This window comes from Bombina bombina, chromosome 8 (assembly GCF_027579735.1).
Source record: "Bombina bombina isolate aBomBom1 chromosome 8, aBomBom1.pri, whole genome shotgun sequence".
In the NCBI taxonomy this organism is placed as follows: domain Eukaryota; kingdom Metazoa; phylum Chordata; class Amphibia; order Anura; family Bombinatoridae; genus Bombina; species Bombina bombina.
This window is the reverse complement of record NC_069506.1, coordinates 225,574,228-225,862,585: the sequence shown is the minus strand read 5'-3', so window position 1 is coordinate 225,862,585 and position 288,358 is coordinate 225,574,228. Positions and strand designations below refer to the sequence as shown.

Sequence of the window (288,358 nt, the reverse complement as noted above, 5' to 3'; positions counted from 1 at the left end):
AAGAGAAATAAATTTATCAGGTAAGCATAAATTATGTTTTTTTTATTTTTTGTAATTTAGTGTTTGGTTTTTTTTGTAATTTAGTTTAGTTTATTTAATTGTATTTTTAGATAGATATTTGTAGTTTATTTAATTTATTGATAGTGTAGGTGTATTTGTAACTTAGGTTAGGATTTATTTTACAGGTAATTGGGTAATTATTTTAACTAGGTAGCTATTAAATAGTTCATAACTATTTAATAGCTATTATACCTAGTTAAAATAATTAACAATTTACCTGTAAAATAAATATAAACCCTAACATAGCTACAATTTAATTATTAATTACATTGTAGCTATCTTAGGGTTTATTTTATAGGTAAGTATTTAGATTTAAATAGGAATATTTTAGTTTATAATATTAATATTAGATTTATTTTAATAAGAGTTTAGTTAGGATGTTAGAGTTAGATAGGGTTATTATACTTAATATATATATATATATATATATATATAATATAATAACGATATTAACTATATTAACCCTAATATAATTAGGGTTAATATAGTTAATATATATAATATAATAACTATATTAACCCTAATATAATTAGGGTTAATATAGTTAATATAGGTGGCGGCGGTGTAGGGGGATTAGATTAGGGGTTAATACATTTTTATTTAAGGGCTGGCAAAAGAGCTGTTACTTTGGGGCAATGCCACGCAAAAAGCCCTTTTCAGGGCTATTTGTAGGGTTAGACTTAGGTTTAGTGGTAGGGATAGTTTAGTATTTTAGGGGTTAAATAATTTAATATAGATGGCGGCGGGGTAGGGGGGTAGGGGGATTAGATTAGGGGTTAATAATTTTAAAATTGATAGCGGCGGGGTAGGGGCTCACTTTAGGGGGTAGGTAAGGTAGATGGCGGCGGTGTTAGAGGCTCACTTTAGGGGGTTATAGATTTAATATAGCTGGCGGCGGTTTAGGGGTTAATAACTTTATTAGGTTGCGGCGGGGTTTGGGAGCGGCGGTTTAGGGGTTAATACATATTTTATAGTTAGGATAGAGAGGGGGGATAGCGGATAGAGGGTTAGACGTGTCGGGCTATGTTAGGGAGGCGTGTTAGACGTGTCGGGCTATGTTAGGGAGGCGTGTTAGACTTGTCGGGCTATGTTAGGGAGGCGTGTTAGACAGTGCGGGTGATTTAGACTTCAGTCAGGTTTTGTAGGTGCCGGCAGTTTCTAACGTGGCGCAAGTCACTGGCGATGCCAGAAATTTGTACTTGCGCAGATTTCTGGACATCGCTGGTTTATCCGACTTACGGCACGTTAGCATCTGACGGCGCCGTATATGGGATAGCTCGAGATGCGAGCTGAAACTGCGGGCGACGCGGGTTCCCTCGCTTGCGCCGCAAACTACGCCGTTTATCGGATCGCGCCCATAAAGTCTAAAGTCTTCAAAGCAAGTTATTGTGATGTTTCTTAAAGGGATACTGAACTCAAATTGTTTATTTTGTGATTTAGATAGAGCATGCAATTTTAAGCAACTTTATGATTTACTCCTATTATCAATTTTACTTCGTTCTCTTAATATTTTTATTTGAAAAAGAAGGCATACAAAGTGAATTTTTTTTTTTTTAAGGATTGTAACATATATCTCTTTTCTTTATGATTTTATATGTAAGAATAGCATTGGTGGTATACTAACCAATTTTTAAATATTTGGGAATTCTGCTGCTAACAGTTCTTCAGTCCAGAATAGATTGTTTTTAGTACCGAATTGGCAGATTAAAAGTGATCTGTGAAGTGGATTCAGCTAGTTTTTATAAACAGGGAAATTTTAGAAGCAATATGTGGGTTCTACTATAATTCTTTCCCAAAGTATATAGGTTTTGTTTATTATATTTGTAACCTCCTGCCAAATCTTCTGTCTCTCTTTAGGTGTCTAACATAGTGCGCCCAAGTGAGGAACTGCTGTCATATCATGTTGGTAAACCAATCAATTATTCTCTGAAGGTTAATGGCTTGTTGGTATTTTATCAAAGTTGGTACTCCTAAGCCACCTGCTCTAATAGGAAGGCAAATAAGATGTCTGTTAATCCTAGCACTTTTGTTGTCCCAGATAAATTCAAATATTTTGGATTGTAATGAGGATAGAAAATGTTTTGGTAGAGGAATTGGGAGGGTTTGTAGTAGGTATAAGATTCCGGGGAGAACATTGATCTTATCCAACCAAGAGACATCCTTCTTCCATGATGATAGGTCTGCGATAAGTAAGGTTTGAAAGGTTTTCTAATTTGAAGAGAACATCTCTTCTATAGTGGGAGCTAGGTATATCTTTAAATATTTAAGTTTCTGATTTTGCCAATGTTTCTGATTTTGGCAGCTTTGAGGCTAATATTCAGGATTTCCAATTTTGTTTCATTAATGAGGAAGTTAGAAATTTGTCTAAACTCAGAAAGTTGTTTTAGTATTAAAGGGACACTGAACCCAAATATTTTATTTCGTGTTTCAGATAGAGTATGAAATTTTAAGCAACTTTCTAATTTACTCCTATTATCAAATTTTATTCATTCTCTTGGTATCTTTATTTGAAATGCAAGAATGTAAGTTTAGATGCCAACCCATTTTTGTGAACAACCTGGGTTGTTCTTGCTGATTGGTAAATAAATTCATCTACCAATAAAAAAGTACTGTCCAGAGTTCTGAACCCAAAAAAAGCTTAGATGCCTTCTTTTTCAAATAAAGATAGCAAGAGAACGAAGAAAAATTGATAATAGGAGTAAATTAGAAAGTTGCTTAAAATTGCTACAGTGTCCCATTAAGGGTATGGAAGTTATTGATCTTGTTATACAGAAGAGGATGATTTGTAGTCCTTGTATATCCAGGTTTTTTTCTAATTGTTAGTGCTAAGGGTTTGATTACACATGCAAATATTAAGGGGGATAGGGGACATTCATGTCTAGTACTGTTTGATATAAGAAAGGGTTCAGCTATTGATCCATTTACTTTTACCCTATCTAATGGGGCTCAGTACATTGCAAAAGTTTTTGCGATATATTCTGGGGCTGATCCCATCCTAAGTAGCACTGCTTTTGAAAACTGCCAACAGACACGGTCGAAAACTTTCTCTGCGTCTATTGACACTAATACCATTGGGATGTTGTGGTTATTCACATATTCTATTAGATGCAACGCTCTCACAGTGTTATGTTTTTCCCTTCTAGACTGTACAAATTTTACCTGATCTTTATGAATGAGGATAGAGATGAGAACATTCAATCTGTTTTCTAATAATTTCACAAATATTTTTAAATTTATATTTAATAATGAAATTGGTCTATAATTCTCAACTCTATCAAGGTCTTTCCCTGGTTTGAGAATAATTGAGATATGGACTTCTAAGTTGTTTACAAGAAAAGGATTGTAATCAGAGATGCAGTTAAAAAGCATTAAAAGGGGGGCGGAGCGTAGCCGTGCAGGAACATGGCTGCACTTTAACTTTGCTCCGTAACATATTCTCACACACAGGTTCCATTATGGTGATTTGAAGGGCAGCAATAAGCTAAAAAGCAACTAGAGACTCTTATGCCATAAACCTAACTGTCCGGTGACCGGATCAAACGCTTACCAGCTGAAGAACCGCTGAATTTAAACAACGTACTACCGCACCTATACTCACTCGGCTGGAAGCTCCGCTTTACAAGAGGCACGCTTGTGCCCTGGATCCAACTTCGGTTCAGCAGCGAGGAGCTAGTGACCCACACTGGTAGACCGCAGCAGCGATTACCAGACTTGAGGCTCAGACAGTCGTACGAAACGCCACATACAGCCGCACGCCATTACAGCTCCCACGTGGCGCGGCCCCACCGGATAAACAAGGTAACACGCAGATACACCTCAGACTACAGCCCAATCCACTGAACATATATACAAGGCAAAACGACCTAAACATTAGCATCGGATCGCAGTGGAAGTCTGAGACCGGCCTTAAGGTAGCTATCTAACTATACCAAACCAGAGACTGAGGCCTACAGACTTACACCGCTCTCCCTAGACAGATCGCAGCCGCCATCAGAGAAAGCAACCTACCTATTTAATGAACTGGTGCTACATTACATTAAGGAACCCTCTCTTTATAAACACCAGTGACTGAAAACTGGCTGTTGGCGAAGGGATAACCCTGTTTTATCAATGGCATCAAGGCAGAAACCCAAAGCGGACAAAAAATCATCCACAACAGCTACTACCACCATGTCCTCCTTCTTTCACAAACAGGAGATTGACGCTCTTGACAGTACTAAAGATTCACCACCAACGGACTCACATTTATCACAGGAGCAAGAATCCATACCACAGTCACAACAACTTAGTCTGATACAGAAAACTATTTCACAACTACCCTCTAAGTCTGACCTGGCAGACCTAAAATCATTCATCAAAACAGAAATGTCCTCCCTAAAAAAGAACATCAACGAACTGGGGGCAAGAATAGAGACCCTGGAGGAGGGTCAAGACACCTTAAACACTATGGTTTCCGATGCCAATCATCAAATGGTGAGACAAGACATCACAATGCAAGCACTTCAACTTAAAATTGAAGACCTGGATAACAGGAGCCGTAGGAGCAATTTGAGGATAAGAGGGGTTCCAGAAGAAGTGACACAGGATAACCTTGTCTCATACTTGCTACAACTTTTTGAGTACATTGTCCCTTCCCTTAAACTATCTGAAGCCTCTATGGAACGCGCACACAGAGCGTTGAGACCCATACCAAAACCCCCCAATCCACCAAGAGATATAATCATTAAATTCACTACCTACTTAGACAACCGTGACGGACGCTTACCCTATGCCCAGGTAGACGAGCTACTCGATCGTATAGCCAGGGGAAATTACCTGACCACTATTGACCTCTGCAAAGGTTACTGGCAGATTCCCCGGCCCCGGAGGCTATCCCCAAGTCGGCATTCGTCACCCCATTCGGCTTATATCAGTTTAGGGTAATGCCGTTTGGGATGAAGAATGCCCCAGCTACATTCCAGCGCTTGGTGGATAGGCTCCTGGATGGCTTCCAGAGTTTTGCTTGCGCCTACCTGGACGACATAGCGATCCACAGTGAGTCCTGGGAGGACCACTTAGCTCATGTGGGAATGGTTCTGGATCAGATCCGGGCTGCTGGCCTGACTCTGAAGCCAGAAAAATGCCACTTTGGGATGGCCGAGGTACAGTACCTGGGTCACCGGGTGGGGTGTGGAAAGCAGCGACCAGAGCCGGCCAAAATAGAAGCTGTCGCCAATTGGCCCACCCCCATCACTAAGACTCAGGTCCTAGCCTTCCTGGGCACGGCAGGGTACTATAGACGGTTCGTACCAGACTACAGCACACTTGCCAAACCCCTGACTGACTTGACCAAGAAGAACTTACCTCGACAGGTCCTGTGGTCTCCCCACTGTGAAACGGCTTTCCAGGCTCTCAAAAATGCTCTAATTAACGCTCCTGTCTTGGCGGCCCCAGCCCTTAACAAACGTTTTATCGTCCATACAGACGCTTCCATGTTCGGGCTGGGAGCTGTCCTCAGCCAAGTAGGCGAAGATGGAGGGGAGCATCCAGTTGCCTACATCAGCCGGAAGCTCCTGCCCCGCGAAGTCAGCTATGCAGCGGTCGAAAAGGAGTGTTTGGCTTTGGTGTGGGCATTAAAGAAATTGACTCCCTATTTATATGGTCAGGAGTTCACTCTGGTCACCGACCATAACCCGTTGGTGTGGCTGAACCGGGTCTCTGGAGATAACGGCAGGCTATTACGTTGGAGCTTATCGTTGCAACCCTTCAATTTCACCATTACTTACAGACCTGGGAAACAGAATGGCAACGCCGACGGGTTGTCCAGACAAACAGACCTCAGCCCCGCATAACCAGCGGTCTGGACAGCCTTAGTCTGCCCCGAAAAGGGGTCAGACCGTGTCTGCCAGAGTGTTCCACAGAAAGGGAGCACTGTTACAGAAGCATTAGTTATTTTGTTGTGAAGAGCTTATTTCCCAGCAGCAATGCCTGAACCAGCAAGCCAGCGCCTAAGAAGGGCTCCAAGAAAACCGTAACAAGTATCATTTCATAAAGAGTTAACTCTTTTTTTTCAGCTTTTAGAAACTATTGCCTAAATACACATTTTTGCTGGCCTCAGCTCTAAGTTTAGGGATAACCAATCCCATTGTCTAATGACCTCTGGAGCCAGACTGCTAATTGATAAGATGAACTTGTAAACTTGTTATCTTAAGTACTGTAATCCTATTGTGGCCTGTCAAAGGACAGTGCTCTCTATCTAAATGTGTGATGGGGGATTTTGTGCTTCCCCCCCCCCTCTCCCCCTGGGAGTGCCCTGTGTGCATGTAACCTTAATAAAAAGCAGGCTGGGCATCCCAGTCCTGAGTTCTTGTTTGACCCTCAATCGCAGCGTTGACTCGTTTTTGTGGGCAGAAGGGTATCCTAGCTGTACTACAGCTAAGGGAGATTATTCTATATTTGCGAGACTCATATAGAATACTATGGAAAGCAGCTTCTCCCCTCTTTAGCAATAGGGATCCAGGCTACTAAGCGGTCCATCTCTCAGCGAGACTAAGGGTAACCGTAACAAGTACCCTGACACCCTGAAGAATATCGAGCTCGGACCGAAATGGACCTTGTTTCCCAGGAACTGATAAGTATATTGCTAAAAAGCTAACTGACCTAAAGGGAAATGTACCCTGGGACCTATTTGGAACTGATCTGATTTGGGGTGGGAATAGAACTGTTAAAGTTATTACTTTCTAGATAGACCTGGCTGTTCTCCTCCCCCCTTACCCTCTCCTGCTCAGTGTCTGTATCACATTAACATAAGACCTATGTTGTTTAGAAATGCAGGCTCAAAACTAACCTACTACACCCACGGTGACTGTGATCAGACGCTGAACATGATGCACTACCTGAGAGGTTGGGGGATGAGGATGAGATGGCTTAACGTTGTTGGTTTGAAGTTGATATTATCATGGTTAAAACGTTTAATTATTATATATATGATCCTAACCTCTCTCATGTTGGATATTTCAATTATCCCCTTTATACTGAGTGATGTGCTTTGAATGTATCCACATTTCTAGCTCTCTTTCTATAACTGACATGTATATCCATAGCTATAACCCCTGTAGTAAATGACGATGAGAGAATCTAGAATCATGCTAACAATGTATAATACCCTATTGTTCTATTAGAGGAACCTAGTGATAGATGAGAAATGATACCCCCCTTTATCCAACTACTGTTAATGTTGGTTTTTCCTGAATATTTGACCCCACTATTCATGTTATTTTATATTTGTGTTTTAAATTTGTTTTTTGAAGTTAATACATTATTACGTGGCCGGATGTTTAGGCCGCGTAAGGGCGCTCCCGGCCCATCCTGCACCCAGACTCGCAAACGCTCAACATCACAAATAGACATTTTAATAACCTCACGACCTACGTCAGACACCCATAAACTAGATAATGGCTAACAGTAGAAGACAACCCCATTCCGGTAATAACTTAAAAATATACTCAATTAACGCAAAAGGACTAAATATACCCTGTAAGAGAACGCTGGCCTCTAAAGATTTCCATAGGCAGAGAGCAGACCTTGTCTTCTTACAGGAGACCCATTTCCGTAAAGGAAAGGAACCTACCACCTTCGCACGCACGTTTGGCACATGCTTTTGGGCATCACATTGCCACAATAAAAAACAAGGGGTGGGAACCCTTATTAAGAAAAATATACCCTTTACATCACTACAAACACTTAGAGACAGAGAAGGCAGATACCTCCTCCTAACTGGTCTTCTCTACGGGAGACCTGTAACATTAGTTTCAGTGTATGCCCCTAACACAGCACAACACTCCTTCATGAAGAAAATTAAAAACCTAATTTTAGACCATCAGAAGGGGACACTCATAATGTGTGGAGACCTAAACACAGCACTTAACCCTAGCCTAGACTGCTCATCTCGATACTCCTCCACATCACCTTCACAAATCTCAAAAATTAAGTCGTATCTCGAGAAAATTGTAGCACATGACGTATGGAGAACCTTACACCCTCAGACTAGAGACTATACATATTATTCTTACCCACATGAGATCTATACGAGAATAGACTATGTGTTTGCAGATGTTGGAGGCCTATCACTATTTAACTCGGCCACAATCTCTCCGATCACATGGTCTGACCATGCCTCTATGATATGTACAATGACATGGCCCTCTAAACCTATAAGAGATTTTGTCTGGCGACTTGATGAACATTTATTAACAGAAACTGATGTGATCACCAAACTGACAACCACTCTTACGGAATACTTTGAACATAATACTCAACCTGAGACAAGCATGCACACCCTCTGGGAAGCACACAAGAGTGTCATTAGGGGAGAACTAATGGCCATTAAGGCACAACATAATAAAGCACAAAGAGAGCTCACGATCTCTCTAGTCTCACAAATAGAACAGATGGAAAACTTACATAAAAAAAACCCGACTGACAAAAATCTACTCGAAGAAATTACTGAACACAAACAAAAACTAGCCTCACATCTTGACAAGACACACAAACGACAGGCGCTCTACTCCCAACAAAAACACTATGAGGGTTGGAACAAATCAGGCAGACTACTAGCCAGGTACCTCAAACAGAAGACATACCAGAGGTACATTATGCAGATTAAAGACAAAAAGAACGTCTCCCATTTCTCCACCCAATCCATATCCAATACATTCAGAAACTTTTTCCAAAAGTTATATAATATACAACCCACCAATCCCAGAAACTTGAACCACAATTTAACTAGATCACAACTAATAGAGGAATATCTTAGCAGACTTAACTTACCACATATTAACGAATTACAAAAAGAACAATTAGAGAACCCCATCTCACTAGCTGAGCTCCAGTTAGCTATGAAACACTTACCCACAGGGAAAGCACCTGGACCAGACGGCTTTAGCCACAAATATTACACCACTTTCCAAGAGATCCTAAATCCATACATGGTACAATACTTCCAATCTATAGACGAGAGTAAATCATTTCCTGACACCGCACTAGTAGCCCATATAACATTAATCCCTAAACCTAACAAACCCCAAGATTTACCCAACAATTATCGCCCCATATCGTTACTGAATACGGACATAAAAATTTTTGCACAGATTCTGGCTCATAGATTAAACGGAATCCTCCCTGACCTGATCCATTTGGACCAGGTCGGCTTTGTGCCAGGAAGAGAGGCGAAAGACAACACGGTCAGGGCCTTAAACTTAATACATCATGCCAAGCATAACAACATCTCCTCTGTCCTTTTGTCCACAGATGCGGAAAAGGCCTTTGACCGTGTTGCCTGGGACTTCATGCGAGCCACACTGACCCATATGGGTCTAGGCACAAAGATCCTTACCAGGATCTTCTCCCTATACTCCCAGCCCACCGCGAGAATATTAGTAAATGGTACTCTTTCCCCCCCATTTCAAATTAATAACGGAACACGCCAGGGATGCCCCCTATCCCCACTCCTATTCGCCTGCGTGATTGAAACATTGGCAACCAGGATCAGACAAAACCCCCTGATAACAGGAATTACAATTAAGGAACAGAAATATGTTCTGTCTCTGTTTGCCGATGACATGTTATTCACGCTCACCGACCCCGAACGCTCAATTCCTCACTTATTAAACGAATTTAATTCCTTCAAATCCCTGTCCAATTTCGCAATAAACATGTCCAAATCAGAAATATTAAACATAAATATGTCAGGCCCCTCACTACTAGCCACACAAGAGATTTCCCCGTTCACCTGGTGCACTCATTCATTGAAATACTTGGGAGTACACTTGACCTCCTCACAAGAAGATATCTTCCGCCTTAACTATATACCTGCTAAACACAATATAATACGTGATCTCTCATCATGGGCATCTAAAAAACTATCATGGTTAGGTCGCATCGACACGATTAAAATGAATATATTCCCACGTATCTTATACCTACTTCAGACCTTACCAATACCCCTTCCCAAAACATACCTCCCGTCCCTCCAGAAAGCATTCAGCGACTTCATTTGGCGCCGTAGACCGCCCAGAATTAGTAAACAAATAATGCAAACTTCAAAAACACAAGGAGGCCTGGGAGTTCCAAACCTAGCAGCTTACCGTCAAGCTATCTTTCTGCAACGCCTAGTGGATTGGAACATCCATTTCAACCATAAAAGATGGGTACCACTAGAACACTTAATAATGAATAAGCCGCACCTGGGAAGGTTATGTTGGAGCAGCCCACATCTATTCAAATTAATTAGAACAGACAACCCAATGATACAGGAGACCCTTAAGGTTTGGGAACATACAATTAACACAACACACTACATCTCCTCCATACCCTCACCCATGACATCCCTAATTTAAAACGGGGAATTCACGGTAAGGCCCTTCACCACACAATCCATCACAACAACTTTGAACAGAGACCTCGCAGTATATACACTAACCGAAAATGAATCCTTACTCTCTCAAAACGAATTAGTAAAAAAGGGACTAAACTGTTTCGCTGACTGGTTCACTTACAGACAGACTGCCCACTTTATCACCACACACCCAGAATATGGGAACATGGTCAGACCTCTAACCTCCTTTGAATCCCTGTGCACTCACTCTCCACCCCTGAGACATACATTGTCCATCATCTATAAGATCTTAACTCACACACCCCCAGGACAAACTCCCCCCTATATAGAAAGCTGGGAAAGAGATCTAGGTGTCATTATACTACCCCAAACAAGTAAACTGATGTTCCAAGCTACAAAGAAATCTTCAATCTCATCCTCCATTCTGGAGGTCAATTTTAAACTCTTGCACAGGTGGTATCTCACTCCGAAAAAACTACACCGCCTTTTTAGATCTCAGAGCAATAGATGCTGGCGATGCGGCCATGTAAATAGTGACACTGCCAATATGTGGTGGTGGTGCAATAGTATTCAAAACTTGTGGAGGAAAGTCATCTCCGAGATAGAAATCATACTGGATACCCAATTGCCACTTGACCCCCTGATATGGCTCCTGCACAAACCCCCCTCCACTCTCAAATATAAACCATACATACACTTGTTTAAAATTATGACTAACGGAATCAAAGTCCTGATAGCTAAAAACTGGAGAAGTAGAGAAGTTCCATCAGTTACCATGTGGACTAAAAAAGTTTCAGAACTCATAAAATTAGAAGAGTATTACTTCCTTAAAAATGATAAAATGGACTCTTACGCAGAGTTCTCTCATTTGTGGACCACCTACGTCCAAAATGAACGCAAGTAAATCAAGTTAAACTACTAAGCCTAAAATAAAGTCATAAGCGTAACATCCAAAATCATAACTTACTGGTAATGGGAATTCATACAATTCGACATCAACTACACAAACATCTGGGGCATGGGCGGACCGGGAGCCCTCACTCTTTTCTTCCTTCTTATTATATCTTTTTTTTTTTTTTTCTTTTTTTTTTTTTTTCTCTCTTTTATTTTATCCTTTCTTTCCTCTCACTTTCCTTTATTAATTATTTCACTATATATGTAAATAAATATCATATCAGTCTTACATACTATTCACAAAACCCACAGTTATTATTGTAAATGGAAAATTGGAGCTGCGCCTCCACCCCCTTGTATCTTTATTTTATATGCACAATAAAAACTGTTTAAAAAAAAAAAAAAAAAAGCATTAAAAGGTGTGGGCTCAGGTTGGCTTTTTATTCTTTGTAATAATAATTTGCGAACCCATCATGGCCTTGTAAGTTTTTGATCGCCTGGTTATTTTCTTCAAAAGAAAAAGGGCTATTAAGTTTGTGTCTCTGTTTCAATGTAATCATTGGGATATCAATGTTATTTAGGTAAGACTCTATCACCCCTAGGCCAGGTGAGAAATGTGGCAGCGGTGTTGGGATCCTGCTTTACCCTCCTGCACTTATCAGTACCTACCTCCAATCCCATCTCTCTCCTTCTCCTCCTTTGAAGTCCACTGTATTCACCTGTTCTCCACCCTCTCCCTCAAAGTGGCAGTCATCTATCGCCCTCCTGGACCGACCTCCCAATTCCTTGACAACTTTGCCACCTGGCTTCCTCACTTTCTCTCTACAAATATACCAACCCTAATTATTGGGGACTTCAACATTCCCATTGACAACCCATCTGCCCCTGCTGCCTCTAAACTTCTTTCACTCACATCCTCCTTCCATCTCTCACAATCCACCCTATTTCCTACTCATCGTGATGGACACTCCATCGACCTGGTATTTTATTACCTCTGTTTTATATCTGACCTCACCTGTTGCCCTTTTCCCATTTCAGACCATCACCTGGTCACCTTTAATATTAATGGAACAGCTAAACCCACTTCTCCATCCCACCCCCACACCTGTAGAAATTTACACGCTGTGTATCCGCTCTAATTTTCAAAAATCATTCAAGATCTCGTCCCTTCCACTTCCACTATAACTTTCCCTGATCTCGCTACAGCCCACTATAACAAAACTCTCTCCTCTGCACTAGACACACTTGCCCCTCCCGACTACACAAAATATCACAGTGTCAGTTGCAGCCCTGGCACTCTCAGCAAACACGCTATTTGCAAAAATGCTCCCGTACTGCTGAGCGTGTCTCAAGGAAAACTCACTCTAAACCTGATTTAATACACTATAAGTTTATTCTTTGTTCATACACTTCTGCTCCTCACTTAGCCAAGCAAACCTACTTTTATTCTGTCATATCTACTCTTTCCTCAAACCCTAAATGACTCTTCTCCGCTGTTAACTCTCTCCTCTACCCACCTTCTTCAACCACCCCGTCTGTCTTTAGTGGTGAAGACCTGGCAGATTACGTTTTAAACAAAACAGGTACTATCCAAAGCAACATCCCAACACCAACCTGCAATATTCCAACAACAGGCACATTTACTCCCTCTGCCACCCTCTGCATCACCTATCCACCAGTTGTCCCTTTTTCTGATATCTTTAATTTGCTTATACATTTCCGCCGGTTATCCCTTAGGATAAGATTATGTCGGTTCTTTTTGAGTAGGAGTGACACCTATTAGGGGTGTGGACTCTATATTTACACGACGGTGTGTCTGTCATCTGACGCAAGTGCGTTGGTGATTGATGATTGGTCAACGCAGTTGGACACACCCGCTGGGCAGTCCCCGCGTGCTCAAGTTGTTTGACAGCAGCGGTCGTGGCAATCGGGGTAGTAGGATTTATTATGTTTCGATAGTACACATTATAATATCTATTAAGGTAGATTTATATGGTCATTCCATGTATATATGTTATTGATAGGGAACTTATATTGGCCATAAGATTCCTTTTTTATGTTCGTATGTTATGTGCTGTGATGTTTTGGATTATACCTAATAGGTTGTATTGCTAAGCTTCAGTGGGGTGGGGGATGTTTGCAGCATTTGTGCTTTATCACTTGTTTGTGTGTTTTTGGATATGTGATGGGGCATATATGGAGGGTATAATGAATATGTGGGAATCTGATTCTAACATAGAGCAACTGTGGATGTATGTATATGTGAATCATATTATACTATCATAAGCATGAATACCTCTTTTGTATATCATGGTTCCCATGGTAACCAAGCTAATTAGTATTGAACACACATGACTTCAATAACCATCCCTCCTATCATAGCTCACGTTTCTTATATAGCAAGTGTATGTTTTCATTTTTTGTACAATAGCCTGAGGAAACAGCCCTGCAGTGACTGAGAAATGCGTCACTTTTATTAAAGTTTATTTTTTAATTATACACTTGCTGTTTGGATTGCATTTTAGCTGGGCTGTTGAGAAGCTCCAGCCTGCTTTTACTGCACCTGGAGGTGCTTTGGAACATGTAAGTGTGCTTTTTCCATACTACACACATTCTTGTACCAAACTGGGCTATGTTGGTTCTATCTCCCTCTGTATAGGAATACCCTGGAATCAACAAGTGGGGATCCTCCTCTGAATATCCGGCTGTTCATTTCCAGTTAGCTGGGCAACTGTGAGGTTCCAGTCTGCCTGTCTGCACCTTTGGTGCTCTTCGTTTGTGAGTAGCCTCTTTTCTCATCTGTATCCATATTGTGTTTATGGTATTAGGCCATTGGGCGCCTCTGTGTTTTGTCTTCTAGCTCATTCGAATTACTAGGATCCTGACCTTCCTATGACAGAGAGCTACCTATATAGTTTTTATGGAATAATTTATTTGGACTTTTATTCTTTGTACTTTAATTCATATGTTTTTTATATATTTTTATTAGTAATTTTGTTTTTGTTTTGATGATATATATTTTTTGGTATTATTACATACCTGTGAAGAGCACCCCCTAGAGGACTAGTGTGAGTAGTACACATTTTTCTTCTTTTTTGTATCTTCCAACCAGCCACTGATAATGAAGTTTCTTCCTTACTATCTTCCTCACGCCTCACTACCTGCCCGCTCGACCCTATCCCGTTCCATCTAATACCCTCCCTGTCTTCCACCCTCACTCCTGCTCTTACTCACATCTTCAACTCATCTCTCTCTACCGGCTCATTCCCATCTTCTTTCAAACATGCAAAAGTCACTCCCATACTCAAAAAACCCTCCCTCTACCCTAATTCTCCTGAAAGCTACCGCCCCATATAACTGCTTCCAATAACATCAAAACTCCTTGAAAAACTAGTTTACAATTGCCTAACCCACTTCCTGTCCACAAACTCCTTGCTTGACCCCCTGGAATCTGGATTCTGCCCCAAACACTAAACTGAGACTGCCCTTACCAAGGTTACTAACAATCTTCTCTCTGCTAAAAATACTGGCCACTACTCTATACTCATCTTTCTTGACCTTTCAGCTGCCTTCGACACAGTTGACCACCCCCTCCTCCTACAGACCCTTAGCTCTTTTGGCCTATGTGACACTGTTCTTTCCTGGATTCACTCCTATCTTTCTCAAAGGTCTTTTTCTGTGTCATTTGCCGGCAACTCCTCCTCTCCAATGCCTCTGTCTGTTGGAGTACCTCAAGGATCTACTCTTCTCCATTTATACTTCTTCACTGGGTAAACTTATCAACAGTTATGGCAAATTTCACCTCAATGCTGATGACACCCAGTTCTACCTCTCCACCCCTGCTCTCTCTCCCTCTGTCTTTTCTCATGTCAGTGCCTGCTTATCAGGTATTTCTTCCTAAATGGCCTCTCACCACCTAAAGATTAACATGTCCAAGACTGAGCTCCTATTTATCCCCCCACAAGCTCGACGCCGACTTCTGATTTCTCTATCCCTGTTGACGGCATCACCATTTCCCCCTTCGCCCCAAGTCTGCTGCCTCAAAGTTACACTTGACTCAAATCTATTTGATTTTGGAGCAAACACTCTGCTACATTTGATATCTCCCTTATAGTGTACTTGTCATTTTCTCCAACATTGGTGTGTCCGGTCCACGGCGTCATCCTTACTTGTGGGATATTCTCTTCCCCAACAGGAAATGGCAAAGAGTCCCAGCAAAGCTGGCCATAGAGTCCCTCCTAGGCTCCGCCCACCCCAGTCATTCTCTTTGCCGTTGCACAGGCAACATCTCCACGGAGATGGTTAAGAGTTTTTTGGTGTTTAAATGTAGTTTTTATTCTTCTATCAAGTGTTTGTTATTTTAAAATAGTGCTGGTATGTACTATTTACTCTGAAACAGAAAAGGATGAAGATTTCTGTTTGTAAGAGGAAGATGATTTTAGCAGACAGTAACTAAAATCGATTGCTGTTTCCACATAGGACTGTTGAGATGAAGTAACTTCAGTTGGGGGAAACAGTTAGCAGACTTTTCTGCTTAAGGTATGACTAGCCATATTTCTAACAAGACTGTGTAATGCTGGAAGGCTGTCATTTCCCCTCATGGGGACCGGTAAGCCATTTTCTTAGTCAAACAAACAGAATAAAGGGCTTATTATGGGCTAAAAAACTGGTAGACATTTTTATGGGCTAAATCGATTGCTTTATTTGTGCATATTATTCAGATTTAGGCTAACAATTGGCATTTATAATCTTGGGGAACGCTTATAAAACGGCAGGCACTGTATTGGACACCTTTTTCAGTCAGGGGGCCTTTCTAGTCATAGACTGAGCCTCATTTTCGCGCCATTAATGCGCAGTTGTTTTTTGAGAGCAGGGCATGCAGATGCATGTGTGAGGATCTAAGAATCTCTGAAAAAGCTTTTAGAAGGCGTCATTTGGTATCGTATTCCCCTCAGGGCTTGGTTGGGTCTTAGCAAAGACTATATCTGGGACTGTATAGGGGTTAAATTGAAAAACGGCTCAGATTCCGTTATTTTAAGGGTTAAAGCTCTGAAATTTGGTGTGCAATACTTTTAAGGCTTTAAGACACTGTGGTGAAATTTTGGTAATTTTTAAACAATTCCTTCATACTTTTTCACATATTCAGTAATAAAGTGTTTTCTGTTTGAAATTTAAAGTGACAGTAACGGTTTTATTTTAAAACGTTTTTTGTGCTTTGTTGACAAGTTTAAGCCTGTTTAACATGTCTGTACCTTCAGATAAGCTATGTTCTATATGTATGAAAGCCAATGTGTCTCCCCATTTAAATTTATGTGATAATTGTGCCATAGCGTCCAAACAAAGTAAGGACAGTACTGCCACAGATAATGATATTGCCCAAGATGATTCCTCAAATGAGGGAAGTAAACATGATACTACATCATCTCCTACTGTGTCTACACCAGTTTTGCCCATGCAGGAGGCCCCTAGTACATCTAGTGCGCCAATACTTATTACCATGCAACAATTAACGGCTGTAATGGATAACTCCATAGCAAATCTTTTATCCAAAATGCCTACTTATCAGAGAAAGCGCAATTGCTCTGTTTTAAACACTGAAGAGCAAGAGGACGCTGATGATAATTGTTCTGTCATACCCTCACACCAATCTGAAGGGGCCATGAGGGAGGTTTTGTCTGATGGAGAAATTTCAGATTCAGGAAAAATTTCTCATCAAGCTGAACCTGATGTTGTGACATTTAAATTTAAATTAGAACATCTCTGCACACTGCTTAAGGAGGTGTTATCTACTCTGGATGATTGTGACAATTTGGTCATTCCAGAGAAATTATGCAAGATGGACAGGTTCCTAGAGGTTCCGGTGCCCCCCGACGCTTTTCCTATACCCAAGCGGGTGGCGGACATAGTAAATAAAGAGTGGGAAAAGCCCGGCATACCTTTTGTTCCTCCCCCTATATTTAAGAAATTATTTCCTATGGTCGACCCCAGAAAGGACTTATGGCAGACAGTCCCCAAGGTCGAGGGGGCAGTTTCTACTCTAAACAAACGCACTACTATTCCTATCGAAGATAGTTGTGCTTTCAAAGATCCTATGGATAAAAAATTGGAAGGTTTGCTTAAAAAGATTTTTGTACAGCAAGGCTACCTTCTACAACCAATTTCATGCATTGTTCCTGTCACTACGGCAGCGTGGTTCTGGTTCGAGGAACTAGAAAAGTCGCTCAGTAGAGAAACTCCATATGAGGAGGTTATGGACAGAGTTCACGCACTTAAATTGGCTAACTCTTTTATTTTAGATGCCGCTTTGCAATTAGCAAGATTAGCGGCGAAAAAACAGAATTTATACTTACCTGATAAATTACTTTCTCCAACGGTGTGTCCGGTCCACGGCGTCATCCTTACTTGTGGGATATTCTCTTCCCCAACAGGAAATGGCAAAGAGTCCCAGCAAAGCTGGTCACATGATCCCTCCTAGGCTCCGCCCACCCCAGTCATTCGACCGACGGACAGGAGGAAATATATATAGGAGAAACCATATGATACCGTGGTGACTGTAGTTAGAGAAAATAATTCATCAGACCTGATTAAAAAACCAGGGCGGGCCGTGGACCGGACACACCGTTGGAGAAAGTAATTTATCAGGTAAGCATAAATTCTGTTTTCTCCAACATTGGTGTGTCCGGTCCACGGCGTCATCCTTACTTGTGGGAACCAATACCAAAGCTTTAGGACACGGATGAAGGGAGGGAGCAAATCAGGTCACCTAAACGGAAGGAACCACAGCTTGCAAAACCTTTCTCCCAAAAATAGCCTCCGAAGAAGCAAAAGTATCAAATTTGGCAAATTTGGCAAAAGTGTGCAGTGAAGACGAAGTCGCTGCCTTACATATCTGGTCAACAGAAGCCTCGTTCTTGAAGGCCCATGTGGAAGCCACAGCCCTAGTGGAGTGAGCTGTGATTCTTTCAGGAGGCTGCCGTCCGGCAGTCTCATAAGCCAATCGGATGATGCTTTTAAGCCAAAAGGAAAGAGAGGTAGAAGTCGCTTTTTGACCTCTCCTTTTACCAGAATAAACAACAAACAAGGAAGATGTTTGTCTGAAATCTTTAGTAGCCTCTAAATAGAACTTTAGAGCACGGACAACGTCCAAATTGTGTAACAAACGTTCCTTCTTTGAAACTGGATTCGGACACAAAGAAGGTACAACTATCTCCTGGTTAATATTTTTGTTAGAAACAACTTTAGGAAGAAAACCAGGCTTAGTACGCAAAACCACCTTATCTGCATGGAACACCAGATAAGGAGGAGAACACTGCAGAGCAGATAACTCTGAAACTCTTCTAGCAGAAGAAATTGCAACCAAAAACAAAACTTTCCAAGATAGTAACTTAATATCTATGGAATGTAAGGGTTCAAACGGAACCCCTTGAAGAACTGAAAGAACTAGATTGTCTGTAAACAGGCTTGATCCTAACCAGAGCCTGAACAAATGCTTGAACATCTGGCACAGCTGCCAGTCTTTTGTGTAGTAAGACAGATAAAGCAGAGATCTGCCCCTTTAGGGAACTTGCAGATAATCCTTTCTCCAAACCTTCTTGAAGAAAGGAGAGAATCTTAGGAATTTTTATCTTATTCCATGGGAATCCTTTGGATTCACACCAACAGATATATTTTTTCCATATTTTATGGTAAATTTTTCTAGTTACAGGTTTTCTGGCCTGAACCAGAGTATCTATCACCGAATCTGAAAACCCACGCTTTGATAGAATCAAGCGTTCAATCTCCAAGCCGTCAGTTGGAGGGAGACCAGATTTGGGTGTTCGAATGGACCTTGAACAAGAAGGTCCTGTCTCAAAGGTAGCTTCCATGGTGGAGCCGATGACATATTCACCAGGTCTGCATACCAAGTCCTGCGTGGCCACGCAGGAGCTATCAAGATCACCGAGGCCCTCTCCTGATTGATCCTGGCTACCAGCCTGGGAATGAGAGGAAACGGTGGGAATCCGTAAGCTAGGTTGAAAGTCCAAGGTGCTACTAGTGCATCTACTAGAGTCGCCTTGGGATCCCTGGATCTGGACCCGTAGCAAGGAACCTTGAAGTTCTGACGAGACGCCATCAGATCCATGTCTGGAATGCCCCATAATTGAGTTATTTGGGCAAAGATTTCCGGATGGAGTTCCCACTCCCCCGGATGAAATGTCTGACGACTCAGAAAATCCGCTTCCCAATTTTCCACTCCTGGGATGTGGATCGCAGACAAGTGGCAGGAGTGATCCTCCGCCCATTGAATTATTTTGGTCACTTCTTTCATCGCCAGGGAACTCTTTGTTCCCGCTTGATGATTGATATAAGCAACAGTCGTCATGTTGTCTGATTGGAACCTTATGAATTTGGCCTTTTCTAGTTGAGGCCAAGCTCTGAGAGCATTGAATATCGCTCTCAGTTCCAGAATGTTTATCGGGAGAAGAGACTCTTCCCGAGACCATAGACCCTGAGCTTTCAGGGATTCCCAGACCGCACCCCAGCCCACTAGACTGGCGTCGGTCGTGACAATGACCCACTCTGGCCTGCGGAAGCTCATTCCCTGGGACAGATGGTCCAGGGTCAGCCACCAACGGAGTGAATCTCTGGTCTTTTGATCTACTTGAATCATTGGAGACAAGTCTGTATAATCCCCATTCCACTGTTTGAGCATGCACAGTTGTAATGGTCTTAGATGAATTCGTGCAAAAGGAACTATGTCCATTGTTGCAACCATCAATCCTATTACTTCCATGCACTGCGCTATGGAAGGACGAGGAACAGAATGAAGCACTTGACAAGAGCTTAGAAGTTTTGATTTTCTGACCTCTGTCAGAAAAATCCTCATTTCTAAGGAATCTATTATTGTTCCCAAGAAGGGAATTCTTGTTGACGGGGACAGAGAACTCTTTTCTTTGTTCACCTTCCATCCGTGAGATGTGAGAAAGGCTAGAACGATGTCCGTATGAGCCTTTGCCTTTGACAGGGACGACGCTTGTATTAGAATGTCGTCCAAGTAAGGTACTACTGCAATGCCCCTTGGTCTTAGAACCGCTAGAAGGGACCCTAGCACCTTTGTGAAAATCCTTGGAGCAGTGGCTAATCCGAATGGAAGAGCCACAAACTGGTAATGTTTGTCCAGAAAAGCAAACCTTAGGAACTGATGATGTTCCTTGTGGATAGGGATATGTAGGTACGCATCCTTTAGATCCACGGTAGTCATAAATTGACTTTCCTGGATGGTGGGTAGAATCGTTTGAATAGTTTCCATTTTGAACGATGGTACCCTGAGAAATTTGTTTAGGATCTTCAAATCCAAAATTGGTCTGAACGTTCCCTCTTTTTTGGGAACTACGAACAGATTGGAATAAAATCCCATTCCTTGTTCCTTTATTGGAACTGGGTGTATCACTCCCATCTTTAACAGGTCTTCTACACAATGTAAGAATGCCTGTCTCTTTATTTGGTTTGAGGATAAGTGAGACTTGTGGAACCTTCCCCTTGGGGGTAGTTCCTTGAATTCCAGGAGATAACCTTGAGAAACTTTTTCTAGCGCCCAAGGATCCTGAACATCTCTTGCCCAAGCCTGAGCAAAGAGAGAGAGTCTGCCCCCCACCAGATCCATCCCGGATCGGGGGCTACTCCTTCATGCTGTCTTGTTAGCAGTGGCAGGCTTCTTGGCCTGCTTACCTTTGTTCCAGCCTTGCATTGGTTTCCAGGCTGGTTTGGGTTGTGAGGCATTACCCTCTTGCTTAGAGGATGCAGAATTAGAGGCTGGTCCATTTCTGCGAAAGGGACGAAAATTAGGCTTATTTTTAGCCTTAAAAGACCTATCCTGTGGAAGGGCGTGGCCCTTTCCCCCAGTGATGTCTGAAATAATCTCTTTCAAATCAGGTCCAAATAAAGTTTTACCTTTGAAAGGAATGTTAAGTAATTTTGTCTTGGATGACACATCCGCTGACCAAGACTTTAGCCAAAGCGCTCTGCGCGCCACAATAGCAAACCCTGAATTTTTCGCCGCTAATTTTGCTAATTGCAAAGCGGCATCTAAAATAAAAGAGTTAGCCAATTTAAGTGCGTGAACTCTGTCCATAACCTCCTCATATGGAGTTTCTCTACTGAGCGACTTTTCTAGTTCCTCGAACCAGAACCACGCTGCCGTAGTGACAGGAACAATGCATGAAATTGGTTGTAGAAGGTAGCCTTGCTGTACAAAAATCTTTTTAAGCAAACCTTGCAATTTTTTATCCATAGGATCTTTGAAAGCACAACTATCTTCAATAGGAATAGTAGTGCGTTTGTTTAGAGTAGAAACTGCCCCCTCGACCTTGGGGACTGTCTGCCATAAGTCCTTTCTTGGGTCGACCATAGGAAATAATTTCTTAAATATAGGGGGAGGAACAAAAGGTATGCCAGGCTTTTCCCACTCTTTATTTACTATGTCCGCCACCCGCTTGGGTATAGGAAAAGCGTCGGGGGGCACCGGAACCTCTAGAAACCTGTCCATCTTGCATAATTTCTCTGGAATGACCAAATTGTCACAATCATCCAGAGTAGATAACACCTCCTTAAGCAGTGCGCGGAGATGTTCTAATTTAAATTTAAATGTCACAACATCAGGTTCAGCTTGATGAGAAATTTTTCCTGAATCTGATATTTCTCCCTCAGACAAAACCTCCCTCATGGCCCCTTCAGATTGGTGTGAGGGTATGACAGAACAATTATCATCAGCGTCCTCTTGCTCTTCAGTGTTTAAAACAGAGCAATTGCGCTTTCTCTGATAAGTAGGCATTTTGGATAAAAGATTTGCTATGGAGTTATCCATTACAGCCGTTAATTGTTGCATGGTAATAAGTATTGGCGCACTAGATGTACTAGGGGCCTCCTGCATGGGCAAAACTGGTGTAGAAACAGTAGGAGATGATGTAGTATCATGTTTACTCCCCTCATTTGAGGAATCATCTTGGGCAATATCATTATTTGTGGCAGTACTGTCCTTACTTTGTTTGGACGCTATGGCACAATTATCACATAAATTTAAATGGGGAGACACATTGGCTTTCATACATATAGAACATAGCTTATCTGAAGGTATAGACATGTTAAACAGGCTTAAACTTGTCAACAATGCACAAAAAACGTTTTAAAATAAAACCGTTACTGTCACTTTAAATTTCAAACAGAAAACACTTTATTACTGAATATGTGAAAAAGTATGAAGGAATTGTTCAAAAATTACCAATTAAAAGTATTGCACACCAAATTTCAGAGCTTTAACCCTTAAAATAACGGAACCGGAGCCGTTTTTCAATTTAACCCCTATACAGTCCCAGATACAGTCTTTGCTAAGACCCAACCAAGCCCTGAGGGGAATACGATACCAAATGACGCCTTCTAAAAGCTTTTTCAGAGATTCTTAGATCCACACACATGCGTCTGCATGCCCTGTTCTCAAAAAACAACTGCGCATTAATGGCGCGAAAATGAGGCTCAGTCTATGACTAGAAAGGCCCCCTGACTGAAAAAGGTGTCCAATACAGTGCCTGCCGTTTTATAAACGTTCCCCAAGATTATAAATGTCAATTGTTAGCCTAAATTTGAATAATATGCACAAATAAAGCAATCGATTTAGCCCATAAAAATGTCTACCAGTTTTTTAGCCCATAATAAGCCCTTTATTCTGTTTGTTTTTGACTAAGAAAATGGCTTACCGGTCCCCATGAGGGGAAATGACAGCCTTCCAGCATTACACAGTCTTGTTAGAAATATGGCTAGTCATACCTTAAGCAGAAAAGTCTGCTAACTGTTTCCCCCAACTGAAGTTACTTCATCTCAACAGTCCTGTGTGGAAACAGCAATCGATTTTAGTTACTGTCTGCTAAAATCATCTTCCTCTTACAAACAGAAATCTTCATCCTTTTCTGTTTCAGAGTAAATAGTACATACCAGCACTATTTTAAAATAACAAACACTTGATAGAAGAATAAAAACTACATTTAAACACCAAAAAACTCTTAACCATCTCCGTGGAGATGTTGCCTGTGCAACAGCAAAGAGAATGACTGGGGTGGGCGGAGCCTAGGAGGGATCATGTGACCAGCTTTGCTGGGACTCTTTGCCATTTCCTGTTGGGGAAGAGAATATCCCACAAGTAAGGATGACGCCGTGGACCGGACACACCAATGTTGGAGAAATTCAGGATTTGCTATCGTGGCGCGCAGAGCGCTTTGGCTAAAGTCTTGGTCAGCGGATGTGTCATCCAAGACAAAATTGCTTAACATCCCTTTCAAAGGTAAAACTTTATTTGGACCTGATTTGAAAGAGATTATTTCAGACATCACTGGGGGAAAGGGCCACGCCCTTCCACAGGATAGGTCTTTTAAGGCTAAAAATAAGCCTAATTTTCGTCCCTTTCGCAGAAATGGACCAGCCTCTAATTCTGCACCCTCTAAGCAAGAGGGTAATGCCTCACAACCCAAACCAGCCTGGAAACCAATGCAAGGCTGGAACAAGGGTAAGCAGGCCAAGAAGCCTGCCACTGCTAACAAAACAGCATGAAGGAGTAGCCCCCGATCCGGGACCGGATCTGGTGGGGGGCAGACTCTCTCTCTTTGCTCAGGCTTGGGCAAGAGATGTTCAGGATCCTTGGGCGCTAGAAATAGTTTCTCAAGGTTATCTCCTGGAATTCAAGGAACTACCCCCAAGGGGAAGGTTCCACAAGTCTCACTTATCCTCAAACCAAATAAAGAGACAGGCATTCTTACATTGTGTAGAAGACCTGTTAAAGATGGGAGTGATACACCCAGTTCCAATAAAGGAACAAGGAATGGGATTTTATTCCAATCTGTTCGTAGTTCCCAAAAAAGAGGGAACGTTCAGACCAATTTTGGATTTGAAGATCCTAAACAAATTTCTCAGGGTACCATCGTTCAAAATGGAAACTATTCGAACGATTCTACCCACCATCCAGGAAAGTCAATTTATGACTACCGTGGATTTAAAGGATGCGTACCTACATATTCCTATCCACAAAGAACATCATCAGTTCTTAAGGTTTGCTTTTCTGGACAAACATTACCAGTTTGTGGCTCTCCCATTCGGATTAGCCACTGCTCCAAGGATTTTCACAAAGGTGCTAGGGTCCCTTCTAGCGGTTCTAAGACCAAGGGGCATTGCAGTAGTACCTTACTTGGACGACATTCTAATACAAGCGTCGTCCCTGTCAAAAACAAGGCTCATACGGACATCGTTCTAGTCTTTCTCACATCTCATGGATGGAAGGTGAACAAAGAAAAGAGTTCTCTGTCCCCGTCAACAAGAGTTCCCTTCTTGGGAACAATAATAGATTCCTTAGAAATGAGGATTTTTCTGACAGAGGTCAGAAAATCAAAACTTCTAAGCTCTTGTCAAGTGCTTCATTCTGTTCCTCGTCCTTCCATAGCGCAGTGCATGGAAGTAGTAGGATTGATGGTTGCAACAATGGACATAGTTCCTTTTGCACAAATTCATCTAAGACCATTACAACTGTGCATGCTCTAACAGTGGAATGGGGATTATACAGACTTGTCTCCAATGATTCAAGTAGATCAAAAGACCAGAGATTCACTCCGTTGGTGGCTGACCCTGGACCATCTGTCCCAGGGAATGAGCTTCCGCAGGCCAGAGTGGGTCATTGTCACGACCGACGCCAGTCTAGTGGGCTGGGGTGCGGTCTGGGAATCCCTGAAAGCTCAGGGTCTATGGTCTCGGGAAGAGTCTCTTCTCCCGATAAACATTCTGGAACTGAGAGCGATATTCAATGCTCTCAGAGCTTGGCCTCAACTAGCAAAGGCCAAATTCATAAGGTTCCAATCAGACAACATGACGACTGTTGCTTATATCAATCATCAGGGGGGAACAAAGAGTTCCCTGGCGATGAAAGAAGTGACCAAAATAATTCAATGGGCGGAGGATCACTCCTGCCACTTGTCTGCGATCCACATCCCAGGAGTGGAAAATTGGGAAGCAGATTTTCTGAGTCGTCAGACATTTCATCCGGGGGAGTGGGAACTCCATCCGGAAATCTTTGCCCAAATAACTCAATTATGGGGCATTCCAGACATGGATCTGATGGTGTCTCGTCAGAACTTCAAGGTTCCTTGCTACAGGTCCAGATCCAGGGATCCCAAGGCGACTCTAGTAGATGCACTAGTAGCACCTTGGACTTTCAACCTAGCTTACGTATTCCCACCGTTTCCTCTCATTCCCAGGCTGGTAGCCAGGATCAATCAGGAGAGGGCCTCGGTGATCTTGATAGCTCCTGCGTGGCCACGCAGGACTTGGTATGCAGACCTGGTGAATATGTCATCGGCTCCACCATGGAAGCTACCTTTGAGACAGGACCTTCTTGTTCAAGGTCCATTCGAACATCCAAATCTGGTCTCCCTCCAACTGACGGCTTGGAGATTGAACGCTTGATTCTATCAAAGCGTGGGTTTTCAGATTCTGTGATAGATACTCTGGTTCAGGCCAGAAAACCTGTAACTAGAAAAATTTACCATAAAATATGGAAAAAATATATCTGTGGGTGTGAATCCAAAGGATTCCCATGGAATAAGATAAAAATTCCTAAGATTCTCTCCTTTCTACAAGAAGGTTTGGAGAAAGGATTATCTGCAAGTTCTCTAAAGGGACAGATCTCTGCTTTATCTGTCTTACTACACAAAAGACTGGCAGCTGTGCCAGATGTTCAAGCATTTGTTCAGGCTCTGGTTAGGATCAAGCCTGTTTACAGACCTTTGACTCCTCCCTGGAGTCTAAATCTAGTTCTTTCAGTTCTTCAAGGGGTTCCGTTTGAACCCTTACATTCCATAGATATTAAGTTACTATCTTGGAAAGTTTTGTTTTTGGTTGCAATTTCTTCTGCTAGAAGAGTTTCAGAGTTATCTGCTCTGCAGTGTTCTCCGCCCTATCTGGTGTTCCATGCAGATAAGGTGGTTTTGCGTACTTAGCCTGGTTTTCTTCCTAAAGTTGTTTCTAACAAAAATATTAACCAGGAGATAGTTGTACCTTCTTTGTGTCTGAATCCAGTTTCAAAGAAGGAACGTTTGTTACACAATTTGGACGTTGTCCGTGCTCTAAAGTTCTATTTAGAGGCTACTAAAGATTTCAGACAAACATCTTCCTTGTTTGTTGTTTATTCTGGTAAAAGGAGAGGTCAAAAAGCGACTTCTACCTCTCTTTCCTTTTGGCTTAAAAGTATTATCCGATTGGCTTATGAGACTGCCGGACGGCAACCTCCTGAAAGAATCACAGCTCACTCCACTAGGGCTGTGGCTTCCACATGGGCCTTCAAGAACGAGGCTTCTGTTGACCAGATATGTAAGGCAGCGACTTCGTCTTCACTGCACACTTTTGCCAAATTTTACAAATTTGATACTTTTGCTTCTTCGGAGGCTATTTTTGGGAGAAAGGTTTTGCAAGCTGTGGTGCCTTCCGTTTAGGTAACCTGATTTGCTCCCTCCCTTCATCCGTGTCCTAAAGCTTTGGTATTGGTTCCCACAAGTAAGGATGACGCCGTGGACCGGACACACCAATGTTGGAGAAAACAGAATTTATGCTTACCTGATAAATTACTTTCTCCAACGGTGTGTCCGGTCCATGGCCCGCCCTGGTTTTTTTAATCAGGTCTGATGAATTATTTTCTCTAACTACAGTCACCACGGTACCATATGGTTTCTCCTATATATATGTCCTCCTGTCCGTCGGTCGAATGACTGGGGTGGGCGGAGCCTAGGAGGGACTATATGGCCAGCTTTCCTGGGACTCTTTGCCATTTCCTGTTGGGGAAGAGAATATCCCACAAGTAAGGATGACGCCGTGGACCGGACACACCGTTGGAGAAAGTAATTTATCAGGTAAGCATAAATTCTGTTTTTTTGCATTCCTTGTCTAGGAATTTATTTGCTATAGTTCTCTGATTTTAATTTTTTTATGAGAGATTCCTGTGCTTCCAGTTTAGAGATATTAATCAAAACATTTTTTAATGTGCTTTCATGCTAAGAAATTTACTTTTTATTGTCCCCTTATGTGCCTCCCAAATCATTCTAAAATTGGAGATGGATCCAAAGTCATGAGAGAAAAAATCCCTCAAAAGTTTTTCTATTTTGACTTGGTACAGTGGATGGTCAAGGAGCTCATTATCCAATCACCAATTATAAGAAGATGCCATTGCTGAAGACCAGTTGATCACACACTACACCATAGAGTGATCTGTCCAGACTATCTGTAGGATGGTAGCCCGAGAGGCCAAGGTCATACAATTAACATCCAAAAATATATAATCAATTCGGGAAAACCTTGCATTTGGGAATGATTAGAAAATATATTTTTTTCTAGGGTGAAGCACCCTCTATACATCATGTACTTTTAAGTCTCTACAATAATGTTTGGTTTTAGAAATTACTCTATTCAGGGTGGAAGACATGGAGGTTGAGTTGTCTATAGAAGGGTTCACAGTAATAAAATCACCCCTCATAATTAGGAGGCCTTTAGAGAAATCAAGTATTTTATCTGCCAATTGCTTGGAAAATTTGTCTTGATTCACATTTGGGGCATATATACAGGCTAGGGTCACTACTATATTATATAATTTCCCTATTAGTATCAGAAACCAACCTTCCTTGTCTTTGATGGATTTAATTAACTGAAATGGGATATCATGTTTTATCAACATAGTGACTCCATTCGTCTTAACAGTGTCAGGGGAATAATATGCATTTACAAATTTACAGCATATTTAAAGGTTTTAAGTTCCTTTCCTATTTTAAAATGCATTTTCTGGAGAAATATAAAGTCTCCTTGTCTTTCTCTAAAACTCCTAAGGGCAATATTTTTTTTGTTTGGGTTATTTAAACCTTTAGCATTTACAGTCAAAATATTTAATTGTTTCAAACTGTTCTTCATGGTATTCATTTACAGAGCAGGTGAGTACAAAAATACAATCTATCTTGCAATCTATGTCCAATACAATTAAGACCCCTGAGGGTTAAATAACACCAATGGATAAAAGCAGTAACTTTGAGGATCAGAAACATTTCACATACATACAATTTTAATGTGTAAACAAAAGAAGTAATAAAACTAACACAATAAACAGAAATGTTCATATTAAACATGAAAAAAACAATAAATATGGAAAGTATTTCCATTCACTTAGCTGTAGAGGTTCACTGGCCAAGGGGATCCCAGAGATTCAAACTACATTTAACCAGACTGTAATGAGTGTGATAAGTCACTTAGAGTAGCTTAACGCAATGGTTAAGTGTGGTAACGTTGTCTTCCTACTATGAGCTAATAGTCAGAAAACACACCTTTGTTAAGATAGTGGATATATCAGCTTTTAACATCTTTAACAATTTAAAGCATATTACACTTTCATGTGGTGTCAGTTTCCAAACCTTTCTCATGAAGGTAAAAAAGATCTCACCACGTTTGTGTCCAATATGATGTCCCATTACACTGATTATTCTTCTGCTGTGAAACAAACCATCTTTCAATTTTCTCTGTGGGACTGTTTGCCATTGTGGACGTTGGCTTTTTAGTTGTTGATTATTGATGATATCCGATATGTCCCGGGGGGGAAATGCCCATGCCCTTTACTAAGTCAGTGATGTCTTTTCACAAATTAGATAATTCTGTAGTTATGATAGACCTCTTTGATAGGTAACTTTGCAACGTAATTTTTAAGTTGTGACAAATAATCTACAGGAAAAGGTGTGGCAGAAAGTAGAGTTAAAGAGCTAGCAATGCTTGTAGTCTCTTGTGAATCATTTGAATTAGGTGTTGATTCTGACGGCTGAATGAAAGTAATGACAGACGATTGTGAAGGGGCAGAATTGAAAGACAGTGAGATGTACTGCAGAGTACATATAAATGATTGGATAGGAGTGAGAATAATCCCTTTGCACTAGTTTTACACCTTCACATCTTCCATTTCAAACACCATAATGGTCAGCGCACTTATAAGATTTCAAGAGACCTGTTAGTTATGATTCAGAAATGCAGCAGGAGCCCCATAGAAGTATTATAAGTTGCAGCAATCTATACTATAATTGCGCTTGTAACACGTCCGTCGGTGTCGCCAGTTGAAAGAATCCACCGGGTTGCAGCAAAGGCAAATGGAGCATTACAAAAAAAAAAAAACGTAACCACCCACAATAAGTGTTAAAAAAAAAAAACTAACCGCTCGCAATAAGTATTCACAAAAAATAATAACCACCTGCAATAAGTATTAAAAAAAAAACTAACCGCCCATACGAAGTATTAAGAAAGAAAAAATAACCGCCCGCACAAAGTATTAAGAAAAAAAACAACTACATAATAAAATTATTAACACCTAAATCCGCCAACCCCAACATCGCAAACTACCTAATACATCTATTAACCCCTAATCCGCCATTCCCCCACATCGCAAATTAAATAATTAATTTATTAACCCCTAAACTGCCATCCACCACAAATGCAATAAATGTAATTAACATATTAACCCTATTCTGCCAACCCCCCACAACGCATTAAACCTAATTTAAACCTGATTTCAATAGCTCTAATCCTATTGGCTGATTTCCAAATTTCAGCCAATAGGAATGCAAGGTACCCCAAATTGATTGCGGTACCTTGCATTCAATCTTCAGTTTACGACGGACATCAGATGACTTGCCGCGGAGCAACGCCGCCGCCAAGGACCGCCACCGTCGAGGACTATTGCTGAGGATCCAGGCATCGGGAACACAGCTCCGCACCTCCGTTCCACGCTGCCTTCACTCCGGATGAAGATCGAAGATAATGGATCCGCCTGGAAAAAGACCTTCTCTGGCGGACTTCAGGAACAGTGAGTACCTATTTGGGGCTTAGGTTTAGGCTTTTTTATTGTAACTTTTGGGGTGTTTTTTTGGGGGGCTAATAAAAGAGATGATTGCCATTTTAAGGACAGTAAAAGAGCTGAATGCCCCAATGGGTAGTTTATTTTCTTTTTTAGTGTTAGGTTTTTTTTATTTTGGGGGGTTTGGTGGGTGGGTGGTTTTACTGTTAGGGGGACTTTTTTAGAGGTAAAATAGCTGTTTAACTTAGCCCTTTTAAGGGCTATTGGTAGCTTTATATTAGATTAGGGGGGTATTTTAGGGGTATTTTTTATTTTTATAGGGGTATTAGTTTAGGTTTAATTTTTTTATTTTGGATAGCTTTGTTTATTTTTTTCTGTAATTTTACATTTTTTATTTTTTGTAAATTTAGCTTGGGGGTTTGTATTTTTTCAACATAGACCGCCCTCTGGGCAGGCTTATTGCCTAGTGATACATAAATTAAATACAGGGCCAGTAAGATATACCAGCTGGAAAATGCAGTGGAACTTTCAAAAGATTAGTACCGTCTTTTCCGGCGTATAAGACGACTGGGCGTATAAGACGACCCCCTACTTTTCCTGTTAAAAATATAGGGTTTGTGCTATACTCGCCATATAAGACTACCCCCTAGACTACCCCCTTACCCCCTCAATGAAATTAGGATTAGGATAATAATCACCCTTACTCCCTGTCTGAGAAAAGTTCTGTCTAGTTCCTAAAACAATATAGTTATTTTACATATTTATTTATATTACTGACATATGTATACTTTGAATCAGCAGCCTGTTTAACGCTTGTAGTTTAACGCTTTAGCAACCAGCGTCTAACTGGGTACAACTCCTATACTGACAAATGTTTAACCCTACCTCGCAGCAAGTTTTTCCTAGTTTGTTCCTTATATTTAATGTGCACCGCTTGTGGTTCATTATATACTAGTGCTGATCGCTCCACATCCATCACTTACAGCAGCAACTAGACTCGCTTTTCGGCCACACATTATGGGGCAGCCACAGAGAGTCGTCGTTTACCTTATGTTATTATAGGCTGATGACAGAACACTAGCTCCACCATCACATCCCACAACTAAGGAGGGCCCAGCACCCCGGTCTCTCGCTTTACTTCCTAAACGTTTCGAGACTGCGCCTCCTACTCAAAGCAGCCTATCCAACCCCTGCACCCGCATATATAACACACAAATTCCCCCATTCCGCTCACCTCTCAGTTCAAATCTATTTCCCTTTCTCTATGCTCTCTCTCCCTTTTTTCTCCTCCGCTTCCAATATGGCAGCTTCAAGCACCCAAACTTCCGCTTCCGGTATCTTAGTTCCCGTAATAGTAAAGCGTCATTGTCATGGAGACAAAGGTCTCTATGGGTCAGCTAATGCGTACTGTTGTGTAACGACACCCGGCGTATAAGACGACCCTCAACTTTTGAGAAGATTTTCAAGAGTTAAAAAGTCGTCTTATACGCCGGAAAATACGGTATATTAGTTGATCTAATCAGCATGCAAAATAAATCTGAAGAGAGGCATCCTATGTCACTGAACACATATAACATGGAGATGTTTTAAGATTGTGTTTCATTTGATTCCTGCACTCTGTATATAAGCTAATTGAAGCAATGCCCGTTAAGGTCTTAGAAGCTTGTGCTGTATTTTTTCAGTATATAGGTTGCAGATCACTGCATGACTATCAATGAATGAGCTACTGTATGTGCACTTTTAGACTGTGCTGGTGAAGGGGTTGTCACTGCGTTACGGTCTGGTCACCGCCGCTTCACTCTGCAAATACCTTGTGTGAGTTAAGATGGAGGTGGACCAACTTTTCAACACCCGCTGCAGTCCTGATGCTGTCCTGCACCACCACAGAGTAGCAGATTAGCAATCTGGTATACTTTGAAGACCTGGAGCCCCTGGCTGATACAGAGCCGTTCTAATTTGTGGCCATTTGCCTTCTTGGCCAAGCTCCACCCCATGTTTATTTTTATTTTATTTTTTTAAGTTTAGCACTGTTAGGATGATCAGAGATTGAAATTAAAATGTGCCCTGATATCCAATTCAAAGGCAAATAATGCTAACTCTTCCCCATCTCACACTGATGGCAAGTTCTTTATTATAGTAATAGGTACAGACACATACAGGGCATAAAAGTATTATTTACATAGTAGATACAAGTCATTAATATATTACACTATGTAGTCATATAGTGTACCTGTTGCATGGAATAGAAAAATAAATCTTAGCAGAATAGCTGACAGCACAGGTAGGGGGATTTCAAGTTACATAAAACCCACAATTTTTCTTTCAGGTAGAACATACAATTTTAAACAACTTTCCAATTTACTTCTATTATCACATTGTCTTCATTTTCTTGATATCCTTTGTTGAAAAGCAGGAAAGATGCTCAGGAGCATGCATGTCTACAGCACTATATTGCAGCTGTTTTGCAAGAATGTTATACATTAGCAACCGCACTAGATGGCAGCACCTTTTCCTATCATGTTCACACTACCTATCTATATATTTTCTTCAACAAAGAATAACATAAGAACTAAGCAAATATGATAATAAAAGTAAATTGGAAACTTTTCTAAAACTATTTGCTCCGTTAACAGTCATTAAATTAGGCCTGAGGATGGATCTTTTGTTTGCGGCAGCAAATCTTCTGTGATGTCCAACAGAGAAATGAACTTAGGAACACAGATCTCAGGGCTGCACCAAAATCCTTTTTTCTCATGGCATAAACAAGGGGGTTGGCAAAGGAATTCATATGTGACAAAAGAACTGCCAACCTTATAAGTGGTACATGGACTGTGCATGATCGGCAAAGGAGCCTGAGGCTGTTAATTGCATTGAGTGGCATCCAACACAAACAAAAGATAGCCATAAGAAGAAAAAGCGTGCAGGCCATATGCATTTCCCTCTTCTTGGCCGACCTCAAATGACTGCGCACCACTCTGAAGAGATCTGCATAAATACCAAGCATAATGGCCAAGGGCAGAAGAGTGCAACCAAAAAACACAAAGTACACCAAATAGTCAGGACTGAAGACTGCTGTGAGAGAACAGCAACCCAAATGTTGTCTTTGAATTTTGCTGCTATTGATAGACACTTTGTGGCTAAAGTAGGCACTGGAAAGGTCCCTTGCTGTGCGGGGTAAGGGGTATCCCCACATGAACCGGTCATAAGCAGATAGGGATTTGTTTCGGCCGATGTACTGTTGGAACTGATTCCATCCCATCATTGGAGAAAAACCGATGAGACAGGAGAGGGAGAAGCAGAGAAAGACTGCAACAACCAAGCGACGATTTGTCACATACACACTGTAGCTGTAAAACAGGATTTGTGATTACAAAAGTGTATCTACAGTGCACTTTGTTCATAAAACAGACAGTAAACAATCACTTTTTAATATAAAATGTTTAATTTTTTGTAGTGAAACAACTTTGCAATATTGCTTTATTATTTATTTTGCTCTAGCTTAAAGGGGCAGGATCCCCCCCAATTTTCTTTTTTTATTATTATTATTATTATTGTAGAACATACAATTTTAAACAACTTTGCATTTAATTTATATTATAAAATTTGATTAATTCTTTTGCTATCCTTTGCTGGAGGAACAGCATTGCACTGCTACAGCTAGCTGAACACATGTAGTTAGCCAATCACAAGAGACAAATGTGTGCAGGCACCAATTAGCAGCTAGCTTCCACTAGTGTAGGATATATGCATATTCTTTTTTTTAACAATGGATACCAACAAAGCACATATGAAAATAGAAGTGAATTTAAAAGTGTCTTAAAATTACATGCTCTATCCTAATTGTGCAAGTTTAATTTTGACTTTACTATCTCTTTAAGTCTGAAAATAAAGAGTTTCTGATTTTAACATTGGGAAGGACACATGGCAATCTTCAGAAGCCCAACTCTGACACATATCTGTCCCTAACTGGCTTCAGCAGAGATTATCATATAAGTAACTGGAAACAATGGCCACTTTGCTAAAATAATGACCATGACTAGCGTTTTATGCTAATTCACACTCAAATAAAACCTACTGCTTTTAACTTAAAATACCTAATATAGCTAAAACTTACCAAACACACTCCTCCCAAAGGGTTAAGCAGATATATAACAAACAAATACAAAACAAGAATGTACAGCAAAAAGCAATTAGGGTGTTATACTTTTTTTTATTTATTCATGAAACTTCAATTATCTCATACTCTAATATCTAAATCAGTTCTATGGTGAAATAGTATGTGGTAAAATATTCCAAACCTTCTAATTGTACACAATCAATTAATGCCGGCACTGGTTAAAATGATAATAATAATAAGATCCCCAAAATGTATAAATAATAAAATGATAAAATAATGTCATTTTGTAAAATATGTCCCGATGTCAGGTGACGTAATACTGATTGACAACATAGTATCATGGCAGAGTGGATACTACATAAATGCTGGGAGCCGTGCTTTTCAAACAGACAAATTGTGGATGTTAAAGACGGACTGAACAGTGTTGAAGACTAATAATGCTGAAGAGCCGAAGTGATAACATTTAAACTGGCTGATATGTAGTACATGACAAGTTAATTTGTCACAAGCATAGAGCCCAACCTGTCAAGGTGGTCAATTTAAAATCTTCATAGTTGTTTTTTGAACCTACTGATATTGAGAAGCCAAACACAGAACTGACAAGCAACATGTTTGTATAGATTGTACACAATAAAGAGATGGTAAACTCTCCCTTTATAAAAATAGATCTGGAATGTTAGTGATATTTTAAATGGAGTTGAATTCATCATTTGTAATGAAGTTGTGCTATAATTTAATTTTTAATATAGATATAAAATTAAAATACCCCGTGCTCTGCCGCCCACTTCAAAGGTCAATTTTTCTGTGAGCTAACGGTTTAAATTGTTGTCACAATCAGCGCTCTAGCTACAACAAGAGGCACACAAAAGGCAGAGCGCTGATTGGAGAACATCTAACATTCCGGATCTGTTTTTATAAAGGGGATAATTTACTATCACTTTAACTTAATGTGGACTAAGATCTTGTAAAAGGCTTTGGAAAACTAGGCAAGTTGATTATATGGTTCTGAAAAATATTCCATAAGGAGATAAAGGAATAACACCATCTCTATGTAAATTAAAGAACACAGATCACCACGTGAGTTACTACACTATTACTGATTGTACAGAAAATATTATGGAAGACTTTACATTTAAGATCCATTGGGACTTATTTTATATACTGATTGCACAATTTTAATTTTTTGGAAGGCAACACTATAAAGAACTATTAAAACATATATTACAAAATTGAATATTTTTACAGCAGGATGTTATATATACATTTTGGTGATCTTATTATTGTTTTTTTATTTATTTCTCTTGTTAAGTGTATTCAGTCTACGGGTCATCCATTACTTATGGGATATATTCCCTTCCCAACAGGAAGTTGCAAGAGGATCACCCAAGCAGAGCTGCTACATAGCTCCTCCCCTCACATGTCATATCCAGTCATTCTCTTGCAACTCAAACTAGATAGGACGTTGTGAGAGGTCTGTGGTGTTTTTTATACTTAGTTTATTTCTTCAATCAAAAGTTTGTTATTTTAAATGGCACCGGAGTGTGCTGTTTGCTCTCAGGCAGTATTTGGAAGAAGAATCTGCCTGCGTTTTCTATGATCTTAGCAGAAGTAACTAAGATCCACTGGCTGTTCTCGCACATTCTGAGGAGTGGGGTAACTTTCAGAAAGGGAAATAGCGTGTGGGGAATCCTGCAAAACAAGGTATGTGCAGTAAATTATTTTTCTAAGGAATGGAATTGACTAAGAAAATACTGCTGATACCGATGTAATGTAAGTACACAGCCTTAAATGCAGTAGCGACTGGTATCAGGCTGATGAATGTATGTACAATAAGTAATTTTCTAAGGAATGGAATTTGACTAAGAAAATACTGTTAATACTGAAGTAATGTATGAGCCTTAACTGCAGTAGAAGCGACTGGTAGCAGGCTTATTAATAACACTACTTATCTTTTAAAAGTGCATGTTTAAAACGTTTACTGGCATGTTATTTCGTTTTTTTGTGAGGTACTTTGGTGATAAATCTTTTGGGGCATGATTTTCCACATGGCTGTCGTTTTTTTTCTACATAGGTTTCCCACTGTTGTAATATGAGTGGGAGGGGCCTATTTTAGCGCTTTTTTGCGCAGTAAAAATTCAGTTTCAGTCTTCCTGCTTCTTCCTCCTTGATCCAGGATGTCTCTAGAGAGCTCAGGGGTCTTCAAAATTCATTTTGAGGGAGATAATCAGTCACAGCAGACCCTGTGACAGAGTGTTTGACTGTGATAAAAACGTTAATTGTTAAATTGATTATCCGTTTTTGGGTATTAAGGGGTAATCATCCATTTGCTATTGGGTGCAATGCTTTGCTAACTTAATACATTTACTGTGAAAATTTGGTTGCTATAACTGATTTGGTTCATTGTTATTTCAACTGTGACGATTTTTTGTGCTTCTTAAAGGCGCAGTAGCGTTTTTTATATTGCTTGTAAATTTATTTGAAAGGATTTTCCAAGCTTGCTAGTCTCATTGCGAGTCTGTTTAAACATGTCTGACACAGAGGAATCTGTTTGTTCACTATGTTTGAAGGCCAATGTGGAGCCCCACAGAAATATGTGTTACTAAATGTATTGATGTCCACTTTGAATAAAAGTCAATTTATATCTGTAAAGAAATTATCACCAGACAACGAGGGGGAAGTTATGCCGACTAACTCTCCTCATGTGTCAGTACCTTCGCCTCCCGCTCAGGAGGCGCGTGATATTGTGGCACCAAGTACATCAGAGAGGCCCATACAAATCACTTTGGAAGACATGGCTGCTGTTATGACAGAGGTATTAGCTAAATTACCTGAATTAAGAGGCAAGCGCGATAGCTCTGGGTTAAGGACAGAGTGTGCTGATGATGTGAGAGCCATGTCTGATACTGCGTCACAATTTGCAGAACATGAGGACGGAGAGCTTCATTCTGTGGGTGATGGATCTGATCCAGGGAGACCGGATTCAGAGATTTCTAATTTTAAATTTAAGCTTGAGAACCTCCGTGTATTGCTAGGGGAGGTATTAGCAGCTCTGAATGATTGTAACACGGTTGCAATTCCAGAGAAAATATGTAGGTTGGATAGATACTTTGCGATACCGGTGTGTACTGACGTTTTTCCTATACCTAAAAGGCTTACAGAAATTATTAGCAAGGAGTGGGATAGACCCGGTGTGCCCTTTTCCCCTCCTCCGATATTTAGAAAAATGTTCCCAATAGACGCCACCACACGAGACTTATGGCAGACAGTCCCTAAGGTGGAGGGAGCAGTTTCTACTTTAGCTAAACGTACCACTATCCCGGTGGAGGATAGTTGTGCTTTTTCGGATCCAATGGATAAAAAATTAGAAGGTTACCTTAAGAAAAATGTTTGTTCAAACAAGGTTTTATCTTACAGGCCCCTTGCATGCATTGCGCCTGTCACTGCTGCTGCGGCATTCTGGTTTGAGTCTCTGGAAGAGGCCATTCGCAACCAGCTCCATTGGATGAAGATTGTGGCCAAGCTTAAAGCACTTAAGCTAGCTAATGCATTTGTTTCTGATGCCGTTGTACATTTAACCAAACTAACGGCTAAGAACTTCCGGATTCGCCATCCAGGCGCGCAGAGCGCTATGGCTTAAATCCTGGTCAGCTGACGTGACTTCTAAATCTAATTGCTTAATATTCCTTTCAAAGGGCAGACCTTATTCGGGGCCCGGGCTTGAAAGAAATTATTGCTGACATTACTGGAGGTAAGGGTCATACTCTTCCTCAGGACAGGGCAAAGTCAAAGGCCAAACAGTCTAATTTTCGTGCCTTTCGTAAATTCCAAGGCAGGGAGCAGCATCAACTTCCTCCGCTCCAAAACAGGAAGGACCTGTTGCTCGTTACAGACAGGGCTGGAAAGCTAACCAGCCCTGGAACAAGGGCAAACAGGCCAGAAAACCTACTTCTGCCCCTAAGACAGCATGAAGAGAGGGCCCCCTATCCAGAAACGGATCTAGTGGGGGGCAGGACTATCTCTCCTTCGCCCAGGCGTGGGCAAGAGATGTCCAGGATCCCTGGGCGTTGGAGATCATATCTCAGGGATATCTTCTGGACTTCAAGGCTTCTCCTCCTCAAGGGAGATTTCATCTTTCAATGGTTATCAGGAAACCAGATAAAGAAAGAGGCATTCCTACGCTGCGTACAAGACCTCCTAGTAATGGGGGTGATCCACCCAGTTCCGCGGACGGAACAAGGACAGGGATTTTATTCAAATCTGTTTGTGGTTCCCAAGAAAGAGGGTACCTTCAGACCAATTTTTGGACCTAAAGATCTTAAACAAATTCCTCAGAGTTCCATCATTCAAAATGGAAACTATTCGGACCATCCTACCCATTGATCCAAGAGGGTCAGTACATGACCACAGTGGACTTAAAGGATGCCTACCTTCATATACCGATTCACAAAGATCATCATCGGTTCCTAAGATTTGCCTTTCTAAACAGGCATTACCAATTTGTAGCCCTCCCCCTTCGGGTTGGCTACGGCCCCGAGAATCTTTACAAAGGTTCTGGGCTCACTTCTGGCGGTTCTAAGACCGCGAGGCATAGCGGTGCTCCGTATCTAGACGACATCCTGATACCAGCGGTCAAGCTTCAAATTGCCAAGTCGCATACAGATGATAGTTTCTGGCATTTCTGAGGTCGCATGGGTGGAAAGAGTGAACGGTGGAAAAAGAGTTCTCTATCACCACTCACAAGAGTCTCCTTTCTAGGGACTCTTTATAGATTCTGTAGAGATGAAAATTTACCTGACGGAGTCCAGGTTATCAAAACTTCTAAATGCTTGCCAGTGTCCTTCATTCCATTCCACGCCCGTCAGGGCTCAGTGCATGGAAGTAATCGGCTTAATGGTAGCGGCAATGGACATAGTGCCATTAGCGCGCCTGCATCTCTAGACCGCTGCAATTATGCATGCTAAGTCAGTGGAATGGGGATTACTCAGATTTGTCCCCTCTGCTAAATCTGGACCAAGGAGACCAGAGATCTCTTCTCTGGTGCTTTCTCGGGTCTCACTGTCCAAGGGTATGACCTTTCGCAGGCCAGATTGGACGATTGTAACAACAGATGCCAGCCTTCTAGTTGGGGCGCAGTCTGGAACTCCCTGAAGGCTCAGGGATTATGGACTCAGGAGGAGAAACTCCTCCCAATAAATATTCTGGAGTTGAGAGCAATATTCAATGCTCTTTTTAGCTTGGCCTCTAGTTAGAAACACTGAGGTTCATCAGATTTCAGGTCGGGACAACAATCACGACTGTGCTTACATCAACCATCAGAGGGGGGAACCAGGAGTTCCCTAGCGATGGTTGGAAGTCTCAAAGATAATTCGCTGGGGCAGAGTCTCACTCTTGCCACCTGTCAGCGATCTACATCCCAGGCGTGGAGAACTGGGAGGCGGATTTTCTAAGTCGCCAGACCTTTCATCCGGGAGAGTGGGGAACTTCATCCGGAGGTCTTCGCTCAACTGATTCATCGTTGGGCAAACCAGATCTGGATCTTATGCGTCTCGCCAAGACGCAAACTTCCTTGTTACGGATCCAGGTCCAGGGGGACCCGGGGAGCGGCGCTGATAGATGCTCTGACAGCCCCTTGGGTCATCAACATGGCTTATGTGTTTCCACCATTTCCGATGCTACCTCGGACTGATTGCCAAGTTCCAACAGGAGGAGAGAGGCATCGGTGATTCTGATAGGCGGCCTGCGTGGCCACGCAGGGACCCTGGTATGCAGACCTAGTGGACATGCTCCGTCCTGTCCACCATGGTTTCTACCTCTGAGCAGGGACCTTCTAATACAAAGGTCCTTTTCAAACATCCAAATCTTATTTCTCTGAGGCTGGACTGCATGGAGATTGAACGGGCTTGATTCTATCAAAGCGTGGCTTCTCAGAGTGGCGTAAATATTTAATATTGGTGCGAATCCAAGGGTTACTCATGGAGTAGGGGTTAGGATTCCTAGGATATTGTCCTTTCTACAAGAGGGTTTAGAAAAGGGCTTATCTGCTAGTTCGTTAAGGGACAGATTTCTGCTCTGTCTATTCTTTTACCACAAACGTCTGGCAGAAGTTCCAGACGTCCAGGCTTTTTGTCAGGCTTTGGCTAGGATAAGCCTGTGTTTAAGACTGTTGCTCCTCCGTGGAGCTTAAACTTGGTTCTTAAAGTTCTTCAAGGGTTCCGTTTTGAACCCCTTCATTCCATTGATATTAAGCTTTTATCTTGGAAAGTTCTGTTTTTGATGGCTATTTCTTCGGCTCGAAGAGTCTCTGAGTTATCGGCCTTACATTGTGATTCTCCTTATCTGATTTTCCATTCAGACAAGGTAGTTCTGCGTACTAAACACCTGGGTTTTTACCCTAAGGTAGTTTCTAACAGGAATATCAATCAGGAGATTGTTGTCCCATCATTATGTCCTAATCCTTCTTCAATGAAGGAACGACTTTTGCATAATCTGGACGTAGTCCGTGCCCCTGAAGTTCTATTTACAGGCAACTAAAGATTTTCGTCAAACTTCTTCCCTGTTTGTCGTGTACTCTGGTCAGAGGAGAGGGTCAATAAAGCTTCGGCAACCTCTCTCTCCTTTTGGCTTTGTAGCATAATACGTTTTAGCCTATGAGGACTGCTGGACAGCAGCCCCCTGAAAGAATTACAGCTCATTCCACTAGAGCTGTGGCTTCCCACCTGGGCCTTTAAGAATGAGGCCTCTGTTGAACAGATTTGCAAAGGCTGCAACTTGGTCTTCACTTCACACTTTGTTCAAAATGTTTACAAATTTGACACTTTTGCTTCTTCGGAGGCTGTTTTTGGGGAGAAAGGGTTCTACAGGCAGTGGTTCCTTCCGTTTAAGTTCCTGCCTTGTCCCTCTCATCATCCGTGTACTTTGGCTTTGGTATGGTATCTCCATAAGTAATGGATGACCCCGTGGACTGAATACACTTAACAGAGAAAACATAATTTATGCTTACCTGATAAATTTATTTCTCTTGTAGTGTATTCAGTCCACTGGCCCGCCCTGTCTTTTAAGGCAGATCTAAATTTTAATTAAAACTCCAGCTCTGCTTGGGTGATCCTCTTGCAACTTCCTGGTTGGGAAGGGAATATATCCCATAAGTATGGATGACCCGTGGACTGAATACACTACAAGAGAAATAAATATTATCAGGTAAGACATAAATTATGTTTTTTTAACCAGCGCTGGTATTAATTGATTGTGCACAAGTTAGAAGGTTTGGAATATTTTACCTCACAATATTTCACCATAGGAAATTAATTTAGATATTATTTAGAGTATGAGATAATTTAAGGTTCATGAATAAATAAAATTGTTTAATCAATTATAGCGGATAAACACCCTAATTGCTTTTAGGGCTACTGCCTTCTTTTTATTTGTTTGTTATATAACTTTTCTGCTTACAGTAACAAGCTCAGGGGACCTGACTCCTCCATATAATAAGGATTAATGGGACAGTTACTGGTGCTAAAGCAGGGGCATATAAAAAGTCATGGGTGGTGTTTGGATATTGAATACATTTACCAAACAAACCAAACAATCAAATGCATTCAAAACATGTTAAACTCACCTACTACGTTAAAGTGATGGTAAACTTTAACTTTTCTAGTTTACAATATTTGTAATCATAAACTAAAAGATGGGGGACTTTCATTAATTTCACATTTTTTTATTTTTATTAATTACCCTTTCATGTTTTCCCATATGTTGCCGTTCCTCAGCCCATAACAGGTAGTCTATTTTCTACTTCACTTACAATTCAGGCTGTAGCCAATCATATTGATTCCCCTTTGGCATCTTTTAGTTTATGATTACAAATATTGTAACTAAAAAGTTAAAATTTACCATCACTTTAATTTATTGCAAGGATGCAGAAATTCTCCCATTTACAAGATGTTTACCATTGTTTTAAATTTAACTAATTTGAAGTTCTTCTTACTCTCAGTTTATGAAAAACATACAGTTCTTTACAATTAGCACTAATATACAATAATATCTGTTGTCTCTAAATAACTAGTTAACCCCTTAATGACCACAATGTATCCTGTATGTCACTGGTCGTTAAGGGGTTAATCCATTTTACTGCTCAACACAAAGGAAGACACAGCATTAGCTGCTATCCTATCCCTTTCATTAGCTCTTAATTGTGTTAGGGCAATCAATAACTTTTAACATTTTTTGATCATATTACAGGTCGAATGATAATTTTTATTGCACAAGCTATAGTCTAAGGTGTGCTAACATCTGCATATTGGATATTGCTCAAGCACTAAGCCAGTGGTGTTCTAAACTGATGGTGCACAAGTAGTGGAATTCTTCATGTTTGTCTGTGCTGTATTATTAATAATAATAATTATATACCTCAGGTCTCATAAAGTGCTAAATTATACAGCAGTATTTAGGATTGAGCTAGAGCGCAACGCAACTCACCACTGGTAATAAAAGTTCCTAAATAGCCCTTTTTGTGCTATCTATCTAATGTATAGAATGTACTAATGAAGTTTCAGTCTTTTTAAGATACTCTGGTTAAAACGTTTAGGGACAGATTATGAATGGAGCGCAAAAACACGCAATGGTGCACTGGTTCCCATTGCTAGGAAGCTATGCGCTCAATAGAGCGCACTTCCATAGGCTACAATAGGAACCTCATTCCCATGCCGTGAGACACAGCATAAGAACTAGTGCAGATAAGGGGGTAATTCCCGCAGCAATGGCAGCAAATTGTAAATATATATGTACATGATTATTTACATACATATTTATGTGTTTATATGTGTATATATATACATATTAACACATAAATACATATGTATATAAGAATATACATATATATTTACTGGGAACACACAGTTCCTATAGACCGTAATGTAAAGGCACATTTCAATGGGTTTTTCTTCTAACACCCCACACCCACCAACTTTAGCCCCCAAAAACTGGTGCAGTTACTTTATTAAAAAATAAAAATGCTACAATTTTTTTTTTTAATAAAATACACCCACTGTATTTTGGAGGCATTTGGGGCACATTTATAAAATTAACCAGATTTCTGATCTCTAATTGCTACCGCGAGCTCGCGGTAGCAATAACCAGAAAATTGTAATGGCTGGTTATTTATTGCGGGCGCACAATAAATTAGAGCTCCACTTGTAATTTGGCCCTTAAAGGGATATCAAACCCAATTTTTTTCTTTCATGATTCAGATAGAGAATGCAATTTTAATCAACTTTCCAATTTACTTCTATTATCTAAATTGCTTAATTCTCTTGGTATCCTTTGTTGATGAAACAACAATGCACAGGGGTCAGCCAATAACATGAGGTATATATGTGCAGCCACCAATCAGCAGCTCCTGAGCCTACCTAGGTATGCTTTTAAACAAAGGATACCAAGATGATGACACAAATTATGTAATAGAAGTAAATTGAAAAGCTGTTTAAAATTGCATGTTCTGTCTGAATCAGGAAATACATAAATTGTATTTTTAATGATCTACTTGTAATAGCTGAAAGCATAGTTACAATTGCTCAGAAGTAACTTTTTTTAACCAGATGTTATGGATAAACAGTAGAAATATGCATAGGTTCCCAGTGATATTTGCAAAGGTAATAAATGGGCAGCACTTTTATACCTGAACCTAGCAGTTTTAGAGAAATAAAAAATATTGGTATGTATTATTTTATAAATTCTGGTTCTGAATTGAGATATGAGTAACACATCTAATGATATAATGGTACCAGCTTTTTCTTGTTGCTAAATAATTAGTAAACCTCTGTTATATAAAAATATATATTTTAACATCTAGATATTTGATTCACTCCAATCTTACTTTATACGATTGTTCTAGATAGATGCTATAAGAGAGAAAGAAGAGGAGAGAAGAGGAAAGAGAGAGAAAAGGAAAGAGAGAGAAAGAGAGAGGAGAGGAAAGAGAGAGAAGAGGAAAAAGAGAGGAGAGAAGAGAGAAGAAGAGAGGAAGAGAGAGAAGTGGAGAGGCAGAGAAGAGGAGAGGGAGAGAAGAGGAGGAGAAGAGGAGAGAGAGAGAAGAGGAGAGGGAGAGAAGAAGAGAGGGAGTGGAGAGGAAAGGGAGCGAAGAGGAGAGGGAGAGAAGAAAAGAAGAGGAGGCGGAAAGAGAAGAAACAAAGGGGATAAGAGAGAGAGATGGATGAAAAGAAGAGGAGGAGGAGAGAAAGAAAACAAAGGGGATAAGATAGAGAGATGGAAGAAAAGAAGAGGAGAAGAGAGAGAGAAGAAAGAAGAGGAAAAGAGAGAGAGAAGAAAGAAGAGGAAAAGAGAGAGAGAAGAAAGAAGAGGAAAAGAGAGAGATAGAAGACAAGAAGAGGATAAGGGAGAGAGAAGACAAGAAGAGGATAAGGGAGAGAGAGACGAAAAGAAGAGGAGAAGAGAGAGAGAGAGAGAGAGAGAGAGAGAGAGAGAGAGAGAGAGAAGAAGAGTAAAATTGAGAGAAGAAGAGTAGAAGAGAGATAGAAGACAAGAAGAGGAGAAGGGAGAGAGAAGACAAGAAGAGGAGAAGAGAGAAGAAAAGAAGAGAAGAGAGAGAGAGATAAGAAGAGGAGAAGAGAGAGATAGAAGACAAGAAGAGAAGAAAAGAGATAGAAGACAAGAAGAGAAGAAAAGAGATAGAAAACAAGAAGAGGAGAAGAGAGAGAGAAGACAAGAAGATGAGAAGAGAGATAGAAGACAAGAAGAGGAGAAGAGAAAGAAAAGAAGAGGAGAAGAGAGAGAAAAGAAAAGGAGAAGAGAGAGAGAAGAAGAGTAGAAGACAGAGAGATAGAAGAGAGAAAGAGAAGAAAAGAGAGCGATAGAAGAAAAGAAGAGGTGAAAAGAGAGAGAGAATAAAATCATAAGAGAGAGAATGTATTGCCTCATATACAGTATATATAACCATTGTTTGTTCTTACTAAGCATTTCAGTTTTGAATAGAAGCTTGTTGTCATAGACACTGTGACAAAACCAATCTCGCCACTGTACCTTGGAGGGCCTGTTATGGAACATTCTTTGGGCTGGAGGTACATGGGCTTAAGGATACCCAGAGACTGCATGGAAATATGGAATTTTATATGCTGGACACCCCATGTACTTTCATAACTCTGTCTTATGTCTATGTCACCCTGTATCCATAAATACAGGATGGGTGCAGGGTGTGAGTGCCCCTTGTGGGAGCAATTGTGACTCTATAAGCCAAGTGGGCATAAAAGACTTTATAGCTAATAAGAACTGTTCCTATATTCAGTAATAAGATGTATTCTATGTATGTTTAAGATCTGATTGTGTCTCAGGAGTCTGTCTGGGTAAACTGATTGTGTCCTTGTGTAATTATGTTAACTAGACTGCCCAACATCAGATTGTCTGAGGTAAACGTTCTTCCTAGTTAATTAACTTAATATGTTAATCTGTTTTTACCTGTGAATAGACAATTGTTAGAGGTTTGATGCATTGTTCATATGTTTGCTTTACTGTTAAACCAATGCCCTCTGTAACCTGAAGCCAGGGTGTATAAATCTGTGTGCTGCCTTCAAATAAAGCATATATTCTGTTTAACCTGAAAACTGGCTGGTTTGTGAATTGCTGATTCCCTATGCAGGACGTTGTTCCCTGGTATTAACTCTTGGTACACTGTTGGTACCGTAACATTGGTGGCAGCGACGGAATGAACCTTATCGCCCAGAAGAGCAACTACACAAGCCAGTAACCTCAGGAAGAGGGGGATTATTACAATACTGACTAAGATGGAAAAGAGAAAAGTAAATTTTGCAGCTTTTAAAAACTTCCTGGAAACAGAAGGAGAGATTGATGGGTACCTTGCGGATTTTGAGAGGCAATGTGCACTACACAAGGTACCCGCAGAGGACTGGGTCACGATATTATCTGGAAAAATTATCCGGCCGGGCCAGAGAGGCTTTTCGGGCCATTCCAGATGAGGAAGTCGGATTATAATACTGTAAAAGAGGCTGTGCTCTCCAGGTATGCGGTTAAACCGGAGGCATACCGGAGACGGTTCAGAGACACTGTTAAATTTAGCTGGAGATTCCTACCTTGAGTGGGCATGTAAGGTGCACCGCACAGCAGCTCACTGGATAGCGGGGTGCCAAGCCATATCTGGGGAAGAGGTGCTGCAGCTATTCCTGTTGGAACATTGCTTCGACAAATTACCCGCAGGAGTTCGAGAGTGGGTTCGGGACCGTAAACCCTCCATCCTGCAGGAAGCGGCTCGCTTGGCAGATGAGTATACGGATGCCCGCAAACTGGACACTGCTACCACTAAGCCCCCTGCTAGGAGTGGAGTACAGACCCCCAGTCACCCCAGCAGCTGCCAGTTACCAACCCCGGCGCACCACTATACCACACGGCCTCCGGCCACGAACTACCCCTCAGAGAGCCCTGCGGTGCTACTCACAACCTATTCGGTGCTTTAGATGTAAGCAACTAGGGCACAAAAGACCAGAGTGTCCCCTAAACGCAGCGAACCAAGCGCAGTCCTGGAGAAGACCCGCCGGCGGAATCCCACGTAATCCTCAGCCTGCGGCCCGCTACGTAGAGGCGCAAGAATGCTGGAGCATCCCTACATGAGGCAGACCTTGTGCAAGCTGCCCACCGGAATAACCGGCAACTGGTTAAAGTGGAATGGGAAGAAGGTCAGTGGTCTACGGGATACTGGTGCTACCATGACCTTGCTTCAAAAGAACTTGGTGTCTGAGAAACAGTACACTGGAGACACTGTGGCTGTGAGGGTAGCAGGGGGCGATGTGTTCAGCCTACCTGTTGCCAGGGTACATTTGGATTGGGGGAGTGGGCGCTAGACCTGTGAATGTGGGGGTCAAGAAGGACTTACCTGCTGATGTTCTTCTTGGAAATGACTTGGCCCCCCTTGTTTCTGCCTACGCTCCTATGGGTCCCGCTGATGTTAACTCTGTGACTACCCATGCTCAGATCCGTGTAGCAGAGACTGACCCCCCTGCTGCTAAGCCCCAGAACGCTGAGCTCAGTAAATCTCTATCCGCTATTGATACGTGGAAGGTCCCGTTACAATGCGCTGATGAAGGAGAAGAGGAGCGCAGAGGAAAAAGCACGTTAGAACGTGAATCTCTGCTAGACAAGCTGCACCGACAGACTGCAGAAAACACCAGCTTGAGAGTGGAACATGAAACATTAAAGAAAAACTTAGTGACACTGGAGGAGAAGCTGACGCTGGCTCATAGTGAGGTGCAGCAACTCAAGGGCACCCTATGTCAGTATGAAGGGATTGTGGATACCTATAAAGAGCAGGTACAGAAAACTCGTAAAGAAGCTGATGGGATTTTGAAGGACTGTTTGGCCCTGGTCTGGGCACTGAGGAATTTGAACCCTTGTTTGTATGGACAGAATTCTCTCTCATAACGGGAATACAGATGGATTGTCCCAGCAAACTGACATGCCTACCAGGCGCTCTGGTGGTATATGGCACAGTACATACCCTGGACAGCCGAGCATGACAAACCAGAGGGAGAGGAGGTTTGATGGTCCTGTCCCCCAGCAACACGGCTGTTTAGCCAAAGGGGAGACGATTGGTCCCCCCCTCCAGCAGCACAGCTATGTATCCAAAGGGGAGACAGTCGGTCCTCCCCCTCCAGCAACCAGGCTCCCACCAGGCTACTTCCATGGTAGTGCTGGCAACCCTGGCAGAGTACAGCTGGTCTCTGCCCCACCTCGCAACCCACCAAATTCAGCGTACCAGTCCCCCACACAGCTGTGGTGAGGCACCCTGGACATGGACAAGTTTTCCCCGTACTCAGGTGTAGTAACCATTTATTGTGGGTGGACTGTACTACTAATTGTGTTTTATGGGTGGGTTGCTGGACTAACCAGGGCACTGACCGGCAGGAGGTCAGATACCCTGTTAGTCTGTTTGGAAAAGGGGAGAGATGTGCCAAAACCAATCTCGCCACTGTACCTTGGAGGGCCTGTTATGGAAACATTCTTTGGGCTGAGGTACATGGGCTTAAGGATACCCAGAGACTGCATGGAAATATGGAATTTTATATGCTGGACACACCCCATGTACTTTCATAACTCTGTCTTATGTCTATGTCACCCTGTATCCATAAATACAGGATGGGTGCAGGGTGTGAGTGCCCCTTGTGGGAGCAATTGTGACTCTTTAAGCCAAGTGGGCATAAAAGACTTTATAGCTAATAAGAACTGTTCCTATATTCAGTAATAAGATGTATTCTATGTATGTTTAAGATCTGATTGTGTCTCAGGAGTCTGTCTGGGTAAACTGATTGTGTCCTTGTGTAATTATGTTAACTAGACTGCCCAACATCAGATTGTCTGAGTAAACGTTCTTCCCTAGTTAATTAACTTAATATGTTAATCTGTTTTACCTGTGAATAGACAATTGTTAGAGGTTTGATGCATTGTTCATATGTTTGCTTTACTGTTAAACCAATGCCCTCTGTAACCTGAAGCCAGGGTGTATAAATCTGTGTGCTGCCTTCAAATAAAGCATATATTCTGTTTAAACCTGAAAACTGGCTGGTTTGTGAATTGCTGATTCCCTATGCAGGACGTTGTTCCCTGGTATTAACTCTTGGTACACTGTTGGTACCGTAACAGACACGTATTAGCAAAATTGGTTCTGGTAAAGGTTATGTCTGTTTCTTTTACTGTGCACATGGTACATGTACATATGCCTCTTGGACCTTCATGTGCACACTGCAGGCTAGATTAAATGTGGACTGTGATCTGTGAGAGATAATAAAGGGTACATTGTCTTGTGCTCCGTCTCATGCTCAGAATAACGCACAATATGGTATTACAAGTGGAAGGTTAAAAATGTTAGAAACTTTTTTAGTGCACCCTATACTTTTAATGGACACCACAGTTTATTGTGCGCATATTGCAAACAGTGACTTTAAGGGACAGTCCACACCAGAATTTTTGTTGTTACCCATTCCCCAGTTTTGCATAACCAACACAGTACTAATAATACACGTTTTACCTTTGTAATTACCTTGTATCTAAGCTTCTGCTGACTGCCCCCTTATTTCAGTTATTTTGGCAGACTTGCATTTTAGCCAATCAGTGCTCACTCCTAGGTCACTTCACGTGCATGAGCTCAATGTTATCTATATGAAACACATGAACCATTGCCCTCTAGTGGTCAAAATGCATTCAGATTAGAGGCAGTCTTCAAGGTCTAAGAAATTAGCATATAAACCTCCTAAATTTAGCTTTCAACTAAGTATACCAAGAGAACAAAGCAAAATTGGTGATAAAAGTAAATTGGGAATTTGTTTAAAATTACATTCCCTATTTAAATCATGCAAGGTTTTTTTTTGGACTTGACTGTCCCTTTAAGTGTTGCGCTTATGCAAAATTTAAAAATACTGCTGTAAAATTTAGAGCTTTTTGATACTCAATGTAAACCATTATTGTTAATAGTATAGCACAAAACTAATGAAATTTTCCCCTACTTGCGCACCATTTGCTTAGTGCACCCTCAGCTTAGTGCCTGAGGGATATATGACATTAATTTTACTACACCCCCCATAGAAGTCTATTATGTAAGTGCTTTAGGGCCAGATTAGGAGCGGAGCACTAACAGTTACGAGTGAGGGAAAGGGGGATTTTCATGTCGGGTTAGCGCACTTGAGAATATGCGATCAGGTCTGCGCGTGTGTAGGGTGTTTTTCCACTTGACTTCTATAAAGGAATGCATTATCGTGCAATATTTTAAGTCCGTTTTTTACACGCAAACTCTTTACTTTCAACTTGTAATATGAATGCTACCCGACACATGTAAAAATCTTACTTCTAGCAGAGTTAATGCTTGAGGAGAAGCGTTTAATAACACTCCACTTGTAATCGGGGCCATTAGTGTATCTATACTATCTGACGTGCAGATGTTAGCGGGCTCCAGAGTCTTAGCTATTGCTCAAGCAATAAAAAAAGTAACGTTGATATGGATGCAAACAAAAACGTGATAGTGATTGTGATTGAGTGATGTTAATGCACAATGACGCTAATATTATTGCTCTCCACTTGTAATCTAACCCTTCATATTTTTACTATATGTTGTGTTAGCTATGATTCAATAATATTGCTCACCAACGTTGTCTTTCTTAACAGGGATAGTGTTTAAATGAGCATGCATGGGGCATATGTACTTATGCTTCATACAAAATAAAAGCTATCACTGAAACCATAATCAGTTATGAGTAAATGTGACTTTATCTATGTGTTTAACTCTTTTGGAGGAGTTCAACACAGATTTTCATGGTAAGTGAAAAATGTACATTCTCTAACAAATTAGAACAGCTTTACACTACAATGTCTTTTCATATGAGACATTTTGTCAGTTTCTATTTCGGCTATGCGTTGCCTACCTGCTCGGTAGTCTAATCTTCAGTTGAGCATTGATGGCGATGAGCAGAAGCAGAAGAATTGAGAATTGTGTGGTCACCAAAGGAAAACATGTGATAAAGATGCAAGTGTAGAAACAGAGTGTATATTCCATGCTCAAAATTATGGAGAAGGGAATGGCAAGAGCTCCAACACCAACATCTGCAGCTGCCAAGCTAACGATCAGGTAGTTTGTAACCGACCTCAGCTCCTTGTGCAGATAAACTGTTACACAGACCAGGAGATTACAGGAAACAATGCAAACAGCCAGCAAAATCTCCATGAAAATGAAAGGGATATTATCATCCATGTCCAGTACACTATTAATGCAAGAGAAGAGAGAGTAACCACACAAACGAATATTATTTCAAGATAAATGTATAGAGGAATAGGAAAGAGGAAACACTAACGCCTAGATTACGAGTCTTGCATTAGCGTTAAAAAGCAGCGTTGAGAGGTCCCAACGCTGCTTTTTAACGCCCACTGGTATTACGAGTCTGGCAGGTACAGGTGTACCGCTCACTTTATTTCCGCAACTCGAGCATACCGCAAATCCCCTTACGTCAATTGCGTATCCTATCTTTTCAATGGGATTTTCCTAACGCCGGTATTACGAGTCTTGGAAAAAGTGAGCGGTACACCCTCTCCTGTCAAGACTCCTACCGCATTTAAAAGTCAGTAGTTAAGAGTTTTATGGGCTAACGCCGTAACATAAAACTCTTAACTAAAGTGCTAAAAAGTACACTAACACCCATAAACTACCTATTAACCCCTAAACCGAGGCCCCCCCACATTGCAAACACTTAAATAACATTTTTAACCCCTATCTGCCGACCGGACAGCGCCGCCACTTTAATAAATATATTAACCCCTAAACCGCCGCACTCCCGCCTCGCAAACACTAGTTAAATATTATTAACCCCTAATCTGCCGTCCCTAAGATCGCCGACACATACCTACATTTATTAACCCCTAATCTGCCACCCACAATGTTGCCGCCACTATATTAAATTTTTTAACCCCTAAACCTAAGTCTAACCCTAACACCCCCCTAACTTAAATATAATTACAATAAATCTAAATAAAATTAATACAATTAACTAAATTATTCCTATTTAAAACTAAATACTTACCTATTAAATAAACCCTAAGATAGCTACAGTATAATTAATAATTACATTGTAGCTATTTTAGGATTTATTTTTATTTTACAGGCAAGTTTGTATTTATTTTAACTAGGTACAATAGTTATTAAATAGTTATTAACTATTTAATAACTACCTAGCTAAAAGAAAAAAAGTACCTGTAAAATAAAACCTAACCTAAGTTACAATTACACCTAACACTACACTATAATTAAATGAATTCCCTAAATTAAAGATAGAAGATGCCGCCTGGATGAAGACTTCTGCCCGTCTGGAGGTCCTCTTCTGCCCGGATAGGATGAAGACTTCTGCCCGTCTGGAAGACCACTTCTGCCCAGTTGGGTGAAGACGTCTCAAGGTAGGGTGATCTTCAAGGGGTTAGTGTTAGGTTTTATTAAGGGGGGATTGGGTGGGTTTTAGTGTAGGGTTTGGTGTGTGGGTGGTGGTTTTTAATGTTGGGGGGTATTGTATTCTTTTTTTACAGGTAAAAGAGCTGATTACTTTGGGGCAATGCCCCACAAAAGGCCCTTTTAAGGGCTATTTGTAATTTAGTATAGGGTAGGGCTTTTTTTTTATTTTGGGGGGCTTTTTATTTTATTAGGGGGATTAGATTAGGTGTAATTAGTTTTAAAAAATTGTAATTATTTTATTATTTTTTGTAATTTAGTGGTTTTTTTTGTACTTTAGTTTATTTTATTGTATTGTAATTAGTTTAATTTAATTTAGGTAATTATTTTATTTATAATGTAGTGTTAGGTGTAATTGAAACTTAGGTTAGGTTTTATTTTACAGGTACTTTTGTCTTTATTTTAGCTAGGTAGTTAATAAATAGTTAATAACTATTTAATAACTATTGTACCTAGTTAAAATAAATACAAAGTTGCCTGTAAAATAAAAATAAACCCTAAGATGGCTACAATGTAATTATTAGTTATATTGTAGCTAGCTTAGGGTTTATTTTATAGGTAAGTATTTAGTTTTAAATAGGAATAATTTAGTTAATTGTAGTATTCTTAATTAGATTTATTTAAATTATATTTAAGTTGGGGGGGGTTAGGTTTAGGGTTAGACTTAGATTTAGGGGTAATAACTTTATTATAGTGATGGCGACGTTGTGGGCGGCAGATTAGGGGTTAATAATTGTAGGTAGGTTGCAACGACATTGGGGGAGGCAGATTAGGGGTTAATAACTATAATGTAGGTGTCGGCGATGTTGGGGGCAGCAGATTAGGGGTTCATAGGTATAATGTAGGTGGCGGCAGTGTCCGGAGCGGCAGATTAGGGGTTAATAATATAATGTAGGTGTCAGCAATGTCGGGGTCGGCAGATTAGGGGTTAATAAGTGTAAGATTAGGGGTGTTTAGACTCAGGGTTCATGTTAGGGTGTTAGGTGTAGACATAAATGTTTTTTCCCCATAGGAATCAATGGGGCTGCGTTAGGAGCTGAACGCTGCTTTTTTGCAGGTGTTAGTTTTTTTTCCAGCCGGCTCACCCCATTGTTTCCTATGGGGAAATCGTGCATGAGCACGTTTAGCCAGCTCACCGCTACCGTAAGCAGTGCTGGTATTGAGGTGACATGTGGAGCTAAATTTTGCTCTCCGCTCACTTTTCTGCAGGTAACGCCGGCTTTGAGAAAACTCGTAATACCAGCGCTGTCTGTAGGTGAGCGGTGAGCTTAAACTGCTTGTTAGCACCACACAGCCTTACCAACAAAACTCGTAATCTAGCCGTAAGTCCATAAAAAAAAAATTTATGCTTACCTGATAAATTTATTTCTCTTGTGGTATATCCAGTCCACGGATTCATCCATTACTTGTGGGATATTCTCCTTCCCAACAGGAAGCTGCAAGAGGATCACCCACAGCAGAGCTGTCTATATAGCTCCTCCCCTAACTGCCAACTCCCAGTCATTCGACCGAAGACAAGCAAGAAAAAGGAGAAACTATAGGGTGCAGTGGTGACTGTAGTTTAAAAAATAAAAAACACCTGCCTTAAAATGACAGGGCGGGCCATGGACTGGATACACCACAAGAGAAATAAATTTATCAGGTAAGCATAAATTTTGTTTTCTCTTGTAAGGTGTATCCAGTCCACGGATTCATCCATTACTTGTGGGATACCAATACCAAAGCTATAGGACACGGATGAAGGGAGGGACAAGGGAGGCGCTTAACGGAAGGCACCACTGCCTGTAAGACCTTTCTCCCAAAAATAGCCTCCGAAGAAGCAAAAGTATCAAATTTGTAGAATTTAGAAAAAGTATGAAGCGAAGACCAAGTCGCCGCATTACAAATATGTTCAACAGAAGCCTCATTTTAAAAGCCCATGTGGAAGCCACCGCTCTAGTGGAATGAGCTGTAATTCTTTCAGGAGGCTGCTGGCCAGCAGTCTCATAAGCTAAGTGGATTATACTTCTTAACCAAAAAGAAAGAGAAGTTGCTGAAGCCTTTTGGCCTTTCCTCTGTCCAGAGTAGACAACAAACAATGCAGATGTTTGACGAAAATCTTTAGTAGCTTGTAAATAAAACTTTTAAAGCACGAACCACAACAAGATTGTGTAATAGACGTTCCTTCTTTGAAGAAGGATTAGGACACAGTGACGGAACAACAATCTCCTGATTGATATTCTTATTAGATACCACCTTAGGAAGAAACCCAGGTTTGGTACGCAAAACTACCTTATCTGCATGGAAGATCAGATAAGGGGAATAACACTGCAAGGCAGATAACTATGAAACTCTTCGAGCCGAAGAGATAGCTACCAAAAACAGAACTTTCCAAGATAAAAGCTTGATATCTATGGAATGCAGAGGTTCAAACGGAACCCCTTGAAGAACTTTAAGAACTAAATTTAAACTCCATGGCGGAGCAACAGGTTTAAACACAGGCTTGATTCTAACTAAAGCCTGACAAAATGCCTTGAACATCTGGAACATCCGCCAGAACGCTTGTGCAAAAGAATAGACAGAGCAGAAATCTGTCCCCTTTAAGGAACTAGCTGACAATCCCTTCTCCAATCCTTCTTGGAGAAAAGACAATATCCTGGGAATCCTGACTTTACTCCATGAGTAACCCTTGGATTCACACCAATGAAGATATTTACACCATATCTTATGATAGATTTTCCTGGTGACATGCTTTCGAGCCTGAATTAAGGTATCAATGACCGACTCGGAAAAACCACGCATTGATAAAATCAAGCGTTCAATCTCCAAGCAGTCAGACGCAGAGAAATTAGATTTGGATGTTTGAAGGGACCTTGAAGTAGAAGGTCCTGCCTCAGCGGCAGAGTCCATGGTGGAAAGGATGACATGTCCACCAGATCTGCATACCAAGTCCTGCATGGCCACGCAGGAGCTATCAAAATCAGCGAAGCTCTCTCCTGCTTGATCTTGGCAATCAGCCGAGGGAGCAGAGGAAATGGTGGAAACACATAAGCCAGGCTGATGGACCAGGATGCTGCTAGAGCATCTATCAGCGCTGCCTGACGATCCCTTGACCTGGACCCGTAACAAGGAAGTTTGGCGTTCTGACGAGACGCCATGAGATCCAGTTCTGGGTTGCCCCATAGTTGAATCAGCTGGGCAAATACCTCCGGATGGAGCTCCCACTCCCCCGGATGAAAAGTCTGCCGACTTAGAAAATCCGCCTCCCAGTTCTCTACTCCTGGGATATGGATAGCTGAGAGATGGCAAGAGTGAACCTCTGCCCATAGAATTATCTTTGAAACTTCCAACATTGCCAGGGGGCTCCTTGTTCCCCCCTGATGGTTGATATAGGCTACAGTCGTGATGTTGTCCGACTGAAATCTGATGAACCTGACCGCAGCTAGCTGAGGCCAAGCCTGAAGAGCATTGAATATCGCTCTTAGTTCCAGAATGTTTATCGGAAGGAGTGTCTCCTCCTGAGTCCACGAGCCCTGAGCCTTCAGGGAGTTCCAGACTGCACCCCAGCCCAGAAGGCTGGCATCTGTGGTTACTATAGTCCAATCTGGCCTGCGGAAGCTCATCGCCTTGGACAGATGGACCCGAGATAGCCACCAGAGAAGAGAATCCCTGGTTTCTTGATCCAGATTTAGTAGAGGGGACAAATCTGTGTAATCCCCATTCCACTGACTGAGCATGCAAAGTTGCAGCGGTCTGAGATGTAGGCGGGCAAACAGTACTATGTCCATTGCCGCTACCATTAAACCGATTACTTCCATACACTGAGCCACTGAAGGACAAGAAGTGGAATAAAGAACACGGCAAGAGTCTACAAGTTTTGACAATCTGGCCTTCGTTAGGTAAATCTTCATTTCTACCGAATCTATCAGAGTCCCTAGGAATTAAACTTTTGTTAGAGGTGATAGAGAACTCTTTTCTTCGTTCACCTTCCACCCATGGGACCTCAGAAATGCCAGAACAATGTCCGTGTGGGACCTGGCAATTTGAAAAGTCGACGCCTGTATCAGAATGTCGTCTAAGTAAGGGGCTACTGCTATACCCCGCGGCCTTAGGACCGCTAGAAGGGACCCTAGAACCTTTGTAAAGATTCTTGGTGCCGTGGCCAACCCGAAGGGAAGAGCCACAAACTGGTAGTGCCTGTCTAGAAAGGCAAACCTGAGAAAACGATGATGATCTTTGTGTATCGGGATGTGAAGATAAGCATCCTTTAAGTCTACGGTAGTCATATATTGACCCTCCTGGATCATAGGAAGGATGGTTCGAATAGTCTCCATCTTGAAGGATGGGACTCTGAGAAATTTGTTTAAGATCTTGAGATCTAAGATTGGTCTGAATGTTCCCTCTTTTTTGGGAACTACAAACAGATTTGAATAGAAGCCCTGTCCCTGTTTCTCCTGCGGAACTGGGTGGATCACTCCCATAACTAGGAGGTCTTGATCACAATGTAAGAATGCCTCTCTCTTTATCTGGTTTGCAGATAAAAGTGAGAGATGAAATCTCCCTTTTGGGGAGAGGTTTTGAATTCCAGAAGATAACCCTTGGACACAATTTCCAATGCCCAGGGATCCTGGACATCTCTTGCCCAAGCCTGGGCGAAGAGAGAGAGTCTTCCCCCTACTAGATCCGTTTCCGGATCGGGGGCTGCTCCTTCATGCTGTCTTAGAGGCAGCAGCAGGCTTTTTGGCCTGTTTCCCCTTGTTCCAAGCCTGGTTAGGTCTCCAGACCGGCTTAGACTGGGCAAAAGTTCCCTCTTGTTTTGTGTTAGAGGAAGTTGAAGCTGCGCCACTCTTAAAGTTTCGAAAGGGCCGAAAACTAGACTGTTTGGTCCTTAATTTGTTGGACCTATCTTGAGGAAGGGCATGACCTTTTCCTCCAGTGATGTCAGAAATGATCTCCTTCAGTCCAGGCCCAAATAGGGTCTGTCCTTTGAAGGGAATGTTGAGAAGTTTAGACTTTGAAGTCACGTCAGCTGACCAGGATTTAAGCCATAGCGCCCTACGCGCCTGAATAGCAAAACCTGAATTTTTAGCCGTTAGCTTTGGTTAAATGAACAACGGCGTCAGAAACAAATGAATTGGCTAGCTTAAGAGCCTTAAGCTTGTCAATAATATCTTCCAACGGGGTTTCAACCTGTAGAGCCTCCTCTAGAGACTCAAACCAGAAAGCCGCAGCAGCAGTGACTGGGGCAATGCATGCAAGAGGCTGGAGAATAAAACCTTGTTGAATAAAAATTTTCTTAAGGTAACCCTCTAATTTTTTATCCATTGGATCTAGAAAAGCACAACTGTCCTCGACAGGGATAGTGGTACGCTTAGCTAGAGTAGAAACTGCTCCCTCTACCTTAGGGACCGTCTGCCATAAGTCCCATGTAGCGGCGTCTATAGGAAACATCTTTTTTAAAAACAGTAGGGGGAGAAAACGGTACACGTGGTCTATCCCATTCCTTAGTAATAATTTCAGAAAACCTTTTAGGGATTGGAAAAACATCAGTGTAAGTAGGTACTGCATAGTATTTATCCAATCTACATAATTTCTCTGGGACTACAATAGTGTTACAGTCGTCCAGAGTTGCTAAGACCTCCCTGAGCAATACGCGGAGGTGCTCAAGCTTAAATTTAAATGTAGACATATCAGAATTAGGTTGAAGTATCTTCCCTGAATCAGAAAAATCACCCACAGATTGAAGCTCCCTTGCTTCAGCTTCAGTACATTGTGAGGGTGTATCAGACTTAGCCACTAAAGCGTCAGAGAGCTCTGTATTTATTCTACTCCCAGAGCTGTCTCGCTTTCCTTGCAATCCTGGCAGTTTAGATAATACCTCTGTAAGGGTATGATTCATAACTGCCGCCATGTCTTGCAATGTATACGCAATGGGCGCGCTAGATGTATTTGGCGTCCCCTGAGCGGGATTTATAGGTTCTGACACGTGGGGAGAGTTAGACGGCATAACTTCCTCCTTGTCAATTTCTTCTGGTGATAAATTTTTTAAAGCCAGAATATGGTCTTTGTAATCTATAGTAAAATCAGTGCATTTGGTACACATTCTAAGAGGGGGTTCCACAATGGCTACTAAACATAATGAACAATGAGTTTCCTCTAAGTCAGACATGTTTAAACAGACTAGTAATGAGACCAGCAAGCTTGGGTAACACTTTAATAACTGTGAACAAGCAAAAAATAAAAACGGTACTGTGCCTTTAAGAGAAAAAAACAATCACAGAAACTGCAAAACAGTGAAAAAAGCAGTACATTTTACGAAATTTTTACAGTGTGTATAATAGACTGAAATAGCATTGCACCCACTTGCAAATGGATGATTAACCCCTTAGTTTCAAAACCGGATCAAAAAAACGATATAAACGTTTTTTAAACAGTCACAACCAACTGCCACAGCTCCGCTGTGGCCCTACCTGCCCATACAACGACTTTGGAAGGCACAAAAACCCTTTAGAGAGGTCCTATATGTTCAGGGGACTCCTTCAGGGAAGCTGGATGTCTCAAGCTGCAAAAACTACTGCGCAATTTAGGCGCGAAAATAGGCCCCCTCCCAACCTGTAACTCACAGTGAGAGGGCCTTAAAAAACTATCCCTAGGCAAAATCTAGTCAGCCATGTGGAAAAACTGGGCCCCAGAATAAAGTTTTATCACCAATATGTAATAAACGTTTATATACCTCAAGCAAACGTTATATCTATTCAGTAATGGGAGTAAATAATACAAATATTACCCTTTACAGCAAGCATGATACCAGTCGTTATTAAATCACTGTAATCAGGCTTACCTTAAATAAATCCGGTATTGTCAGCATTTTCTAGCTTATCATCTCTCTACAAAAATTTAAAACTGCACATACCTCAGATCAGGAGACCCTGCACGCTATTCCCCCAGCTGAAGTTACCCATCTCTTCAGTTATGTGTGAGAACAGCAGTGGATCTTAGTTACAAACCGCTAAGATCATCAAAAACCACAGGCAGACTCTTCTTCAACTTTCTGCCTGAGGCTAAAATAGTACAACTCCGGTACCATTTGAAAATAATAAACTTTTGATTGAAGATAAACTAGATTAATGCACCACATCTCTCTAGCTACTTCCCTTGTCGAGAGCTGCAAGAGAATGACTGGGAGGTGGCAGTTAGGGGGAGGAGCTATATAGACAGCTCTGCTGTGGGTGATCCTCTTGCAGCTTCCTGTTGGGAAGGAGAATATCCCACAAGTAATGGATGAATCCGTGGACTGGATACACCTTACAAGAGAAACAATGTTCGCTTTCAGGATGCCCAGCTTGCATTTAAAGGTATTGGTGCTCTTGTTTAGGTTAGTAGTTAAAGGGACATGAACACCAATTTTTTTTCATCCATGATTCAGATAGAGCTTGTGATTTTAAACAACTTTACAGTTTACTTCTATTATCTAATTTGTTTTGTTTTCTTGGTATTCTTTTGTTAAAAAGGATGGGAGAAAGAGGTTTGGGAAACTCCTTGGGAAAGACTGTGCCGCCATCTATAAAACAGTTTGTTGAAAAGGATACCTAGGTAGACGTAGCTGATTTGTGGTTCCCCAAATATTTCTCATGTTATTGTCTCACCCTATGCATTCAGCTAGCTTCCAGTAATGTATTGCTGCTTCTTCAACAAAAGATATCAAGAGAATTAAGCAAATTTGATAATAGTAAATTAAAAAGTTGTTAAATATTGTATTTTCTATCTGAACAATAAAGGAATATTTTTTGTTTTCATGCCTATTTAACACTTTTTCTTCAAAATAAATATATGATTATGCTTTGAGCATTGTAATTTATATGAAACTTAAAGGGACATGAAACCCAACTTTTTTCTTTCATGATTCAGATAAACAAAATACAATTTGAAACAACTTTCTAATTTACTTCTATTATCTAATTTGTTTAATTCTCTTACGGCTAGATTTAGAGTTTGGCGGTAGCCGTCAAAACCAGCGTTAGAGGCTCCTAACGCTGGTTTTGGGCTACCGCTGGTATTTGGAGTCAGTCAGGAAAGGGTCTAACGCTCACTTTGCAGCCGCGACTTTTCCATACCGCAGATCCCCCTACGCCATTTGCGTATCCTATCTTTTCAATGGGATCTTGCTAACGCCTGTATTTAGAGTCTTGGCTGAAGTGAGCGTTAGAACTCTAATGACAATACTCCAGCCGCAGAAAAAAGTCAGTAGTTAAGAGCTTTCTGGGCTAACGCTGGTTTATAAAGCTCTTAACTACTGTGCTCTAAAGGACACTAACACCCATAAACTACCTATGTACCCCTAAACCGAGGTCCCCCCACATCGCCGCCACTCTATTAAAATTTTTTAACCCCTAATCTGCCGCTCCGTACACCGCCGCCACCTACGTTATCCCCATGTACCCCTAATCTGCTGCCCCTAATACCGCCGACACCTACATAATATTTATTAACCCCTAATCTGCCGCCCCCAACGTCGCCTCCACCTGCCTACACTTATTGACCTCTAATCTGCTGACCACACACCGCCGCCACCTACGTTATCCCTATGTACCCCTAATCTGCTGCCCCTATATCCGCCGACCCCCTATATTATATTTATTAACCCCTAATCTGCCGCCCCCGCTATCGCTGACCCCTTGCATATTATTATTAACCCCTAATCTGCCGCTCCGTTACACCACCGCAACCTACGTTATCCCTATGTTCCCACTAATCTGCTGCCCCTAACACCGCGACCCATATATTATATTTATTAACCCCTAATCTGCCGCCCCCAACGTCGCCGCCACCTACCTACAATAATTAACCCCTAATCTGCCGACCGGATCTCACCGCTACTCTAATAAATGTATTAACCCCTAAAGCTAAGTCTAACCCTAACACTAACACCCCCCCCCCCTAAGTTAAATATAATTTATAATCTAAACGAAATAAATTAACTCTTATTAAATAAATTATTCCTATTTAAAGCTAAATACTTACCTGTAAAATAATTCTAATATAGCTACTATATAAATTATAATTATATTGTAGCTATTTTAGGATTTATATTTATTATAACAGGCAACTTTGTAATTATTTTAACCAGGTACAATAGCTATTAAATAGTTAATAACTATTTAATAGCTACCTAGTTAAAATAATTACAAAATTACCTGTAAAATAAATCCTAACCTAAGTTACAATTAAACCTAACACTACACTATCAATAAATTAATTAAATAAAATACCTACAATTATCTACAATTAAACCTAACACTACACTATCAATAAATTAATTAAAAACAATACCTACAAATAAATACAATGAAATAAACTACCTAAAGTACAAAAAATAAAAAGAACTAAGTTACAAAAAATTAAAAAATATTTACAAACATAAGAAAAATATTACAACAATTTTAAACTAATTACACCTACTCTAAGCCCCCTAATAAATAACAAAGACCCCCCAAAATAAAAAAATGCCCTCCCCTATTCTAAAATTAAAATAGAAAAGCTCTTTTACCTTACCAGCCCTGAAAAGGGCCATTGCGGGGCATGCCCCAAAGAATTCAGCTCTTTTGCCTGGAAAAAAAACATACAATACCCCCCCCCAACATTACAACCCACCACCCACATACCCCTAATCTAACCCGAACCCCCCTTTAATAAACCTAACACTAAGCCCCTGAAGATCTTCCTACCTTATCTTCACCACACCGGGTATCAGCGATCCGTCCAGGCTCCGATGTCTTGATCCAAGCCCAAGCGGGGGGCTGAAGACATCCATCCTCCGGCTGAAGTCTCGATCCAAGCGGGCAGAAGAGGACATCCGGACCGGCAAACATCTTCATCCAAGCTGCCTCTTTAATGTTCTTCCATCCGATGACGACCGGCTGATCTTCAAGACCTCCAGCGTGGATCCATCCATCTTCACCGACGACTTCCCGACGAATGACGGTTCCTTTAAGGGATTGTCATCCAAGATGCGTCCCTCGAATTCCGATTGGCCGATAGGATTCTATCAGCCAATCGGAATTAAGGTAGGAAAATTCTGATTGGCTGATGGAATCAGCAAATCAGATTCAAGTTCAATCCGATTGGCTGATCCAATCAGCCAATCAGATTGAGCTTGCATTCTATTGGCTGTTCCGATCAGCCAATAGAATGCAAGCTCAATCTGATTGGCTGATCGGATCAGCCAATCGGATTGAACTTAAATCTGATTGGCTGATTCCATCAGCCAATCACAATTTTCCTACCTTAATTCCGATTGGCTGATAGAATCCTATCAGCCAATCGGAATTCGAGGGACGCCATCTTGGATGACGTCCCTTAAAAGGAACCGTCATTCGTCGGGAAGTCGTCGGTGAAGATGGATGTTCCGCTGTCGGCGGGAATGAACTACATGGATCCAGAAGAAAGAAGATTGAAGATTGCCGCTTGATAGAAGACTTCAGTCGGATCATGGACCTCTTTCAGCTCCCGCTTTGGATGAAGACTTCAAGCCGGATCATGGACATCTTCAGCCCCCCGCTTGGGCTTGGATCAAGACATCAGAGGCGCTTCTGGATCAATCTGTGAACCCGGCGTGGTGAAGACAAGGTAGGGAGATCTTCAGGGGGCTTAGTGTTAGGTTTATTTAAGGGGGGTTTGGGTTAGATTAGGGGTATGTGGGTGGTGGGTTGTAATGTTGGGGGGGGGTATTGTATGTTTTTTTTTTACAGGCAAAAGAGCTGAATTCTTTGGGGCATGCCCCGCCAAGGGGCCCTTTTCAGGGCTGGTAAGGTAAAAGAGCTTTTCTATTTTAATTTAGAATAGGGTAGGGCAATTTTTTTTATTTTGGGGGTCTTTGTTATTTTATTAGGGGGCTTAGAGTAGGTGTAATTAGTTTAAAATTGTTGTAATATTTTTCTAATGTTTGTAAATATTTTTTATTTTTTGTAACTTAGTTCTTTTTTATTTTTTGTACTTTAGTTAGTTTATTTCATTGTATTTATTTGTAGGTATTGTATTTAATTAATTTATTGATAGTGTAGTGTTAGGTTTAATTGTAACTTAGGTTAGGATTTATTTTACAGGTAATTTTGTAATTATTTTAACTAGGTAAACTATTAAATAGTTATTAACTATTTAATAGCTATTGTACCTGGGTTAAAATAAATACAAAGTTACCTGTAAAATAAATATTAATCCTAAAATAGCTACAATATTAATTATTATTTATATTGTAGCTATATTAGGATTTATTTTACAGGTAAGTATTTAGCTTTAAATAGGAATAATTATTTAATAAGAGTTAATTTATTTCGTTAGATTTAAATTATATTTAATTTAGGGGGGTGTTAGTGTTAGGGTTAGACTTAGCTTTAGGGGTTAATACATTTATTATAGTAGCGGCGAGATCCGGTCGGCAGATTAGGGGTTAATAAGTTTAGGTAGGTGGAGGCGACGTTGGGGGCGGCAGATTAGGGGTTAATAAATATAATATAGGGGTCGGCGGTGTTAGGGGGCAGCAGATTAGGGGTACATAGGGATAACGTAGGTTGCGGCGGTGTACGGAGCGGCAGATTAGGGGTTAATAATAATATGCAGGGGTCAGCGATAGCGGGGGCGGCAGATTAGGGGTTAATAAATATAATATAGGGGTCGGCGGTGTTAGGGGCAGCAGATTAGGGGTACATAGGGATAACGTAGGTTGCGGCGGTGTACAGAGCGGCAGATTAGGGGTTAATAATAATATGCAGGGGTCAGCGATAGCAGGGGCGGCAGATAAGGGGTTAATAAATATAATATAGGGGTCGGCGGTGTTAGGGGCAGCAGATTAGGGGTACATAGGTATAATGTAGGTTGCGGCGGTGTACGGAGCGGCAGATTAGGGGTTAATAATAATATGCAGTGGTCAGCGATAGCGGGGGGCGGCAGATTAGGGGTTAATAAGTGTAAGGTTAGGGGTGTTTAGACTCGGGGTTCATGTTAGGGTGTTAGGTGCAGACTTAGGAAGTGTTTCCCCATAGGAAACAATGGGGCTGCGTTAGGAGCTGAACGCTGCTTTTTTGCAGGTGTTAGGTTTTTCTTCAGCTCAAACAGCCCCATTGTTTTCTATGGGGGAATCGTGCACGAGCACGTTTTTGAAGCTGGCCGCGTCCGTAAGCACCGCTGGTATTTAGAGTTGCAGTGGCGGTAAATATGCTCTACGCTCCCTTTTTTGGAGCTTAACGCAGCCATTCTGTGAACTCTAAATACCAGCGGTATTTAAAAGGTGCGGGGGGAAAAAACACGCGTAGCTAACGCACCCCTTTGGCCGCAGAACTCTAAATCTAGCCGTTAGTATTACTACTGGTTTCTAACTGAACACATTGGTGGGCCAATGACAATCGGTATAAATATGCAGCCACCAATCAGCAGCTAGAACCCACATTCTTTGCTGCTCTGGAGCTTACCTAGATAAACCTTTTTTGCAAAGGATAACAAGAGAAGGAAGCAAAATAAATTGGAAAGTTGTTTAAAATTGTATGCTCTGTCTAAATCATGAATGTCTAATTATGACTCTACTGTTCCTTTAATACCATTAAAAACAGTATATACGCATAATCAACAAGTGTATTAAAACAAGACAATGAAATAATGCTTTCTCTGAATTTTAAATGAGTAGTGTTTTGTTTTTTTCAGATATATTTATAAATTTACTTTAATTTACCTGTATTATATGACAGCCATCAGCCAATCATAAACTCATATACATATACACTATGAACACTAGAGCAGTAGTAGCTGGTACCTCAGTAAGTGTGCATATAAAAAACTGTGCACTATTTTATAATAGAAGTACATTTGTAAGTCTTTAAAAGTCCTTAGAACTATGCTCTCTCATCCAAAAGATCACATCTGCCAGGGTGCATGACTTTGTTTTGTAAGCACTTTTTACAAATAAACATTTTTGCTATATGAACAACCATATTGCTTATTTTGTAAATAAAAAAGTTGCCAGTACTCATTGATGGATATATTTTCTCAGTAACTTCAACAAAAGCAATGGGACAACATTTTTTTACAATGGTTAATATATTTTGCAGCTACCTCTTGTGAAAACTAGAGTATTTACATGACAATTACAAATATTAACTGTTATGAGAGGTGGTGGTACTCAGTACTGGTAAGTACCACCACAAAAAGCCCTACATATGTGTGTGTGATCCAATAGTAGAGACATCCACACTGAATGGATTTGTAGAAAATATATAAAAAAAAATTGTGAACACAGTTTTGGGGTCACAGCCCCTTCATCAGGACCCCGAGATGGCTCTGTTTTCACAATAAATTAATTATACAAATCCAGTGAGTGCAGATTTGTATTATTGGATTATATATTTAAATGTCCTGAATACAGCTAGCAATGAGATGAGGGTTATGGAAATTTTTTACCCACCGCATTCTTAGCCCTATTATACAGTTAAATATACTCTGTTTCACAATCCACTTGCATTTTGAATACATTGTATGTTTACTGTTGGAGATATTAAATATAGCACATTTCTTTCTGTACATCAGAATCTATATTTTTTAGTGCCTAGCACTTTCTTACCTCTTTTGTCCCTCTCAGCTTCTCTCTCGGCTTCAGACTGGTAATGGAGTTGTCAGTTGTTATCTTTACAACCTTTCAGAATACAGTATCTCCTCAATAAACAGACGTAAGAGTTACTGAACCTTCTGCTGATGAATATTGTTTTTCACAGGGTACAAATGGATTGCCAGCTCTTCAGTTTAGCATCTCTCATATTAAAGGGACATAAAACCCCACATGACATGGAATACAGTTTTTTAAAAAAAGTTTTTCAATAATTCTATTATCAAATTTGCTTTGTTCTCAAGTTATTCTTTTTTGAGAGATACCTCGGTAGGTAGCGTACACAACAGGAAATAGTGCTGCCATTTAGTGCTCCTGCTAATGTATAACATTGTTGCAAAACTGCTGCCATATAGTGCTGCAGACACGTGCACACTCCTGAGCTGACACTCCTGCTTTTCAACAATGGATAACATGAAAACAAAGAAACTGTGATAATAGAAGTAAAATGGAAAGTTGTTTAAAATTGTATGCTCTATCGTGACATTTTTTGAGGGTTTTATGTACATTTAAATTAAAATGTTCAAGTTTGCAACAGCATATCATTTTTGCATTACCGACCCTAGCTTGCAATGTGTTTAACCTCTGCATAGTCACATGGGAGCCCCATGCATTGCATGTCTTGAGCAGGACACAGCCAGTGATTGGTGGACCATAAGACTGTAGCTAATGATTGGAATAATTGTAAATCTTGTTTCTCCTGAGCGGTTCTTTAACAATATGTTTAACCCCTTTGTGGTAGATAAACACAGACGCCTAGATTACGAGTTTGGCATTAGCCTTAAAAAGCAGCGTTAAGGGGTCCCAACGCTGCTTTTTAACGTCCACTGGTATTACAAGTCTGGCAGGTACAGGTGTACCGCTCACTTTTTTTCCGCGATTTTAGCATACCGCAAATCCCCTTACGTCAATTGCGTATCCTATCTTTTCTATGGGATTTTCCTAACACCGGTATTACGATTGCTGGAAAAAGTGAGCAGTACACCCTCTCCTGTCAAGACTCCTACCGCATTTAAAAGTCAGTATTTAAGAGTATTATGGGCTAACGCCGTAACATAAAACTCTTAACTAAAGTGCTAAAAAGTACACTAAACACCCATAAACTACCTATTAACCCCTAAATCGAGGCCCCCCCACATCGCAAACACTATAATACAATTATTTAACCCCTGATCTGCCGACCGGACATCACCGCCACTTAAATAAATGTATTTACCCCTAAAGCGCTGCACTCCCACCTCGCAAAACACTAGTTAAATTTTATTAACCCCTAATCTGCCGTCCCTAACATCGCCGCCACCTACCTACATTTATTAACCCCTACTCTGCCCCCCCCCCCAACTTCGCCGCCGCTATACTAAATTTATTAACCCCTAAACCTAAGTCTAACCCTAACCCCCCTAACTTAAAGTGAAGGTCAAGTCTGGGGTTGTGGTTATCATTTTTCAATAGCTTCACTAAATTAAGTATGATGTTCATTCATCACATTATTTACAAATAATAGTAAAAGTTTTATTTTTAACCTTTTCTATCGGCTCCGTTTCACTTGTATAATCCGCCCGCCATACTGCCGTTCTTGATTGACAGTTTTTGGATCCAATCTATTGTTTACCCCCGTGGCGTCCAGCCCCTTTTCTGTTTCTCATTTCAATGTTATGCGCATGCGTTAAAACAAACAGCGCGTCATCCTGGTCATGCTCGTTCATGAAACATGCATGCGTTTTTCCGCTCTCAGAATTGTTGAATACAAAGTAACGTCAGTTAATGAAACGCATGCGCTATTGAGTTGAAGAGACGCATGCGCATTTCAAAGAGACACTTGTGCACGAGCGTAGTCCGTTTGTCGGAAGCAATGCGCCGTCACAGCATAGAAGTAAGGAAGTGTGGTAGGGGCGGAGCTAATCGCGATAACGGGGGTATTTTATATATATGTTTTATTTGAAATAGATTAGTTATTTATAAATATAAACTCAGCGACTTTAATAATTTGAAGATAAGGTTTAAAACGGTGTATTGCGAATGGCAGAAATTGACCTTCACTTTAAATATAATTTAAATAAAACAAAATAAATTTACTAGTATTAAATAAATTATTCCTATTTAAAACTAAATACTTACATATAAAATAAACCATAAGATAGCTACAAAATAACTAATAATTACATTGTAGCCATCTTAGGGTTTATTTTTTTTTTACAGGCAACTTTGTATTTATTTTAACTAGGTACAATAGTTATTAAATAGTTATTAACTATTTAATAGCTACCTAGTTAAAATAAAGACAAATTTACCTGTAAAATAAACCCTAACCTAAGTTACAATTACACCTAACACTACTCTATAATTAAATTAATTACCTAAACTAATTACAATTATATTAAATAAACTAAATTACGAAAAAAAACACTAAATTACAGAAAATAAAAAATAAATTACAAATTTTTAAACTAATTACACCTAATCAAAGCCCCCTAATAAAATAAAAAAGCCACCCAAAATAATAAAATTCCCTACCCTATACTAAATTCCAAATAGCCCTTAAAATGACCTTTTGCGGAGCATCCTCTTCTTCCGACGGCCGACGACTGAATGAAGGTTCCTTTAAGTGACGTCATCCAAGATGGCGTCCCTTGAATTCCGATTGGCTGATAGAATCCTATCAGCCAATCGGAATTAAGATAGGAAAAATCCTATTGGCTGATCCAATCAGCCAATAGAATGCAAGGTCAATCCCATTGGCTGATTGGATCAGCCAATCGGATTGAACTTAAATCCGATTGGCTGATTGAATCAGCCAATAGGATTTTTTCTACCTTAATTCCGATTGGCTGATAGGATTCTATCAGCCAATCGGAATTCAAGGGACGACATCTTGGATGACGTCACTTAAAGGAACCTTCATTCAGTCGTCGGATGAAGAGGATGCTCCGCGTTGGATGTCTTCAAGATGGACCCGCTCCACTCCGGAAGGATGACGATAGAAGATGCCGCCTGGATGAAGACTTCTGCCATCTTGAGGACCTCTTCTGCCCCGATCGGATGAAGACTTCTGCCATCTGGAGGACCACTTGTGCCCGGCTGGGTGAAGACGTCTCAAGGTAGGGTGATCTTCAGGGGGTTAGTGTTAGGTTTTTTAAGGGGGGATTGGGTGGGTTTTAGAGTAGGGTTGGGTGTGTGGGTGGTGGGTTGTAATGTTGGGGGGGTATTGTATTTTTTTTTTTACAGGTGAAAGAGCTGATTACTTTGGGGCAATGCCCCGCAAAAGGCCCTTTTAAGGGCTATTTGGAATTTAGTATAGGATAGGGATTAGGTGTAATTAGTTTAAAAATTTGTAATTTCTTTTTTATTTTCTGTAATTTAGTGGGGGGTTTTCTTCGTAATTTAGTTTATTTAATTTAATTGTAATTAATTGTAGTTAGTTTAGGTAATTAATTGAATTATAGGGTAGTGTTAGGTGTAATTGTAACTTAGGTTAGGGTTTATTTTACAGGTAAATTTGTCTTTATTTTAACTAGGTAGTTATTAAATAGTTAATAACTATTTAATAACTATTGTACCTAGTTAAAATAAATACAAAGTTGCCTGTAAAATAAAAATAAACCCTAAGATGGCTACAATGTAATTATTAGTTATATTGTAGCCATCTAAGGGTTTATTTTATAGATAAGTATTTAGTTTTAAATAGGAATAATGTAGTTAATAATAGTAATTTTATTGAGATTTATTTAAATTATATTTAAGTTGGGGGGGTTAGGGGTTAATAACTTTATTATAGTGGTGGCGACGTTGGCGGCGGCAGATTAGGGGTTAATAAATTTAATATAGTTGCGGTGACGTTGGGGGCGGCAGATTAGGGGTTAATAACTATAATGTAGGTGTCAGCGATGTTAGGGGCAGCAGATTAGGGATTCATAGGTATAATGTAGGTGGCGACGGTGTCCGGAGCGGCAGATTAGGGGTTAATAGTTTAATGCAGGTGGCGACGATGTTGGGGGCGGCAGATTAGGGGTTAAAAAGTGTAAGATTAGGGGTGTTTAGACTCGGGGTTCATGTTAGGGTGTTAGGTGTAGACATATTTTTTATTTTCCCATAGGAAACAATGGGGCTGCGTTAAGAGCTGAACGCTGCTTTTTTGCAGGTGTTAGTTTTTTTTCAGCCGATTCTGCCCCATTGTTTCCTATGGGGAAATCGTGCACGAGCACGTTCAGCCAGCTTACCACTACCGTAAGCAACGCTGGTATTACAGTGAGATGTGGAGCTAAATTTTGCTCAACGCTCACTTTTCTGAGGCTAACGCCGGCTTGCAGAAAACTCGTAATACCAGCGTTGTTTTAAAGGGCCACTAAACCCAAAATCTTTCTTTCTTGATTCAGATAGAGAATACAAATTTAAAAAACATTACACTTTACTTCTATTATTTATTTTGCTTCATTTTTTTTAGATATCCTTATTTGAAGAAAAAACAATGCACATGGGTGAGCCAATCACATGAGGCTTCTATGTGCAGCAACCAATCAGCAGCTACTGGGCATATCTAGATATGCTTTTCAGCAAAGAATATCAAGAGAATAAAACAAATTAGATAATAGAAGTAAATTAGAAAGATGTTTAAAAATGCATTCTCTTTCTAAATCATGAAAGAAAAAATGTGGGTTTCATGTCCCTTTAAGTGAGCGGTGAGAAAAAAAGGCTCGTTAGCACCGCACCCCATTACCGACAAAAACTCGTAATCTAGCCGAGAGTTATCTAGGGTTAGTCATGAAACATAACGTACTAATTAATTAGGGCATTAATTGTTTTGCATTAGGATGCCCCTTTAAGCTATCTTTTTGTCCAAGTCTTTCTTGGCCCCCTGCTATTCTTAAAGTGTTTATTAATCATTGAGCTCTATAATAAGATCATATTGTCATTGCAGCCTAAGATAGAGTATGATGGCATAACGACCCAAGTGAAAAAACAGCCAGAAGTAATTTATTTTTGTATTTATTTATTATTCCTATTTTCCTAAATTGCTTACTCTTTTAGCTCCAGTTTGGACATATGGAGAAAATAATACCAAACAAGCCAAGGGCCAAATGATCCAAATCTCTCTGTTCTTGTGAAATGATCTAAGCCATTGTTACTCAACTCCAGTCCTCAAGAACCCCTATTAGGCCAGATTTTGATGACATCTGAACTAGAGCACAGGTAAAACACTCAGCTGATTATTTCACCTGTTCTCTAGTTAATATATCATAAAAATCCAGCCTGTTAGGGGTAACTGAGATCTGGAGGTGAGAAGATCTAGGAAGAGGAGGAGGACTAGAGGAGAACAGATCTAGGAAATCTTGTCAGTACTGTAAGGTCCCTCAGAGAATTTTGGAAAGGCACATTTTAGCTTGAGATCAGTTTGTCACTATGCAGGATTCTGTATGTGAAGGAGAGACACCTGCATTACAGTAAAAAGTCTAAAGAAACCCAAGGTTTTTGCATAGTTTTTCTTTATGCCCAAAGTTTTTGATCATTGGGTCACACTATAACTATAATATTATTTATTATGAACAAAAAGTTAATAAAATATTAATATTGAATCAAATCTAATTACATCAAGTTTATTTAGAAGCCATTTTGTGGAGGGAATAAGAATGGACACAGTTCTCATCTGGAAAGGGAGATTATATAATAAAATACTTCTATTAGCAAAACATCATTCTACTATAAGAACTCCAGTGGTGCTAATTCCATCTCCCCATAGACTTCTATGGGGCAGGCTAAAAAGCCTTCTCTTTTTATTCCTCGCACACTAACTCGATACTTCAAATTCCTATGTTCTTTTTATTTTAAAATATATATTTATATCTGTATATTTTTAAAAAAAAATATACAGCTATACCTATATATCTATATGAAAATATACAGATATAGATGTATACATAACTATATATATATATATATATATATATATATATATATATATATACTGTATATATATATATATATATATATAATGTATAAAAAAACAGTATATGTGGGTTCTGCATAACAAGAGTAGTTATAACTATGAACTGCCTCATATTAGATGTGGTATATTTCACCCGTCGCCCGCAATTTTTACTTCCATAAGCTAACATGGGACCACGTTGCAAATCGGTATCCAATATTCAGAGCAAGCACTTACGTGGTGAAAATGGAGAGATCCACACAAAGGCAACCGCAGCAGGCCTTGCGCTGAGTATGGGAGCACCGTAACTCCCGAAACTGCCTTCAAAGATAAACTAACACCTAACGCATGCAAAATATCTATCTACCTGTCAACCGCAATCCCCCACCGCAATAACTAATAAATGGCTAGATTAAGAGTCTTGCTTTAGCCTTAAAAAGCAGCGTTGAGAGGTCCCAACGCTGCTTTTTAACGCCCGCTGGTATTACGAATCTTGAAGGAGAGGGTGTACCGCTCACTTTTTTGGCCAGACTAAAAAATACCACAAATCTACTTACGTGAATTGCGTATCCAATTTTTTAATGGGATTTGCCTAACGCCGGTATTATGAGTCTTCCAAAAAGTGAGCGGTAGACCCTCTCCTGTCAAGACTGGTACCGCATTTTAAAGTCAGTAGTTAAGAGTTTTATGGGCTAACGCCGTTGCATAAAACTCTTAACTAAAGTGTTAAAAAGTACACTAACACCCATAATCTACCTATTAACCCCTAAACCGAGGCCCCCCCATATCGCAAACACTAAAATAAAATGTTTAACCCCTAATCTGCCAAACCAGACATCGCCGCCACTATAATAAATATATTAACCCCTAAACCGCCACACTCCCGCCTCGCAAACACTAGTTACATTTTATTAACCCCTAATCTGCCATCCCTAACATCGCCGACACCTACCTACATTTATTAACCCCCAATCTGCCGCCCCCAACGTCGCCGCCATTATATTAAATGTATTAACCCCTAAATCTAACCCTAACACCCCCCTAACTTAAATATAATTTAAATAAATCTAAATAAAATTACTATCATTAACTAAATTATTACTATTTAAAACTAAATACTTACCTATAAAATAAACCCTAAGCTAGCTACAATATAACTAATAGTTACAATGTAGCTAGTTTAGGATTTATTTTTATTTTACAGACAAGTTTGTATTTATTTTAACTAGGTACAATAGTTATTAAATAGTTATTAACTATTTAATAGCTACCTAGTTAAAATAAAGACAAATTTACCTGTAAAATAAAACCTAACCTAAGTTACAATTACACCTAACACTACACTATAATTAAATGAATTCCCTAAATTAACTAAATTTAAATACAATTAAATAAAATTATCTAAATTACGAAAACCCCCCCCCACTAAATTACAGAAAATAATAAAATAATTACAATTTTTTAAAACTAATTACACCTAATCTAATCCCCCTAATAAAATAAAAAAGCCCCCCAAAATAATGAAAAGCCCTACCCGATACTAAAGTACAAATAGCCCTTAAAAGGGCCTTTTGTGGGGCATTGCCCCAAAGTAATCAGCTCTTTTACCTGGAAAAAAAGTACAATACCCCCCCCAACATTAAAACCCACCACCCACACACCCAACCCTACTCTAAAACCCATCCAATCCCCCCTTAATAAAACCTAACACTAACCCCTTGATGATCACCCTACCTTGAGAAGTCTTCACCCTACCGGGCCGAAGTCCAAAAACGAAGCTGGGCGAAGTGGTCCTCCAGACGGTCAGAAGTCTTCATCTAAGCCAGGAAGAAGAGGTCCTCCAGACGGGCAGAAGTCATCATCCAGACAGCATCTTCTATCTTCATCCATCCGGTGCGGAGCGGGTCCATCTTCAAGACATCCGACGCGGAGCATCCTCTTCTGTCTTCATCCGACGACTGAATGAAGGTTTCTTTAAATGACGTCATCCAAGATGGCGTCCCTTCAATTCCGATTGGCTGATAGAATTCTATCAGCCAATCGGAATTAAGGTAGAAAAAATCCTATTGGCTGATGCAAACAGCCAATAGGATTGAACTTCAATCATATTGGCTGATTGGAACAGCCAATAGGATTGAGCTCGCATTCTATTGGCTGATTAGTGTTTTTTTCCCCCCCGTACTTTAGATAATTGTATTTAATTGTATTTAATTGTAATTAATTTAGGGAATTAATTTAATTATAGTGTAATGTTAGGTGTAATTGTAACTTAGGTTAGGTTTTATGTTACAGGTAAATTTGTCTTTATTTTAACTAGGTAGCTATTAAATAGTTAATAACTATTTAATAACTATTGTACCTAGTTAAAATAAATACAAAGTTGCCTGTAAAATAAAAAGAAACCCTAAGCTAGATACAATGTAACTGTTAGTTATATTGTAGCTAGTTTAGGGTTTATTTTATAGGTAAGCATTTAGTTTTAAATAGGAATAATTTAGTTAATTGTAGTTTTTTTATTTAGATTTATTTAAATTATATTTAAGTTAGGGGGGTTAGGGTTAGGGTTAGGGTTAGACTTAGGTTTAGGGGTTAAGAACTTTAATATAGTGGCGGCGACATTGGGGGCGGCACATTAGGGGTTAATAAATGTAGGTAGGTGGCGGTGACATTGGGGGCGGCAGAGTAGGGGTTAATAAATATAATGTAGGTGTCGGCGATGTTGGGGGCAGCAGATGAGGGGTTCATAGGTATAATGTAGGTGGCGGCGGTGTACGGAGTGGCAGATTAGGGGTTAATAATATAATGCAGGTGTCGGCGATGTTGGGGTCGGCAGATTAGGGGTTAATAAGTGTAAGATTAGGGGTGTTTAGACTCGGGGTTCATGTTAGGGTGTTAGGTGTAAACATACATTTTATTTCCCCATAGGAATCAATGGGGCTACGTTAGGAGCTGAACGCTGCTTTTTTGCAGGTGTTAGTTTTTTTTTCAGCCGGCTCTCCCCCATTGAATTCTATGGGGAAATCGTGCACGAGCAAGTTTTAGCAGCTCACCGCTAATGTAAGCAGCGCTGGTATTGAAATGAGATGTGGAGCTAAATTTTGCTCAACTCTCACTTCTCTGCGGCTAACGCCGGGTTTGTAAAGACCCGTAATACCAACGTTGTCTTAAGTGAGCTGTGAAAATAAAATGCTCGTTAGCACCGCACCCCTGTTACCGCAAAACTCGGAATCTAGCCGAAAGTGTTTTAACCCTTATATTCGCCATCAAACCCACACCGCAACTACAAATAAAGTATTAACCCCTATATCCGCCAACCCCAACATCGCAAACTACCTATTAAAGTATTAACCCCTAAACCGCCAAAGCCCACAACGCAAGCTACCTATTAAAGTATTAACCCCTAAACCGCCAACGACCACAATGCAAATAAATAATTAAATTACTAAGCCCCCTAACCTAACACCCCCTAACCTAACACCCCCTAAATGAACCCACATTACCTAAATTACAAAATACTAAAGTTACTAACTATTAAAAAAAAAACTAACACTACTTTAAATAAAATGGCGTACCTTGAATTCACTATCCAGTGTACGGCGGCGATCGTATGAAGAGGATCCTCCACGCTCCATGGCTCCGCGGTCGCTGGTCTTCAGTTCCAGGGTCGCCGATCTTCAGTTCCAGGGTCGCCGGTCTTCAGCTCCGCGGTCATCGGTCTTTAGCTCCGCCCTCCGCTCCGTGCCGGATTGTTCCTTGAAGAAGAAAGAAGAGGTCGCCGCTTGGAAGAAGACTTCACCGCATGGGACAGGACCTTCTCCGCTGGACTTCAGGAATGGTGAGTACCAACCTGGGGGTTAGACTTAGGTTTTTTTTTTTTTTTTAAATATTTTTATTTAGATTAGGGTGGGCATTTTGTAAAAGAGCTAAATTCCCTTTTAAGGGGTTAAGGCTTAGGTTTTTTTAATATATATATTTTTTAATTAAATTAGGGTGGGCATTTTGTAAAACAAATGCCCTTTTCAGAGCAATGGGTAGTTTAGGTTTTTTAGTGTTAGGTTTTTTATTTTGGGGGGGTTTGGTGGGTGGGGGTTTTATTGTTAGGGGGGACTTTGTGTATTTTGACTGTAAAAGATCTGTTTATCTTGGGGCAATGCCCTGCAAAAAGCCCTTTTAAGGGCTACTGGTAGTTTATTCTTAGATTACGGGGTGTTTTTTATTTTGGGGGGCTTTTTTATTTTCATAGGGATTAGGTATAATATTTTAAAATTTGATAATTTTGTTTTTTATTTTATGTAATCTTAGATTTTTGTATTTTCTGTAATTGTAGCTTAAAGGGACAGTCTACACCAGAATTTTAATTTTAACTAGACAGTCCCTTTAATTTATACTTAGTTTGTTTTTATTTTTAAAGTAGAGTTTTTTTATTTTAATAGTTAGTAACTTTTGTATTTTGTAACTTAGGTAATTTTGGGTTCATTTAGGGGGTGTTAGGTTAGGGGGTGTTAGGTTAGGGAGCTTAGTAATTTACGGCTAGATTACGAGTTTTGCGTTATGAGCGGCTCAGTACTAACTTGAAAGTTATTGTCAATGCTCACCTCCCTATAGTGCTGCTATTACAGGTTTGCAAAAACCCGGCGTTAGCAGGCAATATGTCAGCGTTGATCAAAATTGAGCTCCATACCGAACTCAAATACCAGCGCTGCTTTGAGCTTGTTTTATGTGCTCGTGTACGATTTCCCCATAGACATCAATGGGGAGAGCCGGCTAAAAAAAAAGCATAACACCTGCAATAAAGGAGCGTAAAGCTCCGTAACGCAGCCCATTGATTCCTATGGGGAAAGAAAAGTTATGTTTACACCTAACACCCTAACATAAACCCTGAGTCTAAACACCCCTAATCTGCTGCCCCCGACATCGCCGACACCTACATTACACTTATTAACCCCTAATCTGCCGTCCCCGACATCGCTGCCTTAACCCCTAATCTGCCGCCCCTAACTTCGCGGCCACCTACATTACACTTATTAACCCCTAATCTGCCGCCCCCAATGTCGCCGCCACCTACCTACACTTATTAACCCCTAATCTGCCGCCCCCAACGTCGCCATCACTATACTAAAGTTATTAACCCCTAAACCTAACCCTAAGTCTAACCCTAACATCCACTTACTTTAATATAATTAAAATAAATCTAAATACAAATTACTATTATTACCTAAATAATTTCTATTTAAAACTAAATACTTACCTGTAAAATAAACCCTAAGCTAGCTACAATATAACTAATAGTTACATTGTAGCTATCTTAGGTTTTATTTTTATTTTACAGGTAAGTTTTTCAGAAATAGCAGACATGCATGCCTTTGCCATTGTTTTTTGTAATTAGGCCGCTAATTGCAGCTGTGCACCACACTTCTGAAATTCCCAGCAGTGAAGGGGTTAATCGGGTAGCTTGTAAGGTTAAATTTAGCTGTAGCGTAGAGATTACCCTCTTACCTGACACCTCCCACTTCCCTGATTCCTACCTGAGCTTTCCCAAGCAGCACTCCTCCTCCCCCACACTCCTCACCACCAACCTAGGTACTCGCAATCTGCCAGCATGAACTTTTAGTGCAATTATTTATTATTATTTTTTCCTGCAGTGAAGGATCTCCCCTTCCCTCCCACCTCCTGAATAATGTAGCAAACCCCTCATCTGTCCCCAAGTACACCAATGATGGCCAACTTCCTTGGGTCGCAGATTAATGTTTTGAATACACAAATAATATTTTTTCCCAAAAATATCCAGTGGCATATATGAATGTGAAAAGTAATAAGTAACTTAAACATTAAGTTACTCATATTGTGATTCCAGATTATTTAAATTATATATATGTTTCATGTAAACGTTGGGTCGATCACAGTCCTTTAGAAAAACATATCAAATTATTTATTTACAAAAATTCCCTTAGACTTTAATGGTGATTTTTCTGTAGAAAACCATTTAAAAACCTTTTCTAAAGGACTGTGATGTGAACCTTTATAATTATTAAAGGGACAGTAAAGTCATATGTAAACATTCATGATTTAGACAGAGCATACAATTTTAAACAACTTTCCAGTTTACTTCTATTATTTAATTTGCTTCCTTCTCATATTACCCTTTGCTGAAAGTTTTATCTAGGTAAGCTCACGAGCAGCAAAGAATCTAGGTTCTACCTGCTGATTGGTGGCTGCAAATATATATAGTGATTGTCATTGGCTCACCCATGTGTTCAGTTAGAATGAAGCAAATTTGATAATAGAAGTGGAAAGTTGTTTAAAATTGTATGTTCTACACAAATCATAAAAGAAAATGTTGGGGTTTCATGTCCCTTTAACTTTTCATATATGTAGTTCTTTAGTGCCATCATGTTTTATAAACTTGCATGTATTGATCTTTTTGATTGATTTTTTTTACCATCTGAAACTTTACTCTTATACCACTTGAAAGTTGCAAATAATTTTTATTCTGCGTTTCTGCATTTGTTAAACAATATAATTTTTTTCTGCTATAGTAATAATAATAAAAAAATGTTTAAGTCACATTTAATTTGATTTTATTAGTATCAATTATTCAACAGAGCTGCACAAATTGCTTTGTAATCTGCATGCTGATACAGAAATGCTGTAAATGAAATGAAATGTTTTAGTTTTTGAGATTAGAATAAAGAATATTTAGCATGTATGAACAGGATTGCCACGTGTTTTTAGCGGGCTATCCAGTAAAATCTTCACAAAAATACTGGACACTTTAACGTCTAATTTTTAAAATTCCCCTGAGTGTCAGTTAAATATAAAATGTCTCATATGCCTCTATTTATTATAAATAAAGTCATTTTGTGCATGCACTATTATGTGAGTTACAGGCAGCCGAGAAGGGTAAAAAAAGTGTTACTGGCAGTTATGTTAGTGTCTGGGTACATGTAGCCAATTTTATTTTATTTAAGTGCAAATTACCTTTAGCCAACTAGATAAAAGGATTATTCAGATGTGAAAATATACATGTATGAACTTTAATAGACATTTCTGCTTAGCATTATATATATATTTATATATAAATCCCTTTATCTAAACTGCTTGGGACCGGAAAAATAAATAAATTTCAGAGTAGTTTGGATTTTGGAATATTTGCATCTGCAAAATGGGACAGTTTGGGAAGGGGATGTAACCAAGTGTAAACAACAATATCTTATGTTGTATAGGCAATATTTACATCTCATAAACCAGCTTATACATGCAACCTAGAAGTATCTATTTATCTATCTATTTTTTTATTTATATTTTTTTATTCATAAAGGAAGACAGTACAGTACTGTAATCAGAAAGGTAATAGTTGTCGTTTGAAATAAATATATACTAGCATATGCAATTTAGAACACAAAAAAAACAAAACAAACTAAAGACACATGCAGAGATTCCGGATTTGGTTATTTAAACCTGTATTGTTTAGTTATACACTTGTTTACTGATCAGCAGTATGAGGTTGAGAAAATTATGAAAAACTCTTTTACAAAAAAAAAACCAAGGGAAGATTAAAGGACTACTGAAGTTTATTTTTTTCTTTTATGATTCAGAAAGAGGATGCAATTTTAAGCAACTTTCTAATTTACTCGTATTATAATTTTTCTTTGTTCTCTTGGTATCTTTATTTGAAAAGCAGGAATGTAAGCTTACGAGCCAGCCCATCTTTGGTTCAGCACCTCGGTAGTGCTCGCTGATTGGTGGCTAAATGTAGCCACCAATCAGGAAGCGCTATCCAGTGTGCTGAACCAAAAAATGGGACGGCTCCTATGCTGATATTCCTGCTTTTTCAAATGAACATAAAAAGAAAATGAAGAAAAATTGATAACATGGGGCCGATTTATCAAGGGCCGAATGGCAGCTGATGATGCCCCTGTTTCCGCGCGAGCCTTCAGGCTCTCTGGAAACAGCAGTTATGAAGCAGCGGTCTTAAGATTACTGCTCCTTAACTGGTCCGCCGCCTCTGAGCGGCGGATATCAATCCACCTGATCCTATACGATCGGGTTGATTGACACCCCCTGCTAGCGGCCGGTTGGCCACGAAACTGCAGGGGGCGGCATTGCACAAGCAGTTCACCAGAACTGTGACATATCTGTAATATGTCACAGTGTTAGATGACCTAAGTATGTCTAGTAACCATAGATTATAATATATATCTGTAATATGTCACATTGTTAGATGACCTAAGTATGTCTAGTAACCATAGATTATAATATATATCTGTAATATGTCACATTGTTAGATGACCTAAGTATGTCTAGTAACCATAGATTATAATATATATCTGTAAGCTTAGTAAAGACTTTTTGCTTTTTAAAGCACATTTTGCATCTCAAATGGTTTTTGAATCTTTCTTACGATATCAACAAAATGCTTTATTGTATGTTTCTGCAGACAGGCTGAGCTAAATAGTTCTACCTTAACTGGCTATCATAGAAAAAATAAATGCAAATTGAAATGTATTATTTTTATAACATGACCGTTACCTTGCATACAGACATAAGGGTCTCAAAGGTTTCAGTCGAGACTGTGCCCACACATTTAGGGGAAGAAAAGTGTATTGATTTGCCTTAAAAAGGGACAGTAGACACAATGCAATTATGATACATTTATTTTCTGTTGTTATAGGATACTTATTAGCCAGGCTTTCATGTTTTTAAAACAAATTAACATCCTAATTACTGCAATATTTTTTGATAGCCGAATTCCCCCCACAGTTGCCATTTTTGGAGGGGCCAATCTGGGCTTTAGTTCACAGACATCAAGGCTAGTCAATGTCATAAAGTTAGTTTAAAATACATTGCTTAGCTGTTCTTGCCTGATAAAGCCAATTATGGACAAATATGTAGCAGAGTTAGCCTTGAAAAGTCAGCAGGGTAATTTTTAAGTTTTGAGAATTTGAAATTGCTATTTTTTTTAGAGCTAAGACACATGAAAAGAGGGCAACATAAATATGAAAATGTATTGCAAAGTTGTTTCATAATAAATAACTAAACTTTTTTTTTTTAAAGAAAAACTCAAGGTGTTCACTGTCCCTTTAACAAATATGGGTGCAGGATTTCCACAAGGTTCCTCACAGTGTGGTCATATAGAGAAATCTGCTGTTTTTCTAAAGGAAGACTTCTGTTGTGAACTAACCAGGGGGATGCATGACAGTCACCGAGAAATAGCTCCTTTTGATCCTATGTGACTGATTGGCTCAGCTTCTGCTGATGTCAAACAGCTAGAAAGAGGGTCATTCACTGGATCCCAGTGAGCGTTAGTTACACCCTTGCAAACATATTACTCAGTTGTGCATTATTTAATATCAGCCCTAGCAGCTTTAGCTCCTAAATTATGCTGTATAATGATTTTGTTTTAGAAAAGATGGCTGCCCTAAGGACTACACTTTCATGTTACAATGTGAGCTTTAATGGAATAAATTCCTCATTCAATGCCTTATGTTGAGTTTATTGTTTCTGGGTGAACAGATGTGACATTATGAATGTGTACGGTGTATAAGGTATTGACATCAGCCACACATTCCTACGTGTAACTATCAGTTTTAATGAGCAAGGAAAGAGTTAATTTCACAGAAAAATATACACACATCAGATGGCAAAAATAATAATAAAAAAAGATGTTAAAGCCAAAGTTGTCACTTAACAATCTGTGACAAATTGAAGTTTAAAGGGACAGTATACACCTTAGTCAACTTAAAGTCTTACCTTATGTTAAAGGGACACTGAACCCAAAATTTTTATTTTGTGATTCAGATAGAGCATGCAATTTTAAGCAACTTTCTAATTTACTCCTATTATCAATGTTTCTTCGTTCTCTTGCTATCTTTATATAAAAAAGAAGGCATCTAAGCTTTTTTCTTGGTTCAGAACTATGGACAGCAGTTTTTGATTGGTGGATGAATTTATCCACCAATCAGCTAGGACAACCTAGGTTGTTCACCAAAAATGGGCCGGCATCTAAACTTACATTCTTGCATTTCAAATAAAGATTCCAAGAGAATGAAGAAAATTTGATAATACGAGTAAATTAGAAAGTTGCTTAAAATGTCATGCTCTATCTGACTCACAAAAGAAAAAATTTGGGTTCAGTGTCCCTTTAAGCTGCAAATAGGCTCCTGCATCCTCTATCTATATCATGCAGCAGTAACAGTAAAAATGGTATTTTAAAATGAATATTGTTTCTGGCCACTTTGAAATGGCTGCCAAACCTCCCCCACTGATGACATCATGATCTGGGCTGCATCTAGGTACTCTGCTAAATAGGTTTGACAGTCTGTTGAATCCAACTAGCGAGCCTTTTGTGATTGGATGCCATATGCAGCCCAGATCATGAAGTCCTCAGTGGACAGAGCTTGGCATCCATTTCAAAGCGGCCAGACACAATATTCAACTTAAAATAACTTTTTTTACCGTTCCTGCTGCATGATATAAAAATGGGCGTCGGAGGCTATTTGCAGCTTAATCTAAGGTAAGACTTTAAGATGACGAAGATGTAGACTGTCCCTTTAAAGGAACTATAAATGTAAACTATTTCTATACATATTGTGATAAAGTGTCCTTTAAATATTTATTTATCTTTGAAACCATAAGCAGAATATTATTTTTTGCTTTAATGTTATAATTACCTTTTATTATTAGTCCAGTTGAGCTCTTGCAGTCCTCCCTAAAGACTGCAGCTTCAAGTTGCCCAAGGATGGTACAGATATATGGAGGAGACAGTCTCCTCTAAGGCAATCCAATGTCACTTTTACATGTGTGTTACAGACATTGCAGCCACTGTTACATTGCTCTGTTGGCAACAAGGTAAGTATTGTGCATGCATGAGTAACAAAGACCAACGAATAACTGTAAACTAACTGCTTTGGTGAGTGCAGTACACCTTTGGTTGGATGAATGGCCTGCAGCTGTTTAGAAGAAAAAATGCTACAGATTTAAGGGAGGAGGTGTTAAGGAAAAATATTTTTAATTCAGTACTTATGTGTTATAAGGGACTGACAAGTGATATTTTTAAACAGTTACATTTCTTTTTGTCAATTCAGCTAGTACAGAAACTGCTGTATATGCAAAGTAAGTATTTTCAGCTACAGTAACACCCAAAGTTTGTATGAACAAGATAAGAAGAAGACCACGAGGTGCTGATTGTGAAGAAACAACACATGGCCTATAAAAGAGAGACATTGTTGCTATCTAATGCGCGCGCCACACACACTCTGTATTACTGTAAAGTGACCTGTTGTCATTTTTGTTGTAATCATGTTTAATTGTACAATTATAACCTTATTAATTTGGAACAGCTGTCTTCACGTTATTTTACTTTAACAATTTGGTGCCGAAACCCAGGAGTCTGAAAGCGATTGTGGACGGAGCCAGGAGTGGAACTATGAGGACAGGAGACCACAGGCGCCAAAAAGGTGAGAACCTTTGTTTCTCAAATTGCTCTCCTATCCTCTGATTCCTAAATCCTCTGTCCTGTCGTGAGTACAAACTCCCAAGAACCTGAGACAGTTGTATTTTATGTTTTATGTTTTAACATCTTTTGTTATGAATGTGTGAGTGTAAGAAGTCCTTTATGGCGTGTGAATGTACTGCTCCAAGACGCCCCTCTGCGGAGAAAGCAAGTGGGAGCAGTAGTGTGTTAAGTAAGAGGATTCTACTGTCCTCAGAGACAAATGTTTTCTATTTTCTGTGTTTGTTAAGTAAACTGTTACTAAAATTGTCTGTACAGCAAAGGAATTAGCTTGCACGCTCCTATACTGAAGGGCACATCCCTGAGCTGTAGAAGACTTGTCTCTAATGATATATAAAACTGTTGATGTAAGTCCCCTAGCATGGTTTGATTTTGATGATATAAGAGGCCAAGTACTTTTAGGATTTGTCTCCCTACTGTTTATTATTTGGGTTTGTTGGAAAATTAGGAGGGATTTATAGTGTGGGATTTATAGTGTGGGCCTTTCCCTGACAGCCACAGTATTGCTAAGAGTCGAGAGAGAAGGGTAAGAGTCCCCTCCATCATAACTGGGTTATGAGAAACGATTCTTAGAAAGGGTGACATGAGGTCATCCTTAAGCAATGGACGTCCAAAATTTCCTCAATAGCCCACAGGAGGAAATGTATAAAGAATATAGTATGTGGGTCAGCTGGCATCTGCCTGAATGGTGCAAGTTGACTAAGGGAATGGATGTTGGGTTTCCAAAGGGGGAACCTTTGAATTATTCCACTAGGAAAATCTCTATAAAAATAACTGTAGAATCCTATCAGAAACAGCCTAATGTATTTTTTCTGTAGAAGACAAAGTATGTGTGCTGCAGCTACTGTACTGGGTGGGGGCTTCCAACCCCCCCTCCCGTCCTCCAGCACAGAGCAGAACAAATTTTGTTGTTGTTTTTTTAACCCTTTTTTGTCCTAGACTTTATGTGCTGCTAGAAACTTTTTGTTCAACTGAATTAAATGTAAGATTATGTATGTTTTGCGCACACACATATGCAAGTCTTTCATTAAAAGACATAAGAGTGTATGCTATGCTTGGGGGCATTTAGGGCTTTTACATTTCTGCTTGGTATGTATATGGGTTAACTGGAGTTTTAAAAGGCCAGCACTACTGTGACTTGATAATATACACAAGATTCTAGTAGTGAATCTTTAAGAGGTCTGATTTGCTAGTTACTTTATTGGTAATTTCACTTTTACTACCCTGACTTATTTTCACAACTGATAAGACCACTAGTACTTACCCCCTTGAAAGTTATTTGGTAATTAATGGTAGCCCTTGCATTTATAAGGTTAGATATTTGGTTATGGGTCTGATTGTATGTGGGTACTGGCAATTGGATGTCTATTGCCATTTGTGACTGCATGCCAAGGCCTTGTGGACTATGTGCCCTAGTCCTGGGGTTTGTGTGCATTTTTTTTTTTTTTGTAGAGTGTGTAAAATCTGTGTGCCAGTTTGTCAGTGAGTGTATTTGATAGTAAATACATGCGTGTGAGAGTGTGAATATTGATGTCACAGTGTGTACATGTGTGCCGTATATGTATATGCATATATATATGTGTATATATGTATGTTTTTCTAGGTAGGTTTGGGAGGAGGAATGCATTACTGGGAGCTAGCTGTTAATTGTAGGCTGCACATAGATGGACCTTTTCTTTGGTTTACCTGATGTGTTCAGCTGACTACCAGTGGTGCCTTGCTGATCCTTTAATAAAGAATATCAAGTGAATAATGATATTTTGCTAATAGACATGAAATGGAAAATTGTTTACAACTGCATGTTCTAAGTAATAAAAGGAAATTGTTGGGTTTTAGTATTGCTGGGGAAAATAATTTATGCCCCCAGTTTTGACTGTAGTATCTTATGTGCCCAATACCACCTCATGGCAAGATGTATATGCCCCAAGGAGAGGTAACCTTGATGACTAAGATATGGGAAAAATGCTCACGCCACATTGGTGTCGGGACTGAATAAAGAAATCCATAATAAATTGGTTTCTCAATTGATTTCCGCCCATTCTGATTGGCGAGATAAATCAGTCCCAGCACTAATGAGCTTAGCGAGCTCAATACAAAGGAACATAGAAGTATAGAAAAAGAAAACACTAAGGGTAATGCCAGTGTGTGGCCATGGGAAACCCCAATAGAAACAGTTTAAGGGATAAATGAGGGGGAACCCAGAAAAGGTAAATGTTATAACTGTGGGAGAACATTTGATGGACTGGGCTTCCAGTGCTACCAATCATGTCTGAGAGCAGAGGGGGTGATGCCTTTGTTCGCCTGACCCTCTCTGACATGCCATACCATTTTGTGGAGTGTTTGGTGGACACTGGAACAGACTGCAGCGTTTTCAAAAGAGCTATAGCTGTTATGAAATTAAAGGCACATCAGCGAGCAATAGATCCTATCACTATGGGTAATAATAGGGTAGATGAAGCAGCCAAGAAGGCAGCTCTCATGATACTCCTACAGTCCTCTGAAACTGTAGAGAATTTGACAATGGAGGTCTTAAAAACCCTCCAAAACCAAACAGGTTCCCTAATTCAGTGCAAGTGGAAAAATGCTGGTTGCAAACTGGAAAATGAGGTTTGGAAACATGGGGATGGTAGATTATGTGCACCTACAGTGCTATATCCTGTTTTAGCCAGTTTAACTCATCTCCCTTCCCATGTTTCCAAAGGGGGAATGATTGCAAGAATGATTGCAAGTGTTAATAAATTTTGGTTTGCACCAGGTTTCTCACAATTTGTAACTGAATGGTGCAAGAAATGCATGATGTGTGCTAAATACACTCCAGGTAAATTGACAAAGGTGGAGATGAAACACCTTGTAAAACCTGACTACCCATTCCAAAGACTGCAAATAGACTATATTCAGCTGCCCAAATGTGGTGTGTATGAGTATGTTTTGGTGTGTGTAGACATGTTTTCCTATTGGGTGAAGGCCTGGCCGGTTGCCAAGGCAACAGCAGGTGTAACAGAAAAAAAAAAACTGATAACTGAAATTGTGTGCAGATATGGTTTACCTGAAACAGTAGAATCTGATCAAGGGACTCATTTTACTGGGCAAGTGTTTGCAGAAATGATGAAAGGGTTGCAGATTAATCATCTGGGAAAGTAGAGAGAGCCAATGGTGTTTTAAAAAAATAAAATAGCTAAAATCTGTGAGCAGACAAAACTTACTTGGGTACAAGCCTTACCTTTAGCCCTCTTTGCAGAAAGACACACCCCAAAGGCAAAGCATGGCCTTTCGCCATTTGAAATTTTGTTTGGTAGGCCACCACTAATAGGACTTTTCTTTCCACAAGAATTACATGAGCAGTATGCTTCTCTAACTGATTATGTTGTTCAGCTGCATGAGCAACTGACTAATTTGTATGGAAAAGTTTTCTCTTCATTACCAGATCCAGAACAAATAACTGGAACTCATCACCTGCACCCTGGAGACTGGGTGGTGATAAGAAGATACGTGAGGAGACACTTAGAGCCCCGGTTTGACGGCCCATACTAGGTGTTACTGACAACACCCACCTCAGTCAAAGTGGAATGGAAACCAAACTGGATACACGCCTCTCACTGTAAGAAAGTGAACTTCCAGGCCGGTGATAAAAACCTGTGTCAAAAGGGTGAGACCACTGGGGACAAAGTGGGTTAACTAACTGCCAAAATGTATATACTGTCCTGCTTTTTTCTGTGTCCTTTTCTTTGTGTTTTATACCTCTATACACCAGTGAAGGGTGACAAACGGACAAATTCCATCTGGCTTTTACACCAACAAACCGCCAAGCAACTGAATGCCACAGACTGTTGGATATGCTCTCATGTTCCTGCCAATCATAAAGGAATCCCTTTAATAGGTGTACCAATATCAATGAATGATTTAAATGTGACAGATTACAGCTATGATGTTCAAATAGATATTGATAACTCTGTTCATAATGCTATCTCAGATCAAGGTACATACTTAGAACTTGCTGGTATAGTTTCTACACCTATAATGTGTCTTGGGCCAATGTATGTTAATTACATAGCAAACATGAAAGGTTGCATATTTAGTTTGCCCAAGGTATATGTGGGGGAAACAGATTGTAAAAATGCTACTTTAACATTTAATATGGAACCTAACAAAGTACCATGTGATACAGGAACTGCTGATTGTAATAGTTTGTGTTTTTGTTCAACATTAAAAGCTTTGTGTACCACTAGGTGTGCCTGTCTTGAACAGACAGACAATGATGAATGGACCTGTCAAACTCAGATATATAACAATATGAGATGGTTTCAACTATGGCTGGGAAAGATGGTAAGATTATTCCAATGGTCCTTGAACAAGGTATAAGTAAGAATTATTCTCATCTGCAGATAAAGCCTGGATGTGGTTTCCTGCCTGGACAGGTTGGGGAATTGAGCTAGCAAATAGAATTAACAAATATGCTAGTATTATGGATGGGATTATTAATGAGACTACAAGTTATACACATGATTAAAGTAAAAGAGTTACAACAAAGATCTAGAGATATAGCTAAGGAAGGATGGGATCGATTGGAACCTGGTTTAAAAATATGCTTATAAATTCGGATTATCCTAAGTTATGAAGGTATAATCTAGATTTTATTAAAGACACAGAGACGAGTATTTTGCATTCTCTCTCTTTACTACTTAAATGCAGTTTTTTAAAGTATACATAAAAATACAATAAACTGTCAAAATTTTGAAAATGAGACAGTAAAACAAATAACATATCAGTGACCAATGAAATTAGAGAACTGATTAAACTAAAACCACATAGCCAATCAGGTTACTAATGAATCCTATAAACTGTCCAATATACAGTAAGACATCCTCTTTCTTTGTAACTGTAGAAGGAAACAAAAAGTCCATAATGAGGAAGTAGTTCCAGATGAGAAGACAGCAGACAACCATGAAGAGAAGAACCTTGAATTGAAGAATCATCCGTGAAGAAAACTCCATCTTATCAGGAAAGAATGAAAATCCTCTTGAAGGCTGTATAGGATGAGGAAAACTTTCTTGAAGTTTCGTCTCTTCACAGAGATGAGATGGAGCAAAACCACTTAGGATAATATCTTTATAGTTGATTGGTAACTGAAATAAATATACAAGATATGTTAATAATATGATAAAACAAATAAGGGTGGGAACAAAACCATATAATAATATAATCAGAGGAGGGAAAATACTCGTCTCTGTGTCTTTAATAAAATCTAGATTATACCTTCATAACTTAGGATAATCCGAATTTTATTACAAGACCAGAGACTCATATTTTGCTAGTTTAAAGCAACTAACAAAATAAATTAAGCGAGGCGTGTTCAATGGGTTTAAAATAAAATTGTTTAAAAATAGAATCAGAAGACCAGTCAGCTGCATCCAAGATTTGTTGAAGGGAGGCAGCTTTCAAAAATGCTTTAGAAGCGGCTGATCCTCTAACAGAGTGAGCGGAAAAAGAAACATCAATACCAGCTTCACTCATAACCCATTTAACCCACCTGGCTATAGAAGTAGAGGATACAGGATAATGAGGAGGAATAAAAGATAACAAAAGTTGATTGGAAGTAAGAGTACGAAAAGAAGAAGTTCTGCGTTCATACTCTTTGAGACATACAACCACACAGAGAAGAGGTTCAGAAGGTAAGTAAGGATAGAATATTGAGGTTGAAAAAGATTTAGTTCTTTTAGATATGAAGAAAGTAACACCTTCAGGGGTAAAACGTTTAGAATTAAAATCTAAAGCTCTAACATCAGAAACTCTACGAAAAGAAATTAGACATAAAAGAGTAGCCAATTTAGTGGTAAGTTGTTTCAATGATAAAAATTCATTAGAAGGCCAAGATTTAAAAAGAGAAAAAATAAGATCAACACCCCAAAAAGAAGAATATTTAGGAGTTGGAGGTCTTTTGAGTTTGATTGCTTTCATTAATTTACAAATTAAAGGATGTTGTCCTACAGGAAAATTATTTATAAAAGAATGTTTAGCCGAAATGGCAGATCTAGAAACGTTGATGGTTCTGTAAGCTAAACCTGAGTCAAAAAGTGATGTTAGGAAATTAATGATGTAAATTATATCCGCTGAAAGGGGATCCAAACTTCTTTCCACGCACCAGCCAGACCATCTGGTCCATGCGGAAAAATAGCATTTTTTGGTCCCGGGGGCCAATGAGTCTGCGAGGAGTTCCTGAGCTTGTTGTGATAAACCTTGGGGAAATGAAGATTGCCCGAAATTGACCATGCTATGAGACGAAGAGATCCTTGAAGAATAAGTTCGTGAGGATGACCTTCTGGATCTGACAAGAGAAGCGGAAAAACCGGAAGAAGAACAGGATGGTTGACAGATAGTTCTAGAAGAGATGGGTACCAGGGTTGAGATGGCCAAAGGGGAGTGATTAGGAGAATTGAGAGAAGATCCCGACGGACTACTGATATGGTTCTCTGAATCATGGAGAATGGGGGAAAAGCATAAGCTGTCTGGAGAGGCCAGGGGTGGAGAAATGCATCGATTGCCAATGCTTCCGGATCTGGGCGCCAACTGAAATAAGGGCAAATCTGATGATTCAGTCTCGAAGCGAAGAGATCCATCGAAAAGGGACCTCTGAGAGATTGAAGCGAATGAAAAACTTGATGATGAAGTTTCCAATCGCTGGAATCTGTCAGGTATCGAGATCCCCAATCCGCCGCTACATTGGATAAACCTGGAATGTATTCCGCTTTTACAGAAATATTTCTGTCCAAGCAAAGATGAATGAATTCTTTCGTAATAATTGACAAATCTCTCGATTTTGTACCACCGAGGTGATTCAAATAGCGAACTGCAGAAATATTGTCCATTCTGAGTAAAATGGACACAGGAGAAGAATTTTTGACAAACTCTTGACTGCAAAAGAGCCTGCCAAAAGTTCTAAGCAATTGATGTGAAAACGCTTTTCTTCTGAAGACCATTTTCCTCCTGTGATTGAGGGACCACAACGAGCGCCCCAACCCGAGCGACTGGCATCGGATTCTATGATAAGATCTGGAGATTTTCCGAAAATAGCTCTCCCGTTCCAAGCTTCTATATGGGATAGCCACCATGAAAGTTCCTCTTTGGCTTCTGAAGAAAGAGGGATTTGATGGGAATATGAAAGACCTTTTTGGAGATGAAAAATTTTTAAACGTTGAAGTTCCCTGTAATGAAGATGAGCAGGGAAAATAGCCTGAATAGAGGATGAAAGTAACCCAACTATTCTGGCTATAGTCCTGATGGGAACCAGTGGTAAAGAAAGAGTTCTTGAAATCTCTTTCTTGATATTCACAATTTTCTCTCTGGGAAGACTTAATGTAGCTTTTGAAGTGTCTATTTTGAAACCTAAAAAGGTTAGAGATTTGGTTGGAAGAAGAACAGATTTCTCTTTGTTGATCAAAAAACCTAAATTTTCTAAAATGAAAGTAGTAAGTTGGAGTTGAGACTTTAACGTGACAGAGTTCTGATTCATAATCAAGATATCGTCTAAATAGATGATGAGTCGAACACCTCGAAGACGAAGCCAAGTAATTATAGGTTTCATTATTTTGGTAAAAATCCAAGGGGCTGAAGATAGACCGAAAGGCATGCAAGTGAAACTCCAATACTTTTCTTCCCAAACAAAAGTTAGAAATTTCCTGTGTTCTTGAGCTACCGGAACTGTCAGATAAGCATCTGTCAGATCTAATCTGACTAGAAAATCGTTGTCTAAAAGGCAATCTCTGAGAAGATGAATACCTTCCATTTTGAAATGTTGATAAACAACGAAGGCGTTTAGAGATCTTAGATTTATAACTGGACGAAAAAGGCCATTTTTCTTTTTTACAAGAAAAAGATTGCTGAGAAAGCAATTTTGAGGATTTAAATCTTGTTCTATTGCTTGTTTTAATAAAAGGTTTGAAATTTCGTTTTGAACCAAATTTCTGTCTGAAACAGAAAACTTTATTGGAAGGGGAATAGAGTTTTGAAATGGAGGAGAAATAAAATCTATAAAAAGACCTGAAACAGTTTGAAGAACCCATTGATCTGAAGTTATCATGTTCCAATTGTGTGTGAAAAGAGATAATCTGCCTCCTATTATGTTTTGGGAAGAAAACTGAAGATTTACCTTGAGGTGTGCGGGATCTTTGTCTCGAACGTTGAATTCTTGGGTTCCAGAATCTTCCTCTAGATGGAAAGAAGCCTGAGGAGACTGGATTCTGAAATTGTCTCTGATTGTGAAATTGTTGAAAGGCAAATTGAGACCTGTTTGGGAATGAAGCACGGCCGGGAAAGCGGCCTCTACCTTTCCCAGCCTGCTCAGAAAAACGATCCTGGTGAAAGATCTTTTTCATTGATGTTCTCACTTTATTAAGATTGGAGAACGTATTTACGTAACTATTTAACTCTTTTATAAAAGTGTCTCCAAACAAAAGGCCATTTGTATCAGAATGAATTTCGTTAATTGCAAAATCGCAAACCTTGGGGTCAATTCTTCTAAGGATATTACGTCTGCGTTCAGTGTATATCGCAGAATTGGCATTCCCTAGAAATGAGAGCATTCTCTGAAGCCATTCTCTAACGATAACTGGGTCTAAAAGAGTATTATCATAAACAGCTTGTTCTGATAAATCAAAAAGTTTTGCTAAAGGACCAATTGTGTCAAGCATTTTATCTTGACAAATTTTCCAGGCCCTGTCCATACCTTTCTTTAATTTGAAACCTGGGGACCCTATAAATTTTAAAATCTTTGGATCTACTTCAGGGGTAATGTTTGTATTATTGGGAAGAATTGGTCTAGGACATTCAGCTCTCATTTTATTTCTAGAATCTCTTTTTAAAGGTTGGCGAAGCTGGTAATCAATAAAGTCTGCAATATCAGATGAGGGGCACCATTCTGCAGATCTAGGGTGATGTAAATCATCCGCATTAAACCTAGGATTACCTAGGCAATCAAAAAATTCCACTTTTTTAGACTCCAAATGTTTAGATTTTTTAAGTGATTTTTTGAATTTTTTAATCTTTGGGGAGGCCAAAGAATTTTCAGATGAGGAATGAGATAAATCATCCTCAGATTGAATTGAATTCAGAGATGAATCTGAATTAATTTCTGTATCTGAACAAATTTCACAATTATCATTATTGGCCAAAGCCTCTCCCATTAGTGACCTCTTGGGAGTAGAGGAAATAGCAGGTGTTTTTCTTCCTTTCCTGCGAGGAACGGCAGCATCAGCAACAAGTTGGCGTGATTTTTTAATTAACTTCTTACTGGTTTTAATACCACTGGATATAATTCTTTTTCTTTTTAAATCCTTTTTAGAGGATTTATCAATTAAAATGGTAATTTTTTCTAACATTGAATTAATTGAATTGTCAATCATCTTTTGAACGCCCTCAGCATTCAGTGAGGGGTTTAAATCAGATGATTGAGACATATTGATAATAAATGTATAATACCATAAAATAATAAAATTATTGAATATAATGTGATATTATAAACTATAGAATAATCTAAATAATAAATTTACAATAAATAACTTAGTAATGAATTATCTAAGTATTATCTAATGTATTATAACAGAATTGACCCCAAGAAAATGAAATAAAAAGTGAGTAATTTATATAATAACAACTTAATTCAATTACAGAAATGGCCAAAAGATGGAGACAAAGTGCCAGCAACTAAATGAGGAGTTAAAGTTGCTGACACGTAATGGATGAAGATTGCAACAAAATTGCAGACGAAGACGGCAGCTTTTGAGGGCGGGAAAGTGAAACTACACTGCGCAATGAGGAGAAGGAGACCGGCGCATGCGCACTGAGACCGACAATCACAAGATGGACGTCGGGACAGTGCGGTATAGCGCAACAGAAACGGAGAACAAGCAAACCGGAGGTAATATAAAAATAAAACACAAGCGAACTAAGCAAGGGGCACAAATAAAAACGAAGAATGAAACAATAAAAACAATTTGGGAAAATTTTTTTTAAAACCAACGAAAAAGTCCTAAAGTTAAAACGGACTACAAATAAATTTAATAAAAGGCTAACATAACAAGATATTATAATGTATAAAAGAAATATAAGAATAAAGCAAGAAAAAAGTTATTTTTTATTAACCCTTGACAAAACAATACTTATCTTTACTGCAGCAGTAAAAGAAAGAGGATGTCTTACTGTATATTGGACAGTTTATAGGATTCATTAGTAACCTGATTGGCTATGTGGTTTTAGTTTAATCAGTTCTCTAATTTCATTGGTCACTGATATGTTATTTGTTTTACTGTCTCATTTTCAAAATTTTGACAGTTTATTGTATTTTTATGTATACTTTAAAAAACTGCATTTAAGTAGTAAAGAGAGAGAATGCAAAATATGAGTCTCTGGTCTTGTAATAAAATCTTTTAAAACCCATAGTGGTAGTGATAGGAGTAATTCTAATGTGCCTAATTGTTTGGAAATTGTTAATGATTTGTGTTTCTCATTGCAGAAAAAGATGAAGATACCGATTGTTTAGGGTGATAATACAGCAGCTACAGAGATGACCGACTGATAACTTAGTTCAGCTACCTGCCTTCCCTGCAGACCCTCCAGTCATTTTAGGAGACAGGTGGAAGATCTCATCTCTGCGAGGGGGTCCCACAATTGCACCTCATCAGCTTTGGGCCTACTACAGGATTTGGACCTAGGCCTGTGAAGGGATGCAGTTCTGGCTGCTGTTGTTATCTGTTTAGATAGAGATTGCATATTTTGTGATTGCATGTTACCAATAAAGATGTGTGAATGCTTAGAGGAAATGATAACTATGTAGGCAGATCTGGAATGGAGGCTCAGCATCCCACTGTCTATGCAGCTTATCTGTATACTCAGTGATATACAGTCTGTTTAAGGGGTCATTTCCAGGTAGGAAGGTTGTTAGTCAGTCAAATGAGAGACACAAAGTAATAATGGCGTGATAATAAACGCAAGGTAATAGATAAATACATGTGATAATAAAATTATCAAAAGGGTGAGAAATGTTAAGGAAAAATATTTTTAATTCTGTATATATATTTTACTTATGTGTTATAAGGGACTGACAAGTGATATTTTTAAACAGTTACATTTCTTTTTGTCAATTCAGCTAGTACAGAAACTGCTGTATATGCAAAGTAAGTATTTTCAGCTACAGTAACACCCAAAGTTTGTATGAACAAGATAAGAAGAAGACCACGAGGTGCTGATTGTGAAGAAACAACACATGGCCTATAAAAGAGAGACATTGTTGCTATCTAATGCTGCGCGCCACACACACTCTGTATTACTGTAAAGTGACCTGTTGTCATTTTTGTTGTAATCATGTTTAATTGTACAATTATAACCTTATTAATTTGGAACAGCTGTCTTCACGTTATTTTACTTTAACAGAGGGATAATTAAAGTGGTCCTGCTTATGATTTATAGATAGATATAGGACAATAATGATGATTTTCTAGAGAAATATTTTACACACTGCTGTCTCTTTAAAGGGAAAGTGTACTGCAGGAGGGAAGTCTAATGCTTTCGGCTTGCCTAGCCTTAATCATAGACAATTTAACCCTAAACAGCTCAAATCATTTAAAGGGTAAATTTAAATCCGCAAGACCTTGCTGAATGCGGAGAGCAATACGCTGGTGCAACACCGCCCCCTGCCGACTCGCAGCCAATGGGCCGCCAGCAGGGAGGTGTCAATCAACCCGATCGTACTCGATCGGGTTGAATTGTGGCGATTCCTGTCCGCCTGCTCAGAGCAGGCAGACAGGGTTATGGAGCAGCAGTCTTCAGACTCGGTCGTGTTTCTGGCGAGTCTGAAGACCCGCCAGAAACACGGGCCCACAAGCTCCATACGGAGCTTGATAAATGGGCGCCTCTTACTCTCATTGGCTCCTGAGGTTCATTAGCGTTGCCAATCTTGAACAATATAACAGGCCAAGGTTAGTCAATAATGATACAAACGTGAAATTCAGAAAGGCACTTAGAAAAAACATGTCAGACCTATATTTATTTTCAAATTGTTATTATTAATCACCAGTCACAAATGCGTATTACCTAGAAAAGTGATATTAAATTTAAACAATATTTGTGGTTATAGCAGTCCCTTCACTTTCGCTATTGGTCACGTGAACGAAGGGGTGGGCATTACAAACTCATCAGAGTGTGTAATGATACATACAGGCCAACGGATCAACAACAGATCCGCTGCCCGTATGCAGCAAAGGTGGGCGGACAGCTTCGCAAGTTGAGAAGCTGTCCAACTGCCTTTTAATAAATGGGGCCCTATAGGTCAACAGTTTTGCAAGAATGTTATCCATTTGCAAGAACACTAGATGGCAGCACTATTTTCTACTATGTAGTGCTCCAGATGCCTACCTAGGTATCTCTTCAACACAGAATATAATGATAACGAAGCAAATTTGATAACAGAACCGTCCCATTTCTGGAGCACTATATTGCAGCAGCTTTGCAAGAATGTTATCCATTTGCAAGAACACTAGATGGTAGCACTATTTCCTGCCATGTAGTGTTCCAGTTTCAATGCAAAATATAATGGAAATTATTTTTTAAAACTTTTTTTAAATGGTATGCCCTGTCTGAATCACAAAAGAAAATTGTATAAAATGTAATGATTATAAATTTCATACCCAGTTAAACCTGACGTTTTGAGGTAGGCTGACTGCATGTGGAAATCAAAATAAAAAATAAACTTACAAAGGGGCGGAGCCGACCATGGATTGAAATGGCCGCGCAGTGTTGAAGCTCTGTTAAATATCTGACACAGTTTGGGGATGAGCCCTTATTTAATAACAAATTAAGCACTGAATTATAATAGATAAGAATATGACAGCTTCTGTATCATACTCGGTTTACAAAAAGAATTGATCATACCGCTACAGACAGCAGTGGACCTGAAGCACCGCCATCTTCATTCACAGCGCTGGGGACCGATGAGCGCAGAGGACCCTTCAGCTCTGCTTTTATTTGCCTTACCTAAGTTTAGTCAAGTTCCCAGCAAGAGGGACTGATTTCCGTATGCCAAAAAGGATCCCCAGCTCAAACGGCAGCCCGCGGTCAGGCGGATCAGAGAAGATCAGAGAGGAGCGGCCATCTTCTGGCACTTGCACAGATAGGTGAGCGAGTCAGAGTTTCTTTCCGGCTTTCAAGCGCTCTGCCTGTTACACATTCTAAACGCGCTGACCCACACATAGCAGCCCTCAGCAAACTGTACAGACTAGTTTGGGCTCCACCGCTGGGTATCAATCCTAATACTACGACCCGCAGACTACACTATAAGCCGGGAGGGAAGGCAGTTTAAATTCTCACACATACCGAAGGCCTGCACCACAGTAAGCCCATCAAATAAAAAACGTCTGATAACAAAATTAAAAGAAAAACGTGTCAAATAACACTAAGCCACAAATAGCCAACTTATTTTCATAGAGGATTGCTCTTTTCAATTAGCTTAGCACCTGACAGAATACAGAAGAGCTACAGAATAGTGTTCTGACCATCAACACTCATAGGCCGCAAACACACTGGGAGTTTGTGTTTCCACATATATAATTTCCCATAGCCTCTAATGTACAATCTGCAGCAATTTTAAAACTATAGCAGGAAGAGATTTATACAGGACATAATAGCGGATGGAGGAGAATCTTTTGTGAAATTCAGCATCTGCTCATACAAAAGTCTTATTTATTTTTTAGACGCAAATAAAACAGTGACAGAAAAATAAAAGAAGTGGATTATATAAGATAAGCAAGATTACAGTCTACCAGATAACCTGTTTAAACCTGCCATGTCATCTAAAAGATCAGTAAAATCTGACAAAGGAGCTAAAAATAATCCTAATAGGATGAATATGTTTTTTAAGACAACACACACTCCAGCGACAGAGGATGAAGATTCTTTACAGGCCTCTGATGATATGGAAAGCCAACAAGATGCTGCCTTAGATATACCACTTACAAAGGCTGATCTGAAGGATCTTCCTACAAAGGAAGATTTCGCCTCATTTATACACCAGGTTGGCCGTATGATTAAGGATGGGTTGGCGGAAGTAAAGAAAGAGGTCAACGAACTTGGTAATAGAGTGGAGTACCTTGAGGAGCAATCTGAGTCCCAGACCTCTGACATCGATTTAGTAAACAGAAAATTGCTGGCTCAAGAATCTCAAATTTCCTTCTTACAAGAAAAATTAGAAGATTTGGATAATAGGGGGAGGAGGCAGAACATTAGGATTAGAGGTCTACCTGAAAGAATTGCCCCGGAAGGATTGCCTGCCTCCCTCCAAGATTTGTTCAAGACTATCCTGAAAGACCCAGACCTTCCTGAGATCCCGCTTGATAGAGCTCATAGGGCACTACGCCCACAGCCTAAAGACACGGACCCACCAAGGGATGTAATACTAAAGTTTCATAAGTTCCTTGATAAAGAGAAAATAATGAAGGCGGCTAGGCAACAACAAGTCATCACATATCAAGGTCACCAACTACAACTTTATTCTGATCTTAGTCCTCTGACACTTCAAAATAGAAAGGAGACGCGATTTTTGACACAACATCTTCAAGATAATGGGATTCCCTACAGGTGGGGTTTTCCATTCAGCATCAAGGTTCTGAAAAATAATAGAATGCATATCTATAAGTCCCTAGACGACTTGGACTCTTTCTGTAACCAACTTGGAATACCACAACCTTCCTTACCTTCACTTCATGAGGAGAAGACCTCAGAGGCATCCAGACCGCTGCAACAAAGGCCACAATGGCAAAGAATACAAAGAAAGAGAATCAGAGATCCGGCCTCGAGCAGTCTCTCATCCGCTCAAAATACAGAAATCAGCTGATTCAGACCTTTTACAGCCAAAGTATGTTATACCTACCATCCATAGGTATGTCTTAAGTCCCTGAACATTTCTAGACTCATGTGATGAAGACCTACGCTCAGGTAATCATAGTTTATATATTTTTTTTTATATACAACAATGTCTGGGGTCTCATCAATGCTGGGACAGTCTTGATCTCAACAGACTACAATTAGAACTTCACCCTACAATATACACCTTGGACATAGGTTATTTTGAATTCCGGATGTTACAGAACATTTTATCTGATGACATTAGTTATCTAGGCTGAAAGCCTTCTAAATCAAAATGTTCTATTACACTGTCAAATGAAGCGATAGTTGACGTTAGTTTATCCCTGCTTCTTGAAGTGAAAGTTTACATTTGTTTACCCCAGTTTGTTGTATCTATTGCTCCCATATCTAGGGACCGTCCAAAGCAGAACCTGAGAATATATGTTATTTACTTAAAAAGGCCTTTTATATTGTTGTCCCGCTTTTACTGGTGCAATAATTTACTTTCAATGTGTAGCAATTTGAGGGTGTGAACTGGTTGCTCCTTAATAAAAAAAATTTAATAAAAATTAAAAAAAAAAAAAAAAAAAAAAAAAAAGAAAAAAAAAAAATTCTTTTCAAAAAATGGAAAAAAAAAAAAAAAAAAAAAAGAACAAAAAACAAAAACAAAAAAAAAACATTAAAATCAAAATAATTATACCTGATTCTGTCTTTATATAAGTGCAGAAACTACGCTATGTAACCCCAACTGTGTCTGGACCTGTATTTAGGTCTTTTGATTCCCCTTCATTTCTTACCTTTATTCATTCCCCTTTTATACTTGGAGAATGATGATGGTATTTTTTGTTAATTTGTTGTTAATGTTATTGAATTGTTTGTTAATCATACTTGTTTTGGTTTTTTGGTTGCGTTGGTCACTGATGCATTGGTTTAGATCTCATGTCGCCCATTTGTTACTTCAGCATTTTAATTTCCCTGTAATTGCCACATCATATTCAGTTAGAAAAGGGACCAAGATTAAGCTAACGCAAATTAGTCACCTCATATAATGTCTTCTAATATAAAACTTATATCACAGAATTTTAAGGGCCTGAACTCCCCACATAAGAGATCAATGGCGTTGGCCTGGTTTAAAAAAATACAAGGTTCAATAGTGTTTCTGCAAGAAACGCATTTTCCCAGACAGGATCAACCGAAACTTTATTCAAAAATTTATTCCCAACAATATTTTAGTTCACATATTAAAAAGAAAAATGGAGTGGGAATTTTAATAAGCAGAGATATCCCATTTAAAATGTTAGAACAATATTCGGATGACGAAGGCAGGTCCCTGATACTTGTAGGCACACTATACAATAGTAACCTGACTCTAATGAATATATATGCTCCGAATTCAGCACAACGTCCTTTCTTAGACAGAGCATTAAATAAATTAGGTGAAGTACAGAAGGGTATGGTAGTATTAGGAGGAGATCTGAATATGACTCTGAACCCACACGTAGATAGCTCCACAGGTAAAAGCCAAATCACCCAAACAAATAGAATGCGCATCACCCAAAAATTGGATATGTTAATGCTAATGGATGTCTGGAGATTGCATCACCCTAGAACGAAAAGTTACACTTTCTATTCACATCCAGGTCGTTCCTATTCAAGAATTGATTATTGGATGGTAGATCATAACAATATTGCCATAGCTACTGACACAGAGATCCTGCCAATTTCGTGGTCGGATCACGCCTCTATCACACTAGAACTACTATGGCCCTCGATGCCCCAACGCCCATTTATGTGGCGTTTAGATCCCACAATATTACATGACCCAATTATTAAAAATAAAGTAGAACACAATATAAAGGAATTCTTCCAGCACAACGCTTCAGCAGCTACAAATGGCATAAATAACTGGTTAGCGCACAAAGCGACAATTAGAGGGGAATTAATCAAGCAAAAAGCTGTCCAACGTAAACTATATAGCATGGAATATGATGAGCTTCTCTCTAATCTAAAACTATTAGAACAACAGCACAAACTTAATCCCCAGAGGGACGATTTAACACAATCAGTCAGTAACGCTAGGGAAGCTTTTAGAAAGCTACTGCTTAAAAATGCTATTAAAAAAGCATATTACTTAAAAAAAGCATATTTTCATCATAGCAACAAAGCAGGTACATGGCTAGCCAGGGCCCTAGCAAAAAAAGCCTTCCAATCTCATATTTTTAAAATAGATAATGACAGGGGTCAGACTGAGACTGACCCTAAAAGAATAGCAAATGTTTTTGGGAAGTATTACTCCGATTTGTATAATCTCACAAAACAGCCTGACAATGTTAATTCAGACACCCTAGATCAGTATTTAAGTTCGGTTGATACTCCCAGACTCTCAGCACAAGAGGCAGACACCTTGGATGCCCCTTTCACCTTGAAGGAAATTGTGGACGCCATAGAGGCCTTACCTAACAACAAAAGCCCAGGCCCGGACGGCTACTCGAACGATTATTATAAACTGTATAAATCTGATATTGCCCCCCAATTATTAAAAGCATTTCAACACATAGACGAAGTAGGTTATTTCCCGCCAGAGTGCCTAGAAGCTTATATCTCTGTTTTACCCAAACCAAACAAACCAATTAACTTACCCGGTAGTTACAGACCCATCTCCCTGCTCAACACGGATCTGAAATTGTTTGCGAAGATTTTGGCAGGCCGCATCAACAAAATTTTACCCCAGATTGTGCACCTTGACCAAGCTGGTTTTGTGCCAGGAAGAGAAGCGCGAGACAACACCATCAGAACCTTACAATTAATTGACTACGCTAAATTAAACAAAATTGAGATGGTGATTGTCTCCGCTGATGCTGAAAAAGCGTTTGATCGCCTGGACTGGAGATTTTTGCAGGCAGTCTTACGCAAAATGGGATTTGGGGATATCATAATAAATAGAATTTTTAGTCTATACCACGGCCCTTCGGCCAGGGTAAGAGCAAACAATATACTATCAGATGCCTTTCCCATCCAGAACGGCACCCGTCAGGGATGTCCCCTGTCACCCCTTTTGTTTGTGTTGAGCATGGAGATATTGGCCCACAAAATGCGGCAAAATGATCAGATATCGGGTATCAGAATAGGGCAGGACGATTACAAAGTGTCACTCTATGCGGATGACGTACTTCTTACACTGACCAGACCCGCTGATTCGATCCGAGAAGTGCTGAGAGAATTTAGGGACTTTGGTTCATTTTCCAACTTTCTGATAAATGATCAAAAGTCAGAGATTTTAAACATTACTGTCCCTCGAACTATCTATGCTGAATTACTAGAGACATGCCCATTCTGTCCCCAGAAAAAGGCTATTAAATACCTGGGTATATATCTATCTCCTAAACCTAAAATACTGTTTAAACTGAATTATCAGAACCTATATAAGGAACTGAGTAAAGAGTTAGGTAGATGGAAAGATAAATCCATTTCATGGTGGGGACGCATTCAGGCTGTAAAAATGACTGTGCTACCTAGAATTCTTTATATCTTCCAAACGGTGCCGATCTCTTTGACTAAATCCTTCCGCAACATGCTCCAGAAATTGATAAATGTATATGTCTGGGGTAAAATCAAACCTAGAATTAATCAAAACATAATGTTCCGCCCAAGCCAAGACGGCGGTTTAGGGCTTCCCAACATGGAAACATATTATCAAGCAAAATGTTTACAAAAGGTATTGGATTGGCATCGTAATTCCAACAGTAAAGCATGGGTGGCCCTGGATTCACAAATATTAAAGGCCCCGTCTCCGGGAGTGCTGTGTTGGGTAGAGAAGAAAAGCAGGCCACCCTGGATCATAGCTTACCCACTATATCGACATGTGTTTGAGGTTTGGGACAAGCTATTGAATAACGATCATAGAATTTCATCCTTACGATCCCCTATGTCACCAGTCTCACCTAACGCAGAACTACACGGGGGACTAGAACATAAACTGAATACACAACATGATTGGGAGATGGGTTATACTGCCCCTATTTATAAATTTTTAAATGGTAATAAACTTAAACAAAGGACAGATTTGGGTGATATACTAGGAGGTACCTTTACAAAATGGCTGAAATACTATCAACTCAGACATTATTTAGCCACTTCAACTGATAGGGAACAAATGATTAGACAGCCTACCCCCTTTGAGCAACATTGCCTGCAAGACCAACCATTGCGTCACACTTTAACATGGGCAAAAAAAGCCCTACTGACTGGTGAATTGACCAATACTCCAAGTTATGTAGTTAGGTGGCATAGGGAGCTAGGCAGGGAATTGACGGATAAAGATTGGGAAAACATTATTCATAACACAAAAAAATCTTCGGTATCAGCCAGATCACTAGAGCTAAACTTTAAGATTTTAGCGAGATGGTACCTCACCCCAGCGAGAATCAAGACAATATATCCTTCGGCATCCGACTTATGCTGGAGGGGGTGTGGAAATAAAGGCTCTATGTCCCACATTTGGTGGGCATGCAATAAAATTCAGCCCTTTTGGTCACAAATAGGGGAATTTATTAAGACTGTTAGTAATCAAAGCAATGATTATCAACTTCAATTACCTACAGCTTTATTGAACTTGCTGCCTAGATGCAAGTGTGCAATCCGAAGGAAACTGGTTCAATTGGCATTAAATACGGCAAAGTCCCTGATAGCGGTTAATTGGAAGTCATGCAAAATCCCTACGTTCCAAGCATGGGAGTCCCTTATGGAGCACACAATTCGCTTGGAGGAATATGGCTATTTTATAAGAAAAGACATGGAAACATTTCATAATATACAATTTTATTGGGAAACAAGAATGCACACACATTAATAACCACGTCCTAACACTTAGGCCAACTGGGAAGCAAAGTAAGGTAGAGTTCCAGAATGAACCTGGTAAACAGCGAATTAAGGGAGAAACGGCATACAGGGATACATGGGGGAGTTAGATTATATCCTGCTTTTTCTACTCACTCTTGCATTATACAGTGACCAACTACTGTTTTAGATGTTTTGTTGTTAAATGTTGATTAAGGTTGTTAACTATATAACAATAGCACACCTGAAATGCTGGATGGAATGTTTTCTTATGATGTATGGAATCACTCTAGCTTCTGTTAACATCCTTTCAAACTGTAATAGATTTGATTAACGACGCATTTATATGTATTGCACACTTCATCCAAAAAAAAAAAAAAAAAAAAAAAAAAATAAACTTACAGGTTTCATTTTTAATCAAAAGATAAGATCTTCATTTTTTCTTTTTGGATGGTTTGTGCAAATTTTAAAATACTAGTATTGAACATCAAAGTATATTCTTTCCTATTATATTATACTATTATATACTTTTTTTTTTTTATTCTTTCTAGTAATAAAACCTCCTCTCTTGTTCAAAAACATAGGCCATCATTTATCATGGTCACATGTCTGCACCCCTTTAAATTTAAAGGGACATACTACCCATGTGCTAAATCATTTGAAAGTGATGTAGCATAACTGTAAAAAGCTTACAAAATAATATCACCTGAACAGCTCTATGTAAAAATGGAGGATATTGTACCTCAATATTTCCTCAGCTCAATGTGCAGGTTCTTGTGTAAGGCAGCTTAGGCAGTCGCCTTAGGGCGCCCTCAGCAGGGGGACGCCGAATCTGCCTGGCTGCCGGCATTGAAGCAGCATGATGCTGCGTTAATCAAAGTCAGAGTGAAAAATGATTTATGTGCGCCCGATTTTAGGGGCTGCTGCATTGTTGTTGTTTTTTTTTTAAAAAAAGGCTCGCCGGAAACAGCAGTTATGAAGCAGCGGTTTTAAGACCGCTGCTCCATAACTGGTTCGCTGCCTCTGAGGCTGCAATCTTCATTCCACCCGGATCGGGCTGATTGACACCCCCTGCTAGCGGCTGATTTGCCGCGAATCTACAGGGGGCGGCATTGCACAAGCAGTTCTGGTTAACTGCTTGTGCAATGTTAAATGCTGACAGTGTATGCTGTCGGCATTAAGCGATGTCTGTCGGACATGATACGCTACAGCGTAACATGTTTGACAGACATTTATAAATTGGCCCCATTGTGTTTGTTTGACCCTTGCAAAAGTGTCTGCTGAGCCTGAACTAGACCTGCTGATTTTGTGCAGAGTTTAGTCAGGGAGATCTGTGCACGCTGTTAGGAGCTACACTGCAAACAAAAAAACCCCAGTAAAACGCAGGCAGCTTTAAAACTCCTGTGTCCTGCAGGCAGCACCCAGCAACTGCTCTCAGTGTTTCAAGTTGAAACACTAAGGGCTAGATTTATCAAAGGCAAGTCGTAGTATGTCATAAATGCGCCCTAAGAGCAGTTGCTGTGTGCTGGACAGAGGAGTTTTAAAGCTGCATTCACTGTCTGTGATCACTGAAACAGTTTAGACACAGATAATCAGTCAGGGACCTGTCTGATAAGCAGCGTCAAACTATGGCATCCAAACATGATTGCTGCTGAAAGTAAGTTGTACCTTCTAAAGTAGCATGGTCCTAGTGCCCTTCTCTAAATGTGTTTATAAGTGTGTGTGTGTGTATGTGTAAATGTGTGTGTGAATTTTCACCCACAACAGTAATCTATAACTTTCCTTCTTTTGTTGGGACATTAACTTTCTAAATGTAAAATGTATTTATTTCCCCAGTGCTAAAAAAATAATAATAAAAAAAAAATAATATATATATATATATATATATATATATACACACAGCACAACCACTTTCTGATTTGCTATGCAGCACAACCACTGTCTGATTTGCTATGCAGCACAACCACTGTCTGATTTGATTTTAGCCAACAATAAGCAAGCGCTACGCAGGTTCTAAACCAAAAATGGGCCAGCTCCTAAGCTTACATTCCTGCTTTTTAAATACAGATACCAAGAGAACGAAGAAAAAATTATAATATGAGTTAATTAGAAAGATGCTTTAAATGTCATGCTCTAAAAAATTGGGGGTTCATATCCCTTTAACTAGGATGGTATGTAATCGGGGGGGGGGGGGGGCAGCAAAATGTATCTTTGCCTGTGTGGCAAAAAATCCTAGCACCGTCCCTGAGTCAGTGCTCTATGAACTATTATGCTTCAGCTACTGTCAAATGCATGTTGAGAAAAAAAAAGTCAAACAGCTTAATCAGTGCTGATGTCATACTTTGTTTTACAGTGATTTCATGAGATTTCCTTAAACTAGGGAGGGAAATAAAATGAAGTTCCTGCTCATGCCAGATGCACGCTCCCATGCATGTCCCGGGACTAGCATCCTGATTGGCTAATTAAATTCCCTTTACAATGGGATGTGGCTACTGAGGAAATTGAGGTGAAATGTCTTCCTTTTTGCTCAGAGATATTTAGGTGATATTTTCTAGTCAACATTTGGGTAACATGTTGCTTTAAAGGCACATGAAACCCAAAATGTTTCTTTCATGATCAGACAGGGCTTACAAATTTAAAAAAAGTTTCCAATTTACTTCTATTATCAAATTTGCTTTGTTGTCATGTTGTTCATTGATGAAGAGATATCTAGATAGGTAGCATGCACATGTCTGAAGTACTACATGACTGGAAATAGTGCTGCCATCTAATGCTCTTGCTAATGTATAACATTGTTGCAAAACTGCTACTATATTGTGCTGCAGACACGTGCACACTCCTGAACTTACCTTCCTGCTTTTCAACAAAGGATAACAAGAAAACAAATACAATTTGATATTAGAAGTAAATTGAAAAGTTGCTTAAAACTGTTCTATCTGAATCTTAACATTGCAACGGCAAATACTTATTCAGCCCTGTCCCCTGCTCTTACGCAGCCAATTGCATGAGACTATTACTTGTCAGTCATTCATCCGGGATGCGCCTTACTCATTTGTCTACGGCGTTTGACAGCTCCAGCCTTTCGGGTTGCAGGCACTGTTCTCTCTAAGCTGTGTGTGCTCACGCACACCTCTTCTCAAGGTAGTACACGGGCCATTTGAAAATGCGCACGCCCTTCGATTTCATGTGTTATTTTTCTTTTTTTTAACTTTTACTTGCTTTAAAAGTCGCAAACCGGCCATAGCACTAATACAGTGGGGTTATTGGTTCAGTCAGGGGGCTGGTGGTGGTAGCGCTGGATGCCTAAGATTTATTTCAAAATCTGTTAGACGTGCAGTCAGTAACCATTTATTGCACGTGAGTAATGAAATAAGTGTTAGGCATCCAGCGTCCACATTTGTGCAATTTAATTGATGTCTGTCATATCTCTGGCTGATTTTACCTATGGTAGACACCCTATACACTGTCAACGTTGATTTATTTTTGATAGGTAACTTCCTTAGAGAAGTGTTAATACTTCTCAGTTGCCATAAACCATATTTACTCCCCCCTTGCACTGTGTGCCCTGTGAATACATTTTTCACACAGGTTGCATATATAAGTATTCCTTTAACTAACAGGGTAATGCAGATCTATATATATTCTCAACATTGTGTCACATTTCTGGCTCCTTCTTGAGTCTCCTCCTAGCATTGTTCTTTAAGGCGGAATTATATCCTGGCTGAGATCTGAGGTTACACATAGGGCTAGATTTGTCAAAGGCTAGGCGAACTCTGTATGTGCTTCGCCTGTAACTGCACCCCAGCTCGCCTCCAGAGAAGCACACATGTGCGCCTGAATTTATAAAAAAATAGACGTAACTTTGCGCAGGGGAGCTGGGGCGTAATAATGATAAATGTTGCCTGTCGGAAAAAGCATTTACTCCCTATTTATCACAGTACATTCCTATAAATATTTACGCCGCCATGTTTTGATGATTAAAAAAAGCGTTTTTTTTAGGCAACTATTTAGCTTATATTTATATTATATAATGTTTCAGTGCTGTTTTTCCCATATATTGATAATTTAAGATCGCAAAAATAAATATATCAATATATCAATATATATATGAAACTGTTGGTACCCTTATGCGCCTGTGGAAGCGCACATTTCTGGCAATCAAAGACCGTTTCTTCTTGGTGCTGAGCCTTTAATAAATTAGTTAAAAGAAGAAAGTACTGCATCACAAGATGTAAAAGCATGTATTATAATGGTGTTCGCCTCAGTCTGTATGGCGAAATATACAACACGCAATTGAAGTCAAAATTTCAGTTCCCTATTGGTGCAAAGCAATGATGAATAAGAAACTGGGCGTATGTGTAGGTCGGGCTGTTAAATTACGCCTATTACTAATGTATATTGTTGCACTCGGCCTAGGCGAATGCAAGCAGAGTGCGAAGAAGTTTCATTCAGATTTGCGCAATTATAGGTGCAGAGTGCTTTGATGAATATGACGATCAGTTCGTATGCGCTATTTTGGACGTAATGAAAGGAGAATAGCTTTGATAAATCTATCCCATATTCTCTCTCCCCCTTCTCTCATCCCAAGCTTCATCCACACATCGCTTCTTTTGAGATTTAACCCCATGCAGTGCCACAACACAGCAGGTGCAGTAGAGAGAATATGTGTAACCTCAGATCTCAGCCAGGATATAATTCCACCTAAAAGAACAACGCTAGGAGGAGACTCAAAGAGGAGCCAGAAAATCAATGTGACATGATAGTAAGAATATATATATACTGTATGCAGGACACGCTGTCATTTTAGCCTTTTTCCTTGTTTCGGCAGCAAAATCCGTCACTACAGCTTCCAAGTCGGAATCTGCTACCTCTGAGTGCGCATGTTGCTGATTTACATAATCGCATTCCACACATTCCTATTTAACATATGTGTCGTGCGATTACGTAATACAGAGCATGCTCAGTCAGAGGTAGCAGATTCTGACAAAGGAGCAGATTCTGATAGAACACCGGGTAACTGTTGGTTAACGGCACAAAGCACATTTTGGCTCTGCAGTTTTTGCATGCGTTCTGACTTAAATGTATATTTACAGAGACAGCTCCTTTTTGAAGGTAGTTTTGCTCTGTTATATGTGAATAATGTCTATAAGATATGACTATGCTTCAATGCCTGTATGGTATAAACTGCTATTGTCCACTGGTGGCTTTAAGATGGTTAGATTGACTGTATTGTCCAGAGTTTAAAGGGACATTCCAGCCATAATTGAAATGGACACGGTTGCATTTAAATTCAGAGTAGAAACATTTTTGCAATATACATGTATTAGCAAAAAGCATTCAAGTAAAAGCTATAGCTGTTTCAAGAGAGTATTTTAGTATGCACCGTGCACCAGCATTTTAAACACAGCACTTGCTCAGAGAGCCTAAGGTGCTTATATCACTTGGTACTGACTCAATGTGTTAATTGCTGATATAACCCCCACTGGCTCTCTGAGCAGCTGCAGTATTTAAATTGCTGGTGTACTGAGAATGTCTAGCTATGCTTCACATGCAGCAAAAAAAAATGTTACCACTAAAACAATAATAACTTTTATAGAAACATTTTTGCTAATATATGTATATTGTCAATATGTTACTTTTTAGCAATGTAATTAATGTATGTGCATTTTACTTTTGATTGGAATGTCCCTTTACAAGACTCCAGAGTTCCATATATCTAAGGTCATCATTTTTATTTTGATCTTAAAGATATGGCTTGGATTATTAAAGGGGCATTAAACCCAATTTTTTTCAAATCTAATCCAGATAGAGAATACAGTTTAAAACAACATTCCAATTTACTTCTATTATCTAATTTGCTTCATTCTTTAGATATCCTTTACTAAAGAAATAGCAATACACATGGGTGAGCCAATCACACGAGGCATCTTTGTGCAGCCACTAATCAGCAGCCACTGAGCATATCTAGATATGCTTTTCAGGAAAGTATATCAAAAGAATGAAGCAAATTAGATAATAGAAGTAAATTGGAATGTTGTTTAAAGTGATGGTAAACTCTCCCCTTTTTAAAATCAGATCTGGAATGTAAGCGCTATTTTAGATGGAGTTTAATTCATTAGCTGTAATGAAGATGCAGTATAACATGCTTTTTAATATAGATATGAAATTCAAATACTGCATGCTCCTCCGCCCACTTCAAAAGTAAAATTTTCTGTGAGCTAACAGATTGAATTGTTGTCCAATCAGCGCTCTCCCCATATGGCACTTTTGTTGTAGCTAGAGCATTGATTGGAGAGTAATTCAATCATTTAGCTGACAGGAAAATTGACTTTTGAAGTGGGTGGTGTAACGTGGGGTATTTGAATTTCATATCTATATTAATAACTAAGTTATACTGCATCTTCATTGCACATGATGAATAAAACCCCATCTAAAATAGCGCTTACATTCCAGATCTGATTTTAATAAGGGGAGAGTTTACCATCACTTTAAAATTATATTTTCTATCTAAATCATGAAAGAAACTTTTTGGATTTAATGTCCCTTTAAATGCATGTATCATTTTAATGATGCCTAAAGAACATAAGGCAATTTAAATAAATATTTAACAATATCATCATTAAAATGCAACTCCACCCTATGGTTGATGAAAAAGGTGAATATTTAACCTACTAGACACTAATAGAGAAACAAAATGGATTGTTCAAGGAAACTGCAATATACTCTTTGCTAAAAAATAAACCACCACATAGCTAAGGCTTTCTGTTATAAGGAGCAAAGTAAATCTTATTTTAATAAGGGTTCATTCTTTCCAAGCTGTACTAAATACTGTATGTGATGCCTAATTTGTGTTGAGTAAGTAAGCAATAGCTCAAAAACCTGAAAGGTTTTTAGGCCACAATGTCCAATTTGGTTTTTGCAGCTGGCCTGTAGGATTTAGTCACTAGCCAGATAGCGTTCGTCCGTCTGTCTCTCTGCCTATCACAAAAACATCTACTTAAAGTGAATGTAAACTTTAATGACTTAAAGGCCAGTATCAAATAATAATCTTAAAAACAGGGGCACTTTAATTCATTAAACTTTACAAAGACGCTTATTTTTTTAAATACTTACCTTTGCGTTATGGTAAACATAACGCTGATCTTCCGACCGCATCTACTGCTTTCTTTAGCATATAGATAACGAATCTGGCTTCCTCCAATAGTTGTGTTGCTCCACGAGCTAGGTGCCATGGGGGGCACACAATGATTGGACAAAGCCGGATTCCTCATTGATCTGCTAAATAAAGCAGGAGCTGCAGGCGGAGGATCGGCTTTATGTTTACCATAACGCAAAGATTATTATTTGATACTGGCTTTTAATTCATTAAAGTTTACATTCACTTTAACACATGAAAAAGACTTTTGAGTGCTTCACTTTGGAAAAGGAGTTTGTGGCTGTGGGCTTTGAATGCACAAATCCACTTCGTGATCACTCAAGAAACTCAACAACCGATATAGAAGGAAAACAAAAACCCATTTCAGGAGCAAATTGCAGATAGGTCGTGATCAATCCCTTGGTTTGCGATTTAGACAGAGCATACAACTTAATTCCCCCCCCCCCCCCATATACTTTTATTAGCAAATTTGCTTTGTTCCCATGTTATCCTTTGTTTAAAGGGACAGTCTACACCAGCATTTTTATTGTTTTAAAAGATAATCCCTTTATTACACATTCCCCAGTTTTGCATAACCAACACAGTTATGTTAATATACTTTTTACCTCTGTGATTACTTTGTATCTAAGCCTCTGCAAACTGCCCCTGATCACATGACTTTTTATTTATTTATTATCTATTGCCTTGCATTTTAGCCAATTAGTGTTGTGCGGACTCAAGGTTATCTATATGGCCCACATGAACTAGCAGTCTCCTGTTGTGAAAAGCAAATAAAAAAGCATGTGATAAGAGGCTATCTGTAGTGGCTTAGAAACAGGCAGAAATTTAGAGGTTTAAATGTTATAAAGTACTAGGCGATAAGCCTGCCCAGAGGGCAGTCTATGTTTAAAAAAAATACAAACCCCCAAGCTAATTTTACAAAAAATAAAAAAATTAAAATTACAGAAAAAAATAAACAAAGCTATCCAAAATGAAAAACTTAAACCTAAACTGATACCCCTCTAAAAATAAAAAATCCCCCCAAATAAAAACACCCCCTAATCTAATACTAAACTACCAATAGCCCTTAAAGGGCCTTTTGTAGGGCATTGTTCTAAGTTAAACAGCTCTTTTTACTTATAACATTTACCAACTACCCACTAACAGTAAAACACCCCACAATAAAAAAAACTAACACTAAAAAAACCTAAGCTACCCATTGCCCCATAAGGGGCATTTGTATGGGCATTGCCCTTAAAAGGGCATTCAGCTCTTTTACTGCCCTTAAAAGGGAAATTGGCTCTTTTACAGCCCATTAAATCCCTTATCTTAAAAAAAAAAATAATCCTAAAACTAAGCCCCAAATAGGTACTCACCGTCCATGAAGTCCGGTGGAGAAGGTCTTTTTCCAGGCGGCTCCATCATCTTCTATCTTTATCCTGTGCGAAGGCGGTGCAAAAGCGGTCTTCCACGATGCACGGATCCGGAGCGGCAGTCCTCAGCGACGGTACTCAGCAGCATGGAGGCTCCTCTTCATCCGATCTCCGGGATACACTAAACATTGAATGGGGTACCTTGCATTCCTATTGGCTGACATTTTTAAATCAGCAAATAGGATTAGAGCTACTGAAATCCTATTGGCTGTTCAAATGTCTGATTTCAAAATTTCAGCCAATAGGAATGCAAGGTACCCCAATAAATATGGGGTATCTTGCATTCAATCTTTAGTGTGCAACGTACGATCGCATGAAGAGGAGCCTCCACACCGCTGAAGACCGCTGCTGAGGATCCGTGCATCGGTGAAGCCACCTCCATGCCGCCTTTGCTCCGGATGAAGATAGAAGATGATGGAGCCGTCTGGAAGAAGAACTCCGCTGGACTTCAGGAATGGTGAATACCTATTTGCTGCTTATTTTTTTTTTTAAGATTAGGGATTTAATGGGCTGTAAAAAAGCTGATTGCCCTTTTCAGGGCAATGCCCATACAAATGGGTTTTTTTTACTGTTAGGGGGAACTTAATATTTTTTAAATGTAAAAGAGCTGTTTAACTTAGGGAAATGCCCTACAAAAAACCTCTTTAAGGGCTATTGGTAGTTTATGGGGTGTTTTTATTTGGGGGGGGGGGGTATTTTCATAGGGATTAGGTTCAATTTTTTATTTTTGATCATTTTGTTTATTTTTTCTGTAAGTTTAGAGTTTTTTATATTTTGTCATTTTAAATAAAATTTTTTGTAATTTAATGTTAGTATTGGTGTTAATTTAGGGGGTGTTGCTTTGTGGGGGGGTTGGTGGATTAGGGGTTAATAGGTTAATTAGGTTTATTGCGATGTGGGGGTTTGGCAGTTTAGGGGTTAATATTTTAATTATGTTATTTGTGGATTAGGGATTAATTACTTTATTATTTTGCGATGTGGGGGTTGGTGGTTTAGGTGTTTGTTAATACTTTGTGCGAGAGGATAGTTTTTTTTTTTTATACTTTGTACGGGCGGTTAGGTTTTTCTTTTATTTCGTGTGGGCGGTTACGTGTTTTTTAGTTTATTTGTGCGGACGGTTGCGTGTTTTTTTCTTTTTAAGGCTTCGGGTTTGCCTACGCTGCATCCAGGTGGATTCCGAAAATGGCGCAGTCAATATTCCTTTGAGGATGCATGCGCAACTGGCGACGGACACGTTACAAACGCGATTATAGTATAGATATTAATATAACAATGTTGGTTGTGCAAAACTGGGTAATGGGAAGTAAAGTCGTTGTCTATCTTTCTAAACAACAATTTTAGTGTTGACTGTCCCTTTTAGATACCTAGGTAGGTGTCTGGAGCACTACATGCCAATAAATAGTGCACAACTGCTGCCATATAGTGCTCCAGACACATGCACGCTCCTGAGCTCCCTGCTTTTCAACAAAAGATACAAAGAAAATTTGATCATAGTAGTAATTTAGAAGGTTGTTTAAAACTGCATGCTGTATCTGCATCATGAAAAGAAAAGATTTGTTTTTTATACCCCTTTAAGGGATAGCTAATTTTTTTCTATCATAATTCATCATGTCAGAATTTTGACTTTTTACTCTATGAAATTAGCTAGGATCAAGATGAAAAACAGCCATCTTTGTCTTTTTAACCCCTTAAGGACCACAGCACTTTTCCATTTTCTGACCATTTGGGACCAGGGCTATTTTTGCATTTCTGCAGTGTTTGTGTTTAGCTGTAATTTTCCTCTTACTCATTTACTGTAACCACACATATTATATACCGTTTTTCTCGCCATTAAATGTACTTTCTAAATATATCATTATTTTCATAATATCTTATAATTTACTATAAAACAAATATATAAAATATGAGGAACAAATTGAAAAAAACACACTTTTTCTAACTTTGACCCCCAAAATCTGTTACACATCTACAACCACAAAAAAACACCCATGCTAAATAGTTTCTAAATTTTGTCCTGAGTTTAGAAAAACCCAATGTTTACATGTTCTTTGCTTTTTTTGCAAGTTATAGGGCAATAAGTACAAGTAGCACTTTGCTATTTCCAAACCACTTTTTTTCAAAATTAACGCTAGTTACATTGGTATACTGATATCTTTAAGGAATCCCTGAATATCCCTTGACATGTATATATATATTTTTTTAGAAGACATCCCAAAATATTGATCTAGGCCCATTTTGGTATATTTTCTTCCACCATTTCACCGCCAAATGCGATCAAATAAAAGAAATCGTTCACTTTTTCACATTTTTTTTCACAAACTTTAGGTTTCTCACTGAAATTATTTACAAACAGCTTGTGCAATTATGGTTGTAAATGCTTCTCTGGGATCCCCTTTGTTCAGAAATAGCAGATATATATGGCTTTGGCGTTGCTTTTTGGTAATTAGAAGGCTGCTAAATGCCGCTGTGCACCACACGTGTATTATGCCCAGCAGTGAAGGGGTAATTAGGGAGCTTGTAGGGTTAATTTTAGCTTTATTGTACTGTAGTAGACAACCCAAAGTATTGATCTAGGCCCATTTTGGTATATTTCATGCCACCATTTCACCGCCAAATGCGATCAAATAAAAAAAATCGTTCACTTTTTCACAATTGTTTTCACACACTTTGTTTCTCACTGAAATTATTTGCAAACAGCTTGTGCAATTATGGCACAAATGGTTGTAAATGCTTCTCTGGGATCCCCTTTGTTCAGAAATAGCAGACATATATGGCTTTGGCGTTGCTTTTTGGCAATTGGAAGGCTGCTAAATGCCGCTGCGCATACCGCTGGTATTATGACCAGCAGTGAAGGAGTTAATTAGGTAGCTTGTAAGGAGCTTGCAGGGTTAATTTTAGCTTTAGTGTAGAGATCAGTCTCCCACCTGACACATCACAACCCCTGATCCCTCCCAAACAGCTCTCTTTCCTCCCACTCCCCACAATTGTCCCTGCCATCTTAAGTACTGGCAGAAAGTCTGCCAGTATTAAAATAAAAGGTATATATATATTTTTTTATATATATATATATATATATATATATTTTAAAAACAATGTATTATGCTGTGTAGGATCCCCCCTTAGCCCACAACCTCCCTGATTCCCCCTAAACAGCTCTCTAACCCTCCCCCTCTACCTTATTTGTGCCATCTTGGGTACTTGCAGCTGTCTGCCAGTACCCAGTTTACAATAAAATGTATTTTTTTTTCATTTTATTACCTATTTTTCTGTAGTGTAGCTTCCACCTCTCAAAAACCAACCCCCCACCCCCTCCCAGATCCCTTCGATCATAATTCCCTCCCTCCAATCTCTCACTTTTTGGGGCAAATGTTCCATAGTGTAATGGTTCCCACCCGCTCCCGCCCTGTGCACGCACCCACCCCCGTGCACGCTCCGTGCGCACTCCCGGTGACTCTGCCCGCGATCCCGCCCCCCCTCTGATGTCAACCCGCCATCGATGGCTGCCCACCCGCCTCCCACCCACCAACGATCACGGCCATTGATGTCCGATGCAGAGAGGACCACAGAGCGGCTCTCTCTGCATCGGATGGCTAAAAACTGTTATAGCAGGATTCCTCAATATAGAGGCATCACTGCAATAACAGGAAAGTGGCTAGATGCGATCAGGATCGCTTTCAAAGACCAACGACATACGGGTACGGGTACATCCTCGGTCGTTAAATGCATTTTTTTGCAGGACGTACCCCATACGTTGTTGGTCGTTAAGGGGTTAACTAACTTTGCAACACATGTAAACAATTCAAAACTGGTTAAACATTACTTTAAAGGGATACTAAACACAATTTTTTCTCTTTCATGATTCAGATAGAGCATGCAATTTTAAGCAACTTTCTAATTTACTCCTATTATAATTTTTTATTCGTTCTCTTGTTATCTTTATTTTAAAAGAAGGAATGTAAGCTAAGCAGCCGGTCCATTTTTGGTTCACCACCCTTTTGTAGTTCTTGTTGATTGGTGGCTACATTTAATAAAGATTCCATGAGAAGAAAAAACAAAATTTATGCTTACCTGATAAATTTATTTCTCTTGTGGTGTATCCAGTCCACGGATTCATCCATTACTTGTGGGATATTCTCCTTCCCAACAGGAAGCTGCAAGAGGATCACCCACAGCAGAGCTGTCTATATAGCTTCTCCCCTAACTGCCACCTCCCAGTCATTCGACCAAAGACAAGCAAGAGAAAGGAGAAACTATAGGGTGCAGTGGTGACTGTAGTTTAAAAATTAAAAAACACGGAGCTCCTAGGCCATGCTTAAATAAAGTACTTATTTACAGAAAAAGGCTCAGCTAAATTCTTATATAGATTTCTCCCAACTCATTTATAAAGGAAGGACACTTTGCCGGAGATAACTTTTATTACTATCTGCGATTTTTATAACACTTTGGAGAGGGCACTGCTGTATTGCAAGGTGTGAGATACCTGGGCCTGCCTACACCTCTACTAGTTTCAGTAGCTACAGGACGGTGCCAGCGATTGATCTAATAATGGAGGAGACCCAGGGGATACTATATGCCCTATTGCAAGGACTAGATCGGCAGATCACGAACTGCTTTTCCGAGCTAACGGACACTCTGAGGTCAGCATCTAAAAGAAAGACCAAGGGCACGCTTGCGATTGAGGAGGTCGGAGATACAGGGAAAGAATCGTCATTAGACTGCCTTTTGGTGGAGCGACTCCCTCTACCGCTGCTCCACGGTTGTGGGGGGGATCAAGATTACCCCTTGACAGACCAAAATGACCCGCTATTTGTAGATTGTACAATCGTGGGGAGTAAAATAGAAGCTCCAGAACAGACCCAGCGGAGGGTGGAACTGCGGCAGTCATCGGACCCCAAGCTGTTTTATATAACATCGGAGATGCCTCGCTCCCCTTTGGCTTTTAGCAGTAGCAAGGTGCCTACTCACTACAGTGGAGATCTGGAGCCCTCTTCGTTGTTTCCTGCGCAGGTTTGCTTGTGGCGGACTGACTGCTCCTTGCTGTCGAGACCCACCGGCACAATTGTGGCGCAGATTCCAGGCCGTTATCTTGCTACTGAGGTGTCCTTGGACCTCACATACACAGGCATGGCTTCCTCTAGACTGGGTGTCGGATGAGTTGGACTCTGAATATCTGCCTGAGCCCTTACTTTACGAAGTTGGGCAAATGACTGGTACAATTTCTTTCTACATAGGAGTCCACTGAACTTTTATCTGTTTTTCTCAGTTGATACAGCTTTTCCCTTAACCGTAATCTATGTTTGCCTGCTCTTAATCTTCATAACTAATGGTGGCAGATATGTTAGATGTTGCTTTAGCAGTGTTTGGGCTAATATAATCTAGTCTTAGTTAAGCGAGACCTGTTAATTATTTTGTTGAGGATAGAGAGCTGCGAGGTAGACTCATTTAACAAATACACTAATTTATTCACTGTAATGTGTATTAATGTTCCAGTTCATTGTGTACATTTGCATACCTGCATTAATATTTGGAGTGGAGACGTTAGTGTATTACTTGTGATTAGAGTTCTTAGTTGCGTAGGTTTAAAATATAAAGTTACATGCCCCTTTGTATCTGTATGGATCTCCATATATTGTTGCATCACTGGTTATGTATATTGTGATAACTCCATATCTCCTAGTAGTCTCAAACTCAGCTTATATGGTCTGATAATTTATGATATTATTAAGAGTTACACTACTGCTGTCTGTAATGTTCACCATGTATATAAGTATCAAAATAAGTATGTCTGTTCAGAGGAATTCTTTTGCGGGAAAGGGTCATGCTATGCCTTTGAAATCTGTATAGTTCTTACCTATATCTTGACAGTTCTATCTGTGTATACTTTGTACTTTGATATTACCTAGCACTGTGTTCATAACTGCTTATTTCACTCTACTCTACTAACTATAGGTCCTAATAATATATTCTGATATCCTTAACATAGTGATGTATGCTGCTATATTCGTTGTGAGCACGAGTTGACCTGCCTATTGATTCTCATTTCTATAAAAATGCCAGTGTTGTAGATCCTTGCTCATGAAACCTATATCTAGATCTAGATTTTTACTAAGGACTTCCTAGCTGTATAGATGCAAATCCGGTATATACTTTCAAATCACTCTGAGTTAGAAAGTCCACTATAGACACACTAATTGTATGTCAGGATGCTGCTGTGTATATGGATACTATATGTTTACTTAGAAGGGTTCTGTATGTTAATCTAAGCTTGTTCTACTGGTTGCGGCCGGGCCAGTGGAATTGGCATTATTCATAAGGAACCCGCCCGGGGCTCGTCTCCTCCCTTTCCCGCCAGTACTTGTTGCCTGCGGGTCATACCCCTACTCCCTTTTCCCTTGTCGCCGGTAGATGGCATCTCCCCAGGAGAGGAGCTCCTCTAGAAGCCCCCTATATCTTATCTTATACCATGTTTCATATCATCTATCTTATATCTCATATTACATACATCCTGATACCCTGCTGTGAGAATAATTGCTCCAGAATGTAATCTGATCCATATTATACATAAAAGCCTAGGGACTTTGGGCAGGTTTCTACTTAAGTATATGTATAGAGTTCAGCTATAATGATGACAGCCTGGGAAATTTGTAAACTCCAATATAACCTATGACTCCGTCCCCCACCCTCACCTTTAGCTACTGTCCACCCTTATTTTAGGTGGACAAATAAGCGGTATTAACCCGCCATACATATCGCTTTGTTATAAGTTGCTCTCAGCCTTCTGTCTATAAAGAAAATGAGGCACTTTGCCCTCCGCTCACGTGTATCTAGTAGGAGCAACTTGTTATGACTCCCTATAATTTGTCAATCTTCAAATAATAAATACACTTATTTTATAATTAATATATCACTCTATAGGAAGTATAACTTTCTCGGGTTGTTTAAATTCTATCATTTTCTTATGTGTTTATATAGGAAACAAAAGGAAAAAAGAGGTAATGCTTGATTATATGTATTTGACTTTGTACTTTTGTTGAGATACATATATAATACTTGAATTAAGATCTTTTTATTCTCTTATATGTAAAGGTTTCAGTGTCCAATGGATAAACAATGTCTTGTATGCAAAAATTACCAAAGTGATGCAAAATGTACATTATGTTCATGTTCTATCTTTTTCTTGTATTGCCTCAATAAAAACCTTTGATTAAAAAAAAAAAAAATTAAAAAACACCTGCCTTAAAATGACAGGGCGGGCCGTGGACTGGATACACCACAAGAGAAATAAATTTATCAGGTAAGCATAAATTTTGTTTTCTCTTGTAAGGTGTATCTAGTCCACGGATTCATCCATTACTTGTGGGATACCAATACCAAAGCTATAGGACACGGATGAAGGGAGGGACAAGGCAGGCGCTTAAATGGAAGGCACCACTGCCTGTAAGACCTTTCTCCCAAAAATAGCCCCCGAAGAAGCAAAAGTATCAAATTTGTAGAATTTAGAAAAAGTATGAAGCGAAGACCAAGTCGCCGCCTTACAAATCTGTTCAACAGAAGCCTCATTTTTAAAGGCCCATGTGGAAGCCACCGCTCTAGTGGAATGAGCTGTAATTCTTACAGGAGGCTGCTGGCCAGCAGTCTCATAAGCTAAGCGGATTATACTTCTTAACCAAAAAGAAAGAGAAGTTGCTGAAGCCTTTTGGCCTTTCCTCTGTCCAGAGTAGACAACAAACAATGCAGATGTTAGTAGCTTGTAAATAAAACTTTAAAGCATGAACCACGTCAAGATTGTGTAATAGACGTTCCTTCTTTGAAGAAGGATTAGGACACAGTGACGGAACAACAATCTCTTGATTGATATTCTTATTGGATACCACCTTAGGAAGAAACCCAGGTTTGGTACGCAAAACTACCTTATCTGCATGGAAGATCAGATAAGGGGAATCACACTGCAAGGCAGATAACTCTGAAACTCTTCGAGCCGAAGAGATAGCTACCAAGAACAGAACTTTCCAAGATAAAAGCTTGATATCTATGGAATGCAGAGGTTCAAACGGAACCCCTTGAAGAACTTTAAGAACTAAATTTAAACTCCATGGCAGAGCAACAGGTTTAAACACAGGCTTGATTCTAACTAAAGCCTGACAAAACGCCTGAACGTCTGGAACATCAGCCAGACGCTTGTGCAAAAGAATAGACAGAGCAGAAATCTGTCCCTTTAAGGAACTAGCTGACAATCTCTTCTCCAATCCTTCTTGGAGAAAAGACAATATCCTGGGAATCCTGACTTTACTCCATGAGTAACCCTTGGATTCACACCAATGAAGATATTTACACCATATCTTATGATAGATTTTCCTGGTGACAGGCTTTAGAGCCTGAATTAAGGTATCAATGACCGACTCGGAAGAACCACGTTTTGACAAAATCAAGCGTTCAATCTCCAAGCAGTCAGACGCAGAGAAATTAGATTTGGATGTTTGAAGAGACCTTGAAATAGAAGGTCCTGCCTCAGCGGCAGAGTCCAAGGTGGAAAGAATGACATGTCCACCAGATCTGCGTACCAAGTCCTGCATGGCCACGCAGGAGCTATCAAAATCACCGAAGCTCTCTCCTGCTTGATCTTGGCAATCAGACGAGGGAGCAGAGGAAACGGTGGAAACACATAAGCCAGGTTGAAAGACCAAGGCGCTGCTAGAGCATCTATCAGCGCTGCCTTGGGATCCCTGGACCTGAACCCATAACAAGGAAGCTTGGCGTTCTGACGACACGCCATGAGATCCAGTTCTGGTTTGCCCCAAAGTTGAATCAACTGTGCAAACACCTCCGGATGGAGTTCCCACTCGCCCGGATGAAAAGTCTGTCGACTTAGAAAATCCGCCTCCCAGTTCTCTACTCCTGGGATATGGATAGCTGATAGATGGCAAGAGTGAACCTCTGAAAAATATAAAAAGATAATCAGTGCGCCAACGGTCCAATGACTGTTGTATATATATAAAATATTGTTAACTATATAAGTGACTGTCAAAAAACAATTGTTAAGAGACTGGAGCCAGATGTTTTAGCTCCTATGCAGATAAATAAAGGATAATATAGTAATAATACGTTATTAATACGTTATAGAAAACTCATTAACGAATAAGTTGATATAGCAATTAAAAACAAAGTATGAGTCATATAGTGGACAAGATGTTGTTGAGGTTTATAAATGAGACAGTCCCAAACACAAAGTCCTATTGTATTCGAATATAATATGGATAATATCCAGGTCACAGGTGGCAAGCAGCTTCTTCAAACGATCCCTGTTGGTGACCCAGGGCGAATAACTAGATAGATAGTGAGATAAAAGAAGGCGCCAACATAGTGCAGATATCAATGGGGTAGGACACGCAATACATGTAAGTCAATATACTTACAGGATTTCAGACACTTGATAAGTGTCACAAAAGCCTCCTGGACCCTCAGAGTCGTCCAGCTAACTCCCACTCCACTGTGGTAGGAAGAATCCGCTCGTATCTACCGGCTGTAGTGGCTCCGCTATTGGTCTCAGCTCCAGACTGTGTTCCGAATTGACAGACCTGTGGCCAGCTCAGGATATACAAATGCGATCAGTGCTCTCCGGTGAGGAGTCAAAAGACCTTTTGCACCTGAGGAAACGGTCACGTACAGACCGAGAAACGTTGTGCCATTAAAGTCTTATTTATTTTTAAGATTGTAGCCACGAACTTTCATTTACATTTTTAACTTGTAAACTTGTTTTTGCCACAACATCACCTACTTTTGAGTTGTCTTGCCTTTTGACTCCTCACCGGAGAGCACTGATCGCATTTGTATATCCTGAGCTGGCCACAGGTCTGTCAATTCGGAACACAGTCTGGAGCTGAAACCAATAGCGGAGCCACTACAGCCGGTAGATACGAGCGGATTCTTCCTACCACAGTGGAGTGGGAGTTAGCTGGACGACTCTGAGGGTCCAGGAGGCTTTTGTGACACTTATCAAATGTCTGAAATCCTGTAAGTATATTGACTTACATGTATTGCGTGTCCTACCCCATTGATATCTGCACTATGTTGGCGCCTTCTTTTATCTCACTATCTAAAGAGTGAACCTCTGCCCATAGAATTATTTTTGAAACCTCCAAAATTGCTAGGGAACTCCTTGTTCCCCCTTGATGGTTGATGTAAGCTACAGTCATGATGTTGTCCGACTGAAATCTGATGAACCTGACCGCAGCTAGCTGAGGCCAAGCCTGAAGAGCATTGAATATCGCTCTTAGTTACAGAATGTTTATCGGAAGGAGTGTCTCCTCCTGAGTCCACAAGCCCTGAGTCTTCAGGGAGTTCCAGACTGCACCCCAGCCCAGAAGGCTGGCATCTGTCATTACTATTATCCAATCTGGCCTGCGGAAGGTCATACCCTTGGACAGATGGACCCGAGATAACCACCAGAGAAGAGACTCCCTGGTCTCTTGATCCAGATTTAGTAGAGGGGACAAATCTGTGTAATCCCCATTCCACTGACTGAGCATGCAGAGTTGCAGCAGTCTGAGATGTAGGCGGGCAAACGGCACTATGTCCATTGCCGCTACCATTAAGCCGATTACTTCCATACATTGAGCCACTGAAGGGCGAGAAGTAGAATAAAGAACACGGCAGGAATTTAGAAGTTTTGACAACCTGGCCTCTGTCAGGTAAATCTTAATTTCTACAGAATCTATCAGAGTTCCTAAGAAGGAAACTCTTGTGAGAGGGGATAGAGAACTTTTTTCTTCGTTCACTTTCCACCCGTGCGACCTCAGAAATGCCAGAACAATGTCCGTGTGAGACCTGGCAACTTGAAAAGTCGACGCCTGTATCAGAATGTCGTCTCAGTAAGGGGCTACTGCTATAGCCCGCGGCCTTAGGACCGCTAGAAGGGACCCTAGAACCTTTGTAAAGATTCTTGGTGCCGTGGCCAACCCGAAGGGAAGAGCCACAAACTGGTAGTGCCTGTATTGACCCTCCTGGATCATAGGAAGGATGGTTCGAATAGTCTCCATCTTGAAGGATGGGACTCTGAGAAATTTGTTTAAGATCTTGAGATCTAAGATAGGTCTGAATGTTCCCTCTTTCTTGGGAACAACAAACAGATTTGAATAAAAGCCCTGTCCCTGTTCCTCCTGCGGAACTGGGTGGATCACTCCCATAACTAGGAGGTCTTGAACACAATGTAAGAATGCTTCTCTCTTTATCTGGTTTGCAAATAAAAGTGAGAGATGAAATCTCTCTTTTGGGGGAGAGGTTTTGAATTCCAGAAGATAACCCTTGGACACAATTTCCAATGCCCAGGGATCCTGGACATCTCTTGCCCAAGCCTGGGCGAAGAAAGAGATTCTGCCCCCTACTAGATCCATTTCCGGATCGGGGGCTGCTCCTTCATGCTGTCTTAGAGGCAGCAGCAGGCTTCTTGGCCTGTTTCCCCTTGTTCCAAGCCTGGTTAGGTCTCCAGACCGCTTAGACTGGGCAAAAGTTCCCTCTTGTTTTGTGTTAGAGGAAGTTGAAGCTGCGCCACTCTTGAAGTTTCGAAAGGGCCAAAAACTAGACTGTTTGGTCCTTAATTTGTTGGACCTGTCTTGAGGAAGGGCATGACCTTTTCCTCCAGTGATGTCAGAAATGATCTCCTTCAGTCCAGGCCCGAATAGGATCTGTCCTTTGAAGGGAATGTTGAGAAGTTTAGACTTTGAAGTCACGTCAGCTGACCAGGATTTAAGCCATAGCGCCCTACGCGCCTGAATAGCAAAACCTGAATTTTTAGCCGTTAGCTTGGTTAAATGAACAACGGCGTCAGAAACAAATGAATTGGCTAGCTTAAGGGCCCTAAGCTTGTCAATAATATCTTCCAACGGGGTTTCAACCTGTAGAGCCTCCTCTAGGGACTCAAACCAGAAAGCCGCGGCAGCAGTGACTGGGGCAATGCATGCAAGAGGCTGGAGAATAAAACCTTGTTGAATAAAATTTTTCTTAAGGTAACCCTCTAATTTTTTATCCATTGGATCTAGAAAAGCACAACTGTCCTCGACAGGGGTAGTGGTACGCTTAGCTAGTGTAGAAACTGCTCCCTCCACCTTAGGGACCGTCTGCCATAAGTCCCGTGTAGCGGCGTCTATTGGAAACATCTTTTTAAAAACAGGAGGGGGAGAGAATGGTACACCTGGTCTTTCCCATTCCTTAGTAATAATTTCAGAAAACCTTTTAGGGATTGGAAAAACATCAGTGTAAGTAGGTACTGCATAGTATTTATCCAATCTACATAATTTCTCTGGGACTACAATAGTGTCACAGTCGTCCACAGTTGCTAAAACCTCCCTGAGCAATACGCGGAGGTGTTCAAGCTTAAATTTAAATGTAGACATATCAGAATCAGATTGAAGTATCTTCCCTGAATCAGAAAAATCACCCACAGATTGAAGCTCCCCTGCTTCAGCTTCATTATATTATGAGGGTGTATCAGAGATAGCTACTAAAGCGTCAGAGAGCTCTGTATTTATTCTAGTGCCAGAGCTGTCTCGCTTTCCTTGCAATCCTGGCAGTTTAGATAATACCTCTGTAAGGGTATGATTAATAACTGCCGCCATGTCTTGCAAGGTATACGCAATGGGCGCGCTAGATGTACTTGGCGTCCCCTGAGCGGGATTTATAGGATCTGACACGTGGGGAGAGTTAGATGGCATAACTTCCTTCTTGTCAATTTCTTCTGGTGATACATTTTTTAAAGCCAGAATATGGTCTTTGTAATCTATAGTAAAATCAGTGCATTTGGTACACATTCTAAGAGGAGGTTCCACAATGGCTTCTAAACATAATGAAAAATGAGTTTCCTCTATGTCAGACATGTTTGAACAGACTAGTAATGAGACCAGCAAGCTTGGAAAACACTTTAATAACTGTGAACAAGCAAAAAATAAAAACGGTACTGTGCCTTTAAGAGAAAAAAAACAATCACAGAAACTGCTAAAACAGTGAAAAAAGCAGTAAATCTTACAAAATTTTTACAGTGTGTATAATAGGCTGAAAGAGCATTGCACCCACTTGCAAATGGATGATTAACCCCTTAGTTTCAAAACCGGATAAAAAAAACGATATAAACGTTTTTAAACAGTCACAACAAACTGCCACAGCTCTTCTGTGGCCCTACCTGCCCATACAACGACTTTGGAAGGCACAAAAACCCCTTAGAGAGGTCCTATATGTTCAGGGGACTCCTTCAGGGAAGCTGGATGTCTCAAGCTGCAAAAACTAATGGAAAATAGGCCCCTCCCAACCTGTACTCACAGTGAGAGGGCCTTAAAAAACTATCCCTAGGCAAAATCTAGTCAGCCATGTGGAAAAACTGGGCCCCAGAATAAAGTTTTATCACCAATATGAAATAAACGTTTATACACCTCAAGCAAACATTATATCTATTCAGTAATGTGAGTAAATAATAAAAATATTACCCTTTACAGCAAGCATGATACCAGTCGTTATTAAATCACTGTAATCAGGCTTACCTTAAATAAATCCGGTACTGTCAGCATTTTCTAGCTTATCATTTCTCTAGAAAAATTTAAAACTGCACATACCGCAGAGCAGGAGACCCTGCATGCTATTCCCCCAGCTGAAGTTACCCATCTCTTAAGTTATGTGTGAGAACAGCAATGGATCTTAGTTACAACCTGCTAAGATCATCAAAGACCACAGGCAGACTCTTCTTCAACTTTCTGCCTAAGGCTAAAATAGAACAACTCCGGTACCATTTGAAAATAACAAACATTTGATTGAAGATAAACTACATTAATGCACCACATCTCTCTAGCTGCTTCCCTTGTCGAGAGCTGCAAGAGAATGACTGGGAGGTGGCAGTTAGGGGAGGAGCTATTTAGACAGCTCTGCTGTGGGTGATCCTCTTGCAGCTTCCTGTTGGGAAGGAGAATATCCCACAAGTAATGGATGAATCCGTGGACTGGATACACCTTACAAGAGAAATTGATAATAGTAGTAAAATAGAAAGTTGCTTAAAATTACATGCTCTATCTGAATCATGAAAGAAATTAAAAGTAGCTAGCCTTATTTGTAACTAATTATCCAAGGTTGTTCAAACCAAGAACCTCTGCTATATAAACCAAAATAAAAAAATACACTTAATGTGCCATAAAACATGTTGAGATATGTGCATATCCTAAAAGGGCTAAGTAAGTAAACATAGTTTGCATACAAAAATTTTAAAAAAAATTGCTGGCAAGTATTTTTAAATATTTTTCAAAAATAAGCAAAATTACTTAGTCTGGTCCACCCCCCTTATCAGTGTTTAGCATCAGAAACACAGGCATTGTGTTTTAACTGAGTTCACAGCAGCTTATTTGCTTCTAGGCAAGCTCCAGCAGATAATGAGTGTTAACGTCTTGCATTCTACCAAAGCAACAATAGATATAGATGCAGCCATAGAAGGAATTGTGTCTAGGGAGTCAGAGCTGTACAATTGGAAACTTAAAAGAAAGGGTTAATGGCGAGGCACTACAGTATAAATTTGCAATTAAAGTACATATTATTATATTTTGTCTCTATCCCAACTTGTTTTATGTCCCTTTAAAGAGACAAGTGAAATGTACACTTTCATGATAAAGACAGAGTGCACAATTTTAAACAAAATGTTCAGTTTACGTCTATTACCATAGTTACCTATTTCTCTTGGCATATTTGTTGAAACTTAGCTCTTTCCATGAGAGCATACAGAGGTAGGCTAAGAAGTGTGCATGTGTCTGGATCATTATGGGGCCGATTAATCAAATGTCTGTACGACATGATCCGCTCAGCGGATCATGTCTGACAGACATTGCTGAATGCCATCAGCATACGCTGTCGGCATTTAGCATTGCACAAGCAGTTCTGGTAAACTGCTCGTGCAATGCCGCCCCCTGAAGATTTGTGGCCAATCGGCTGCTAGCAGGGGGTGTCAATCAACCTGATCGTATAGGATTGGGCGGATTGATGTCTGAAGCCTTAGAGGCGGCGGACCAGTTAAGGAGAAGCATTTTTAAGACCGCTGCTTCTTAACTGCTGTTTCCGGGGAGCCTGCGGAAATAGTGGCATCAGGGGCCATTCGGCCCTTGATAAATCGGCCCCTATATGTCAACAGTGTTAGTAGTATTATACAAGCAACCAATGATTTAGGGCAAGGAGCAGACAATTAATAATAAAGATCCTGTCAATACTGCAAGGTCCCTCAGAAATATAGACACATACATTACAATATGCTGATAGAAAAAAGATTTTACGTGATTGCTCTCCATGCTGTCTAGTTTTTTTTATTGGACAGCAAGAGTTAAAACATTAACAAATATTCAGAATTGCGCTAACCACCAGTAAGCAGACTTGATGTCACAGCAAACAGTGCTTTACCAGCGTATATAGTCCTTTCATGACAAATAACTATCAGTCAACACATGTAGAGGTTTTGTCAACAGCTGTTAGACAGTTAGAACTAGCTTCTATTAGTATATAACAGATATTAAAGGCATATGAAACCCATAATATTTCAATTAACTTCTATTATTTATTTTATTCTTTTACGGCTAGATTTGGAGTTTGGCGGCCAAGGGGGTGCGTTAGCTACGCAGGCTTTTTTCTGGCCGCACCATAAAAATAACTCTGGTATCGAGAGTCCAAAAAAATGCTGCGTTAGGCTCCAAAAAAGGAGCGTAGAGCATTTTTACCGCAAATGCAACTCTCGATACCAGAGTTGCTTACGGACGCGGCCAGCCTCAAAAACGTGCTCGTGCACGATTCCCCCATAGGAAACAATGGGGCTGTTTGAGCTGAAAAAAAACCTAACACCTGCAAAAAAGCCGATAGAATGCGAACAGCCAATAGAATGCGAGCTCAATCTGATTGGCTGATTGGATCAGCCAATCGGATTGAACTTGATTCTGATTGGCTGATTCCATCAGCCAATCAGAATATTCCTACCTTAATTCCGATTGGCTGATAGAATCCTATCAGCCAATCGGAATTCGAGGGACGCCATCTTGGATGACGTCCCTTAAAGGAACCGTCATTCGTCGGGAGACGCCGGAAGAAGAGGATGGATCTGCTTCGGCTGCTTCAAGATGGACCCGCTCCGCACCGGATGGAAGAAGATCGAAGATGCCGCTTGGATGAAGATGTTTGCCGGTCCGGATGTCCTCTTCTTGCCGGATAGGAGGAAGACTTTGGAGCCTCTTCTGGACCTCTTCAGCACCGGATGCCAGGACGGATCGGTGATACCTGGTGAGGTGAAGACAAGGTAGGAAGATCTTCAGGGGCTTAGTGTTAGGTTTCTTTAAGGGGGGTTTGGGTTAGATTAGGGGTATGTGGGTGGTGGGTTGTAATGTTGGGGGGGGGGTATTGTATGTTTTTTTTTACAGGCAAAAGAGCTGATTTTCTTGGGGCATGCCCCGCAAAGGGCCCTGTTCAGGGCTGGTAAGGTAAAAGAGCTTTTAACTTTATTAATTTAGAATAGGGTAGGGCATTTTTTTATTTTGGGGGTCTTTGTTATTTTATTAGGGGGCTTAGAGTAGGTGTAATTAGTTTAAAATTGTTGTAATATTTTTCTTATGTTTGTAAATATTTTTTTATTTTTTGTAACTTAGTTCTTTTTTATTTTTTGTACTTTAGTTAGTTTATTTCATTGTAGTTATTTGTAGGAATTGTATTTAATTTATTTATTGCTAGTGTAGTGTTAGGTTTTATTGTAGGTAATTGTAGGTATTTTATTTAATTAATTTAATGATAGTATAGTGTTAGGTTTAATTATAACTTAGGTTAGGATTTATTTTACAGGTAATTTTGTTATTATTTTAACTAGGTAACTATTAAATAGTTCTTAACTATTTAATAGCTATTGTACCTGGTTAAAATAATTACAAAGTTGCCTGTAAAATAAATATTAATCCTAAAATAGCTACAATGTAATTATAATTTATATTGTAGCTATATTAGGATTTATTTTACAGGTAAGTATTTAGCTTTAAATAGGAATAATTTATTTAATAAGAGTTAATTAATTTCGTTAGATTTAAATTATATTTAATTTAGGGGGGTGTTAGTGTTAGGGTTAGACTTAGCTTTAGGGGTTAATCCATTTATTATAGTAGCGGTGAGCTCCGGTCGTCAGATTAGGGGTTAATAATTGAAGTTAGGTGTCGGCGATGTTAGGGAGGGCAGATTAGGGGTTAATACTATTTATGATAGGGTTAGTGAGGCGGATTAGGGGTTAATACATTTATTATAGTAGCGGTGCGGTCCGCTCGGCAGGTTAGGGGTTAATCAGTGTAGGCAGGTGGAGGCGACGTTGAGGGGGGCAGGTTAGGGGTTAATAAATATAATACAGGGGTCGGCGGTGTTAGGGGCAGCAGATTAGGGGTACATAGCTATAATGTAGGTGGCGGCGCTTTGCGGTCGGCAGATTAGGTGTTAATTATTGTAAGTAGCTGGCGGCGACGTTGTGGGGGGCAGGTTAGGGGTTAATAATTATAATACAGGGGTCGGCGGGGTTAGGGGCAGCAGATTAGGGGTACATAGGGATAATTTAGCTGGCGGCGCTTTACGGTCGGCAGATTAGGGGTTAAAAAAAAAATTCGAGTGGCGGCGATGTGGGGGGACCTCAGTTTAGGGGTACATAGGTAGTTTATGGGTGTTAGTGTACTTTAGGGTACAGTAGTTAAGAGCTTTATGAACCGGCGTTAGCCCAGAAAGCTCTTAACTCCTGCTTTTTTTCTGCGGCTGGAGTTTTGTCGTTAGAGCTCTAACGCTCACTTCAGAAACGACTCTAAATACCGGAGTTAGAAAGATCCCATTGAAAAGATAGGATACGTAATTTACGTAAGGGGATCTGCGGTATGGAAAAGTCGCGGCTGAAAAGTGAGCGTTAGACCCTATTTTCAGTGACTCCAAATACCGGCGGTAGCCTAAAACCAGCGTTAGGAGCCTCTAACGCTGGTTTTCACGGCTACCGCCAAACTCTAAATCTAGGCCTTAGTATTGTTTGTTGAAGGATCAGCAATGCACTACTGGGGGTTAACTGAAAATATCAGGTGAGCCAATGAAAAACAGAATTTATGTTTACCTGATAAATTACTTTCTCCAACGGTGTGTCCGGTCCACGGCGTCATCCTTACTTGTGGGATATTCTCTTCCCCAACAGGAAATGGCAAAGAGCCCAGCAAAGCTGGTCACATGATCCCTCCTAGGCTCCGCCTACCCCAGTCATTCGACCGACGTTAAGGAGGAAAATTTGCATAGGAGAAACCATATGTTACCGTGGTGACTGTAGTTAAGAAAATAAATTATCAGACCTGATTAAAAAAACCAGGGCGGGCCGTGGGCCCGACACACCCTTGGAGAAAGTAATTTATCAGGTAAACAAAAATTCTGTTTTCTCCAACATAGGTGTGTCCGGTCCACGGCGTCATCCTTACTTGTGGGAACCAATACCAAAGCTTTAGGACACGGATGAAGGGAGGGAGCAAATCAGGTCACCTAAATGGAAGGCACCACGGCTTGCAAAACCTTTCTCCCAAAAATAGCCTCAGAAGAAGCAAAAATATCAAACTTGAAAATTTAGTAAAAGTGTGCAGTGAAGACCAAGTCGCTGCCCTACATATCTGATCAACAGAAGCCTCGTTCTTGAAGGCTCATGTGGAAGCCACAGCCCTAATGGAAGGAACTGTGATCCTTTCAGGAGGCTGCCGTCCGGCAGTCTCGTAAGCCAATCTGATGATGCTTTTAATCCAAAAAGAGAGAGAGATAGAAGTAGCTTCTTGACCTCTCCTTTTACCAGAATAAACAACAAACAAGGAAGATGTTTGTCTAAAATCCTTTGCAGCATCTAAACAGAAATTTAGAGCGCGAACAACATCCAAATTGTGCAACAAACGTTCCTTCTTCGAAACTGGTTTCGGACCCAGAGAAGGCACGACTATCTCCTGGTTAATTTCATGTTAGAAACAACTTTTGGAAGAAAACCAGGTTAGTACGTAAAACCACCTTATCTGCATGGAACACCAGATAAGGAGGAGAACACTGCAGAGCAGATAACTCTGAAACTCTTCTAGCAGAAGAAATTGCAACCAAAAACAAAACTTTCCAAGATAATAACTTAATATCTACGGAATGTAAGGGTTCAAACGGAACCCCCTGAAGAACTGAAAGAACTAAGTTGAGACTCCAAGGAGGAGTCAAAGGTTTGTAAACAGGCTTGATTCTAACCAGAGCCTGAACAAAGGCTAGAACATCTGGCACAGCTGCCAGCTTTTTGTGAAGTAACACAGACAAGGCAGAAATCTGTCCCATCAAGGAACTTGCAGATAATCCTTTTTCCAATCCTTCTCGAAGGAAGGATAGACTCTTAGGAATCTTAACCTTGTCCCAAGGGAATCCTGTAGATTCACACCAACAGATATATTTTTCCCAAATTATGTGGTAAATTTTTCTGGTTACAGGCTTTCAGGCCTGAACAAGAGTATCAATAACAGAATCTGAGAACCCTCGCTTTGATAAGAACAAGCGTTCAATCTCCAAGCAGTCAGCTGGAGTGGGTCGAACGGACCTAGAACAAGAAGGTCTCGTCTCAAAGGTAGCTTCCATGGTGGAGCCGATGACATATTCACCAGATCTGCATACCAAGTCCTGCGTGGCCACGCAGGAGCTAACAAGATCACCGACGCCCTCTCCTGATTGATCCTGGCTACCAGCCTGGGGATGAGAGGAAACGGCGGGAACACATAAGCTAGATTGAAGGTCCAAGGTGCTACTAGTGCATCCACTAGAGCCGCCTTGGGATCCCTGGATCTGGACCCGTAGTAAGGAACTTTGAAGTTCTGACGAGAGGCCATCAGATCCATGTCTGGAATGCCCCACAGTTGAGTGACTTGGGCAAAGATTTCCGGATGGAGTTCCCACTCCCCCGGATGCAATGTCTGACGACTCAGAAAATCCGCTTCCCAATTTTCCACTCCTGGGATGTGGATAGCAGACAGGTGGCAGGAGTGAGACTCCGCCCATAGAATGATTTTGGTCACTTCTTCCATCGCTAGGGAACTCCTTGTTCCCCCCTGATGGTTGATGAACGCAACAGTTGTCATGTTGTCTGATTGAAACCGTATGAACTTGGCCCTCGCTAGCTGAGGTCAAGCTTTGAGAGCATTGAATATCGCTCTCAGTTCCAGAATATTTATCGGTAGAAGAGTTTCTACCCGAGACCAAAGACCCTGAGCTTTCAGGGATCCCCAGACCGCGCCCCAGCCCATCAGACTGGCGTCGGTCGTGACAATGACCCACTCTGGTCTGCGGAAGGTCATCCCTTGTGACAGGTTGTCCAGGGACAGCCACCAACGGAGTGAGTCTCTGGTCCTCTGATTTACTTGTATCTTCGGAGACAAGTCTGAATAGTCCCCATTCCACTGACTGAGCATGAACAGTTGTAATGGTCTTAGATGAATGCGCACAAAAGGACTATGTCCATTGCCGCTACCATCAAAACTATCACTTCCATGCACTGCGCTATGGAAGGAAGAGGAACGGAATGAAGTATCCGACAAGAGTCTAGAAGTTTTGTTTTTCTGGCTTCTGTCAGAAAAATCCTCATTTCTAAGGAGTCTATTATTGTTCCCAAGAAGGGAACCCTTGTTGACGGAGATAGAGAACTCTTTTCCACGTTCACTTTCCATCCGTGAGATCTGAGAAAGGCCAGGACAATGTCCGTGTGAGCCTTTGCTTGAGGAAGGGACGACGCTCGAATCAGAATGTCGTCTAAGCAAGGTACTACAGCAATGCCCCTTGGTCTTAGCACCGCCAGAAGGGACCCTAGTACCTATGAGAAAATCCTAGGAGCAGTGACTAATCCGAAAGAAAACGCCACGAACTGGAAATGCTTGTCCAGGAATGCAAACCTTAGGAACCGATGATGTTCCTTGTGGATAGGAATATGTAGATACGCATCCTTTAAATCCACCGTGGTCATGAATTGACCTTCCTGGATGGAAGGAAGAATTGTTCGAATGGTTTCCATCTTGAACGATGGAACCTTGAGAAACTTGTTCAAGATCTTGAGATCTAAGATTGGTCTGAACGTTCCCTCTTTTTTGGGAACTATGAACAGATTGGAGTAGAACCCCATCCCTTGTTCTCCTAATGGAACAGGATGAATCACTCCCATTTTTAGCAGGTCTTCTACACAATGTAAGAATGCCTGTCTCTGAGACCTGTGGAACCTCCCCCTTGGAGGAAGCCCCTTGAACTCCAGAGAATAACCTTGGGAGACTATTACTAGCGCCCAAGGATCCAGAACATCTCTTGCCCAAGCCTGAGCGAAGAGAGAGAGTCTGCCCCCCACCAGATCCGGTCCCGGATCGGGGGCCCGCATTTCATGCTGTCTTGGTAGCAGTGGCAGGTTTCCTGGCCTGCTTTCCTTTTATTTTTGGTCTTGAAAAGACCTATCCTGAGGAAGGGCGTGGCCCTTGCCCCCAGTGATATCAGAGATAATCTCTTTCAAGTCAGGGCCAAACAGTGTTTTCCCCTTGAAAGGAATGTCAAGCAATTTGTTCTTGGAAGACGCATCCGCTGACCAAGATTTTAACCAAAGCGCTCTGCGCCACAATAGCAAACCCAGAATTTTTCGCCGCTAACCTAGCCAATTGCAAGGTGGCGTCTAGGGTGAAAGAATTAGCCAATTTAAGAGCACGAATTCTGTCCATAATCTCCTCATAAGAAGAAGAATTACTAATAATCGCCTTTTCTAGCTCATCAAACCAGAAACACGCGGCTGTAGTGACAGGGACAATGCATGCAATTGGTTGTAGAAGGTAACCTTGCTGAACAAACATCTTTTTTAGCAAACCTTCTAATTTTTTATCCATAGGATCTTGGAAAGCACAACTATCTTCTATGGGTATAGTGGCGCGCTTGTGTAGAGTAGAAACCGCCCCCTCGACCTTGGGGACTGTCTGCCATAAGTCCTTTCTGGGATCGACTATAGGAAACAATTTTTTAAATATGGGGGGAGGTACTAAAGGTATACCGGGCCTGTCCCATTCTTTATTAACAATGTACGCCACCCGCTTGGATATAGGAAAAGCTTCGGGGGGCCCCGGGGCCTCTAAGAACTTTTCCATTTTACATAGTGGTTCTGGAATGACCAGATAATCACAATCATCCAAATTGGATAACACCTCCTTAAGCAGAGCGCGGAGATGTTCCAACTTAAATTTAAAAGTAATCACATCAGGTTCAGCTTGTTGAGAAATTTTTCCTGAATCTGAAATTTCTCCCTCAGACAAAACCTCCCTGGCCCCCTCAGACTGGTATAGGGGCCCTTCAGAAACCATATCATCAGCGTTCTCATGCTCTACAGAATTTTCTAAAACAGAGCAGTCGCGCTTTCGCTGATAAGTGGGCATATTGGCTAAAATGTTTTTGATAGAATTATCCATTACAGCCGTTAATTGTTGCATAGTAAGGAGTATTGGCGCACTAGATGTACTAGGGGCCTCCTGTATGGGCTAGACTGGTGTAGACGAAGGAGGGGATGATGCAGTACCATGCTTACTCCCCTCACTTGAGGAATCATCTTGGGCATCATTTTTACTAAATTTTTTTATGACATAAATTACATATAGTTAAATGAGAAGGAACCTTGGCTTCCCCACAGTCAGAACACAATCTATCTGGTAGTTCAGACATGTTAAACAGGCATAAACTTGATAACAAAGCACAAAAAACGTTTTAAAATAAAACCGTTACTGTCACTTTAAATTTTAAACTAAACACACTTTATTACTGCAATTGCGAAAAAGTATGAAGGAATTGTTCAAAATTCACCAAAATTTCACCACAGTGTCTAAAGCCTTAAAAGTATTGCACACCAAATTTGGAAGCTTTAACCCTTAAAATAACGGAACCGGAGCCGTTTTTATATTTAACCCCTTTACAGTCCCTGGAATCTGCTTTGCTGAGACCCAACCAAGCCCAAAGGGGAATACGATACCAAATGATGCCTTCAGAAAGACTTTTCTATGTATCAGAGCTCCACACACATGCAGCTGCATGCCATGCTGTTCTCAAAAACAAGTGCGCCATACCGGCGCGAAAATGAGGCTCTGACTATGATTAGGGAAAGCCCCTAAAGAATAAGGTGTCTAAAACAGTGCCTGCCGATATAATCTTATCAAAATACCCAGATTAAATGATTCCTCAAGGCTAAATATGTGTTAATAATGAATCGATTTAGCCCAGAAAAAGTCTACAGTCTTAATAAGCCCTTGTGAAGCCCTTATTTACTATCTTAATAAACATGGCTTACCGGATCCCATAGGGAAAATGACAGCTTCCAGCATTACATCGTCTTGTTAGAATGTGTCATACCTCAAGCAGTAAGAGACTGCACACTGTTCCCCCAACTGAAGTTAATTGCTCTCAACAGTCCTGTGTGGAACAGCCATGGATTTTAGTTACGGTGCTAAAATCATTTTCCTCATACAAACAGAAATCTTCATCTCTTTACTGTTTCTGAGTAAATAGTACATACCAGCACTATTTTAAAATAACAAACTCTTGATTGAATAATAAAAACTACAGTTAAACACTAAAAAACTCTAAGCCATCTCCGTGGAGATGTTGCCTGTACAACGGCAAAGAGAATGACTGGGGTAGGCGGAGCCTAGGAGGGATCATGTGACCAGCTTTGCTGGGCTCTTTGCCATTTCCTGTTGGGGAAGAGAATATCCCACAAGTAAGGATGACGCCGTGGACCGGACACACCTATGTTGGAGAAATATGCATATATATGCAGCCACCAATGAACAGCTAGTTCCCAGTAATGTATTTCTGCCCCTGAGCCTACCTAGACATTCTTTTCAGCAAAGGATACCAAGAGAATGAAGCAAATTAGATAATAGAGGTAAAAATGGAAAAGTCGTTTAAAATTGCACGTTTATCTGAATCTTGAAAGAAAATCTTTGGGTTTTATTTCCCCTTAACTTATGACAAGAGTCAGATGCTGACGTGAACACAGGCATAATTGAAGTTTCACAAGAAAGTCACAAGCTGTCATTTTCTTTTGTTCTTAGCACTAGATTGATAGTGGAAGTTATTTTTTATGGCCAATTGAATTTATAACACACATCCAAAAATGTATTGAGCCTACATGGAGATAGCTTGTATACTCCCTTTAAAGACTTAAAGGGATATGAAACTCAAACGTTTTCTTTTGTGATTCAGACAGAGGATACCATTTTAAAACAGTTTCCAATTTACTTCTATTAGCAAATTTGCTTTGTTCTCATGAAATTCTGTGTTGAAGAGATACCTAGGTAGGCATCTGGAGCACAACATGGCAGGAAACAGTGCTGCCATCTAGTGCTCTTGCAAATGGATAACATTCTTGGAAAACCGCTGCCCGAAATAATCTGGCTCCTAAGCATACATTCTTGCTTTTCAACAAAAGATACCAAGAGAACAAATACAAATTGATGATAGAAGAAAATTAGAAAGTTGCATAAACTTGCATTCTCTATCTGCATTATGAAAGAACATTTTTGGGTTTCATATCCCTTTAAGGGTTGAATGCGGATAAAGGCAGCCGCTAGCGGCATTTGGCTCTTTTCAGGGCCGGATTTCTTCTTGAGAAAGTGCAACACAATAAAATTTGGATTTGCACAAATATTTCACATTTCAAATTTTACTCAGCCAATCATATGGGGTGCACATTGAAGACGGAACTTTAGATCTTTTCTACAATTTTGTCTCTGATACAAACAAGCATGTGGCTTCTTGATGAAGGTGCTAATATCAGGTTAGCTCTGCTCATTGTAGTTGAGGAATTTTCAGGGAATGCCATCTTCTTTATGAAATGATTAGAATGTTTAGTATTGGGAACTTGGTCATTATGACTTCAGGAAGGTTTTCAACTTGAAATGAGAATGGAGATTACATAGTTGGCAGATATATTAGTGAGCTGTAAGTTTACATTATTTTATTTTTTGTTATTTCAGTTTAATTATGAGACTCGTATTTTACTGTTTATCCTTTTTGATTTTGATTGGTTTAGATAATATATTTGTTGTTTGAATCATGTCATGATAATGGGGGTATTATTAGGTTTGGTGTTTTATTTATTCAGTTTGGTTAGCATATGTTATGATCCTCCAAAAACACTAAGGGAATCATACAGGTGGCCGTGCAAAATGTATTGAATGATGAGTAATTATAGGATATCCATGCAGCTGTTAAAGGGATACAAAACTATTTTTTCTACTACTATTATAATTTTTTCTTCATTCTTTTGGTATGTTTATTTGAAAAAAGCAGGAATGTAAGCTTAGGAGTTGGCCCATTTTTGGTTCAGCACCTGGGTAGCACTTGCTGATTGGTGGTTACATTTAGCCACCAATGAGTAGGCGCTACCCAGGTTCTGACCAAAAATGGACCGGCTCCTATGCTTACATTCCTGCTTTTTCAAATAAAGATAGCAAGAGAACTAAAAAAATTACAATAGGAGTAAATTAGAAAGTTGCTTAAAATTGCATGCTCTATCTGAATCACGAAAGAAAAACATGGGTTTTTTGTCCCTTTAACTGATTAATGGAATTTAAATTTTTATGGAGCAGTGGAGCTGCTAATCAGTTATTCATATAATATATTGATTTATCCTAACAGTTTCATGATTTTCTTTAGTAATATAGGACATAAACCAAACAGGAATACTAGTCAAACAAAAGAGAAGACACTGAACATTAAGCAACACACAGGATTAGCAAAGAACACAAAAACAACTTATTTTGAAGACCTTTAAGCTATTAAAGGGACAGTCTACACCAGAATTTTTATTGTTTTAAAAGATAGATAATCCCTTTATTGCCCAGTCCCCAATTTTGCATAACCAACACAGTTATAATAATATACTTTTAACCTCTGTGATTATCTTGTATCTAACCCTCTGCAAACTGCCCCTTTTTTCAGTTCTTTTGACAGACTTGCAGTGTAGCCAATCAGTGATGGCTCCCAGATAACTTCACGTGCACAAGCACAGTGTTATCTATATGAAATACGTGAACTAACACCCTCTAGTGGTGAAAAACTGTTAAAATGCAATCTGAAAGAGGTGGGCTTCAAGGTCTAAGAAATTAGCATATGAACCTACTAGGTTAAGCTTTCAACTAAGAATACCAAGAGAACAAAGCAAAATTGGTGATAAAAGTAAATTGGAAATTTTTTTAAAATTACATGCTCTATCTGAATCATGAGAGTTTATTTTGGCCTAGACTGTCCCTTTAAGTTAAAAAAAAATATTGTTATATATGTTTGTGTGTGTGTATGTGTATGATATATCTATTTATGTGAACATTGGAGAGACTAAACTGAAGTTGCTAGTATCTTTAAATTATTTTTAAATTTATTAAACCTGCACTAGTGTACAGCTATAGTTTAAATTATGAAAATAGGAATTCTGGTTTAAACAATGTGAAATATTTCTTCTGTAAACCAGGAGTGTATTATGATCTAAGCCGACAAAGCCTGTGCCTAGGACATCAGATTTGGGGAAGATGGGGTAATAACAGTACCCTCTAAGGAAATGTGTGCTGCGTATAGGGGAAGGAGCGGGTAGGGGGGCAGGACAGCACGCTTGCTTCTGTAGAGGGTAAGGAGTAGGTAGATGGAGCAGGGTAGCGTGCTGAGCGGTTATCGCACGCTTGCTTCAGTGTTTACACTCAGCACTGGCAACTATTGCTGCAGTGTCTGTCTCAATTACATGAAGCAAAAAAAACTGTACCTTGACCCAAAAATTTGTTACCGTTTTAATAACATACAATAGCCCTATAGGTGTAAGGGTACTTACTAGAACCTCCCAGGTCCAGCTCCTTTTGTCTGAGTGAACGCAGAGAGTGCCTTCCATTTCTGGATCTCTCTAGCTACACGCTACCTAGACTTATAGGGGCCACATCTTAATTACACGAACCCCCACCTGGAGGACTCAAGGGGGAGTTCCTATAAAAGCTAACTCAGTCCATCACTCTGGGCTGAGTTATTGCCTTCCAACCATGTTCCTGGTTTCTGTGAAGAAAGAGCATACTTTTCTGCCACCTGTGCATACTTGTTCCAGAGACTCTTGCATTCTTACCTTGTACCTGTGTATGCTCACCTTGTTCCAGAGACTCTTGCATTCTTACCTTGTACCTGTGTATGCTCACCTTTTTCCAAAGACTCTTGCATACTTATCTTGTACCTGTGTATGCTCACCTAGTTCCAAAGACTCTTGCATACTTATCTTGTACCTGTGTATGCTCACCTAGCTCCAGAGACCAAGCATACTTACCTAATACTGTGTATGCTCACCTTGTTTCAGAGTTGAAGCATACTTACCTGATACTTTGTATGCTCACCTTGTTTCAGACACCAAGCATACTTACCTTGCCCTTGCTTATGCTCACCTTATTCCTGAAAGCCAAGTAGACTTGCCTGATACCTGTGTATGCTAACCTTGTTCATGAAGCTCTACCTTTCTGGTATCCTGTGACAGTCTCACCAACAGTACTAGGTGGGTATCCTGTGCCTGCTGATAAACCTGTGTCTACCATAGCATTTACATCCTTCCTCAAACCAGTTGTGCCTGCTGCGCAAAAGTCTCACCAAAATTACCCGCTGGGTATCCTGTGCCTGCTGAGAAACCTGTGTCTGTTTTCCTCTCAATAGCTGTGGCTGCTGTACCTACCAGGTTATTCTGTGACAACCTCACCCTTAACAGCTCAGTTAAAGCACCAGTGCCAATTGGACTTAGTTACTGAAAACTACTTAAAGTATTCTGAACCTTGTATTGGACACTAGTGATTTGCATAAGGCTTATGTGATCTTCATTCTGAACTACCAACAGTTCTTTTGCTCATCTATTAGTGAAGCGTTCAAAAAGACTTTCATTGTTCTGTGTATATGTTCCTGCCTTCCTCACCCCTAGCATCCTCCTCTTAACAGGGCTCAGTAGGTGAAAATATCCCAATAGAGGGATATAAAAGAGCGCTGATGTTTGTAAAGAAAAACAATAAACAATTTAAAACTAGATATTGTACTTTGAGTATAGTAGATCAGGTCTACCGTATTAGTCCTGTTTAATGTCCATATATTGGTGGTAAATAGGGAGTACAGATGTCCTCTTGAAAGAGATGATGATAAATCAGGCTGCTTCTCTTGATCCCAGAGAGTATGGAACAACTGTTGAAGAAGAATAGAAAGAGGGCGCCACAATAGCGTGATATCGTCTGGAATGCAGGTATAGATAAAAGTAGATATTATGCTTACCAGATGGTGTGGCACTGTACTGTGACCAGTGCAAGAGAGCAGGCTAGCACTTAACAGTGGCTAGTACACTGTAGGAGTCAGGCTCCAAAGGCACTTGCTCTGGTTGCAACTTGGTGTTTATCTCCTGATGTCTGGACTTCAGGTGCTGCAAAGGAGTGATCTTATGTGTGTTGTTCAGTGGGTATATATGAACCACAACACAGACAACTTCAAATAAAAAAGACTTTTAATATTTTATGATGCGTTTCTCAACCTACAAGGGTTGTTTCATCATCACTTTTTTTATCTGATGAAACAACCCTTGTAGGTTGAGAAACGCGTCATAAAATATTAAAAGTCTTTTTTATTTGAAGTTGTCTGTGTTGTGGTTCATATATACCCACTGAACAACACACATAAGATCACTCCTTTGCAGCACCTGAAGTCCAGACATCAGGAGATAAACACCAAGTTGCAACCAGAGCAAGTGCCTTTGAAGGGCTCAGTAGGTAACTGCAGCAGAACTTTGAGAGTCTAGAGCAAAACCTAAGGTACGCCACTAGTGTAAACTACTCGTGGTCATTAAGGAGTTAATCACCCTTTTATCTATTATCATTTCATTTTTTTAATGAAATCCACCAAAGCAGAAAAAATACGGCCTAAACATTTTCTTAATTTCTGTTATTGATTTTTACTGACTTATGGGAGCAAAGTAAGGCGGTGAAAGCAAGAATAAAACATGACCGCTATTTGACGATTACTGCCTAATATTGATGAATACCGTTTTACTTTTCCCTTAGGCAATAATAATAATTCACAGCAAGTGCAATTAACAAATTCATATCATTTTCCCCAATTTTAAAATGTACATTTTTAATGTCCAAATACCACATTGTAAACACAATTAAAGGGAAACTAAACCCAATTTTTTTTCTTTCACAATTAAGATAGAGCATGCAATTTTAAGCAACTTTCTAATTTACTCTTATTATAAATTGTTCTTTGTTCTCTTGCTATCTTTATTTAAAAAGCAGGAATGTAAAGCTTAGGAGCTGGCCCATTTTACATTCAGCACCCTGGATAGTGCTTGCTTATTGGTGGCTACATTTGGCTAAGCAGTAAGCAAGAATAACCCAGGTTCTGAACCAAATATGGTCCGGCTCCTAAGCTTTTTGAAATAAAGATAGCAAGACAATGAAGAAAAATTGATAATAGGAGTAAACTACTTAAAATTGCATGTTCTGTCTGAACCATGAAAGGAAAAAAAATGGGTTTAGTATCCTTTTAAGTATTCAGATTAATGTATTTCATTTGAGTCCCAATATATACTTTTTGTTACTAAACCAAAAAAGTCTGAGATCGATTACTAACCTTTAGAAAAACCTATAAAATGATTTATCTACAAAAAAAACCCTAGGGGCTTATTTATTAAACCGTCAACCGCAAATACACTGGAATTCCACAGCATAATTATGGAGAGCCTGATTCCCCTTAGTTATCAAACCCTACAGACTGGAAAAAGTAGAATTTTGTGACGTAACATACGATCCGCCGGACTCAGTCCGACACAGATTGATGCTTACGTCACTACAGATGTTACGAATGCAAATTCGGCACTATCTGACTACTTTTGCTAGGTAACAAATTTCTACCAGGTACGCTTACCACTATTCCGGCCCAGCGTACCTGGTTTTCAGTCCGCCGCCCTGGAGGCGGCGGATGCCATAGGAATCAATGGGAGTCTGAAAGCAGTGAAAGCTTATGTTCGCTGCTGCCCGAAATCCCATTGATTCCTACGGGAGAATAAAGTAACGTTTACACCTAACACCCTAATATATACCCTGAGTCTAAACACCCCTAATCTGCCATCCCCTACACCGCCGCCACCTACATTATACTTATTAACCCCTAATCTGCCGCCCCATACACCGCCGCCACCTAAATTATATTTATTAACCCCTAATCTGCTGCCCCTACACTGCCGCCACCAACATTATATTTATTAACCCCTAATCTGCTGCTCCCTACACCGCCGTTACCTACATTATATTTATTAACCCCTAATCTGCTGCCCGACACTGCCGCCACCTACATAAAGTTATTAACCCCTATCCCGCCGCTCCCGGAGCCCACCGCAACTAAATAAAGTTATTAACCCCTAAACCGCCAGCCCCCCACATTGCCATAAACTAAATTAACCTATTAACCTAACAACCCGCTAACTTTATATTAAATATTAACTCATCCCTATCTTATAATAAATTTAAACTTACCTTTAAAATTACATTAAACTATATTAAACTAATAATTACCCTATGCTAACTATTATACTAAAATTACATTAAACTACATTAAACTATTAATTAATCTACCCTAACTTTTAAACTAAAATTACATTAAACTATATTAAATTAATAATTAACCTATTCTAACTATTATAATAAAATTACATTAAACTACATTAAAGTATTAATTAACCTACCCTAACTATTATAATCAAATTACATTAAACTATATTAAAATAAAAAATAATCTAACCTAACTTTTATACTAAAATTACATAAAACTACAAATTAAAATAACTATATTATATATTTAAACACCTAACCCTACTCAAATAATTTAAATATACACTAAAAAATTACTAAGTTACCAAAAACTAACAACTAAGTTACAAAAAATAACAAACACTTACGCCTAGATTACGAGTTCTGCGTTAGCCTTAAAAAGCAGCGTTAAGGGGTCCTAACGCTGCTTTTTAACGCCCGCTGGTATTACAAGTTTGGCAGGTACAGGTTTACCGCTCACTTTTTTTCCGTGACTTTTGGCTACCGCAAATCCCCTTACGTCAATTGCGTATCCTATCTTTTCAATGGGATTTTCCTAACGCCGGTATTACAAGTCTTGGAAGAAGTGAGCGGTACAGCCTCTACCTCCAAGACTCCTACCGCATTTAAAAGTCAGTAGTTAAGAGCTTTATGGGCTAACGCCGGAACATAAAGCTCTTAACTAAAGTGCTAAAAAGTACACTAACACCCATAATCTACCTATGAACCCCTAAACCGAGGCCCCCCCCACATCGCCGCCACTATAATAATTTTTTTTAACCCCTAATCTGCCGACCGGACATCGCCGCCACTATAATAAATGTATTAACCCCTAAACCACCGCACTCCCGCCTCGCAAACACTATAATTTTTTTTATTAACCCCATAATCTGCCGTCCCTAACATCGGCTCCACCTACCTACAATTATTAACCCCTAATCTGCCGCCCCCAACGTCGCCGCTACTATATTAAAATTATTAACCACTAAACTTAAGTCTAACCCTAACCCTAACACCCCCCTAACTTAAATATATTTTTAAAAAAAATCTAAATAAAATGACTATAATTAAATAAATTATTCCTATTTAAAACTAAATACTTACCTATAAAATAAACCCTAATATAGCTACAATATAACTAATAGTTACATTATAGTTATTTTAGGATTTATTTTTATTTTACAGGCAACTTTGTATTTATTTTAACTAGGTACAATAGTTATTAAATAGTTATTAACTATTTAATAACTACCTAGCTAAAATAAATACAAATTTACCTGTAAAATAAACCCTAACCTAAGTTAAAATTACACCTAACACTAATTAATTACATAAACTACCTACAATTAAATACAATTAAATTAAATTAACTAAATTACGGGAAAAAAAACAACACTAAATTACAAAAAATAAAAAAGTAATTACAATATTTTAAACTAATTACACCTAATCTAATCCCCCTAATAAAATAAAAAAGCCCCTAACATAATACAATTCCCTACCGTATACTAAATTACACAGTAATCAGCTCTTTTACCAGCCCTTAAAAGGGCTTTTTGTGGGGCATTGCCCCAAAGTAATCAGCTCTTTTACCTGAAAAAAATACAACCCCCCCAACATTACAACCCACCACCCACATACCCCTACTCTAAAACCCACCAATCCCCCCTTAAAAAACCTAACACTAACCCCCTGAAGATCACCTTACCTTGAGCCGTCTTCACCAAGCCGGGACGAATTCTTCATCCAATCCGGGCGATGTGGTCCTCTATCCAGCCGAAGTCTTCATCCAAGCGGGGCAAAAGAGGTCCTCCATCCGGCCGAAGTCTTCATCCAAGCGGCATCTTCTATCTTCAATCAACCGGAGCGGAGCCATCTTCAATCCAGCCGACACGGAGCCATCCTCTTCAAACGATGTCCTAACACCGAATGAAGGTTCCTTTAAATGACGTCATTCAAGATGGCGTCCCTCGAATTCCAATTGGCTGATAGAATCCTATCAGCCAATCGGAATTAAGGTAGGAAAGACTTCGGCCGGATGGAGGACCACATCGCCCGGATTGGATGAAGAATTCGGCCCGGCTGGGTGAAGACGGCTCAAAGTGGGGTGATCTTCGGGGGGTTAGTCTTAGGTTTTTTTAAAGGGGGATTGGGTGGGTTTTAGAGTAGGGGTATGTGGGTGGTGGGTTGTAATGTTGGGGGGTTATTTTTTTTTTCAGGTAAAAGAGCTGATTACTTTGGGGCAATGCCCCGCAAAAAGCCCTTTTAAGGGCTGGTAAAAGAGCTGATTACTTTGTATTTTAGTATAGGGTAGGGAATTTTATTATTTTGGTTTTTTTTTAATTTTATTAGGGGGATTAGATTAGGTGTAATTAGTTTAAAATATTGTAATTTCTTTTTTATTTTTTGTAATTTAGTGTTTTTTTTTCCGTAATTTAGTTAATTTAATTTAATTGTATTTAATTGTAGGTAATTTATGTAATTAATTTAATTATAGAGTAGTGTTAGGTGTAATTGTAACTTAGGTTAGGGTTTATTTTACAGGTAAAATTGTATTTATTTTAGCTAGGTAGTTGTTAAATAGTTAATAAATATTTAATAACTATTGTACCTAGTTAAAATAAATACAAAGTTGCCTGTAAAACAAAAATAAATCCTAAAATAGCTATAATGTAACTATTAGTTATATTGTAGCTATATTAGGGTTTATTTTATAGGTAAGTATTTAGTTTTAAATAGGATTAATTTATTTAATTATAGTAATTTTATTTAGATTTATTAAAATAATATTTAACTTAGGGGGTGTTAGGGTTAGACTTAGGTTTAGGGGTTAATACATTTAGTATAGTGGCGACGACGTTAGGGGGCAGCAGATTAGGGGTTAATAATTTTAGGTAGGTGGCGGCGACATTGGAGACGGCAGATTAGGGGTTAATAAATAGTATGTAGGGTTCGGCGATGTTAGGGGCAGCAGATTAGGGGTTCATAGGTATAACGTTAGAGGTGGCGGTGTCCGGAGCGGAAGATTAGGGGTTAATATTATAATGCAGGTGGCGACGGTGTCAGGGACGGCAGATTAGGGGTGTTTAGACTCGGGTTCATGTTAGGGTGTTAGGTGTAGACTTAGAAAGTATTTCCCATAGGAAACAATGGGGCTGCGTTAGGAGCTGAACATTGCTTTTTTGCAGGTGTTAGGTTTTTTTTCAGCCGTCTCAGCCCCATTGTTTCCTATGGGGAAAATGTGCACGAGCCCGTTTTAGCCAGCTTACCGCTACCGTAAGCATCACTGGTATTACAGGGAGAAGTGGCGCTAAATTTGCTCAACGCTCACTTTTCTGAGGCTAACGCAGCCATTCAGAAAACTTGTAATACCAGCGTTGTTTAAAGTCAGCGCTGGAAAAAAAGGCTCGTTAGCAACGCAAGTCTTTATCGACAAAACTCGTAATCTAGCAGTAAGTTACACACAAAAATAAACACTAAGTTACAAAAAATAAAAAAGAAATTATCAAAGCTTTAAACTAATTACACCTAATCTAAGGGCCCTATGAAAATAAAAAAGCCCCCCCAAAATAAAAAAAACCCCTAACCTACAAAAAAACTACAAATAGCCCTTAAAAGGGCCTTTTGCGGGGCTTTGCCCCAAAGAAATCAGCTCTTTAACCTGTAAAAAAAAAATACAAATACACCCCCAACAGTAAAACCCACCACCTACAAGACCAACCCCCCAAATAAAAAGCTAACTAAAAAAACCTAAGCTCCCAATTGCCCTGAAAAGGGCATTTGGATGGGCATTGTCCTTAAAAGGGCATGTAGCTCTATTGCAGCCCAAGTCCTAATCTAAAACTAAAACCCACCCAATAAACCCTTAAAAAATCCTAACACTAACCTCAGAAGATTTACTTATAGTTTTGAAGATCCGACATCCATCCTCCAAGAAGCCGGGAGAAGTCCTCAACAAAGCGGCCGAAGTCTTCATCCAGACGGCATCTTCTACCTTCATCCATCCGGCGCGGAGTGGCTCCATCTTCAAGACATCCGACGCAGAGCATCCTCTTCTTTCCGATGACTACCACCGAATGAAGTTTCCTTTAAATGATGTCATCCAAGATGGCGTCCCTTAGATTTCGATTGGCTGATAGAATTCTATCAGCCAATCGGAATTAAGGTTGAAAAAATCCTATTGGCTGTTGCAATCAGCCAATAGGATTGAGCATTCATCCTATTGGCTGATCCAATCAGCCAATAGGATTGAGCTTGCATTCTATTGGCTTATTGGATCAGCTAATAGGATAAAAGCTCAATCCTATTGGCTGATTGCAACAGCCAATAGGATTTTTTCAACCTTAATTCCGTTTGGCTGAATTCTATCAGCCAATCGGAATTTAAGGGACGCCATCTTGGATGATGTCATTTAAAGGAACCTTCATTCGTCGGTAGTCATCGCTCCGCGTCGGATGTCTTGAAGATGGAGCTGCTCCGCGCCGGATGGATGAAGATAGAAGATACCGTCTGGATGAAGACTTCTGCGGGCTTGAATGAAGACTTCGGCCGCTTCGTTGACGACTTCTCCCGGCTTCTTGGAGGATGGATGTCGGATCTTCAAAACTGTAAGTAAATCTTCTGGGGTTAGTGTTAGGATTTTCTAAGGCTTTATTTGGGTGGGTTTTAGTTTTAGATTAGGACTTTGGCTGCAATAGAGCTAAATGCCCTTTTAAGGGCAATGCCCATTCAAATGCCCTTTTCAGGGCAATGGGGAGCTTAGGTTTTTTTAGTTAGCTTTTTATTTTGGGGGTTGGTTGTGTGGGTGGTGGGTTTTACTGTTGAGGGGGTATTTGTATATTTTTTTTACAGGTAAAAGCAAAAGGCCCGCAAAAGGCCCTTTTAAGGGCTATTTGTAGTTTATTGTAGGTTAGGTTTTTATTTTTATTTTGGGGGCTTTTTTATTTTCATAGGGCCCTTAGATTAGGTGTAATTAGTTTAAAGCTTCAATAATTTCTTTTTAATTTTGTGTAACTTAGTGTTTATTTTTTTGTGTAACTTAGTGTTTGTTATTTTTTGTAACTTAGTTGTTAGTTTTTGGTAACTTAGTAATTTTTTTGTGTAGATTTAAATTATTTGAGTAGGGTTAGGTGTTTAAATATATAATATAGTTAATTTAATTTGTAGTTTTATGTGATTTTAGTATAAAAGTTAGGTTAGATTATTTTTTATTTGAATATAGTTTAATGTACTTTTAGTTTAAAAGTTAGGTTAGATTAATTATTAATTTAATATAGTTTAATGTAATTTTATTATAATAGTTAGGGTAGGTTCATTATTAATTTAATATAGTTTAATGTAATTTTATTATAATAGTAAGGGTAGGTTAATTAATAGTTTAATATAGTTTAATTTAAATCTAAAGGTAAGTTTAAATTTATTCTAAGATAGGGATGAGTTAATATTTAATATAAAGTTAGCGGGTTGTTAGGTTTAGGGGTTAATAGTTTAATTTAGTTTATGGCGATGTGGCGGGCTGGCGGTTTAGGGGTTAATAACTTTATGTAGGTGGCGGGACTATGGGGGGTGGCAGATTAGGGGTTAATAAGTATAATGTAGGTGGTGGTGGGCTCCGGGAGCGGAGGAATAGGGGTTAATAACTTTATTAGAGTGGCGGTGGGCTCAGGGAGCGGCAGTTTAGGGGTTAATAACTTTATTTAGTTGCGGCAGGGTCCGGGAGCAGCGGTATAGGGGTTAATCAGTTTAGTATAGTGTGGGTGTTTGGTGACAGTATACAAATAAAGCTGTCAAAAAGCCGAAGAGCAGCGAGATCGATGACTGTTAGTTAACAACAGTCTGCTGCTCATCGCCTCGTACTTGGTGCACAGCTTTTTGACAGCTTTTTTGGTAACTATGGAGAGTGTATTCAGGTCCGCGGCAGCGATGTTAGGCGAGCGTATTGGTGCCGACGAATGCAGCACAGTTGACGCTTTGATAAATAGACCCCATAGGCTTTAATGGTTTGTTTCTGTTGAAAAAGATTAGATATGGTTTTCTAAAAGATTGTGATTGTCCCCATAGCGTGAACGGCCAAGATATGTGTGTAGATTTATCATAGTGCGAGCGGACATGATACGATGTAGCGGATCATGTCCGCTGCACATTGATAAATGGTGACAGCATACGCTGTCGGCATTTATCATTGCACCAGCAGTTCTTGTGAACTGCTGGTGCAATGCCGCCCCTGCAGATTCACGGCCAATCGGCCGCTAGCAGGGGGTGTCAATCAACCCGATCGTATTCGATCGGGTTGATTTCTGTCCGTGGCAGACAAGTTATGGAGCAGCGGTCTTTAGACCGCAGCTTCATAACTTCTGTGAAGGCTCACGCAGAAACAGGGGCATCATGCTCCATACGGAGCTTGATAAATCAGCCCCTTGGAGTTTGAAAGTGGTCAGAAAGGGTTTTAAAAAATACACTGCTGCTGACATAAAAATCCCACAAAATCTTTTGTAAAAAGCATTTTCTGATAGTATGGAAGAGCGCTGGTTTACTGTTACCATTTAGAGTATATTGGGTGCTATCATACCACACATAATTTGAAATGTTTTTTATAAATTGACTGTTTTGGGTTTTTAATGGATTTGAATAATTTAAAATCAGAGAACGCTACTAAAAGCCATACAGGACAAATAGCACTGTAATTCTGTTTGTTTGATATCATTCCACAAATGCATTTGATTGTTAAATGTATTTTTAATGGATTAGAATTTAAAATCTGATAACTCTACAAAAAGCCATACTGAACACTTTTGATTGTGATATGGGGCATTATTATCCATAAGGTTAAACAGCATGCACTAAAAGCTGACATTAATATACATACTTCTTAGGAAATAATCAGTTAGAAACAATAGTTAATACATTTTGGTTCAGTAAGTGATGGGGAGAAGTGGAAGTCACATTTAAAGGGACAGTAATGTAAAAATTACCTTTTTAGGATTCAGAACATGCAATTTAAAATAAAAGTTGGTGGCTGCACATATACAGTATATGCTTTTTGTCACTGGTTCACCTGTTGTTTTTAGCTAGATTCCCACAGTGCATTGCTGCTACTGCAACAAAGTATATAAAGCAAATGAAACAAACTTGTTAACAGTATATATATATATTTAACATTTTATGATCTGCCTGAATCATGGAAAATAAATTATGTGTTTCATGCAACTTTAGATTAAGAACTTAAATTCATTTATTTTTATCAATACTATTTTCTCTTTGTTCTCAAAATTCATGGGGGATTGTCTATAATAGTAATTTACAGACAAGGAACAAAAAAGATTATGGGGCCTATTTATGAAGGTGCGGACGGGCATGATCTGATATTGCGGATCATGTCCGCCGCACATCGATAAATGCTGACAGCGTACAGCGGACGCTGTCGGCATTTATCATTGCACCAGCAGTTTGTGTGAACTGCTGGTGCAATGCCGCCTCCTGCAGATTTGCGGCCGCTAGCAGGAGGTGTCAATCAACCTGATCGTATTCTTGCGATGTCTGTCTGCCTTCTCAGAGCAGGCAGTCAGGTTATGGAGCAGCGGTCTTTAGGCTCGCCAGAAACACAGACCTTCATGGGCCCCTATATATTAAAAAATCTCAGGTTACCTAAACATGTGAGTATGATTCATTATTAAGGAAGCTAGTGAGGAAGATTCTGAGCAATTATAGCCGCAGAAAATTCCACTACATGACAAACATATTAAACATTAACAATCATTGTTATAGTTATTTTCTTTTCCATCTTTTGTAAGGATAAACTTGATTATTTGAAATGTTCATTTGATCTAGATGAGCTGCCAAAAATATGACTGAAAAATGCTGTAATTGGGGAAAGAAGTTCTCCCAGAAAACTTTTTTTTTTTGCTTCCTCATTTATTTTCTGCAGATGCCGAATCTGATTCTCCAACATTTCCCGCTGTCGTTCAAATCCTTTAGCTAACAGATCTTGCTTTTCCTGCAGACAGAGAAAAAAATCTCTAAGTACAAAAATTAATTAGAAAAGATTTAGTAATAATACCAATTTAAGTAAGTGTGGCTGTGGGACTGAGGGACATGAGTGCTGAAATGGGGGTGAGAGAGGTAGAGAAATTAGTGGTGATCGGAGAGTGATTAGTGGTGATTGGTATAGAGGGGATATAGTGGGTTGGGGAGTGTGGAGTAAGAGAAGAAAAGAGAGCAAGAAAGTGGGGGAGTAAGGGATAGATTTAACCTCACCCCTGTCTGCTGGCATCGCCTCTGGTGAGCAGCAATCTGCTGCCCACTTTTATCATTGCACACATGCTCTTGTGTGCAAACCCGCCCCCTGCCTGTGTGCAGCCAATTACTTGAAGTCAGAGGCTGTCAATCTCCCCAGTTGGAAAAGTCTGGGTAGATTGATATCCACTACATAACATGATTGAGAAACAGTGGTCTGATGATCCCTGCTTCTTAAATCTCGACTGCATGCTCGCTCGTGTGAACCTGCAGCAGATGGGGCTGAGACCCCATGATAAATCTTGACCTAAGAGTGGAAGAGAGTGGGTCAAGTAGTGGGGAAGTAAGACAGGGAGGAGTAGATCAGGGAGTGCGGGAGTAAGAGGGAAAGAATGTATATCAGGGAGTTGGGACAGAGTAAGCATTTCATATGAATTAAAGAAAGGAGTGCTAGAATGTGGTTAGAGAAGAGAGGGATGAGTTATTGATCAGTGGAGAGTGGAATCAGAGAGGAGGATGAGAGATAAATAAGTCAGTGGAAAATGAGTCAGAGAATGTACTATAGAGGGTGATTGGAAAAGAAAAACAAAAACTATGAAAAAAAATATTTGTAGCAAGAAACGTAAATGTATAAAATCTCATCCCTATAAAGCAACAGCTACTACAAAGAAAGAGTTTGAGGCCTATTTATCATATGTCTGTCGGACCTGATCCAACAGTGCGGATCAGGTCCGTCAGACATCGCTGAATGCGGAAAGCAATACTCTCTCCGTATTCAGCATTGCACCAGCAGCTCTTGTGAGCTGCTGGTGCAACGCCGTCCCCTGCAGATTTGCGGCCAATTGGCCGCCAGCAGGGGGTATCAATCAACCCGATCGTACTCGATCGGGTTGAATTCCGGCGATGTCTGTCCGCCTGCTCAGAGCATAACTGCTGTTTTTGGCGAGCCTGCAGGCTCGCCAGAAACACGGGGTGTCAAGCTCCATTCGGAGCTTGATAGATAGGCCCATTTATGTATTCTTAATATGCTCCTTGATAAACACAGTATCCCAAGATTTTAAAATGATGGAACTGTAGTGTTTATTGGTCATTAAAAACATGTTAACATTGTATTTGATGGTCCAGACAGTATATTATTTGAGATTTATTTTAATTTCTATGTTTCCTTAAAGGGATAGAAAACCCCAACAATTTCTATCATGATTTAGATAGAACATACAATTTTATACAATTTTCCATTTACTTCTATTATCAAATTTGCTTTATTGTCCTGCTATCCTTTGCTGAAGGAACAGCATCACACTAATGGCAGCTAGCTGTACTCATCTAGTTAGCCAATCACAAGAGACAAATGTGTTCAGGCACCAATCAGCAACTAGCTCCCACTAATCAGAAACTAGCTCCCACTAGTGTAGGATGTGTGCATATTATTTTTCAACAAGGGATACCAAGAGAACAAAGCACATCTGAAAATAGAAGTGAATTGACTTTCCTATCCCTTTAACCTTTGATAGGTGTGCAACCAAAAAACATAATTTATGTAAGAACTTACCTGATAAATTCATTTCTTTCATATTAGCAAGAGTCCATGAGCTAGTGACGTATGGGATATACATTCCTACCAGGAGGGGCAAAGTTTCCCAAACCTCAAAATGCCTACAAATACACCCCTCACCACACCCTATATAGGGTATAACAAGAACTCCTAATGCTGAGTTTAGGCTTTACTATATAGGGTATAACAATGTGCTCATTCATTATTGTTTGTACCTGGCCTATCTAACGTATTGCCAATGCATCCTCTGTGCCATATTATTATAATATACAGTACATTCCCTTAAGATATTGTAACACAGCTAGTTTTGAGTATAGTTCTTGCATTTGATGTACTAGGAATGTTATTTTGCTAGTTTATCTTATTGTCATGTAGTTCACTAATATTTGCTATTATAGCTATAGATTGGTTCTCAACATTTATTCTTATGATTATCTTGATAGTAGGCCCATAAGTGGCCTTTATTTTTCCTTAAACCTCCTATCACCTTTGTTTTGTATGCTGTGCAAGAGGTCCAAAAGTGGCCCCATATTATTTTTGAAGGAAGAAAAATGAGAATTATTAAAACTTTTTCATGTTATCTATTGAGATGTGTATAGACAAGATATTTGCTTGTATTCATTTTTATTTATTGTAACGCATCTGTAGAATCTTGGATTTTAACAATAAAAAAAAGAAAAAAAAGAAGAAAAAGAAACAGCCTTTGTCCCATTAAACATTAATATCTAATTATAGCCTCCTTTATGTAGCATCTTTATGATATCTGGTGTAGTTAGACCTTACAATTTAAGGGTCCTAACAAAATATACCAAAAAGGCTACTTTTGTTGCGGTGGATTATGTTGTCGTTGGGGTGGTCATCATTTCTTTCTATTTATCCCTGCTTTTCCTAATTAAATCCTTTCATTCGCCATATAAATAGATGACATGCCCCTAGAACTGCTACTGATCCTACCTATTAACATTACCATTGAAATGTCTCACTATGGGCCCAATTATCTAAAAATGCCGTCTCTCACATGGGAGGCCCTCATGGAATTCACTAAGAAAAGGGTCTGAGTCTGGATGTCGTGGCAAGTTGCAAGCAGCCTCCTATAGAAAGTAATGACTGCAAAAAAATATAATAATAATAATAATAACAATAATATATATATATATAAAACATTTTCTTATAAGTGATGAGCATAGGTATTCCAAGAATTTCTTAATGCACCTTCGACTTAAGTGCAGTTGTCCAAGGGTTCCTTTGCGTTAGTGCGCAAGTGTAAGACAGAAGGGAGCTAACTTGGTCATGTTATCTGACCACCAGATGTTAAATTGCCTGAGTCTTTCGTCCTCACGCCAACATATTTTTACACTCCTCTTGCAATTTAACCCATTATTTGGTGATTTTTTTTTCTTTGCACAAAACAATGCAAAGTGAACGCTTTCTACTTTTAAATTGTAACTAATTCAGCTTTCTGAATTGTGTACTTCCTACTAAAGCTCATTGGCCGATATTTATTTCCTGTTAAAGGGACACTGAACCCAACTTTTTTCGTTCGTGCTTCAGATAGAGCATGCAATTTTAAGCAACTTTCTAATTTACTCCTATGATCATTTTTTATTCGTTCTCCTGCTATCTTTCTTTCAAAAAGAAGGCATCTAAGCTTTTTTTGGGTTCAGAACTCTGGATAGCACTTTTTTATTGGTGGATGAATTTATCCACCAATCAGCAAGGACAACCCAGGTTGTTCACCAAAAATGGGCCTGCATCTAAACTTAGATTCTTGCATTTCAAATAAAGATACCAAGAGAATGAAGAAAATTTATAATAGAAATTAGAAAGTTGTTTAAAATGTCATGCTCTATCTGAATCACGAAAGAAAACTTTTGGGTTCAGTGTCCCCTTAAGGCTCATTGGTTTAAAGGTACTTCCTGCTAACTGAGCCTTGCTACATTTGAGCCAATCAGCATTTGCAGGAAGTGCTCCACTAATACTGACATATTAGTGAAAGCCTACGTTTGAATAGATTCTACTTCAAATATTTTCAAGCAAAAATATATCAACATGTTTAAATGCCGCTCTTTTATGTATATCACAGAAAATTTTGAAGGTGTCCCTTTGATGTAAAAATACACTGTCTGGGACATCTTTTTAACAGATGCAGTGATGGTGTACTAAATAATTATAAACATATTTGTTTATTTAATATGTTCATGATGTACACACTCTATGGTTTCAAGCACGTTATTTATTTATGAAGAAAAAAAAAAGATTATAAGTCTTAGTTTTGCTCTCTTACAATATCTGCTTGATAACTAGGGATGGGCGAATGTGTTTATATTCGAATTCGAATGTTAGAACGAATGTTATTGTAGAAATTCGATTTACATAATAGAATGTTGATAAGAACGAATATTCTTAAAAATTCTATTTTTGAATGTTATTTACAGTTTTCGCATGTGACATTCGAATTCGAATGTGACATTCGAATGTGACATTCAAATTCGAATGTCACATTCAAATTCGAATATTACATTTATTAAACACAATTGTAGACTAGAAATACTATTTCAAATTCGAATGTCACATTCAAATCGAATGTCACATTCAAATTCGAATATTACATTTGAATTTGAATGTCATTCGAATCGAATGTCACATTCGAATTCGAATATTACATTTATAAAACACAGTATTAGACTAGAAATACTATTTCAAATTTGAATGTCACATGTCACATTTGAATTCAAATATTACATTTAAAAAACACAGTATTTTGAATTTGAATGTTACATTCGAATTTGAATATTACATTTATTAAACACAGTTGTAGACTAGAAATACTATTTTGAATTTGAATGCCACATTCAAATTCGAATATTACATTTCGGAATTGAATGTATGAATACATAGCTAAACATTCTATTATTCGAACAAATATTTTCGAATTTTATTGAAAAATTCAAAAATGAAAATTCAAAACTAGAATGTTAGAATGTTATATAAACATTCGAAATTTGATTTGAACGAACGAACGTATCAAAATTAGTTTTACATTTCAAATTTTTAGAAACATTCGCCCATCCCTATTAATAACACAATGAATGATTATTACAGCTGTATTCTCTTTATCTTTGGATGTAAGAGTCTACTCATTTTTATGTTTGCTCTTTTTACCTTATCATTTTAAATTGTGTAGATGTGGTATATATTTGTTACATTAATGGACTGGTCTTTCGCTCCATTAATTATTAAATTAAGTGGTAGATGTTGTAGCCATATTTAATGCTGTTTAGGAATTCCCTTCAAAACAGTACGCAAAGTTGAAACATTTGTTAATGAAATGTAATTTGGCTTTTTTAATGTTTAATGAAATATTTTATATTGTTAAGTTATGGTTTATTTGAATACTGTACCTTCAGTTTCTGAGCTATCAGCCATTCGTTTTGCTCTATGGTCTTTTTGCGTTCTTCTTCTAATTTCAGCTTCAGCATTTCCTGTTGCTGTTCCATGCACCTCTGCTGATCCTCCCTGATTTGCTCTAGACACTTGAGGTTTCTTTCCTTTATCTCATTTTCTCTTGCAGCAGCCTCGGCCTTTGCATGCTCCTCTAAGAAAGATCATTAGGTAAATGTCAGAGACTGTACAATTTATAGAAAAGCAACACTGATCAAGATCAAAGCTAAGCTGTAAGGTGTTGTGAGTGAACATGCTTATAATTTATTTGCATTTCATCAGCACAGTATGTACTTAAAGGGACATGAAACCCCAATTTTCTCTTTCATGATTCAGATAGAGCATGGAACTTTAAACAACTTTCTAATTTACTTTATTATCACAATTCTTTATTTTCTTGGTATCCTTTGTTAAAAAGCACAGATGTAAGCTTGTGCACATGTGTGAAGCAAGATATGGCAGCAGTGTTATTTAATTGTAAGAGTACTAGATGCCATTACTATTTCCTGCCATGTTGTGGCACAGACACCTACCTAGATATCTCTCTAACAAAGAATACCATGGAAACAATGCAAATTTAATAATAGGAGTAAACTGGAAACTTTGTTTTAAAATTGTATGCTCTGGCTGAATCACAAATAATAATATTTGGGCCAGATTACAAATGGAGTGCTAAATATGAATTTTGAGAAAGCAAAATTAGTGTTCCACTGAGTAATACCAGCACACGCTAATGTGCGCTGGTGTTACAAATTGACAGTAATGCGAAACATTGTGCTCACGAGAGCTCCCTTCCATAGGCTCTATTGGGAGCCTCGTTCTCTTGCTGTCAGACACGGCATGAGAATTCGCGCAGGGGGTATGCAGCACACCGATGGCAGCAAAGTGTAAATATATTTGTATATACACATATTAACACATAAATATATATGTATATATGCAATATACACACACACACACATTCTATCAGCCAATCGGAATTCAAGGGACGCCATCTTGGATGACGCCATTCAAAGGAAACTTCATTCTTCAAGAGGAATCCAAAGAAGAGGATGCTCCGCGCCGGATGTCTTGAAGATGGAGCCGCTCTGCTTCTGAAGGATGAAAATAGAATATGCCGTCCGGATGAAGACTTCTGCCCGTCTGGAGGACGACTTCTTGTTGCTTGGATGAAGACTTCTCCCGGCTTCGTTGAGGACTTCTGGCGGGTTGGATGAAGGCTTCTCCCGGCTGGATGAGGATGGATGTCCGGTCTTCAAAAACTGTAAGTGGATCTTCGGGGTTAGTGTTATGTTTTTTTAAGGGATTATTGGGTGGATTTTATTTTTAGATTAGGGACTTTGGGCAACGAAAAAGAGCTAAATGCCCTTTTAAGGGCAATGCCCATCCAAATGCCCTTTTCAGGGCAATGGGGAGCTTAGGTCTTTTAGATAGGATTTATTTGGGGGGTTTGGTTGTGTGGGTGGTGGGTTTTACTGTTGGGGGGTTGTTTGTATTTTTTTTACAGGTAAAAGAGCAGATTTCTTTGGGGCAATGCCCCGCAAAAAGCCCTTTTAAGGGCTATTGGCAGTTTAGTTTAGGCTAGGGTTTTTATTATTTGGGGGGGGGCTTATATATTTTGATAGGGCTATTAGATTACGTATAATTAGTTTAAATATTTGATCATTTCTTTTTTATTTTGTGTAATTTAGTGTTTATTTTTTGTAATTTAGTTAATTGTGTTTAATTAATGTAATTTATTTAATTTTAGTGTAATCTTAGGTGTTAGTGTGAGGCAGGTTAGGTTTTATTTTACAGGTAAATTTGTATTTATTTTAACTAGGTAGTTAGTAAATAGTTAATAACTATTTACTAACTAGTCTACCTAGTTAAAATAAATACAAACTTAGCTGTGAAATAAAAATAAAACCTAAGATAGCTACAATGTAACTATTAGTTATATTGTAGCTAGCTTAGGGTTTATTTTATAGGCAAGTATTTAGTCTTAAATAGGTATTATTTAGGTAATAATAGTAAGTTTTATTTAGATTTATTTTAATTATATTAAAGTTAGGGGTGTTAGGGTTAGGGTTATACTTAGGGTTAGGTTTAGGGGTTAATATATTTATTTAGTGTTAGTGATGTGGGAGGCCAGAGGTTTAGAGGTTAATAACTTTCGTATAGTGGCGGCGGCAACGACATTGGGGGTGGCAGATTAGGGGTTAATAAATGTATATACAGGGAGTGCAGAATTATTAGGCAAATTAGTATTTTGACCACATCATCCTCTTTATGCATGTTGTCTTACTCCAAGCTGTATAGGCTCGAAAGCCTACTACCAATTAAGCATATTAGGTGATGTGCATCTCTGTAATGAGAAGGGGTGTGGTCTAATGACATCAACACCCTATATCAGGTGTGCATAATTATTAGGCAACTTCCTTTCCTTTGGCAAAATGGGTCAAAAGAAGGACTTGACAGGCTCAGAAAAGTCAAAAATAGTGAGATATCTTGCAGTGCATATGTAGTGTAATACCTCAACATAAAGGGACACTAATAAACATAAAAGCAGGGGAAATTTATTGTGTATATGGCATAAATTTAGTCTAATAAGAATGGGGAGATGTCTAACTCTGAGTTCAGGCCAGCGGGGAATAGAGTATCATATCTGTATATAAGTTCTGCCTCTTTAAGTTTTAAATTTTTTTCTATATTCCCACCTCTCCAATTCTGTTTAAAATGTGCTATCCCCCAATATTTTAAATCAGAGGTTCTTCCATTATGCACTAATTTAAAATGTTTATAAAGATTAGTGTCTTTTACTCCCTTTTCAATACATAGGAGATGTTCCCTTATCCTGTCTTTTATCATTCTTTTTGTTTCCCCAAAATATATTAAATCACACGTAAATTTTAAAATATAAATGACCCCTTTAGTGGTGCATCTAATGCACTCTTTAATACTAAATTCTTCTCCAGATTTATGAACTTTTACTGCGCTTCTTTTGTCACTGAACTTGCAGGCCTTACAGGAGTAACAGGGAAAAAAGCCTAATATTTTCCCTCCTTGTAAATTTTTCTGTATGGGTGTCATTGTTTTCGTGTTGTAAGCACTGGGTGCCAAGATAGATTTGAAATTTTTGGATTTTCTAAATATCATTTTAGGTTTTGGTGGTAAAGAGTCTCCTATAATGGGATCTGCTTTTAGTATGCCCCAGTTTTTATTTAATTTTTTTTTCATAAGACCATGGTCCACGCTATACTCAGTAATAAATGGTATATTGATTACCTCTGTATTCTCTATGTTAGTCTTTTGTTTATATGCGAGCAATGATTTTCTATCGGTCTCCCTAGCCCGTGTTACAGCCTTATTTACAGTCTCTTTTTTGTATCCTCTATCTAAGAATTTTTCCATTAGGATCTCAATCTGATTTTCAAAGTCTTGGGGTCTAGAACAGTTTTTCTTAATCCTTAGACTTTGGCCAAAAGGGATGTTGTCTTTCCATTGTTGGAGATGGCAACTGTTGGCATGTATGAAACTGTTAGAGTCCACTTCTTTAAAGTGGGTTTTTGTTTCAACTAGGTTATTTATTACCATAATTTCCAGGTCTAAGAATATAACTGTTTCCTTACTGTAATTAAAGGTAAATTTTAGGCCCCTATCATTAGCATTCATCTTGTCAAACATCCTATGTAAATCTGATTCGGACCCTCTCCATATTAGCAGGACATCATCGATGTACCGCCTATAGAGCACGAGGTCTGCACCATAGCTACCCTCTTGGAAAAAAGATTCCTCCCAACTGCCAACAAACAAGTTGGCGTAGCTAGGTGCAAACCTCGTGCCCATAGCCGTGCCCTCTATTTGTAAAAAGAATTTATTATCATGCATAAAATAATTATTTTTTAGTATAAAAGCTATACTTTTTAATAAAAATTGTTTTTGTTCAATCTTCATATCAGGATCAGTGCTTAAATATTTGTCAATAGCTGAGATGCCTTTTTCATGGTCTATTACTGTATATAACGAAGTTATATCTCCAGTGACCAGAATAAAATTATCCTCCCAAACTAGGTTTTCCAGAGTGTTTAAAACAGCAGTTGAATCTTTAAGATATGAATCTAGATTTTTCACGAATTTCTACAGAAAAACGTCCACATATTGTGATAAATTTGAAGATAATGCCCCAATTCCCGAGATAATAGGTCTCCCCGGTGGTTGTTTTACATTCTTGTGAATTTTAGGGAGGAAGTAGAACATCGGGACCCTAGGATGTTTAGGGTCCAGGCATTCCACCTCCTTTTCATTCAGTATTCCCAGATCCCTGCCTTCTTTTAAAAGCTTTTTAAGTGATGCTGCAAATTTATTAGTGGGATTTAATTCTAATTTTTTGTATGTTTTTATCTCACTTAACAGTCTATTAGCTTCAGATTCATAGTAGCTGGTATCCATTACTACAATCCCGCCGCCCTTGTCGGCGGGCTTGATGGTCACTTTGTTGTTCTTTTTAAGGTTTTCTAAAACTAGAGTGTCCTTTTTAGTCATATTTGTTTTTATAAATCTAGATGGCTGGCTGTTCCTCAAATCTTTTAGAGCCATTTTTTCAAAAGTCTCCAGATGACTTCCTTTTGCTGAGACAGGGTTAAATTTGGATTTAGATTTTAGATTAGTGTGGACAAAATTATCCTGCTTAGTTACAATCCTTTTTGTAGAGGCTATTTCTAGCGGACTTCTCATATAGAACCGTTTTAAAGTGAGATTTCTTACAAACTTTTTAATATGTATATGCGTATTAAATTTATTTAATCTAGTACTAGGGGCAAAAGAGAGGCCATAACTTAATATTTTGATTTCTTCCTCTTTTAGAGTAGTACTACTAATATTGAATACTCCATTTGTATTCATCTCCCTCTTTTGGCTTCGTTTGCTGGAGCCACTCCCTCTTGTTCCTCTAGAGGTCTTTTTCTGTTGTTTCTTTGTCCCCATGCATTTGTTTTGTTCTGTTCTAACAGATCTTTTGATATGCACTAATCACTTTATCACTAAGTACATCACCCCTTGATATATTCTAGCACTTATATCTGACACACATTGATGTGTCCCACACTACTGTTGTTTAATAATTTGCTACACTGATTTTTAATAATTTGCTACACCTGCTTCACTTCAGCCTAACACCTTTAGCTACAGCGCTCCTGTTTTAATTTAACTTTTTGTCCATTTTATTTACCTAAATTAGGGACTTTTTAGGTAAACCAGGAGTTTGGTGTTTTTACCCTGCGCTTTTTATACCATCCCTCAGATTTCTTATATTTTAAGTCCCTTTTAATTAGCAGCGGGTACATTATATTTTAATTTTTTTATTTAATTTTTTTATATAATACTGTCTCTCATAATACTATATATTTAACTGTTCAATTGGACACATCCAATCTCCCCTGTTCCCTTTTTTCCCGCTATTCATGTCATCCTCTCCCAGAATGGAGGATATTTTTGAATTTAGGGATCAATTATACAAAGAACTATCTGATTATAAAGAGGACGAGAGTAGTAACTGTCCTGATTATGAAAGTCTGGAAGAGACAATGATTAAATTAGAAAAACTCCTAATTAAAGAACTTAAACAAAAAACTGAAATTGTGTTTCTAAACAAATATACTGTAAAAGGTATTATTCCCAAAGGTTTAATCTTAAATAAATCTTGTGCATTCCCCCTAAAAGAGATTTACCAATTAGAATGGGAAGAAACACTATCCAAAGCTTCACTAGACCTAATAGAAATTTTAAAAAAATCTAGAAAAGACACTCTGATAGACCTAGAGAAAGAGATAATAGAAATCAAAGAGAAATTGAAAGACAAGAAAACTTTGGAATTTAAACAAAAACAAAAGGCTATGATTGAAAGAATTGATACCTTAAACAAAGATATTCTAAAAACTAAGTGGAAAAAATTGGATAGAGATACAAAGAAACCAAATATAGACTCTAATAATGAAATCACAAATATGGAAACTAATGCCCCTAAGGATGAGTGGACAGTAGTGAATCATAATAAAAAGAAGGATAAAAACAATCCGATATACTCTAAACAAAATAACTATAGAAATAGGATCAGAGAGAATAGAGATTATAATAGATCATGGAGACCAGATCACTCTAATAATGATAGAACACAAAATAATGGACACCATTACTATAGAAATCTAAAATCTAAATCCAAATTTAACCCTGTCTCAGCAAAAGGAAGTCATCTGGAGACTTGAAAAAATGGCTCTAAAAGATTTGAGGAACAGCCAGCCATCTAGATTTATAAAAACAAATATGACTAAAAAGGACACTCTAGTTTTAGAAAACCTTAAAAAGAACAACAAAGTGACCATCAAGACCGCCGACAAGGGCGGCGGGATTGTAGTAATGGATACCAGCTACTATGAATCTGAAGCTAATAGACTGTTAAGTGAGATGAAAACATACAAAAAATTAGAATTAAATCCCACTAATAAATTTGCAGCATCACTTAAAAAGCTTTTAAAAGAAGGCAGGGATCTGGGAATACTGAATGAAAAGGAGGTGGAATACCTGGACCCTAAACATCCTAGGGTCCCGGTGTTCTACTTCCTCCCTAAAATTCACAAGAATGTAAAACAACCACCGGGGAGACCTATTATCTCGGGAATTGGGGCATTATCTTCAAATTTATCACAATATGTGGACGTTTTTCTGCAGAAATTCGTGAAAAATCTAGATTCATATCTTAAAGATTCAACTGCTGTTTTAAACACTCTGGAAAACCTAGTTTGGGAGGATAATTTTATTCTGGTCACTGGAGATATAACTTCGTTATATACAGTAATAGACCATGAAAAAGGCATCTCAGCTATTGACAAATATTTAAGCACTGATCCTGATATGAAGATTGAACAAAAACAATTTTTATTAAAAAGAATAGCTTTTATACTAAAAAATAATTATTTTAAGCATGATAATAAATTCTTTTTACAAATAGAGGGCACGGCTATGGGCACGAGGTTTGCACCTAGCTACGCCAACTTGTTTGTTGGCAGTTGGGAGGAATCTTTTTTCCAAGAGGGTAGCTATGGTGCAGACCTCGTGCTCTATAGGCGGTACATCGATGATGTCCTGCTAATATGGAGAGGGTCCGAATCAGATTTACATAGGATGTTTGACAAGATGAATGCTAATGATAGGGGCCTAAAATTTACCTTTAATTACAGTAAGGAAACAGTTATATTCTTAGACCTGGAAATTATGGTAATAAATAACCTAGTTGAAACAAAAACCCACTTTAAAGAAGTGGACTCTAACAGTTTCATACATGCCAACAGTTGCCATCTCCAACAATGGAAAGACAACATCCCTTTTGGCCAAAGTCTAAGGATTAAGAAAAACTGTTCTAGACCCCAAGACTTTGAAAATCAGATTGAGATCCTAATGGAAAAATTCTTAGATAGAGGATACAAAAAAGAGACTGTAAATAAGGCTGTAACACGGGCTAGGGAGACCGATAGAAAATCATTGCTCGCATATAAACAAAAGACTAACATAGAGAATACAGAGGTAATCAATATACCATTTATTACTGAGTATAGCGTGGACCATGGTCTTATGAAAAAAAATTTAAATAAAAACTGGGGCATACTAAAAGCAGATCCCATTATAGGAGACTCTTTACCACCAAAACCTAAAATGATATTTAGAAAATCCAAAAATTTCAAATCTATCTTGGCACCCAGTGCTTACAACACGAAAACAATGACACCCATACAGAAAAATTTACAAGGAGGGAAAATATTAGGCTTTTTTCCCTGTTACTCCTGTAAGGCCTGCAAGTTCAGTGACAAAAGAAGCGCAGTAAAAGTTCATAAATCTGGAGAAGAATTTAGTATTAAAGAGTGCATTAGATGCACCACTAAAGGGGTCATTTATATTTTAAAATGTACGTGTGATTTAATATATTTTGAAGAAACAAAAAGAATGATAAAAGACAGGATAAGGGAACATCTCCTATGTATTGAAAAGGGAGTAGAAGACACTAATCTTTATAAACATTTTAAATTAGTGCATAATGGAAGAACCTCTGATTTAAAATATTGGGGGATAGCACATTTTAAACAGAATTGGAGAGGTGGGAATATAGAAAAAATTTTAAAACTTAAAGAGGCAGAACTTATATACAGATATGATACTCTATTCCCCGCTGGCCTGAACTCAGAGTTAGACATCTCCCCATTCTTATTAGACTAAATTTATGCCATATACACAATAAATTTCCCCTGCTTTTATGTTTATTAGTGTCCCTTTATGTTGAGGTATTACACTACATATTATATATTTTAAAAATGTATATACTTCATTTTAATGTATCTCCATAAGGATACATATTAAATAATTTTTCTAACTAGTCCATTCCATATAAGGGCCTAAATTCATTTATATATTCGTTTCTTATTTTGATATTGAGTAACAACACCATTATCACTATAATTTGTAATTGACAGTTTTTAGATGAGTATATGATAAACATATATATTTATATTTTATTTATGTGTTTTTTCACAATTTTTATTGACAATTGTATTTTATCTTATGTATTGCTGCTTTTAACATATGTGTATTTTGCTAATACCACCTTTAAATAATGATATACACCCCCTCTCTATGACCAATTAAAAGTGGCCAATAAGAGATCTAGATACACCTTTAAAAAAGGTGCACCTGTTGCAACACCTCATCTTTAGAAAGCCCTGTAGAGGGAGAAACGCGTTGATGTTTGTTGCCATAATTTTAAGAGTATTTTACAGCTACTAATTGCTGTCACAGATTGATGCCTGTCTGCCATCTGTGAAACTCTGAAAACCTTGAACTCTGTACTATTCTAGTGCTTATTGATGCACTGAAACTACAAGCTGTACGAAGGGTACGAAAGCGGAACTTTGTATCTACTTGAACAGCTGCACTTCACATACAGCACCTTTTACCAGTATCCTGCGTGCTTTGGCACATAAAGAGCGGATATTCTGTGGCTGTGGAACCTAACAGCTGAAACCGGAGAAGCGATGGCATAAGGACCAATCGGAGGGCTCAGTCTGGCCAGCGCCCATAAAGGTGACGTCACTTCCGCTACGGCGGTAATTTTCTTTTTTCCTTTCATCAAGAGACGTATTGTTTGGGGGTAAGCCTGTCTCATTTATCGACAATACATTATATACCTGGACTGCTCATATCCAATTGGCCATAAGGATAAACATTTTATACTTTTGGTGGACTGGCAAAATCCCTTTTCTATATACGGAGACGTCCGTTTTTATTACAAATATATTTTGTATTTTGTTTGTGTTTGTTATTGTTATTCATTTTCTGCTATATTAAATTTTAGGCAGAGCCTGCTAAATAGCACAACTTGTCACTGTTTATTGTATTTGATTATATATACTTTCTAAACACTTTTGTTGATCTATCAGAAATATGCACTAATCACTTTATCACTAAGTACATCACCCCTTGATATATTCTAGCACTTATATCTGACACACATTGATGTGTCCCACACTACTGTTGTTTAATAATTTGCTACACTGATTTTTAATAATTTGCTACACCTGCTTCACTTCAGCCTGACACCTTTAGCTACAGCGCTCCTGTTTTAATTTAACTTTTTGTACAGGAAGAAGTCTGCATCCTTCAAGAAAAACATGATTTTCATGCAGGACAATGCTCCATCACACGCGTCCAAGTACTCCACAGCGTGGCTGGCAAGAAAGGGTATAAAAGAAGAAAATCTAATGACATGGCCTCCTTGTTCACCGGATCTGAACCCCATTGAGAACCTGTGGTCCATCATCAAATGTGAGATTTACAAGGAGGGAAAACAGTACACCTCTCTGAACAGTGTCTGGGAGGCTGTGGTTGCTGCTGCATGCAATGTTGATGGTGAACAGATCAAAACACTGACAGAATCCATGGATGGTAGGCTTTTGAGTGTCCTTGCAAAGAAAGGTGGCTATATTGGTCACTGATTTGTTTTTGTTTTGTTTTTGAATGTCAGAAATGTATATTTGTGAATGTTGAGATGTTATATTGGTTTCACTGGTAAAAATAAATAATAGAAATGGGTATATATTTGTTTTTTGTTAAGTTGCCTAATAATTATGCACAGTAATAGTCACCTGCACACACAGATATCCCCCTAAAATAGCTATAACTAAAAACTAACTAAAAACTACTTCCAAAACTATTCAGCTTTGATATTAATGAGTTTTTTGGGTTCATTGAGAACATGGTTGTTGTTCAATAATAAAATTAATCCTCAAAAATACAACTTGCCTAATAATTCTGCACTCCCTGTAGGTGGCGGCGACATTGGGGGCGGCAGATTAGGGGTTAATAAGTGTAGGTAGGTGACGGCGATGTCGGGGCCAGCAGATTATGGGTATTTAGACTCGGGGTTTATGTTAGGGTGTTAGGTTTAAACATAAATTTTCTTTCCCCATAGGAATCAATGGGGCTGTGTTACGGAACTTTACGCACCTTCATTGCAGGTGTTAGACTTTTTTTTAGCCGGCTCTCCCCATTGATGTCTATGGGGCAATCGTGCACAAGCACGTAAAACCAGCTCAAAGCAGCGCTGGTATTTGTGTGCGGTATGGAGCTCAACGCTGTCATATTGCCTGCTAACGCAGGTTTTTGGAAAACCTGTAATAGCAGCGCTATTATAGGTGAGTGGTGGAAATAACTTGCAAGTTATTACCGAGCCGCTCATAACGCAAAACTCGTAATCTGGCTGTGTATTTTTTATTAAAATATATCACACTTGATTTTGGGGACATTTATAAAATTAACCAGAGATGTAAGCTCTGGTTAATTTTATAATCGCTAATTGCTCCCGCTCCCACTCGCGCATTAACTCTGCTAAAAGTAGGCTTTTTGCCCATGCCTGGTTGCACGCATGTTACAAGTTGATTGTAAAAAGTTTTAGCACAAAAAGCCAAACTTCGAATATCGCAACCATAACTAACACCCAATAATTCGCTCTAACCCGATCGCATTTTCTCAGATGCGCTAACCCGACCTGAAATATGAATATTTCAGATTCCAGTGTTCTTCACATAGAAGAATATGTTCAATTTATTCTTAAATAAATATATATATACATACACACACAGTATATATATATATATATATATATATATATATATATATATATATATATATATAAGCTAAAATATATAAAGGGGAAAATAGTGTGTGTTTGAATTGTGCAATTTATAAGTTGTGTTCTGGCTCCATGGGGTTAGAATAATTGGAGAGAAAGGTGGGCCATTATTCCAACAGAGATGAAGTTGTCTAGGCCAGATTTTTGATTAAGCAGCTTGTTAGTCACAATTGTGGCTCATGATTGCAGCCCTGAGAATTTAAAAGGAAGCCTGACTTATGTCTATCAGACTGTTACCCAGCCAGGAGGGCATGTGTGTAAAAAGGACTTTGTTACTTTGAATGATTTGTAAAAATAAGGACTCTGTTGCTGTGAATAATTTGTAAAAAGGACATTATTCTACAAAGGTCTGTGAAATTCAGTGATGAGCTGCAGAGAATGGGGTTTCCCTCCTGAATGTTAAACACTTGAAATTAAAGTGGACTGTCCTGTGCTGCATTTGTGCCCTAGAAGACTGTGGTTTAAAGTGTTTCCTGTTACAATTTATATAGATATGTATAGGAATATTTAAAACATATTTCTTTATCTGAAGAATTTTGGAATGTGAAATATTTACAGTACAAAAGCATAAAAATGCATAAATATGTTTTTTCATGGGCTCCAATTTATACACACACACACATATATATATATATATATGTGTGTGTGTATATCTCCAGGGCTTTTTTGTGTGGGTACTCACCGATACGGAGTACCACCACCTCTGCCATCTCGTAACAGGTAATATTTGTAATCATCATGTAAATACTCTAGTTTTCCCAAGGGGGGGGGCTCCAAAATATATCAAACATTGTATATAACTTTGTCCCTTTGATTTTCTCAAAGATACTGAGAACAATATATCAAGCATTGTAAATAACTTTGTCCCTTTGCTTTTCTCAAAGTTACTGAGAACAATATATCAATCAAGAATGAATTAATACCGGCACTTTTTTTAGGAGTACCGGCTCGCCATATTCAGCCAGCAGGGAGGTGTCAATCAACCCGATCGTACTCGATCGGGTTGATTTCCGGCGATGTGTGTCCGCCTGCTCAGAGCAGGCGGACAGGTTATGGAGCAGCAGTCTTTGTGACCGCTGCTTCATAACTGTTGTTTCTGACGAGTCTGCAGACTCGCCAGAAACATGGGGTATCAAGCTGCATATGGAGCTTGATACATATGCCCCCCTGTCTTTTGACACAGAGAAAGTGTTTGACAGGGTGATATGGGACTACAGGCCTTTGGCTTACCAGAGATTTTTTTGCAAAGCCATAGGAGCCATGTTTTCATGTCCAACAGCTCGAGTTAAGGGAGTGGAGTTCTGTTCCCAATCTTTTTCTGTTAGCAATGGCACCTGCAGGGATGCCCACTGTCCCCCTTATTGTTTGCTCTTTCCATCAAACCATAAACTATCATTGCCTACATTTAGAAAAATGCATAGTCTGCTGTCATGGGAAAATAATTTCTTTCAATAGGAAAGCTTAGCCCAGCAATAAGTTTGAGAAAAGACAGGTTTTTGAGTGAGGATGCAATTATGGCCCCCATAAAAACCGATTTTTTCCCATGTCAATGATCCAGTAAGCACAGCATCTTTGGTATCATGGATACTTCATGTTAAATAAAGAAAATTAGGGAGCAGTTGATGAGTTTGGGTAGAAAACAATGATGAGAGCAACATGATCATTATACCAAATTGAGTAAGGCCACTTTTAGGCTACATAAAAGCCCTATTTCTTTCTAATGACACAGTGAGTCACGGATCATCATAATTACTATTGGGATATTCAGCCAAAGCTGTTAAATACCACTCCCCTTACCCACAAAACCCAGTCATTCTCTTTGCTGTAGTGCATGGAGGTGGTAAAATTAGGTGTCTGATTCTTCTATAAAGAGTTTGTTATTTTTAAACAGAGCAAGTTTGTTTTGTTTTTACTTGGGGTTTAGCTGTATTCCACGTCAGTCTCTTCAGTAGAGCTATGGTGGTCTAAAGACCGCTGCTCCTTAACCCTGTCCACCTGCTCTGATGAAGCGGACAGGAATCGCCTCAATTCAACCCAATCGAGTACCATCGGGTTGATTGACACCCCCCTGCTGGTGGACCATTGGCCGCGAGTCTGCAGGGGGCGGTGTTGCACCAGCAGCTCTTGTGAGCTGCTTGTGCAATGCTGAATATGGAGATATGCATTCAGCGAGGTCTTGCGGACCTGATCTGCAATGTCGGATCAGGTTCGCAAGACCTTTGTAAAATTGGTCTCTATGTAGGTTTACTTAGGATTTGTTTTTTATTCTCAGGTCCATGTTAGGATGCGGGTCCTTGCAAGTCTGTTAGACTGCCTTGCTGCCTGGCAGTTTGGAGGTAAGTGCTATTTTTGTTCTTTTTCTGCTGGTACACAGAGAGATGCATTGGCACTTATGGGATTACTCCTGCTTGTGTGCAGGTGTTTTTTTTGGCATTACAGTTTTTTATTAGGTAGTATGCTTATACTCAGCTAGAGAAACTGTGTTTGATACCTGGAGACTTTATGTGAGATCTGTTTGTTTGGGCTCTGTGAGGTTTTACTTTATTTTAACATTTGGGGCGCACTAGTTCTTGGCTGTGTTTGCTGCATCTGGCTTTGTAGCCTGTTAGTTTCTCCCGGCGGCATTTTTTTTCTGTGTATAACATGGTAATGCCGCTGGGATGTTGTAGACGCCCACGATGGGCGGAGCTTGAGTCCGTTCTGGTGCTGCGGTTCTTCTGGGTGAAGTCCGTTTTTTTTCTGCATATTCTGTTTGTATCTTCTGTCTGGTAGGGGGGGTTATTTAGCACCTCATTTGGGCTGTTAAGTTGCAGAGGTGCTTGTAGGGTTACTAAATCATCTTTATTTTTGTTTTTGGCATTAAAAGATTTTTGTAACATTTTTCTTTTAAAGTGACAGTAACGTTTTAATTTTTTATTTACATTTGTGTGTAATATGGACCAGGAAGACTTGCAAGCTGTGACTTGTAACCTATGTTTAGATGATAATGTAGAGCCTCCTATCCCTTTCTGTTCCTCTTGTATAGAGAGGACTATGCAGTACAGGGATAGACTCTTTAATACAGAGCCTTCACTTTCTAAGGAGACTTGTTAAGGAGCCAACTGTTCAAGCTGTAGCTCAGCCTTCTCCCCATTCCTCTCAGTCTCACTCCTCTTCACATGCAGTGCCCTGCGTGTCATCTCAGACTAGTTTTTCTTTACAGGATTTGTCTACTCACATATCCTCTGCTATATCTGATGCATTGTCTGCTTTTCCTGTGTTACAGGGTAAACGCAGAAGGACTTCTGATTCTGTTGCAGTTTTATCTAATGTTCCTTATCATAGGACTGAGGAAGAATATATTTCAGTAGTGTCTGAAGGTGAAATTTCATACTCTGATAGTGTGTCTCCTTTGACTGATTCTGAGATGGTTTCTTTCAGATTTAAGTTGGAGCACCTCCGTTTGTTACTCAGGGAGGTTTTGGCTACTTTGGATGATTCTGAATCAACGGTCACAGTTACTCCAAAGAAGGCTAGTAAGTTAAATAAGTTTTTTGATGTTCCCTCAGTGGCGGAAGTTTTTCCTGTTCCGGGTTGGATTTCAGAGATTATTTCTCGGGAATGGGAGAAGCCTGGAATTCCTTTTTTCCCTTCTCCTATTTTTAGGAAGATGTTTCCTATTGCAGATTCAATTAAGGATTCTTGGCAGACAGTCCCTAAGGTTGAGGGAGCTATTTCCACTTTGGCCAACAGGACCACTATTCCTATTGAGGATAGTTGTGCTTTTAAGGACCCCATGGATAAGAAGTTGGAGGCTTTACTTAAGAGGATTTATGTTCATCAGGGGCTCCAATGACAACCTGTTACGTGTATTGCCACGCTTACCAGTGCGGATGCATATTGGTTTGATGCGTTGTCTGATTCTATTATTCAGGAGACTTCTCTGGAAGAGATTCAGGATAGAATTAAAGCTTTAAAATTGGCCAATTCTTATATTGCGGACGCCTCTTTACAGGTTGTCAAGTTGGGAGCAAAGATTTCTGGCTTTGCTGTTTTGGCTCACAGGGCTTTATGGTTAAAGTCCTGGTCTGCGGATGTATCATCCAAGTCTAAGCTTTATCAGTTCCTTACAAGGGGAAGGCTTTGTTTGGACCTGGTTTGGCTGAAATTATCTCTGATATTACTGGTGGGAAGGGGCATTCTCTTCCTCAGGATAAGAAAAATAAGCAGAAGGGTCATCAGAGTAATTTTTGTTCCTTTCATAACTTCACTAGTAAGTATTCCTCTTCCTCCTCCAAGCAGGATCAATCCAGGCCTTCCTGGAGACATAATCAGTCCTGGAACAAGGGGAAGCAATCTAAGAAGCCTGCCGCTGACTCAAAGTCAGCATGAAGGGTCTGCCCCCGATCCGGGGATGGATTGCGTGGGGGGCAGGCTGTCTTTGTTTGCTCAAGCCTGGACAAGGGATGTTCCAGATCCTTGGGTAATAGATATCGTATCCCAGGGATAAAAACTGAAGTTCAAGTCTTTCCTCCCAGGGGCAGGTTTCATCGACTCACCGTGTCAAGAAACAAATTTATCAGGTAAGAATAAATTTCATTTTATTTATCTTGCTTGATCTTCTGGGGAACCCTCTAAGCATGGAGGTCAGAGAAAAATACATAGCTTATGTTCAGGAGTAGTCAAGGAACCCCAAACTGTGATCTAGCCAAATAGACTGGATCCATATAATCAGGGTAAAAAAAGGCCCCTGAAAGAGATCATACACATAGATGCAGGAAAATTGCACTAATTCAATGACCACCAACCTGAGGCTGATATAGGACAACATGTTGTTTATGTAGCACCAAAGTGTGTGAATTGTAGACTAGAAAAGCATCTGTGAAAAGTGCTTTAAGACCTAATGTATTCATAATGGCTCCTAAAAAATTGATGCTAAAGTAAGAGAATTCTTATGTAGTTTAAGCAGCCATACATAGAATGAAAAATGTTTCTTCTTTGAGCGTGGTGGAAGCTTCAAGGAATGAGCAACTAGTATGATGTCATCCAGATGTGGGCAACTTTAGGTTAAGGACAGTGGTAACTGAGAGCAGCGTCCAGTCCAAAAAAAAGGAAACAAACTGCTAATAATTAATGCTATAGAAAAACCTAATGGCATTATAATGTGCTGAAAGCAACAATGGGAAGATAGGCATCCTTCAAATCTATAGTGGTTAACTGAAGATGGGAGATTGCCTGGAGAGTGTGCTTCCATATGCTCCAATGAGACCCTTGTTCTCATGCCGATAGTCACGCAAAAGAACCTAGCACAGCAAAGAGCAGCAAAGGTTATATAAATATGTATATGAATAAGAAAATGTATGCTTACCTGATAAATGTATTTCTTTTTTGACACAATGAGTACACTAATCATCTTAATTACTAATAGGATATTCACCTCCTGGTCAGCAGGAGGGGGCAAAGAGCACCACAGCAAAGCTGTTAAATAGCTCCTCCCTTCCCTCCCACTCCAGTCATTCGACCGAAGTTAAGGAAAGAAAGGAAAAACCAAGGTGCAGAGGTGTCTGAAGTTTAAAATAACCAACACCCTATCTCACAAAAACAGGGCAGGCCGTGGACTCATTGTGTCAAAAAAGAAATACATGCAGGCATACATTTTCTTTTCTTTTTTATGACATGATGAGTCCACGGATCATCTTAATTACTAATGGGATTCAATACCCAAGCTAGAGTACACAGATGATACGGGAGGGACAAGACAGGGAACCTAAACGGAAGGCACCACTGCTTGAAGAACCTTTCTCCCAAAAGCGTCCCAGCAACAGCCCTTGTGGAATGAGCTGTAACTCTCTCAGGAGGCTGCTGTCCAGCAGTCTCTTATGCAAAACGTATGATACTCTTCAGCCAAAAAGAAAGAGAAGTTGCCGTAGCTTTCTGTCCCTTACATTTTCCTGAAAAAAATCACAAACAAGGAAGACGACTGACGAAAGTCCTTAGTTGCCTGCAGGTAAACCTTTAAAGCCCGGACTACATCCAAATTGTGCAGAAGACGTTCCTTCTGAGAAGAAGGATAAGGAAACAAGGAAGGAACAACAATTTCCTGATTAATGTTCCGATCAGAAACAACTTTAGGAAGGAATCCTAATTTGGTATGTAAAACTACCTTATCTGAATGGAAAATCAGATAAAGAGACTCAAACTGTAACGCCGAGAGCTCTGACACTCTCCGAGCGGAAGAAATAGCAACAAGAAATAAAACTTTCCAAGATAACAACTTAATATCTAAAGAATGCATGGGCTCAAACGGAGCCCTTTGAAGAACTTTGAGAACTAAATTAAGACTCCATGGAGGAGTAACTGGTTTGAACACAGGCCTGATCCTGACCAAGGCCTGACAAAAGGATTGTACATCTGGGACATCCGCCAGATGTTTGTGTAACAAAATAGATAAGGCCGAGATTTGACCCTTTAGGGAACTTGTCGATAATCCCTTCTGCAAACCCTCTTGGAGAAAAGATAAAATTCTAGGAATCCTAACTCTACTCCATGAGTAGCCCTTGGATTCACACAAATAAAGATATTTACGCCATATCTTATAGTAAATCTTTCTAGTTACAGGCTTACGAGCCTGAATCATGGTTTCAATGACCGAGTCAGAAAAGCCCCGCTTGGATAAAATTAAGCGTTCAATCTCCAAGCAGTCAGCTTCAGAGAAACTAGATTTGGGTGCAAGAAGGGCCCTTGAATTTGAAGGTCCTTCCTCAATGGAAGTCTCCAAGGTGTTAGAGATGACATGTCCACCAGATCCGCATACCAAATCCTGCGAGGCCAAGCCGGTGCTATGAGGATCACCGAGGCCCTCTCCTGTTTGATTTGAGCAATTACCCAAGGAAGTAGAGCAAACGGAGGAAATAGGTATGCTAGACTGAAGGTCCAAGGGACCGCCAGAGCATCTATCAGTTCCGCCTGGGGGTCCCTGGACCTCGACCCGTATCTCGGGAGTTTGGCATTCTGTCGGGATGCCATGAGATCCAATTCTCCACTTGAGAATCAAGCTGGAGAACACTTCCGGATGGAGTTCCCACTCCCCCGGATGAAAGGTCTGCCTGCTCAAGAAATCCGCCTCCCAATTGTCCACCCCTGGGATGTAGATCGCCGACAGACAGCAAGAGTGGGTTTTCGCCCACTGAATTATTTTGGTTACTTCGGTCATCGCTAAGGAACTCCTCGTTCCTCCCTGATGATTCATGTAAGCCACAGAAGTTATGTTGTCCTACTGGAACTAGATAAACCAGACCGTGGCTAACTGGGGTCAGGCCTGAGCATGCTTAACTGCAGGGGTTTGAGATGGAACCGAGCAAACGGGATGATGTCCATTGCCGCCACCATCAGCCCGATTAACTCCATGCACTGAGCCACTGACGGCCGAGGATTTGGGACTAAGGAACTCTTTTCCAAATTTACCTTCCATCCATGAGATCGTAGGAAGGTTAACACCAAGTCCATGTGGGATCTTGCTAGTTGAAAGGATGGCGCCTGGACTAGGATGTCGTCCAGATAGGGCGCCACTGCAATGCCCCGTGATCGAAGCACCGCCGACAGAGATCCCAGAACCTTTGTGAAAATTCTGGGAGCTGTGGCAAGACCGAAAGGAAGAGCCACAAACTGGAAGTGTCTGTCCAGAAAGGCAAACCTTAGAAACTTGTGATGATCCCTGTGAATGGGAACATGTAGGTATGCATCCTTTGAATCCACTGTTTAAATATGTTTCAATTTGCCCCCATCCTTCTCGTTCTGAATTTAATATTTTATTTTCTGCTATAAAATGTCTGATCTGTAAGTAAGAGAAAAAGTTTTTGTTTGAGAGACCGAATTCTCTAGCAATGTCCTCAAACGATCTGATCTGACGATAATTATTTAAACATTGATAGACATATAATAGGCCTTTTTGGGACCATACATTATAGACTTCATAGGATAAGCCTGGCGTAAATTTTGGGTTACCTCGTATTGGAAGATGTGGAGATATCTCAAAATTGAGATTGAGTAAATTATTCAATTTCTGCCATGCTTCAATAGTGTTGCGTATTAATAGCATCTTTTTAATATCCTTTGGTAGATGTGATATTGAACAATGCAACAAAGCTTTCAATGTATATGGAGCACTAAGTTGTTCTTCCATATACACATGTGTCAGGTAGTTGGCTTCTGTTACCCAATCAAATGCGAAACGAGCTAGTGTGGCTATGTTATACTTTTTAATATCTGGAAAAGATAAACCGCCTTCTTCAAATCTGATTGTTAGTTTTGCTATAGATAGCATATGTCTCTTGTTGTTCCAGAAGAAATTAGCACAATCTCTATTAAATCTTTTTATATCTTGACTCTTTATAAATAGTGGTAAATTTTGCATAATATACATTAATTGAGGAAACAAAATAGTTTTTATGATCATCAGCTTGGCCGAAAGGGAGATAGGAAACACAATCCAGCGTTGCAATTTCTCTGAAACTCTTAAAAAAAGGAGAGTAATTTAATTTATACCATTGGTTTGGGTCAGCGTGAAAATTTAGTCCTAAATACTTAATACTTAAAGACTCTTGGAAAGGATGTTCTTGTATACTTTTTTTCGTCTTATGTAACCAGAGGATTTCAGACTTATTAGCATTAATTTTATAGCCTGAAATAGAACCAAACATATCGATAATATTTAAGGCCTGTGGTATATTCCTCTCCGTGTTTCTAATATATAATAACAGGTCATCTACATATAAAGATAATACTAGTTTCTCTTGCCCCAACCTAATACCTTGTAGTTCTTGTCGCAATATGACAGCCAGGGGTTCTATAGCAAGATTAAATAATAGCGGGGAGAGTGGACATCCCTGTCTCGTTCCCCTGTGTAATGTTAAATTCGAAGTATAACTGCCATTAATTACAATACTGGACCGGGAATGGTCATATAAAATTTTAATAAATTGTGCAAAATGGCCTGAAAAAACAAAAATGTTTAAAGTCAAAAATAGATGGTCCCAGCCCACGGAATCGAACGCCTTTTCGGCATAGATTGTAATTAATGCAAAGTCCTGGTTGTCTGTTTTTCTCTCTGATACTTTGTTCCAGAAGTGTTCTAGTACTAAAGCTACTTTCCGAATGTTTTTGGTAGAGGATCTTTGATGCATAAAGCCCGTTTGATCAATATGTATGATAGGATCAAGACAAAATTTTAATCGGTTCGCAACGATGTGAGTTAATACCTTATAATCTACATTAAGTAGTGAGATAGGCCTATATGACTTAGGATCTAGTGGATCTTTCCCTTTTTTCAAGATCAGTGATATGATAGAATTTGAGAAATACTTTGACATACTTATGCCATCTATATAGTATCCATTAAACAATAAGACTAGAATATCTGCTATCTCTGATCTGAGTATTTTGTACATTTCGACGGGTATCTGGTCCGGGCCAGGGGCTTTATTGGCTTTAGCATTATTTATAGCTTCGAGAACTTCCTCTTTCGTAATAGGTCTGTTAAGGGCACTAACTGCTTCTTGAGATATTTTAGGCAGGCTAATCTTGTGCCAGAAGTTATTCTTATTCTCCATATTAATTTCTTTTGCTGCGTATAAATTTTGATAATATTCTAAGAAAACGTTTTTAATTCTTGATTGATCAGTAACTCTATTTGTCCCCTCATAGATTGCTTCTATTGTATTAGATTTTTTCCTGGCCTTGTCCAGCCTAGATAAAAATTTGGCCGACTTCCCGAATTGACCTTTATATTTGGTGCTTATTTTAAGTTCTTCCCGGGCGACCTTTTGTTTAATAAAAATATCCCTTTCTGCTTTAGCTGTTTTATATTTATCCCCAGACTGCTTAGATGGATTATTAATATATTTACAATATGCATTCTTTACTTGTTTAGCTAGAAGAATTTCCCTTTCCTGTGATTTCCTTTTTTTTGAGATCATATAGGCTTTAATACGTCCTCTTAAAAAGGCCTTAGCGGTTTCCCAAAATATTTCTATTTTCCCACAATACGCTCTATTTAAGAAGTCGTATTCTCTCCATTTATTTTTAAGCCAGTTATTAAATTCTATGTTATCTACTAAAAATTTTGGAAAGCTATCTCCAAACTCCTGAGCCTTCCTAGGTACCAAGAGAACAAAGCAAATTAGATAATAAAAGTAAATGGAAAAGTTGTTTAAAATTGTTTGCTCTATCTGAAACATAAAAGAAAAAATATGAGTTTCATGGTCCTTTAAGTTTATCTCTTCCTTTCAACTGATGAGATGACTTTACCCTAATGAAGTAATTATAAGCAAGGGGTTTTAGTAGCCATATTGAAAGTTTGAAGATTTGTGGTAGATCTTCTTTCAACACCGCCCTATAAGCTTTATTTTTGTTTGTTTTTTGAGCCACAACTGATTAAAATAGGTGTGCAGTTTTTGTTGTCCCAGTTTTAAATAATTGTGAAAGAACTGATAATTTGGCTAGTGTTACCAACAAGAAAGCTGCTAAACACTTCCTGATCTATTACCGTATGAATTATTATTTTACCCTCAGTGTTTTAATATAATGTAATTACTTACCAGCTTTTCTCCGTTCTGCATCTGTCATAGTTTGGTCAGCCCTCAAAATGACAGCCTCAACATCTTCTTTCTCTTTGAGGAACTCCTGTAGTACCTCAAGGGCCTGCAGAGACAAAATGTCAGTACTCACCATGTTATTAGGTAAATATATAGCCCAAGAATAAAAAATACATTAATACATCAATGGCAAACTGCAGACAATCCCACTCAACCAACCAGAAACACCCACTAACCACCCAACACAGCTCTACCCACAAAATGGCAATTGGCCCCATTCAACCTCATGAGTCCCTCATACCCAGCCACAAATGTTGGGAGGTATGTTACAATAATTACTAATATTTAAATCTATAATAATAATAATAAAAGGCCAGGTTTGTCAGATGCAGTCATGCGCAGTAGAAAGGAGGGAGAGGGGATCCGAGTGGATGGTAGGGAAAGGTTCTTGGAGGAAGAGGTGGCTAAATAAGGGAGGGAGTTGGGCAGCTACATACCTGGTCTTAAGGATGAGTGTGTGCTCGAGATAAAAGTGCACAATGCCTCCTGAGAGGTATATTTCTTTCCTTACACATTTTGGCCCATGTACACAGGCTTTAACACTAGTTTTTTTTTATAAACAAATACTGTTTAAATATATGAGGGGTTATCTTGAATTGAAGTTGGAACTATCCCATAAACACTGAAAATGTATTTTATTGATACTAAATGTTAGTAACTAAAACTGATCCTTTTGGAAGTGTGTAGAATTCAGGTTTAAGAATCTTGAGCAGAGCTATTGTGTGATATATACTTGGCCTAAACATGTGGTTATTAGTCATAACTGAATGACTTTATGTAGCGATGCTCCATGATATAAGATGCTTGTCTCCTGCAAAATATTGCTGAATTCAATTACATAGATCTACACTTAATATAATAATAATAATTTACCTTAATCCCTTTCCCAGAACTTTGATGATAAGTATCAATCAACTTGTGCTTTTCTTCCATAAACTCTTTATGACCTCCAGGCCTGGAATATTCTCCCTCTGCTATTTTCTTTTCTAGTTTCTCACTCAGTTCTTGTAGTAAGAATTTGCACTTCATTATTGATGTCTCTTCATTACACTGGTAATATTTTATCCTATTTTCTTCTAGCCCACTCTGCAAATAAAAAATAAGTTTACATAATATATTGTACTAATGTAAAAAAAATGTAATTAGATTATTAAAGGGACATTAAATACTAACTACATTTTATAAGCATAGTATTGAGATAAGTTCTCACCTCCCTCCAGTCATGGGTGTCGCCATGTTAAAATCTGCTTTCATTACATTCCAGTGCTAACCTGTTTTGCACATGTGCAGCAGCTCTCCTTCAGATCCCTGCAGTGTAACCTAGGTGCCATATTGGCAGCACCCATACTTAGAGGGAGGTGCATGAAATGCATTTAGGGCTAGATTCCAAGTGGAGCACTAATTTATTGGATGCCCACAAATGGACGAATTTGCCTGTTTGCAGGTGCTATAAATAACCAGCTTTCAAGTGGCTGGTTATTGCTACCATAAACTCAATTAGCGCTTATAAAATTAACCAGAGATTAGATCTCTGGTTAGTTTTCTAAATATACCCCAAATGCCCCCAAAATACAGTGTAGTGTATTTTATTAAAACCTAAGAATTGTACCATTTTTTAAAAAAAATAAAATAACTTTACCAGGTAGTATTTTTGCGGTAAACTTGGCGAGAGTGGGTTGCTGGAAAAAAACAGCACTGAAACGTGCCTTTACATTGCGGTCTATGGGTACTGTGCATTCCCTGTAAAAATATTTGTATATGCTTATAAACATATATATTTATGTGTTAATGTGTGTGTATATACACATATTAACAAATAAATATATCTGTACATAAGCGTATACATAAATATTTATATTTGCTGCCATTGCTGCGCTACTAACCTCCTTCGATGACCTTAGGTTCTGAAGCCGTCTCTGACGGCATCAGAACGAGGCTCTCATTGGAGCATATGGAAGCATGCAATGCTTCCTAGCAATGCGAACGCAAGCTTGCATTGCACTTAACTTGTAATACAAGAGCACATTAGCATGTAAGCGGTATTTAGCGCTCCACTTGTAGTCTTGTCCGTAGTGTCCCTTTAAGGGAAAAGATTTATTACACTGCAGTGTATGCAGCAATTTAGTGACTGTGAATGGCTAGCTATAACTGTAAAAGCAAACAGTTTGGATTCAGAATAATAATGCTATAATTAAAACACACAATGATCATATACATTTTACATGACATCACTTGTAATCATAGTCAATAATAGGCAATTAACTTACAATGAGTTTTATTTGATACTCTTGATTTTCATCTTTGAAGGAACGGTCCATAAAGACTTTAAGAGCCTCTTTTTCACATTTCTGGTGGACATATATGAATTCTTTCTCAGTTTCTGTTGGAAATTCGTTTATATTATGACTCATCTCTTCTTCATATTTGGACAGGGCATCATTTACTGCTCTAGAATTTTCAAGCTTTGACAAAGTTTGCACAGCATTTTCAATACAAGGAATCAAACCACTCTTAATCGTCTCAACATATGTGCTTGTGAGATTCCCAAACACTAGGGAACAGTGAAAAAAAAAAATGTTAATTTGACCACGTAAGCAATAATACATTCTAATAAAATGTATTTGATATTTAAAGGGCCACTAAATTCAAAGTTAAAGTTTAATGATTCGGATGCAGCTTGCAATGCAAAATAACTTTCCAATATATTTCCTTTATCGAAATGTTCACATTCTTTTTATGTGCACACTTTGAGGCCCCAACTCCTAATACGCATGTGCAAAAGTGCACAGTATATACATATTTGCATTTTGTGATTAGCTGATGGCTGCCACATGATCTCATTAACTTTGAAATGTGGCAGAAATTAAAAGTAAGTGCTATAGCATTACTTTTTATTGTGCATTTATCAGTTATTCAATTCTACTGCATTCAGTGACCCTTTAATAAACACTTAGCACTTACATCTCCCAGTTACAATGTGTCCTCCTGGCATTGTTTTAGGTTGGCTGTTGTCAAACACATAGGAAAGGAATTTCTCAGTCTGCATTACGAACGTAGGGTCTAATTCTGAATCTGGTAGGTCGTCAAGGCGTTGGAGATTTTGTTTATTGGCTGGTTGATCGAAAACAAAGCACTTGTGGGAATGGAAGTAATGACGGATACATTCACGGGGCAGGTTGTACTCTAAGACTTTTTTACTAAACCCTATAAAGAAAGAAAAAAGAATAAAGGTAAGTAAAATTGTAGAGTAAAATAAAAACAGAATTTATGCTTACCTGATAAATTACTTTCTCTTACGGTGTATCCAGTCCACGGATTCATCCTTACTGTGCTAAGAGAGCACACAGCAGAGTTGTCCATATAGCTCCCCTCAGGCTCCGCCCCCCAGTCATTCGACCGACGGTTAGGAGAAAAAGGAGAAACTATTGGGTGCAGTGGTGACTGTAGTTTTACTAAAATAAATTTGAACCTGACTTAATTACCAGGGCGGGCCGTGGACTGGATACACCGTAAGAGAAAGTAATTTATCAGGTAAGCATAAATTCTGTTTTCTCTTACTTGGTGTATCCAGTCCATGGATTCATCCTTACTTGTGGGATACCAATACCAAAGCTTTAGGACACTGATGAAGGGAGGGAACAAGTCAGGTAACCTAAACGAAAGGCACCACTGCTTGCAAAACCTTTCTCCCAAAAATAGCCTCCGAAGAAGCAAAAGTATTGAATTTGTAAAATTTGGCAAATGTATGCAGTGAAGACCAAGTCGCTGCCTTACAAATCTGTTCAACCGAAGCCTCATTCTTGAAAGTCCATGTGGAAGCCACAGCTCTAGTGGAATGAGCTGTAATTCGTTCAGGAGGCTGCTGTCCAGCAGTCTCATAAGCCAATCGGATGATGCTTTTCAGCCAGAAGGAAAGAGAGGTAGCAGTCGCTTTCTGACCTCTCCTCTTACCAGAATAGACAACAAACAAGGACGATGTTTGTCTGAAATCTTTAGTTGCTTTTAAATAGAATTTTAAAGCACGAACCACATCAAGATTGTGTAACAGACGTTCCTTCTTAGAAACTGGATTAGGGCACAGAGAAGGAACAATGATTTCCTGGTTAATATTCTTATTAGAAACCACTTTTGGAAGGAAACCAGGTTTGGTACGCAAAACAACCTTATCTGTATGGAATACCAGATAGGGTGAATTACACTGCAAAGCAGACAATTCAGAAACTCTTCGAGCAGAAGAAATAGCTACCAAAAACAAAACTTTCCAAGATAATAACTTAATAGCTATGGAATGCAAAGGTTCAAACGGAACCCCTTGAAGAACTGAAAGAACTAAATTTAGACTCCATGGAGGAGCCACAGGTCTGTAGACAGGCTTGATTCTAACTAGGGCCTGTGCAAACGCCTGAACGTCTGGTACAGCTGCCAGACGCTTGTGTAACAGGATAGACAGAGCAGATATCTGTCCCTTTAAGGAACTAGCTGACAAACCTTTCTCCAATCCTTCTTGGAGAAAAGACAATATCCTTGGAATCCTAACCTTACTCCACGAGTAACCTTTGGATTCGCACCAACAAAGATATTTCCGCCATATCTTATGGTAAGTTTTCCTGGTGACAGGCTTTCTAGCCTGGTTCAGAGTATCTATAACTGATTCAGAGAACCCACGCTTAGCTAGAATTAAGCGTTCAATCTCCAAGCAGTCAGTTGCAGAGAAACTAGATTTGGATGCTTGAATGGACCTTGAATTAGAAGATCCTGCCTCGATGGCAGTTTCCATGGTGGAGCCGATGACATGTCCACTAGGTCTGCATACCAAGTCCTGCGTGGCCACGCAGGCGCTATCAGAATTATCGAAGCCTTCTCCTGTTTGATTCTGGCTACTAGCCGAGGGAGAAGAGGAAACGGTGGAAAGACATAAGCTAGACTGAATGACCAAGGCGCTACTAAAGCATCTATCAATGCCGCCTTGGGATCCCTGGACCTGGATCCCTAAAGGGGAAGTTTGGAGTTCTGACAGGACGCCATCAGATCCAATTCTGGAATGCCCCATAGCTGGGTTAGCTGAGCAAAGACCTCCGGGTGGAGTTCCCACTCCCCCGGATGGAAAGTCTGACGACTCAGATAATCCGCCTCCCAGTTGTCTACTCCTGGGATGTGAATTGCAGATAGATGGCAGGAGTGATCCTCCGCCCATTTGATGATTTTGGTTACTTCCTTCATCGCCAGGGAACTCTTTGTTCCTCCCTGATGATTGATGTACGCTACAGTCGTAGCGTACATCAATCGACTGAAATAGTCTGACTGAAATCTGATGAATTTGGCCTCCGCTAGTTGAGGCCAGGCCTGGAGCGTATTGAATATCGCTCTCAGTTCCAAAATGTTTATCGGGAGAAGAGATTCTTCCTGAGACCATAGACCCTGAGCTTTCAGGGAGTCCCAGACCACACCCCAGCCTAACAGACTGGCATCGGTCGTGACAATGATCCACTCCAGTCTGCAGAAACTCATTCCCTGAGACAGGTGATCCTGAGACAACCACCAGAGAAGAGAGTCTTTGGTTTTCTGGTCCATTTGTATTTGAGGAGACAAATCTGCATAATCCCCATTCCACTGTTTGAGCATGCACAGTTGCAGTGGTCTTAGATGAATTCGGGCAAAAGGGACTACGTCCATTGCCGCAACCATTAGACCGATTACCTCCATGCACTGAGCCACAGAAGGCCGAGGAATGGAATGAAGAACTCGGCAAGTATTCAAAAGTTTTGACTTCCTGACTTCTGTCAGAAAGATTTTCATTTCTACCGAGTCTATTAGTGTTCCCAGGAAGGGAACCCTTGTGAGCGGGGACAGAGAACTTTTTTCTACGTTCACCTTCCACCCGTGAGACCTTAGAAAGGCCAGAACAATGTCCGTATGAGCCTTTGCTCTGTGAAAAGACGACGCCTGTATTAAGATGTCGTCTAGGTAAGGTGCTACTGCAATGCCCCGCATTCTTAGTACCGCTAGAAGGGACCCTAGCACCTTTGTGAAAATTCTGGGAGCGGTGGCCAACCCAAAAGAAAGGGCCACAAACTGGTAATGCGTGTTCAGAAAGGCGAACCTTAGGAACTGATGATGATCTTTGTGGATAGGAATATGTAGGTACGCATCCTTTAGATCCACGGTAGTCATATATTGACCTTCCTGGATCATCGGCAAGATTGTCTGAATAGTTTCCATTTTGAAAGATGGAACTCTGAGGAATTTGTTTAGAATTTTTAGATCCAGGATTGGCCTGAAAGTTCCTTCCTTTTTGGGAACTACAAACAGGTTTGAGTAAAATCCCAGCCCTTGTTCTGCAATTGGAACTGGGTGTATCACTCCCATCTTTAGAAGATCTTCGACACAGCGTCAGAACGCCTGTTTCTTTGTTTGGTCTGAAGACAAACGAGAAATGTGGAACCTTATCCTTGGGGGAGAGTCCTTGAATTCTAGAAGATACCCCTGAGCAATGATTTCTAATGCCAAGGGATCTGGAACGTCTCTTGCCCAAGCCTGAGCAAAGAGAGAAAGTCTGCCCCCTACTAGATCTGGTCCCGGATCGGGGGCTACCCCTTCATGCTGTCTTGGCAGCAGGCGCAGGCTTCTTGGCCTGTTTACCCTTATTCCAGCCCTGCAAGGGTTTCCAGGTTGCTTCAGGCTGTGAAGCGTTACCCTCTTGCTTAGCGGCAGCAGAGGTTGAAGCAGGTCCGCTTCTGAAGTTGCGAAAGGAGCGAAAATTAGCCTTGTTTTTGGCCTTGAAGGGTCTATCTTGCGGGAGGGCATGGCCCTTCCCCCTAGTGATATCCGCGATGATTTCTTTCAACTCGGGACCAAAAAGGGTCTTCCCCTTGAAAGGAATGTTTAGTAATTTTGTTTTGGACGACACGTCAGCCGACCATGATTTGAGCCAAAGCGCTCTTCGCGCCATAATGGCAAAACCTGAATTTTTCGCCGCTAACTTAGCTAATTGGAAAGCGGCATCAGTGATAAAAGAATTAGCCAGCTTTAAAGCGTGAATTCTATCCATGACTTCGTCATATGAAGTCTCCCTCTGGAGCGACTCCTCCAGCGCCTCAAACCAAAAAGCCGCTGCAGTAGTTACAGGAATAATGCAGGCAATTGGCTGGAGCATGAAACCTTGCTGAACAAACATTTTCTTCAGCAAACCTTCTAGTTTTTTATCCATAGGATCTTTGAAAGCACAACTGTCCTCTATTGGTATAGTTGTACGCTTAGCAAGCGTTGAAACAGCTCCCTCTACCTTAGGGACCGTCTGCCACGCGTCCCGCCTGGGGTCGTTTATGGGGAACATTTTCTTAAAGATAGGGGGGGGAACAAAGGGTACACCTGGTCTTTCCCACTCCCTAGTCACAATATCCGCCACCCTCTTTGGGATCGGAAACGCCTCAGTGTGTACAGGGACCTCTAAAAACCGGTCCATTTTACACAATTTTTCTGGGACCACCATGGGGTCACAATCATCCAGCGTAGCTAAAACCTCCTTAAGCAGGACGCGGAGGTGTTCCAGCTTAAATTTAAACGCTAAGGAATCTGACTCTGCCCGCTGAGAAACTTTTCCTGTGTCAGAAATTTCTCCCTCAGACAGACCATCCCTCACTGCCACTTCAGAGTGTTGTGAGGGTACTACAGATAAATTATCCAAAGCCTCTGATTGCTCATCCTCTGTATTTAAAACTGAGCTATCGCGCTTTCTTGGAAAAACTGGCAGTTTGGATAAAAATGCTGCAAGGGAATTATCCATTACTGCTGCTAATTGTTGTAAAGTAATAGGGGCCAATGCGCTAGAGGTACTAGGCATCGCTTGCGCGGGCGTAACTGGTGTCGACACATGGGGAGAGGAAGAAGGACTATCCTCATTACCTTCCGTTAAAGAATCATCTTGGGCTACATTTTTAAGTGTCACTGCAAGGTCTTTAAAATGCTTAGATGCTTTAGCACACTTTAAACACAAATGCAATTGGGGTACCGCCATGGCTTTTAAACACAAAGAACAAGGTCTATCTGAAGGCTCAAACATGTTTGACAGACTTAGACAGCACTACAATACAGTAAAAAACACTTTTTGAAAAAACGTTACTGTGTCTTTAAATAATAAAAAGCACACACTTTTTTACCAAATCACCAAAAAACATCCAATCTTGATGACATTTTCTCCACATGATCCTAATGCTTTGAAATGATTGCACACAAATTTTCAAATCAATTAACCCCTTATTGCCCAAACCGGAGCTAAATGAAGCAGGCTACCGGTTTAAAACACTACAGCACGGTGCCACAGTCTCTGCTGTGGCTTTACCTTCCTTAGGGATTATTTGTAGATGAAAATAAGCCTCCCTGGAGTCCTCCCTGCAGTCTCTGGACTCTACACGTGAAGCTGCATGAAGCTGTCTTGTAAAACAACTGCGCAACTGAGGCGCAAAAATGAGGCCCCCTCCCTCTTCATTCCGGAGTTATGGGGCCTTCCTGAGACAGATTAGGTGTCTTATAATATGCCAGGCGTATAAAAACCCCAAAAAGTGTTCCAAACGTCTAAAACACTTGAACAAATATGAGATTATGCTAATAAAGTAAACGATTTAGCCTATAACGGTGTCCACCAGTATTTAAGCCCTTAACCTAAGCCATCCTTCTATACTGAGTCTCAGAAAATGGCTTACCTTCCCCCATGGGGATTTCTGTCAGTCTTCTAGCATTACCAGGTCTTGTTAGAAAAAATGACTGAGCATACCTGAAGCAGTTAAGCCTGCAAACTGTTCCCCCCAAACTGAAGTTCTCCGGTACTCAACAGTCCTGTGTGGGAACAGCAATGGATTTTAGTTACAACATGCTAAAATCTTTTTCCTCTCAGCAGAAATCTTCATCACTTTCTGCCTCAGAGTAAATAGTACAAACCGCACTATTTTAAAATAACAAACTCTTGATTGAAGAAATAAAAACTACAAATCTAACATCACAAACTCTTTACCCTCCCGTGGAGATGCTACTTGTTAGAGCGGCAAAGAGAATGACTGGGGGGCGGAGCCTGAGGGGAGCTATATGGACAGCTTTGCTGTGTGCTCTCTTTGCCACTTCCTGTAGGGATTGAGAATATCCCACAAGTAAGGATGAATCCGTGGACTGGATACACCAAGTAAGAGAAAGATTGATATCATAATAATTATAAATTCAATGCTACAGAGTGTGTTGCAGATAGTCAAGGTTTATATTGTTCCACTAAATTTGGAAACATTCTGTCCTCATGTCGCCTATAATGCTGTGAATGACATAATAATTTAAGTTGCATAAGCTTGAGAAACATGCCACATTTAATCTTAAAGATTGGTAATAGTAACTTTCTGGGTATTTAATAAAATTCAAGATGAGTACAACTAATTGATAGTTGAGCTGTTTCAGCAATGCAATATTTTATTAATGTTTAATCTCAATTCTGGTCATTGTTAATATTCTTGTGCATTTGAAGCCGGTGTGCTAGTGGCATAATTAACCCAAAAGGTAACGGAATAAAAACAAAATACAGTAATGAAAATAATTGTAAAGCAGTATAATTACCGCTATTTAGTTAAACGCCCTTTGTCTGAAGTTGTTAATCACTTCAAAGTAAGGTGTTTTAATAGTGACATGGAAAATATTTTCTATTAAAATGTGAGAAACAGAAAACAAATCTCAAGGTGATCTCTACAGCAAATCAAAAGTAGCCATTTATGAAAAATGTTATTGAAAACAAGAATTGCATTGAACTAGATGTCATTAGATGTTTTAGGGCTTAGTTATCAAAAACTTAAATTATGCTTACCTGATCATTTTCTTTTCTTCAGATGGAAAGAGTCCACAGCTGCATTCATTACTTTTGGGAAATAAGAACCTGGCCACCAGTAGGAGGCAAAAACACCCCAGCCAAAGGCTTAAATACCCCTCCCACTTCCTCATCCCCCAGTCATTCTGCAGAGGAACAAGGAACAGTAGAAGAAATACCAGGGTGAAAAGGTGCCAGAAGAATAAAAAATAAGAGACGCCCCACAGAAAAAATACAGGTGGGGAGCTGTGGACTCTTTCAATCTGAAGTAAAGAAAATTATCAGGTAAGCATAATTTAAGTTTTTCTTCATAAATTGAAACAGTCCACAGCTGCATTCATTACTTTTGGGAAAACAATACCCAAGCAATAGATGACACTGAATGCAAAAATGGGAGGGAACATTAGGCGGCCCATTCTGAGGGAACCAGGCCTGAAAAAAACACAACCCAACCAAACCCCGCTTCGTCGGAGCCAGGCAAAAAATCTAGAAGGAAAAGGCCCCAAGGACACTGACCCGCAGATAGTCCGAAAGCCTAACTAGAGACCGCAAGCAGACTCACTGAGCCAACACTCTTCCAGGAGAACCGTCGCCCAGCAGTCGGTCCCCACACAACCCTTACTAGTACAGTACCAAAATCCCCAAAAGGGAGAGGACAAGGGTAAACCAAAGGGATACCCAAAAGGTACAGCAAAATCCATAAAGGAAAAACCCCCTCCAAAGGAAGGCCAAGTCCACAGAGACCCGAATGGATCCTGAGAACAAGGGGAGACGACGCAAAACCCACAAGGAGCAACCGGGCATTATAAAGGAGAAGAAACATCTCCCAAATATCGTGCAACAGCACCGAAAAAGACAGCTGAAGACAAAGTCCTCAAAACGTCAGAACTCAGAAACTGAGCAAACAGAAAATTACAAGTAGCAAACTCAGAAAATAAACATCTTCGTCCAGTAACATGCTGCCATCTGTAGGAAGACACAGAGAAAACACTATCCGTAAGGAAGAAGCAGCCAAACAAAATAGCAGATTGCCCAACCTCAAAGACAGAGGACACTCTCCAGGGAATCCAGGCCGCCAAGCCTACTCACAGATCTCACAGGGGAGAGGCACAGAACCTCTTAAAAAAAGGTCCAGATCCTACACCTAGCCGGACCAGCCCAAGCAACGGCAGATCTGAAAGCAATGGAACCCCAAGACCGGCCCCCAAAAGGGCGGAAGAATAGACACAGCCACTTCAACCTAAAGACAATCGAGCAGGCGTTAGACCCAAGGAGATCTAGCAAAGCCACCAGACTAAGTCTCAATGTGCAGCCAGCAGCTCCCCAGATGGAAAAGAATAACTCAAAGAGCAGACCAATCCCCGAACCAGATAAAACATCTGTTCCAACCTACCGAACACAGGAGAGGCCCCTAAAAAAGGAACTACCACTCCGTAAGGAGTACAACGAGCCCCCTGAAGAGGAGAGCGTCAATAAACACCTACCCATAAGACAGGAAGTTGTAGGAAGAACCAAGAGGACACAAGACCACGTCACTAACGAACACAGAAGAACCCCTTAAAACACCATTGTTCTAGCACACATACCAGGCACAAAAGTGACAACTGAGCAACCACAAACCTTCAGTTTGCTAGGCAGCAAAGCCCACTGTTACGGTTGCCTCCAGGCTGGCTGGAAGTTGGACCGTAGAAAAGGATGCTCCTAACGCTCACCAAAGGATCATCAGCACCGTAGACACCATAGACTACTGCATAGCCACCATAAGTAATGCAGACTCTACGAACCACCGCTGCTGGGCTGGTATCTCGCCGTCTGCTCTGCGCCCTGGACCTACGACCAGGCTCCAGTAGGTGAACCTCTTCCTTCTGTAGCGTGAAGCAGGATCAGGAACAAGAGCTCTTACAAGAGCTCAGTAGCTAAGGGAGTATGAAGAGCATAGCAATCCCTGTAGTGATTATAGCTGTCCCCTACAAACATGAGTCAAGGCTGCAAGTTAGAGGGTCAGAAGAGGTCTGATGTGCTGGAACACACAGCCTGCTTTTTATTGAGGTTACATGCAAAAAAAAGACACTCTCAGGGGGAGGCATAAAATCCCCAATCACACATTTGATACATTTAGATAGAGAGACAACGCCCTTTGACAGGCCATAGTAGAATTACATTACTTCAGCAGATAAGTTACACACAAGAAAACAATGCAGTCCATCTTATCACTAGCAGTCTGATTAGACAATGGGAATGTTTATCACTAAACTTAATTAGAGTTGATCCCAGCAAACCTGCATTTAGAAAGTAGCTTCTTGAAGCTGAACAAAGTTAACTCTTTAGTTCTGACCGAAGGGTCTGTCACATAGCACTTAATGGCACACAATGAAAACTAATGCTTTTGTAACAGTGCTCCCTTTCTGTGGAACACTCTGCCTGTGTGGTACTTGGTTCAGTAAGCCCTATTTACTGAACCAAGTGGGAGAAAGCCAGGGACAAGTTATTTTACAGGTCTGGGGACATAGTCTTAAAGGGGCATTGTTCACCAAAGTCACAATATGTCCCCAGACGGTTCTTAAAGGGCCATACACACCCAATAAAAGTTAATACGTTTTCAGGGGCACAATCTTCCAGGGGCCATAGTCATGAGGAAGGAGGCTGGCAAATAGGCTTCTCCACAATCCAGGGAAGCAGGGCACTTTTCCATTTAAAGGGCCAGTTACAAATAGCAGTTTGTAACACCCACCATCAGGTCAAGTTACTTGGCTGTCCCAAGAGAACCGTATCGTCCAGAACAAGACAAGCCCCAAGGAGCCCCGGCTCTCAGTAAATCTTGCCAAGTTGTAAAACAGAACAGCCAGAACAATGGCTAAGCCCAAGTACCCTGGAAACTGGAACCCCCAGGCCAGTCCTAGGATCATAAGGTCCGGTAACATCCCACAGCAGGATCCACAAAGAGAAAACACAGAGTAAAACCCTCGACAACCGGAAGATCAGGACAAGAAGCCCGGGCCCCCACAAATGTTTAGATTAAACAATCTTCCAGGAACATAAATCCCTCGTCTGATATAAAAAAACAGACCTCCCAGGGAAAAATCTAGAATAACCTGGATAACAAGAGTAAGAAGCCCTTGCAAGTCCCGACCCAAAGGGAAGAGAGCACCCCTTGCAGGAGCCCAACACTCCAAAGAGCCAGGGTCATAAAAGGATACTAGAGCTAACAGGCATCCAAGCAACATTAACATGATTGTGCTTGAAAAGTGTGGCTAATCCCCCTTAAGGGACACAAGGTGCTGCTTATTTTATCAACCTCGAAAGGAGGAAAGGCTGAGTAGACCTCGCCGGGGATGGAACTAGCAACCCTCAGTTTGCTACAGTGCAGAGTAGCCACAAAGCATTAGTATGCTGAGCTATCTGTCCAGCTAGCCACGAGCTCCAGACACAAGGGGAACAGTGAGTACAAGTCATCCGAACAGAGCAACATCAAGCCTCCACATCACCTCAGATTCGAAGTCAGAGGACTGTAAAACATGGGTTTGGATGCCACCTGGATGGCATACCTGAACCATATGAGTGGAAAACCACTAGGACCTCTTCTATCCCAAGAAGGAGATGCAGAGCATTCCCAACAGAGCCCAAAAAGACCTCACTGTCTAATGTTCCGAAAAAGGAACAACCAACTCCCGAAGAGAATCCATGTCCCCCGAAGGTGATCCACCCATAAAAAAAAGGACAAAATCCAAGAAGTCTCAATGAAGAAGAAAACCACTAAAGGAACAAGTCCAAAAAGGACAATTTCCCAAAGGAACACCGCCCTGACCGGCGGAAAAGATGCGCTAAACCCTCAAATTTTCTCACCACGTGGGAAAGAATACTCTAGGTTTCCGAGGGTATCGGAAGCAACAGAGAGTGATGCAGTAAATTTCACTGACCCAGTCACCAGAGAGGCGGCTATTTAGGACTGAAAGAATCCCGAGAGGCGCATGGACCTGCAAGTCCTCTTGAGAATGCTTAGCTGAAATTTGTAAAACAAATAACAAGAAACATAAATAATGTTAAGAGCACTCGGCAACCCAACCTGACCAGCAAGGTATAATAGGCGCAACGTGTCTGAATAAGCCGCGAGACAGAAGATCTGAACCCAAGCAGGACCAGCCTGCAACCAGGGTCATAACTACCAAGCTGGCTAAAACCGCCCTCAGAGAGGGAGGAAGAGAAAAATGGACAAACATGGGACTAACGTGTCCCGAACAACTTCCGTAGAAGCAAACAGTGAGTATCGATCCCAGAGAGAGTTCCCGCAGGAAACTTTTATTATGAAAAATAAAAATAAAATTCATCCTAACCGGATAAAATAAAATGATAGGCAACCCGAGGGTTAATGCCCAAGGAGAACAGAAAGATCCGCAGGACCAGCCTAATGGAAACCCTGTTCTTCCAACAAAACTGGGAAGGATCTCGATAACAAGACTTAAAGAAGATAACTTCATCCCCCCATGTCTAACGAGGTGAGACATTCGAAGGAGGAGACTGATGGGTCCCATAAACGAGAAGGATAGGGTCCCCAAACAGCTCAAAAACGTGTCTGAGTAGAACACGAATGCGAGCCAGCCTGTAACGAAAGAAACAACACTCAGGAACAGTTACACCCACAGGGAACTGCACATGCCCTCCTTTGGCCGAGATACCTGGGGCAATTGGGCACGAACACAATCGCAAACAAACATCTGGACTTTGTAGATGCACAAGCGCCAAAAGTATGTAAAGCAAAAAATGTGCCACAACCTCCAGGGGGAACAATCCACCCTCCAAGGAGGAAAAAACATAACCTGGGTTACCCAGGGAGCGGTAGGGAACTCGCCTCCCAGAGGACAGGGCCCCCCCAAGGCGGATGGCTCAGCAGTCCCTTGAATCCCTAAGCCAGAGGAACAAGGCGCTCTAGAACGGCCTAAAGAACATAACTGACTGATCAATGGGGCCAATTCGCATTCATCACAGGACGAAGAATCTGAATCAGAAAGTTGAAACATCAGCATCCTCCATTGGATAAAGGATACCAAAAAATGGACTAAATATAAAACAATTTAAATGGCACCTTACACCCACAATAGCTGGGGCACTCACCACCCTCCTATGAACCAGACACCCCGCGGACCAGAATTCTCCATCACAACACAATCAGGAATGTGAAAATGGGAGACCAGAATGTAAACACGCCTGGTCACAAGGTGAACCGTACAGTTCAAAAAAAAGCGCCCCGACCGTAAGGTCGCGTCACTTCGAAAGGCCGTTATGTTCCAAAAGCCACTAGCCCAGTTAACACTACACATAAGCAGATTGAATCACATAACTGTCAGGGTGCCAGGAATCAGACTGAGACGAGAAGTGCAAGAATAATACACCTTTATTAATAGCAAAAAATAATAAAAATTCCACAAGTCAAATAACAAGCCAGGAATCAAAACCAGAGCTGGTAGTCAGACGAGCCGAGTCAGGAGCCAAAGCGAATAGTCAGACGAGCCAGAATCAGGAACAAGGAGAACAGCAGAGTCAGGAACAAGCCAGGGATCAGGAACCAGGAAGGACGTCAGACAGCCAGGTAATACACAGGAGCTCTCACAAACAGGTCTGATACAACGCAAAGGCAAAGCATACTAAACAGAGACCCTTTAAATAATAAGTGATGACATCACAATTCTGAGACTGCATCCTGTCTCACATGGATGATGCACACCAATCTGGCCATAAAAGGAAGTGCAGGAAATGAGCAGCATCCCCCACAATGCACCATAGTCAGGAAGAGAGGTAAGTAAAATGGCTGCCAGCAGCACATGGCAAACAAACAGGGAAAAAACCCTGACAATAACAAACATGATTAAAAACCCCCCTGTTCAATAATCCCCCTCAGGAGATATTAACTCTTGATTCCAAGATACAAAGGAGTCACACTGAGACCCTGTATTTTTCATCTGAGTTTGCAGGAACAAATTAGTTACAGTACAATCATGAAGAAGTAAAATGAAACGATCTTACCGGAATCTACGCCATGGAACAGGAACACGGCCCTTCAAGTGTGACGGATAGTAGCCTCGCCTCCGCCATGGATTTGAGAGAAGAAAGCAGGCAGCGAAGCGAAGTTCGACAATGCTGATTGCTTGTGGAGTTGTTAAAATGAGTTGGGATGGTTTCACAGAAAGACTCTTCCTGCATCTCTGGACTTTCTCCGGACTTTCATCCAAGTCCTCACTGAGAGACTGACATTTTTCCTTTTACTACAAACTTAAAACTCCCATCCCATGTCGAAGAGTACTACCATCCATAAGAAAGGAAAACAAACTTCTGACACTTATCTGCCAACCTCCTGGGATGAAAGGCAAAGAATGACTGGAGGATGAGGGAAGCGGGAGGAGTATTTAAGCCTTTGGCTGGGGTGTCTTTGCCTCCTCCTGGTGGCCAGGTTCTTATTTCCCAAAAGTAATGAATGCAGCTGTGGACTCTTTCCATTTATTAAGAAAATATAATATGTGTCTCTCCTTTAATCCAGAACTCCACTTAACGAGACAAAAAGCTCTCAAGCTAAAACTTGTCTTTCTAAAATTCTTTGCGGGACCTTGCTGTACTGACAAGACTTCTAAAATAATCTCACCAGACCAGAGAGCTTTATTTCTCCCTCTCAAAGCCTTTGTTCTTCTTTGACAATAACCATTGGATAAATCTACACAAACACCACCGTGGATTTATAAAGAACGAAGTCTCTGCTGATTGAGGAGACTAATGTCGATGCTGGTGAAAAAAATACTTATCAATTGAAAAAAGGGAAAAAGAAAAAATCTGTCTTTTCCAACCAAGCAAAAAGGGGTATGAAATACTAAACTTAAATAATAAATTAAAATTCATATCAATATTAAATAAAGGCCTAGATTACAAGTGGTGCAGTAAATAGCACAATCGTTAGAGTGCAAACACCGCTAAATATTATTAGTTTAAAGTTAATTCATTTTGTGTGTGCGATACATGATGCACGCTAATAGCTGGACTTAACATATTGCGACTACGATAACACATTTTCACATAGACTTTAATGGAGCCACAAATGTAAAAAAAAAACTAACTTATACTAGTATGCTAACATTAATAGCAAGTTATTAATATTTTACCATTTAGGTTATTTGCATAAAAAAAATTCTTTTAATTTTTAAATAACAGAATTTATGTTTACCTGATAAATTACTTTCTCCAACGGTGTGTCCGGTCCACGGCGTCATCCTTACTTGTGGGATATTCTCTTCCCCAACAGGAAATGGCAAAGAGCCCAGCAAAGCTGGTCACATGATCCCTCCTAGGCTCCGCCTACCCCAGTCATTCGACCGACGTTAAGGAGGAATATTTGCATAGGAGAAACCATATGGTACCGTGGTGACTGTAGGTAAAGAAAATAAATTATCAGACCTGATTAAAAAAACCAGGGCGGGCCGTGGACCGGACACACCGTTGGAGAAAGTAATTTATCAGGTAAACATAAATTCTGTTTTCTCCAACATAGGTGTATCGGTCCACGGCGTCATCCTTACTTGTGGGAACCAATACCAAAGCTTTAGGACACGGATGAAGGGAGGGAGCAAATCAGGTCACCTAAATGGAAGGCACCACGGCTTGCAAAACCTTTCTCCCAAAAATAGCCTCAGAAGAAGCAAAAGTATCAAACTTGTAAAATTTGGTAAAAGTGTGCAGTGAAGACCAAGTCGCTGCCCCCACATATCTGATCATCAGAAGCCTCGTTCTTGAAGGCCCATGTGGAAGCCACAGCCCTAGTGGAATGAGCTGTGATTCTTTCGGGAGGCTGCCGTCCGGCAGTCTCGTAAGCCAATCTGATGATGCTTTTAATCCAAAAGAGAGAGAGAGGTATAAGTTGCTTTTTGACCTCTCCTTTTACCGGAATAAACAACAAACAAGGAAGATGTTTGTCTAAAATCCTTTGTAGCATCTAAATAGAATTTTAGAGCGCGAACAACATCCAAATTGTGCAACAAACGTTCCTTCTTTGAAACTGGTTTCGGACACAGAGAAGGTACGATAAGCTCCTGGTTAATGTTTTTGTTAGAAACAACTTTTGGAAGAAAACCAGGTTTAGTACGTAAAACCACCTTATCTGCATGGAACACCAGATAAGGAGGAGAACACTGCAGAGCAGATAATTCTGAAACTCTTCTAGCAGAAGAAATTGCAACTAAAAACAAATCTTTCCAAGATAATAACTTAATATCAACGGAATGTAAGGGTTCAAACGGAACCCCCTGAAGAACTGAAAGAACTAAATTGAGACTCCAAGGAGGAGTCAAAGGTTTGTAAACAGGCTTAATTCTAACCAGAGCCTGAACAAAGGCTTGAACATCTGGCACAGCTGCCAGCTTTTTGTGAAGTAACACAGACAAGGCAGAAATCTGTCCCTTCAGGGAACTTGCAGATAATCCTTTTTCCAATCCTTCTTGAAGGAAGGATAGAATCTTAGGAATCTTAACCTTGTCCCAAGGGAATCCTTTAGATTCACACCAACAGATATATTTTTTCCAAATTTTGTGGTAAATCTTTCTAGTTACAGGCTTTCTGGCCTGGACAAGAGTATCGATAACAGAATCTGAGAATCCTCGCTTCGATAAGATCAAGCGTTCAATCTCCAAGCAGTCAGCTGGAGTGAAACCAGATTCGGATGTTCGAACGGACCCTGAACAAGCAGGTCTCGTCTCAAAGGTAGCTTCCAAGGTGGAGCCGATGACATATTCACCAGATCTGCATACCAAGTCCTGCGTGGCCACGCAGGAGCTATCAAGATCACCGACGCCCTCTCCTGATTGATCCTGGCTACCAGCCTGGGGATGAGAGGAAACCGCGGGAACACATAAGCTAGTTTGAAGGTCCAAGGTGCTACTAGTGCATCCACTAGAGCCGTCTTGGGATCCCTGGATCTGGACCCGTAGCAAGGAACTTTGAAGTTCTGACGAGAGGCCATCAGATCCATGTCTGGAATGCCCCACAGCTGAGTGACTTGGGCAAAGATTTCCGGATGGAGTTCCCACTCCCCCGGATGCAATGTCTGACGACTCAGAAAATCCGCTTCCCAATATTCCACTCCTGGGATGTGGATAGCAGACAGGTGGCAGGAGTGAGACTCCGCCCATAGAATGATTCTGGTCACTTCTTCCATCGGTAGGGAACTCCTTGTTCCCCCCTGATGGTTGATGTACGCAACAGTTGTCATGTTGTCTGATTGAAACCGTATGAACTTGGCCCTCGCTAGCTGAGGCCAAGCCTTGAGAGCATTGAATATCGCTCTCAGTTCCAGAGTATTTATCGGTAGAAGAGATTCTTCCCGAGGACCAAAGACCCTGAGCTTTCAGGGATCCCCAGACCGCGCCCCAGCCCATCAGACTGGCGTCGGTCGTGACAATGACCCACTCTGGTCTGCGGAATGTCATCCCTTGTGACTAAGGTTGTCAGGGACAGCCACCAACGGAGTGAGTCTCTGGTCCTCTGATTTACTTGTATCTTCGGAGACAAGTCTGTATAGTCCCCATTCCACTGACTGAGCATGCACAGTTGTAATGGTCTTAGATGAATGCGCGCAAAAGGAACTATGTCCATTGCCGCTACCATCAACCCGATTACTTCCATGCACTGAGCTATGGAAGGAAGAGGAACAGAATGAAGTATCCGACAAGAGTCTAGAAGTTTTGTATTTCTGGCCTCTGTCAGAAAAATCCTCATTTCTAAGGAGTCTATTATTGTTCCCAAGAAGGGAACCCTTGTTGACCGGAGATAGAGAACTCTTTTCCGCGTTCATCTGAGAAAGGCCAGGACAATGTCCGTGTGAGCCTTTGCTTGAGGAAGGGACGACGCTTGAATCAGAATGTCGTCCAAGTAAGGTACTACAGCAATGCCCCTTGGTCTTAGCACAGCTAGAAGGGACCCTAGTACCTTTGTGAAAATCCTTGGAGCAGTGGCTAATCCGAAAGGAAGCGCCACGAACTGGTAATGCTTTGTCCAGGAATGCGAACCTTAGGAACCGATGATGTTCCTTGTGGATAGGAATATGTAGATACGCATCCTTTAAATCCACCGTGGTCATGAATTGACCTTCCTGGATGGAAGGAAGAATAGTTCGAATGGTTTCCATCTTGAACGATGGAACCTTGAGAAACTTGTTTAAGATCTTGAGATCTAAGATTGGTCTGAACGTTCCCTCTTTTTTGGGAACTATGAACAGAATGGAGTAGAACCCCATCCCTTGTTCTCTTAATGGAACAGGATGAATCACTCCCATTTTTAACAGGTCTTCTACACAATGTAAGAATGCCTGTCTTTTTATGTGGTCTGAAGACAACTGAGACCTGTGGAATCTCCCCCTCGGGGGAAGTCCCTTGAATTCCAGAAGATAACCTTGGGAGACTATTTCTAGCGCCCAAGGATCCAGAACATCTCTTGCCCAAGCCTGAGCGAAGAGAGAGAGTCAACATTTCATGCTGTCTTGGTAGCAGTGGCAGGTTTCTTGGCCTGCTTTCCCTTGTTCCAGCCATGCATTGGTCTCCAAGCTGGCTTGGCTTGAGAAGTATTACCCTCTTGCTTAGAGGACGTAGCACTTTGGGCTGGTCCGTTTCTACGAAAGGGACGAAAATTAGGTTTATTTTTTGCCTTGAAAGGCCGATCCTGAGGAAGGGCGTGGCCCTTACCCCCAGTGATATCAGAGATAATCTCTTTCAAGTCAGGGCCAAACAGCGTTTTCCCCCTTGAAAGGAATGTTAAGTAGCTTGGTTCTTGGAAGATGCAGCAGCCGACCAAGATTTTAACCAAAGCGCTCTGCGCGCCACAATAGCAAACCCAGAATTCTTAGCCGCTAACCTCGCCAATTGCAAAGTGGCGTCTAGGGTGAAAGAATTAGCCAATTTGAGAGCATTGATTCTGTCCATAATCTCCTCATAAGGAGGAGAATCACTATCGACCGCCTTTATTAGCTCATCGAACCAGAAACATGCGGCTGTAGCGACAGGGACAATGCATGAAATTGGTTGTAGAAGGTAACCCTGCTGAACAAACATCTTTTTAAGCAAACCTTCTAATTTTTTATCCATAGGATCTTTGAAAGCACAACTATCCCCTATGGGTATAGTGGTGCGTTTGTTTACAGTGGAAACCGCTCCCTCGACCTTGGGGACTGTCTGCCATAAGTCCTTTCTGGGGTCGACCATAGGAAACAATATTTTAAATATGGGGGGAGGGACGAAAGGAATACCGGGCCTCTCCCATTCTTTATTAACAATGTCCGCCACCCGCTTGGGTATAGGAAAAGCTTCTGGGAGCCCCCGGCACCTCTAGGAACTTGTCCATTTTACATAGTTTCTCTGGGATGACCAACTTGTCACAATCATCCAGAGTGGATAATACCTCCTTAAGCAGAATGCGGAGATGTTCCAACTTAAATTTAAATGTAATCACATCAGGTTCAGCTTGTTGAGAAATGTTCCCTGAATCAGTAATTTCTCCCTCAGACAAAACCTCCCTGGCCCCATCAGACTGGGTTATGGGCCCTTCAGAAATATTATTATCAGCGTCGTCATGCTCTTCAGTATCTAAACCAGAGCAGTCGCGCTTACGCTGATAAGTGTTCATTTTGGCTAAAATGTTTTTGACAGAATAATCCATTACAGCCGTTAATTGTTGCATAGTAAGGAGTATTGGCGCGCTAGATGTACTAGGGGCCTCCTGAGTGGGCAAGACTCGTGTAGACGAAGGAGGGAATGATGCAGTACCATGCTTACTCCCCTCACTTGAGGAATCATCTTGGGCATCATTGTCATTGTCACATAAATCACATTTATTTAAATGAATGGGAATTCTGGCTTCCCCACATTCAGAACACAGTCTATCTGGTAGTTCAGACATGTAAAACAGGCATACACTTGATAACCAAGTACAAAAAACGTTTTAAAATAAAACCGTTACTGTCACTTTAAATTTTAAACTGAACACACTTTATTACTGCAATTGCGAAAAAAACATGAAGGAATTGTTCAAAATTCACCAAATTTTCACCACAGTGTCTTAAAGCCTTAAAAGTATTGCACACCAAATTTGGAAGCTTTAACCCTTAAAATAACGGAACCGGAGCCGTTTTTATATTTAACCCCTTTACAGTCCCTGGAATCTGCTTTGCTGAGACCCAACCAAGCCCAAAGGGGAATACGATACCAAATGATGCCTTCAGAAAGACTTTTCTATGTATCAGAGCTCCACACACATGCAGCTGCATGTCATGCTGTTCTCAAAACAAGTGCGCCATACCGGCGCGAAAATGAGGCTCTGACTATGATTAGGGAAAGCCCCTATAGAATAAAGTGTCTAAAACAGTGCCTGCCGATATTATTTTACAAAAAATACCCAGATTAAATGATTCCTCAAGGCTAAATATGTGTAAATATGATCGATTTAGCCCAGAAAAAGTCTACAGTCTTAATAAGCCCTTGTGAAGCCCTTATTTACGATCGTAATAAACATGGCTTACCGGATCCCATAGGGAAAATGACAGCTTCCAGCATTACATCGTCTTGTTAGAATGTGTCATACCTCAAGCAGCAAGAGACTGCTCACTGTTCCCCCAACTGAAGTTAATTGCTCTCAACAGTCCTGTGTGGAACAGCCATGGATTTTAGTGACGGTTGCTAAAATCATTTTCCTCATACAAACAGAAATCTTCATCTCTTTTCTGTTTCTGAGTAAATAGTACATACCAGCACTATTTCAAAATAACAAACTCTTGATTGAATAATAAAAACTACAGTTAAACACTAAAAAACTCTAAGCCATCTCCGTGGAGATGTTGCCTGTACAACGGCAAAGAGAATGACTGGGGTAGGCGGAGCCTAGGAGGGATCATGTGACCAGCTTTGCTGGGCTCTTTGCCATTTCCTGTTGGGGAAGAGAATATCCCACAAGTAAGGATGACGCCGTGGACCGGACACACCTATGTTGGAGAAATATATTTCTATATATCTCAGAAATAAAACATGATTAAACTGCCAACTACAAGGGATTGCTACATGAACAAATCCAAATTGAACAATAAGCAGCAAGATAAGTGTGAATAAGGACATCGAGACACATTTTCCCTTGTACTACAAATATTCATGTTTCAGAAACTATAAAAGCAAATTAAGGTCTTCCTTTAAAGGGACAGTCTACACCAGAATTTTTATTGTTTTAAAAGATAGATAATCCCTTTATTACCCATTCCCCAGTTTTGCATAACCAACACGGTTATATTAATATAATTTTTACCTCTGTGATTATCTAGCCCCTTTATTTTAGTTCTTTTGACAGACTTGCAGTTTAGCCAATCAGTGCCTGCTCCCAGATAACTTCATGTGTACAAGCACAATGTTATCTATATGAAATACATGAACTAACACCCTCTAGTGGTGAAAAACTGTTAAAATGCATTCTGAAAAGAGGTGGCCTTCAAGGTCTAAGAAATTTGCATATGAACCTCCAAGGTTAAGCTTTCAACTAAGAATACCAAGAGAACAAAGCAAAATTGGTGATAAAAGTAAATTGGACAATTGTTTAAAATTTCATGCTCTATCTGAATCATGAAAGTTTTTTTTGGCCTAGACTGTCCCTTTAAATGACTAAGCATAATACTTTTGCTAAAAAGGCACAGGCAAATACATACTCGACTAATTTATAATATGAATGTTTCTTGTTATTCTAATAAAGAACTGCTAATTGTAAACATCAACTTGCTTTTTCCCCCAGACCTTTAACATTACCTGACTTTAACTTCAGAGCATTGCACAGATATTGATCTTCGGTTATTGGCTTCCCATCTATCTCCAAATCTAAACAGAAATCACGGACACACCAGGTGAAGGAAGGAAAGAACCTCTTGAACTCTGCAGATGCATCTATTTCTTCCTCCTCGTCCATGGTTTCCCACAGTGATGTATTCGTTTTTATATGTTCACTCAGTTCTGTCACATAACTATGACAATTTTAAGGATGATACAAGACGAAAAATGGACTACATACAAAACATTGTAATTGAATATTTTTTCAGAGTTAACATAGTTGCCAACATTTAAAAAAAAATTCCAGGGACACTTTGCAGCAGAGCAAGCAAGCGGGTTACTGGAGTTTTGACAACCCACTGTTCAACTGCTCCGCCCACTCAGTTCTGCAATCAAAACACACCCATTTGAAAGTAATAGTATAATTTACACTTATACATAGTTTATTATACAGATTACAGCACCAAGCTCTTACACCTACCCAGTCTATGGAACACATTCTGGGCATATGGTTATTTTTACAACATAGCATCAAAATTAGAAAGACAAATAATATGTGAACCCATTAAATAATAACAATATTCCATTAGGAATGAATTATACTTAGATAATACACTATATCTATTTATCATCTATCTATCTGTTTATATGTATGTGTGTGTATATATATGCAAACAACAAATGTTGTGCAAAATAGATTTTCAGGGACATTTCCAGGGACAAAAAAATCCAGGGACATACAACAAAATCCAGGGACTGTCCCTGGAAATCAGGGATTGTTGGCAACTATGAGAGTAGTCTGAGAGGCACACCCCATGTGCATGGCAGTACACTTAACGCATTTCACGCAAAGCTTTCTCAGTAAAAAATGGCTGCACATCCACTCACACAGGCAACTAGTTTGACCACAAATATACAAAAAAAAAAAAAAAAGAAACTAGCTGTCACTGTCACGCCTACAAAAAGCTGTAGATATTAAAAAACAAAACATAAAATGGCTAATTAGTTACACTTATTATCTTAGAGTTGATAAGCTGCTCCAGAACGTGGGTGCCAACCACAGCTTTCGATGCATGCTTTTAATAAAGATTGTCAATTTCACCTGTGAGGGTAGCTCTAGCTAGCTATGGTACTAAATATGTGAAACTGTAGGGGTTGTGGAGACACTTCATCTTATCTCTTAGCCAATACCTGTAAAACTGATGCACACCCAGTACAATTTGAGAGGGCAATCCATAAACATATTTTTATGTATTTTCTAGGCACAGAACATATAGATAGAGATATGGTCACAGGTGTGATTAGAATGCTTTATTAAAAGCCAGCATGGAAGGGTAAAAAAAAAAGTGTTAGAGGGTCCACAAAGAGGCACTTGGAATTACCATCTCCAAATGATTAAATGATTGCAGCTTCCTGTATTTAAAAGATTACCAGATAGTTTCACACACGCACATACACATATATCTATATATCTATCTCAAGCTGAGGCCTTATATAACCACGAGAAGCAGGCAAAACCTGAGACACTCACATACAAGCAACCATATATGCAAACACACACACAGGGATAGGGACATGCATGTAGAGACTAATGAAACTGCTTCTTTAGTAAAAAAAAAAAGTTAAATCAATTTTTTTTCCAACAATGAAATAGACTTAAGTCAAACTTAAACTTTTATGATTCAGATAGGGCACCCAGTTTTAAAAGACTTTCCAATTTAATTTCATTATAAAATTGTGCTAATACTAAGCATGCGCAAAAGTTCAATGTATACGTATATAAGTTTGTGATTGGATGAAGGCTGTCACATGGTACAGGGGGTCGGCAAGCTAAAGTACATTTTGTAGTATAGTAGATCAATGAGTAATATTTGGAACCGGAGCAGAGGTTACCAAAGAACCAGACCCTGTAGTTGCTGCAAGCTCATAAGAGGTTAGTAAGTTTTGAACTTAAAGGGACAGGAAACCCAATTTTTCTTTAATGTAATTGGCAAGAGTCCATGAGCTAGTGACGTATGGGATATACAATCCTACCAGGAGGGGCAAAGTTTCCCAAACATCAAAATGCCTATAAATACACCCCTCACCACACCCACAATTCAGTTTTGCAAACTTTGCCTCCTATGGAGGTGGTGAAGTAAGTTTGTGCTAAGATTTCTACGTTGGTATGCGCTTCTCAGCATTGTTGAAGCCCGATTCCTCTCAGAGTACAGCGAATATCAGAGGGACGTGAAGGGAGTATCACTTATTGAATACGATGATTTCCCTAACGGGGGTCTTTTTCATAGGTTCTCTGTTATCGGACGTAGAGATTCATCTCCTACCTCCCTTTTCAGATCGACGATATACTCTCAATTTACCATTACCTCTACTGATAACTGTTTTAGTACTGGTTTGGCTATCTGCTATATGTGGATGGGTGTCTTTTGGTAAGTATGTTTTTTATTACTTAAGACACCTCAGCTATGGTTTGGCACTTTATGCATTTATATAAAGTTCTAAATAAATGTATTGTACTTATATTTGCCATGAGTCAGGTTCATGTATTTCCTTCTGCAGACTGTCAGTTTCATATTTGGGAAATATAAACATCTTTTAAAGAAATGTTTTTCTTACCTGGGGTTTAGTCTTTTTTCAATTGACTACTTCTTAATTTATCATTGCACAAGCAGTTCTGGTAAACTGCTTGTGCAATGCTGCCCCCTGCAGATTTGCGGCCAATCAGCTGCTAGCAGGGGGTGTCAATCAATCTGATTGTATGTGATTGCATCGGGCGGATTGCTGTCAGCTGCCTCAGAGGCGGAGGACAAATTAAGGAGCAGTGGTCTTATGTTTCCGGCGAGCCTGAAGGCTCGCACGGAAACAGCTGCATCAAGCTCCATACGGAGCTTGATTAATCGACCCCATGGGATTAAATAACCTATTGTCGTGAGAGTAATTTAAACTTAACGTAATTTAAAACTTAACCCAATATGACAACATATGGAGGTAAGACCATATAGGTCATTTATTAAAAGGCACTCCTCTTAAATAACTAGAAAAAACATTAAGGCCTTTCACATATAAAAATTATAACATTTCAAATATTTTACATGAGTACATGTAAATATATAAATCTTTGGGTACACAAGCACTCTCACCAAACTGGGGAGGTAGGCACCAGGTGCAAAAATAGGAATAGATTAGCAAGAAATGCACTCTCTGGTTTTGAAAAACAAATAGTATATTTTACTAGTGTGACGTTTCAAGGTATTCACTCCTTCCTCAGACCTGGCCAGGCTTATTTCTTGCTAATATATATATATATATATATATATATATATATATATATATATATATATATATATATATATAGTCCAGAAGAGAGCTCTCTCACCTCAATAAGCAACTGCCAGGGTGCCAACGATTTAGTATATAGAACATAGGGAGGCACTCTCTGGTCTTTTCAAAAAGTGAAGTTTAATATAACAGGCGTGACGTTTCGGGGATACACTCCCCTGCCTCAAAAGGGGTGGCAATTGAGTCCTACCTAACCCATATGAAGCGGGTAGCAGGCCCAGGCAAACTGACACAAAGCAGAGCCCTGCTACAACGCTGTATCAGACAGATGGTATTACTCAAGCTGTTCGGCCCTCCACAAACCAGGAGGAGCTTCCTCAGGCACGCGCCTGTGGACATCGCTCCCCCCGCAATTGCCGTCACTTCTCCCCACTTTCTGTCTGCAGCCTGGGCCAAAACCGCCCGCCTATACTAGGGTGCAACACCGCTCCAACCATAGGGGCCCTGGTCCAACTAGTCGAACAACATGGTGCAACCAGGGGGATCGGACTAAATTATCAGCCCTAGGCTTACTCAAATCTGTAGGTCGACTAAGTCCAGAACCAGGGAACCTAGGACTAACTACATAAACAATCTAGCTAACTGCCACAAACAGGGTGGAAGGGAGGGAGACGCTCTATGATATCCAGCAACAGAAAGAGGGCCTAAAACAACTGAAGACCTCTTTAAACTGAGTTAAAACCCCTCCCTTAACTCAGCAACTATGTTGCAAACCCTAACCCCATATACACACATTCACTCCATCTCCTCAGGTCCTTAACCCTTAAGATGTTACAGGCTAAATTCAGCCCTACACTTCCAGTAGCACAACCAAACATATGTATCAATACTACACACTCAAAAAGCTATTAAAAAAAAATAACAGGCACTGAAAAGTGCATTTTAATGACTCCAGAAATAAACAATTTCCATATTTTCCACATTTCCAGTTACAACAGGTGCCCTCAAAACTTCTAGAATGCTAAAAAGAAATAAATTCATAGAATCCAAAGTTGGAAGTATTTAAAAAACAGTTTGTTCCTGTAAAGGATACTGTAGCTGATCCATTGCCTGCTGGTCAATTGTTCCCACACTGTTATACACAAAAGAGCTGCTCAACAGAACAGCTACAGCAAAAATCCAGGTATCGTTTGCACTATTTCCCTGAAATATATAAGCAAGAGAAGAGAGTCAAAAATATCAAATTCATTTAATAGCACTCTGTAGTTATTAGTTTCAAGGAAGTCAAATATAATGTTATTTCTACTTGATGTCAAGCAAAGAATAGAAAAGCACATAATACTAAAAAAAGAAAGATATTTTACCTCAAATGTTCCTCAGTAGCCACATCCCATTGTAAAGGACTTCTAAGCAGCAAATCAGTATGTCTGTCCTGGGACAGCCGAAGGATTGAGCGTTGTGCACTCTCATGTTATTTCCCTATTCAGTTTAAGGAAGTTTACTATGAAATCTCATGAGAGTTAAGTCAAATCTCATGAGATCACAGTAAAAGAGTTCATGACCTCAGCACTGCTGATGCTGATTGGCTGCTGTTCATTTCTTCATTTTTTTTTTATATAACTTTTTACACAGAACTTACTCTGCTGAGCTGAGGAAATTGTGAGGTAAAATATCTTCCTTTTTACATAGAGATGCTCAGGTGATATTTTCCTGTCAGCTTTTTACAGTTATACTGCATCAGTTTCAAGTGATTTAGCATATGATACAGATAGAGAATACAATTTTAGACAACTTTCTAATTTATTTCTATTATCTAATTTGTTTCATTCTCTTGGTATCATTTGTTGAAGGAGCAGCAATGCACTAATGGTTTCTAACTGAACTCATAGGTGAGTCACCATATGCAGCCACCAATTAGCAGCTAGAACCTAGGTTCTCTGCTGCTCATGAGCTTGCCTAGATAAACATTTCGGCAAAGGATAACAAGAGAAGGAAGAAAATTAAATATTAGAAGTAAATTGGAAAGTTGTTTAAAATTGAATTCTCTATCTGAATCATGAAAGAAAAAATTTGGGTTTCATGTCCCTTTAACCTTTGGTTTTATGCAAAAAATGTTTTAGCATGTGCATGACAGAAACGTTTGGAAAACTGTGTCCCTTTAAACCATGCTAGTGTAAAAGACTCCACATGGTTTTTAAACCATTGATGTCTTCTATACAGGATATTTTAAAAGTCCCACAACTAATAAATATTAAGTGTAAGTACTGTGAGATAGAATCTAAATATACATTTACTGTAAGACTTGCAGGATTGTGATTAGTATGCTCCAACCAGTCCTGAAAACATGTTAAAGTGCTTGTGATTGCTTATTTAAGTAATACTTTAGCTCAGATAATTGTAATCCTAGTGTAACTTACCTTCTCTACATCTCCTAAGCCCTCTGTGTCCAGTAAAACCAATGTTTGCTCAGGTTTACTAGGGTGAGGGACGCACCACATCCAAATTCCTTTAGTCTTAGACTGGATGGTGGATCCAAGAGCAAAGCCTGGAGAATTAAGCCACATGAAATACAAATGAAAGATAACACTTGCTTGTACAATAATTGAGTAGCTGTACAAATAGTGGTGATACAAATATGCTAAATATATATTTTCTGAAACAGCTTTCAGGAATTGGCTGTAACAAGCTAAAATTATTATTATCATCATATTTTAATTATAAAGTTCATCAAATCTATTTAGAGCTAGATTACAAGTGGAGCGCTAATTTATCGCGCACCCGCAAATCGGCAAATGTGTCTGTTTGCAGGCACGCAATAAATAATCAGCCATTACAAGTTACAAATCTCTGGTTAATTTTATAAATGTCCACCAAATGCCCCAGAAATACAGTAGTGTGTATTTTATTAAAAAATACAAATTGTAGCATTTTTCTTTTTTAATAAAATGACTGCACCAGGCAGTTTTTAGGGGTTAAAGTTGGTGGGTGTAGGGAGTTAGAAAAATAAAAACGGCCCTGAAAAGTGCCTTTACATAGTGGTTTATGGACACTGTGTGGACACTGACTAGCTATGACTACGGCTATATGCTGAAACGCGTAAGCCAATTTTTCTACACTTGATCTAACTAATTACAGGGTACTGCTGTCCTGTAACGTTTTTAACTTTATGGAATAAAGAATTTTGTTTTATTTAACGGCGTTGGTGCTCTCTTGTTCTTTGAAAATTATACACATATTAACACATAAATATATATATAATCATATACATATATATTTACAATGTGCTGCCATCGCTGCGCAACTTACCCCCTTTGCTGCGCGAGGTTCTCATGCCGTGTCTCACGGCATGAGAACAAGGTCCCATTTGAGCCTATGAAAGAGTGCTCTCGTGAGCGCAATGCTTCACAGCAATGGGAACGTGAGCTAGTGTTCGCATTGCTGTCAACTTAAGAGTGTACTGGTATTACTCAGTGGAGTGCAAATATGGTTTTCAAGAAAGCTATATTTAGAGCTCCACTTGTAATCTGGCCCTTAGAGTTATACATGGGAGTATTGCAGAGATAGGATACCACCAATAATAAATTATTCCAATCTACAACACAAACTGGACCCTCAAAATACTAAAAATCTGTTTGGGAGTCTATCTATAATCTATCTAGCCCCTAACCACTGGTCCCCTACTACATTTAACCCCTTAACTGCCAAAACCAGCTACCACACATATTCTAACTAACAATACAATCAGTGCTGGTACCCCATCTCACTTAACCCCTAAATGCTAATCCTCACTGTACTTTATCCCTAAATGCCAAACCCTGCACTGTATTTAACCCCTAACTGTCAAAATCCCAGTTGCACTTAACCCCCCCATGGAACCTTCCCACCTTATTAAATCCCCACCCTAAAAGAAAACCACTACCCAAAGAGACCCTCCCTTCCTACAGTATCACTATCCTAAAAAAAAAAATCAGAACATCTGACAGGGATTTGAAGTGGCCTAGCAGTTAAGAGGTTAATTAGTGGTAGTGTATTTGCCATGGAGATGAATAGAACGTTGTTTTTTAGATAAATGGCGATGCATTTGTTTGGGTGAATGATGTTTTTGTTGTTTGGTTCACAGTGTACTGCAACTTATTCTTAGGCTGCTAGTCAACTGATTTCATGAGGCAAAAAGTACTGTTAGTCATTGGGGAAAACAAAATCTCAAATGTTAATGTTAAATGATCAGAAACACTTGTATTGATTTAGTATTAGTATTCTGAAATATTGCTAAAGTGATTTAAATGCTGTAAGAAGACATGCTGCATATATACAACAGTATGTTATTTCTTACCACTGCGGTGACCTGCCAGCTTATTCATCAGGTAAGACTTTCCAGTGCGATATCTCCCCACAATTGCAATAACGACCACAGGCTTTGTAATATCTGACAAGATTTTCAGAGCATCCTGATTCACCACAAGTTCTCCATTAGGGTTGTTTTCTATCAGACACACTGGATGTTCCATTGCCATTCTGCAGACAGGAAAACAATACTTTTTATACATTCCTAAATTTCTTACAAGGAGAAGATTGCACAACACAGAGCTTGACTTAAACATGAGACTCAGAATTGCAATGCAAATGAGTACTAGTATTAGTACTTGTACTAATAGAGGTGTACTGCAGAAGAGCTTCAATTCAAAACTAAAATGCATTCGTGTGTATTTCAGTTTTGAGCTTGTAGCCCTTTAAACAAATCAAACCTATCTCAGGTAGAACATCGTATTAGGCACATATAATGAGCAGTATTCATTTTTAAATTGAAATTACAAGGAATGTAAACAAAATTGTACAAAGGTACCAATGACAAATGTACTTATTATATAACAATGTTTTGATTGAGTTAAAGGACCAGTCAATACAATAGATTTGCATAATCAACAAATGCATGATAAGAAAACAATGCAATAGCACAATGTCTGAACTTCAAATTAGTAGTAGATTTTTTTTAAAATAAATTGCAAAGTTATGTCTATTTCCACTCCCCCTGTATCATGTGACAGCCATCAGCCAATCACAAATGCATATAAGTATATGCTGTGAATTCTTGCACATGCTCAGTAGGAGCTGGTGACTCAAAAAGTGTAAATATAAAAAGACTGTGCACATTTTGTTAATAGAAGTAAATTGGAAAGTTGTTTAAAATGACATGCTGTATCTGAATCATGAAGTTTAATTTTGCACAGTTTCCAAAACTTCCGGGCTTCACAGAGGTACAGGAAGAAGCAAGCAGCCAGGGTAACGTTAGTAGTGTAAAAGCTATTCTTTATTGGCAACAAATAAAAACAACAAGAGCCTCAGCTCCACATAGGCAATCCAGGGTCTCTGGCGACAACTGCAGACATGTTTCGTGTGGCTCCTCCACACTTGATCACTGCTGTATGTTGTCGTTACAGAGGCCTACTTATACCAGTAAAAATCAATTAAACAATTAATTACTTAAAAAACATATGAACCCTATCATGCCTTTTTATACATAGGTGAATATACACTGTAGAAGGGGCGAAAAAGGGACACACAGTAATACTCAATATAATACTTTATACTTAATGTTAGTCTCACCTTTTAGTAATAGGTGAGCATATATCAGAATTTAAATTCATATTATTAGTATTGAATTCTTTGGAGTTATACCTATCTGCTACCACATAAGGACCAGGTATCAATGTATTGATTCATTGCTTATGATGTATCAGGGTGCCAGTAAAGGGATTTATGATGTTTATACATATATATATTACTTCATTTCATGCTGTATTATATCCATATATTAATTGTATTGTACCTCAATTAAAAGTATGTCTATTTGGAAATTTCAAATGAATAAATTCACATCACTTTCTTTGTTTATGCCAGTCGGGGAACTAGTGTGCAATAGGAAAATCCATTTTGCTTCTTTGTAATCAAGTTTGTGAATTCTATCACCACCTCTTTTGTGTGGGGGGACAAAATCTATAGCCTGAATAGATAGAAGTGAAGCATCTCCAGAGTGGACTGTTTTAAAATGTCTTGATACTGGGGTAAATATATCAGGGTCCTCTATATCTCTGACATGTTCAAGGGCTCTATCTTTTAGAAAGCGTTTCGTTTTCCCCACATATTGGATTTGGCACCCCCTACAGGTGAGTAAGTAGATTACATGGGTGGATTTACAATTTAGTCTATATCTGATGTCATATATACGTTTCGTTACTGTTGAAGTAAAGGTAGTACCCTCAGTTACATAATTACAAGTTTTACATCGTGCCGCTTTGCATTTATAAAAACCAAGTCTGTTTGGTAACCATGTTGTCTTTCTGTTATTCGGCAAATCTGAGGGGGCTATCATATTCCCAATGGTTTTACTCTTTCTAGCTACAAATTTGCAACCTTGTGTCGCTATTGTTTCTAAACTTGAGTCTATAGTTAAAATGGGAAGACACTCTCTTATTATGTTACAGATTTTGTTGTATTCCAGACTATATGGAGTGCTGAACACAATTTTGTTTTCACTTACTGACTTTTGTTGAGCAGATGCTTTTTTATATCTTAAAAGGTTATCTCTTGGTATAGAATCTACCTCCTCTTTAGTCTTTCTGAGCAAACTCTCTGGATACCCCCTATTTAGAAGTCTCTGATCCAATATTTTGCTCTGCTCCTCATATATTTGAGTGTTTGAGCAGGTTCTTTTTGTCCTTATATACTGTCCCTTGGGTATTGCTTTTTTAACGTGCCCAGGATGACTTGATTTGAAATTTAGAATAGTGTTACCCCCAGTGGGTTTCCTATACAAGGTGGTATTGACAATATGTTTATTTATATCAGCCTGCAATTCTAAATCCAAAAATACTATTTTAGTGGTACTTTGATCGTATGTAAATTTTAGATTCATGTTATTAGTATTAATGTTATTTATGAATTGATTCATTGTCTCTACTTCTCCATCCCACACCACCAGAAGGTCATCTATATATCTTCCATAGTAGATAATATGTTCCTTAAGGGGGTTCCCATCTCCATAGACGTGGGCAGCCTCCCACCAACCCATGAATAGGTTGGCATAGGAGGGGGAAATTTAGCCCCCATGGCTGTCCCACGCCTCTGGAGATAGCAGCCCCCCTCGAACATAAAAAAATTGTGAGTAAGCAGAAATTCAACTGCTGTTAGCAAAAAATATTTTATATCCTCTGAATAATTAGAATGATTATTGAGGAAATATGATATAGCAGCTAACCCCTGGTGGTGTGGGATAGATGTATACAAAGATGTAACATCTATGGTAATGAAACGGTATGTATCCTGCCACTGGAGGTCTTTCATGTGATTCAATATCTGTGTAGAATCTTGAACATAGCTCATAAGCTCTCCTACCAGTGGCTGGAGATATGTATCCACCAATTCTGATAGAGGTTCAAGGAGTGACCCCACCCCTGATATGATAGGACGTCCCGGAGGGTTTTTACTGTCCTTATGTAGTTTAGGAACAAAGTAAAAGATTGGTGTATATGGAGTTGAGGGAAGCAGTGTATCAAAGTGTGACTCTTTGAAGGCTCCAGCTTTTCTACCTAGTGTGAGGATGTCAGCTAATTGTGTTTTAAATTTATTAGTAGGATTAAAAGTTAATTTAGCATATACATCCTCATCATGTAGCTGTCTGTGGGCCTCTGAGACATAATAGTCTCGGTCCATGATCACTACATTTCCCCCCTTGTCCGATTCTTTTATTACAATATTTGTGTTATTCCCCAATTTTTTTAGGGCCTCATGTTGTTCAAAAGTAAGGTTGTGTCTATATTTGTCTTTGGAACCTTTGCTTTTTGTAACCCTCTCTGACAAAACTTTTAATTTGTTTTCAACTGTGCGCTGAAATACATCTATACTTTTACTTCTGCTATTAACAGGGTAAAAGCTACTTCTTTTCATGCTTGGTGTAAAAATAGGTGGTGTCGTTCTGGTTTCATCTTCCATTGAATTCTCATTTAGCATTGTTGTTAAATCTAAGATTAAACATTGTTCATTAAAGGGGAGTTGGTTTTTATTATTATTAATGGGTGTAACCTGAGGGGGTGTCGCCTGAGGGGGTGTCAAATCGGCCTGCTCAGCACCGTCCTTTGAGTCTGAAAAGTGATTCTTAAGAGTTAATTTTCTTACAAATTTATTTACATCATGGACGGTGCTGAACAGGTCAAAATGTGCTGTGGGAGCGAAGCCTAAACCTAGGCCCAGTACTTCTACCTCTGTTGCTGTTAAGTCATATTTAGATAAATTTACAACATTTTTTACGCATATTTCTTTATTTGGTTTCGTGTCTGGTATCTTCCTCTGCCCCCCCTTCTGCTTGTTTCTCCCCCTACTGCCCCTTCTGGTTTTTTTCTTGTGAGTTTTGTCCCTGTGCGTGACTCGTTTTTTGGCATACTTTCATTAACTTCTGGTGGTACATCCAATACTGACATCCCTTCCAATTCCATTACTTCCTCACTTGAGTCGTGCTCGGAGGTGTCAACGTCATATTCTGTCTCTGCGAACTGCACTTTTTTGTTTTTCTTTGATAAGGCATCCATCCTATTTTTCTGATGCATGCTAATATGACGTTGACCTCTCCCAGCACTTTGCCACCTATAGACCTTATCAAATTCATAGTCCCTTTTGTCCCTGGCTAGTTTCTGTTTTTTGAAAGCCCAAAGTTCCCTAGTGAACTTAGCCATATTATCTTCAAATTTTTTGTCATATGTTTTAAAATCTTTGTCTATCTGAAAGACTTGTAAATCTCTTTGCACAGTTTTAATGTGATCGATAGACTCTCTCCTTTGCTGTTTCTTATATTCTACTAGCAGGTCTATTAAGGCAAAGGAACATGCATCCAATATCAAGTTCCATTTTTTTATAAAGTCCACATCTGTTACCAAAAATGAGGGGAATTTTCTTATTCTCAACCCTCTTGGGATCCTTTTCTGTCGTTTATACATTAGGAAAGTCTTTATGTCCAAATCTAATTTAATGTCCTTTCTTCTAAGTTCATCCATTTGAAAGAAAAGGCCATCTAATGAGTTCTCATTTTCTAATAATATATTGTCCACCTCCTGATCATAGCCCTGTAATGTAGCTTCCAGATCTTTAAATACGAATCCTTGTATAGGTTCTGACATTGTTATAATCTGTTGTAACTCCAAATTGTGTGTAATATTCACCAGTTTTATCAGTGTACAGTCTGTGTTACCAGAATAGCTTGAAACAATACAAAAATGTGTAATTGCTGATACACTTATAAGTGAGCCGTTCACAATATGTATAACGATAATACCCCTTTAGACTCAGGCTGCTGCATACATGATATTGCTGTAATCTTCAGCTCCGCACATTAATAACGCTTAATTTGCTCCACGGAACGGCTAACACTTTGCCATACCCCTTTTATATCCTGCAGCCACATAAGAACATGTAATACAGAGAGAAAACGGAAAAGTGGCGCTTACCTAACCGGGGAAATCCGTGACCTGTAGCAGCGTGTCTTCAGCGTGAGCACTTCTCCTAGTATCCGTACTTCCGTAGTCTGGAGCCCAGAGAAAGCGCCTATGTCCAGGACGCTTAATCAAATGCAGCACAGTTTCCAAAACTTCCGGGCTTCACAGAGGTACAGGAAGAAGCAAGCAGCCAGGGTAACGTTAGTAGTGTAAAAGCTATTCTTTATTGGCAACAAATAAAAACAACAAGAGCCTCAGCTCCACATAGGCAATCCAGGGTCTCTGGCGACAACTGCAGACATGTTTCGTGTGGCTCCTCCACACTTGATCACTGCTGTATGTTGTCGTTACAGAGGCCTACTTATACCAGTAATAATCAATTAAACAATTAATTACTTAAAAAACATATGAACCCTATCATGCCTTTTTATACATAGGTGAATATACACTGTAGAAGGGGCGAAAAAGGGACACACAGTAATACTTAATATAATACTTTATACTTAATGTTAGTCTCACCTTTTAGTAATAGGTGAGCATATATCAGAATTTAAATTCATATTATTAGTATTGAATTCTTTGGAGTTATACCTATCTGCTACCACATAAGGACCAGGTATCAATGTATTGATTCATTGCTTATGATGTATCAGGGTGCCAGTAAAGGGATTTATGATGTTTATACATATATATATATTACTTCATTTCATGCTGTATTATATCCATATATTAATTGTATTGTACCTCAATTAAAAGTATGTCTATTTGGAAATTTCAAATGAATAAATTCACATCACTTTCTTTGTTTATGCCAGTCGGGGAACTAGTGTGCAATAGGAAAATCCATTTTGCTTCTTTGTAATCAAGTTTGTGAATTCTGTCACCACCTCTTTTGTGTGGGGGGACAAAATGTGGAGATATGTATCCACCAATTCTGATAGAGGTTCAAGGAGTGACCCCACCCCTGATATGATAGGACGTCCCGGAGGGTTTTTAGTGTCCTTATGTAGTTTAGGAACAAAGTAAAAGATTGGTGTATACGGAGTTGAGGGAAGCAGTGTATCAAAGTGTGACTCTTTGAAGGCTCCAGCTTTTCTACCTAGAGTGAGGATGTCAGCTAATTGTGTTTTAAATTTATTAGTAGGATTAAAAGTTAATTTAGCATATACATCCTCATCATGTAGCTGTCTGTGGGCCTCTGAGACATAATAGTCTCGGTCCATGATCACTACATTTCCCCCCCTTGTCCGATTCTTTTATTACAATATTTGTGTTATTCCCCAATTTTTTTAGGGCCTCATGTTGTTCAAAAGTAAGGTTGTGTCTATATTTGTCTTTGGAACCTTTGCTTTTTGTAATCCTCTCTGACAAAACTTTTAATTTGTTTTCAACTGTGCGCTGAAATACATCTATACTTTTACTTCTGCTATTAACAGGGTAAAAGCTACTTCTTTTCATGCTTGGTGTAAAAATAGGTGGTGTCGTTCTGGTTTCATCTTCCATTGAATTCTCATTTAGCATTGTTGTTAAATCTAAGATTAAACATCGTATTAGGCACATATAATGAGCAGTTTAAAATTTAAAATTGAAATAACAAGGAATGTAAACAAAATTGTACAAAGGTACCAATGACAAATGTACTTATTATATAACAATGTTTTGATTGAGTTAAAGGACCAGTCAATACAATAGATTTGCATAATCAACAAATGCATGATAAGAAAACAATGCAATAGCACAATGTCTGAACTTCAAATTAGTAGTAGATTTTTTTAAATAAATTGCAAAGTTATGTCTATTTACACTCCCCCTGTATCATGTGACAGCCATCAGCCAATCACAAAAGCATATACGTATATGCTGTGAATTCTTGCACATGCTCAGTAGGAGCTGGTGACTCAAAAAGTGTAAATATAAAAAGACTGTGCACATTTTGTTAATAGAAGTAAATTGGAAAGTTGTTTAAAATGACATGCTGTATCTGAATCATGAAGTTTAATTTTGACTTGAATGTCCCTTTAAAAATATTTTTTGGGGGGCGGAGCCTGGATGAGCATAGTGGCAGACATGTAAAGTGTGAGCTCCTGCTGTAGTTTCAAGAGAAAGTGGGATTATAATTCTCAAAAGCTTGCAGGTCTGTTATAGGACATTAAATACACTTTACAATAGCAGACAGCAACCAAAAATGTGATCACAAAATTGCAGATAAAGGAATTCAAGATGGAGAAAGATTTTACAAGCTGCAGGGAAACAAGAAAAAGGAGCTACTCAGAAATGGAGACAGAAAAATCATCTCAGCATCAACAATAACCTGATACATCTCCACTAGAAGTCTGGTAAGCCTATAAACAATATACATGCTTAAGGATGATGAGAATATAACAGTTATAAAACTTTATATAGCCATGTGGGAATAAACTAAGATGGCCACCAGACAGGACTCCTAGCTAGCTGCTGAATATCACACAATGCCTAACAATCTATTTTAAACAGTGCAAAGGGAAATCGATACACAAATAAACCAGGGAGGTTTTAGCACTACATATAGTGATACTTAAGACTGAGGGAAATAAATATTAAGATAAAGCAAGTGTGGAGAAGTCAGTTCATAATCTTAATGCAGAGAAATGAAACAGTGACAGTTTGCACTTCTCCCTCATAACTTTTCCCAAGCTACAATATAAGCTAAAGGCAACAGAGATTACAACTGGTCTATGTATAAACTTTTTTAAATAAAGGAGAAAAAAAAAAAAAAAAGCTGCAGCATTTAAATTTTAATGAAGATACAGTTTGAGATAACAGCTGCATTTGCCCTCATTAACTAAAGACTTTAAAGGCTGCTTTCTGCATTGTTTGAACTCTGATGACTCTGCATTAACATACAAAAGCAAAGGCAGCACAGTTTCTCTAGCACTAGCAATCTTTATTGCAACATGGCAACTAAAAGACAAAATAAATTATCTACACCATGTAAATCTGCTGCAGCAAATCTTTTCTTCAAATCATCTAAAAGTGATAAAATAAAGGAAATGGAACCTAACACACAAGATGAGGAGTTAGAACATGAATTGGAACCTCAGCAACATGATGGTGACATTCCTGCTACTAAAGGGGACTTAAGGCACCTAGTCTCCAAAAAAGATATCAATGCAAACTTTAATAAGATGTGGGAAAAAATGGATTCATTTCAAAATACAATAATAAGCAGTCTTGCAGAAATTAAACAAGATATATTGGATCTTGGAACAAGAGTGGAAACACTAGAAGAAAAGGATGAATCCATAGAAGAAGATATCACTAACATTACACATCAACTGACAGATCAACAACAGGATATAGAAGATATTCTTGAAAAGATGGAAGACTTAGAAAATAGAAGCAGGAGGTGCAACATACGCCTAAAGGGTGTTCCAGAATCAATAACTGCAACAGAACTAAATGAGTATTTAAAACATCTATTTCATGCCATCACAGGGACATCTGAAGACGGAAAATTTCAAATGGAAAGAGCTCATAGAGCTCTTAGAGCAAAACCAAAGGAGGGGGAACCTCCAAGAGATATAATATCTAAATTATCCCGCTTTCAAGAAAAGGAGGAGATAATGGCGGCAGCTAGGAAGAATCCGACTTTTAAATTCAAAGGATCTGTAATACAATTCTACCAAGACTTATGTCTCAGAACTTTACAGAAACGCTCAGCACTACGTCCCCTAACACAATTGCTACGGAAGAATCAAATAGCGTATCGATGGGGATTCCCCTTCGCGCTTCATATATTCCAAGATGGTAAAACAACCACAGTGAAAGTCAAAGAGGATATCTCAGAGGCCTGCCAACTTCTCAAATTAGAATGTCCAGAAATGCGGGAAAGTCAGCCAGACACCAGAAGAAGACCACGCGGACAACAACAAAGCATCTCTCAAACAGAGAAGTGGTCTAAAGTTCCAAAGAAGAAACAAAGACCCTGAATCATGGAGTAGACAGTGACCGAGGCTGGGATTTTTTTTTCTTTGCCTTCTTTTGGTGCATCCTTAGAAGAGCGCTATTCCCTGATCTTTTGGACTATACCCTGCATGTGTCCCTCATAATATTGGCAGAGGATACTGGATACAGATGAGTATATAAATGTCAATCTACAAAACTAACTTTGCTTGGGATATGTTGATGGACATAAAGATGTAAAATTTATGTTATATATAGTCATTGGTTACTTATGATGGAGGATAAGCAGATTAAGTCCAACATTCACATAAGATCTGGGCAATATATTTGCCGTATGCCACTACAACCCGCTCCTTAGACCATATATATAATTCCCACTTTCAATAAATTTAAGCTGTTAGTAACTCTATATATTAAGAAACTACTATCCCGACATTATGGTTAGAACTATGCAAATATGCTACAGGGAAAAACAATGTTATAAGATTCAAATGTTTATTGTTGTTTGTTTTTTGTTTATTTCAATTTATTTTATGTACCGTCGAGCAGGTGAGACGAAAGTTTCTCCATCAGGAAAAGTTATACAGGAGAGCAGAGGATTTCATAACATTGCAAGTGGAGATATTGGTCAGCTACAGGTAGAGAAGGGGAGGGGAACTGACTCATGACTCCCAAGATAAGAATAATCTCACATAATGTAAGGGGGTTAAATACAGATAATAAAAGAAAAACAGCAATTACACAGTATCACAACCTAAATGCTAATATTATATTCTTGCAAGAAACCCATTTTACAAATAATCAAATACCCAAATATTGGAGTAGATATTTCACGCAACAATACCACTCCACGACTGACAAAAAAAAGAGAGGAGTGTCAATACTTATACATGATGCACTTAACTTTATCAAAGAAGAAGTGCTGACAGATAAAGAGGGCAGGTATCTTATAGTGAGAGGACGTATGCTAGACACCTCACTTACACTTTGCAATATATACGCACCCAATGAACAACAGCACAACTTTTTTCACCACTTGTCACACCTACTGACACAATGGTCACAATCAAAAATCATATTAGCCGGAGACTTTAATATTAATCTGAAAACACACAAAGTAGATACGCCCCACAAACTCACTAATAAACAAACCAGACATAATTCCATCTCTAAAAATATTAAGAATATCTTAGAATCTCATAATGTGATAGATACCTGGGTAACGTTATATGGGCAGACGAATGACCATACTTACTACTCCCCAGCACACAAAATTTATACCAAATTAGATTATATATTTATTAGTCAGATTCTACTCCCCAGTTTACACAGCTCCACAATTCATGCATGTGTCTGGTCGGACCATTCTATTATCCAGATACAATTAGAGGGACTGGTCAATGTGGACAGACAAAGGTCATGGACTTATGATCCAAATTTATTGAAGAAACCTGAATTATATGACAAAATTATGCATAACTTGACAGAATACTGGAAGATAAACACAACCCCAGAAACCACCCCAACAATCACGTGGGCTGCTCACAAACCATTCATAAGAGGTTTATTGATAAAGGAAAAAGCTCTATACACAAAAAAAGTTAAGGCTCACATAGAGATACTCCAACAGGAAATAGAAACGCTTGAAATCCAACATAGAAGCACACTAACCTCAGATATTTTCAATAAACTTACACATAAGCGACAAACACTAGCTAAGATTTTAAATGAGAACTCCCTCAGAGCTATGCATAAGTTGAAGGCACATTACTTTATATATGCTAATAAGCCAGATAGATTTCTAGCTCACAAACTAAGGGAAAGGACGAAAAATCTAACTATACAACAACTACAAAAAGAAGACGGGACGCTAATATATCACCCTCAAGACATAACGGACTGCTTTGCACAATATTATGAATCTCTTTATGACGGGAAAAAAGTTCAACATACTACTCAGACAAAAACACTTAGACACCATTTTCTGCAAAAGGCTAAACTCCCGAAACTTAATGCTACAGACATGGAAGCCTTAAACACAGAAATAACAATAAACGAAATCGCCCTAGCAATAAAAGATCTTAAAATAGGCAAGGCGGCGGGTCCTGATGGGTTCTCAGGTGAATATTATAAAGTATTTAAAAAATGTCTGGTCCCCCACTTGCACAAATTCTGCAATGACATCATGCAGGGTACCCGTATCCCACAGGACATATTGCAGGCCAAAATAGTGGTTATACCCAAACCAGGAAGGAATCCCAAAAAATACCAAAACTATAGGCCGATCTCATTGATTAACCAAGATTTAAAAATTTTTACAAAAATTTTAGCAAATAGGCTCAAATTATATCTACCCTCATTGATACATCCCGACCAGGTAGGATTCATAAAAGAAAGGGAAGCCCCAGATAATGTGAGACGAACGGTGTCTCTGGTGGAGTACTTGGTGGGGACAAAAACACCTTCTCTGCTCCTATCTCTGGACGCAGAGAAGGCGTTTGATAGGGTCGACTGGGAATATATGATTGAGACACTAACATTCATGGGTTTCAAAGGACAATTCATGACGGCTATTAAAAACCTGTATTCAGACCCAACAGCAACTATCAGAGCAACGGGCCATCAGTCTAGGCCAATTAAAATATTAAATGGGACACGTCAGGGCTGCCCGCTATCTCCTCTATTATTTGCACTAAGCATAGAACCTTTAGCGGCCTACATCAGGGGAGCAAAAGACATTACCGGAGTAAAAATTAACAAAGAAGAATATAAACTCACCTTATTTGCGGATGACATTTTGCTTACATTGACGAAACCTTTAAGATCACTCCCTCATCTATATCAAGTCATTGATGAATTTTCAAAAATCTCAGGCTTCAAAATAAATTCAGATAAGTGTGAGGCTATACCACTGACACTACCACTACATACTCGTAAGTTGATAGAAGCGAATTTTGACTTTAAGTGGGCTAAAAAATATATCAAATACTTGGGAGTTAACATAACAAACACACTAGAGGGACTCTATAAGGCAAACTATACTGAGATCTTTAAGACCGTAAGAAGGGATTTGGGTAGATGGAGGAGGGGGTGTTTCTCCTGGTATGGCAGATTATCGATTATAAAGATGAATATTCTACCGAGAATATTATATCTCTTCAGAGCATTACCAATCAAAGTACCGCAAAGAGAGCTAGCAGATCTCCAGATGGACCTAATTAGATTCCTACGAGGACCCAAAACAGCTAGAATAGCCTCCCAACTATTAAAACAACACAAACAGCTAGGGGGAGTGGGGGTGCCCAATTTGTTAGACTACTATCAGGCAGCTAGGTTGTCACAAATTACGCTGATAAGCAAAAACTGTCGAGAAATAACTTGGACTAGACTAGAGGCAGACTTAGCTGGGGTGAATGATCCAGCCACGATTGTTTGGAACACCTCAAACACTACAAACAAAACACTATACAAACTCAAGGTGACAGAGGAGTCCAAACATATGTGGAAATACCTCACATCTTCTCTAGGCCTCATACCCAAGGGTACTAAGATAATACCACTGGGTGCTATACTTCCTGCAGAATTTCAAATACTAATATGTAAGTGGGAAAATAAGGGCCTCTACAGAGTTGCAGACTTTTTAGATAAAGGTAAAATGCTCACATACACCCAACTGAAAGATAAACTTCAGCCGGACACCTTACATTGGTTCCTATATCTTCAGATATCCACCACAATATACAAATACAGACAAAACAAACCACTAAACCCATACACTACAACAGAACGCATTATTGCAACCCCAGGTAGAAATAAAAAACTAATATCACAACTGTACTTGGCAATACAAGATGCAAAAAAAGGCTCCAAATTGCCGCTTCATGAGAATTGGGAAAGAGACTTAGGTGAAACATATGATGATGACAGATGGACACAAATACTTTCTAGGATTAGCAAGGGACTGATATGCGCAGACCTTATCGAAAATTCTATTAAAACATCTTACAGGTGGTATCTTACACCCATAAGAACTGCACATTATACATTGCAGAAAAGTAGACTCTGTTACAGAGGCTGTGCAGAAATTGGAAATTATATGCATATGTGGTGGGAATGTGGGGAGATTAAACAAATTTGGAACAAACTTTCTATATTGATAAGTATCCTATTAGATAAATCTATGATGCTAACGGCGGCGCAGGCCCTCTTGCATGTTTCAGATGAATCCTTAAACTTAGCTACCAATATATTCATAAATATACTTTGTACAACCACGAGGATATGTATAGCCAAACACTGGAGAACAGGTTCACCAACGTGGTCAGAAGTGATTAACAGGTTAGATAATATATATGCTATGTCAGAATCTGCCTCTTGGTTGCAGGATACAACAACACATTTCCAAAAGATTTGGGTCCACTGGATCATGAACAGAGATAGAAGAGAGATAAGGGAAATTTAAGTCTTTCAAGAGTTATAACACGATAGGGGATCTCTCCTAAACTTATTGCCACTAAGTCTTTTATGGGGAACTTATATACATCTTAGATACAATTTGATGGTTCTCTCTCTGCTCGACGGGAAAGGTTATACAGTTATGAGTTTATTGTTTTACAGTTTCAAAAGTTTATGTTTAATGTTTATAATTATTAAAATAAAAGGAAAACACATTAGAAAAGGGAGGGGAAGGAAGACTATAGATAATTTCGTTCCTACTTCAGGAAAATAAACAGGACCTCATATATTTCCTATGCCTGAAGGCAACTTCAGTAGGTGGGAGCTTTTCCTAGGACTCTATGGACTTTCAGAGATTTCAGTAATGATGGAGATACATTGGGAAAGCCGGATGGATATACTAATTGCTGAGAGAAGTTGTTTCATCCTACAACTCTTTTTCATGTTGTTTGAGACAGATATATGGAATTATAAAACTTTATCGAACATGATAAGAGGTCCTGAGACTGTAACAATGAATATAAATATGTTTATCTGAACTAGGGGCATGATGTATTAGATATGTCTCTTGTCTTCCTTTTTGACAATAAAGATTATTTCAACTAAAAATATTTTTTGGGTTCACTATCCCTTTAAATTGTATCAATGATCTTTTTGCCCTGGAAGTTATAGTTCCAGTTCCTCCGCAGGAACAGGGTCTGGGATTTTATTCAAATCTGTTTGTAAATTCCCAAGAAAGATTGGACTTTCAGACCTATTTTAGACCTAAAGTGTTTAAACAAGTTCCTCAGAGTACTGTCCTTCAAGATGGAAACTATACGTTCCATTCTACCTTTGGTTCAAGAGGGTTGGTTTATAACAACCATAGACTTAAAGGATGCATGCCTTGATGTTCCCATTCACCGGGATCATCACAAGTTTCTAAGGTTTGCTTTCTTAGACAATCATTTTCAGTTTGTGGCTCTTCCATTCGGCCTTGCCACAGCTCCCAGAATTTTCTCAAAGGTCCTGGGGGCTCTTTTGGCAGTGATCCGGTCTCAGGTCATTGCAGTAGAGCCTTATATAGCCGACATTCTGGTTTAGGCGCCGTCTTTTCAACAAGCAAACTCTCATACAGAGATCTTGTTGTCTTTTATTCGCTCCCACGGTTGGAAGGTGAATCTGGAAAATAGTTCTCTGATTCCAGCCACAAGAGTAGTGTTTTAAGGGACCATAATATACTCCCTACTAATGAAGATATTTCTGACAGAGTTTAGAAAAACAAACATCTTCGGCTCTTGTCTTGTCCTTCAGTCCTCTCCTTGTCCGTCAGTGGCTCTATGTATGGAGGTAATTGGTCTGATTGTAGCTTCCATGGACATCATTCAGTTCCATCTCAGACCTCTGCAGTTATGCATGATAAGGCAATGGAAAAGGGACTATCTCCGCAAATAGTTCTGGATCAGGCGACAAGGGACTCTCTTCTGTGGTGGTTGTCTCAGGAACACCTCTCCCATGGAACTTGCTTTCGCAGACCTTCCTGGGTGATCATGACCACTGATGCCAGCCTTCTAGGTTCGGGAGCAATTTGGGGGTCATTGAAGATTCCGGGTCTTTGGACTTGGGAGGAGTCAGTTCTCCCTATAACATTATAGAACTGAGAGCAATTTTCCATGCTCTACTGGCCTGGCCTCAGTTAGCCTTAGCCCGGTTTATCAGGTTCCAGTTGGACAAAATAACATTAGTGGCGTACATCAACCACCAAGGGGGAACTCGGAGTTCCTTGGCCATGACAGAGGTGGCTTGGATAATCCAGTGGGCAGAGTCTCACAACTGTTGTCTTTCTGCGATCCACATCCAGGAGTGGATAATTGGGAGGCGGATTTTCTGAGCCGATTGGCTTTTCATCCGGGTGAGTAAGAACTCCATCCGGAAGTATTTTCCAGTTTAATCCTCAATTGGGGGTAGCCAGAGCTGGATCTCATGGCTTCTCAGTAGAATGCCAAGCTTCTGAGGTACGGCTCGAGGTCAAGGGATCCACAGACTTTCTTGATAGATGCTCTGGCGGTCCCTTGGAATTTCAGTCTAGCTTACATATTTCCTCCGTTCGCTCTCCTGCCAAGAGTCATTGCTCGGATCAAGCAGGAGAGTTCGTTGGTGATTCTCATAGCGCCGGCATTGCCTCGCAGGATCTGGTATGCAGATCTAGTGGCAATGTCGTCTCTACCTCTGTAGAGACTCCCTCTGAGGAGGGACCTTCTACTTCAGGGTCCTTTTCTTCATCCAAATCTTGTTTCTCTGAAGCTGACTGCTTCGAGATTGAATGCTTGATTTTATCTAAGCGTAGGTTTTAAGAGTCGGTCATTGGGACCATGATTCAGGCTCGTAAGCCTGTGACAAGAAATATTTACTATAAGATATGGCGTAAATAGCTGTATTGGTGTGAATCCAGAGGCTACTCTTGGAGTAGAGTCAGGATTCCTAGAATTTTGTCTTTTCTCCAGGAGGGTCTGGGGAAGAGTTTGTCAGCCAGTACTCTGAAAAGTCAGATTTCTGCGTTGTCTATTTTATTGCATAAGCGTTTGGTGGATGCGCCAGATGTGCAATCTTTTTGTCAGGCCTTGGTTAGGATCAGGCCTGTGCTTAAGCCCATTACTCCTCCCTGGAGTCTTAACCTTGTTTTGGAAGGTTTTGTTTCTTGTTGCTATTTCTTCTGCTCGGAGAGTTTCGGGAACTCTCGGCTCTGCAGTTTAATTCTCCTTATCTTATTTTTCATTCTGATAAGGTGGTTCTACGTACTAAATTAGGTTTCCTACCTAAGGTTGTTTCAACAAGAATATCAATCAGGAGATCGTGGTTCCTTCTTTGTGTCCTAATCCTTCGTCTCCTAAGGAGCGTTGGTTGGACAACCTAGATGTTGTGCGTGCATTGAAGTTTTATCTTCAGGCGACTAAGGACTTTCGTCAGTTTTCTGCTTTGTTTGTTTGTTTTTCTGGGAAGCGCAAGGTCAGAAAGCTATGGCTACTTCTCTTTCTCTTTGGCTAAGGATTATTATTCATTTGGCCTATGAAACTGCTGGACAGCAACCTCCTGAGAGAATCACTGCTTATTCCAAGTTTTATAAATTTGATACTTTTGCCTCGGCTGAGGCTTCGTTTTGGAGAAGGGTTCTTCAGGCAGTGGTGCCTTCTTTTTAGGTCTACCTGTCTTGTCCCTCCCTTATCATCCGTGTCCTCTATCTTGGTATAAATTCCCACTAGTAATTGATGATTCTGTGGACTCACCATATCTTAGGAAAGAAAACATAATTTATGCTTACCTGATACATATTTTTTCTTTACGGATATGGTGAGTCCACTGCCCACCCTTTATTTAAGACAGTTATTTTTTTCAAAAACCTCAGGCACCTCTACACTTTTGTGTTATCTTCTTTTCCCATTTTTCCTTTGGCTGAATGACTGAGTAAGGGAAGTGACATATATAGCAGCTTTGCTGTAGTGCTTTTTGCCTCCTCCTGCTGGCCAGGAGTGATATCCCCACTAGTAATTGATGATTCCGTGGACTCACCATATCCGGAAATAAATAAATTAATTTATCAGGTAAGCATAAATTATGTTTTTCTAGTGTACTGACAAATTGGTTTCCCCTTAATGTGTTTTCAATAACTTGTTATACTAGCTACAGAGTATAAAATGCATGGGAAAGTGTTCCTTTAGGTTAAATCTTGCATATGAAACAGTTGCCTCTGCTATTTGAAAACACAACCCAATGAAATGTGCTAAGCGTGTAGGGAAATCAGACCTAGTTTGCTTATCTGTAATTATTTTCTGTAAGTCCCTGCGCTATTCCTACCTGCAGTCCTGTAGTGATTGTCAATGGGTACGCTAAGTCTAGGGTGTGTCAGGTCCTGAGACAAAATAAGAGCTGCGCTAAATTATATTCTTCTCAGGGTGTGTTATTTACCGTCTATGTGAAAAAACAAAAGATAACACTATTTGTATACTTTTATAGGAAGTGTTCCTACTGTTTCCTGAGTGCCAATGGTAAGAGGTGTTAAAAGGTTATTGCATACACCTATTCAGTGCTTATTTATTGTTATGGAAATTGTTCCTTGGCTGCCCTTTTGGTTTTGACCCAGGCAAGTTCTTTGGCTTCTTTACTATTCTTCTGGAATTTCTAAATCTATTTGTGGATGCTACAGCTTACTTGGTGCTAAGTTGTGAGTGGAGCTCTAACATTTTGATGCAAGTGATATTGGGTTTATCGCGGGTGCTTGCTGATTGGTGGCTAAATCTTCACATGGTTGGGTTAGCGCACATGATCATTTAGTATTCTTAAGGCGCGTTAATGAAGTATTACATATAAAATATTTTAAAAATTGGGGCGTGTCCGAGCTGCGTTCTGGATAGGATGCGTTTTCTGTAGGCTACGGCTGAATCCTTGGTAATCCGCAGATTATTAATCCCTAAACAGCAAGATTATAACCGTACTTCATAAAGATATCACGGTCTAGCTAGTCGTGGACCCAAATTTACTCTCTTGGATGTTTATATTACTCTGGGGACTCAGATCGGAAACTTGAGGCCTAGGGCGGCGGCCCATTGTTAGTCATACACCTCCCCCCCGGGAAGAAACGGGTCATCAGTGCTGTCGTAGCAACCCGATTTACTGAAATTTCTTCATTCCCCTTCTATATTTGGATAAGAAACTGAAAAAAATATAAAACATATTTCTTGATTTGTCATACCCAGAGGACACCTGGCTTGTTGGTCATGGCAGGAGAGTACTATATACTGGAATCTTATGAACATCTTAGAAAATTGGAACATCTCATGCAAAAGTTGATGGATAAAGCTCCATATGATTACCTGATGCAGCGAATATGTGCAAGCCCAATCGAGACATCAGAAACAAAGAACCTCACTGACATGGCTTCTCACAATTCACAATATATAACAAAGACCCCAAATGATCAGCCGCCATTACAGAGAGCCCTCGTGGATCGTCGTAATGAGAAAGATGGAGATACGCAGCTTAGTTCTTTCACATTATCACTACCCCAAACTGCCGGCAACAAAGAGATATGCGGAGGCCAGGCTGATCCAACTCAGAAATTACTACCAGCATAGATACTGGGTCACCAGGTAGATGAGGAGAACATAACAGTTTATGAGGCAAAAAAGGAAAGACGAAACAAGAAAGAATTATCTTTGCACAGTTTTAAAAAACTACCCTCACGGAAAGCCCCAGGGACGCTGGAGAAACTAACTAACCAGCCTGCTTGCCGTCTTATAATACCACTAGGTGAAACTGGATGGCAGAGATATTTTCTTGCACCAGATGGGGACATCTATTGCCTTCATAGCGGTGGAAACTTACCAAAGTCAGGAGAGGGGAAGATTGCAGATGCCCTTCTCAGATAGTACACAATTGACTAAGCCCATCTGCAAAACCTGTTATATTTTTCCTGTAGACTTTATAAGGGACTTCTGTTATTTTTGTTTATAAATATGCACTACTTTGCATGCCATAAAGTTTACGGTAAGCTTCTCAAGACTTCAAAAGTTAAAAAAATTCTGCCTTACTCTATTAATTGAGGATTTTCGTTTGGTGGCAGACAGCTTATGAGGACACACTATATATGCCCTGGTTTGAGATTGTATTGAAAATGTTTAAGTATGTTGGATAAGTGTAACATATTTTTAGTTTCCCAAATGTGATATCTTGTGTAGATGTAGGCTTACATTCTTAATGGTATCATAAGGGCATAGAAGGCAAAGTTACCACTTCTAATGTTAAATATGCTTATCGATGCCTTACAGCAAATCAGTCAGACCTGATGGATCACTTTATGCATAACCTCCCACTCGTGTGGCCTGCGGCCGGAGCACATGATGGGTGGAACAAATCAGATGCTTTCAAGGATAACAATCTAGTCTTTAGACAAATACCCAATCTGCATAAAATCTAACCCTAGGATACAAGCAACTTATGCTCTCTTGAACACATTTATGGATATTGTTAAAAACAACACATATACATATAGTATTGCCCTATTCCTGCACTAATGGAATACCTAACGCCCACCATCGTCATGTTTATGTGTGCGTATTCTCCTGCCAGCCAGACTGTAACACTTTCAAATAAATCCATATAATCTAGACTGCTGATCATTATAAAATATCTTGTACACCACACTATTGTAGTCTTATAACCCTAGACTTAACAATAAGTTTTCAAGCATTTTCATTTGTATTAATATTCCCCACAGATAACCCTAATTCAAAAGCATAAGATGTTGCCCATATGGGATTTACTTTTAATTCTAATTCCAATCTTTATGTTAATTTATGTTAAATCCCCATATACGCCCAATATGGATCATATGTGAGTTTGTTAAAAACCCATAAGAGGTCTAAAAAGTTATAACTAGAGCCAATTAAGAAATACCAAATAATGAAGAGAGTATCCCTATGTGCTAAAATTGAAATAGGTGAAGCATGACATATATCTTTGTATAGTTAGTTTGATGTTTGCTTTGTATATGCAATTCATGACGTGTATGTTCATTTGACCTAAATAAAGCATTTTTGAAAATATATATTTTTTTTAAATTATTAAAAATTATTAAACATAATATAATCTAAATAATCCATAGAATATATGTATGTGAAAGTAAAATATTAATACAGGTAGCCCTCAGTTTACGCTGGGGTTAGGTTCCAGAAGGAATGGTTGTAAATCGAATCCGTTGTAAATTGAAACCCAGTTTATAATGTAGGTCAATGGGAAGTGAGGGAGTTAGGTTCCAGGCCCCTCTCAAACTTGTCATAAGTAACACCTAATACATTATTTTTAAAGCTTTGAAATGAAGACTTTAAATGCTAAACAGCATTGTAAACCTAATAAAATAATTACACAACACAGAATATATAAATAAACTAAGTTAAATAAACAAACATTTGCTAAACAGCATTATAAACCTAATAAAATAATTACACAACACAGACTTCACTTGCATTTTTCTGCAAACAGTTCTTTCTATGCATTCCAATCTGGACTAATTTATAGACAGGAAGATCTTGTTCCTTTGAAATCTGCTCGATAGCTCAGGTCTGGTTAAACCGATTAATTTCAGCTTGCTTGGCTTTGCTGCAACACAAGCGGATAGCTCCACCTACTGGCTATTTTAATCAATGCACTGCTTCTCAATGCTTTTCAAAAGCAGTCACATGACTGGAAAAAAAGTTTGTTATTCTGAAACGGTGTAAATTGAGCCGTTGTAAACCGAGGGCCACCTGTATTTTCTTGTTGGGTTAGTGAACCTGAGAAAAAGATTGGGTTTGTGCTCCATTGAAGTCTACGGGAGAATATGTTAACGTGATTGCAAGATTCTAACTTTGGCTTTTTGCTTACGTAGGGTTAGCGCGTGAGCGAAAACTTTTTACTTTCAACTTGTAATACGCGCAGTATCTGACGCACGTGAAAAGTCGAAGTCAAGTACATTTAGAGCTTGAGCGATAATTAGTGCTCTACTCGTAATCTAGCCCTCAGAATTGTATCCAGTCAATTCCTGCTTGGAGTTTGCAAAGCATCTACTGCTAAGGTTGTTCCAGTCATCAAACTAGGTAATTGCCTATTACCTTATATTTATCTTATTTCATACTGTTTACTTAAAAACCACTACATAGAGAGAGCAATGGAAAATAAACATTCAGTACCTTTCTGTCACCCCTATGTGATTTAACACATAGTTACAAAAATAGTACAAAAATAAGCAAGCAAGGGTTAATTTATTAACCCTTCAGCATTTGTATAGCAGGACACCATGAAACACACTACTTTATATAGATGTTACGCAGCATGAAATTAGACAGCAGTGGCATCACTATGGTTGGTGTCACCCGGTGCGGTAACTCATGGTGTCACCCCCCAACCCCCCCCCCCCCCCGTAATGTTTTTTCTTTATATAAATAAAGTCTCCAAAGAGCGCACTCTTACCGTCTGTTCATTCACCAGGGTGCAGGCAAATTAAATTTACAACATCCACAACAGGGGTGCACTCACTTGAAATGTTTATATGTGCTTTATTTTGCACAAATATCAAACATGCAGGGGCGAAACTACAAGGGGTGCAGAGGTTGCAACTGCGATTGGGCCCCTGAGGGTGGGGGCCCAGCTTAAAAAAAACAAAAAAACATTGACCTGCCACTGCCTGCACTGATATCATGTGAGTGTGACATGATGCTTCACTAGTGTCTCTGACTACAGGGGTTAGTGTTTCTGTTTTACCCATTGGTGTTTATGTGTGTGTGTGTGTATGTATGTGACTGTTTGTGTATTTATGCATGTATGTGTGTGTGTATATGTTTGTGGAACCAGCAAGTTACAGACCTTGTTACTACAGCATGGAGGGGCAACAGTGTCACTATATACAATAAAAGGGGGTCAGACCATCTCACAGACTGTGGACACAGGGTACCTCCTTTTGCAGACATGTAATCTTAATCACATTTTTTCCCCGTGTTAAATGTAAAAAAAACGAAAAAGAAAAAGATATGTATCAAATTCACCTTTTTTTGGTGGGGGGGGGGGGGGCCCTTCTTAGATTCTTGCACCTGGGCCCTGTGGTTTCTAGTTACGCCTCTGCAAACATGTTTGATATTTGTGCAAAAACAGAATTTATGCTTACCTGATAAATTACTTTCTCTTACAGGTGTATTCAGTCCACGGATTCATCCTTACTTGTGGGATATTCTCAATCCCTACAGGAAGTGGCAAAGAGAGCACACAGCAAAGCTGTCCATATAGCTCCCCTCAGGCTCCGCCCCCCAGTCATTCGACCGACGGTTAGGAGAAAAAGGAGAACCATAGGGTGCAGTGGTGACTGTAGTTATTGTAAATTAAATTTAAACCTGACTTAAATATCAGGGCGGGCCGTGGACTGAATTCACCTGTAAGAGAAAGTAATTTATCAGGTAAGCATAAATTCTGTTTTGTCTTACTTGGTGTATTCAGTCCACGGATTCATCCTTACTTGTGGGATACCAAAACCAAAGCAATAGGACACGGATGAAGGGAGGGAACAAGTCAGGTAACCTAAACGGAAGGCACCACTGCTTGCAAAACCTTTCTCCCAAAAATAGCCTCCGAAGAAGCAAAAGTATCGAATTTGTAAAATTTGGCGAATGTATGCAGTGAAGACCAAGTCACTGCCTTACAAATCTGTTCAACAGAAGCCTCATTCTTGAAAGCCCATGTGGAAGCCACAGCTCTGGTGGAATGAGCTGTAATTCGTTCAGGAGGCTGCTTTCCTGCAGTCTCATAAGCCAATCGGATGATGCCTTTCAGCCAGAAGGAAAGAGAGGTAACAGTCGCTTTCTGACCTCTCCTCTTACCAGAATACACAACAAACAAGGATGATGTTTGTCTGAAATCTTTAGTTGCTTTTAAATAGAATTTTAAAGCACGAACCACATCAAGATTGTGCAACAGTCGTTCCGTCTTAGAAACTGGATTAGGGCACAGAGTAGGAACAATGATTTCCTGGTTAATATTCTTATTAGAAACCACCTTTGGAAGGAAACCAGGTTTAGTACACAAAACAACCTTATCTGCATGGAACACCAGATAGGGTGAATTACACTGTAAAGCAGACAATTCTGAAACTCTTCGAGCAGAAGAAATAGCTACTAAAAACATAATTTATGCTTACCTGATAAATTTATTTCTCTTGTAGTGTATTCAGTCCACGGATCATCCATTACTTATGGGATATATTCCCTTCCCAACAGGAAGTTGCAAGAGGATCACCCAAAGCAGAGCTGCTATATAGCTCCTCCCCTCACATGTCATATCCAGTCAATAGACCGAAACAAGACAAGAAAGGAGAAACCATAGGGAGCAGTGGTGACTGGAGTTTTAATTAAAATTTAGATCTGCCTTAAAAAAGACAGGGCGGGCCGTGGACTGAATACACTACAAGAGAAATAAATTTATCAGGTAAGCATAAATTATGTTTTCTCTTGTTAAGTGTATTCAGTCCACGGATCATCCATTACTTATGGGATACCAATACCAAAGCTAAAGTACACGGATGATGGGAGGGACAAGGCAGGAACTTAAACGGAAGGAACCACTGCCTGTGGAACCTTTCTCCCAAAAACAGCCTCCGAAGAAGCAAAAGTGTCAAATTTGTAAAATTTTGAAAAAGTGTGAAGCGAAGACCAAGTTGCAGCCTTGCAAATCTGTTCAACAGAGGCCTCATTCTTAAAGGCCCAGGTGGAAGCCACAGCTCTAGTGGAATGAGCTGTAATTCTTTCAGGGGGCTGCTGTCCAGCAGTCTCATAGGCTAAACGTATTATGCTACGAAGCCAAAAGGAGAGAGAGGTTGCCGAAGCTTTTTGACTTCTCCTCTGTCCAGAGTACACGACAAACAGGGAAGAAGTTTGACGAAAATCTTTAGTTGCCTGTAAATAGAACTTCAGGGCACGGACTACATCCAGATTATGCAAAAGTCGTTCCTTCTTTGAAGAAGGATTAGGACATAATGATGGAACAACAATCTCCTGATTGATATTCCTGTTAGAAACTACCTTAGGTAAAAACCCAGGTTTAGTACGCAGAACTACCTTGTCTGAATGGAAAATCAGATAAGGAGAATCACAATGTAAGGCAGATAACTCAGAGACTCTTCGAGCCGAGGAAATAGCCATCAAAAACAGAACTTTCCAAGATAAAAGCTTAATATCAATGGAATGAAGGGGTTCAAACGGAACCCCTTGAAGAACTTTAAGAACCAAGTTTAAGCTCCACGGAGGAGCAACAGTCTTAAACACAGGCTTAATCCTAGCCAAAGCCTGACAAAAAGCCTGGACGTCTGGAATTCTGCCAGACGTTTGTGTAAGAGAATAGACAGAGCAGAAATCTGTCCCTTTAACGATCTAGCAGATAAGCCCTTTTCTAAACCCTCTTGTAGAAAGGACAATATCCTAGGAATCCTAACCTTACTCCATGAGTAACTCTTGGATTCGCACCAATATAAATATTTACGCCATATCTTATGGTAAATTTTTCTGGTAACAGGCTTCCGTGCCTGTATTAAGGTATCAATAACTGACTCCGAGAAGCCACGCTTTGATAGGATCAAGCGTTCAATCTCCATGCAGTCAGCCTCAGAGAAATTAGATTTGGATGGTTGAAAGGACCTTGTATTAGAAGGTCCTGCCTCAGAGGCAGAGACCATGGTGGACAGGACGACATGTCCACTAGGTCTGCATACCAGGTCCTGCGTGGCCACGCAGGCGCTATCAGAATCACCGATGCTCTCTCCTGTTTGATCTTGGCAATCAGTCGAGGTAGCAGCGGAAATGGTGGAAACACATAAGCCATGTTGAAAACCCAAGGGGCTGCCAGAGCATCTATCAGCGCCACTCCCGGGTCCCTGGACCTGGATCCGTAACAAGAAAGCTTGGCGTTCTGGCGAGACGCCATGAGATCCAGTTCTGGTTTGCCCCAACGATGAATCAGTTGAGCTAAGACCTCCGGATGAAGTTCCCACTCCCCCGGATGAAAAGTCTGGCGACTTAGAAAGTCCGCCTCCCAGTTCTCCACGCCTGGGATGTAGATCGCTGACAGGTGGCAAGAGTGAGACTCTGCCCAGCGAATTATCTTTGAGACTTCTAACATCGCTAGGGAACTCCTGGTTCCCCCTTGATGGTTGATGTAAGCCACAGTCGTGATGTTGTCCGACTGAAATCTGATGAACCTCAGTGTTGCTAACTGAGGCCAAGCTAGAAGAGCATTGAATATTGCTCTCAACTCCAGAATATTTATTGGGAGGAGTTTCTCCTCCTGAGTCCATAATCCCTGAGCCTTCAGGGAGTTCCAGACTGCGCCCCAACCTAGAAGGCTGGCATCTGTTGTTACAATCGTCCAATCTGGCCTGCGAAAGGTCATCCCCTTGGACAGATAGACCCAAGAAATCCACCAGAGAAGAGAATCTCTGGTCTCTTGATCCAGATTTAGTAGAGGTGACAAATCTGAGTAATCCCCATTCCACTGACTTAGCATGCATAATTGCAGTGGTCTGAGATGCAGGCGCGCAAATGGTACTATGTCCATTGCCGCTACCATTAAGCCGATTACTTCCATGCACTGAGCTACTGACGGGCGTGGAATGGAATGAAGGACACGGCAAGCATTCAGAAGCTTTGATAACCTGGACTCCGTCAGGTAAATCTTCATCTCTATAGAATCTATAAGAGTCCCCAGGAAGGGAACTCTTGTGAGTGGTAAAAGAGAACTCTTTTCCACGTTCACCTTCCACCCATGCGACCTCAGAAATGCCAGAACTATCTCTGTATGAGACTTGGCAATTTGAAAACTTGACGCTTGTATCAGAATGTCGTCTAGGTACGGAGCCACCGCTATGCCTCGCGGTCTTAGCACCGCCAGAAGTGAGCCCAGAACCTTTGTAAAAATTCTCGGGGCCGTAGCTAACCCGATGGGAAGAGCTACAAACTGGTAATGCCTGTCTAGAAAGGCAAATCTTAGGTACCGATAATGATCTTTGTGAATCGGTATGTGAAGGTAGGCATCCTTTAAGTCCACTGTGGTCATGTATTGACCCTCTTGGATCATGGGTAGGATGGTTCGAATAGTTTCCATTTTGAATGATGGAACTCTTAGGAATTTGTTTAAGATTTTTAGGTCCAAGATTGGTCTGAAGGTTCCCTCTTTCTTGGGAACCACAAACAGATTTGAGTAAAAACCTTGCCCTTGTTCCATCCGCGGAACTGGGTGGATCACCCCAATTACTAAGAGGTCTTGTACACAGCGTAGAAATGCCTCTTTCTTTATTTGGTTTGCTGATAACCTTGAAAGATGAAATCTCCCTTGTGGAGGAGAAGTTTTGAAGTCCAGAAGATATCCCTGAGATATGATCTCCAACGCCCAGGGATCCTGGACATCTCTTGCCCAAGCCTGGGCGAAGAGAGAAAGTCTGCCCCCCACTAGATCCGTTTCCGGATAGGGGGCCCTCTCTTCATGCTGTCTTAGGGGCAGAAGTAGGTTTTCTGGCCTGCTTGCCCTTGTTCCAGGACTGGTTAGCTTTCCAGCCCTGTCTGTAACGAGCAACAGTTCCTTCCTGTTTTGGAGCGGAGGAAGTTGATGCTGCTCCTGCCTTGAAGTTACGAAAGGCACGAAAATTAGACTGTTTGGCCTTTGATTTGGCCCTGTCCTGAGGAAAAGTATGACCCTTACCTCCAGTAATGTCAGCAATAATTTCTTTCAAGTCGGGCCCGAATAAGGTCTGCCCTTTGAAAGGAATATTAAGCAATTTAGATTTAGAAGTCACGTCAGCTGACCAGGATTTAAGCCATAGCGCTCTGCGCGCCTGGATGGCGAATCCGGAGTTCTTAGCCGTTAGTTTGGTTAAATGTACAACGGCATCAGAAACAAATGCGTTAGCTAGCTTAAGTGCTTTAAGCTTGTCCATAATCTCATCCAATGGAGCTGTGCGAATGGCCTCTTCCAGAGACTCAAACCAGAATGCCGCAGCAGCAGTGACAGGCGCAATGCATGCAAGGGGCTGTAAGATAAAACCTTGTTGAACAAACATTTTCTTAAGGTAACCTTCTAATTTTTTATCCATTGGATCCGAAAAAGCACAACTATCCTCCACCGGGATAGTGGTACGTTTAGCTAAAGTAGAAACTGCTCCCTCCACCTTAGGGACCGTCTGCCATAAGTCTCGTGTGGTGGCGTCTATTGGAAACATTTTCCAAAATATCGGAGGAGGGGAAAAGGGCACACCGGGTCTATCCCACTCCTTGCTAATAATCTCTGTAAGCCTTTTAGGTATAGGAAAAACGTCAGTACACACCGGCACCGCATAGTATCTATCCAGCCTACATAATTTCTCTGGAATTGCAACCGTGTTACAATCATTCAGAGCCGCTAATACCTCCCCTAGCAATACACGGAGGTTCTCAAGCTTAAATTTAAAATTAGAAATCTCTGAATCCGGTCTCCCTGGATCAGATCCGTCACCCACAGAATGAAGCTCTCCGTCCTCATGTTCTGCAAATTGTGACGCAGTATCGGACATGGCTCTCACATGTCCTTAACCCAGAGCTATCGCGCTTGCCTCTTAATTCTGGCAATTTAGATAATACCTCTGTCATAACAGTAGCCATGTCTTGCAAAGTGATTTGTATGGGCCTCTCTGATGTACTTGGCGCCACAATATCTCACGCCTCCTGAGCGGGAGGCGAAGGTACTGACACGTGAGGAGAGTTAGTCGGCATAACTTCCCCCTCGTTGTCTGGTGATAATTTCTTTACAGATAAAGACTGACTTTTATTTAAAGTGACATCCATACATTTAGTACACATATTTCTATGGGGCTCCACATTGGCCTTCAAACATAGTGAACAAACAGATTCATCTGTGTCAGACATGTTTAAACAGACTAGCAATGAGACTAGCAAGCTTGGAAAATCATTTCAAATAAGTTTACAAGCAATATAAAAGACGCTACTGCGCCTTTAAGAAGCACAAAAAAACTGTCACAGTTGAAATAACAATGAACCAAATCAGTTATAGCAACCAAATTTTCACAGTAAATGTATTACGTTAGCAAAGTATTGCACCCACTAGCAAATGGATGATTAACCCCTTAATACCCAAAACGGATAATCAATTTAACAATTAACGTTTTTATCACAGTCAAACACACTGTCACAGGTCTGCTGTGACTGATTACCTCCCTCAAAATGAATTTTGAAGACCCCTGAGCTCTCTAGAGACGTCCTGGATCAAGGAGGAAGAAGCAGGAAGACTGTGACTGAATTTTTACTGCGCAAAAAAGCGCTAAAATAGGCCCCTCCCACTCATATTACAACAGTGGGAAATCTCAGTTAACCGTTTCTATGCAGAAATATACGTCAGCCATGTGGAAAAAATCATGCCCCAAAAGATTTATCACCAAAGTACCTCACAAAAATGAATAACATGCCAGTAAACGTTTTAAACATACATTTTAAAAGTTATGTAGTGTTATCAATAAGCCTGCTACCAGTCGCTTCTACTGCAGTTAAGGCTCATACATTACTTCAGTATTAACAGTATTTTCTTAGTCAAATTCCATTCCTTAGAAAATTACTTTACTGCACATACATTCATCAGCCTGATACCAGTCACTACTACTGCATTTAAGGCTGTACTTACATTACATCGGTATCAGCAGTATTTTCTTAGTCAATTCCATTCCTTAGAAAAATATTTTACTGCACATACCTCATCTGCAGGGGACCCCGCATGCTATTCCCTTTCTGAAGTTACCCCACTCCTCAGAATGTGCGAGAACAGCCAGTGGATCTTAGTTACTTCTGTTAAGATCATAGAAAACGCAGGCAGATTCTTCTTCTAAATACTGCCTGAGAGAAAAACAGCACACTCCGGTGCCATTTAAAATAACAAACTTTTGATTGAAGAAATAATTAAGTATAAAAACTCCACACTCCTCTCACACCTTCCTACTATGTTGAGAGTTGCAAGAGAATGACTGGGTATGACATGTGAGGGGAGGAGCTATATAGCAGCTCTGCTTTGGGTGATCCTCTTGCAACTTCCTGTTGGGAAGGGAATATATCCCATAAGTAATGGATGATCCGTGGACTGAATACACTTAACAAGAGAAAACAAAACTTTCCAAGATAATAACTTAATATCTATGGAATGCAAAGGTTCAAACGGAACCCCTTGAAGAACTGAAAGAACTAAATTTAGACTCCATGGAGGAGCCACAGGTCTGTAGACAGGCTTGATTCTAACTAGGGCCTGTGCAAACGCCTGAACGTCTGGTACAGCTGCCAGACGCTTGTGTAACAGGATAGACAGAGCAGATATCTGTCCCTTTAAGGAACTAGCTGACAGACCTTTCTCCAAACCTTCTTGGAGAAAAGACAATATCCTTGGAATCCTAACCTTACTCCACGAGTAACCCTTGGATTCACACCAACAAAGATATTTCCGCCATATCTTATGGTAAATTTTCCTGGTGACAGGCTTTCTGGCCTGTATCAGAGTATCTATAACTGATTCAGAGAAACCCCGCTTAGCTAGGATTAAGCGTTCAATCTCCAAGCATTCAGTTGCAGAGAAACTAGATTTGGATGCTTGAAAGGACCTTGGATTAGAAGATCCTGCCTCGATGGCAGTTTCCATGGTGGGACCGATGACATGTCCACTAGGTCTGCATACCAAGTCCTGCTTGGCCACGCAGGCGCTATCAGAATTACCGAAGCCTTCTCCTGCTTGATTCTGGCTATTAGCCGAGGGAGAAGAGGAAACGGTGGAAAGACATAAGCTAGACTGAATGACCAAGGCGCTGTTAATGCATCTATCAATGCCGCCTTGGGATCCCTGGATCTGGATCTGTAAAGGGGAAGTTTGGTGTTCTGACGGGACGCCATCAGATCCAACTCTGGAATGTCCCAAAGCTGGGTCAGCTGAGCAAAAACCTCTGGGTGGAGTTCCCACTCCCCTGGATGGAAAGTCTGACGACTTAGAAAATCCGCCTCCCAGTTGTCTACCCCTGGGATGTGAATTGCAGATAGATGGCAGGAGTGATCCTCCGCCCATTTGATAATCTTGGATACTTCCTTCATCGCTAGGGAACTCTTTGTTCCTCCCTGATGATTGATGTACACTACAGTCGTGATGTTGTCCGACTGAAATCTGATGAATTTGGCCTCTGCTAGTTGAGGCCACGCCTGGAGCGTATTGAATATCGCTCTCAGCTCCAAAATGTTTATCGGGAGAAGAGATTCTTCCCGAGACCATAGTTCCTGAGCCTTCAGGGAGTTCCAGACCGCACCCCAGCCTACCAGACTGGCATCGGTCGTGACAATGATCCACTCCGGTCTGCGGAAACTCATTCCCTGAGACAGGTGATCTTGAGACAACCACCAGAGAAGAGAGTCTCTGGTTTTTTGATCCATTTGAATTTGAGGAGACAAATCTGCGTAATCTCCATTCCACTGTTTGAGCATGCACAGCTGCAGTGGTCTGAGATGGATTCGGGCGAAAGGGACTACGTCCATTACTGCAACCATTAAACCAATTACTTCCATGCACTGAGCCACGGAAGGTCGAGGAATGGAATGAAGAACTCGGCAAGTATTCAACAGTCTATTAGTGTTTCCAGAAAGGGAACCCTTGTGAGCGGGGACAGAGAACTCTTTTCTACGTTCACCTTCCACCCGTGAGACCTTAGAAAGGCCAGAACGATGTCCGTATGAGCCTTGGCTCTGTGAAAGGACGACGCCTGTATTAATATGTCGTCTAGGTAAGGTGCTACTGCAATGCCCCGCTAGAAGGGACCCTAGCACCTTTGTGAAAATTCTGGGAGCGGTGGCCAACCCGAAAGGAAGGGCCACAAACTGGTAATGTTTGTCCAGAAAGGCGAACCTTAGGAACTGATGGTGATCTTTGTGGATAGGAATATGTAGGTACGCATCCTTTAGATCCACGGTAGTCATATATTGACCCTCCTGGATCATCGGCAAGATTGTCCGAATGGTTTCCATCTTGAAAGACGGAACTCTTAGGAATTTGTTTAGAATTTTTAGGTCCAGGATTGGCCTGAAAGTTCCCTCCTTTTTGGGAACTACGAACAGGTTTGAGTAAAAGCCCAGTCCTTGTTCTGCAATAGGAACTGGGTGTATCACTCCCATTTTTAGAAGATCTTCTACACAGCGTAAGAACGCCTGTTTCTTTATTTGGTCTGAAGACAAATGAGAAATGTGGAGCCTTCCCCTTGGGAGAGAATCCTTGAATTCTAGAAGGTACCCCTGAGCAACTATTTCTAATGCCCAGGGATCTGGAACATCTCTTGCCCAGGCCTGAGCGAAGAGAGAAAGTCTGCCCCCTACTAGATCCGATCCCGGATCGGGGGCTACCCCTTCATGCTGTCTTGGTAGCAGGAGCAGGCTTCTTGGCCTGTTTACCCTTATTCCAGCCCTGCAAGGGTTTCCAGGTTGCTTTGGGCTGGGAAGCGTTATCTTGCTTTGCGGCAGCAGAGATAGTGACAGGTCCGCTCCGGAAGTTGCGAAAGGAGCGAAAATTAGCCTTGTTTTTGGCCTTAAACGGCCTATCTTGTGGAAGGGCATGGCCCTTGCCCCCAGTGATATCTGAAATAATTTCTTTCAGCTCTGGGCCAAATAGGGTCTTCCCCTTGAAGGGAATATTTAACAGTTTCGTTTTGGACGACACATCGTCCGACCATGATTTGAGCCAAAGCGCTCTGCGTGCCATGATGGCAAAACCTGAATTTTTTGCCGCTAGCTTAGCTAATTGGAGAGCGGCATCAGTGATAAAAGAATTAGCCAGCATTAGAGCATGAATTCTATCCATGACCTCATCATATGAAGTCTCCCTTTGGAGCGACTCCTCCAAGGCTTCGAACCAAAAAGCCGCAGCAGTAGTTACCGGAATAATGCAGGCAATTGGTTGAAGAAGAAAACCTTGCTGAACAAAAATTTTCTTCAGCAATCCTTCCAATTTTTTATCCATAGGATCTTTGAAAGCACAACTGTCCTCTATTGGTATAGTTGTACGTTTAGCAAGTGTTGAAACAGCCCCCTCTACCTTAGGGACCGTCTGCCACGCGTCCCGCCTAGGGTCGTTTATGGGGAACATTTTCTTAAAGATAGGTGGGGGAACAAAGGGTACACCTGGTCTCTCCCACTCCTTAGTCACAATATCCGCCACCCTCTTTGGGATCGGAAATGCCTCAGTGTATACAGGGACCTCTAAGAATCTGTCCATTTTACACAATTTTTCAGGGACCACCATGGGGTCACAATCATCCAGCGTAGCTAAAACCTCCTTAAGCAGGATGCGGAGGTGTTCCAGCTTAAATTTAAACGCTAAGGAATCTGACTCTGCCTGCTGAGAAACTTTTCCTGTGTCAGAAATTTCTCCCTCAGACAGACCTTCCCTCACTGCTACCTCTGAGTTTTGTGAGGGTACTACAGATAAATTATCCAAAGCTTCAGATTGCTCATCCTCTGTATTTAAAACTGAGCTATCGCGCTTTTTTGGAAAAACTGGCAGTTTGGATAAAAATGCTGCAAGGGAATTATCCATTACTGCTGCTAATTGTTGTAAAGTAATAGGGGCCAATGCGCTAGAGGTACTAGGCATCGCAACGTAACTGGTGTAGACACGTGGGGGGAGGAAGAAGGACTATCCTCATTACCCTCCGTTAAGGAATCATCTTGGGCAGCATTTTTAATTGTCACTGGATGATCTTTAAAATGCTTAGATGTTTTGGCACACTTTAAACATAAATGCAATGGGGGTACTGCCATGGCCTTTGAACATAAAGAACAAGGTCTATCTGAAGGCTCAGACATGTTTGACAGACTCAGAAAACACTAAAATCTTGAAAAAAATACTTTTTGAAAAAACGTTACTGTGTCTTTAAATAATAAAAAGCACACACTTTTTTACCAAATCATCAAAAAACATCCGATCTTAATGAAATTTTCACCACATGATCCTAATGCTTTGAAATGATTGCACACAAATTTTCAAATCAATTAACCCCTTAATGCCCAAACCGGAGCAAAATGAAGTAAACAACCGGTTTAACCCATTACAGTACGATGCCACAGTCTTTGCTGTGGCTTTACCTTCCTTTAGGGTTATTTGTAGGTGCAAATTAAGCCTCCCTGAAGTCCTCCTGTACTCTTAAGGCTCTACACGTGAAGCTGCATGGAGCTGTGTTGCAAATCAACTGCGCAACTGAGGCGCGAAAATGAGGCCCCCTCCTTCATTACTCAAGGTTATGGGGCCTTTCTGAGTCAGATTAGGTGTCTTACAAAATGCCAGGCGTAAAAAAGTCCCCAAAAAGTGTTTCCAACGTCTAAAACGCTTAATAAATATAAGATTACCTTAATAAAGTAATCAATTTAGCCCATCACAGTGTCTGTCAGTATTAAAGCCCTTAACTGAAGCCCATCTTCTATACAGTGTCTCAGAAAATGGCTTACCTTCCCTCATGGGATTTCTGTCAGTCTTCTAGCACTACCAAGTCTTGTTAGAAAAAATGACTGAGCATACCTTAAGCAGTATAAGCCTGCAAACTGTTCCCCCAACTGAAGTTCTACGGTACTCAACAGTCCTGTGTGGGAACAGCAATGGATTTTAGTTACGACATGCTAAAATCTTTTTCTTCAGCAGAAATCTTCATTACTTTCTGCCTCAGAATAAATAGTACAAACCGGCACTATTTAAAAATAACAAACTCTTGATTGAAGAAATAAAAACTAATCTAACACCAAATCTAACAACACAAACTCTTTACCCTCCCGTGGAGATGCTACTTGTTAGAGCGGCAAAGAGAATGACTGGGGGGGGCGGAGCCTGAGGGGAGCTATATGGACAGCTTTGCTGTGTGCTCTCTTTGCCACTTCTTCTAGGGATTGAGAATATCCCACAAGTAAGGATGAATCCGTGGACTGAATACACCAAGTAAGAGAAATAAAGTGCACTTGAAAATTTACAGTGAGCACACGCCTGTTATGGATCTTGTATATGTGTGTATGTGTGTGTGTGTGTGTGTGTGTGTGTGTGTGTATATATATATATATATGTGTGTGTGTATATATATATATATATATATATATATATGCACATACACAGTATCTATTTGTATATATATATATATATATATATATAAAAATATATAAATAAAGGACTGTAATGTTAACTATATAACATGTCATGTGAGCTGAGTCTCAGGTCCTTAATCCATTAGGTGCCCTGGAGGGAACAATTTCTATTTCCTAATTCCTGATGTGCCAAGGGGAGGGTGCTGCAGTTCCCTAACCCCATAGGTGCCAAGGAGGCAATGTCAGGTAGGTACCAAAGGGGGGAACTTTGAGTCTTTAATCACTCAGATGCCAGAGGGGTAACATCAAGTGCTTAACCCTTTTGGTGCTTAGGTGAAACTAACTGAAGAGTCTGCTTCTCCACAGGGAAAGACCCCCAAACATCTACAGGTGTTTCATGTCCCTCAGGTCCTCATCCAAGTAGTGCAGGACCACATAACCCCAGGGCGGGTAAAGATGAGATTCCCAAGGCAGTGACAATTTTTAAAACATTAAGGGCCAGAATGATAAAATATTTAAATTTTATATATATATATATATATATATATATATATATATATATATATATATATATATCAAAAATCACCTGCTCCCCCAGCCCACAAATAGAAAGAAGAGTTCACTGTTAGTGCATGTACGGAAGCATTTGACTCACCTTTTGCCAGGATCATCTCTGCTCCACAGTAGCTGCAGATTCCTTCACAAAGCAGCTTCCGGTTCACTCATCCCTCAGTCTCTCCTGAAAAGCTCTTCTAGTTCCCGTGCAGACACTGTGTGGGGGTCCTACAGGACCCCATCTACCACTGCTGCGATCATCACTCGGTCCACCCCTCTCTTACAAAACAGAGCTCTGCAGAGGGTTTTGACGCACGGAGGGCTCCAAAATGCGCAGCCTTAGTTGACACATGTGCGGAGCCTACCAAATCACTGCGCGGCCGGGAAACATTGGTGGCCGTCTAATGTTGTGGTGGTGACTGTGGTGTCACCCCTTGGAGGGTGTCACCCAGGTGCGGTCCACCTAGTGACACCACTGCAGTGATATTACCTTAATATGTTCAACCTGCTAACTGCTGTCTTGGGGCTGCTCAGAACAATACATGATGATATGTTGAGGACTTATTTTTACTGTGTGTTTTACTTTTGCTAAGACACTATTGGTAGTTTCACAAGTAGATACCATTTTATTAAGTAACTATTCATGTTTTTATCTATGCTGCTGCAGTGATTGCTGGCAGATCCAGATATGCTCCAGTAAATCCAGATTTGTTTGCATGTTCTGTGAATTCCCAGCAAACGAAGAGACTGATATCTTAAGCCCCAGTGTATAAATAGGGGAATTTACACATGTTCCATATTGTGCAACCCTATTGAGATGCCTGGCTTCATCACCCTCGTCTCCTACCAAACCTCCCCCCACCCCGGTATTATATATCACAACTGAAGGCTTCACTTTACCTAACCCATTACTACACACTACTAAACTTTAATGCAACAGAAGGCCACAGATAAAGAAAACAACAGACATGTCATATTGTATGCACTCAGACTAAAGCCACAGAGACCTCTGTGGTGGGAAAACTACACTGTACATAATGGGCTAGATCACGCTATTTTACGCTCTCACTTTAACTTTTTTATATGGAGGGTTGCACTTAGATTACCAGTTGACAGTAAAACGTTTGCGTGCGAGTGCAACCCGATGCCCAAAAGATAGACTTTGTGAAGTTGCGATCGCATTAATGTACTCCTCCGTAGACTTCAATGGAGCATGCAAACTGAAAAAATAACTAACACCCATACTTGCACCATAACCTATATAGCAATAAGCACTGGTTACTCTAATAACCCCTAAAACGCTGCAACCCTCACCGCAATAAACTCTCTAAATTATTAAAACCTAAACTCCCACATAACCCACTACAAATTACCCCGCTACACTATTAACCCCTAAACCGTCACATAGCCCACCACAAATAACTCCACTACACTATTAACTCTTAAACTGACACAACCTATACCAACTTAGATGCACAGGCTATAATGGACCTGGTATCCTTACTAGAAGAGAATGAAAAAATTATTGCAGATGACAAAGACTGGCAAAAGGGCCTAACTAAAAAATCAACTCTATCTCAATATCCGCAAATTGACATCTACCTGAAGGTAGTAAGCAGAGATATCCTTAAACTTAGGGATATAAAACGCAACAATGACACAAAAGTGTCAGGATGTGGTGGTAAAAAACTCAGATAAGGGAGGTAATGTGGTTGTCTGGCCTACAGAAATGTACATAATTGAAGCCATGCAAAAGTTAGGTGACCGCAAATGTTATAAATCTTTATGGGGTAACTCCATGTCTGATTTCTTGGCAAGCTATAACAATCTAATTGATAACGCAAAACAGGATGAATTGCTTAATACAAAGGAGCATACATTTCTTACTGTCAAAAATTCTAAAGTAGCTACATTCTACTTACTCCCTAAGATCCATAAAAATAAAAAATCCCCAACAGGGAGACCCATTGTTTCAGGGATCGAGAGCCTTTGTGAACAAGTCTTGAGATATATTGACTTAAGATTGCAAGATATAGTCCTCTCTCTGCCATCCTATACTAGGGATACTATGGATATTCTTAATAAAATTTAAGATATGTCCCTTGACAACCAGACATTCTTTGCTACCTGTGATGTAGAATAACTCTACACCTCCATTGAACATACTTGGGGGTGTCATGCAGTCGAATATTATTTACAAATGGAGGCATCTGAATGTATACCTAAGAATCAGTTTCTAATGAAACTTTTACAGTTCGTACTCAGCCACAACTACTTCGTATTCAATGACAAATTTTTCCTCCAAACCTGTGGAACAGCCATGTGGACAGCCTGCGCACCTACATATGCAAATATCTACTTGGGGTGGTGGGAGCGTGAATTTGTTTTTGGTGATACCATGGATCAATATACAGATAAGATTTTACTGTGGCTAAGATACATCAATGACATCTTCATATTATGGAAAGGTGAACCTTTTTGGATTTGACAATCTCAAGGGATCTGTTTGGCAAAATACAGTCAAACCTATACAGAAAGGAAACTGCTATTAACGCAATCCTATATTTCAACAGAGCACACCATCCCTCCACAAAGCAAGCAATTCATTTTGGGGAATTCTTAAGAGTACGTCAAAATTGTTCCGATACTGATTCATTTAAAATCCAAGCCAAGGATTTGAAAATAAGATTAAAAACTAGACGTTATCCGAACAGTGCCCTCAAAAAAGCATATCATAGAGCACTTCGCATAGAACAGATTTATTGATACCCAAACAAAAAACAAACTAAAGATTCTAGGGTTAGATTTGTTGGTACCTTCAATGAAGCATTTAAAGAGATTGAAAAAAATACTAAATAAACACATACATATACTGTAGACCGATGAAGATATGGCCAAAAGTCTTGGTCAGAAAGTAGCAATAAGTTGGAGGAGGGCTCCCACTATCAGAGACAGGGTGATGAAGAGTCACTTTGTGAAACATATCAACCGTAGGAAGGATGGTTTAAACGGTACATACCCTTGTGGGTTTTGTAAATATTGTACATTTATGAGTAATGTGAAACAGATGGACATTTTTCCTGCAAGAATTAAACATATCAATGGATTCTTTAATTGCAAAACAAATAACATAATATACTGTTTGGAATGCAGCTGCCATAAAAAGTGCATAGGTATGTCATCAAGAGAGTTCAGGAAAAGACTGGGTGAACATCTTGGTAATATCAGGAATGCAAAAAGTGATATGGAAAAAGGGAGAAAAAACAAAATTTATGCTTACCTGATAAATTTCTTTCTCTTGTGGTGTATCCAGTCCACGGAATCATCCATTACTTGTGGGATATTCTCCTTCCCAACAGGAAGTTGCAAGAGGAAACCCACAGCAGGGCTGTCTATATAGCTCTCCCCTAACTGCCACCCCCAGTCATTCGACCGAAGACAAGCAAGAAAAAGGAGAAACTATAGGGTGCAGTGGTGACTGTAGTTTAAAAATAAAAAACACCTGCCTTAAAATGACAGGGCGGGCCGTGGACTGGATACACCACAAGAGAAAGAAATTTATCAGGTAAGCATAAATTTTGTTTTCTCTTGTAAAGGTGTATCCAGTCCACGGAATCATCCATTACTTGTGGGATACCAATACCAAAGCTTTAGGACATGGATGAAGGGAGGGACAAGGCAGGAACTTAAACAGAAGGCACCACTGCCTGTAAGATCTTTCTCCCAAAAATAGCCTCAGAGGAAGCAAAAGTATCAAATTTGTAGAATTTAGAAAAAGTATGAAGCGAAGACCAAGTCACCGCCTTACAAATCTGTTCAACAGAAGCCTCATTTTTAAAAGCCCATGTGTAAGCCACAGCTCTAGTAGAATGAGCAGTAATTCTTTCAGGAGGCTGCTGGCCAGCAGTCTCATAAGCTAAACGGATTATGCTTCTCAGCCAAAAAGAAAGAGAAGTTGCCGAAGCTTTTTGGCCTCTCCTCTGACCAGAGTAGACAACAAACAAAGCAGAGGTTTGACGAAAATCCTTCGTAGCTTGTAAATAAAACTTTAAAGCACAAACCACATCAAGATTGTGTAATAGACGTTCCTTCTTTGAAGAAGGGTTAGGACACAGTGATGGAACAACAATCTCCTGATTGATATTCTTATTAGATACCACCTTAGGAAGAAACCCAGGTTTGGTACGCAAAACTACCTTATCTGCATGGAAGATCAGATAAGGGGATTCACACTGTAAAGCAGATAACTCTGAAACTCTTCGAGCCGAAGAGATAGCTACTAAAAATAGAACTTTCCAAGATAAAAGTTTAATATCTATGGAATGCAAAGGTTCAAACGGAATCCCTTGAAGAACTTTAAGAACTAAATTTAAACTCCATGGCGGAGCAACAGGTTTAAACACAGGCTTGATTCTAACTAAAGCCTGACAAAACGCCTGAACGTCTGGAACATCAGCCAGACGCTTGTGCAAAAGAACAGACAGAGCAGAAATCTGTCCCTTTAAGGAACTAGCTGACAATCCCTTCTCCAATCCTTCTTGGAGAAAGGATAATATTATAGGAATCCTGACCTTACTCCATAAGTAACCCTTGGATTCACACCAATGAAGATATTTGCACCATATCTTATGATAGATTTTCCTGGTGACAGGCTTTCGAGCCTGAATTAAGGTATCAATGACCGACTCGGAGAAACCAGGCTTTGATAAAATCAAGCGTTCAATCTCCAAGCAGTCAGACGCAGAGAAATTAGATTTTGGATGTTTGAAAGGACCTTGAAGTAGAAGGTCCTGCCTCAGCGGCAGAGTCCATGGTGGAAAGGATGACATGTCCACCAGGTCCGCATACCAAGTCCTGCGTGGCCACTCAGGTGCTATCAAAATCACCCAAGCTCTCTCCTGCTTGATCTTGGCAATCAGACGAGGGAGTAGAGGAAATGGTGGAAACACATAAGCCAGGCTGAAGGACCAGGGCACTGCTAGAGCATCTATCAGCGCTGCCTGGGGATCCCTTGACCTGGACCCGTAACAGGGAAGCTTGGCGTTCTGACGAGACGTAATCAGATCCAGTTCTGGTTTGCCCCATAGTTGAATCAGCTGGGCAAATACCTCCGGATGGAGCTCCCACTCCCCCGGATGAAAAGTCTGCCGACTTAGAAAATCCGCCTCCCAGTTCTCTACTCCTGGGGTATGGATAGCTGAGAGATGGCAAGAGTGAACCTCTGCCCATAGAATTATCTTTGAAACCTCCAACATTGCCAGGGGGCTCCTTGTTCCCCCCTGATGGTTGATAAAGGCTACAGTGGTGATATTGTCCAACTGAAATCTGATGAATCTGACCGTTGCCAGTTGAGGCCAAGCCTGAAGAGCATTGAATATCGCTCTTAGTTCCAGAATGTTTATCGGAAGGAGGGCTTCCTCCTGAGTCCACGAACCCAGAGCCTTCAGGGAGTTCCAGACTGCGCCCCAGCCCAGAAGGCTGGCATCTGTCGTCACTATAGTCCATTCTGGCCTGCGGAAACTCATTCCCCTGGACAGATGGACCCGAGACAACCACCAGAGAAGAGAATCCCTGGTCTCTTGATCCAGATTTATCAGAGGAGACAAATCTGTGTAGTCCCCATTCCACTGATTGAGCATGCAAAGTTGCAGTGGTCTGAGATGAAGGCGGGCAAACAGAACTATGTCCATTGCTGCTACCATTAGGCCGATCACTTCCATACACTGAGCCACTGACGGCCGAGAAGTGGAATGAAGAGCACGGCAGGAAGTTAGAAGCTTTGACAACCTGACCTCTGTCAGAAAAAATTTCATTTCTACTGAATCTATCAGAGTTCTTAGGAAAGAAACTCTTGTGAGAGGGGAGAGGGAACTCTTTTCTTTGTTCACCTTCCACGCGTGAGACCTCAGGAAGGCCAGAACAATGTCTGTATGGGACTTGGCGATTTGAAAAGTCGACGCCCGTATCAGAATGTCGTCTAGGTAAGGAGCCACCGCTATGCCTCGTGGACTTAGAACCGCCAGTAGGGACTCTAGAACCTTCGTAAAGATTCTTGGTGCCGTGGCTAACCCGAAGGGAAGAGCCACAAACTGGTAATGCCTGTCTAGCAAGGCGAACCTGAGGAACTGATGATGATCTCTGTGTATCGGAATGTGGAGATAAGCATCCTTTAAGCCCACGGTAGTCATATATTGACCCTCCTGGATCATAGGGAGGATGGTTCGGATAGTCTCCATCTTGAAGGATGGGACCCTGAGAAATTTGTTTAGGATCTTGAGATCCAAGAATGGTCTGAAAGTTCCCTCTTTTTTGGGAACTATAAACAGATTTGAATAAAAACCCTGCCCCTGTTCCTCCTTTGGAACTGGGTGGATCACTCCTGTAACCAGTAACGTAAGAATGCCTCTCTCTTTATCTGGTTTGCAGATAATTGTGAGAGATGAAATCTCCCTTTTGGAGGTGAAGCTTTGAAATCCAGCAGATATCCCTGAGAAACAATCTCCAGTGCCCAGGGATCTTGGACATCTCTTGCCCAGGCCTGAGCAAAGAGAGAAAGTCTGCCCCCGACTAGATCCGGTCCCGGATCGGGGGCTACTCTAACTTGAGGAAGGGGGTGGCCTTTTCCTCCAGTAATATCAGAAATGATCTCCTTCAGTCCAAGCCCGAATAGGGTCTCCCCTTTGAAGGGGATGTTGAGAAGCTTAGACTTTGAAGTAACGTCTGCTGACCAGGACTTAAGCCATAGCGCCCTACGCGCCAGAATGGCAAAACCTGAATTCTTAGCCATTAGTTTGGTTAAATGAAAAACGGCGTCAGAAATAAAGGAATTAGCTAACTTGAGAGCTTTAATCCTGTCTAAAATATCATCCAACAGAGTCTCCACCTGTAGAGCCTCCTCAAGAGACTCGAACCAGAAAGCCGCTGCCGCAGTGACTGGGGCAATGCATGCAAGAGGCTGGAGAATAAAACCTTGCTGTATAAAGATTTTCTTATGGAGACCCTCCAATTTTTTATCCATAGGATCTAGGAAAGCACAACTGTCCTCAACGGGGATAGTTGTACGCTTAGCTAAGGTAGAAACTGCTCCCTCAACCGTTTGCCACGAGTCCCATATTGTGGCGTCTATGGGAAACATTTTCTTAAAAGCAGGAGGGGGAGAGAACGGCACACCTGGTCTATCCCATTCCTTAGTAATAACTTCCGAAAACCTCTTAGGGACTGGAAAAACTTCAGTGTAAACAGGCACTGCAAAATATTTGTCCATTTTACACAATTTCTCTGGGACTACAATGGGGTCACAGTCATCCAGAGTCGCTAAAACCTCCCTGAGCAACAAGCGGAGGTGTTCAAGCTTAAATTTAAACGCTGTCATTTCAGAATCAGACTGAAGTAACGCCTTCCCTGAATCTGAAATATCACCCACAGATAGAAGCTCTCCTGCTTCGGCTTCTGAATATTGTGAGGGTATATCAGACATAGCTACTAAAGCGTCAGAAAGCTCTGCATTTGTTCTAGCCCCAGAGCTGTCTCGCTTTTCTTGTAGCCCTGGCAGTTTGGATAATACCTCTGTCAGGGTATTAGTCAGAACTGCCGCCATGTCTTGTAAGGTAAACGCATTGGACGCGCCAGATGTACTTGGCGTCACTTGAGCGGGAGTTATAGGTTGTGACGCGTGGGGAGAGCTAGATGGCATAACCTCCCTTTTATAAATTTCAAGAAACTCCAGCCACCAATTTCTTTAAAAGACCTTTATTCTTTTGTCATGGGTCCCATTGATATACAACATTTCAAGCCAGCATTAGGCTCTTAGTCATGTACACTTTTAGCTATACAGGTTTCTGTTACTTATACCTGCACCTGTTAATCATTCACCTGATGTTAATTAACCCATTCCATAAGGAACACAACCATTGCTATTGCAACAGTGACATCTTGTGGATGAAAAATATAGTACACCACTGTTTTTATTCTGAATTTTTCAGTGTTCCTTCATGGAATGGATAAACACCATCACATATTCTTAAAACCACATTAAACCTATATACAATTTAAAAGAGGAGTATAAAATCCCAATATCTATAGAGCCACAGTAATAGGGATCAATGTACATAATACATTCTCATTATCATAGATTTCAGACAAAAAAATAATCATACAGAAAAATTTAAAGAGATATACCTTCCCAAAAGCGCCTGTTTTTTCAAAAAAATATCTCAAATCCTATTGCTAGTATTTGACCAGTTGTTATTATCCTTAGATATTAATGTCTGTGCCCATAATATATTTATTAGTTGACTTATCCATATGCTACATAATTGATTAGAAGTCAACAAAACAGACTCCAATCAAAGTCTTTATTTAGACCCCTAGGGGTCAGGCAATCTAATTTATGGATCCAGAACATCTCCCTCATTTTGAGGAGATGTTCTCTATCACCACCCCTCCTTGGTTTCATTACCTGATTTATGATAAGGAATCTAAGTTGACTAATATTATGACCTGCAGAGAGGAAGTGAGAGGACACAGGAGCCTCCATGTTTTTACATCTTATGTTTGATTTATGTTCTGTTATCCTCTCCCTTACCTCTCTGCAGGTCTCGCCTATATAGATAAGTCCACATGGACACTTGATCATATAAATAGCAAAAGTATGTAAAATATTTATTTATTGTAAATTTACGTCCGCTAGTTGGATGATAGAAGTTTTTTCCTTTTATCATGGAACTGCAATGACTGCAGTTCAAGCACGGATAACAACCATTGTTTTTACTACCAATTGTTGATTGGATATTTCTTTTAGCAGAACCTATGTCAGTGTGTACAATCAAATCCTTGATACTTTTATTTTTCTTATATGCTACCATGGGCACCTGTTTGAATTCTTCTACTTGTGGATTACATTCCCTTATTATATGTGAGTGTCTTTTCAAGACACCGGTTATTTTTTGACTGAACCTATTATGTTGGGTGACAAATATTATGTTGTTCTCTCCTTTCTTGCCTAGATTTCCTTGTTTCTGATTTTGTTTAGAACCAACTTCTGCATTTGCCAATTGTTCCATTATCAAATTCCTAGGGTATTTTCTAGCAATGAATTTGTTAGCCATATCCCCTAATCTTTGTTTACATTTATTGCTATCTGACACAATTCTCTTAACCCGTGAACTGGCTCTTAGGTATTGCTTTAAACACACTCTCTGGATGGCAGCTGCCATAATGTAGCAAATTATTCTTATCAGTTTTTTTATATATAGATCAGTTTCTAAAATAACTTTTTCTTTATATACATAAGTGTCCAAGTATTCTATACCCACTTCACTCATATTCATACTAAATTTCAATCCTTTCAATGAGCAATTCAAATCCTCTATGAATGTTAATAGGCTCCCAACGTCGCCCCCCCCCACACGCCAAACACATTGTCAATAAATCTCCACCAGGAGACCCCATGAGTTTGAAAAAGTGAGTTAGAGTACACAAAGTGTTCCTCAAAGCTGTTCATAAATATGTGGGGGCGACGTTGGAGCCCATTGCTGTCCCCTGTTTCTGAATGTAGTAAGTATCCATGAACAGAAAATAATTCTGATGTAGTATTAAGGTTAATAGATCTGTCAAAAAGCCAATTTCTGCAAGTGTATAGTTGCTATCAGTTTTTAAGATATTTTCAACTGCTGCTATTCCACTTGTGTGCTTAATTGAAGTATACAAGCTGGAAACATCTAGTGTAAATAGTATACATTTCTCACCAACCTGGCCCAAATCTTTAAGTTTAGACAGGAAGTCATTTGTATCTCTTATATATGAAGTGGTCTTCTGTATTAAGGGTTGTAAAACCTTATCCAAAAAAACTGAAATATTTGAAAATACAGAGCCTATTCCAGCCACAATAGGACGCCCAGGTGGCTTAATCATGGTTTTATGGATCTTGGGTAACACATAAATGACAGGTCTGATAGGATTTTTTTCAAACAAGGCATCTTTAAATTTTTCTGAAATGATCTCCCTCTTAACCGCTAGTTGTAATATATATATCTCCTTATTGATCTGGCCAGAAGGGTCCCTAGGTAATTTCTCATACACTTGGCTATCTGCTAACTGGCGTTCAATCTCTTGTATATAATCAGACCTGTTAAGGATAACTACAGCCCCGCCCTTGTCTGCCTCCTTAATGATTATATCATTATTGTTTTTTAGTGACTGAATTGCCAATTTATCCTTCTTGTTCTTTTGCACCAACTTTCTTTTTGTTTCTTTCTTGAGCAAGTTTTTAATTTCTCTCTGAACCAAATTCATATAAGTTGTAACACTATGGGTAGTTGAAGGTGTAAATTTACTTTTTTTGGTTATTCCAAAATCTTTAATGTTATTAAATATAACATTCTTATCAGTGACCTTAGTGTGTGTCAAATTAGTGTCTTTCTGTAAAGAAAAATATATCTTTAATTTAAGTTTCCTAAAGAACCTGTGCAAGTCTTGAAAAATTGTGAAGTCATTAAAAGAATCATCTAAACAATACGATAATCCCTTATTTAATGCTAAGTGTTCCTCATCGCTGAGGACATAATCAGACAGATTATATACCAAACTATCAGTGTCATAAGTAACATTATTGTGCACATTCATAGATGCTGATTGTGAATTAACCTCCTGTGAAAAAACGTGATTAAAATTATGAGTAACATGTCCCAACATTTGATCGTTCAGAAAGTCACTATTAGAATAAATGACAATATCAGTCTTTGCCCCAACGGGAGATTTCTGTATATGCCTGCATGAATTCTCACCACTGGAAACATTACCATGGTCAGCGTTTGTGTCATGCTCTCTCACAACATTTTCAGACACAGTTCTTTCAACAGTCCCCCTTGTTACATTTCTTACCAACAGCCGGTCCGGGGTATCAGCCCATGTATCCTCACATTGTGTCGGTCTCTCAGTCGGAGTATCTTTGACCTCTTCATACCTGACACTTGTGCTGGGCTGCTCTCCTATCCCCTCCGGTCTGTCTGTGTTCAGTAGCGATAGCCGCCTCTCTGTGCGCCGCGCGTGCGGCGTGGTCGCTGACGTTGTGAGGGAGATGTTCTGGATCCATAAATTAGATTGCCTGACCCCTAGGGGTCTAAATAAAGACTTTGATTGGAGTCTGTTTTGTTGACTTCTAATCAATTATGTAGCATATGGATAAGTCAACTAATAAATATATTATGGGCACAGACATTAATATCTAAGGATAATAACAACTGGTCAAATACTGGCAAATAGGATTTGAGATATTTTTTTGAAAAAACAGGCGCTTTTGGGAAGGTATATCTCTTTAAATTTTTCTGTATGGTTATTTTTTTGTCTGAAATCTGTGATAATGAGAATGTATTATGTACATTGATCCCTATTACTGTGGCTCTATAGATATTGGGATTTTATACTCCTCTTTTAAATTGTATATTGGTTTAATGTGGTTTTAAGAATATGTGATGGTGTTTATCCATTCCATGAAGGAACACTGAAAAATTCAGAATAAAAACAGTGGTGTACTATATTTTTCATCCACAAGATGTCACTGTTGCAATAGCAATGGTTGTGTTCCTTATGGAATGGGTTAATTAACATCAGGTGAATGATTAACAGGTGCAGGTATAAGTAACAGAAACCTGTATAGCTAAAGTGTACATGACTAAGAGCCTAATGCTGGCTTGAAACGTTGTATATCAATGGGACCCATGACAAAAGAATAAAGGTCTTTTAAAGAAATTGGTGGCTGGAGTTTCTTGAAATTTATGGACTTTGGTGAGACTTGGCAAGTCTGTTACTCCGTGCCCCACTGAAAGAGGAAAATTGGTGTGCTGTTTTCCATTATTTTGATAACCTCCCTTTTGTCAATCTGAGAAACCTCTGGTGATAAATCTTAAATGATAAAATATGGTCTTTATAATTTATAGAAATTTCAGTACATTTGGTACACATTCTAAGAGGGGGTTCCACAATGGCTTCTAAACATATTGCACAAGGAGTTTCCTCTATGTCAGACATGTTTAACAGACTGGCAATGAGACCAGCAAGCTTGGAAAACAGTTTAATAAATGTGAAACAGCAATTAAACAAAAACGGTACTGTACCTTTAAGAGAAAAAAACTATCACATAAACTGCAAAACAGTGTTAAAAAGTAGTAAACTCTTTGAATTTTTTACAGTGTGTACAAGGGACTAAAGCAGCATTGCACCCACTTGCAAATGGATGATTAACCCTTTAGGCCCAAAACCGGATTAGAAAAACTTTAAAAACTTTAACAAACAGTTAAAAACCTTGCCACAGCTCTGCTGTGGCTCCTACCTGCCCTCAAATACGATTTTTGCCAGAAATAAGCCCTCTATAGTGGTCCTCAGATGCCAGAGGACTCCTTAGGGAAGCTGGATGTCTCAGTCTGAATATGAACTGCGCATCTAGAGCGCGAAAATAGGCCCCTCTCACCATGCACTCGATGTCAGAGGGCCTTAAGAAAATACTCCTAGGAGTATCTGACTAGCCATGTGGAAACTAGGCCCCAATAATAAAGATTTATCACCCTCAGAGAAAAAAAACGTTCTTTCTATATAACATGCAAACGTTTTGTCACTAAGTAGTATGAGTATTAAAATAATATTACCCTTTTTTGTAAGCATGAACCCAGTCGTTGTTAAATCACTGCATCAGGCTTACCTCAATATACAAAGGCTCTGTCAGCATTTTCTAGATCTTATCCTCTCTCTAGAAAAAAATATACTGAACATACCTAATCTGCAGACCGTTCACCCAACTGAAGTCTTTCCCATACTCTTCAGTTATGCGTGAGAACAGCAATGGACCTTAGTTACAAACCGCTAAGATCATCAAAACTCCAGGCAGATTCTTCTTCTAATTTCTGCCTGGGAGTAAAACAGTACATCGCCGGTACCATTTAAAAATAACAAACTCTTGATTGAAGGTAAAAACTACCCTAAGTCACCACATATCTCTTACACTTCCTATCTTGTCGAGAGTTGCAAGAGAATGACTGGGGGTGGCAGTTAGGGGAGGAGCTATATAGACAGCTCTGCTGTGGGTGTCCTCTTGCAACTTCCTGTTGAGAAGGAGAATATCCCACAAGTAATGGATGATTCTGTGGACTGGATACACCTTTACAAGAGAAATTACCTCTGTTGTCAAACATTTTTTGGAATATCATAACAGCCTACCAAATCTAAAGTGCAGGATCCTACAGAAAATTTCTCTATGTATCAGATGTGGCAATATTGAAAATACGCTGCTTAAGACAGAAACTAAATGGATTTTCTGGCTGTAGAGTATGGCTCCCTTAGGAAAGAATGAACAAATAACATATAGCGCATTCCTATAACTGCTTTTGTAATCATGCGTATATTCAACTCCATATGATGCATGTCCTTAATGCCTATATTATTTACATTACACTCCATCAGGCAATAGACTTTGTCTCTGTTCATTTAAGACTCCTGGATAAGTTATGGGTCATTTCAAACGTGTTTAAATACCTCTAACAAAATTATCCCATACATTCTACATGTTTATCAGTGTGATTTATCATCGAATTGTACACTATTACACAAGATTGTATTTTTAATCAGTTGATTGATATGGAGTAGCCTCTAAAATTCTTATACAGCTATCAGTTGCTCAATGCTTTTTATCATTTTGATAGCTTCTTTGATAGTCTTGCTTATTTTTGCTATCGGACCTTAGGGAATCAGGCACTGTTACCTGTGCTATAATACTCTTGCACAGTCGTTATCCACTATACTTTTATAGTTGTGCTGATACTAACACGTAATAAGATATTGTCACCTGTGATATAATAATCTTGCACAGTTGTTATCTACTGTATTTTTATGGCTATGCTGATTTTTTACACGTAATCATATAGATACGGTACTTATTTGTGTAGTTCCCAGCAACCATAGATACTGGTATTTCTTCCCCCACTAGTCTATTCTAATTTTGATATTTTATTGCTACTCTCAATACAGGTCTTCCTTGTATTGGTGGTATGATGAGTCAGTGTGTCTGTTATTTTATTGATGGTATAGTCCATGTAAATGTTTTTTATCATGTTGACATTAAATGTTACGTTTTAATCACTCATCCATTACACAGCTTCTCTTTATTCTCTTTATTATTACAACCTAACACCTCCCAAGTTACAAAAATCCTACCATAACATCAAATATAAATCCCCAACCAGTAAGACCTAAACTAAAGTCCCATTAAAAAAACATCCCAAAATAAAAAAGCCTAAACTAACACTAAAATCTACTCTAAAAATTGCTCTTTTGCATAAAGAAAACCTTACCCTAAAAACAAAGTACCCCCCCCAACCCCCCCAATCATTATAAAACACATCCTAAAAATATATTAATGATATAGCTCTTTTACTTAAAAAATAAAATACCCTATAGAATGAAAGCTTTTTCTATTGGCTGATTGGACAAATAATTCATAAATCAGTCAATAGAAATGCAAGGGCACCCCTCTATAAGGGGGAACATCACATTCATTCAAGCTTCAGTGTGCTGCATTGACCATATGAAGAGGACATCGTGGGAGAAAAGAAGACAGATGGAAGATGAGAACACACACAGAGGGGCACTGCCATGGAAGAAAAAAGAAGAGGAGTGCCACCAGAGATGCCTGCATAAGGAGCAAGATTAAAGTTGGTGAGAACTGACTTTTGGGGTTTACCATTAGAGGTTTTTTTGGGGGGGGGTTTGGTTAGGGATCTAAAAAGAGCTTTATTGGGGCGGAGCTTGGCCACGCAGGAAGATAGCCGCTAACTGAATCGGCTCCGTTGCCTCGACTCCTGCCGGAACAAAAAAATGAGCATCCAGACACTTTAAAAGCAACAAAAGCGTAGGGGGAATAACAAGTGAGGCTAAAGGGACACAAGGGATCCTGATGCGACGCTACCAACAAGCCACGATCGGCACACACAGAAAGGCCGCACACGAGGCGCACATCCGGGTGACAGCCCACTAACAGCACAGCACAGTGAATAGAGACAGGCTCATAAACAGTGCCTATAACGGCAAGCGCTAACCACTAAAGTGCCGACATTTAAAGATCACGGCTGCCAACACAGCGAGAGTGCAACACGGAACTCCGTCTTCATCTTGTCCAAAACACCAAGTGACCAGGTAGGCATCCAGGCCCTCCTTCAAAGAGCCATATATAGGGTCAAAAGAGACAACATAAGGCACAAACAAAGTGTTTGACCTCCTAGATACATAGGACATCCATTGTAAAATATAAGACTGATACACACGACAATAAACTGCATTAACTGGCTGCATACAGTCTATATGCTACCCTCATAACATACTCAGGGATACAGACTACAGCCATTTTGCATCTGTTCTCTGCTCTGAAGTATAATTGCAATAACAATATACCTGAAGTACCTAAAAGACCTGCACCACACTACAAGCACAGCCAACAATATATAATAACATTGAGGCGTACCGGTGTGTGCTACAGTGAGAAACTCAACTTGCAAAACAACATCAAGCATTAGCTCATTAGGCCCAGACATACACCTACACAGATCGTGATGCCACTTAAGAGAGTAAACAAAATGGATAAGAAGAATAAGCCAGCGACTCTATCTCAATACCTTAGGGTTCAGGAATCTACCTCAGGGCCCACTCCTGATCAGTGAGTAAAAAATGCAGCAGCACAAGCATCTGAGCCACAAAGCAACTCAGAAATCAACATTGCCAAAGAAGTCTTAAAAACACTCTTCTAAAGATTATATCAAAGAGGTACTAAAATAAGTCAAGGGCCTATTTAGTGAACTCCGGAAAGATATCAATAAAATATCCAAAAGGGTAACAACACTAGAGGAGGCACATGACACGCTATACTCAGATGTACAAGAAGTGGCTAAACAAACTCAACAACATGATAAGACAATATATACCCTAATGGAAAGGATTGAAGATTTGGACAAACGTAACAGACGGAATAATCTCAGAATCAGGGGAATCCCAGAGACAGTTAACCCAACAATCAATATTTACAGGACCTGTTTAGAACAATCAAAGGGAACTCCAAACTCTCCTGATATCATCTCGGAGAGGGCACACAGAGCACTTAGGCTGAAGTCACCTAATAAAGTCCCACCAAGGGATGTCGTCACCAGAGTACTTAACTTTGCAGACAAAAAGGACATACTGCGCAACGCAAGAGCCAATAAACAAACTTATTTAAAAGTTTGTTTATTGTAAAATATAATAAAATCTGTTGATGATTGGTTACATAGTCTAACTGCACAGAACTGATCCCAAGGTCAACTACTGCCCCACTTACTTCTTATTCTTCTCTTTCAATTACAAGGGATCACATTATGAACTATGCCCCTCACATTGACCAACAACTAAGGAAATCGTAATGACAACATCAGAGGTACCGTTAATAAAGTAGACATGTTAAAACGCTAAAAATACTGATTTTCCCTTAGGTACATACCGCACATATTGAAAACATTTGAAAGAGGCACACGCTCAATACACCCAATCACAAATAAGCCTACACCTGGCCCCACAGGGGCCCTCCCCCAGAACCAACACACACCCCCACATCTGTGGGATGCTCCATGAGAAACTATAATACCAATCTAACCACTATTTTAAGTAAGGCAGTATACTGGCACTCCCCCAGTACATAGTAGACACTACCCAACAGCACTGGTGTGACCTCTTTCACTCCTGTTGCTTAACCTAACACCTGTATAAGTTTTACAGAAAAGCAGCAATCAAATCCACTATCTAACCGCTCCTTAATCACTTACATTATTTACTACAAGTTCTAATCCTCTACCCCCTTTACCTTCCCCCTTTTTTCTCTCTTTTTACCCCTTACATCATCTTTCAATATGCCAACAAATACATCAACACGCAATATTAACTTCATCACTATAAATGTTAGGGGTTAAATAAACCTGAAAAACAAGCAATAGCGATAAGGGAATTCAATAGACTTAAAGGGGAAATAATACTCATACAGGAAACGCATTTTAAGAAGGGAAAGGATCCCAAATGGCAAACACCTACATATCATAGGGCTTTCTTCTCCTCAGGCCCTCACAAGAGAAGCGAAGTTGGAATACTAATACATAAAACGGCAGAAAAAGATTGCAATGGCAGGCAACTGTTATTCATAGGTTTATTATTTGGCAGACCGATTACATCGTAAATATTTATTCCCCAAACACATTACAGAGCTCATTCCTTCGCAAAACAGCAAAAGACATACTAGACAACAAAATAGGCTCACTACTGATAGGTGGGATCTCAATACCCCCTTAGACCCGATTGTAAATACCTCAGGGGGCTCTACCACAATCCCCAAAAGAGATATTAAAAATATTAGTAATTGTTTGCGAAATCTAGCCATATATGACGCGTGGAGAGTATACCACCCAAAGGAAAGGGACTACACCTTCTTCTTACATCCACATCAGCTCTATTCCTGAATGGATTACTTTCTACTAGACCCCATGTGTTTATTTAGTACATCAGGTAAAAATCATGCCAATCAGACCATGCCCCAGTCCTGTGTTCCCTGGAATGGTAAGAGACCCCCACTATTCCATTTCAGTGGAGGCTTGACAACACTTTACTGACAGACCCTCTTATCCAACAGGACATTGACAAAAAAAAAATTAAACACTGCAGACCACCTACCCAACTCGACAATATGGGAAGCGCATAAGTGCGTAGTTGGAGGGGAACTTATTAAGCACATGACGAGGTTTAGAAAAAGCCAAAGAGGCAAATATGAAACTCTACTTAAAGATGTCAATGCGACAGAACGCCTCCACAAGCAAAACCCGACAAACACAAACTATACTGAACAATTAACTCAAAAGAGATTGCTACTGCAAAAATTTCTACAACATGAACAACAGCACCACTCTCTCACACTATAACAATGCTATTACGAGTATGGCAACAAAGCGGGACGTCTTTTGGCTAGAGCCCTTCACCGTAAACAATTAAAATTGTATGTTTACTCGTTTCATACTTTGGGAAAAGTATACAAAGACAGTCCCCAAATAGCAGACTCATTCCGTAGATACTACTTCTCCCTCTATAACCTAAAGGGCACAAACCATTTAGCTGCCCCTGAGAATACCCATAGTACCAACATAGTCCTCACCAACTATCTCTCCACCACTGGCCTCACCAGACTTAACGACATAGACTCTTAGGCACTAGACAAGCCATTTAGTCCAAAGGACATTTCAGACGCCATTAAAGCATTGCCTACGGGCAAAAGGCCAGGTCTGGATGGCTATAGCATTAAATATTATAAAACTTTTGCCCACATCCTCACAACCCATCTTACCAACATGTTCAACACTATACAAGATCACAGAGGCTTTCCAAAAACTATGCTAGAGGCCCACATCACAGTCCTCCCTATACCAGGGAAACCCCCCACCAAACCAGAAAACTACTGGCCTATCTCGCTCCTCAATACGGACATAAAACTATATGCCAAAGTATTAGCCACTAGGCTCAACCCTTTATTAAAGCACCTCATATCAACAGACCAAGTTGGCTTTATACCGAGAAGGGAGGCCAGGGACAATACCCTCAAAGTCATTCAATTAATTTCCTATGCCCGCAATAACCAAATCCCCATGGAGATAATATCTACTGATGCCGAAAAAGGTTTTTGACAGGGTGGACTGGGGTTTCCTTAGTGCCAAATTGATCCGGTTGGAAACATTAAATAAAATCAAGAAAATCAATCAAAAAACACAAATATAAAAAGAGGAGAGGACGTCTCCTCCTCTTCTATCTAAAACAATAAACCTTTAGTGATTTACATACATTACCTATAAACAATAACTACCAGTTGTCTAAATACACAGGTATTATTTGTAATCGTTAATACCCTTGTTGTTTCAGAGAATGTATTACTCCACCTCAAATTGTTAGAATCCACTTATCAATGTTGCAATATACTAGTCAGTGTTGCAGTTCATATATCAATGTTGCAGTTCACTTTTGTATGTGGATTACGGTGAAAAAGGTAATCAAGAATAGTGATAGAAATTTTGACACCTTTCAAACTCTAAATGATCCTATGTTTATACAAGGATATTGTTCCAATTTCAAACAAGCAACAAATTCTTCAGTAGAAAACTCTGCAGAGAACTCGGCAATGATTTGTCTTGATAAAGCCTACACTGAGGTGAAACGCGTAGACGTGCATTTGAGGAGCAAGTAAAGCAAAGCAAAGAAAAGAAACATCTATAAATAGCGATCAGCCGTGCTGGATATAATCCAGCTAACACTAATACTCTGAGCAGAGTTACTACTGAATTCGGATCACAATTATCCACATTCACAAGCCTGAACGGATTAAACAAAGCGGAGGGAATACCGACACCCCCCCAAAGGAAAGTGGACGCCTGGAGAGACCTAAGCGGTAGTGTTTTCCGTGGACTAGAACCGTTACGTCATCACACCAATAAAGTCAGAGACGAGAGCGCAAGCTGACAGGTCGATGAAAGACGCAGAGACGCCATATGATCAATGCTTTAATCCGAACAGCAGGGGATCTGTAAGTATACCCACTTGACAAATCAACCCTAAACTGAATTTTCTTGTTTAACTGCATCTGAATGATTTAAAGTTTATTTCTGTTACCGCCAATAATTACTAACATTCTATCTTTTGGCATCTACGCAAATCATTGCCGTGTTTTCTGCTGAGTTTTTCTACGGAAGAATTTGTTGCTTGTTTGAAATTGGAACAATATCCTTGGTATAAACATAGGATCATTTTAGAGTTTGAAAGTTGTCAAAAATTTCTATCACTATTCTGATGACCTTTTCTACACCGTAATCCACATACAAAAGTGAACTGCAACATTGATATATGAACTGCAACACTGACTAGTATAATGCAACATTGATAAGTAGATTATAACAATTTGAGGGTGGAGTAATACATTCTCTGAAACAACAAGGGTATTAACAATTACGAATAATACCTGTGTATTTAGACAACTGGTAGTTTATTGTTTATAGGTAATGTATGTATATCACTAAAGGTTTATTGTTTTAGATAGAGGAGAGGAGACCGTCCTCTCCTCTTTTTATTATTTGTTGTATCTCGATTGATATTCTTGATTTTATTTCATGTTTCCAACCGGATCAATTTTAGTATACCTTGGTTTTAGATATATATATATATGGTTTAGATATACATGTCGAATCTGTATATGTTAATAAATTAAATTTTATTATACATCATTTTCTACGGACTCCATAATTTAACATTTCTACATCCACAAGGATTCCTATTAATTGAATGTATTTAATTGAATCATATCCTTAGCTACCCTATATTCAGATATAGGTCAAGCGCTGTTTACTTTCTCTTTTTTTCCCTAAATCTTTTCACTATACTCAAATCCCACAGATAGAGTCAAGACAAACAACATTCTCTCAGAACCCTTTCAGATTCAAAATGGCACACGTCTAAGGGTGCCCCTTGTCACCACTCCGTCTTCGCCCTCACTATAGAAGTCCTTGCCCATAAATCTGAAACATCATCACATTAAAGGTATAACCACTCAAACGATAGAATATAAGGCGGTGTTGTACGACGATGATATTCTTTTATTAACCTTTAATAGGAATCTAATAAAACAGCAAACGTTTCTGAGTTTTAACCCCCTTAGGGCATGCTAGTGATACAAACACTTCATATCTATGTTTATACACAATTCTTGGCGCCCATAACTGACCTCATAGGGTCCTAGGGCTCCACCCAGTGGTCATTTTTGATAATAACCTTTCAAAATAATGTACAGTGCCAAAGTATCTAATATTAAAAACATAAGGATACAAAATGACAGATTGTATGTGTAAACACCACAGTCTTATATCTCTTAACCTATCAGTTTATATCACTTAAAACCCTATGTTGACACCACAGCATTATGTCTCTTGTTGGCCACTTTTATGTAACACCTACACCTAACAGTTATGTCACTTAAACATTATCGGCTAGATTACGAGTTCTGCATTAGCCTTAAAAAGCAGCGTTGAGAAGGTCCCAACGCTGCTTTTTAATCCCGCTGGTATTACAAGTCTGGCAGGTACAGGTGTACCGCTCACTTTTTCTTCCGCAACTTTTGGCTACCCGCAAATCCCTTACGTCAATTGCGTATCCTATCTTTTTAATGGGACTTGCCTAATGCCGGTATTACAAGTCTTGGAAGAAGTGAGCGGTACACCCTCTCCTGTCAAGACTTCTACCGCATTTAAAAGTCAGTAGTTATGAGTTTTATGGGCTAACGCCGGGAACATAGCACTCTTAACTAAGTGCTTAAAAGTACACTAACACCCATAAACTACCTATAAACCCCTAAACCGAGGCCCCCCCACATCGCAAACACTATAATACATTTTTTAACCCCTAATCTGCCGACCGCCACTATAATAAATGTATTAACCCCTAAACCACCACACCTCCCGCCTTGCCAAACACTATATACATTTTATAACCCCTAATTCTGCGTCCCTAACATCGCCGCCACCTACCTACAATTATTAACCCCTAATCTGCCGCCCCCAACGTCTCCGCTACAATATTAAATGTATTAACCCCTAAACCTAAATATACATAAAATTACTATAATTAAATAAATTATTCCTATTTAAAACTAAATACTTACGTATAAAATAAACCCTAATATAGCTACAATATAACTAATAGTTACAGCCAATAGAATGGCAAGGTCAATCCTATTGGCTGATTGGATCAGCCAATCGGATTGAACTTCAATCCGATTGGCTGATAGCATCAGCCAATAGAATTTTTCCTACCTTAATTCCGATTGGCTGATAGGATCAGCCCAATCGAGGAATTCAAGGGACGCCATCTTGGATGACGTCACTTAAAGGAAACATCATTGTTGAAGAAGACTCCGGATGAAGAGGATGCCTCCGCGTCGGAAGGATGAAGATAGAAGATGCAGCCTGGATGAAGACTTTCTGCCATCTGGAGGACCTCTTCTGCCACCGATCGGCATGAAGACTTCTGCCCGGATTGGATGAAGAATTCGGCCCGGCTGGGTGAAGACAGCTCAAGGTAGGGTGATCTTCAGGGGGTTAGTGTTAGTTTTTTTTAAGGGGGGATTGGGTGGGTTTTAGAGTAGGGGTATGTGGGTGGTGGGTTGTAATGTTGGGGGGGGATTGTATTTTTTGTTTACGGTAAAAAGAGCTGATTACTTTGGGACAATGCCCCCGCAAAAGTGCCCTATTAAGGGCTATTTGTAATTTAGTATAGGGTAGGGAATTTTATTATTTTGGGGGGCTTTTTTATTTATTAGGGGGATTAGATTAGGTGTAATGAATTTAAAAAATTGTAATTTCTTTTTATTTTCTGTAATTTAGTGTTTTTTTTTCTTCGTAATTTAGTTATTATTATTTAATTGTAATTAGTTTAATTTAATTTAGTTTAATTTATTTATTAATAGAGTAGTGTTAAGTATAATTGTAACTTAGGTTAGGATTTATTTTACAGGTAATTTTGTATTTATTTTAGCTAGGTAGTTATTAAATAGTTAATAACTATTTTAATAAATGTTTCTACCTAGTTAAAATAAATACAAAGATTCCTGTAAAATAAAAATAAATCCTAAAATAGCTACAAATGTAACTATTAGTTATATTGTAGCTATATTAGGGTTTATTTTATAGGTAAGTTATTTCATTTTAAATAGATAATTTATTTAATTATAGTAATTTTTCTTTAGATTTATTTAAAATAATATTTAGGTTAGGGGGGGTTAGGGTTAGACATAGGTTTAGGGTATAATAACTTTATTATAGTGGTGGCGACGTTGGGGGCGGCAGATTAGGGGTTAATAAGTGTAGTTTAGGTTGCGGCGACTTTGGGGGTGGCAGATTAGGGGTTAATAAATTTAATGTAAGGGTTCGGCGGTGTTAGGGGCAGCAGATTAGGGGTTCATAGGTATAATGTAGGTGGCGGCTGTGTCCGGAGCGGAAGATTAGGGGTTAAAAATATAATGTAGGTGGCGAGGATGTCGGGGGCAGCAGATTAGGGTTAATAAGTGTAAGGTTTAGGGGTGCTTAGACTCGGGGTTCATGTTAGAGTGTTAGGTGTAGACATTAAAAGTATTTCCCCATAGGAAACAATGGGGCTGCGTTAGAAGCAGGATGCTGCTTTTTTTGCAGGTGTTAGGTTTTTTTTTTCAGCCGTCTCTGCCCCATTGTTTCCTATGGGGAAATCGTGCACGGGCACGTTTTAGCCCATCTTACCAGCTACCGTAAGCAACACTGGTATTACAGTGAGAAGTGGAGCTAAATTTGCTCAACGCTCACTTTTCTGAGGCTAAACGCAGCCATTCAGAAAACTTGTAATACCAGCGTTGTTTAAAGTGAGCGCTGGAAAAAAAAGGCTTGTTAGCAACGCTAAGTCTTTACCGACAAACTTGTAATCTAGGCGTATGTTTATATATATCCCTTTTAGAGTATTCATTTCTAGTTCAAAATTTTTCATATCAATTTGACAATTATTTAGAATACTTATAGAGTTATAATTAGATTTTTGGGAAAATTGACTTAGATTATATAGTCTCATATTTAAAGTGAATAGATTTAGAAAATTACAAACTATTGTGGTGTATACGAATTTCTAGAGAAAATAGGCTAGATCGAAATCTTTATTCAGGCCTTTTGGATGAGTGTCTCAAATCTGTGTATCCACCACATCTCTCGCTGTTTAAGTAGCTTTTCTCTATTCATTCCATTTCTAGGTGCCCTAACCTGTTCTATTACTTGCACCTCCAATTGACTTATGGCATGTTCACTTTTCTAAATTTTTTTTAGATAAGGGGGGCCTCAATATTTTTCCTTCTGATGTTCGAATGGTCCTGGCTAAGTCTCTCTCTAGAAAATGACCACTGGGTGGAGCCCTAGGACCCTGTGAGGTCAGTTTGGTGCCAAGAATTGTGTATAAAAATAGTATGAAGTGTTTGTATCACTAGCATGACTAAGGGGTTAAAACCCTGAAATGTTGCTGTTTTATATGATTCCTATTAAAGGTTAATTAAATATACAAAGTGCTGGTGACTCAAAGTCTGTTATAATCTACTCAGGGATATTGCAGTTATAACCCTGTCACTCGTACACTAATTCAGTAACAGCCTGTGCTGATATCCCATCTACATTGAAGTGGATGATATTTTTTTTAACAACTGACCAATCTAGACACCTCTCTCCACCTTAATCTCTCAAAAATAAGAACTCCTCAATATTACTACACCATCAGAAACAATGTCAAACGTCCCCTCCTACTTGCCCGCTCAAAATACAATCCACAAGCTTAAATACCTAGGAATTAACTTTACAGCAAACCCACAAGATATGGCTAGAGCTAACTATACACACATCCAACAGTAAATCTTGAAAGACCTATTAGGGTGAAACGGCAAGTTCTTTTCCTGGTTTGGTAGAATACACATTCTAAAAATGAACATACTTTCCAATATCTTATAAACCTTTTCCAAACAGTACCATTACCCCCACAACTTCCTCTCAAACCTGCAAGCCAAAATAGAAACATTCATTTGGGGGAAAAAATCAAGCCCTGAGATCCCTAAAAGGACACTTTATGTCCCTAGGGATAGAGGGGGGTCTGGGGGTACCAAACAGATATCAATACAGGTTGGCTACACTCCTGCAACACATACTGGAATGGTGTTCCCAGTCCACTCAGAAACAATGGATTCAATTAGATGCAGATATTCTGCGTCTGGGAGAACCGTGAAATTAATTAACAACATCCTCACATTTCTCCTCAATACCATCTCCTTTACCATCCTTCAAAAGAAAACCCTGACATTCAATACACAGACAAAATTGTACTAATCCAACCACTTGCCACATCAAATACCGTGCAATAGATCCATTATAAGAGACGGCAAGCTAATCTGACTAGAAGTACTAGCAGGCATAGACGCTTTTGCTCTTACCCCCCTGGTTCTCACACACACAGATTTCACACTACTTTACACAGTAAACACACAACTAAAGACACAAACTGACGAGGCAACCTACTCCCTTTGAGGGTTTGTGCCGAGAATTTGATGAGGCATATACGCTTTCCTTAATATATAAATTAATCCCACCCCACGACACCCTTCCCTCATACACACACAGATGGCATTCTGACTTAAAAATGCAGATAGATGCAAAGGAATGGGGGAACATTTTTCAAGCTCACAAAACATCCTTAATATCAGAAAAACACACAAGAAATGAACTATAAACTCCTATCAAGGTGGTACCTGACCCCCAAATAGGATAAAGAAAATATATAAGTAAACAAACAGAAAAAGTTGGAGGGGTTATGGAGAAGAGGCTGACCTCTTACACATCTGGTGGGGACTGTGATAAGCAAGAGCTTATTGCATACATTAGAGACAAATTCTCAATCCATATACCATTAGACCCAAAAATATTGATCCTTCACCAACTACCTAAGATCACGGAGGCAGCCAGTCACTCCCTTCTATACCTATTCCTTAAAGGGACATAATACTCATATGCTAAATCAATTTGAAAACTGATGCAGCATAACTGTAAAAAGCTGACAGGAAAAATATCACCTGAGCATCTCTAAATAAAAAAGGAAGATATTTTACCTCAATATCCTCAGTTCAGCTGAGTAAGCTCTGTGTAAAAAGTTATACTCAGCTGGCTGGTAAAAAACAGATAAATGAAGAAAATGAACAGCAGCCAATCAGCATCAGCAGTGCTGAGGTCATGAATTCTTTTACTGTGATCTCATGAGATTTCATTGTAAACTTTTCCTTACACTGAATAGGGAAATAACATGAGAGTGCACAAGGCTTAATCCTTCGGCTGTCCTGGGACAGACATACTGATTTGCTGCTTAGAAGTCCTATACAATGGGATGTGGCTACTGAGGAACTTTTGAGATGTTCAGGTGATATTTTCTAGTCAGCTTTTTACAGCTATGTTGCACTCACTTTCAAGTGTTTTAAACATTTGGGTATTATGACCCTTTAACTGTGCAAAGGCCTTCATCCCACAACAGTGGAAATCTTCCATGGTATCTACATTGGACCAATGGAAACAAACAAGTAACCAAACACTTTACATCTGGAAAGGCATCACTACTTACAGACGGGAAAGGCTGAGATCCACAAACTCATGTTGGGAGAGTGGTCTGCAGCCATAAACAGATAACAACACAGGCACACTTACATAATCCTGAATTCCCTCCCCACAAATATAAAAAAAACACACAGACACAAACAGAAACAACATTACAATACCTTACACACAAGGAAAAAGGAGAAAAAACCTCTTCTCTCCTCTCCCCCCCTTTTTTTTTCTTCTTCTTCTTTCCCCTTCCTCCTTTCCCCCCTCACCCCTTTCCTCCTTTGGAAATTTTATCCTAAAGTTCAAGTTAGGTTAATCCTCATCACTATGCTATAAGGAACTATGAGTTCCCGTTGTATATCTACTTATCCCACTTTTTGGTTAAAATGTTAAAAACTTTGAGCTTTCAATGGCAACCAGAATACTTTGTCCAAGAGGGGGTAGAGGGGAGGAATTTGATGAACATTGGACTTATGCTCAACTCAAAAGACCTAACCTCTTCTCCCCAAAAACAACTCTAACTGTTTGCCAGTATGGATATTTGAACATTGATTTATTTGTAACTGCAAAGCTTGGTTGACCATAACCTGTTGTAACATTATTTTTATTCTTCAATAAAGCTTCTTTGGGAAAAAAAAAGAGAGCTTAATTGCTGAGTCCCTTTTCAGGGCATCTTTTTTAGGATTGGGTTTTTATTTATCCAAGCCGGATTTCCCAGCACAGCTATTGCTAAGAGGTGGAAACGTCACCTCTCAGCCAAATAGAGTGATGTGCAGTCACTAGAGGCCAGGTGATGCAGGGCTTCACCTCTCATATGAGCAAAAATATATATTTTTTATTGGCTTTAAAAAAAAAATTACAATTTTTTCCCCCCAGCTACATGTTGTGCAATGGAGAGGCACAAACAGGTCTGCCCCCCATTACACAACATGCTGCGCCACCTACTGGATGAAAGTGGTTAAGATCATTGCATGGCCCATAACTGCTTATTTGAGGCAGTCCTATTTGGGCTGACCCAATCCAGTGAGAGGCAATAGTAAGTGGAACTTAGGGTTGGGGCTGGATGTTAAATCATATAAAACAAAACAAAAATGGAAAAAAACAACTTTAATTATTTTGTTGCTGTCCTGTGTAGCTGCCAGCTTTGCTAAAGTGAAAAAGAGAGTTGTTTTACTTCCCCTCTAAGTGCAGTGGAATGTGCCACTGTCACTTCCTTACAGAGCAGGAAGAGATGCAGACTTGCAGTGTTTTAGCCACATCTGATTGAAGTAAGTTCTGCAACCTTAGATTTTACTGAAAGGGATTCTGTTAGTGGAAATTATAATTCAATGAATGTGGTTTAGTGTTTTTGTTTTTTAACTCTTTTACAGCAGTTTAAGGATCGTTTTTGTATTTTGTTTACTCAAAATTTACACTAGCAGCTTGCCTCTGTACTGCACACTAATTTATAGTCTCACTTTATGAACACTCTGTAGCTCTGCTGTGTTAATATTTAGAAATGCAGGGGTCCCTCTCCCCCCCTTGTGTGTCCTCTCTCTATATCCCATCTCTCCCCTTATGTGTCATTCTCCTCCATGGTCTCTTTCTCTCTCTGTCTCTCTTCCTCCTCTGACTCTCTCATCCCTTATGTGTCTCTCTAACCCGCTGTGTGTGATTGTGTCTCTCTCTCTTTCTCTAACCCCCTGTGTGTGATTGTGTGTCTCTCTCTCTTTCTCTAACCCTTTGTGTGTGATTGTGTCTCTCTCTCTTTCTCTAACCCTCTGTGTGTGATTGTGTCTCTCTTTCTCTCTCTCTAACCCTCTGTGTGTGATTGTGTCTCTCTCTTTCTCTAATCCCTCTGTGTGTGATTGTGTCTCTCTCTCTTTCTCTAACCCTCTGTGTGTGATTGTGTCTCGCTCTCTTTCTCTAACCCTCTGTGTGTGAGTGTGTCTCTCTCTCTCTCTAACCCTCTGTGTGTGATTTTCTCTCTCTCTCTCTCTAACCCTCTGTGTGTGATTGTGTCTCTCTCTCTCTTTCTCTAACCCTCTGTGTGTGATTGTGTCTCTCTCTCTCTTTCTCTAACCCTCTGTGTGTGATTGTGTCTCTCTCTCTCTCTTTCTCTCTCTCTCTCTAACCCTCTGTGTGTGATTGTGTCTCTCTCTCTCTCTAACCCTCTGTGTGTGATTGTGTGTCTCTCTCTCTAACCCTCTGTGTGTGATTGTGTCTCTCTCTCTTTCTCTAACCCTCTGTGTGTGATTTTGTCTCGCTCTCTTTCTCTAACCCTCTGTGTGTGAGTGTGTTTCTCTCTCTTTCTCTAACCCTCTGTGTGTGATTTTCTCTCTTTCTCTCTCTCTCTAACCCTCTGTGTGTGATTGTGTCTCTCTCTCTTTCTCTCTCTCTCTAACCCTCTGTGTGTGATTGTGTCTCTCTCTCTTTCTCTCTAACCCTCTGTGTGTGATTGTCTCTCTCTCTAATGCTCTGTGTGTGATTGTTTGTCTCTCTCTTTCTCTCTCTCTCTAACCTTCTGTGTATGATTGTGTCTCTCTCTCTCTTTCTCTCTCTCTAACCCTCTGTGTGTTATTGTCTCTCTCTCTCTCTCTCTCTCTCTCTAACCCTCTGTGTGTGATTGTCTCTCTCTCTCTCTCTAACCCTCTGTGTGTGATTGTGTCTCTCTCTTTCTCTCTCTCTCTAACCCTCTGTGTGTGATTGTGTGTGTCTCTCTCTCTAACCCTCTGTGTGTGATTGTGTCTCTCTTTCTCTCTCTCTAACCCTCTGTGTGTGATTGTGTGTGTCTCTCTCTCTAACCCTCTGTGTGTGATTGTCTCTCTCTCTTTCTCTCTCTCTCTAACCCTCTGTGTGTGATTGTGTCTCTCTCTCTTTCTCTAACCTTCTGTGTGTGATTGTGTCTCTCTCTTTCTCTAACCCTCTGTGTGTGATTGTCTCTCTCTCTCTCTCTTTCTCTAACCCTCTGTGTGTGATTGTGTCTCTCTCTTTCTCTAACCCTCTGTGTGTGATTGTGTCTCTCTCTCTTTCTCTCTCTCTCTAACCCTCTGTGTGTGATTGTGTCCTCTCTCTCTCTCTAACCCTCTGTGTGTGATTGTGTGTCTCTCTCTCTAACCCTCTGTGTGTGATTGTGTCTCTCTCTCTTTCTCTAACCCTCTGTGTGTGATTGTGTCTCGCTCTCTTTATCTAACCCTCTGTGTGTGAATGTGTCTCTCTCTCTTTAACCCTCTGTGTGTGATTGTCGCTCTCTTTCTCTCTCTCTCTAACCCTATGTGTGTGATTGTGTCTCTCTCTTTCTCTCTCTCTAACCCTCTGTGTGTGATTGTGTCTCTCTCTGTCTCTAACCCTCTGTGTGTGATTGTCTCTCTTTTTCTCTCTCTCTAACCCTCTGTGTGTGATTGTGTCTCTCTCTCTCTTTCTAACCCTGTGTGTGATTGTGTCTCTCTCTCTCTTTCTCTTTAACCCTCTGTGTGTGATTTTCTCTCTTTCTCTCTCTCTAACCCTCTGTGTGTGATTGTGTCTCTCTCTCTCTTTCTCTAACCCTCTGTGTATGATTGTGTCTCTCTCTCTCTTTCTCTCTCTCTTTATAACCCTCTGTGTGTGATTGTGTCTCTCTCTCTTTCTCTCTCTCTCTCTAAACCCTCTGTGTATGTTTGTGTGTCTCTCTTTTTCTCTCTCTCTCTAACCCTCTGTGTGTGATTGTGTCTCTCTCTCTCTTTCTAACCCTCTGTGTGTGATTGTGTCTCTCTTTCTCTAACCCTCTGTGTGTGATTGTCTCTCTCTTTCTCTCTCTCTAATGCTCTGTGTGTGATTGTTTGTCTCTCTCTTTCTCTCTCTCTCTAACCTTCTGTGTATGATTGTGTCTCTCTCTCTCTTTCTCTCTCTCTAACCCTCTGTGTGTTATTGTCTCTCTCTCTCTCTCTCTCTCTCTAACCCTCTGTGTGTGATTGTCTCTCTCTCTCTCTAACCCTCTGTGTGTGATTGTGTCTCTCTCTCTTTCTCTCTCTCTCTAACCCTCTGTGTGTGATTGTGTGTCTCTCTCTCTCTAACCCTCTGTGTGTGATTGTGTCTCTCTTTCTCTCTCTCTAACCCTCTGTGTGTGATTGTGTGTGTCTCTCTCTCTAACCCTCTGTGTGTGATTGTCTCTCTCTCTTTCTCTCTCTCTCTAACCCTCTGTGTGTGATTGTGTCTCTCTCTCTTTCTCTAACCTTCTGTGTGTGATTGTGTCTCTCTCTTTCTCTAACCCTCTGTGTGTGATTGTCTCTCTCTCTCTCTCTTTCTCTAACCCTCTGTGTGTGATTGTGTCTCTCTCTTTCTCTAACCCTCTGTGTGTGATTGTGTCTCTCTCTCTTTCTCTCTCTCTCTAACCCTCTGTGTGTGATTGTGTCTCTCTCTCTCTCTAACCCTCTGTGTGTGATTGTGTGTCTCTCTCTCTAACCCTCTGTGTGTGATTGTGTCTCTCTCTCTTTCTCTAACCCTCTGTGTGTGATTGTGTCTCGCTCTCTTTATCTAACCCTCTGTGTGTGAATGTGTCTCTCTCTCTTTAACCCTCTGTGTGTGATTGTCGCTCTCTTTCTCTATCTCTAACCCTATGTGTGTGATTGTGTCTCTCTCTTTCTCTCTCTCTAACCCTCTGTGTGTGATTGTGTCTCTCTCTTTCTCTAACCCTCTGTGTGTGATTGTCTCTCTTTTTCTCTCTCTCTAACCCTATGTGTGTGATTGTGTCTCTCTCTCTCTTTCTAACCCTGTGTGTGATTGTGTCTCTCTCTCTCTTTCTCTTTAACCCTCTGTGTGTGATTTTCTCTCTTTCTCTCTCTCTAACCCTCTGTGTGTGATTGTGTCTCTCTCTCTCTTTCTCTAACCCTCTGTGTATGATTGTGTCTCTCTCTCTTTCTCTCTCTCTTTATAACCCTCTGTGTGTGATTGTGTCTCTCTCTCTTTCTCTCTCTCTCTCTAACCCTCTGTGTATGATTGTGTGTCTCTCTTTTTCTCTCTCTCTCTAACCCTCTGTGTGTGATTGTGTGTCTCTCTCTCTTTCTAACCCTCTGTGTGTGATTGTGTCTCTCTTTCTCTAACCCTCTGTATTGATTGTGTCTCTCTCTAACCCTCTGTGTGTGATTGTGTCTCTCTGTCTTTCTCTCTCTCTAACCCTCTGTGTGTGATTGTGTGTCTCTCTCTCTAACCGTCTGTGTATGATTGTGACTCTCTTTCTCTCTCTCTCTAACCCTCTGTGTGTGATTGTGTCTCTCTTTCTCTCTAACACTCTGTGTGTGATTGTGTCTCTCTTTCTCTAACCCTCTGTGTATGATTGTGTCTCTCTCTCTTTCTCTCTAACCCTCTGTGTGTTATTGTGTCTCTCTCTCTTTCTCTCTCTCTTTATAACCCTCTGTGTGTGATTGTGTCTCTCTCTCTTTCTCTCTAACCCTCTGTGTGTGATTGTGTCTCTCCCTCTTTCTCTCTAACCCTCTGTGTGTGATTGTCTCTCTCTTTCTCTCTCTCTAATGCTCTGTGTGTGATTGTGTGTCTCTCTCTTTCTCTCTCTCTCTAACCTTCTGTGTATGATTGTGTCTCTCTCTCATTCTCTCTCTTTAACCCTCTGTGTGTTATTGTCTCTCTCTCTAACCCTCTGTGTGTGATTGTGTCTCTCTCTCTTTCTCTCTCTCTCTAACCCTCTGCGTGTGATTGTGTCTCTCTCTTTCTCTCTCTCTCTCTCTCTCTCTCTCTCTAACCCTCTGTGTGTGATTGTGTCTCTCTCTCTTTCTCTAAACCTCTGTGTGTGATTGTGTCCATCTTTCTCTCTCTCTAACCCTCTGTGTGTGATTGTGTGTCTCTCTCTCTCTCTCTAACCCTCTGTGTGAGATTGTCTCTCTCTCTTTCTCTCTCTCTCTAACCCTCTGTGTGTGATTGTGTCTCTCTCTCTTTCTCTAACCCTATGTGTGTGATTGTGTCTCTCTCTTTCTCTAACCCTCTGTGTGTGATTGTGTCTCTCTCTCTCTCTTTCTCTAACCCTCTGTGTGTGATTGTGTCTCTCTCTTTCTCTAACCCTCTGTGTGTGATTGTGTCTCTCTCTCTTTCTCTCTCTCTCTAACCCTCTGTGTGTGATTGTGTGTCTCTCTCTCTCTAACCCTCTGTGTGTGATTGTATGTCTCTCTCTCTAACCCTCTGTGTGTGATTGTGTCTCTCTCTCTTTCTCTAACCCTCTGTGTGTGATTGTGTCTCGCTCTCTTTATCTAACCCTCTGTGTGTGATTGTCGCTCTCTTTCTCTCTCTCTAACCCTATGTGTGTGATTGTGTCTCTCTCTTTCTCTCTCTCTCTAACCCTCTGTGTGTGATTGTGTCTCCTCTTTCTCTAACCCTCTGTGTGTGATTGTCTTTCTTTTTCTCTCTCTCTAACCCTATGTGTGTGATTGTGTCTCTCTCTCTCTTTCTAACCCTGTGTGTGATTGTGTCTCTTTCTCTTTCTCTTTAACCCTCTGTGTGTGATTTTCTCTCTTTCTCTCTCTCTAACCCTCTGTGTGTTATTGTGTCTCTCTCTCTCTCTCTCTCTCTTTTATAACCCTCTGTGTGTGATTGTGTCTCTCTCTCTTCTCTCTCTCTCTCTAACCCTCTGTGTATGATTGTGTGTCTCTCTTTTTCTCTCTCTCTCTAACCCTCTGTGTGTGATTGTGTCTCTCTTTCTCTCTCTTTCTAACCCTCTGTGTGTGAGTGTCTCTCTTTCTCTAACCCTCTGTATGTGATTGTGTCTCTCTAACCCTCTGTGTGTGATTGTGTCTCTCTCTCTTTCTCTCTCTCTAACCCTCTGTGTGTGATTGTGTGTCTTTCTCTCTAACCCTCTGTGTGTGATTGTGTCTCTCTTTCTCTCTCTCTAACCCTCTGTGTGTGATTGTGTCTCTCTTTCTCTCTAACCCTCTGTTTGTGATTGTGTCTCTCTTTCTCTCTAACCCTCTGTGTCTCTTTCCCCACGTCTCTCTCTCCCTCTCCCCCCGAATGCTTTTCTGTGTTTCTGTCTACCTTTTATTTATTTAATTAATGAATTGGTAGTGCCATCTGATGGTGTGGCTTTATTTAAAGAGGTGGGGTCAAGCGCCCCACATCTTTAAATTTCACCAGCCGCCACTGGATCAAGACATTTTTATATTTACTGAATAATAAAAGAATCTATAAGCATAATTTGCAGCATTAAAGTAAAAAGTATGTTTTAAACATATTTTAATGGGGATGGATTTCTAGATCTCATAATCAGAGCAAGCATTTTGTTATCTGGCAAGAGTTTCTGTTACAATCCTTTAGACTTAAATCAGATGTTTACTAAGTTGACCAGTTTTCCAAGGACACCATTTAAAGGGACATGAACCCCATATGTTTCTTTTCATGATTTAGAAAGAGCATGCAATTTTAAATAACTTTCCAATTTACATCTAATATCTAATTTTCTTCATTCTTTTGATATGCTTTGTTGAAAATAATATCTAAATATGCTCATAGCTGCTGATTGGTGGCTGCACATAGATACCTCATGTGATTGGCTCACCCATGTGCATTGCTATTTCTTCAACAAAGGATATCTAAAGAATGAAGGCGTATCCTAGCCACTGCCTCACCAGCCTCTGACGTTACTGCACGTCACTGGTTCAGCAGGTTGGCTGCATTAGCATGGAACAATAAAGAAACTGTCACCTTGAAGTAATTTTTACTTCATGAATGAAAGTCCCCTTTATTTGTTCCAATGGTAATCCTAGCGTTTAACAATGTATAAAATGTCTCATTTTTTAAAGCATAACATTATTACAATATACATTCATTATTTATTTTGCTGCCTTTTGCTGTGAAACCCATCTGAAAGTTGTGCTTGTCCCGTTTTCTCCCAGAGAGGCTTGGGTTAATACTGTTATGTACTTTGCTTGAGCAAATGTTTACCCCGCCCCTCTCTTTCACATTGTCTATCAAGTTATTTCCTCTCTTAAGGTGGATTATAAATTTTACATCAACAATCATGATAAAAAAGGCATTCTTTACAATAACAGTGGTATTATTGGGTAGTTTCGGTTATATATAAAAATATTTATATTTAGATATTAAATGGTAATTAGAAAGTAATATATGTCTGTTTATCTAACTACTTTTAATAAAGTATTATTATTAACTATACTGAATTATTGATAAAGCACCTTAACGAAAGGGAGTAGGGCATGGCGACCAATCTTTTGTTTTTTAACTTTTTAACGCTGTTATGACGTTTTATTCCGTCCTAACCGCGCCGGGCTCTAGCGCCGTTAAGATAGAATAGTCCTGAAGCCAACGGCACTTCTAGGATGCGATTGCGGTCTGGAGGGTGTGCCTAGTGTCATAGGGACGCCCCCCGACCCGATCCCATCATTGAAATCTTGCGATTGCGTGCACGATCACAGGGTTTCAATTTGTTAACATCGGAACGTTGTTCCGATGTAGACAAATGAATCCTGTCATCAAAGGGTTAACTGAATCTTATATTTGTATTAGTTCAGACAAACATGGATGTATGAACCCTAATATCAATAGCACAAACTGACAACAATTTGCTGTAATATACAAAAACATAACAATCTAAACAAAACAAGCTAGTACAGGAGAGGGTCCCTGCTCTGGAGATCTTACAGTCTACATTTCTATTTTTAATCTTTTATTATATTCAGTCTTAGTTCCTGGTAAATTCTACATTTGTACATTTAATATTGCCACCCTAGAGCCCTCTGTTCTTGCTCCTTACCTCGGATCATTCACAGCAGATTTGAAGCTGCAGTGCAATCATTGCCTTTCAGTTTTATTTTACTTTAGAATCATAATGAAAGTGAAAGTGTTTGTTTTCTGAAATTGTCATGTGAGCACAGATTACCAGCAGCTTTGGGGAAGTATAAAAAATATATATACATACAAGAAAGCATCAGATGTTTTACATGTTCTATGGCATATAATCATTTAGAAGTACATTTTAAGCTATTATTTTATTGAATTTATATATCAGAAAATAAGCATTTTAGTACAATGACCAGTATTCCCTGTATTTTTTTTTTTTCATATCTGATAGAAGCATGTTGGGCTTTTCTTATTGCTACAACCTAATGAGTCTTGACAACTATATCTATACGTCTTAGGAAACCAAACACAATAGCCTGGAGTTTCAGATATTTAGCAGCAATAACAAAATGAACAGGACAACACATAGGCAGTGCTGATATTCACCAACATTTGGTAAGGGCACTGGTAGAGATAACTCCAATAGCAAGCTGAACAGCTGTCTTCCCACCCCTTCACATAGAGCAGCACCTTGCTGCAACCCATACAATGATAAGGCTGGGATCCCTCAATTATAGCTGGGGAACAATCTCTACACAACTTGAGAGGGAGAAAGTCTGTGAGTAAATTGTAGCTTACCCTTTTAAACATTCAGAGGAGTGAGAGATAGTGCTGCAGCTACTTCCTGGTCAACACAGACACAGGCGGCCCCACCCCACTGACTTGCTGAGGTTCCTCCAGGCTGCAGCTGCTAGAAATACTATTATAAATGCAGAAGCACCGCACAGCAGATCAGACAGGCTTTGTGCTTCCGTTGTTTCTATTAAATTATACGTCGGCATATGGGTGGCTTTATGTTATCTCACCCAGAGATGCAGCCTTATGAGCCCCTCTGATCTATGCACAAGGCTGCATCCTCTAATCCTGCAGGACCTGCACTAACCTTATTAATTGCACCAATACTAACAGCCCAGAGGGGAATTGCCCCCCAGCCCAGTCTGCCTCCAGAGGGGGCAAGCACCCCCTCCGGACACCCATGTTTTGTATCATTTTATATTAAAGTGTTTTGAACATATCTAAAAAAATAATGCAACTCATTAGACCCATATAGTTTTAAAAACTGACAATCTGGCACATAGAGGGTGTACTCTGACTTTTGTGGACTTATTGAATTTTCCTCTTAACTGCTGAGCTATTTCCACCCCTGTGAGTAGCTGTTTTAGAGTTTTTAGATTCTGCTCACATTGAAGCCCTACTATAGGTAATTTATCAGTGAGAAAACCAGACATATTGTATAGTGTTGTTTTCAGCAGACCCAGCAGATTCATACTATACCATTATTATTATCTCCACCGTAATTTAAATGAATAATGCTTTTACCCTGGAAATAAACTTCACTTAGCAGCAAATCAAACCTATCTTCTGCTAATGAGAGCAAATGAGCTTGAAACAGCTGTCCAGAGGTGGTGCTGTTTTGCTGCACCTACTGGAAGCAAAAAGCATGAGTTATTGTATATCTAATTTGAATATCGTACCCAGAGTTCTCTGGTGCAGTGTTAACAATTTATACAGCATACTTCTGAAAAAAAGCAAGTGTGGATACTTGCCTAGATGTGCTCATTGTCTCTACAATAATTTTATGGCTTTCACTTTTATGGAATGGATAATTTTAACCTTATGTTTTTATCTACACCTGGTTGTCATTTACACTATGGGCTCCAGACTGTAGCCCCTCCAGTGATCCAAATACTGTATGCGGCCCCTGGACATACGAGAGTCAATAATGCTGCTGACCTCATACTCCTCATGGTTGTCAACAAAGATAGGATGGGGACAAGGCAACACAGTGGTAAACCGATTACAAACCAATGGTTTCAAGAGAGAGACATTAAAAACATTGGAGATGCGCATTGCAGGAGGAAGGTCAAGAGCGTAAGCCACAGGATTGACCCGTTGGAGTATTCGAAAAGGACCAACATAACGGGCAGCCAGTTTATTGGAAGGCACACAAAGGTTCAAGTTGCGGGAGGACAGCCAAACTCTCTCACCAACTTGGTAGGAAGGCGCAGGCAGACACCTACGATCAGCCTGGAACTTTTGACGCTGCATAGAACGATGAAGGCAATCCTGATTCTGCATCCACGTGGAACAGAGTTGCCGGAGATGCTCCTCCAAAGCCAGAATACCCTGAGACATGAATGAATCGGGCAACAAGGATGGTTGAAATCCATAATTCACCATGAACGGGGATAACTTGGAGGAAGCATTAATAGCACTATTACGAGCAAACTCTGCCCAAGGTAACAGTTCAGACCAATTATTGTGGTGATCTGAGACATAGCAAAGGAGGAACTGTTCCAGAGCTTGATTAGACCGTTCCGCAGCCCCATTGGATTGAGGGTGATATGCAGAGGAGAAGGAAAGCTTGATCCCCATTTGAGCACAAAAGGAATACCAAAATCTGGAGACAAACTGGCTACCCCGGTCCGACACTATCTCCTTGGGTAACCCATGTAAATGGAAGACCTCCCGGGCAAAAATTGAAGCATGCTCCTGAGCGGTAGACAACTTCTTCAAGGGAATGCAATGTGACATTTTAGAAGAACGGTCAACCGCCATAAGGATAACAGTATTGCCATTGGAAACAGGGAGCTTGATAATGAAGTCCATGGAAAGATGTGTCCAAGGACGCTCACCATTAGCAATAGGTTGAAGAAGACCCACAGGAAGACATTGAGGAGTCTTATTCTGTGCACAAACTGAGCAGGAGGCAACATATGCAGCAACATCAGAACGAAGACCTTGCCACCAGAATTGTCGAGTGACAGACCAAATCATTTGGTTCTTGCCTGGGTGACCTGCGGCTTTAGGATAGTGGTAAGTGTGCAAAAGTTTAGTTCGAAGATTCTCAGGAACAAAACACTTACCACTAGGTTTCTCAGGAGGTGCATTGGCTTGTGCAGTCAGGATCTCCTCCCCAAGGGAGAAGTCAAATTAGTATGTATGGTAGCCAAAATATGGTCAGGAGGTATAACAGGAGTAGATACAGACTCCTCCTTGGACAGAGGCGAAAATTGTTGAGAGAGGGCATCAGCCCTAGCATTCTTACTACCAGGCAGGTAGGAGACCATAAAATTAAACCGAGACAAAAATAGCGTCCATCTGGCCTGTCGGGGTGACAAACTTTTTGCTTCAGAAAGATAAGTTAAATTCTTGTGGTCAGTAAGAATGAGCACTTGCACGCTAGTACCCTCGAGAAGATACCTTCATTCCTTGAGTGCCAAAATTATGGCCAGTAATTTCCTGTTGCCAATTTCATAATTGCTCTCCGCTGGAGACAATTTCTTAGAGAAGAAACCACACGGATGCAAGGAACCGTCAGGCGTAGGACGTTGAGACAAGAGGGCACCTACTCCAGTCTCAGACGCATCAACCTCAAGAACAAAAGGCAGGACAGGGTTAGGATGAGTCAGAACTGGAGCAGCAGCAAAGGCAGTCTTAAGACTATCAAAGGCCTTAATGGCAGTAGGTGACCAATGGAGTGGACCATTCTCTTTACGGGTCATGTCTGTGATAGGTTTGACCAAGGAAGAAAAGTTTTTAATAAACTTTCTATAGTAATTGGCAAACCCCAAAAAGGTTGAATAGACCGAAGACCAACTGGGCGAGGCCACTGAAGCACTGCAGATATCTTGTCAAGATCCATGAAGAACCCTGCAACAGAGATAAAATAACCTAGGAAGATTAGGTGAGTCTGATGAAACTCATATTTCTCGAGTTTACAAAACAGGCCATTCTCACGTAGTCTCTGAAGAACCTGTGTAACATCAGAACGATGTGCCTCAAGTGTGGGTAAGTGAGGATGTCGTGTAAGTACACCACAACACACTGTTGCAACATATCTTGTAGGACATTATTAATAAATTCCTGGAAAACAGCAGGAGCATTACATAGGCCAAAGGGCATTACAAGATACTCATAATGCCCGCTCCTGGTGTTAAATGCTGTTTTCCATTTGTGACCCTCCTTGATCCTAATGAGATTGTACGCTCCTCTCAAATCAAGTTTGGTAAAGACCGTAGCTCCCTTGAGGTGGTCAAAGAGTTCCGTAATGAGCAGAATAGGGTAAGCATTCTTAATGGTAAGACGATTAATACCCCTATAATTGATGCATGGCCTTAACTCGCCACCCTTTTTCTTCACAAAGAAGATGCCAGCCCATGCAGGAGAGCAGGATTTGCGGATGATCCCCCGCAACAGAGCATCGGCAACATACTCCTCCATAGCACAATTCTCTGCAACAGACAGAGGGTAAACCCGGCCCCGAGGAGGAATGGCTCTGGGTTGCAGGTCTATGACACAATCGTAAGACCGGTGAGGAGGCAACGTACTGGCGTGCACCTTGTCAAAAACGTCTAGGAACTCTCAGTACTCCTCTGGCAATTGAGATACCGAAGAAGTGCACAAGACTTTAACTGGTTTCCGAAGACAAGTGGAAATACATTGCGGAGACCACGACAAAATATCGGACCTGTGCCAGTCGAGACAGGGATTGTGCTTTTGGAGCCAGGGATAACCCAGAACAACCGGAAAATGTGGAGAGTTTATCACCTGGAACTGGAGGGTTTCAAAATGGAGAGCCCCAACAGCCATGGATAACAGAGCAGTTTCGTGAGTAACGAGTGCGGGCTGAAGGGTCCTGCCAGCAATGGCCTTAATAGCAAGCAGAAGGGACCGAGGCAAAACAGGAATGGAGTGTTATGGTACAAAAGCACTGTCAATGAAATAGCCCACAGCACCGGAGTCAATAAGAGCCTGGGTGACTATGGAGGAGTCCACCCAGGAAAGGACAACTGTTACCAAAGGTTTCTTCTTTAGAGGTTCTGGGGATGAGGATAAAACACCCAAGGTCTGCCCCCGACAGGACCTTAGGTGTAAGCGTTTCCCGGCCGTGTAAGACAAGACTTCAAAAGGTGGCCTTGTAACCCACAATAGAGGCAGATCCCCTCCCTCCTCCTAAAGGCCTTCTCCGCCACGGAGAGACACGTGAATCCCAACCACATCGGCTCAGCAGTATCTGGTGACTCGGGACCAGGAAGCATGGGAGGAGAAGGAGGCATGGTTGGGAACAAACACGTAGGAGACAACGGAACAGGAGGCTTCTGCAAGCCCTCCTTGAAAGGGCCTCTCACTTAGTCTGATGTCAATTAGGATCAAAAAAGACACCAATGCCTCAAGGTCATCTTTAATCGCATCAGAGAGCCCATGAAAGAAGGCGGCAACAAGGGCTTCATTGTTCCAACCTACCTCTGTGGCAAATGTACGGAACTCAATGGCACACTGAGCAACAGATCTTGTACCTTGCTGAATGGACATGAGTCGTTTAGCAGCAGAGGAGGAGCGAGCCGGAACATCAAATACCCTTCGAAAGGAGGCCACAAATTCAGGGTAATTTGAAATCACAGGTTTATTAGTCTCCCACAAGGGATTAGCCCAGGCAAGAGCTGTGTCAGAGAGTAACGAGATGAGAAATCCCACCTTAGCTCTGTCAGAGGGAAACGCCTGAGGTAACATCTCAAAGTAAATGCCCACCTGGTTCAAAAACCCTCTGCACTGATTAGGATCGCCTCCATATCGCTGAGGTAGAGGTGCAGAACTGGACATGCTTCTGGTAGGACTAGGTGCAGCAGCGGAAACAGGAGCAGCCATAACTTGCAGGACACTTTGGTGCAGTGCGAGTCAGCAGGGTTTGCAGGGCTAGTGCAAATTGATCCAAGCGGTGATCCTGTTCATCCATCCTGGAAATTATGGCAGGTAAAGGTGGATTATCAGCACCATCAGGATTCATGGCCCTTGCGTAATGTCAGGGTGCCAGGAATTAGACTGAGATGAGAAGTGCAAAAATAATCACACCTTTATTAATAGCAAAAAATAATAAAAAGTCCACAAGTCAAAAATTAAGCCAGGAATCAAAACCAGAGCTGGTAGTCAGACATGTTGAGTCAGGAGCCAAAGTGAATAGTCATACGAGCTGAGACAGGAGCCAAAGCGAGTAGTCTGACGAGCCAGAATCAGGAACAAGGAAAACAGCAGAGTCACGAACAAGCCAGGGATCAGGAACCAGGAGGGACGTCAGACAGCCAGGTAATCCACAGGAGCTCACACAAACCGGTCTGACACAACGCAAGGGCAAAGTATAGTGAACAGAGGCCCTTTAAATAATAAGTGATGACATCACAATTCTGAGACTGCATCCTGTCTCACACCAGTCTGGCCATAAAAAGAAGTGCAGGAAATGAGCAGCATCACACAGTATGCACTAAAGTCAGCAAGAGAGGTAAGTAAAATGGCTGCCAGCAGCACATGGCAAACAAAACAGGTAAAAACCCTGACAAGAATCTTGCAAGGGAGAGAGAATATAAAAAAGTTGGTGTGATGAGAGTGGGAAGTGACGTCACCGGATGGGGGCATGGTTTAGGGCCGTTATTGTCTATGTCACACTTACCAAGTTAGATGTGTTGTACAAGCTGTATACTTCTATGCTCTGCAATAAAATAGCGTTGTACCTTCTATACTGTGTCCTGCATCTCATGACATGGTGTCAGAAGTACTTGCCTGCATTTCTGTTTCCTGATTAATGACGATGTCGAAGTTTACCCCACCTGAGCCTTTTGATTTCTCTCAGCCTGCAGCTTGGCCCACATGGCATCAGCGGTTTCAACGCTTCAGGATTGCTTCCAAGCTGGACAAGGAGAGTGGTGAAGTATAAGTTAATTCTCTATTATATTCTATGGGGAAAGATGTGGAGAAAGTGTTCAATGCCTTTACTTTCCAAGAAGGGGAAGAATTTGACTTTAATATAGTTATGAATAAACTCAGTGCCCACTTTGTGCCCAAAGAAATGTGATTCATGAGAGGGCTTGTTTTCACAAACGTGCTCAGCGTGTGGACGAACCTGTGGAGTCATTTGTGCGCAGCCTGTATGAACTAGATGAATTCTGTGAGTTTGGAATTGCTAAAGAGGAGCAAACCAGAGACAGAATAGTCATAGGAATTGCAGATGCTGAAGTCTCACTGAAGCTACAGTTGGAGGCTGAATTAACGTTAGATGGGGCTATTAGGATGGCCAGCCAGAGGGAACTGGTGAAGTGCTGATCTGAGGTCTGAGAGAATTGTGGATGAAGTGCAGCAGTTCAGGAGAGATGCTAGTGAAAGGCACAGTGTGAGCTGTAGACCAAGGCCAACAGATAGTCCCAGAAGAGGATGGCGGTGTAACCGTACCCATGTTCAGAGTGTCGTATACCCTGCTAAAGACAAAAGATGTAGAAAATGTAACCGAATGGGTCATTTTGGAGTATCAAGTAAAACTGAATACATTTAGGAGATGCAGGTGGACGGTAACCAGGAGGGTCAAGAAGTGTCCTTTGTAGGGTCCATTGTTGAACGGTCTGGTTCAGATGAAGATTGGTGGGTTACCCATAATGTAATGGGAGCCAAAGTTGCCTTTAAGATTGACACAGGAGCATATATCACTGTTATGTCCCTTGCAGCATTCATAAAACTGCCTTGATAGCCTCAGCTGGTGAAAGTTACAACTAAAGTTTATAGTCCTGGTGGCCGCATCGATTGTGCGGGTAAATTTCTTGCCAGCTGCGAGTACAAGCAGAGAAAATTCACCATGTGGGTACATGTGATTAGAGGTCAGTGTGTTAACAACCTATTGAGCAGAAAAGCAACCTGTGGTTTGGGCCTGGTTGCCAGAGTGAGATTTCAGAAGACATGTTTGGTGAATTGGGCCTACTGAATTGCAACCCAGTCAGAATATCACTTAAAGGTGACACAGTCCCATACAGCATTTCCACTCCTTGTAGAATTCCATTCCCACTCATGCCTGAAGATTAGAAGGAACTTCTGCATATAAAGAATATGGGAGTCATTGAAAAGGTTGTTGAAGCAACTGACTGGTGTGCCCCCATTGTGCCTGTTGCGAAGAAAAACGGGAAGGTACGCATCTGCGTAGAATTGAAAAAGCTGAATGAGGTGGTGAAGAGAGAGAGATATGTGCTGCCGACACTTGAAGAAATACCCCCGAAATTGGCTGGGGCAAAGTTCTTCTCCACACTCGATGCTTCCATCGGCTTCTGGCAGATACCTCTAGATCCAAAGTGCCGCAAACTGACTACCTTAATTACACTGGTAGGTTGGTTTTGCTTCTGCAGACTCCCCTTCGGGATATCCTCTGCTCCTGAAATCTTTCAAAGAGAGATGAGTTCTCTTCTAAGGGACCACAAGGGCACGGCAGTCGTCATGCATGACATCTTGGTGTATGGGTCTACATTGGAAGAACATGATCAGCGATTGAGTTGTGTGCTGCAGACCATTAGAAAGTCCTGGCTGAAATTGAATAAGGAGAAATGCCATTTTAGGAAGGTTGAGTTATGTTACTTTGGGCATATCATCAATGGGGATGGCATCAAGATGGACCCTGATAAAATCCTTGCTATTGAACAGATGAAAAGTCCTTCTGATGTACATGAGCTGAGACAAATATTGGGCCTTGTGAATTATGTGGGCAGGTTCCTTCCAGATTTATCCACAATACTACACCCTATCACAGAGTTGCTAAAGAAAGATGTTGCCTGGGTCTGGGGACCTTCACAAGAAGAATCTTTTGTGTAGGTCAAGTCCCTACTGGGGTCTGCCCCAGTGTTGGGGTTCTATGACCCTTCCAAAAAGACTGTGGTTAGTGCTGATGCAAGCAGTTATGGGTTAGAAGCCGCCCTCCTGCAGTTAATGGGAACAAACTACAGCCCATCACCTACTGTTCCTGTACAATGACGACTGCTGAGTCGAAATACGCCCAAATTGAGAAAGAGTGCCTGGCTGCAGTTTGGGCCTGTGAGCGCTTCCAGCGTTACCTAGTGGGTTTAAAGAAATTTAGTCTGGAGACTGACCATAAAGTCCCTTACCAGTTCTTACCAGTCAGAGAGGTCGAAGCTCACGGAGCTGGATGGGTTGGTGCTGTTCCAGGGCCTCATTGTTATTCCTGTTAGCATGCGGCAGGAGATGTTAAGCAGGATTCATGATGGCCACTTGGGCATTACAAAGTGCAGAGAAAGGGCAGCTACAGCAGTATGGTGGCCTGGGATCAGTTCCGACATTGCAAGCCATGTGTCAAAATGTGCCTTTTTCCGGGAACACCGGCCTACTCAGAGATGGGAGCCCTTGAGTCATACTCCGCTGCCTGCAGGCCCGTGGCAGAAAATAGCTGCTGAACTGCACAGGAAAAAGTACCTAGTCGTGATTGACTACTATTCCAGGTATTTGGACCTTTGAATGAGATTACAAGTCAAGCCGTTATCACCCATCTCAAGAGCTTATTCGTCTGGTGGGGCATACCAATGGAGTTAGTGAGTAATAAAGGAATGCAGTTTGCTTCCACGGAGTTCAGCTCTTTCAGCAGTGAATATGATTTTGTCCATTCTACGTCGAGTCCACATTACCCACAGGCCAATGGAATGGCTGAAAGGGCACTTCAAACAACAAAGTTTATTTTGAAGCAATCTGAGCCGTACCTAGCCCTCTTGTCCTATAAGGTGACTCCCATTCAAGCCACATGTTTTAGCCTGGCACAGCTGATGCTAGGACGTCAGATTCGCACCACTTTACCCTATGTGGGTGTCTTCCAGCCAACTAGCTCTGTTCTTCAGGACGAGATCCTTAGGAGGGATGAAGAGGCTAAAAGGGGCTATCGATTCTTCTACTACAGAAAACACTCTATGAGGCCCTTGCAGGAGCTGAATGTGGGGCAAAGTGTCAGAGTTAAACTGGATGATGAGAAGAAATGGAAGACGCCTGCTACGGTAATTGGACGCTCTCCAGAACCAAGGTCTTATGTAGTCCTTACTGATGGAGGGATAGTCACACTTCGAAATCGAAAACATCTTCAGCCAGTACCTGAGA

General features: G+C 40.0%; 2 protein-coding genes across 4 annotated transcripts; both read right to left on the bottom strand.

The window, feature by feature from the left end:
- Positions 1 to 32,317: 32,317 nt before the first annotated feature.
- On the bottom strand, positions 32,318 to 51,082 carry LOC128638950 (adenosine receptor A2a-like). The gene is made up of 2 exons (XM_053691084.1): positions 50,757 to 51,082; positions 32,318 to 33,556 (listed from the first exon to the last, which is right to left on the bottom strand). Exons 1-2 carry the CDS (start codon positions 51,080 to 51,082, stop codon positions 32,851 to 32,853), a joined length of 1,032 nt encoding a protein of 343 aa, XP_053547059.1. The 3' UTR covers positions 32,318 to 32,850.
- Positions 51,083 to 149,032: 97,950 nt separating this feature from the next.
- LOC128639003 (guanylate-binding protein 1) lies at positions 149,033 to 279,150 on the bottom strand. 3 transcript variants are annotated; one of them, XM_053691143.1, is made up of 11 exons: positions 279,035 to 279,150; positions 208,656 to 208,837; positions 206,740 to 206,867; positions 205,416 to 205,525; positions 201,026 to 201,237; positions 180,350 to 180,592; positions 179,656 to 179,939; positions 178,262 to 178,474; positions 177,332 to 177,434; positions 155,506 to 155,699; positions 149,033 to 150,310 (listed from the first exon to the last, which is right to left on the bottom strand). In XM_053691143.1, exons 2-11 carry the CDS (start codon positions 208,834 to 208,836, stop codon positions 150,119 to 150,121), a joined length of 1,860 nt encoding a protein of 619 aa, XP_053547118.1. In that variant the 5' UTR covers position 208,837; positions 279,035 to 279,150; the 3' UTR covers positions 149,033 to 150,118. The 3 variants fall into 3 exon arrangements, with proteins under 3 accessions (XP_053547118.1, XP_053547117.1, XP_053547116.1); XM_053691142.1 differs by lacking the exon at positions 279,035 to 279,150 and adding an exon at positions 278,370 to 278,434; XM_053691141.1 differs by lacking the exon at positions 279,035 to 279,150 and adding an exon at positions 213,817 to 213,964.
- Positions 279,151 to 288,358: the final 9,208 nt, after the last annotated feature.

Coding starts and splice junctions, on each gene's coding strand:
- LOC128638950 (XM_053691084.1), bottom strand. CDS start 51,082: ATGGATGATAATATCCCTTTCATTTTCATGGAGATTTTGCTGGCTGTT. Junction 33,557..50,756: donor AAGATTAGACTACCGAGCAG/GTAGGCAACGCA, acceptor CCTGTTTTACAG/CTACAGTGTGTATGTGACAA.
- LOC128639003 (XM_053691143.1), bottom strand. CDS start 208,836: ATGGCAATGGAACATCCAGTGTGTCTGATAGAAAACAACCCTAATGGA. Junction 205,526..206,739: donor GCTTAGGAGATGTAGAGAAG/GTAAGTTACACT, acceptor TATATATTTCAG/GGAAATAGTGCAAACGATAC. Junction 150,311..155,505: donor TGATAGCTCAGAAACTGAAG/GTACAGTATTCA, acceptor CTCTGTCTGCAG/GAAAAGCAAGATCTGTTAGC.